This window comes from Jaculus jaculus, chromosome 18, assembly GCF_020740685.1.
Source record: "Jaculus jaculus isolate mJacJac1 chromosome 18, mJacJac1.mat.Y.cur, whole genome shotgun sequence".
Taxonomy (NCBI): domain Eukaryota; kingdom Metazoa; phylum Chordata; class Mammalia; order Rodentia; family Dipodidae; genus Jaculus; species Jaculus jaculus.
In genome coordinates, this window is record NC_059119.1 from 34966407 (window position 1) to 35254018 (window position 287612).

Sequence of the window (287612 nt, forward strand, 5' to 3'; positions counted from 1 at the left end):
AATCACTAAGCCATATCTTCAGTCCTTACATGTTTCCTTTAAAAAAAAATATATATCTGGGCTGGAGAGATGACTTAGCCTTTAAAGCACTTCCCTGCGAAGCCAAAGGATTCCAGTTCAACTCTCCAAGACCCATATAAGCCAGATGTACAAGGGAGTGCATGCATCTAGAGTTCGTTTACAGTGGCTGGAGGCCCTGGTGTGCAGTATTTCTCTCTAACCCTCCCCCTCTGCTTCTTTCTCTCAAATAAATGAATAAACAATTTTTTAATTTAATTAATTAATTTATTTATTTATATGAGAAAGAGATAGAGAGACAGAGAATCGGTACTCCAAGGCCTCTATCCACTGCAAGTGAATTCGAGTATGCGCCACCTTGTGCATCTGGCTTTACATGGGTCTTGGGGAATAGGACCTGGGTCCTTAGGCTTTTGTAGGTAAGTGCTTTAACCACTAAGCCATCTCTCCAGCTCTGTATGTTTCCTTTTTGTCCTTTCCTGCTTCTCATGTCCTCTTGTTCTACACTCAAGTTCCCCTACCTCAAATTATAGCCCATACTCAATCTCAGTCCCTTATTTGCATACATGTAAACATTAAAAGTTAGGATCCAGCCAGGCATGGTGGCGCACACCTTTAATCTTTAATCGGGAGGCAGAGGTAGGATGATTGCCGTGAGTTCGAGGCCAGCCTGAGACTACATAAAACTCCTAGAATCAGGCATGGTGACACATGCTTTTAATCCCAACACTCCGGAGGCAGAGAGGTAGGAGGGTCTCTGAGAGTTCGAGGCCACCTGAGACTACATAGTGAATTCCAGGTCAGCCTGGGCTAGAGTGAGACCCTACCTCGAAAAACAAAACAACAACAAAAAGTTAGGATCCACATAAGAGCAATAATATTAAATTTTTATCTTTCTGGGCTGAGGTTATCTCACTTGATATAATTCTTTCCAATTCCATCAATTTTCCTGCAAATGTCCTAACTTCATTTTTCTTCATAGCTGAATGAAACTCCACGTGTGTATGGTTTGTGACCCAGTCATCTGGTGATGGACACTTAGGTTGGTTCCACTTCCCAGCTCTGGTGAACGAAGCAGCAGTGGACACGGGTGTGAAAGTATCTCTGTGGCAGGATACTGAGTCCTTGGGGCATATGTCAGAGTGGTCTAGCTGAGTCGTGTGTCATTCAGATTGTAGCTTTTTGAAAAACCTTCACAATAATTTCTATCGTGGCTGTACCAGTTTATATTCCTACCAATAGTAAATGAGTGGGCCCCCTTTCTCCCCACACCCTCACCAGCATTTACCATCATCCATCATTTCCTGATGATGGCCATTCTGCCTGGGGTGCGATGGACTCTCAAAATGGTATTAATTTACATTTCCCTGATTGCTAAGGAAGTTAAGCACCTTTTCAATTTTTTTGGCTGCACACATATGTATCACAATACAGTTTTATACAGAATGCTAGGGATGCTTTTCTTTTATATTCAGAAGGGCTTGAAACATAAGGACTTTTTTTGTTGTTGTTGTTTTGTTTTTCGAGGTAAGGTCTCACTCTAGCTCAGGCTGTCCTGGAATTCACTACGTAGTCTCAGGTGGCCTCAAACTCTCAGAGACCCTCCTACCTCTCTGCCTCCTGAGTGCTGGGATTAAAAGCGTGCGCCACCATGCCTGGTTCTAGGAGTTCTTAAATATTTATTTATTTAAGAGAGAGAACAAGAGAGAGAATGGGTGTGCCAGGGCCTTTTGCCCCTGAAAATGAACTCCAGATGCACACACCACTTTGTACATCTGACTTTACATGGGTGCTGGGGTATTGAACCCAGACCATCAGGCTTTGCAAGCAAGTGCCTTTAACTATTGAGCCATCTCCTTAGTCCAGGACTTTTGTATTAATATTACCACAGTATATCCAACTGTGACTCTTAAGTAGATGCATTACAATTTATTTAGAATTTAAATGTTTAATGACAAAAATCAAGGGGCCGTCAGCCTGAGCTAGAGTAAGACCCTGCCTCAATAAAAAAAAAAAAAAAAAGGGAAGGGGAGGGAGAAAATATGAAAGTTTATTTTACACAAAGGCCTGGAAGATAAATAGAATTTAATATTATCTCATACACTCTGAAGGAGGTAGTGGCCCAATTTGGAAGGATGATTATTATGCCCAAAGAATCACCGATTTGGAACATCTGTGAGTGTGGGGTGGTGGACTTACTGGTCCCCTTTCTGCCAGATGTGGTGCTATAGATCTCCTTAACTCAATAGGCAGGGTCTTTCAAGATTCCTAAAAACAACTGCAGGCCAGGTGTGGTGATGCACGCTGTTAATCCCAGCATTTCGGAAGCAAAGGAAGGAGGAGCACTGTAAATTCAGGGCCAGCCTGAGACTACATAGTGATTCCAGGTCAGCCTGGGCTAGAGCGAAACAAAAACAAACAAAAAACTGCAAAAGTAAGCATCTGCCCTTTTTTCTAACTTTTTTAAAAATTATTTTTATTTATTTATTTATTTGAAAGAGAGAGAGAGCGCACAGGGCCTCCAGCCACTGCAAACAACCTCCAGATGCATGCACCCCCTTGTGCATCTGGCTAACATGGATCTTAAGGAATTAACCAGGGTTCTTTGGCTTTGCAGGCAAATGCCTTAAATGGTAAGCCATCCCTCCAGCCCTTTTCTAAATTAAAAAAAAATTTTTTTTTGTTTATTTTTATTTATTTGAGAGCAACAGACAGAGAGAAAGAGGCAGAGAGAGAGAGAATGGGCACGCCAGGGCCACCAGCCACTGCAAACGAACTCCAGATGCGTGCGCCCCCTTGTGCATCTGGCTAACGTGGGTTCTGGGGAGTCGAGCCTTGAATCGGGGTCCTTAGGTGTCACAAGCAAGCACTTAACCACTAAGCCACCTCTCCAGCCCCCTTTTCTAACTTTTGATGGTAGTTTTTCTTTTAACTTAATTTAATTTAAGATAAGGAGATAGAGAAAGAAAGAGACAGAATGGGCGTAACCGGGGCTTCAGCCACTGTAAGCAAACTCTAGATGCATGCGCCACCTTGTGCATCTGGTTTACGTGGGTCCTGGGGAATGGAACCTGGGTCCTTTGGCTTCTCAGGCCAACACCTTAACTGCTAAACCATTTCTCCAACCCAGTATGTATGTATGTATGTATATATATATATATATATATATATATATATTTATGAGACAGAGAATTGTCATGCCAGAGCCTCTAGTCACTGCAATTGAACTCCAGGTGCGTGCAATACTTTGTGCGCATGTGTGACCTTGCACACTTCTGTCCCCATGGGCGTCTGGCTTCAGTGGGACTTGGAGAGTTCAACATGAGTCTGAGCAATCTCTCCAGCCCCTTTTTAATTTTTGGATAGACTTTTTTTTTTTTTTCCCCCACTAAACTAGTCAGTTCTTTCAAAGCAGAATCCATCCAACTACAGATCTGCAACTTGACCGAGGGTGTGTTTCCACAGGACAGCTTGTCCATTTGGAGAAACAAATGGCAGTGGAGACCCATGCAGTAGCAGTGGGCATGTCTTTTGGGGTAGATTATCTTTTCCAGCTCTCTTTTTTTTTTTTTTTTCAAGGTAGGGTTTTACTTTAGCCCAGGCTGACCTGGAATTCACTATGGAGTCTCGGGGTGTCCTTGAACTCACGGTGATCATCCTACCTCTGCCTCCCAAGTACTGGGATTCAAGATGTGTGCACCATGCCTGGCCCAGTTCATTTTTCTTTTTTTTTTAATTTTTTTTGTTCATTATTTATTTATTTGAGAGCGACAGAGAGCAACAAAGGCAGAGAGAGAGAGAGAGAATGGATGAGTCAGGGCCTCCAGCCTCTGCAAACGAACTCCAGACGCGTGCGCCCCCTTGTGCATCTGGCTAACGTGGGTCCTGGGGAATCAAGCCTCGAACCGGGGTTCTTAGGCTTCATAGGCAAGCACTTAACCGCTGAGCCATTTCTACAGCCTCCAGTTAATTTTTCAATTCCTCCTGTATAAGTGCAGTTCCACAAGTACCTTTCTTTTTTGCCACTTCTGCCCTTCCTGCCCCCATCCCTGTACTCACGCTGACCTCTAACCTTTGCAGTAAGCATGAGTATGAAGCTAAAATGTTTACTGGCCATTTGTATTCCTCCTTCTTCTTCCTCCTCTTCCTCCTCCTCCTCCTGTTCTTCTTTTCTTCGAGGTAGGATCTCACTCTAGCCCAGGCTGACCTGGAATTCACTATGGCGTCTCAGGGTGGCCTCGAACTCATGGCGATCCTCCTACCTCTGCCTCCCGAGTGCTGGGATTAAAGGTGTGTGCTACCATGTCCGGCTTGTATTTCTTCTTTTGAGCACTGCTTATTTAATTCACTAGTGTGGATGGAAGAGCCATCTGGCTGCGACATCTGTCACCCCGTTGATTGGCAGGTTTGATTCGGCTGATCTGCTTAGCTAGGCGGGTGTCCCCTTCCGCCCTCACCTCTCCACATGGGTCCCTCCGGAAGCTGTGCGATCGGTGGAGGAGGATGACCTTCCCCCAAATAGAGGAGGAGCCCGTCTTGGGTCAAGGGTATATGAGTAGCTGTGTTCCTCTGCTAGAACCTCCAAACAAGCTCTCAGTTCATTAGCCTGTTTGTGTGTGTGTGTGTCCATTTACTTTCTGCACTTCTTCATATATTCTAGACTCTCTGTCTGATGTACAATTGGCAAAGATATTTTTTCCCCTTTCTGTAGGATGTGCTTCCATCCTGTTAATGGTTTTCATTGTGCAGAAGCTTTTTACTTTAATATATTCCCATTTGTCAATTCTGGAGATTATTTCCTGTGTACCTGGAAATAAGTCAGAATGTCAGAAGTCTTTGCCTGTGCCTAGTCTTGGTGTTTTCCTTTAGCATTGGGCCCCACCCTTAGATCCATTTTAGGTGAATTTTATGTGCAGAGTACATTAGTTACTTTTCCCATCACTGTGGTAAAATATCTGACACAACTACTTTAGTGAGGAAGGGTTTATTTCAGCTCACAGTTTGAGGTTATATGGTCATCATGGTGGGGAAGACATGGTGGCAGAAGCTTCTGGCCGGTTACACTGCATCCAGTCAGGAAGCAGAGAGAGATGGACATTAGTGCTCAGCTGGGCCTCTCCTTCCTTTTCCTACAGCCACCTCAATTAACCTGACCATAACCAGCACCCTGCCCCTGACTCCCGCTTTGCCCGCTCGCCAGGCCCTATGTCAGCAAAGGCGCCTGGGGATGTGGAGGAAGGACGGGAAGTGGGAAGGGGCGGGAGAACCGCTGGTAAAGCCATGGGGTTCCCACAGCTGTCTGGTGGGGTGGGAGCAGTCCCCTGGAAGAGGGTCTTTGGACCACCAGACAGTGCTGATGGTGGGGGGAGCAGTCTCCCTAGAAGAGGGTCTTTGGACCACCCTCAAAGTGATGATGGTGGGGGGCAGTCCCCTGGAAGAGGGTCATTGGACACCCCATAGTGATGATGGTGGGGCAGTCCCTGGGAAGAGGGTTTTTGGACACCCCATAGTGATGATGGTGGGGGGCAGTCCCGTGGAAAAGGGTTGTTGGACACCCCATAGTGATGACAGTGGGGGGCAGTCCCCTGGAAGAGGGTCTTTGGATACCCCATAGTGAAGATGGTGGGGGGCAGTCCCCAGGAAGAGGGTCATTGGACACCCCATAGTGATGATGGTGGGGCAGTCCCCTGGAAGAGGGTCTTTGGACACCCCATAGTGATGATGGTGGGGGGCAGTCCCCTGGAAGAGGGTCTTTGGACACCGCATAGTGATGATGGTGGGGCAGTCCCCTGGAAGAGGGTCTTTGGACACTCCATAATGATGATGGTGGGGCAGTCCCCTGGAAGAGGGTTTTTGGACACCCCATAGTGATGATGGTGGGGCACTCCCCTGGAAGAGGGTCTTTGGACACCCCATAGTGATGATGGTGGGGGGCAGTCCCCTGGAAGAGGTCTTTGGACACCCCATAGTGATGATTGTGGGGGGCAGTGACCTGGAAGAGGGTCTTTGGACACCCCATAGTGATGATGGTGGGGGGCAGTCCCCTGGAAGAGGGTCATTGGACACCCCATAGTGATGATGGTGGGGCAGTCCCCTGGAAGAGGGTCTTTGGACACCCCATAGTGATGAATGTGGGGGGCAGTCCCATGGAAGAGGTCTTTGGACACCCCATAGTGATGACGGTGGGGGGCAGTCCCCTGGAAGAGGGTCTTTGGATACCCCATAGTGAAGATGGTGGGGGGCAGTCCCCAGGAAGAGGGTCATTGGACACCCCATAGTGATGATGGTGGGGCAGTCCCCTGGAAGAGAGTCTTTGGACACCCCATAGTGATGATGGTGGGGGGCAGTCCCCTGGAAGAGGGTCTTTGGACACCCCATAGTGATGATGGTGGGGCAGTCCCCTGGAAGAGGGTCTTTGGACACCCCATAGTGATGATGGTGGGGGCCAGTCCCCTGGAAGAGGGTCTTTGGATACCCCATAGTGAAGATGGTGGGGGGAAGTCCCCTGGAAGAGGGTCATTGGACACCCCATAGTGATGATGGTGGGGCAGTCACCTGGAAGAGAGTCTTTGGACACCCCATAGTGATGATGGTGGGGGGCAGTCCCCTGGAAGAGGGACTTTGGACATCCCATAGTGATGATGGTGGGGCAGTCCCCTGGAAGAGGGTCTTTGGACACTCCATAATGGTGATGGTGGGAAAGTCCCCTGGAAGAGGGTTTTTGGACACCCCATAGTGATGATGGTGGGGCAGTCCCCTGGAAGAGGGTCTTTGGACACCCCATAGTGATGATGGTGGGGGGCAGTCCCCTGGAAGAGGGTCTTTGGACACCCCATAGTGATGATGGTGGGGCAGTCCCCTGGAAGAGGGTCTTTGGACACCCCATAGTGATGATGGTGGGGGGCAGTCCCCTGGAAGAGGGTCTTTGGACACCCCATAGTGATGATGGTGGGGGGCAGTCCCCTGGAAGAGGGTCTTTGAACACTCCATAGTGATGATGGTGGGGGGCAGTCCCCTGGAACAGGGTCTCTGGACGCCCCATAGTGATGATGGCGGGGGGCAGTCACCTGGAAGAGGGTCTTTGGACACCCCATAGTGATGATGGTGGGGGGCAGTCCCGTGGAAGAGGGTTTTGGACACCCCATAGTGATGATGGTGGGGGGCAGTCCCCTGGAAGGGGTCTTTGGACACCCCATAGTGATGATGGTGGGGGGCAGTCCCCTTGAAGAGGGTCTTTGGACACCCCATAGTGATGATGGTGGGGGGCAGTCCCCTGGATGAGGGTCTTTGGACACCCCATAGTGATGATGGTGGGGGGCCGTCCTTTGGAAGAGGTCTTTGGACACCCCATAATGATGATGGTGGGGATCAGTCCCCTGGAAGAGGGTCATTGGACACCCTATAGTGATGATGGTGGGGAGCAGTCCCCTGGAAGAGGGTCTTTGGACACCCCATAGTGATGATGGTGGGGGACAGTCACCTGGAAGAGGGTCTTTTACACCCCATAGTGATGATGGTGGGGGGCAGTCCTTGGAAGAGGGTCTTTGGACACCCCATAGTGATGATGGTGGGGGGCAGTCACCTGGAAGAGGGTCTTTTGACACCCCATAGGATGATGGTGTGGGGCAGTCCCCTGGAAGAGGTCTTTGGACACCCCATAGTGATGATGGTTGGGCAGTCCCCTGGAAGAGGGTCTTTGGACACCCCATAGTGATGATGGTGGGGGGCTGTGGTGGTTTGATTCAGGTGTCCCCCATAAACTTAGGTGTTCTGAATGCTAGGTTCCCAGCTGATGGAGATTTGGGAATTAATGCCTACTGGAGGGAGTGTATTGTTTGGGGCGGGCTTATGGGTATTAAAGCCAGTTTCCCCTTGCCAGTGTTTGGCACACCCTCCTGTTGCTGTAGTCCACCTTATGTTGGCCAGGGGGTGATGTCCACCCTCTGCTCATGCCATCGTTTTCCCCTGCCATCGTGGAGCTTCCCCTCGAGCCTGTAAGCCAAAATAAATCTCTTTTTCCCTGAAGCCGCTCTTGGGTGGGTGATTTCTAACAGCAATGTGAACCGGACTGCAACAGTAAAGTGGTACCGAGGAGTGGGATTGCTGCTAGACACCTGACTATGTGGCTTCTGCCTTTTGGAGCTGATTTTCAACAGGAATGTGGAAGGAGTTGAAACCTTGGCCCAAGAGATGCTTTGCAGTGCTGTAAGTACAGCTTGATGGTCTATTCTGGTCTGAGCTGCAAGACCTGAAGGCAGTAAGAACTATGGACTGTGAGGTTTGGCTTATGAGGGTGAGAAAGAGCTGTGCCTGGACCGGGCTAGCAGTTTGTGTGAGAAGCTTGCTCTTAAGCCCATGCCCTGAGAAGTTGTGCAGGGTTGCTTTGCGTAGAAATGAACTGGTGTGAGTAGAGGGATATGGCACAGAAAGAAAACTCTTTGGGTGAACTGCTGCCCGTTCAGCAGCAACTGAGAGATAACAACCTTTGAGACTGGGCTAGCTGACCTGTGCTGGGGCAACAAGAAGAATGTAGACTCTTTTGAAGGGGCCTGAGTGCTCAAGGAGTGTCCTGTTCTTCAAAGTCTGCTTTATTCCTCCCTGGATTAACAAATTGGCACCCTACCTGGTATCGTGGAGTAAAAGAAATGCTGGAAAGAGGGTCATTGAGTTTGCAACACGGTCTTGTGTTTTGGAAATGGCCATGGGCAGTGTGAAGCGGGTTTGCTGGTTGCCTGCATAGAGACCCCATGGGGCCATGAAGATGAACCGTGGCTTGCAGTGGAGACCCAGTGGAGATGCCGGGACCATGAGATGGCTGCCGAGGAGCTGCCGGCCCCGATGAAGTTTCCCAGGACTGTGAGTAGCCTAGCTGGAGGGGCGGAATTGGAATGCCAGAGACTTGTTGCTGGTTAGAATTATCGGACTTGGAGATTTGTCACTGGCTAGAGTTGCTGGACTTGAAGCTACAGAGTTTGATGTGCCCTGGTTGTTTTAAATCTTGCATTGGTTGAATGTTTCTTTGCTATGCCCAATGCCATCTTTTGCAGTGTGAATATTTATTCTGTGTCATTATGGGTTTTTTGAGGTTATTTTTTGGTATTTCGGCTCAGTTAAAAGATCTTGGACTCTGGGGATGTATGAACATCATTGGGATTGATAAAAACTATGGGGACTTTTAAAGTTAGATGTGTGCATTGTATTTTACATCATGAATGGATATCAGTTTATGGGGGCTAGGGGCGGAATGTGGTGGTTTGATTCAGGTGTCCCTCATAAACTTAGGTGTTCTGAATGCTAGGTTCCCAGCTGATGGAGATTTGGGAATTAATGCCTGCTGGAGGGAGTGTATTGTTGGGGGCGGGCTTATGGGTATTAAAGCCAGTTTCCCCTTGCCAGTGTTTGGCACACCCTCCTGTTGCTGTAGTCCACCTTATGTTGGCCAGGGGGTGATGTCCACCCTCTGCTCATGCCATCGTTTTCCCCTGCCATCGTGGAGCTTCCCCTCGAGCCTGTAAGCCAAAATAAATCTCTTTTTCGCAAAAGCTGCTCTTGGTTGGGTGATTTCTAACAGCAATGTGAACCGGACTGCAACAGGGGCAGTCCCCTGGAAGAGGTCGTTGGACACCCCATAGTGATGATGGTGGGGCAGTCCCCTGGAAGAGGGTCTTTGGACACACCATAGTGATGATGGTGGGGGCAATCCCCTGGAAGAGGGTCATTGGACACCACATAGTGATGATGGTGGGGGCAGTCACCTGGAAGAGCGTGTTTGGACACCCCATTGTGATGATGGTGGGGGGCAGTGCCCTGGAAGAAGGTCATTGGACACCCCATAGTGATGATGGTGGGGGGCAGTCCCCTGGAAGAGGGTCTTTGGACACCCCATATGATGATGGTGGGGAGAAGTCCCCTGGAAGAGGTCTTTGGACACTCCATAGTGATGATGGTGGGGGGCAGTCCCCTGGAAGAGGGTCTTTGGACACCCCATAGTGATGATGGTGGGGGGCAGTCCCCTGGAAGAGGGTCATTGGACACCCCATACTGATGATGGTGGGGGGCAGTCCCCTGGAAGAGGGTCTTTGGACACCCCATAGTGATGATGGTGGGGGCAGTCCCCTGGAAGAGGTCTTTGGACACCCCATAGTGATGATGGTGGGGGGCAGTCCCCTGGAAGAGGGTCTTTGGACACCCCATAGTGATGATGGTGGGGGCAGTCCCCTGGAAGAGGTCTTTGGACACCCCATAGTGATGATGGTGGGGGGCAGTCACCTGGAAGAGGGTCTTTGGATACTCCATAGTGATGATGGTGGGGCAGTCCCCTGGAAGAGGGTCTTTGGACAACCCATAGTGATGATGGTGGGGGGCAGTCCCCTGGAAGAGGGTCTTTGGACACCCCATAGTGATGATGGTGGGGAGCAGTCTCCGGGAACAGGTTTTTGGACACCACATAGTGATGATGTTGGGGGGCAGTCCCCTGGAAGAGGGTCTTTGGACACCCCATAGTGATGATGGTGGGGAGCAGTCCCCTGGAAGAGGGTCTTTGGACACCCCATATTGATGATGGTGGGGGGCAGTCCCCTGGAAGAGGGTCATTGGAGACCCCATAGTGATGATGGTGGGGGGCAGTCCCATGGAGGAGGGTCTTTGGACACCCCATATGATGATGGTGGGGAGCAGTCACCTGGAAGAGGTTTTTGGACACCCCATAGTGATGATGGTGGGGCAGTCCCCTGGAAGAGGGTCTTTGGACACCCCATAGTGATGATGGTGGGGGGCAGTCACCTGGAAGAGGTCTTTGGACACTCCATAGTGATGATGGTGGGGGCAGTCCCCTGGAAGAGTGTCATTGGACACCCCATAGTGATGATGGTGGGAGCAGTCCCCTGGAAGAGGGTCATTGGACACCCCATAGTGATGATGGTGGGGGGCAGTCCCCTGGAAGAGGTCTTTGGACACCCCATGGTGATGATGGTGGGGAGCAGTCACCTGGAAGAGACTCTTTGGAAACCCCATAGTGATGATGGTGGGGGTCAGTCCCCTGGAAGAGGGTCATTGGACACCCCATAGTGATGATGGTGGGGAGCAGTCACCTGGAAGAGGGTCTTTGGACACCCCGTAGTGATGATGGTGTTGGGCAGTCACCTGGAAGAGGTCTTTGGAAACCCCATAGTGCTGATGGTGGGGGGCAGTCCCCTGGAAGAGGTCTTTGGACACCCCATAGTGATGATGGTGGGGGACAGTCACCTGAAAGAGGGTCTTTGGACACCCCATAGTGATGATGGTGGGGGGCAGTCCCCTGGAAGACAGTCATTGGACACCCCATAGTGATGATGGTGGGGGGCAGTCACCTGGAAGAGAGTCATTGGACACCCCATAGTGATGATGGTGGGGGGCAGTCTCCTGGAAGAGGGTCTTTGGACACCCCATAGTGATGATGGTGGGGGGCAGTCACCTGGAAGAAAGTCTTTGGACACCCCATAGTGATGATGGTGGGGGCAGTCCCCTGGAAGAGGGTCATTGGCCACCCCATAGTGATGATGGTGGGGAGCAGTCCCCTGGAAGAGGGTCTTTGGATACCCCATAGTGATGATGGTGGCAGCAGTCCCTTGGAAGAGGTCTTTGGACACCCCATAGTGATGTTGGTGGGGGGCAGTCACCTGGAAGAGGGTCTTTGTACACCCCATAGTGATGATGGTGGGGAGCAGTCCCCTGGAAGAGGGTCTTTGGACACCCCATAGTGATGATGGTGAGGGGCAGTCACCTGGAAGAGGGTTTTGTACACCCCATAGTGATGATGGTGGGGAGCAGTCCCCTTGAAGAGGGTCTTTGGACACCCCTTAGTGATGATGGTGAGGGGCAGTCACCTGGAGAGGGTCTTTGGACACCCCATATTGATGATGGTGGGGAGCTGTCACCTGGAAGAGGGTCTTTGGACACCCCATAGTGATGATGGTGGGGGGCAGTCCCCTGGTAGAGGGTCATTGGACACCCCATAGTGATGATGGTGGGCCAGTCCCCTGGAAGAGGGTCTTTGGACACCCCACAGTGATGACGTTGGGGTGCAGTCCCCTGGAAGAGGGTCTTTGGACACCCCATAGTGATGATGGTGGGGGGCAGTCACCTGGAAGAGGGTCTTTGGACACCCCATAGTGATTGATGACGTTGGGGTGCAGTCCCCTGGAAGAGGGTCTTTGGACACCCCATAGTGATGATGGTGGGGGGCAGTCACCTGAAAGAGGGTCTTTGGACATCCCATAGTGATGATGGTGGCAGCAGTCCCTTGGAAGAGGTCTTTGGACACCCCATTGTGATGTTGGTGGGGGGCAGTCACCTGGAAGAGGGTCTTTCAACACCCCATAGTGATAATGGTGGGGAGCAGTCCCCTGGAAAAGGGTCTTTGGACACCCCATAGTGATGATGGTGAGGGGCAGTAACCTGGAAGAGGGTCTTTGGAAACCCCATATTGATGATGGTGGGGGGCTGTCACCTGGAAGAGGGTCTTTGGACACCCCATAGTGATGATGGTGGGGGGCAGTCCCCTGGTAGAGGGTCATTGGACACCCCATAGTGATGATGGTGGGCCAGTCCCCTGGAAGAGGGTCTTTGGACACCCCACAGTGATGACGTTGGGGTGCAGTCCCCTGGAAGAGGGTCTTTGGACACCCCATAGTGATGATGGTGGGGGGCAGTCACCTGGAAGAGGGTCTTTGGACACCCCATAGTGATTGATGACGTTGGGGTGCAGTCCCCTGGAAGAGGGTCTTTGGACACCCCATAGTGATGATGGTGGGGGGCAGTCACCTGGAAGAGGGTTTTTGGACATCCCATAGTGATGATGGTGGGGGACAGTCACCTGGAAGAGGGTCTTTGGAACCCCATAGTGATGATGGTGGGGGACAGTCACCTGGAAGAGGTTTTTGGACACCCCATAGTGATGATGGTGGGGGCAGTCCCCTGGAAGAGGGTCATTGGACACCCCATAGTGATGATGGTGGGGCAGTCCCCTGGAAGAGGGTCATTGGACACCCCATAGTGATGATGGTTGGGCAGTCCCCTGGAAGAGGGTCATTGGACACCCCATAGTGATGATGGTGGGGAGCAGTCTCCTGGAAGAGGGTCTTTGGACACCCCATAGTGATGATGGTGAGGGGAAGTCCCCTGGAAGAGGGTCTTTGGTCACCCCATAGTGATGATGGTGGGGGGCAGTCACCTGGAAGAGGTCTTTGGACACCCCATATTGATGATGGTGGGGGGCAGTCCCCTGGAAGAGGATGTTTGTACACCCCATAGTGATGATGGTGGCGGGCAGTCCCCTGGAAGAGGGTCTTTGTACACCCCATAGTGAAGATGGTGAGGGGCAGTCCCCTGGAAGAGAGTCTTTGACACCCCATAGTGATGATGGTGGGGGGCAGTCCCCTGGAAGAGGGTGTTTGGACACCCCATAGTGATGATGGTGGGGGGTAGTCCCCTGGAAGAGGTCTTTGGGCACCCCATAGTGATTATGGTGGGGGGCAGTCCCCTGGAAGAGGGTCTTTGGACACCCCATAGTGGTGATGGTGGGGCAGTCCCCTGGAAGAGGTCTTTGGACACCCCATAGTGATGATGGTGGGGGGAAGTCTCCTGGAAGAGGTCTTTTGACACCCCATAGTGATGATGGTGGGGGGCTATCCCCTGGAAGAGGTCTGTGGACACCCTATAGTGATGATGGTGGGGGCAGTCACCTGGAAGAGCGTGTTTGGACACCCCATAGTGATGATGGTGGGGAGCAGTCCCCTGGACGTGGGTCTTTGGACACCCCATAGTGATGATGGTGGGGCAGTCCCCTGGAAGAGTGTCATTGGACACCCCATAGTGATGATGGTGGGGGGCAGTCCCCTGGACGTGGGTCTTTGGACACCCCATAGTGATGATGGTGTGGGGCAGTCCCCTGGAAGAGGGTTTTTGGACACCCCATAGTGATGATGGTGGGGGGCAGTCCCCTGGAGGAGGGTGTTTGGACACCCCATAGTGATGATGGTGGGGGGTATTCCCCTGGAAGAGGTCTTTGGGCACCCCATAGTGATTATGGTGGGGGGCAGTCCCCTGGAAGAGGGTCTTTGGACACCCCATAGTGATGATGGTGGGGCAGTCCCCTGGAAGAGGTCTTTGGACACCCCATAGTGATGATGGTGGGGGGCAGTCCCCTGGAAGAGGTCTTTGGACACCCCATAGTGATGATGGTGGGGGGTAGTCCCCTGGAAGAGGTCTTTGGGCACCCCATAGTGAATATGGTTGGGGGCAGTCCCCTGGAAGAGGTCTTTGGACACCCCATAGTGATGATGGTGGGGTGCATTCCCCTGGAAGTGGTCTTTGGACACCCCATAGTGATGATGGTGGGGGGCAGTCCCCTGGAAGAGGGTCTTTGGACACCCCATAGTGATGATGGTGGGGGGTAGTCCCCTGGACGTGGGTCTTTGGACACCCCATAGTGATGATGTTGGGGGGCAGTCACCTGGAAGAGGGTCATTGGACACCCCATAGTGATGATGGTGGGGGGCAGTCCCCTGGAAGAGGGTCTTTGGACACCCCATATTGATGATGGTGGGGGGCTGTCACCTGGAAGAGGGTCTTTGGACACCCCATAGTGATGATGGTGGGGGGCAGTCCCCTGGTAGAGGTTCATTGGACACTCCACAGTGATGACGTTGGGGTGCAGTCCCCTGAAAGAGGGTCTTTGGACACCCCATAGTGATGATGGTGGGGGGCAGTCACCTGGAAGAGGGTCTTTGGACACCCCATAGTGATTGATGACGTTGGGGTGCAGTCCCCTGGAAGAGGGTCTTTGGACACCCCATAGTGATGATGGTGGGGGGCTGTCACCTGGAAGAGGGTCTTTGGACACCCCATAGTGATGATGGTGGGAGACAGTCACCTGGAAGAGGGTCTTTGGACACCCCATAGTGATGATGGTGGGGGACAGTCACCTGGAAGAGGTTTTTGGACACCCCATAGTGATGATGGTGGGGGCAGTCCCCTGGAAGAGGGTCTTTGGACACCCCACAGTGATGATGGTGGGGGGCAGTCACCTGGAAGAGGTTTTTGCACACCCCACAGTGATGATGGTGGGGGGCAGTCCCCTGGAAGAGGGTCTTTAGACACCCCATAGAGATGATGGTGGGGGGCAGTTCCCTGGAAGAGGCTTTTGGACACCCCATATGATGATGGTGGGGGGCAGTCCCCTGGAAGAGGGTCTTTGGACCCCCCATAGTGATGATGGTGGGGTCAGTCACCTGGAAGAGTTTTTTGGACACCCCATAGTGATGACAGTGGTGGTCCTGATGGTGTGGTGGCGGATGCAGCATGAATGTCTTCTTCCCTGCTCTTGCTTAGGCTTGTGCGCAGGGTGTAATCAGCCTTTGGAGTGTGCTGTGGGGGGATCCTCTGCACACACCAGGACGGCAAAGCTATATAGCTGGTGGAGGTGACTGGTTCGTGTTTATATAACTGTGGTGGCTTGAATAGAGGAGATGGCCCCCAATATATTCAGTTGTTTATTTGTTTATAGTTCGCATCTGCAGACACCTGGCTGGAGCAGTATCACTGGTTGGATCTTAAGGTGTGGTGGTGGGTTTCAGATTTCAATCTAAAGATATGCAAAGTTGCCTAGCAGGACTTCCTGAAGTATGCTGTGGCTTTTGGCTTGTGCTTCTCTCTCTCTGTTTGGGCCTGTGAAGGCAGGTCATTTTCCCCTGCCATTATGGAACTTCCCCTGGATCTGTAAGCTTCAATAAATCCCTTCCTCCATAACTGTGCCTGGTCTGGAAGTTCATCTCAGCGAACTTGAAGCTGTCTGCCACAAGAACCTTCTGTTGCCTTTTGTTTTCAGGGACATCCTGGCTGGCCATGTTGATTGGGACAAATTTCTACAATACCCCCTCCACCTCCAATCCTAAATAAAATGTTCCTCTGTTTCTCTCAAAAAAAAACAAAACAAAAACAAACAACAACAACAACAAAAACAGCTGGGTGTGATGGCATACACCCTTAATCCCCACATTCTGGAGGCTGAGGTAGAACTGCCATGAGTTTGAGGCCAGCCTGGAGTTACAGTTAGTTCTAGGTCATCCTTGGCTAGAGCCAGAGTCTGCCTTGGAAAAAACCCCCGAAAACTAAAGATTACAGATGCGTTCTCAGCGTGCTTCTTGTGAGAAACCTCAAACTCGCTCACATTTCTTTGCTTGGCAGATTTCATGGTTTTCATCCTTCCTCTACATGTGGCTCTCTCTCCTGTAGATCTGAATAGCAATCAACAGTAACCATACCACAGCCCGCGTGCACCACCATGCCCAAATGAAAAGGGGCTTCTTATGAAATCACAGGGCCATTAATTGAGAATAAGTAAACCCAAATTGAGAGTAAGTAGTGATGATGGTGGGGGGCAGTCACCTGGAAGAGGGTCTTTGGACACCCATAGTGATGATGATGGGGGGCTTACGTGGGTCCTGGGGGTATCAAACCTGGGTCCTTAGGCTTGGCATACTAAGCCATCTGTCCAGTTCCCTAGTCTTTATTTTCTTATTCTGGCTCTTTTTCACTAAGTCACTCATAGGGAAGACAGTGTAAGTCCACCATCATATCCAGAAGTCTTTTGTTTTTGAGACTGTCTGGCTATGTTGCTGAGTCTGGACTTGAACTCCTAAGCTCAACCAGTCCTCACAAATAGTTGGGAACTATTAGTGTGCCAGAGTACACACTTTTTTTTTTTTTTTCATTTTTAAGCAAACTCAAATATTTTCAGTTGATTAGAAACATCTGTGTGTGGGGGGATGGCTTTATTGAAGACCTAAGTGTTGTTTTTTAAAAATACTTATTTGCGGGGCTGGAGAGATGGCTTAGTGGTCAAGCGCTTGCCTGTGAAGCCTAAGGACCCTGGTTCAAGGCTCAGTTCCCCAGGTCCCATGTTAGCCCGATGCACAAGGGGGAGCATGTGTCTGGAGTTCGTTTGCAGAGGCTGGAAGCCCTGGCGCGCCCATTCTCTCCTTCTCCATTTGTCTTTCTCTCTGTGTCTGTCGCTCTCAAATAAATAAATAAAAAATGAACAAAAAAATATTTAAAAATACTTATTTGCAAGCAGACAGAGAGAAAAGAGACAAAATGGATGCACCAGGGCATCCAGCCATTGCAAATGAACTCCAGGTGCAGGCACCACCTCGTGCATCTGGCTTGATGTGGGTACTGGAGAATCGAACTCTGGTTGTTAGGCTTTGCAGGTAGGCACCTTAACTACTGAACCATCTCTCCAGTCCAAGACCTGAGGGTTTTGTTTGTTTGTTTTGTTTTTGTTGTTTTATTTTTTTGAAGTAGGGCCTTCCTCTAACTCAGATGACCTGGAATTCACTATGTAATCTCAGGTGTCCTTGAACTCATGACCATCCCCCTACCTCTGCCTCCCGAATGCTGGGATTAAAGGCGTATGCCACCACACGTGGTTTAAGACCTGAGTTTTGATCCTCAGAAGTTATGGGAAGTTAGATGTGCTTGTGTACATCGGTAATCCCAGCACTCCTATAGTGAGCTAGGAGGCAGAGGTAGGAGAATTCCTAGGAGTTCAAAAGCCAGCTAGCCAGTTATACACAGTGGCAAACAAGAGACCCTGTCTCAAACAGAACGACAGGTGAGGACCAATACCAGAAGTTGTCCAATGACCTCCCTCTACGCACACCTGCATTCATTCACACGAACACACACACCCCCATACATCATATACACACAGAGACTTATTAAGGCTGGAGGCTGGAGAGATGGTTCACAGTTAACAGCACTTTTTGCACAAGAATGAAGGTCTGAGATTGCTGAGTCTGACACACATAAATAGTTGGGTGTGACCACACGTGTCCCCCAGTCCTGTGAGGAGCAGAGACCAGAGAACCACAGGGGCTCGTGAAACACAGCAGGCTCTGGGGTCAGCAAAGAGACCGTCCCACGGAACCAGCGAGACGAGCAATGGAGGGACGTATGCATATGGGGCACGCATCTGCTTACATATGTGCATCGCACGCACGCACGCACGCACGCACGCACGCACACACCGAGTCTGGCATTTGGGAGATTGAGGTAGGAGGACTGCCAGGAATTTGAAGCCAGCTTGGGCTACAGTGTGAGTCCCAGGTTAGCCTGGGCTAAAATGAGACGCTGTCTGTTGTAGTCAGCTTCATGTTGCCGGGAGGAACTTGTAACCAGACACAGCTTACGGAGGAGATTTATTTCAAGTTTACAGATCCGGGGGGACTTCCATCAATGGCAGAAGAAGCTGGCTCCCTTTCCCAGATCCGAGCAGAGGGAAACCTCTGAATAGCCAGGACCACAAGCAACCGCGAACAGCCTGAGCTCAAAGTGCTCTCCCCACACCTTTGCGCTGGACTTCAGATCCACCCCAAACACACCTTAAGGCTGGACTCTGAGACGACCCCCAGTGACTCCTCTAGCCAGATGGCTGGAGGCCCAAGCCACAAGTTTAACTTTTATAAAAAAAAATTAAAAAAAAAAAAAATAAAAACACCTCAAGCCGGGCGTGGTGGCGCACAGCTTTAATTCCAGCACTCAGGAGGCAGAGGTAAGAGGATCCTCATGAGTTCAAAGCCACCCTGAGAGTACAGAGTGAATTCCCGGTCCGCCTGGGCTAGAGTCAGACCCTACCTCAAAAAAAACAAAAACGAAAACCAAAAAACCCAAAAAACGAAAAAAAAAAAAAATAAAAGAAAAAAGAGCCGGGTGTGCTGGTGCACATCTTTAATCCCGGCACTCGGGAGGCAGAAGTAGAAGGATCAACGTGAGTTCGAGGCCACCCTGAGACTACCTAGTGAATTCCAGGTCAGCCTGAGCTAGAGTGAGACCCTACCTTGAAAAAGAAAGACAGAAAGAAGCGTGGGGAGGTGGGTCAGTGGGTAAAAGCACTTGCTATGCAAGTGTGACGACCTGAGTTCGGATCCCCAGAACCCACAGAAAGCTGTAATCCTGGCGTGCCTATGGCAAGAAGGGAGGCGGCAGCAGGGGTACCCCTAGAAGAGACAGAGGTATCCTCAGCAGGTCACAGTCCAGCTAGCTTGATTGATACACACAGTGGTAAATGAGACACCACGTGTGAAACAAGGTGGCAGGTGAGCACTGGCCTCCACGCATGGCCTTTGCACCCCCATACTCAGTCACACACACCTCACTCACAACGCACTACTGTCTGTGTGCTTGTGCTCCCGTCCATTCCCGTGTCCGCCCTGCTGGCAACACTGCTCGTCTCATTGGGAGCTCGCTCAGGTTCAGCTTACCCACTCCTCAAGTCCCCTTCTCTGCTGCTTCTGCCCTGCGCACCCAAAGCACTGCCGCCCCTAGTAAACTGAGGGCTTTATTTATTTTGGCCTCATGCTTGTGGCAATCTACCTCAGCTTCCCCAGTGCTGAGACGACCATGCCCAGCTGAGTTTTCTTTTTAAATGTTTACTTTCCCACCAACCTTTGGAGCACCAAGACCATTTTACTGTTTTCATAAACACAGTCTAGAACATTTATAGTGCTCTGTCAAAGGATTTGAATAATTTTTTTTTGTTTTGTTTTATGAGCCAGGGGCTCAATCTGTCTTCCTGGAACTTGTGCCCAGTCCGCCCTTAATCTTGTGATGGTCCTCCTGCCTCTGTCTCTGCCTCTAGAGTGCTGGGATAATATATATACCAAGCTTAAATCAATTTTGATGAAGGAATATGATACATTTTGAAACCTGACAGTTGTGGGCAAATACAATTCAGCTGAGACCAAAAATAGATAATGGATTGTAACTGAAGGTTCACTATACTGTAGGTACCAGACCAAGCCAGACCAAGCCATTCATTTATTTTTATTAAAAAAAAAATTGTGCCACCCTGAGACTACACAGTGAATTCCAGGTCAGCCTGGGCTAGAGCGAGACCCTACCTCCAAAAACAAAACAAAACAAAACAATAAAAATAATTGATATATAAATAATACAAAATTTAAAGTAATATATAAGCACATGCCATCAAACTGACCCTTCTAAATTCACAGCAACTTGGCTGAAGACGGGTACTGTCTAGCGTCACCATTCTGTACTGTTCCTAACAACTCCAGCACCAGATGTTCAAGATCCCTGGAAAAGCTTGTCTATCTGTACAAAACTGCAGACACCAAGGGGAAAGAATGGAGACCGAAGACAAGGAGCCATTAACCAGTTATAAACTGGCCAAACTTATGGCTCAATGGTAGCACATCTGACTCTAAGAAGTTATAAACATGGTTCTAAGACATTGTGAAACACTCAAGCATTTTAAATTACAAATTTTATTGAAAATAGTTTATTTTAAACATTTTTTCTAAAAGAGATATTACTGATACAAATGTTAAATAGAAAGATCATTTGATTTCATTAATTTTTGTCAAGGTGGCACCTGTGTTTTGCTTGATGACTATTTCACTTAACGAGCAAAGGCTCTACTGCCCCCTGGTGGTGGGTTATTCAAGACATAGAGAAAGTCTCATAGCTCAATCTTGCCTGTAAGAAGGCAGGCAACTTCAATGAATCCCTTTAGTCCTTCAAGAAAGATGTTTTTCTGGTTGATATCCACCCAAGATCACAGCAAAAACATTTCTTCTGTAGTTTTCATCATTGTCCTTTTCTTCTGAGACAGGGTGATGAACTCACTCTGAAGCCAAGGATGACCTTAAACTTCTGATCCTCCTGCCTGCACCTCCCAAGTGCTGGGGTAATGGTGTACAGCACCACACCCAACTTTATGCAGCGCTGGGGACCCTAACCCCAGGACTTCCTGCCTGCTAGGCAAGCAAGCACTCTGCCAACGGAGGGACATCTCTGCCCATTATTGTCCTTTTTATTTATTTATTTATTTTATTTGAGAGTGACAGAGAGAGAGAGAGAGAGAGAGAGAGAGAGAGAGAGAGAGAATGGGCACGTCAGGGCCTCCAGCCACTGCAAAAGAACTCCAGACGAGTGTGCCCCCTTGTGCATCTGGCTAACGTGAGTCCTGGGGAATCGAGCCTTGAACCAGGGTCCTTAGGCTTCACAGGCAAGCGCTGAACTGCTAAGCCATCTCTCCAGCCCCCATTATTGTCTTTTTAAAGAAAAAAAGAAAAAGAGTTGGGGAGATGGCTCAGTGGCTAAGGACACCTGACTGCAAACCCTGCGGGCCTGTCTTCAATTTCCCAGTACCCATGTAAGGCTGGATACACAAAGTGGCACATGTGTCTGGAGTTTCTCTGCAGTGGCAAGAGACCTGGCACACCCATCCTCACTTTCTGTCTCTTTCCTCACAAATAAATAATGAAAAAAAAAAAAATTTAAACCAAAAAACTATAGAAATAGCTGGACATGATGGTACATGCCTTTAATCCCAGCACTCAGGAGGCAGAGGTAGGAGGATCACTGTGAGTTTGAGGCCACCCTGAGACTACATAGTGAATTCCAGGTCAACCTGAGCTACAGTGAGACCCTACCTCAAAACAATACAAAAGAAACAAGGTAGGGAAGTCTCAGTATAGTTCACACTGTAATTCAGATATCCCGATAAGGTTAAGAGGACAGTGAAAGTTATAAGTAAAGTTGGTATGTTGGTGTTGAGACACTGTCTTACTCTGCAGCCCTGGAACTCACTATGTAGCTCAGGCTGTTCTCAAACTTGTGGCAATCCTATTGCCTCAGCCTCTCAAGTACTGGGATTACAACAAGAGGCACCACGTTCTTAGGCTCATCTTTATAAAAATGGGCAACTGTTGCTGGCTTTCTGGGAGCAGCTGACCTTCACCCGGGTTCCAGATGCAGACCTCTTCCAACAGTCGGCGTCAGCACAACCTCAGCTCATTCTCCAGCCCAAACACTTTGGACTTGAGGCTCTTGAGTTCTTCTTGTATCATGTGTGCTCGTCTATTGCTGTCACGAACCTCACTCAGAATGGCAAGGTCCTGGTTTGTCTGGGTGTTAACTGTTGCCTAGAGATTTGAAATAAGCAAAGAAACTATTATAGCATAAACCAGGAGGGGAGAAGTCAGTCATAACAACCAGGCTGTGCTGGCCGGCTAAATCTGTTCAGTGACTACCTCAAAGAGAGAAAATGTCCAATCAGTGGACATGATGACTCACACCTGTAATCCCAGCACTCAGGAGGTGGAAGCAAAGAATTAGGAGCTTAAGGTCATCCTTGGCTAAATAATGAGTTCATGGCCAGCCAGGATTACATGAGACCACAAAATAAATAACTAAATAGAGTTGGAAGAGATGACTTAGTGGCTAAGCCTCTTGCTTGCAGCCTGAGTGACCCAGGTTCAATTCCCTAGTACCCACATATACCAGATATACAAGGTGGTATGTGCATTTTTGTTTGCAGTGGCAAGCCTGGTGTGCCAATTCTCGTTCCCTGCTTGTAAGTAATAAATAAATTTAACAAAGCCTTGTCTCACGTGAGGTGGAAGGTGAGGACAACCTGAAAAGTTGTCCTCTGAGCACACACACTGTGCCATGGTACACACACACACTTGTGCTCACACATATGAACACACACATATGTGCAATAATAATAATTTGTTGTTGTTGTTGTTTTGAGGTAGAGTTTTGCTCTAGCCCAGGTTGACCTAGAATTCACTCTGTAGTCTCAGGATGGCCTCGAGCTCAGGTAATCCTCCTAGTTCTGCCTCCACATTGTTGGTATTAAAGGTATGTCCCACCACACCCAGCTAATAATAATGAAATATTAAAAAGATAACAATATAAACAATATATATTGATAAAGTAGCCCAAGAATATGAGAGAGAACATCTCCTTTTGTCTACCATTCACCTTGTTTAGAACACAGCAATCATTTTAGAATGTGGAGGACTGGGTAAGTAACCTAAGGTAATTAAGGCAACTTGGATTTTAAATTGCTATGTCTCAGAAAAAGTACTTTATTACTCAATTACTTTACCTATTTTATTTAGTTATAATATTTTACTTGAGAAAGAAAGAGAGAGGCAGATATAGAGAATGTGCGTGCCAGGGCCTTAAGCCACTGCAAACAAACTCAAGACGCATGTGCCACCTTGTACATCTGGTTTTATGTGGGTACTGGGGAATCAAACCTGGGTCCTTTGGCTTTGCAGGCAAGCACCTTAACTGCTAAGTCATCTCCCCAGACCTATTTATTTGTTTAGTCTATTTTTTTGAAGTGGGTCTCGCTCTAGCCCAGGCTGACCTAGAATTCACTATGTAGTCTCTGGGTGGCCTTGAACTCATGGCGATCTTCCTACCTCTGCCTCCAGTGCTGGGATCAAAGGTGTGTGCCACCACACCCAGTTTCCCTATTTATTTATTTTTTAAGGCAAGGTTTCACTAATCCAGGCTGACTCAGAACTCTGTAGCCCAGGCTGGCATCAATTCATAACAATCATACCTCAGCCTGAGCTGGAATTATAAGTACGCACCAGGGCTGGAGAGATGGTTCAGTGGTTAAGGTGCTTGCCTGCCAAACCTAACAACCGAAGTTCAATTCCCCAGTACCTATGTAAGCCAGATGCAGAATGGTGCACGCATCTGGAGTTCATTTGCAGTGGCTGGAGGCCCTGGTGTGCCCAATACTCTGTCTCTCTCTGAAAATAAAAGTATGCCCCATCATGCCTAGCTACTTTCCCCATTTTAAAACATTCTTTTTTTTTGTTTGTTTTGGCACATGGTTTATGCGTGCGTGTGTGTGTGTGTGTGTGTGTGTGTGTGTGTGTGTGTAGATTTTTGTGTGGAGGCCAGAGAAGGAAGTCTGGTGTGCTCTTCTCTCGCTCTTCTGCCTTACTTCCTGAGACGTCTCTAGCACTGGTGTTACAGGCATGCACAGCCTTGCCCAGCGTTTTCCGTGGGTGCTGAGGCTCAAACTCATACCCTAATGCTCACCCTCCACAACTGAGTCATCTTGCCAGCCCTCTCTTTTGGAGACAGGGTCTCGTTTAGTCTACCAGGCTGGCCCTAAACTTGCTATGTAAACTGAGAATGGCCTTGACCTCCTGATCCTAACGCCTACCCTCCCAGTGCTGGAGTGTGCTACCACACCTGCCTACGCGGTTCTTTTTTGGGCTGCGTGCGTGCATGCCTACGCACATGCTCCATGCACCGGAGTGCAGAGGCCAGGGGACATCAGCTATCCTTCTCTATCACTCCTCTCCTTGTATCACTGAACCTGGAGCTGGCTCACTGGCTTTCAGTTAGACTGGCTGATCAGCAAGCCCTAGAGCTCCTCCTGTCTCCAACCACCCTCAGCACTGGGGTTACGGGCACGTGTGACCTCTTCTAATTTCTACACATGGGTGCTGTGGACTAGACTCAGGCCCTCATGCTTGTGCCCCGAATCTCTTATCTCTCCAGCTCCAACACAGTTCTTTTAATCTAATTCTTGAATTGGGTAGATAACAACTCTTTTATTTGGGAATGACAATTTCTAAGTTTAGCTTAAATGGAAGGATGAATGATGCAGCCATTAAATGATTTCAGCCATTTTTTGTTTCTATATGGGGCCTGGGAAATCAAACTCAGGTACTCTGGCTCTGGCCATGAGTGCTTTACCCATTGAGCCATTTTCCCAGCCCTCATTGAACGCATTTTCAGGGAGGCTTCAAGGATGGCTATGTGTAAGTTGCTTAGCAAGGATACAAACATCCTTTTGGTCTTTGTGGTGTTGGAGATCAAACCAGCACCCTGTGAATCCTAAGCACCCACTCTACTACAAACTGAAGCACCTTTGGACCTTCTGCATTTCTACCCCTTTCTCCCATGCAGTAATTCAAGACAAGAAATTACCTTATAAAGCATTTGCTCCAACTCTTTCAGCTTCTGTCGAAGAACCTTAATATCTGTCTTGAAGCCCTCTACTTCTAGGATGCGTCGATGCTCCAAGGCCTCATAGCGTTTTGTCATTAACTGTAAACGCTTCGCCATCTTGTTAGAGCGATCCTAAATATGGTGATGGGAAGGTGTTTATGAAGAGGAGGAAAGCAATCCTTAGAAGTAGTCTGCAGCTCCTACCCCATCACAAGTGGCAGAGCAATTTATACCTGGAAGATTTCTCTCCTTACTCCTTCCTCCTCTCGAATTTGTGCAAGGTCTTCTTCTAGGGAAATGCACTGCTGTTGGTACATGGTGGACAGCTTTTTCTCTTGTAGTAACTTATCCTTTAGGGACTGCAACCAAAGGGATGAAAAACACAAACACTCAATCAGGTAATTCAAAATAGCACTTACGGGCTACAGAGATGGCTTAGCAGTTAAGGCTCTTGCCTGCAAAGCCAAAGGACCCAGGTTTGACTCCCTAGGACACATGTAAGCCAGATGTGCAAGGTGACACATATATCTGGAATTCATCTGCAATGTCTGAAGGCCCTGATACCCATTCTCCCTCCCTCCCCCCTCTCTCTCTATATTCTTTCTCTCTCAAATAAAATTAAATTAAAAAAATAGTACTTGCCGGGCGTGGTGGCGCACGCCTTTAATCCCAGCACTCGGGAGGCAGAGGTAGGAGGATCGCTGAGAGTTCGAGGCCACCCTGAGACTACAGAGTTAATTCCAGGTCAGCCTGGACCAGAGTGAGACCCTACCTTGAAAAACCAAAAAAAAAAAAAATAGTACTTAGAGGCTAGAGAGATGGTCAGCATTAAAAATGTATGCTTGCAAAGCCTAAAGACCCTAGTTCAATTCCTCAGTTCCCATGTAAAGCCAGATGCACAAAGTCGTGCATACATCTGGAGTCTGTTTGCAGTGGCTGGAGGCCCTGCGCATTCTGTCTGTCTGTCTCTCCTATCTATTTCTGCTCACAAATAAATTTAAAAACTTATATAAAAAAAAAAACAGCACTTAGAGCTGTGCATGGTGGTGCTGGGATTAAAGGCATGAGCCACTATGCCCCGCTTTGATTAGAATTTCTTAAGTATTTCTGTTTCCTTACTCATATCTTGTATTGACCTCCTTATTTCCTTAAGTTTGTTTTCCTGCATTCTCCTTCAGGGGTTTTTCTTCTTCTTTGAAACTCAACCTCGAATACAAAAAGTACTTGTGCTGGCTGTGGTGGCGCACGCCTTTAATCCCAGCAGTTGAGAGGCAGAGGTAGGAGGATTGCTGTGAGCTTGAGGCCACCCTGAGACTACGTAGTGAATTCCAGGTCAGCCTGAGTTAGAGTGAAACCCTACCTTGAAAAACCAAAACCAAAACAAACAAACAAAAAACAGCACTTAGGTAATGAAAGAAAATAAAGGATTTGCAGAGGAGCTGAACGGATTAATGAAAAAAGCAAGCAGCAAGAAACTTTAGAAATATTTGGAGGGCTGGAGAGATAGCTTAGCAATTAAAGCACTTGCTTGCAAATCCTGACTGCCTGGGTTTGATTCCCCAGTACCCACATAAAGCCAGATGCACAGGATGGCACGTGCATGTGGAACATGCAGTGGCAAGAGGCCAACACGAGTCCATTCCCTCTCACTGCAAATGAAAGATATTTTAGGGCTGGAGAGATGGTTTAGCGGTTAAGGAACTTGCTTGCAAAGCCAAAGGACTCAGGTTCGATTCCTCAGGACGCACATAAGCCAGATGTACAAGGTGGCACATGTGTCAGGAGTTCCTTTGCAGTGGCTGAAGGCCCTGGCATGCCCATTCTCTCTGTTTCTTTCTCTCTCTCTCTCTCAAATAAAATAAAACACATTTAATTTTACTTATTTACTAATTTGAGAGGGGGAGAGGGAGGGAGAAAGGCACAGAGAGAAAGAATGGGCGTGTCAGGGCCTCTAGGCATTGCAGACTCCGGATGCATGTGCCACCCTGCACTCTGTGTGTGGGTACTGTGGAATCAAACCAAGCCATCAGGCTTTGCAGGCAAGAGCCTTAACCACTGACCCATCTTTCCTGTCCCCTGCCCCTATTTTTTTTTTTTTTTGAGATAGGGTCTCAATCTAGCCCAGACTGACCTGAAATTTACTATGCAGCCTCAGATTAGCCTTGAGCTCACAGATTTCCTCCTACTTCTGCCTCCTGAAGCTAGAATTAAAATGTGCACCACCACACCCAGCTCCAAAAAAGTTCTTTTTTTTTTTGTTTTTCGAGGTAGGGTCTCACTAGCCCAGGCTGACCTGGAATTCACTATGTAGTCTCAGGGTGGCCTCGAACTCACAACGATCCTCCTACCTCTGCCTCCCGAATGCTGGGATTAAAGGCGTGAGCCACCACGCTCAGCCAAAAAGTTCTTTTCTTTTTCTTTTTTCCCTGAGGTAGGGTCTTGCTCTAATCCAGGCAAAACTGGAATTCACTATGTAGTCTCAGGTTAGCCTTGAACTCACAGCAGTCCTCGTATCTCAGGCTCCTTAGTGCTGGGATTAAAGGCGTGCACCACCAGGCCCAGCACCAAAAAAGTTTTTTTTTTTTTTTTTTTTTCTTTTCCCAGGTAGGGTTCTCACCCTAGCTCAGGTTGACTTGGAATTGACTATGGAGTCTCAGGGTGGCCTCAAACTCAAGGAGATCCTCCTACCTCTGTCTCCTAAATGCTGGGATTATAGGCATGTATCACCATGCCTGGCCCAAAACATATTTTTATTTATTTATTTATTTTGGATTTTCGAGGTATCCCAGGCTGAGCTGGAATTCACTCTGTAGTCTCAAGGTGGCCTCAAACTCATGGCAATCCATCCTCCTACTTCTGCCTCCCAAGTGCTGGGATTAAAGGCATGTACCACCACGCCCAGCTCCAAAAAGTATTTTAAAAAATAAAAATAAAAAATAGTCGGGCTAGGGCTGGAGAGATGGCTTGGCGGTTAAGCGCTTGCCTGGGAAGCCTAAGGCCCCTGGTTCGAGGCTCGGTTCCCCAGGTCCCACGTTAGCCAGATGCACAAGGGGGCGCACGCATCTGGAGTTCGTTTGCAGAGGCTGGAAGCCCTGGCGCGCCCATTCTCTCTCTCTCCCTCTATCTGTCTTTCTCTCTGTGTCTGTCGCTCTGAAATAAATAAATTTTAAAAAAAATTTAAAAAAATAGTTGGGCTATATACATATATACATACATATATATAAAGTATTGGGCTGGAGGGATGGCTTAGCAGTTAAGGCAACTTGCCTGCAAATTTAAAGGACCCAGGTTTGATTCCCCAGGACCCACATTAGCCAGATGCACTGGAATTCATTTGCAGTGGCTGGAGGGAGGCCCTGGTGCACCCATTTTCTCTCTCTTTTTCTGTCAAATAAATAAATACAATTTTTTTAAAAGTATTTAGAAATCTACTACTTCTAGACTTTTTTTTTTTTTTTTTTTTTTGGTTTTTCAAGGTAGGGTCTCACTCTGGCTCAAGCTGTCTTGGAATTCACTATGGAGTCTCAGGGTGGCCTCGAACTCTCAGCAATCCTCCTACCTCTGCCTCCCGAGTGCTGGGATTAAAGGCGTGCGCCACCACGCCCGGCTTAGACTTTTTTTTTAAAATGAGACAGAGAAAATTGATACACCAGGGCTTTCAGCCACTGTAACCAAAGTACAGATGCACGAATTTGCAACCTTGCACATGACTTCTTTGTGTCTGGCTTACATGGGATCTGGGGAGTTGAACATGGATCCTTAGGCTTCACAGGCAAGTACCTTAACTGCTAAGCCAACTCTCTAGCCCCAGAATGTCTTTAAGCCCTTTTTTCTAAAGTATATGTAGTAGGAATTCTTTAACCCTGTAATTCTAGAACTTGGAATATAGAGGCAAAAAGATAAAAAATTCAAGGTCATCCTTGGCTGCATAGTGAATTTGAGGCTAGTCTGGGATATAAGAGACCCTGTCTCAAAATAAATAAATAAAATAGCATGGTGGGGTGGCACACCCCTTTAATCCCAATACTTGGGAGGCAGAGGTAGGAAGATCACCATGAGTTTGAGGCCACTCTGAAATTACATAGTGAAATCCAGGTCAGCCCGAGCTAGAGTAAGACCCTACCTCGAAAAACCAAAATAATTAAGATAAAAAAGGATAAAATAAGATCTGGAGGACTGGAGAGATGGCTTAGAGGTTAATGTGCTTGCCTGTAAAGCCTAAGGGCCCATGCTCGATCTCTCTCCAGATCCCATATAAGCCTGGTACACCAAAGTGATGCAAGCGCAGGGTCACATATGGGCACTAGGAGGCACATGTGCCTGGAGTTCAACTTCAGTGGCTGAGGCCCTGGGGCACCAATTCTCTGTTTTCCTAAAAAAATTAAATAAGGTCTGGAGAGACTGGTGGGTGGTTAGGTGTACTTCCTGAGCAAAAATGAGGGCCCGGCCCTTGGTTCCCCACCAGGAATAGATGGTAAGACTCTATTGCTGAAGACTTCACATACTTGGCCTGCAAGGCCACTGAGAAATCCTGCTGGAACTGAGCGGAAAACCTCCTCCATGTAGAGCAGTTGACAGGAAGCTGGAAGAAGCCATTCTGCATGCAGTTCAATGGGAGAAAGAGATACCACCAGTGAAGATACTCAACAGTGGATACTGCAAGCCTTATAATTGGCCAGCCAGGCCAAATGAGCCAACGGGTGCAATCGTGGCACGTTTGTCATGGTGGAAACCAACTGCCCTCCAATTGGACTGGAGACCCACTTCATGGGGGGAAATATCCTTGATACTTAAAACTTAAAACAGGGGTAGTCATGAGCTCTAGGGGTGTAACATCTGCTGATGTCTGGAAAAATGCTTATTAAACTGCCCAGTAAGAACTTCTCTTAATATTTATACCCTTATATTAATGCTACTCTCACTTTGGGTAGAGAATCTTCTCTTTTCAGATGGCAGTGACTTTGGGATGACTCAGAAGGTATCATAGTGCTGGAAAGAAGTGACTGGAGTACTGAGTAACATCTCGATCACACCTTCCAAGGCTCAGGGTCTGATGCAGAAGAGGTGGCGGAAAGAATGTAAGAGCCAAAGGAAGGGTAGGACTCAGTACAACATGCACTTCCAGACACAAAATGGCCTGGACATCCATGACCTCACAGTGCCTGAAACTACCTACACAAGACCATCATAAGAGGAGGAAAAGATCATGACATCAAAATAAAAGAGAGACTGATTGAGATGGGGAGGGGATATGATGGAGAATGGAATTTCAAAGGGGAAAGTGGGGGGGGGGAGGGTATTACCATGGGATAGTTTTTATAATCATGGGAAATGTTAATAAAAATTGAGAAAAAAAGTGAGGGTCTGAGACCACCTATGTTCAAATCTCTAGCACCCACATTAAACAGTTGGGTGTAACCCCAGTCTCATAGGGGAACAGAGAAACAGAGACCTTGGAATCACCAAGCAAACCCTGGGATCAGGAAGATACTCCAGCTCAAACGAGACTGGGTGGAAGAGCAAGGGGGATGGACACACACACACACACACACACACACACACACACACACACGATAAATAAATTAAAACTAAAAACAAGGGCTGGGGAGGTGGCTTAGCAGTTAAGGGGCTTACCTGCAAAGCCTAAGGACCCAGGTTCGATTCTTTAGTACCCATGTAAAGCCAGATGCACAATGTGGTACATGCATCTGGAGATTGTTTGCAGTGGCTAGAGGCTCTAGCATGCCCAATCTCTTTCCCTCCATGGAATTTCAAAATATTTTTAAAGAAAACTAAAAACAAAACAAGATGGTGTGGCAGCACATGCCTATTATCCCAGCACTCAAGAGGTATAACTAGTTAAGATCAGGAGTTCAAGGCCATCCTGAGCTATACAGCAAATTCCAGGCTAGGCTAGGGCATATAAGTCCCTATCTCGGATGTGAGGGCGAGCTGTCTGGCTGGGCGGGTGTCCCCTTCCTCCCTCACTGCTCCATGTGCGTCCCTCCAGAAGCCGTATCGATGGAGGAGGACGACCTTCCCCGAATCAAGGAGGACCGATCTTCAGTCAAGGGTATACTAGTAGCTGCGCTCCCCTGCTAGAACCTCCATACAAGCTCTCAAGACCTATCTCAGAAGGCCAAAACAAAATCAAACAACTTCTACATCAGATCCCATTACTTCTTACACACAATCCTTCCAAGACATGCTGTTTAGAGCTCTGTTTGCACTCCTTGTAGTCCTCTACAGGGCCGTCCACGGCTGACTGCTACCAACCCCTCCAAGGGCCTTACATATCACTTCCTACTCCTTCTCCTTCTTTTTTAAATTCTTCCTGGTGCTGAGAATTAAACTCTTGTACATGCTAGCAAAGTGATCTACCAAAGTTACATCCTGAACCCTCACTTTCTCACTATTCTTCTGCAACCATGCTATGAGATCTGCCTTTTCCTCAACAACCACAGTGTCTCCCTCTGCTGGGATATCCCACCCCTAGTTGTGTGTGGTAAGCTTAGTGCTGGATTTGAGGTCGCAGCAAAAACACCAGACACAAGAGTGTTCCTGTAGTGCTGGAGAGATGGCTGAGTGGTTAAGATGTTTGCCTGCAAAGTCAAAGGACACAGGCTTGATTCCCTAGGACCCAGTAAGCCAGATATACAAGGTGGCACATGTATCTTTCTGAAATAAACAGATAAATTTTTTTTAAAGTGTCCTTGTATTCCTCTCCTGAAGTGGCCTTCTAACAAGTATAACCTTTTTAAAAAAAATTTAATAAATTTATTCATTTATCTGACAGAGACAGAAACAATATAGAGAAATGGGCATGCCAGGGTCTCCTACTACTACAAATGAACTACAGACACATGCCCCACTTTGTGCATCTGGCTTTATAAGGGTACTGGGGAATCAAACCTGGGCTGTCAGGGTTTATAAATGAGAGCCTTTAATTGCTGAGCCATATCTCCAACCCAAGTACAATTTTTATATATAGTCTTAATTTCCATATTACCTTTGTAAATAAGCTACGATTTTCCTGGCTATTGGTCAATGTTTCTGTTTTTCTCACTACTAAAATGTAAACACTGTGCGTACAGACTGTTTCGTTTACGTAGTGCTATAGTCCTAGAGTCTGGCCCCAACATTTGTAGAATGAATGAATGAACTGCAGAATTTTTGTTCTGGTATGTTTTTGGGACAGGTTCTCATTCTGTAGCTCAGACTGGTCTTGAACTCACAGTGATCCTTCTGCTTGTGTCCAGTGTAGTATTTTGAATCCCTAAACACTATCATGATCAGTTATTCTTGGTAACCCATTTCATGACACTGCTACTACCTAGCATGTACACATTCTCTCTCTCTTCCTGTCAGACAGGGTCTCAAGTAGTCCAGGCTGGCTCTGAACTATGAAGTGAAGATGACACTGAACTTCGGATCTATCTATCTCTCCTCCCAAGTGCTGAATTACAGGTGTGAGTCACCATGCCCAGTTTAATGCAGTGCTGAAGATCAAACCCAGAGCTTCCTATATAGTAGGCAAGTACTGTGCAAACTGAGTTACATTCCACAACCCCAAGGAATTTTCTAATATATTCCAACTCTTCCAGGAAAATAAACAATATGTATAAGACAAGAAAATTACCTTAATATATTCATTTTGGGTATGATGATTTTCATGTAAAACTGGCATAACTTTCCCAATTTTATCTTCTTTCTTCTTACACTGTACCCTATACTGTTTAATCTTTGACATCAAATGATCTTTTTCAAGCATCCATGACTTTTCTTTATTTTGGTTTTCAAATCGTAGTTGTAAAAAATCTTTGGTGCTCTCGTAGAGCAGTTCTTGAGTATGATGGAGACTATGAAAGAACAAATGTACACATGAAGATGCTTGCATGGTATACCCAAAACATAAAGTTATTCCAGGGAGCTTTCCATGAAGATGGTGGAGTAGTAGCCACACCAAAGCAGCCTGGGGAAATAAAAAGAGGCAGAAAAACACGCAATACACTCTTCTATTGAAAAGTGAAGGTGTTTAAGAGTTATCTCCAGGACTGGAGAGATGGCTTAGTGGTTACAGCGCTTGCCTGCAAAGCCAAAGGACCCATGTTCGACTCTCCAGGCCCCATGTAAACCAGATGCACAAGGTGATGCATGCGTAAGGTCACACGTGCCCATTAGGTGGCACATGCATCTGGCCGTCTGATTGCATTGGCTGAGGTCCCCGCCACCTCAATTCTCTCTGTGTCATTTAAAAACAGAGAAGAAGGGAAAGCAGCAGCACCAGATCCAAGGTGGCAGCCAGCAGGAGGCTGATGAAGGAGCTTGAAGAGATCCACAAATGCGTGATGAAAAACTTCTGTAACATCCAGGCTGATGAAGCTAATGTTTTGACTTGGCAGGGGCTTACTGTTCCTGACAACCCTTCATATGGTAATGCCTTCAGAATTGAAATCAACTTTCCAGCACAGTATCCATTCAAGCTGCTGAAGATTGAGTTCAAAATAAGATCTACTACCTGAACACTGATGAAAAGGGGCAGCTCTGTCTGCCAGTAATTAGTGCTCAGAACTGGAAGCCAGCAACCAAGTCAGACCAAGTAATCCAGTCCCTCAAAGCACTGGTGAATGACCCCCAGCCTGAGTATCCCCTCCGGGCTGACCTAGCTGAATACTCTAAGGACTGTAATTATCTCCGTAGGAACGCCAAAGAGTTGTGTGAGCAGAGACCCCGCAGTGCATTCAGATAGCAGCAAAGCAGGACTCTGCTTTGACATGTGCCATCACCTGGTGTTGGCTTGTTGCAGTTATTAACTTTCTACAATTTTCTTAATCAAAAGTGGAGATTTCAGATGTTCTTAAAAAAAAAAAACAACTGAAGGAAAAAAGGTGGGCGTAGTGGTACACACCTATAATCCCAGCACTTGGGAGCAGAGGTAGGAGGATGGCCATGAGTTCAAGGCCACCCTGAGACTATATAGTGAAATTCCAGGTCAGTCTGGACTAGTGTAACATCCTACCTCAAACACCCCCCCCCATAAAAAAAAAAAAAAGGAATTATTTCCAGCAGAGAAGCAGGAGAGACCAGAATTACCAACCACACAACCAGCCAGAATCAGCTCACAGCACGGGTCCAGTGATCCGCTGGGATGAGCTATTGGCCCAGCCCTGTGTGAGCAGGCCTGAGTAGAACCACAGTGCAGGGATTCTCCACTCACACTGGTTTCAAAAAGTCAAAGAACGAGGCAGCTCTGAACAACTTCAGATACTCTGCAGTCTCCCCTCCCCACCAGCCAGCACCAGGAACCACTGGAGATTTCAGGATGTCAAGGGATTAGAGGCATCCCTCACCCACACAGCAACCAGCACAACTGATCTAAAGAGCAGTTCTACCAACCTAACCAGCCTAGCTGAGCCCACAGTGCAACAGAGAGGGAACCCCTCACACTCAGCAGGTGAGATGAGAAGCCACCTCAAAAGTAAACAAGGTCATCTGATACTGGGGCAATACCTATGCCAAAGTCAAGTATATAGGCATGCACTGGAAGTACTAACTGCAACTCCCATATCAGGACACTTTGCTAAAAATCCCAACCCACTAGCCAGGTGTAGTGACACATACCTTTAATCTCAGCACAGGGTGGCATATGTGTCTAGAATTCATTTTTAGGAGCTAAAGGCCCTGCCAGCTCATTATTTCTATCTGCCTCTTTCTCCCCTCTCTTTCTTTCTCTCTTGAATAAGTAAATTTAAAAAGTTTTAAAGCTAGGTGTGGTGGCACATGCCTTTAATCCCATCACTCAGGGGACAGAGGTAGGAGGACTGCTGTGAGTTCGAGGACATCCTGAGAATACAGAGTGAATTCCAGGTCAGCCTGAGCTAGAATGAGACCCTACCTCAAAAAAATGAAAAAAAGGTTTTTAAAAAGAAATGAAATTTAAAAATTCAGTGTATAGTAGAAGGACAAGCATTTCAAAGGCATAGTAAACATTTTTGAAAAATGTTAGAAAATTTCTCCAAAATAGGAAGTGATGTCAACTAAGGAACAGGAAGCATTTAGAACACCAAATAGACAAGACCAGAAAAGAACCTCTCCTTGCCATATTAGAAGTAAACTATTATTATAAAAAAATAGTTAAGCACCAGGTCCTATCAGGCACATTTTACATTCATTATCAGATTATTTTTTTCCTTTACACCTCCATATTTTTTATTTTTATTTTTTGGTTTTTCTAGGTAGGGTCTCACTCTGGCCCAGGCTGACCTGGAATTAAGTATGTAGTCTCAGGGTGGCCTCAAACTCATAGCAATCCTCCTACCTCGGCTTCCTGAGTGCTGGGATTAAAGGCGTGTACCACCATGCCTGGCATTTCCATTATATTTTAAAAAGACTATCTTTATACTTTTTTTTTGGGAGACAGGGTTTCACTCTAACCCAGGGTGGCTTTGAAATCATAGTAATCCTCTTACTTTAACAAACTGAGTGCTGGATTAAAGACATGAGCCACCACATCCATCCACATCAATCAATTTTTTTGAGACAAGGATATGCTATGTATGCTAGAATCAAACCCACATCCCCTGCTTCAGCCTCCTAAATGCTGGGATTATAGGCGGCATGCCATTATTCATATTAATTCTAAGTACATACTACATGAATTAGAAAATACCTCCATTTGACTTGCTATAACCAGGCTCAAAGAGGTAAAGTTACTTAACCAAAGAAAATTCAAAACACTGTGCTTCGCCTTCTATTATCAAGTGGCATCTTCCCCACAGCATGCAAATTCAGTAAGAAGCACCCGCCCCCAGGTCTGACAGCAAGTCAGTATGAAGATATGAAGCCCTGAGCATCATTAGAAGTCTTTATGCTGGATATTCATGACCTCATGGTGCCTGACACTACCTACACAAGACCATCATAAGAGGAAAAGATCATGATATCAAAATAAAACAGGGACTGATTGAGATGGGGAGAGGATATGATGGAGAATGGAGTTTCAAAGGGGAAAGTGGGGGGGAGGGAGGGTATTACCATGGGATATTTTTTATAATCATGGAAGTTGTTAGTAAAAATTTGGGAAAAAAAAGTCTTTATGACAGGTGTCGGCACTGATGCAATGCAGGGGAGGGCTCAGCGGCCCCCTCTGCCCATTAGCACCTGATCTAAGTTAACAAACACATATGGACCACTAAGGTCATTTGCTGCTATCTCCCTAGCACCCCCTCCCAATGCCTGCTACTCCTGTTTTCTTGGTATGTGTAGATATTCTAGAAGTGTCAATTCATGTGATGTCATGCAAAATAGTTTCTTGGTGATTAAAAAAAAAGAATTAAACTATTAAATACACAGACCAAAGAAAATATATTAAAAGCAGTAAGAGAGAAGCATCAAGTCACCTACAAAGGCAAGCCCAACAGCAGATTACTCAACACAAACTTTGATGTATTCCAAATTCTGAAAGACAACAGCTGTCCACCAAGATTGCTATATCTAGCAAAGCTAGGAGGAGAAATAAGGACTTTCTATAACAAAAACAGGCTGAAGGAATATAAACCAGTAAGCCAGCTCTGCAAAAATACATGAAGGGCCGGGCGTGGTAGCACATACCTTTAATCCCAGCACTTGGGAGGTAGAGGTAGGAGGTTTGCATGAGTTCAAAGCCACCCTGAGACTCCATAGTGAATTCCAGGTCAGCCTGGGCTAGAGTGAGACCCTACCTTGGGGGCGGGGGGGAAATATATATATACATACACACACACACACACACACACACACACACACCCCTGAAGGGATTGTTCAGACTGAAGAAAAAGAAAAGCACACACACACAGGAGAAAATAGGAAAAAACAAACAATGTTCAAATAATAGTTAATATAAAAGAGTAAAATAAAACTGGAAGCTCTACAAAAGCAATAGGAATGGCAAGAATAAACACACTTTTCAACAATAACTTTTTGTTTTATTTGGTTTTTCAAGGCAGGGTTTTGCTCTAGCCCAAGGTGACTTAGAATTCAGTGTGTAGTCTTAGTACCTTGAAGTAGTACCTCGAAGTCATGGCGATCCTCCTACCTCTGCCTATAGTGTGGTAGGATTAGAGGTGTGTGCCATCATGCCTGGCTCAATAATAAGTCAATGTCACTGGCCTCGATGTCCCAACCAAAAGACACATACTTGAAGACTGGATTAAAAGAGAGGCTCCTTTTGTTTATTGCCTCCCAGAAACTCACCTCTTCATAAAAGGCAGACACTACCTTAAGGTGAATGTATGGAAAAATGCTATTTAAAGCAAATGAACCAAGGAAATAATCAACTATTGCTATCCTTATGTCTGACAGGATAGACTTCAAACCAACATTAGTTAGGAAAGATAAAGGTCACTTTACATTGATTAAAAGAACAATCTACTTTAATCTCAGCACTCAGGAGGCAGAGCTAGGATGCCAGCCTGAGGTTACACAGTGAACTCCAGGTCAGCCTGGGCTAAGCGAGACCCTACCTCAACTCTCCACCCCCTCAAAAATAATAATAATAATCCAAGCCAGGTATGCTGGCACACGCCTTTAATCCCAGCACTCTGGAGGCAGAGGCAGGAGAACTGCTGTGAGCTCAATGCCAGCCTGGGCTAGAGTGAGACCCAACCTTAAAAAGCCAAAAAAATAAAACAAGGCTAGAGAGATGGCTTGGCGGTTGGGCGCTTAACTGTGAAGCTAAGGCCCAGGCCTGACTCTGCAGGGCTCATGTAAGCCAGGTGTGGAAGGTGACATGGGCGGCACAAGCGCACAAGGCAGCACGTGTGTCTGCAGCTTGCGTGCAGAGGCCAAGGCTCTACCTACTATGCAAGTTCTCTCTCTCTCTCATAAAATTAAAAAAAAAAAAAAAAAAAAAAAAGAGGCGGCCGGAGAGATGACTTAGCAGTTAAGACGCTTGCCTGTGATGCCTGAGGACTTACATTCAACTCTTTAGGTCCCGCGTAACCCAGATGCACAGTGAAGCAAGCACACAACGTCACACATGTGCATGAGGGGGTGCGTGTGTTCGACTGCAGTGGCTAGAGGCCCTGGCATGCCAATTTCTCTCTCTCACATTAAAAAAAGAAAAAAGAAAAAGGCAGTCTGTGAGGCTTGCCTCAAAAGAATGAAAAACAAAAAATAAACCAGAGCCAAGCATGGGGATACACACCTTTAATCCCAACAGTTGGGAGGCAGAGGTAGGAGGATTGCTGTGAGTTTGAGCCCACGCTGAGACTACATAGGGAATTCTAGGTCAGCTTAGGCTACAGTAAGACCCTACAATGAAAAACAAAACAAAACAATAACAATAATAAAATTAAATAAATAAATAAAAACCTGAGGGCTGGAAAGATGGCTTAGCAGTTAAAGCACTTGCCTGCCAAAGACAAAGGACCCAGGTTCAATTCCCCAGGATCCACATCAGATACACAAGGTGGTGCATGTGTTGAGTTCATTTGTAGTGGCTGGAGGCCCTAGCATGCCTACTTTCTTTCTTTCTCTTTCTCTCAAATAAAAACTTAAAAATTAAAAGTAAATAAATTCTGAAAGAAATGCATGATTTTCTAGATATTTATGACCTACCAAAATCGAAGATGAGATAAACCATTTAAACAGACCTATAGTGAGCACTGAGATCAAAGCAGTTACAAAAAAATATCTCCCAACTAAAAAAAGTCTAGGCCCAGATGGATTTATTGGTGAATTCTACTAACACCATTGCTTTTCAAACTTCACCATGAACTAGGAAGAAAAGGAAGGGAGCTGGAGAAATGGCTTAGCAGTTAAGGTGCTTGCCTGCAAAGCATAAGGACCCAGATCAATTTCCCAATACCCAAGCAAGCCAGATGCACCCAGTGACACATGCATCTGGAGTTTTTTCAGTGGCTGGAGGCCCAGGAGTGCCCATTCTCTCTATCCCTCCCTCTTTTTATCTCAAATAAGTTAATTAAAATGAACAAACAAGGAAAGAATACCCGACACCTTTTATGAAGCCAGCTTTACCCTGGTACCAAAACCACACAAAGACAACAAAAAAAAAAAAAAAAAAAAAAAAAGAAAGAAAGAAAAAAGAAAGAAAAGAAAAAGAAAGAAAATTATAAACCCTCATGAACACAAATGCAAAAATTTTCATCAAAATACTGGCAACATGAGGCCTTTGGTTTCCAACCAGGAATAGATGGTAAGACCCTATTGCTGAAAATTCGACACTCTTGGGGTATAAGGTCACTAAGAAACTCTTATGTAGCTGAGCTGAAAACCTCCTCCATGGAGACCAGCTGACAGAAAGCTGAAAAAGCCATGTTGTATGCAGTTCAATGGGAAGGAGAGAAATCACCAGTGAAGACACCCAATAGTGGACACTGAAAGCCTTATATTTGGCCAGCCAGGCCAAATGAGCCAACAGGTTCAATAGTGGCACGTCTGTTATGGGGGAAAGCAACCACCCTCTAATTTGACTGACACTGAAAACCTACAACAGGGTTAGTCATGAGCTCTAGGGTGTAATGTCCGCTGCTGTCTGGCTAAAAGTATATACTATACTCACTAAACTGCCCAGTAAGCACTTCTCTTAATGTTCATACCCATATATTAATGCTACTCTCACTTTTGTTTAGCAATCCTTCTCTTTTCAGATGGCAGTGACCTTGGGATGACTCAGAAGGCACCATGGTGCTGAGAAATGACAGAGGAGTGCTCACACTGAAATGTCTCAATCACACCTTTCCATGGCTCAGGGTCCATTGCGGGAGAGGTGGCAGAAAGAATGCAAGAACCAAAGGAAGGGTAGGACTCCTTGCAATGTGCTCCTCCAGACACAAAATGGCCTGGCTATCCATGACCTCACAGTGTCTGACACTACCTACACAAGTCCATCACAATAGGAAGAAAAGATGATGACATCAAAATAAAAGAGAGATTGATTGAGAGAGGGAGGGGATATGATGGAGAGTGGAGCTTCAAAGGGGAAAGTAGGGGGAGGGAGGGCATTAACATGGGATATTCTTTACAATTGTGGAAGCTGTCAATAAAAACACAAACAAACAAATAAAAACAAAACAAAAACACTGACAAACAGAATACAAGAGTACAACAAAAAGATCATTTGCCTCAACCAGGTAGGTTTTATCACAGAGAAACAGGGGATGATTCAACATATTCAAATCAATAAATGTAATATACCATCTAAATGGACTGAAGAACAAAAAAAAAAAATCACATAATCATCTCAATAGATGAAGGAAAGGCATTTAACAAAATCTAATATCCCTTCATGAAAAAAATCCTAAAGAAACTGGAATAGAACATATCTCATATGACTTATTTATGACAAACCTGTAGCCAATACTATACTAAAGGGAGACAAACTTGAAGCATTTCCACTAAAATCAGGAAAATGACAAAGGTATCTCCTGTCCCCACTTTTATTTAATATTGTACTGGAAGTCTTAGCTATTGCAAAAAGACAAGAGACACAAATAAAAGATAGAGCCACGGGCTGGAGACATGGCTTAGTGGTTAAGGCATGTGGTGGAGGCAAAGTCACTCCTGCCGTTTGGCATGGTGCCAGCTAGGAGGAGGGTTCAGCATGGCTGGAACTTTATGATGGAGCTGAAACCATTCAATTCCCTGTGTATGATTTTCTTATTAGCAATAGCACTCCTGTCTTTTTTAGGCTTTCAAGAAAAGGAAACTCAAATTGTTCTCTGTTGCAGAGAAATAAGAGGGCTGAAAGAAAATGAAACTAAAACCATCTGTGCAAGCTCACGCTCCCTGGCTGGAGTTGCAGAAAGAATGTAAGAGAGAAAAGGAAGGGGTAGGACTGCTTACAATGCGATCTTCTAGATACAATTTGGTCTCAATATCCATGACCTTGCAGTGCCTAGGAATACCTACACAAGACCCTCATAGTAGGAGGAAAAGATGATGGCATCAAAATGAAAAAGATCGAAAAACCAAAAGCACCCAAAGCTGGGTGTGGTGGCACACACTTTTAATCCCAGCACTTGGGAGGCAGAGGTAGGTGGATCTCTGTGAGTTCAAGGCCACCCTGAGACTACATAGTGAATTCCAGGTCCATATGGGCTATAGTGAGACCTTACCTTGAAAAAAGAAAATAAAACAGAAACTAATTGAGAGGGGGAGGGGATAGGATGGACAGTGGATTTGTGAAAGGCAAAGTGGAGAGGGGAGGAAATTATCATAGTCTATTGTCTATAATTATGGAAGTTGTCAAAAAACTTAAAAAAATAAAAATAAATTACAACAGCATTCTTCACAGAAGTATAAAAAATAACAATCCTAAAGTTTATTTGGAAGCACAAAAACAAAAACCAAAAAAAAAAAACCCCAAAAGCCTCAAAGAGGCAAAGCAATTATGAGTAACAAAATAAGGCTGCTGGTTTCCCCATACCTGATTTTAAGATATATTACAGGGCTGAACAGATGGCTTAGAGGTTGAAGAGCTTATGTGCAAAGCCTAGGGATCCTCATAAACCAGATACATAAGGTGGGGTATGGGATTGGAGTTCATTTGCAGTGGCTGGAGGCCCTGATGCACCCACACATTCTACCTTCCTTTCTGTTACTCTCACAATAAATAAATAAAATACTTTAAAAGACATATTACAGAGCCACATTAACAAAAACAGCATGAAATTGGCACAAACATGGACACGTAGGGCTGGAGAGATAGATGGCTTAGCACTTAAGATGCTTGCCTGTAAAGCCAAAGGACCCCAGTTTGATTCTCCAGGAACCATGTAAGCCAAGGGGGTGCATGTGTCTGGAGTTCGTTTGCAGTGGTTGGAGACCCTGGACCATCCATTCACTCTCTCTGCCTCTTTCTCTCTCTCAAATAAATAAATAATAAAATATATTTTAAAAAAATGGACACGTAGATCAATGGAACAGAGTAGAGGACCCAGATGTAAATCCAGGTAGCTACGGCCATCTGAATGTGAGCTGGTACAGCCATGGTGGAAATTGGTGTAAAGGTTCCTGAGGCAGCTGATATGACTCAGCATATACCCTAAGGACTCTACTCGGTGCCTTAGAGATACTTGTTCATTCATGTTTACTGATGCTTAAAAAACAACAGCTAGGAAACACAACCAGCCTAGATGCCCTTCAACTGATGGATGGATAATGAAGATGTGCAACATTTATACAAAGGAGTTCTACTCAGCAGTAAAGAAAAATTAAATTTGCAGGGAAATGGATGGATCTGGTAAGGATTATTCAGTGAGGTAACCCAGGCCCAGAAAGTAAAATGCCACATTTTCTCTCTTATATGTGGATCCTACTACAAATGTTTAGACTTATGTGTGAGTTGGAGTAAAAGTCAGCAGTAGAAGCCAGGAAGCTAGAAAGGGGCTATGAGGGAGGGGTAGAGGGAAGGGCTTTATGGTAGAGCACTGTAGATATGTAAGTAAAGGGGCAGGTTGCTGGGGGTGGAATGGTCTAAGTGGGATGAGGGGAAGAGTAGGAATAAGCCTTATGGAAACCTACTCTTTTGTTAGTCGTATATATACATATATATTAAAGGCATGGTGGCACATGCATTTAATCCAGCAGTTGGGAGGCAGAGGTAGGAGGATCTGTGAGTTTTAGGCCAGCCTGGAGCTGCAGAGTGAAACCCAGGTCTGCCTGGGCTCAAGTAAGACCCTAAATTGGAAAAAAAAAAAAGAAGGGGGCTGGAGAGATGGCTTAGCGGTTAAGCGCTTGCCTGTGAAGCCTAAGGACCCCGGTTCGAGGCTCGGTTCCCCAGGTCCCACGTTAGCCAGATGCACAAGGGGGCGCACGCGTCTGGAGTTCGTTTGCAGAGGCTGGAAGCCCTGGCGCGCCCATTCTCTCTCTCTCCCTCTATCTGTCTTTCTCTCTGTGTCTGTCGCTCTCAAATAAATAAATAAATTTAAAAAAAAAAAAAAAAAGAAGGAAGAAAGGAAGGGAGAGAAAGAAGAAAGAAAAAAATATGGCCAGTACCCAGAAACCATAGGTTACTATTAGAAAAATTTCATTGCCAGGGATGGGATACTTTTCAATAAGTTGTTGGCCAGGGAGGTCCTTGATGCCCTCAAAACATTACAGGTCATTGCCAAGGCTCTTGGTTTCCCATCAGAACAAGATGGTAAGACCCTGTTGCTAAAGACTCCATATGCCTGAACTGCAGGTCACTGAGAAATCAAGCTGGAGCTGAGCTGGAAACCTCCTCCCTATTGACTAGCTGCCAGAAAGCTGGAAGGCACTGTGCTGCATGTGGCCTGGGGAGAGAGACAGCAGCAGTATTGAGCAGCAAAGGGCCCCGGGAGCCTTAAGACTGTCCAGCCAGGCTAAGTGAGCCAACTGATAAAATAGTGGCATTTCTATTATGGGGGGACCAACAGCTCTCTAATGGACTTAAGGCTCACTTCATGTGAGGAAATACATGCCCGGTACTGAAATCCTAGTCAAAAGCTTATGGCAGCCGGGTGTGGTGACACTCGCCTCCAGCATTTGAGAGACAGAGGTAGGAGGATTACCGTGAGTTCCAGGACACCCTGATGCTACATAGTGAATTCCAGGTCAGCCTGAGCAAGAGTGAGTCCCTACCTCAGAAAACCAAACCAAACAAACAAAATGCTAATGGCTAGGGAAGTCATGAGCCCTAGGGAAATAACACTTGCTGTTGCCTGGCAAAATGCATATATTATGCCTACCAAATTGTTCTCTGAGCACTTTTTTTTTTAATGCTTATACCCATATATTAATGCTCCCCTCACTTTTGGTTAGAGAAGCTTCTCTCCTCAGGTGGTGGTGACTACTGGGGGCACTCAACAAGTCACCATAGTGCTGAGAAGTGACAGTGGGGTGTTCAGCACTGAGACCACACTATTGGACCTTCCAAGGCTGAGGGTCCACTGCAGAAGAGGTGGTAGAAAGCATCTAAGAGCCGAAGGGTAGGACTGCTTACAATGCAATCTCCTAGACACAAACTGGCCTGGATGTCCATGACCTCACAGTGCCTGACACTACCTACACAAGACCTTCATAACAAAAGGAAAAGATATTGTCATCAAAATAAAAAAGAGACTAATTGGAAAATAGAAGGGATTCAACAGAGAGTGGATTTGAGAAGGGGGAAATGGGAGTGGGGGAGGGCATTATTATGGTTTATTGTCTACACTTATGAAAGCTGAAAATAAAAAATTTAAAAAGGGCAGGAGAGATGGCTTAGCCGCTAAGGCACTTGTTTGCGAAGACAAAGGACCCAGGTTCGATTTCCCATTACCCATGTAAGCCAGATGCACAATATGGTACATGCATCTGGAGTTTGTATGCAGTGGCTAGAAGCTCTGGCATGACCATTCTTTCTCTTTCACTGTCTTTCTCTCTTAAATAAATAAAATAGTTATTCCAAAAGATAAATGCAGGTTTTATTTTAAAAATATACACAATATATAGATTCTGTAAAGTATTGATAGCACTGCAAAATTAGCAAAAAAAAAAAAAAAAAAAAAACACACACACACACGGCTAAGGAGATGGCTCAGTTGTTAGGTGCTTGCCTTGCAAGCATGAGAACTTACCTTTGGATACCCAGTGCCCATGTAAAAGCTGGACATGGCAAGCACATATCTGTAATTTTAGTGATGGGGGGGTAGACATATGAGGCTCCCTGGCTAGCCAACATAGCTGGATGCAATGTGCTCAAGCACAGTAAGAGGCAATGAGGTGGAGCAACTGAGGAAGATATTCCATGTCAGCCTTTGGCCTCCACACACATTCCAATCACTGTCAGTCTTACATGTTTACTTCGCAAAGAATGGTGTGCTTACCCATGCTCCCAGATTAGTTATTACAAACTTTTCCTAGAGTGCTAATGTGAGCTGGTCATGAGGTGAGAAGGATGACAGAACTGTGTAAACACAGCCTGTGTAAGCATGAACTACTTCCAAGGATGATGCGAGGAAGAAGTGAGTCATAGGGTTCTGACTGAGCACTAACACACGTTTGTTGTACGTGTGAGTGAGGACGCTGCACACCTGGCACAGCCAGTGTGGAGGTCACAATACACCCTCAGGTGTCAGCCTTTACCTTCTATCTGATCTTGAGGCAGGGTTTCATGTTGTTCACCACAGCATTCCCCAGGCTCGCTGTAGGCATGCCAGATTACAGATACTTGCACTACTGTGTCTGGTGCTACATAGCCCTGGGGATCCAAACTCAGGCACCCATGAGAAGCACTTTAACCACTGAACCATCTCACCATCTCGAAGACACATTCATTTTTCTGGTTTGTATACATATATGTGGTGTATGTGCATGCATGTGCCCGCCTAGAGGCTGATCTTCTTCAACTACCCTCTCTTTATTTCACTCTGAAGATTCTTGGGTCTCTGCACTCCTGTGGAACTGGAGTTGTAGATGTGCAGTCACATCCAGTGTTTTACCTGGGAGTTGGAGATTTGAACTTGGGCAGTCTCAGGCTCTCATACTTACGCAAGAAGCTCACTTAACTACTGATCCATCTCTCCAGCCCATTTTTGTTTTTGTTTTTAATTTTTTAAATTTTTATTTATTTATTTGTAAGCAGAGAGAGAGAGAGAGAAAGATAGAGAGACAGAAAGATAAGAGAGACAGAATGGGCATACCAGAACCTCCAGCCACTACAAATGAACTCCAGACGCATGTGCCCCTTGTGCAACTGGCTTACGTGGGTCCTGGGGAATTGAACCTGGGTCCTTTGGCTTCGCAGGCAAATGCCTTAAGTCTCCCCCCCACACACACCACTTTTTTTTTTGGTTTTTCAAGGTAGGGTCTCACTCTAGCTCGGGCTGACCTGGAATTCAGCATGTAGTCTCAGGGTGGTCTTGAACTCACGGTGATCCTGCTACCTCTGCCTCCCAGGTGCTGGGATTAAAGGCGTGCACCACCATGCCCGCCAGTTGTTGGCTTTTTTCCTTCTTCTTCTTCTTTTTTTTTTTTTTTTATTAATTTTTTATTTGTTTATTTGAGAGCGACAGACACAGAGAGAAAGACAGATAAAGGGAGAGAGAAAGAATGGGCGCACCAGGGCTTCCAGCCTCTGCAAATGAACTCCAGACGCGTGCGCCCCCTTGTGCATCTGGCTAATGTGGGACCTGGGGAACCGAGCCTCGAACTGGGGTCCTTAGGCTTCACAGGCAGGCACTTAACCGCTAAGCCATCTCTCCAGCCCTTTTCCTTCTTCTTGAAAGAGAAATGGGCTAAGTGTGGGGGCGCACACCTTTAATCCTAGTGCTCAGGAGGCAAAGATGGGAGGAACATCTTGAGTTCAAGGCCAGCCTGAGACTACATCCAAACATCAAATAGCCACCAAAAAAAAAAGAAAAAAAAAAAAGAAGAAGAAACAAGATCTTACTAAATTGCCTAGGCTGGTCTTAAAACTTTTTTTTTTTTTTAGTTTAGAGTGAGAGCAAGAGCGAGAGAGACAGAGACAGTGAGAGAGAATAGGTGTGCCAGGGCCTCAGCCATTGCAACTGAACTCCAGATGCTTGCACCATATAGTGGGCATGTGTGACCTTGTGCTTGCATCACCTTTGTGCACCTGGCTTATGTGGGATACAGACAGTCGAACATGGGTCCTTGGGCTTTGTAGGCAGTCACCTTAATCACTAAGTCATCTCTCCGGCCCTGGCCTTAAACTTTTGATCCTTCTGCCTCAGGCCCAGGAAAAAACAAAACAAAACAAAACAAAACAAAACAAAACAAAACAAAACAAAACAAAACACCCTACTTCACAAAATCAAAAAGCTGGGTATGGTGGCACATGCTTTTAATCCCAACATTCAGGAGGCACAAGTAGGAGGACTGCCATGAGTTCAAGGCCAACCAGAGATTACATGGTGAATTCCAGGTCAGCCTGGGCCACAGTGAGACCCTACCTTGAAAAATGAAAATAAATAAAATAATAATAGCATGATAATAATAATTTGGTTTTTTTTCCAGGTAGGGTCTCACTCTAGCCCAGGGTAGCCTTGAACTCATAATAATCCTCTTATCTCAGCCTTCCAAATACTGGGATTAAAAGTGTTCACCACCACACCTGGCTAATTTTTTTTTTGTTTGTTTGTTATTACAAATTTCTATTACAGGGCTGGAGAGATGGTTCAGCAGTTAAGATGCTTGCTTGCAAAGCCAAGGGACCTCGGTTTGATTCTCCAGAACCCACACAAGCCAGATGCACAAGGTGGCACATGCGTCTGGAGTTCGTTGGCAGTAGCTGGAGGCCCTGGTGTACTCATTCTCCCTCTCTCTTTCTCAAATAAATAAATAAATAAAAAGTTTTTAAAAATTACTATTATAGCCGGGTATGATGATGCTTATCTTTAATCCCAGCACTCGGGAAGCAAAGGTAAGAGAATTGCTGTGAGTTCAAGGCCACCCTGAGGCTACATAGTGAATTCCAGGTCAGCCTGAGCTAGAGTGAGACCCTACCTTGAAAAACAAAAACAAAAAAAAAATTCCTATTATTAGTCTGGCTGAAGAAAGAAGTGAACTAAAAGCACTAGGGGAGGAGCTGAGGCTGGAAGATTCACTTGGTGGCAGGTGATGCTCCCAATAATTCAGGTTAAAACATAAGGCCTAATGGAGCACTGTCAAGTGTTTTCAAGCAGCTGATAACTCTTTATTTTTGTTTTGTTTTTTTGAGACAAAGACTCACTATGTAGCTCACACTGACCTCAAACTGTATATCCCGGCTGGCCGTGAATTTGTGATCCTCAGCCTTCTGAGTGCTGGGATTATAGGCGCATGCCACTAGGCTCAGCTGAAGGTAACCGTTTCCAGGTCCTGCTCACTTCCACAATCCTTTGCTTTTATAGCACACAGTTATAGTACTGGGCCTCATACACACTGAGCTAGCCTGCTACCACTGAACCATCTAACATTCGTTAGGTACACGTCTTGAATACTCACTTTTGGGTTAGCTCTTTGATTCTTTTCTGATTTCTCTGGTGCTGAACTTGTATTTCCTCAATGCGAATCCGTCTGTCCTCCATGAGCCCTTCAACTTGTTCTCTAGAAAGCTTGGTTTGCTCTTCCAGCTGTGCCTGCAGTGCTTCCACCTACACAGGCCAAAAGAGGTGAAACTGGAGTACCCACTCCTGCTTCTACCTACTCCATCCCTCTACAAGTGAGGTCTTCCAGAAACAAGGACCAGACAAAACCAAAAACACACAGCAAAAACAGAAGGAAATGCTCAGCTCTTAATTTTTTAGTTAATGCCTTCTAAATGGTGTTGAGCTACATAAACAAGAGCCAACTATATCCACACTCAGCCCCTTATCTACAACCACACAAAGAAAAAGCTAGAAATTCTATGCCTTCCTACCCTTCATTCTTGCCTTTTTACTGTCCCTCTTTGGATTTTTAGGGCTGCCTCCCTTTTAAGATGTCCTGGTTGCATGGAATCTCTTTCCTAAGTTTTGTTTCAAGTGGTAGAAGAAGCCAGGCACGGTGGATCATGTCTATAATCCTGGAAGGCTGAGGTAGGAGGATAGCCATGAGTTCAAGGCCAGCCTGTACTAGGTTAGCTTGAGTTAAAGTGAAACCCTATCTCAAAACAACAACAAAAGAAACCCCTCAAAACACAGAACAAACTGGACACAATTTCCTGTTGTGAAGCCTGGTTGTTATGACTGTAGAGATACTGGCCAAAGGTAAAAATGGGTACCCATCTCCATAAGGACAGGATGTTACAGTAACTACCTGTAAAACCATGATTCCAAATGACATGCAATAACCAGGTGGTAAGAAAATGGTTTACTGCTTTCCTTGATTTTAGAACTCATGTTGATCTGTCCCATAGACAAAGACAAGCTCCCCTGTACTATCTATCTTTTAGGACAATCACAAAGTGAATTCTAACTTTAAGATGGTTTGCAGGGTAAGCCTAGGCACAGGAATTGAAGGCTGACAGGAGCATTCTAGAATGTTCAAAGACAGTAAGTGTTTAGAGGTGACTCTCCTGAGAAACCTACAACTACTCTACAGTACATCCTGTCCTTCTCTCTTCTCCCCTCCCCTTCTCTTCTTTCTTCCGCCTCTCTCTCTCCCTCCTTCTTTCCCCCTCTCTCAGTGGGGGGAGGAGTTGAGGAAAGGTCTTGCTATGTAGCCCTAGAAGACCTGGCACATGTTATATAACCCAGACTGGCCTTAAGCCTGTGGTAATTCCCCTGCATCAACCTCTCAAGTACTGGGATTATAGGCCTGTATCACCATGCCTGGTTGTTTCTTTTAACATTCCTATTTAAATCTATATTAAAATCATTTCTTGAACCAGGCGTGGTGGCACATGCCTTTAATTCCAGCACTCAGATCACCATCAGTTCAAGGCCACCCTGAGACTACATAGTGAATTTCAGGCCAGCCTGAGCTATAAGACTCTACCTTGGAAAAACAAACAAACAAAATCAAACATTTCTTAATAAGCTGCAACTTTGTTTCAAAACAGAAAAGTGCTTAATTATTAGGAATAATCTCAATTTTCTTAACCCTCCTCTTATAATAAACGTACAAGTAGATAGCCCTCACATAATAACGAAGGTATGTTACACATAGCTAAATGTGTGAACTGAAGACATGGTCTGCCAAAATAAATATATCACCTGTAGGACAAGTGTTTGTATGTCTCTTTGGTAACGTTCAGAACTGTCTTCCTTTTCTCTTGTTGCTAGTCTTTTTTTGCTCGCTTTAGGATCTAAAACAAACAAACAAAAAAAGCTCATCAAGAACTGTGCTCAGTTTATCTTTCTGCCAGTCAAGAATTATTAGCCCTAACCTTGCACAATGAAGGACAAGAAGGAGAAAAAAACAACATATAATACCTACGGTACTTTTTTCCTTTTCTAAGAAATAATTTTGGGTTTAATCCCAGCACTCAGGAGGCAGAGGTAGGAGGATCGCCTTGAGTTTGAGGCCACCCTGAGACTACATAGTTAATTCCAGGTCAGCCTGAGATAGAGTGAGATCCTACCTCAAAAAAAAAAAAAAAAAAAAGAAAAAAGAAAAAGAAAAAAAGAAAGAATTTTGGAGTGGAGAGGTGGTGCAGTGGTTAAGGTGCTCGCCTGCAGAACCTAACAAACAGGTTTGATTCCCAAGTATGTGAAGCCAGGTGTACAGAGTAGCACGTGCATCTGAAGGTTGTTTGCAGTAGCTAGAGGCCCTGACGCGCCCATTCTCTCTCTCTGCTTGCAAAGAAGTAAGTACACGTGCAACACTGTGTGCTTGTGTCACCGTGCATCTGGCTCACATGGAACCTAGAGATTCGAACATGAGTTGTTCTTAGGCTTCACAGGCAAGCACCTTAACTGCCAAGCCATCTCTCCAGCCCTGCACTGTCATTTTCAATTATGTACCAGTGAGACTTTCTAATGCAGTTTTTACCTGCTTTGGAAGCTGAAGGCTCATTCTGTTCATATATACCCATAGTTTGGATAGCCTTCTGGGGAATGATGACCTAGAAAAGAAAAATAAGGTATAGAAGTGGCCTTACTGTATGTATAAAACTTACCTTTTAGCTTTAGTGCTACACATTTAACACCATTTTAAGTTTGAGAGGCAAAATGGGCAAAGTAACAATTTTTGGATAAAAATTTAGTATCAATGACACAAACTAAAATCACAGGGCTATATAGCAAATACTTAGAAGTCGGGCATGGTGGCACACGCCTTTAATCCCAACACTCAGAAGGCAAAGGATGAAGGATCACCATGAGTTCGAGGCCACCCTGAGATGACATAGTGAATTCCAGGTCAGCCTAGGCCAGAGGTAAACCCTACCTTGAAAAACCAAAAAAACTGGGCTGGAGAGATGGCTTAGTGGTTAAGCGCTTGCCTGTGAAACCTAAGGACCCTGGTTCGAGGCTTGATTGCCCAGGACCCATGTTAGCCAGATGCACAAAGGGGCGCACACATCTGGAGTTCATTTGCAGTTGCTGGAAGCCCTGGAGTGCCCATTCCCTCTATCTGCCTCTTTCTCTCTCTGTCAAGCTCAAATAAATAAATAAATAAAAATTTGAAAGACAAAACAAACAAACAAACAAAAAACACTTAGAAAGGTGCTCACTTGCAAAGCCTGCTGGACCAAGTTTAATCACCCAGCATCCACACAAATCGGAATGCAAAGTAGCACACATACCTCCAATCACAACACGCTTATGACAACAAGAGGTGGACCCAGGAGAATCCAAAGCTCTCAGGCCAGTTATCCTGACAAGTCATTTAAAGTGGCAAGAGACCCTGTCTGAAATAAGGTGGAACACAAGACATCTCAAAATTGTCCTCCAGCCTCTATACATACACCAAGGCACATGTGCTAACGCACATAAATAAATAAGTAAATTTAGAAAAGAAAAACGTGTCCTTTAGCAGGGTGTGCTTGTGACATACAGGTACATAGTACTTGTGACGCTGAGATAGGACTGCTGTGAATCTGAGGGCAGCTTGAGCTACAGATTGAATTTAAGGTCAGCCTGAAAAAAACAAAATCTAAAAAACTGAGAAATTTTTTTAATTAAAAAATTTTATTTTTATTAATTATTTGAGACAGAGAGAAGGCAGAATGGGCATTCCAGGGCCTTCAGCCACTGCAAATGAACTCCAGACAGATGCGCTACTTTGTGCATCTGGCTTACATTGGCACTGGAGAATCAATCCTGGGTCCTTAGGCTTTACAAGCAAGTACCTTAACCACTAAGCCACTTTCCTGTGACGCCTAGGACTCAGGTTCGAGTCTTCAGATCCCATGTAAGCCAGACGCACAGTGACACAAGTGTGCAAGGTCACACATGTGCACAAGGGGGCACACGTGTCTGCAGTGGCTTGAGGCCCTGGCATGCCAATTCTCTCTGTCATTAAAACAAAAAAAAAGCTGGGTGTGGTGGCACACATCTTTAATTCCAGCACTCGTGAGGCAGAGATAGGAGGATCGCTGTGATATCGAGGCCTCCCTGAGACTACATAGTGAATTCCAGGTCAGCCTGAGCTAGAGTAAAACCCTACCTAGAAAAACAAAAAAAAAAACCCAAAAAACCAAAAAAAACACAAAAAAAAACCCAAAAAACCAAAATAAAATCTTTTATTTGAGAGAGAGAGGGGGATAGAGGGAGAGAGAATGGGCATGCCAGGGGCTTACATGGGTCCTGGGGAATTGAACCATGGTCCTTTAGGCTTTGCAGGCAAGCTCCTTAACCACTACGCCACTTTTCCAGCCCCTGATAATGTACTTTCTATGCAATCATGAATACATGAGTTGAGATCCCCATCTAACACTGTAATCCCAAGCACTAAAGAGGTAGAGAGAACAAGATTCCTTGGGCTTGCTAGCTAACTAGTCTAGATGAATTGGTGAACTCTAGATTCACAGTGAAACCCTGTCTCAAATAGTAAGGTGAATCCAGGCATGGTAGCACACACCTTTAAACCCAGCACTTAGGAGGCAGAGGCAGGATGATTGCTGTTGAGTTCAAGGACAGCCTGAGACTACATCGTGAATTCTAGGTCAGCCTGGGCTAGAGTGAGACCCTACATTAAAAAAGGGGGGAAAAGGGGTGCTGAAGAGATGGTTTAGTGGTTAAGCACTTGCCTGTGAAGCCTAAGGACTCCGGATCCAAGCTTGATTCCCCAGGACCCATGTTAGCCAGTTGCACAAGGGGGCACACATGTCTGGAGTTTGCTTGCAGTGGCTGGAGGCCCTGGCATGCCCATTCTCTCTCTCTCTCATTCTATCTGCCTCTTTCTCTCTGTCACTCTCAAATAAATAAAAATAACCCCCCCCCAAAAAAAGAGTAAGGAGAAGAAGTGACTAAGGAAGACACCTGACATCAACCTCTGGCCTCCAAACACATACATGTGTGTCCATACACATATGAACATGCATGTATCTATGCATTCAAACCACATGCACATACCAAAAAAAAAAAAAAAAGTGAAAAAACAGCTAGCCAAACAAGGTGGTGTACCCTTGGGATCCCAGCATATAGGAGGATGAAACAAGAAGTTTGAGGCCAGCTTGGTCTACACCGTGAAGCTATTTCAATTAAAAAAAAAAAAATCACATATATATATATACAAAGCTTTAAAAAGAGGGGGGAGGGACTATTTCTATGAATAGAAAAAGAAACAAAATTATATGCCAAATTTATAATGGTTCATCTCTGGGGCATAGAATTAGGATAAATTACCACTTCTTTGGCATTTATGTGTGTGCGAGGGCATATAAGTGATATGGGTACACGTGCACATATATGCACATGTCGTGGAGCCTTTCTCAGTTATTCTCCAACTTACTCACTGAGACAAGGTCTCACACTGAACCTAGGGTGCACAGGTTTGGACAGACTAGCTACCCAGTAGCTTCCGGGATCCTTCCACCTCTGCTTATGTAAAAGCTGCATATGACAATGCATAGCTATACTCTTAGCACTGGGGATTCAATCTCAGGCTCATACTTGTGTGGCAAGCATTTCTCCCACTGAGCCATCTCCCTATGCCAGAAACTGCCACTTTTATATGATAGTCTTCTGCCTTCATGTTTTTATTTTTTATGTTCTTTCAGACAGCCCAGACTGGCCTTGAAATCCTGATTCTGCTGCCTCCACTTCCTAAATGCTGGGATTAAAGGCATGTGTCACTACATCCAGCTCTGCTTTCCCCTCAAACCTCAGCTGAAACATTTACCTCCCTGGCTTTAGTTCTCTTTCTTTTGGTGTGGTGCTTCTAATGACCTTGAGTCTCACACATGTTAGGGAAGCATTCTACCACCGAACCACATGCCCAGCTATATAGGCTTTAGGTTTCTAAATAGTGAAATGGGACAAACAACACTAGTTCCCAAGGATCTTGAAGGAAAATGCTTTGAAAACTCAGAATAATAAGACTACAATAGCTAACTCCTCTCCTTTTGGCATGCTGAAGCAACTATTAAGGTTGTGGTTATGGCCCCTCTCATGTGTGAAGGCCACATTCGCCATGTCATAGCAAGCATTACTTACTTTGTGGGGAGGCTCCTTATAAAAATAGGTCACTTCTCCGGTGTCGGTTCCCACAAGAGCCAATAGATTCTGAATCTTTTTCTTGTCCTCCAGTTCCCTGCAATTCTCACAAAAAGCATTATGTACCCTAAGTAACCAACCTTTAGGGGAATTTAAAGATTTCCCTTCTTTCTTTATTTATTTATGAGGTAAGCCCGACAGACTTTTTTTTTTAATGCCAGAGTCAGAGAGAGAAAAAGGGAAGGGGGCGAACTCCAGATGCGTGCGCCCCCTTGTGGGCATATATGATCTTGCATGTTTGCTTCACTGGGCATTTGGCTTATGTGGGACCTGGGAAGTTCTTAGGCTTTGCAGGCAAGTGCCTTAACTGCTAAACCATTTCTCCAGCCCTGTTTTTTTAAATTTATTTTTGTTTATTTTTATTTATTTATTTGAGAGTGACAGAGAGAGAGAGAGAGAGAGAAAGAGGCAGAGAGTGAGAATGGGAGTGCCAGGGCCTCCAGCCACTGCAAACGAACTCCAGACATGTGCGTCCCCTTGTGCATCTGGCTAATGTGGGTCCTGGGGAATCGAGCCTCGAACTGGGATCCTTATGCTTCACAGGCAAGTGCTTAACTGCTAAGCCATCTCTCCAGCCCCAGCCCTATATTTTTTTTCTGAGACAGTATCAGGCTGGACTTGCTATGTATCCCAGAATGACCTTGAACTCCTAATATCCTTGGTTTCTACCTTCTGAGTTCTGGGATTACAAGCCTGCACCATTACATTTGGTTTATAGAGTGTTAGAGAACAAACCCATGGTTTTGTGCATGCTAGGTAAGCACTCCACCAACTGAGCTACATCCTTAGTCCCTTACTTGTTTTGTTTTTGGGTAACTTAAAAAAAAATATTTGTTTAGTTATTTGAGAGAGAGAATGGATAGACTAGGGCCTCTAGCCACTACATATAAAATTCACATGCATGTGTGGTCTTGTGCAGCTGGCTTACATGGCTACTGGGGAACTGAACCTGGGTCCTCAGGCTTCACAAGCAGGTGCCTTAACCATTAAGTCATCACTCCAGCCCTTTGGTAACTTTTTTTCAGACAAGATCTCAAGTAGCCCAAGCTGGCCTTCAACTCACTATATAGTTGAGGCTGGCTTTGAATTCCTTATTCCCCTTCCTTAGACTTTTAAGTACTGGGATTACAGTCATCTTTCCCTGACTTGTTTTTAAGACAGTAACCTCAAACAAAAATGAAAAGGAGCCAGGTATGGTGGTGCATGCCTTTAATCCCAGCACTCAGGAGACAGGATCACAAGTTTGAGGCCACTGGGAGACTACATAGTGAATTCCAGGTCAGCCTGGGATAGAGTGAGACCCTACCTCAAGAGACAAAAAAAAAAAAGAAAGAAAGAAAGAAAGAAAGAAAGAAAGAAAGGATTTGTCTAGTTCGTAAGGCATCAGAGAGGTCCAGAAACAATTCCTCAGCTGTTCAAGGGAATTACGTAGATGTGCAGTCGCTGAGCCCAGGCCCTCCTCCTCGGCACTGCCTCAAGTGCCAGGAATACTGCTTGCACATGGCTTACAATCACATCTCTCCAGACCTGTTCTTAGAGGGAACTGCCTCCCATGCCTCTCAGGAACAGTATCCACTGCCTGGTCATGAGAGGGGTAAAAACCCACTCTCTTTACTGCAATTCAGACGGCTCTAAGAGCTATGTAGCTTCAGAGCCCCTTTGCTGTCAGCTGAGGCAGCTGCTGGAACAATGGCACTTGAGGTCACTATCTGCTCACCAGGTTTTCCTTATGTGCTCAGTGTTCCCAATAAACTTCCTGTAAGTAAATCTCTACTTTTGTTTGTGTTTCCCACGGAACCTGACCCAACGCAACTGATGTCAGGACTGGTCCAAGGAAGCAAACTAAGAAGGGACTTCAGAGCTAATGATGTGGAAATGAGTTGGAGAACACTGTCCCTAGGAGCAAGACAGATGGGAGAGCTAGTGGGGTATGAAATCAACCAAAATGATGAATGGAGAAAAGAGGCTGAGGGCTGTGCCCTGTTTAGGAACACAACTACAACTTCTGGCCTGGTTTTTAAGAAGAGACTCTCTCCCCCAGGAGACAAGACCCAGTGACACCACAAGTGTTCATAGTAATGAGTCCTCAAGTCTGTCAACAAATGACCTATGCCCATTTATTCAATAGTCACACTAGGGAAAAACAGAATACCAGGCATTATGAGAATGGCTACATACTTGGGGTTAGGGAGAAGGCTCAATGATTAAAGGTACTTGCTTGGAAAACCAGCCTGCCTGCCTGTGTTCAATTCCTCAATACCCAAGTAAAGATAGATGCACAAAGTAGTGCATGTGGTCTAGAGTTCATTTGCAAAAGCAAGAGGCCCTGGCACACTCATTATGTCTCTGTCTCTCTCTCATACACACACATACAAAAAATCTTTTTTTTTTTTTTTTTTACAGGGGCTGGAGTGATAGCACAGTGGTTAAGGCACTTGCCTGCAAAGCCTAATGATTCAGGCTCAATTCCTCAAAACCTAGATAAAGCCAGATGCACAAATTGGCACATGGATCTGGAGTTCATCTGCAGTGGCTACAGGCGTTGGCATACACATTATCTTTCTGCTTGCAAATAAATAAAATATTTAAATAAACACACACACACACACACACACACACGTTTTAGTTTATCGAGGTAGGGTTTCACTGAATTTTTTTATTTTAAAAAATATCTCATTTATTTATTTGAGAAGGGGGTGAGAGAGAATGGGAACATGAGGGCCTCTTGCCACTGTAAACAAACTCCAGATGCATGAGCAACCTTGTGCATCTAGCTTACATTAGTACTGGGGAATAGAACCCGGGAATTCTGGAATAGAACTTCACAAGCAAACACCTTAACCACTAAGTCATTTCTCCAACCCTCCTCCCTGCAAAATTAAAAAATAAAATAAAGTAAAAAAGGATTGCGGGGCTGGAGAGATGGCTCAGTGATTAAAGGTGCTTGCTTGCAAAGCGTGAAGGCCCAGGTTCAATTCCCTAGTAGTCATGTAACATGTGAAGCCAGGTGCACAAAGCAGTGCATGCACTGGGAGTACATCTGCAGTGGCAGGGGCTCTGGCATGCTCATTCTCTCATTCTACTTCTCTACTGGCAAATAAGTAAAAATATTTTAAAGATTTAAAAAATTTAGTTAATTTATTAGAGAGAAGAAGCGGATAAGACAGAATGGGCACACCAGGGCCTCTATCCACTGCAAATTAATTCCAGATGAATGTGCTACCCTGAGCATCTGGCTTATGTGGGTCCTGGGGAATTGAACCTGGGTCCTTTGGCTTTGCAGGTAAGTGCCTTAACTACTAAGCCATCTCTCCAGCCTGACTTGTACTTCTTTTTGGCTTCCTGTGGGTGCTAGAAAGTCAAACCCAGGCTTTGTGCATGCATCTAGAGAAAGAATGGGTGTGTCAGGGCCTCCTGCTGCTGCAAACAAACTCCAGATGCATGTGTCACTTTGTATATCTGGCTTTACATGGGTGCCAGGGAATCAAACCTGGGCCATCAGGCTTTGCAAGCAAGTGCTTTTTAATCACTGAGCCATCTCTCCAGCCCTTGATTGTACTCTTCATAAAGCAATAGGAATTTATGCTTTAACAATATCCAGTTGAGACTCCTGCAGTTTATATCCAGATGCATCAAGACTTTTTTGGGTTTTCCTCTTGTGGTAGTAGGGATTGAACCAGGGGTTTGTAATTCAATGCTCCACTATTCAGCAATACCACCAGCCCAAAAATATCATTTAGAAAGTACTAGTCAAACACTGGACGCGGTGGCACATGCCTTTAATCCAAGCATTTGAGAGGCAAAGGTAGGAGGTTCACTGTGAGTTTGAGGCCACACTACAGACTATGAATGAATTCCAGGCCAGCCTGAGCTAGAGCGAGACCTTACCTTGGAGAAAAAAGAAAAAAAAAAAAAAAGGAATAAAAACTCTACTCAGAGGAGTTTTTTTCTGGGAACCTCCCCTAGTGGCTACCCCATAGGTAAATCTCCATCTCAAAGTTTGTTTCCTGGGGAATACAATTTAAGACAAGAATCATCGACAAATTTATCCTTTTAAATATAACACAGAGTTTGCCTTCTCCTACTTAATACCTGATTCTCAGTCGATCATTTTCTGAGTAGAGGCGTAAAACATGTTCCCGTTCCTGGAAGAGGCAGATCTGCATATCACTCAGAGCTTTCTGCAATTCAGCAATCTCCTCTTCTCTCTGCTGCAAATCCCATTCAAGTTTGTGCTGCAAGAAATCAGTCAAGTAGTTGAAAAACACTCGGCTTCAAAGGAAACCTCCTACTGGATATGGAAGAGTCAGTTCATGTTGGAGTATTCCCAAGCGGTTGTTTTACCAAAGTAGAACTCATGATGACATCACCAGGGTGAGTAGAGACGTAGGATTAAAAGCAACAGGGCAAGGCAGGTATGTAGCTTAGTGGAAGAGCATCTGTTCAGCACGTGTGAGGTCCAGGATTTAATCCCTAGCACGCATGCACACACACTCTCAGGCAAGAAAGGAAAAACACTTAAAAGATGACAAGGTAATCTACAAATGAATGTAAGTGTGAAGTTTAAATATAGCGACAAAGCTCTCACGTCTTCCCTTACACAGTACAGCACCCACAGTGGCGTACGTCTCACCTGCTCTTTGCATGTATATTAACGCTACTCTCACTCTTGTTTAGAGAAGCTTCTCTTTCAGATAGTGGCGACCACTAGGATGACTAATATGCTAATAACAATGCTCAGAAGAAAGACAGTGAAGTGTTTAGCATTGAAACATCTCTATCACACCTTCCAAGGCTCAGGGTCCACTGTGGAAGAGGTGGCAGAAAGAATTTAAGAGCCACAGGAAGGATAGGACTGCTTCCAATGCAATCTTTCAGACAAAAATTGTCCTGGCATTCCATGACCTTGCTTGCAGTGCCTGGTACTACCCACACAAGATCTTCATAATATAGGAAAGATGATGACATCAAAATAAAAGAGAGATTGAGAAGGAAGGTAATATGATGGAGAGTGGATCTGTGAAGGGGAAGATGGGGGAGGAAAGGGAGTTATCATGGTTTATTGTCTATAATTATGGAAGTTGTCAATTAAAAAAAAAGTTTAGTGCTGGAGAGATGGCTTAGAGATTAAGCGTTTGCCTGTGAAGCCTAAGGACCCCAGTTCAAGGCTCAATTCCCCAGGACCATGTTAGCCAGATGCACAAGGGGTGCAACGCGTCTGGAGTTCGTTTGCAGTGGCTGGGGGCCCTGTCATGCCCATTTTCTCTTTGCCTCTTTCTCTCTATCTGTCGCTCTCAAATAAATAAATAAAAATGAACAAAACAAAAAAAGTTTAGAGCTGGGCATGGTGGTGCATGCTTTTAATCCCAGCAACTACGAATAGGACTGCCATGAATTCAAGACAAACTTGAGAACACAAAGTGAATTCCAGGTCAGCCTGGGCTAAAGTGAGAGACCCTACCTTGAAAAAAGCAAAAAAATTATAATTTTTAAATGGGTTTTAATTTTTTTTAAGTTTTAAAAACTTGATAGTAGCTATAAAAAAAAGTAGGATTTGGCTGTTACTCAAGCTTGTCTCAATGTGTGCGCTCAAGTGCAATGTTCCTCGGCTTCCCAAGTTGCTGGGATGATAGATGTGTACCACAAGGCCTGCAGTTACATCTTTTTTTTTTTTTTTTTTTTTTTACCTGTCCTTCACAAGCTTCTTTGTAGAGGGCCAGTTTCCTCAACAGGTCCTCATTTTCTGCCTCACAGTCAGTCATCTTCTTCTGATAGTATTCCAGAAGCTCCTGAGAAGGACACAGGACAGCCAGACGATCTTTAACGGAAGGCAAGGGAACTGAATCCGGCGAGTCTGCCATGCTCCTCCACCTGCTGGGATCACTGAAGCCAGAGGTCCTGTGTATTAGTCTATGTGAACTTAGAAAACATATATTACAAAGGGCTAGAGATTAGCCATCTGGGAAATGCAGATTAAAACTACTTTGAGCCCGGCATGGTGGTGCACACCTTTAATCCCAGCACTTGGGAGGCAGAGGTAGGAGGATCACCTTGAGTTCAAGGCTACCCAGAGACTACACAGTGAATTCCAGGACAGCCTGAGCTAAAGTGAATCCCTACCTCGAAAAACAACAACAAAAAACTGTTCATGTATTTACTTATTATATTTATTTGAGAGAATGAGTATACCAGTGCTCTAGCCACTACAAACGAGCTCCAGATGCATGCACCACCATGTGCATCTAGCTTATGTGGGTTCTGGGGAATCAAACCCAGGTCCTTAGGTTTCACAGGCAAGTGCCTTAACCACTGAGACATCTCTCCAAACCACTGAGACATCTCTCCAACCCCAAAATAAAAATTCCAGATAAATCTGGGCTAGAGCAAGACCCTACCTCAGAAAAACAAGAAAAAGCATTTGCTTACAAAACTTGCCATCCCAAGTTCAATGCCCCAGTACCCACATAAAGCTTGACACAAAATGTAATGGCATGTTGGTGCATGCACCTAGTTTGTCTGCAGCAGCAACACACACACACACACACACACACACACACTCCCAAGTACAAATAAATACATCTCTCTCTTTTTTTTTGGTTTTTCGAGGTAGGGTCTCACTTTTGCCCAGGCTGACCTGGAATTCACTATGTAATCTCACAGTGGCCTTGAATTCACAGTGATCCTCCTACCTCTGCCTTCTGAGTACTGGGACGAAAGGCATGTGCCACCATGCCCAGCCTGAATGAAAAAATATATATATAGATACATGTAATTATTTTTTTATTTTTATCTATTTATGACAGAGAGAAAAATGATATATTTTCTTAAATAAGCAAATATCTTACTTTCTGCAGACAGGAGTATGCATTGGGGTAAAGTTCATGCTGCCTTATTCACACCTATGAAATATACAAAAATTCATAATGAAGAGCCAGTTAACAGTTTTGTTTTTTTTTTAAAGCAGGTTAAACAGACTACTTCCCTCTCCAACTTTATATCCACTTTCCCTAAGAATGTGAATTTTTGGTTTTTCATTGTGTGCACAGAGGCTGTCCTGGAATCCTACTACGTTGACTAGCAGGGTCTTAAATTTTTGGCTATCCTCTGCCTCGGCCGCACAGGTGCTGGAGTAATAGGAAAACACCAAGCCCAGCTTTTAAATGTAGTATGGGGCTGGAGAAATGGCTCAGTGATTAAGGTGCTTGCTTGCAAAGGCTGATGACGTGGGTTTGACTCCCCAGTACCCACATAGAGCCAGATATGCAGTGGCACATGCATCTGGAGTTTGTTTCTAGAGGCTGGAGGCTCTGGCATGCCCATTCTCTCCTCCTCCTTTACTCCTTACAATAAATATAGAAATAAATAAGAAGCTGGGCGTGGTGGTGCATGCCTTTAAGCCCAGCACTTGAGAAGCAAATGTAGGAGAATCACTGTGAGTTCAAGGTCAGCCTGAGACTACATAGTGAATTCCAGGTCAGCCTTTCCTAGAATGAGACCCTACCTTGAAAAATCAAAACAACAGGGCCGGAGAGATATGTTAGTACTTAGGCATATGCCTGTGAAGCCTAAGGACCCCAGTTTGAGGTTCAATTCCCCAGGACCCACGTAAGTCAGATGTACAAGGTGGCTCATGAATCTGGAATTCATTTGCAGTGGCTGGAGACCCTGGCGTGCCCATTTTCTATCTGCCTCTTTCTCTCTCTGCCTGTCTGTTGCTCTCAAATAAATAAATAAATAAATAAAATTTAACCAAAAAAAGGAAATAAATAAAAATATTTAAATGTAGTATATTGTTCTCTGTGTTCTTTTCTTAACTGGGTATTGAACCATGTCTTGTGCATGCTAAGTAAACACCCAGCACTGAGATACAGCCCAGCCCAGGCCTGGACATGGTGGTGCACACCTTTAATCCCAGCATTTGGGAGGCAGAGGTAGGACAGCTGTGAGTTCAAGTCCGGCTTGAGATCACATAGTGAATTCCAGGTCAGTCTGAGCTACAGCAAGACCCTACCTCAAAAAAAAAAAAAAAAAAAAAAAAAAACCACGCACGCACGCACATGGGCACGACTTATCTTAACATCAACAACAAATTTCCTGTGTGAACTTAGGGGACTTCATACATGCCAGGTTAAATACTCTACCATGGAGCTATATGCCCACCTGTTTTGTTTTTCTTATTCCTAAATTTAGACAACATCTCATTAAGTTGCCCAGGCTGGCACTGAACTCACCCTGTTGCCCAGACAGGCCTTGAACATAATCCTGTCTCAGCCACCCCTGGAATTGTTATTATAATCTTATGCTACCAGGCCAGTAGAACCTCAATATCTTACCTTAACCACTATAATAGCATAACTGCTCTACCCATTCCTTATGTCCCCTGAACTAATTTCTTAAAATCATCACACAGGGAGCTGGAGAGATGGCTTAGCAGTTAAGGCACTTGCCTGAGAAACCTAAGAGCCCAGGTTTGATTCCCTAATACCCATGAAAGCCAGATGCACTGTGGCAGTGCCTGGGCGCCCTGGTGTGCCCATTCTCTCTCTCTCTGTCTCCATGCAGGCAACCTGCAAACCTGCTTCACACTGCCCATGGCCATTTCCAAAACACAAGACCGTGTTGCAAACTCAATGACCCTCTCTTTCCCGCATTTCTTATACTCCACAATACCAGGTTGGGTGCCAATTTGCTAATCCAGAGGGGAATAAAGCAGACTTGGAAGAACAGGCCACTCCTTGAGCACTGAGGCCCCTTCAAAAGTGTCGACATTCTTCCTGTTGCCCCAGCGCAGGTTGGCTGGCCTAGTCTCAAAGGTTGTCATCTCTCAGTTGCAGCTGACTGGGCAACAGTTCACCCAAAGATTTTTCTTTCCGTGCCATATCCCTCTGCTCACACCAGTTCATTTCTATGCAAAGCAACCCTACACAACTTCTCAGGGCATGGGCATAAGAGCAAGCTTCTCACACAAACCACTAGACCAGGCCAAGCAAAGCTCTTTCTCACCCTCATAAGCAATCACACAGTCCATTCAGGTCTTGCAGCTCAGACCAAAATAGTCCATCAAGCTGTACTTACAACACTGCAAGCCATCTCTTAGGCCAAGGTTTCAAATCCTCCCACATTCCTATTGAAAATCAACTCCAAAAGGCCAAAGCCACAATCAGGTGTCTAGCAGCAACCCCACTCCTCGATACCACTTTACTGTTGCAGTCCGGTTCGCGTTGCTGGTAGAAATCACCCAAACAAGAGTAGCTTCTAGGAAAGAGATTTATTTTGGCTTACAGGCTCCAGAGGACGCTCCACGATGGCAGGGGAAAACGATGGCATGAGCAGAGGGTGGACATCACACCCTGGCCACATAAGGTGAACAATAGCAACAGGAGAGTGTGCCAAACACTGGCAAGGGGAAACTGGCTATAACACCCATAAGCCTGCCCCCCAACAATACACTCCCTCCAGGAGGCATTAATTCCCAAATATCCATCAGCCAGGAACCTAGCATTCAGAACACCTAAGTTTATGGGGGACACCTGAATCAAACCACCACAGACTCCTTACAACGTGCTCCCCCCAGATGCAAAATGGCCTGGATATCCATGACCTCACAGTGCCTGACACTACCTACACAAGAACATCATAATAGGAGGAAAAGATGATGAGATCAAAATAAAAGACTGATTGAGATGGGGAGGGTATATGATGGAGAATGGAGTCTCAAAGGGGAAAGTGGGGGGGAGGGTATTACCATGGGACATTTTTTATAATCATGGAAGTTGATAATAAAAATTTGAAAAGAAAAAAATAAAATAAAATAAAATAAAATTAGTTGAGACTGGAGATAGCTAGCAGTTAAAGGTGCTTGCTTGCAAAGACTCAGAGACTGGGTTCAATTCCCCAGTACCCACATAAAGCCAGATGCACAAAGTGACACATGCATCTGGAGTCTGCAGTGGCAAGCCCTGGCACACCCATTCCCTCCCTATCTCTCCCTGCTTGCAAATAAATAAATAAATAAATAAATAAATAAATAAATAAAATAAAGTTGGGTGTGGTAACGCACGCCTTTAATCCCAGCATTCAGGAAGCAGAGGTAGGAGGACCACCATGAGTTCTAGGTCAGCCTGGGATTACAGAGTGCATTCTAGGCAGTGAGACTCTAACCTCAGGAGTTAAAAAATAAAAATAAAAATAAAAATAAAAATAAAAAAAAAACCACCACATAAATTAATTGTGATGACCCATGCTCAAAGTTTTGCACTGAGGAGACTGAGGTAGGAGGATTGCCACAAATTCAAGGACAGCTTGGGCTACATAGTGAGTTGGGACCAGCTGGGCTATACAGGCCTTGTCTGGAAAAAAAATAAGTGCAAAGCTCACAACATGGTCTATCAACCAGAAACTAGGCATGATGGTGCACAACTGTAACTCCTGCACTGAGAGGCAAACTGTTCAAGGCCAGCCTGAGATATGCAGTGAGTTCTAGGTCAGTTAGTCCACAGAGAAGAAGCCCTATCTCAAAATAAATGAGCAAGTACAGTCTGAGGAGATGGCTCAGTAGCTAAAGGCATATGGTTGCAAAGCCTGCCGCTCCAGGTTGGACTCTCCAGAACCCATGCAAAGTCTGACGGAACGGTTCATGTGTCTGCCATTCACTTGCAGTGTGGCAAGAGTCCCTGCTGTGCTCATGCTCACACACACACACAAATAAATTAATATTAAAAATTAGGGCTGGAGAGATGGCTTAGTGGTTAAGTGCTTGCCTGTGAAGCCTAAGGACCCCGGTTCAAGGCTCGGTTCCCCAGGACCCATGTTAGCCAAATGCACAAGGGGGCACACGCATCTGGAGTTTGTTTGCAGTGGCTGGAGGCCCTGGCATGCCCATTCTCTCTCTCTGCCTTTCTCTGTCACTCTGAAATAAATAAATAAAAATGAACAACAACAAAAAAATTAAAGACCAGGAGCTGGGTGTAGTGGCGCCAAGCCTTTAAACCCAACGCTGGGGAGGCAGAGGTAGGTGGATCACTGTGAGTTTTGAGGCCACCCTGAGACTCCATAGTGAATTCCAGGTCAGCCTGGGCTAGAGCAAGACCCTACCTCAAGAAAATGAACCCCCCCAGAAAAGACCAATATTAAGTATAAAACGATCTAACTGGAAAATTATTACATTTTCAATTTTCTAAAATAGTGAATATACTAGAGTTCTCTGTTAGTATCTTTACTGGTGAGCTCGAACAGGCGTTTAGAATGTTATGGCTATAGACAGCTGCCATCATTTCTATCTTAATTTCTGTCTTCCCTGTAGACAGAAAACTTTTCACTGTACCCTGGTTTATTTTTTGGCGGTGCAGAGACTGAACAAATGGTCATGGGAATGGTAGGCAAGCACTCTATCACTCAGACACACCTCCAGCCTGAAGTAAGATTTACCTACACAACTACTCTCTTTTAAGTATTTTTATTATCTTTTACTTTACAAATTAGGAAGTAACAAGGACTGGGGAGACGGCTGAGTGGATAAAGGCGCTTGCTTGCAAAGCCTGCTTGCTGGGTTCAATTCCCCAGACATCCACGAAAAGACAGCCGGCCATTTGTCTGTAGAAGCAAGAAACTCTGGGGTCGTCCCCTTGTATGTGCAAATATGTAAAATTCTTTTTTAAAAAAAGCATGTTATTTATTGGACAGAGAGAAAGTGGGAGGGGAAACAGAGGGAGAGAATAAGCGCGCCAGGGCCTCCAGCCACAGCAAACGAACTCTAGATGCATGCGCCCCCTTGTGCATCTGGCTAACGTGGGTTCTGGGGACTCGAACCTGGGTCCTTTTGGCTTTGCAGGGAAATGCCTTAACCGCTAAGCCATCCCTCCAGCTTTGTAAAATTCTTAAAAAAAAAAAAAAAAAAAAGATTAGGAAATTGAGGCTTAGACTGGCGAGGAAAGAGGAACGCCGTCTGCAGGCCCTCAGAATCCCGTCGTCCCGCCGTCGTCGCCGCGGCCGGAAACCCCTCGCCATCCCCGAACTTGCAGTCCGGGCTCGCCGCGCTCCCCCGTCAGGGCTGACGAACTAGCGTCACTGTCCACGGCCAGCCCCAAGGCCCCTCGCCGTAAGTCCAGGACTCCTCAACTCACCCCACACTCACTCTCGCCGTCAGCTCAACGGAAAACAGAAGTTAAATCCACTGGCGTCCGGCGCCACTCAGCGTCCCCGCCTCCAACCAATCGCCACCGACCTGCGGGCTGCTCGCCAATAGGACGGCTGCTCAGGCCCAGCCACTTCCCGGCTCGCCTTGCACTTCGCCGCGGCGCGCAAAGCCTCCTGGGAAGCGTAGTTTTTCTCTTGCGCATAGAAGATTGTGAGGCCTTCGCCAGCTTTCACCACCTGGGTGTAAACGCCCCGCAACTTACTTTGCTTTAATAAGAAATGTTGAAGAAATGAGGTGCATAATCACAAAGTGGAGCACACAGGATTACTTAACTGTGTCTCGTACATACTTTTTTTTTTTTTTTTTTTTTTTTTTTAGTTTTTCCAGGTAGGGTCTCACTCTAGCTCTAGACCTGGAATTCAGTAGGAAGTGTCAGGGTGGCCTCCAACACGAGTATACCTCTGCCTCTCAAGTACTGGGATGAAAGCTGTGTGACACCACGACTGGCCATATTGTCATATAATGCAATGTGTTACAATTTTTTTTTAATTTGAAAGAGACTGAGAGACAGGCAGATAGAATGGGTATGTCAGGTCCTCTAGTCACTACAAATAAACTCCACAGGTGTGCACCACCTCGTGCATCTGCTTTATGTGGGTCCTGGAGAACTCAACTGGGTTCCATAGGTTTTGCAGGCAAGCCCCTTAATGGCTGAGCTGCAGCCCTGTTACAATCTCTCTTCTCTCTCAATCTCTCTCTACGTGTGTGTGTGTGTGTGTGTGTGTGTGTGTGTGTATATTTAATTGAGAGAGGCAGATAGAGGTAGATAGAATGAGGCCTCCAGCCACTGCAAACAAACTCCAGATGCGTGTACCACTTTGTGCATCTGGCTTTACATGAGTACTTGGTAATCAAACCTGGGTTCTTTGGTTTGCCCGCAAGCACCCTAACTGCTAAGCCATCTCTCTAGCTCTTTTTTTATTTTCATTTATTCTTTTTATTGACAAGTGCCATAGTTGTAAACAATATCCTATGGTAATTCCCTCCCTCCCCCCCTTTCCCCTTTGAAACTTCACTCTTCATCATATTCTCCCTCTCTTTAATATTGATGTATTTACTTTCAAGCACAGAGAGAGGAGAGAGACAGAAAGATTGGACACACCAGTGTCTCCATCCACTGTGAAAACTCCAGGTGCATGTACCACCTTGTGCATCTGGCTTTATATTGGGCACTGGGGAATTGAACGCAAGTCTTTAGGCTTTGCGGGCAAGCACCTTAACTGCTGAGCCATCTCACCAGCCCTCTTCCAATCTTTTGAATTTAAGAAAACAGAATCAGGAGTTCAAGATCACCTTAAGACCTATCTGAGAGGAAAGTGGGGAAGGGAAATGAATAAATTTTATGAGAATTTGAAGCTTTCAGGGTTATATCAAGTTCAATGGCTCTGAAAATGTTTTCTTTTAATTTTTCTTCTTTTCTTTTCTCCCCCCCCCCCCTTTTCTTTTGAGAAGGAGAGTGAGAGCAAGAATGAGAGAAAGAAAATTGGCATTCCAGGTCCTTTGGCCCCTGCAATCAACCAAAGACACGTGTGCCACCTTGTGCACAAGCATCACCTTGTATGTCTGTCTTACATAGGTTCTGGGGAGTGGAAACTGTGTCCTCACACTTAGCAGGCAAGCGCCTTAACAGCTAAGCCATCTCTCCAGCCCTAATCTTTATTTATTTGCAAGAAGAGAGAGAGAGAGAGAGAAGGAGAGAGGGAGGGAGGGAGGGAGGGAGAGAATGGGACTTTAGGGCCTCCAACCACTGCTAAAGTTAAAAATATATATGTGTGTGTGCGCGCGCGCATGTATATATATATAGATAGATAGATATATACATATACATATACATATGCATATACATATATATACATATACATATATATATATAGATAAAATTTTATTTTATTTATTTATTTTTGGTTTTTCGAGGTAGGGTCTCACTCTGGCTCAGGATGACCTGGAATTCACTATGAAGTCTCAAGGTGGCCTCGAACTCACGGTGATCCTCCTACTTCTGCCTCCCAAGTGCTGTGATTAAAGGCGTGCACCACCACGCCCGGCTCTAAAAAAATATTTTTATGAATTTATTTGCAAGCAGAGAGAGTGAGAGAATGACTGCACCAGGTCCTTCAGCCATTGCAAATGAACTCCAGACACATGTGCCACCATGTGTATTTGGCCTACACAGGTACTAGGGAATCAAACCTAGGTCCTTAGGCTTCCCAGGCAAAAGTCTTAATCATTTAAAGCATCTATCCCTCCCCGCCTTTTAACACGGGTGCTGGGAATTGCTAGTAAAAGCGGGAATGGTATGGAGAGATGGCTTAGTGGTTAAGGCACTTGCCTGCAAAACCTAAGGACCCAGGTTTGGCCCTTCAGAACCTACATAAGCCGGAGAGAAAGAGTCAGAGAGAATGAGCACGACGGGGTCTCCAGCCACTGCAAAGGAACTCCAGAGGCATGTGCCACCTTGTGCATCTGGCTTATGTGGGTACTGGGGAGTGAACCTGGATTAGGCTTTGTAGGCAAGTGTCTTAAGCACTAAGCCACCTCTTCAGTAAAGCATTTATAAAGTTATTACAGCGTGTGCATGTCCGTGTCTGTGCGCGTTTGGGTGCGCCTTTGCTACAAACACTGTACACCCATGCATTACTTTTCTGTGTCTTTTATGTGGGTACTGGGGAATCAAACCAGAATCAGTAGGTTTTGCAAGCAAGTCTTTAGCTGCCATCTCCCCATTAGTTTTGTGTGTGTTATTCCCCACATTTTGGAGAAGTGAGCAACAGGCACTGGTATAGAAATGTTTCGAAAAGCAGAATCAGAACGGTTTCATAGCTGAAAGAAAGGGACAAAAGCAGGTGGTGCTGGGAGCTCGTTGCTATTGAAATAGGATGGTTTAGGGCTGACTGCCAATAGTGAGAAAAGCAAGCTCAGGGCTGGCCTGGTGGCGCACGCCTTTAATGCCAGCACTCATGCGGCACAGGCAGGAGGACTGACGTGAGTTCTAGGCCAGTCAGAGACTACACAGTGAATAACAGGTCAGCCTGAGTTACAGCGAGATGCTATCTTGAAAAACCAAAGCGGGTGTTGCGGGGGGAGGTAAAAATCAAGGTCGAGAGCTGCTGTTTCTGGTAGACAAGCAATTCACAGCTAGCGGTCAAGTTGGCATCCATGATCAGGCGTCTGTGCTGGATGCCACCGTGTTATCTGGGAGAAGAGGCCCACACAGAAGCAACAGGGTGAAATTCTCGCTACCCGATGGAAAGTGTCAAATGGAGACGTGCCGGGAAAATGTTAACTCGTCGGCGAAACGCAGGCGAGCAGGTCAGAGCGCGTCGCGGAGGACGTAAGGCGACGCTGGCGGGCGCGGTCGGGACGGCTAACTTTTCCCCACGCACACAAAGGGGAACGGAACCTTCCTCCCCGGAAGCAGAGCTCTGCGTCGGCCGCGTCGCGCATTCCTCCGCGCGCACCGGAAGAGCGTCGCGCACCGGAAGCGTCCCGCCTCCCTAGAGCGCCGGTCCGCGCGGGCAGCCCGCGGTCGCCGGTGCGCACGGTGCTGCGAGCGGCGACGGGCACGTGGGTACGCAGGGCCCGCAGGGGCTGTCGGAGGAGACGGCTAGGAGCGGCGGGCCGACCTCGCGCTAGCTCCGGGGATTCTGTTTCCGGTCGCCGGCGGAGGGATTTTTTTTTTCTTCTGCGCACGTCCACTTCCGGGAGCGTCGTTCCGGCCCCGAGAGGAAAAAGCCCCGAAGGAAACAATAACAAACGGCCGCAGGAAGCGACCGTGGGCCCGAGGGCGTGAAGAGAAGATGCGCGGCGGCTCGCGCGAGGGGACGTGAGCGCTCGCGGGCTGCGCGCGTCCTCCCCCACGCAGACGGCCTCTGCGCGGACCCCCGACGTCGGCTATGGCGGCGGCGGGCGTGGGGCCCGGGGGCTACGCGGCCGAGTTCGTGCCTCCCCCGGAGTGCCCGGTCTTCGAGCCCAGCTGGGAGGAGTTCACCGACCCGCTCGGCTTCATCGGGCGCATCCGGCCCCTGGCCGAGAAAACGGGCATCTGCAAAATCCGCCCGCCCAAGGTAGGGCAGCGTGCGCCGAGGCGGGACGCGGTCGTTTGTGGCCCTCGGTCCCGGAGGGTGCACGAGCCCCGTCTGCATCCGGGGATGCTCGCCTTGGCTCCCCTGCAGTCATCCGCAGTCTCCCCTCCTGCCCCCGGGACTTATTTCGCCCCACACCGTGGGCGCTCATACTTGTTTCTGCGTTAAGGGCAAGGTAACAAGACGTGTGGCCTGCCGTGGGGCGGTGAGGTGCTGGAAATACCAGAACCTGACATGCCTACAACTCATGCACAATCTTAGGCTTCTATCATTAAATAAAAATGAAATTATTAAAATAAACTAAGACCAAAAACTAAAAGTTAAACTGATCTACTGAGTTGATGTAGAAGTTGATTGTTGAAAAGTTAAAACTTATCTTTGTCAACAAAGAAGCCCCTCCCTAAAAAAAAAAAAAAACTACTGCCCAGTAAGGGTCCAAAGGGACTATAAACAAACACAGTTTAGGCTGAAACAAAATAAAATGGAGTTCATGGTTAAGGTGGCCTGACTTCAAATTGCCTCATCTTGTTTGTCCACTTACCCTCCCCCTTGGCTATAAAAACTATAAAATAGAAATAAAAATCTCAGCTCGGGGCCAGAAAAATCTTGCTGCCTGTGGCTTTTTTGTGTGTCCAAGTCAATCCCTGGTTCATCAATCTTTGCAGGCCTCATGTCAGAGCTAGAGTTTTTGAAAATATCATGTGAATTCTACTTGTCACCTAGGATCGTTTCATTAGACAAGGTCCCATATCTAATTATTGTTGAAATAAGAAAGTATTCCTTGTGGAGGATAAACGACATCATTTTTTTTTTTTTTTTGAGGTAAGATCTTACTATAGCAACCCAAGCTGACTTGAAATTCGCTATGTAGTCTCAGGATGACTTCGAACTCATGGCAGTCCCTCATACCTATGCCTCCCTGGTGCTGATTACATGCCTCAATCCCCCCCCCCCCCAGGTAGCATCTCACTCTAGCCCAGGCTGACCTGGCCTCGAACTTTGGGGATCCTCCTACCTTTCCCTTCCATTGCTGGTATTAAAAGCATGCTCCATCATGCCCGGCCCTCAGTTTTTAAGGTAAGGAAAGCAAACACTCTTCCATAATGAAAGGAATTAATTCCCTAAGATATACTCAAGGTCACATACCTTTTTTCCTTTCAAAATTTTTATTTATGTGTGTTTCTTTTGTTATTGGAGGTAGGATTTCACTTTAGCCTAGGCTGACCTGGAAGTCACTATGTAGTCTCAGGCTGGCCTTGAACTCAGAGTGATCCACTTACCTCTGCTTCCCCAATGCTGGGATGAAAGGCATGCGCCTCCATGTCTGGCTAGACTAGTACTTTTTTGTGGTTTTTTGAAGTAGGTTCTCTATCCCAGGCTGACCTGGAATTCACTCTGTTGCCTCAGGATGGCCTCAAACTCACAGTGATCCTCCTACCTCTGCCTCCCAAGTGCTGGGATTAAAGATGTGTGCCACCACACCTGTCTTTTGGCTAATACTTTCTAAATGATACCTTTGGGCTGAATGTTGGAGCATTGAATTACAAACCCCTGGTTCAATCCCTAGCATCATGAAGGGAGAACCAAAAAACTCTTGATGCATCTGGACATAAACTGCAGGAGGCCCAACTGGATGTTGTTAAAGCATAGATTCCTATACTTTATGAAGAGTACATTCAAGGGCGGAGGGATGGCCCAATGATTGAAAGCACTTTCTTAGCTGGGCGTGATGTGCACGCCTTTAATCCCAGCACTTGGGAGGCAGGAGTAGAGGATCACTGTGAGTTAGAGGCCATCCTGTAACTACATAGTGAATTCCAGGTCAGCCTGAACTAGAGTGAAACCCTACCCCGAGAAACAAAACAAAACAAACAAAATAAAATTTAAAAAGCACTTTTGTTTTGCCAAAATCATTTATTTTGAGAGAGTGAGAGAGAAATAGGCAGACATAGAAAAAGAGAATGGGCGTGCCAGGGCCTCCAGCTATTGCAAATGAACTCCAGACATGTGTACCACCTTGAAAAGCACTTTCTTGCAAAGCCTGATGGCCTGGGTTGGCTTCTTTGTTATCTATGTAAAACCAGATATACAAAGTGGGGCCGGGTGTGGTGATGCAGGCTTTTAATCTCAGCACTCTGGAGGCAGAGTTAGGAAGCTTGCCCTGAGTTTGAAGCTGCCTTGAGAGTACATAGTGAATTCCAGGTCAGCCTGGGCTAGAGTGAGACTCTACCTTGAAAAACCAAAAAAATAAAAACAAAGTGAGGCTTTCTTACACCCATTCTTTCTCTCCTTCTCTCCAAATAAATATTTTTTGGGGGGTTGCTTTTTAGTTTTTATTTGTTTGAGAAAGAAAGAAAGAGGCAGAGAGAATGGACGTGCCAGGGCCTCCAGCCACTGCAAATGAACTCTAGACATGTGCGCCCCGTTGTGCATCTGGCTAACGTGGGTCCTGGGGAAGCAAGTCTCGAACCGGGGTCCTTAGGCTTCACAGGCAAGCGCTTAACTGCTAAGCCATCTCTCCAGCCCTAGTTTATTGAGGTATAGTCTTGTTGTAGCTCTGTTTTAGCCCAGACTGATGTGGAATTCACTATGTAGTCTCAGGGTAGCCTGGAACTCATGTTGATCCTCCTCCTTTTGTCTCTGGAGTACTGGGACTAACTGCATGTGCTACCATGCTTAGCTGTCTTGCTTTTCTTTTTTTAGCAGGTATTCAAGATGTTTTTGTTGTTGCTGTCTAGACTGCCTCAGTTTTATCTAGGCAAGCCTGCAACTCCTTTTACTCCCTGGGTGATGGGATTACAGGCATGTGCCACAGTGTTCACCAGTTTCGTCCTTCGAGGTAGGGTTTCACTCTAGCTCAGGCTGAACTGGAATTCACTATGTGGTCTCAGACTGGCCTCGAACTCACGGCCATCCTCCTACTTCTACCTCCCGAGTGCCGGCATTAAAGATGGTGTGCCACCGTGCCTGGCCTACGTACGTACATATTTTAAATAGGGTCAAGCTGGGCACATGCCTTTAATTCCAGCATTTGGGATGCAGAGGTAGGAAGATTGCTATGAGTTCAAGACCAGCCTGAAATGACATGGTGAATTCCAGATCAGCCTGGGCCAAAGTGAGACCCTACCTGGAGAAACCAAAAAAAAAAAAAAAAGGTTAAAAAATATATATATACATACACACACACGTATGTATGTATGTGTAAAACTTCGTGTGTGTGTGTGTGTGAGAGAGAGAGAAAGAGGCAGATAGAGAGAATGGGCATGCATGGTCTCTAACCACTGCAGATGAACTCTAGTCACATGTGCCACCACGTGCATTTAGCTTAATGTGGGTACTGGGGATTTGAAACTGTGTCCTTAGCTTTGCAAGGAAGCACATTATTCGCTAAGCCAAATTTTATTTTATTACGTGAGCTCCTTGTACTCTGCTTGAATAACTTGGAAAATATGGTGGTGGTATAAATAATGAGATGGTAAGATTTGAAGATCTTTAATATGAAAGTAAAAACATAAAAATATTATTTTGTCTATGAAAACTTACATATGCTATTGTATTGCCATCATGATTTGTTCTTACCTACACACGTACTTACTTGCATATCACTGTGTTTAAAAGGAAAAAAAATCTTTCTGTTTAGGATTGGCAACCTCCATTTGCATGTGAAGTAAAAACTTTCCGTTTCACTCCCCGAGTCCAGCGCCTAAATGAACTTGAGGTGAGTGTTTTTGCACATATTTCTGTTTGAATATGTATATATGTTTTTAACAGCTTTAAAAAAAAAATTTTTAATTTATTTGATGGAGACAGAGAGAATGGGCGCACCAGGGCCTCCATCTACTGCAAGCAAACTCCAGATGCATGTGCCGCCTTGTGCATCAGGCTTACATGGGTCTTGGGGAATTGGGCTTTGAACTGGTGTCCTTAGGCTTTACAGGCAAGCACTTAACGGATAAGCCATCTCTCCAGCCCAACATTTTTTTTTTTTCTCGAGGTAGGGTCTCATTCTAGCCCAGGTGGACCTGGAATTCACTGTGCAGTCTCACGGTGGCATTGAATTCACGGGGATCCTCCTACCTCTGCCTCTCGAGTGCTGGGATTAAAAGTGTGTGCTACCATGCCCAGATCAACAACATTTTTTGACAACGTCCATAAATATAATTAATATACCATGGTCATAAATCTCTCCCCTAACCCTTTCTTTTGTTCTGTTTTTTTTTTTAATTAATTTATTTATTTGAGAGTGACAGACAGAAAGAGAAAGAGGCAGAGAGAGAGAGAGAGAGAGAATGGGTGCACCAGGGCCTCCAGCCACTGCAAACGAACTGCAGACGCGTGTGCCCCCTTGTGCATCTGGCTAACGTGGGTCCTGGGGAATGGACCCTCGAACCGGGGTCCTTAGGCTTCACAGGCAAGTGCTTAACCGCTAAGCCATCTCCAGCCCCTTTAGTTCTGTTTTTGTGACCCATGTGGTCTGAACTGTGATTGTCCTCTTGTCTCTGTCTCCCAAGTGTTGAGGTTAGAGATGTATACCATCACATCTGACTTTAAAAACTAAGGTTGGGGTGGAGAGATGGTTTTAACAGTTAAGGTGGTGGTCACAAAGGTTAACAACCTGAGTTTGATTCCCCAGTACCTACATAAAGTCAGATGTACAAAGTAGCACATGCATCAAGAGCTTGTTTGCAGCATCTGGAGGCCCTGACATGCTCATTCTCTCTATCCTTTTTCTACTTGCAAATAAATAGATAAAAATATAAAAGAATGAAAGGAAAGAAAGATTTTTTTTTGAGGTAAGGTTTCATTCTAGCCCAGGCTGACCTGAAATTCACTATGTAATATCAGGCTGTCCTTGAACTCATGGTGATCTTCTTACCTCTGCCTTCCGAGTGCTGGGATTAAAGGCTTGTACCACCATGCCCGACATTTTTTCTTTCCCCTAGGTAGGGTCTTGCTCTAACTCACGCTGATCTTGAATTCATTATGTGGCCTCAACTCATGGTAATCCTCCTACCTCTGCCTCCCAAGTGATGGAATTAAGCTGTGCGCCACCATGTCCAGCATAAGAAATGTCTTTTGTATGAAGAAAAAAAGCCACGTGTGGTCATTTGTGGTTTCCAGGTCAAAAGCAGAAGGTAAGGATGAGTATGGGGATGGGTATGAGAGCACATTCCTGAGCCCTTTGGCTTAAGGACCTGGTGAGAAGAGTAGAGCAGAGAGAGGGCGACGCATGCAAAGTGAAAGATGTGTGAACATGGTGTATTTCAGACCACCTGCTGTATGTTGGTAGAAAATTTCTAAATCAGTGAGAATTTGGAAACGAAAAAGTACCATTTTCAGGCCATTTGGACCCATTGTCTACATTATATTGTGGCCAGGCAGAGTTGCAGAGAAAGATCAGATGATGAGGCTTGATGTAGTCCAAGAGTCATAGAGGCTTGGTGTTCTTAAGAAGACAGGCCAGGAGGTTGTAGTAATTGGATTAGAGGTTTTATTCTAAGTAGGAGAGTATAGAGGGCTAATGAGAGGAGACAGAAAAGAGCAAAGCAAGGGTGGGAGAAAGAAACCAGGGCTCAAGCTGGGTTTACACAGAGCACCAATATGACCCCTTAGGGTGAATGGGACCTGCGCATCCCACGTGGGTAGAGGCTGTACAGGTTGCAACTGTGTAGCCTGTTTGTGTGCTTGGCAGGTGACTATGCTCCCAATGGAGTAATCACTTGGCAATAACAGGTGAGACTTCAAGAGGTGTGGGGAGGGGAGAGTGCATGATCATGTGGCAGCAATGGGACTGAGGGCCATGCAGACCAGAGTGGCTTGGGAGATTAAGCTTTAAGTCGCCAGGGGAATGTGTAAATTACAGTTGGTCAGTGCCTTATGCTTGAGGCAGTCTACTGGGCACAGTGGCAGAGGACAGAGAACCTGCAGCAGGTGGCCTAAGCCCTGAGAGTGGCTCAGGGAAAATAGCAGGAGAGGAGGAGAGAAAGAAAAAAGGGAATGAAGGGAGTAGCGAGTTGGTCCCTCCTTGTGTGTGGTTGATTAAGTTGGATTGATGGTGGGAGGAGGGGCAAGGAGCTGCCCTCTCTTCTCCAGCCAGAAGGAACAGAGGAGTGAGAATGTCCCTAGGATAGAAAACCAAGTCAAAAAGTGCCCCTCTGGGCTCAGTGGACCTGAGTCCTGAAGTTTGGGAGTCCTGAAGTGTTGAGAGTGCATTCTAAAGACCTAGGGAGTCCAAAAACAGGCAAGGGTTGTGGCCTGACATACAGGTAAGGTTTAGATAAGAACAAGGGAGGGAGACCTCTGAGAACGAGAGCAGGCAAACCAGTGTTGTGAGAGACACTCCCTGAGGAGGAAAGGGTGAGGGAAGACTTAGAGGAAAAGGGAGAAACAGTGTGTGAGAGAGAGATGGAGGAAGAGTACTTCTTTTTTTTTTAAAATATTTTTTGTTTATTTTTATTTATTTGAGAGCGACAGACAGACAGAGAGAAACAGGCAGATAGATAGAGAGAAGGGCTGCACCAGGGCCTCCAGCCACTGCAAATGAACTCCAGACGCGTGCGCCCCCTTGTGCATCTGGCTAACGTGGGTCCTGGGGAATCAAGCCTTGAACTTGGGTCCTTAGGTTTCACAGGCAAGCATTTAACCGCTAAGCCATCTCTCCAGCCCGGAAGAGTACTACTGAGAGCAAGCCGATATATGGAAGACACTTACCAAGGGTAGAGGATAAGGGAAGTGAATTGAAGCCAAATTGTGTTGGGTGGGAGAGCCTGCCCCTAGCAGATGGTCTGGGGCCATCAGAGGGTCAGTGGTCTGGTCGTGGGTGTGGAAGGATCTGGCCTCCCAAGAGGGCAACCTGGAGCCTCCTATCTGAGTCATGGCACCAGATGTGAGGTTCAGGAACAACTAAAGACCACACAAACCACTCTTGAGGCAAAGCTGAAAGCTTTTATTCAGGAAAAGCACGAGCTGCTAGGGCTGACTCACAAGAGCACAGCCAACCTGAGATTCCAGATAATGGGCTTTATAGGGCTTTTTAAAAAAATGATTTATTTTTTCTTATTGGCAACTTCCATAACTGTAAAGAATATCCCATGGTAATTCCCTCCCTAACCCCACTTTCCACTGTGAAACTCCACTCTCTATCATATCCCCTCTATCATATTCCTCCCCATTCAGTCTCTTTTATTTTGATGTCATCATCTTTTCCTCCTATTATGATGGTCTTGTGTGGGTAGTGTCAGGCACTGTGAAGTCATTGGTATCCAGGCCATTTTGTGTCTAGAGGAGCACATTGTAAGGAGTCCTGCGATTCCTTTGGCTCTTACATTCTTTCTGTCACTTCTCAGCACCATGGTGTCTTCTGAGTCATCCCAAAGGTCACTGCCATCTGAAAAGAGAAGCTTCTCTAACCAAAAGTGAGAGTAGCATTAACACGTAGATATGAACATTAAGAGAAGTGCTTACTGGGCAGTTTGGTGAGCATAGTATATACATTTAGCCAGACTCCACCACATTATACCCTTAGGGCTCACGAGTACCCCTGTTGTAGGTTTTCAGTATCAGGGACATATTCCCTCCCATGGAGCAGGCCTCCAGTCCAGTTACAGAACAGTTGGCTTCTCCCATAACGGATGTGCCACTATTGCACTTTTTGGCTCATTCGCCCTGCGGCCAGATTTAAGGCTTGCTGTGTCCACTGTTTATCCCCACTGGTGATTTCTCTCTCTCGCATTGAACTGCATGCAGTATAAGTTTTTCCAGCTTTCTGTTAGCTGGTCTACATGGAGAAGGTTTTTAGCTCAGCTCCAGCAGGATTTCTCAGTGACATTGCAGGCCAAGTATGTGGACTCTTCAGCAATAGGGTCTTACCATCTATTCCTGTTGGGAAATGCCAAACTTAGGGCTAGAGAGATGGCTAAACAGTTAAGGCATTTGCCTGCAAAGCCAAAGGACTACAAATCCATTCACCTGGCCCCACGTAAGCCAGAGACACTAGGGGCTGCATGCGTCTGGAGTTCCTTTGCAGTGACTGGAGCCCCTGGTGTGCCCATTCTCTCTCTCTCCCTCTGTCTGCCTCTTTCTCTCTCAAGTAAATAAATAATATTAAAGGTACAGGGATGGCTAATCAAAATCCAAGAGGATATAAATAAGTCATATGGAAACCTAAGTTTTTGGACAATTGAACACACAGGAGCCATAGATTGTTACTAGAAATTTTTCATTGCGAGATAAATGATACCTTCCAGTGAGTTGTTGGCCAGGGAGATCCCTTATGCCCCCAAAACATTACAGGACATTGCCAAAGCCCCTGGTTTCCCACCAGGAATAGATGGTAAGACCCTATTGCTGAAGAATCCACATACTTGGTCTGTGAGGTCATTGAGAAACCCTGCTGGAGCTAAGCTGAAAACCTCCTCCATGTAGACCAACTGACAGAAAGCTGGAAAAAGCCATGCTGCACGCAGTTCAATGGGAGACAGAGAAATCACCAGTGAAGATACTTAACGGAGGACACTACAATCCTTATATTTGGCCAGCCAGGCCAAATGAGCCAACGTGTGCAATAGTGGCATGTCTGTTATGACGGAAAGTAACCACCCTCTAATTTGACTGGAGGCCTGCTGTTTAGGAAGGAATACATACCTGATACTGAAAAATAACAGGGGTAGTCATGAGCTCTAGGGGTGTAACATCTGCTGCTGTCTGTCTAAATGTTTGTGCTATGCTCACCAAACTGCCCAGTAAGTACTTCTCTTAATATTGATACCATATATATTTTTACTTTTCTGTTTTATTGATTGATTTTTATTAACAACTTCCATGTTTGTAGATAATATCTCATGATAATACCCTCCCTCCCCCAACTTTCCCCTTTGAAACTCCATTCTCCATCATATCCCCTCCTCCTCTCAGTCAGTCTCTCTTTTATTTTGATGTCATGATCTTTTCCTCTCATTATGGTGGTCTTATGTAGGTAGTGTCAGGCACCTTGAGGTCATGGATATCCAGGCCATTTTATGTCTGTGGGGAGCACATTGTAAGGAGTCCTGCCCTTCCTTTGGCTCTTACATTCTTTTCACCACCTCTTCTGCAATGGACCCTGAGTCTTGGAAGGTGTGATAGCGATATTGTCATACCCATATATTAATGTTACTCTCACTTTTGATTAGAGAAGCTTCTCTTTTCAGATGGCAGTGAACTTGGGATGACTCAGAAGTCACCGTGGTGCTGAGATGATATGACAGAGGAGTGCTCAGCACCGAGACATCTCTATTACACCTTCCAAGGCTCAGGGTCTGTTAGCTATAGGTTTGTCATAAATAACCTTTATTACGCTGAGATATGTTCCTTTTATTTCCAGTCTCTGTAGGACTTTTATCATGAAGGGATGTTGGATATTATCAAATGCTTTTTCTGCATCTAATGAGATGATCATGTGATTTTTGTCCTTAAGTCCCTTTATTTATTTATTTTTTAAAATTATTTATTTATTTATTTGAGAGCGACAGACACAGAGAGAAAGACAGATAGAGGGAGAGAGAGAGAATGGGCGCGCCAGGGCTTCCAGCCTCTGCAAACGAACTCCAGACGCGTGCGCCCCCTTGTGCATCTGGCTAACGTGGGACCTGGGGAACCGAGCCTTGAACCGGGGTCCTTAGGCTTCACAGGCAAGCGCTTAACCGCTAAGCCATCTCTCCAGCCCTTAAGTCCCTTTATATAATGTATTACATTTATTAATTTGTGTATGTTGAACCATCACTGCATCTCTGGGATAAAGCCTACTTTTTCAGGGTGAATGATTTTTCTAATATATATATATTTTTTAAAAATATTTTTGTTGTTTATTTTTATTTATTTAAAAGCAACAGACAGAGAGAGAAAGAGGGAGAGAGAGAGAAAGAATTGGTGTGCCAGGGCCTCCAGCCACTGCAAACGAACTCCAGACATGTGCACCCCTTTGTGCATCTGGCTTACATGGGTCCTGGGGAACTGAGCCTCGAACCGGGGTCCCTAGGCTTCACAGGCAAGCGCTTAACCGCTAAGCCATCTCTCCAGCCCTCTAATATATTCTTGTATTCTGTTTGCCAATATTTTGTTGAGAACTTTCCTGTCTGTTCATGAGGGAGATTGGTCTGTAATTTTCTTCTTTTCTATCTTTGTCTGGTTTTGGTATTGGGGTGATGCTGGCTTTGTAGGAGTTAGATAGGATTCCTTCCTTTTCTATTTTATAGAAAAGTTTAAGAAGCATTGGTGTTAGTTCTTCCAGGATGGTCTGGTAAAATTCACCAGTGAATCTATCTTGACCTGGACTTTTTTTAGGGGGGAGATTTTTTTTTTAATAACTGCTTGGATCTCCATACTTGTTACAGGTTATTAAAGTTGTTAATCTCCCCTTGATTCAATTTAAGTAGGTCTTATAAATCAAGGAAGTCATCTATTTCTTTCAGATTTTCAAACAATGCAGTATATGTTGTTATAGTATGTCTCTATGATTGTTTTGAATGTTCTCTGGTATCTGTTGTGTTGGTGTTTTTCGTGTCTAATTTTATTAATTTGTGGCTCTTTCTTTTGATCAGATTTGCTAAGGGTTTATCAATTTTGTCTATCCTTTCAAAGAACCAACTCTTTGTTTCATTGATTCTTTGGATTATTTTTGGCTTCTATTTCATTAATTTCTGTCCTAATCTTTATTTTTTTTTCTGTCTGTTGATTTTTGGTTTCCTTTGTTGTCTTTTCCAAGGCTTTAAGGTGAAGCATTCAGTTGTTTACTTTTGACCTTTCTAATTTCTTAGCATAGGCACTTAAAGCTGTACGTTTCCCTCTTAGGACTGCCTTCGTAGTGTCCCAGAGGTTTTTGGTATGTTGTGCTCTCATTATCATTTGATGATTCTGAGTTATTTTTATTTGTATTTTTGATGCATTCATACTTTTTGGTGGGTTTATATTGTCTTGATTTTTTGGGGTTTTTTTGTATTATAAGGTAGCGATATTTGCGTCTTGGATTAACTTAATGCTTGGGTTTTCCAATTATCTGCAGTATTATTAGATTTATCGTTCAATCTGATGTTATATATCTTTCGGGTAGCCGCTTAAGGTGCTAGGTGTGGCTCTTAAAACTCTCAGAGTATCTTCAGAAGTGACCCTGGGTGTTGGGTTTGCCTGATGTGAGAGTTTTCAAGTTGGCTGAGTGGAACAAAATACCAGCAAATTCTAAAATTTGACTAAACAATGTACACATTCAATGAAAAATGGGACAGAGTATGCAATTGCTCTTCCTACCTCTGCCTCCAGAGTGCTGGGATTAAAGACGTGCTCCACCATACATGGCTCCTTTTTTGTGTGCTTTTGAAGTACAGTCTCGTTCTCTAGTCCAGGCTGACCTGGAATTCATTATGTAGTTTCAGGGTGGCTTCAAATTCACAGGGTTCTTCCTATCTCTGTCTCCCATATTCTGGGATTAAAGACGTTTTATAAAACATTTTTATGTATTTATTTGTAAGCGGAGAGGGAAATATATAGAGGAGAAACAGAATGGGAATGTCTGGACATCCATTCACTGTAAATGAACTCCACATGCATGTGCCACTATGTGCGTCTGGCTTAAGTGGGTTCTGGAGAGTCCAACCTGGGTCTTTAGGGTTTGCTGCTTAGCCATCTCCAGCAATTGATATACATAGGTTTTTTTTTTTTTTTGGTTTTTCGAGGTAGGGTTTCACTCTGGTCCAGGCTGACATGGAATTAACTCTATAGTCTCAGGGTGGCCTTGAACTCACAGCAATTCTCCTACCTCTGCCTCCCGAGTGCTGGGATTAAAGGCGTGCGCCTCCACGCCCGGCGATATACATAGTTTTGTGCTGTAGAGATGACTGAGCGCTTTAGGCACTTGCCTATGAAGTTTAAGTACCCAGGTTCGATTCTCCAGGTACATATAAGCCAGATGCTCATGGTGGTATATGAATCTGGAGTTTGTTTGCAGTGGCTAGAGGTCTTGGCGTGCCCATACTCACACACTTTCTCTGTCCTCGCTCTGAAATAAATAAAATATAAATAAGAAAAAAATAAGGTGTCTTAAAAAACAAAAACATTAAAAAGAGCCTGGAGAGATGGCTCAGTGGTTTAGGTATTTGCCTGCCAAGCTTAACCACCTGAGTTCGATTTGCAGGTACCCTTGCAAAACAAGATGCAAAAGATGGCACACCTGTCTTACTTGGTCTCATCAGGCTGTCCTGGAATTCATACTGCAGTCCCAGGCTGGCTTTGAACTCACAGAGATCCTCCTATTTCTCTCTTCGGAGTGCTCGGATTAAAGACTTCTTGGCTTCCTTACTTTTAATCTTTTTTTTTTTTTTTTTGTTTGTTTTGTTTTTATTTAATTTTTTTTTTTTTTGAGACAAGCCCAGGAGACTTGCTTTTTTTTTTTGGTTGGTTGGTTGCTTTGTTTTTCGAGGTAGGGTCTCACTCTGGCTCAGGCTGACCTGGAATTCACTGTGTAGTCTCAGGGTGGCCTCAAACTCTCGGTGATCCTCCTACCTCTGCCTCCCAAGTGCTGGGATTAAAGGTGTGTGCCATCATGCCCGGCACTTTCTGTCTCTTGTTTCTCTCTCTCTGTCTTTCTCTCTGCTTTCTAATACATAAAAATGTTATAAATCATATATATTATAAAAAGTGTGGTGTGGTCGGGAGGTCGGAGGATCGCCGAGAGTTTGAGGCCACCCTGAGACTATAATTCTAGGTCAGCCTGGACCAGAGTGAGACCCTACCTCGAAAAACCAAAAAAAAAAAAAAAACACAGTGTGGTGTGGTGGTTCACACTTTTCATCCTAGCACTTGGGAGGCAGAGGTAGAGGATCACCTTGAGTTTGAGGGTACCCTGAGACTACATAGTAAATTCCAGGTAAGTCTGGGCTAGAGTAAGACCCTAAAAACTAAAAAAGTAAAAGCTCGCATTAAAGGTGTGTGACACCACGCCTGGCTTTCCTTTTCTTTTGTTTTTCTTGTTTGATATTTTATTTATATTTATATATTTGAGAGAGAGAGAATAAGAGTGGGTGTGATGAGGCTTGTAGCTGCTGCAAATGAACTCCAGATGCATCTAGCTTATGTGAGTCTTGCAGAATCAAACTGGGTCCTTTGGCTTTGCAGGCAAATGCTTTAATCACTAAGCCATATTTCCAGCCCTCTTCTTTGTGTTTTTTTTCTTTTCTTTTTAATCTGTTAATTACAGCAGTGATTAACTTTTGAAATCAGGGGCTGGAGAGGTTGCTCAGCAGTTAGTATACTTACCTTCAAAGCCTAACCCATTGGGTTTGGTTCCCCATTACCACCATAAAGCTAGATGCACAAAGTGGTGCCTGCAACTTGAGTTGGTTTGCAGCAGCTAGAAGCCCTGGCATGTCCATTCTCTCTCTCTTCCTGAAAATAAATAAATAAATTTTGAATTCTTTAAAGAAATGAGCACTTTTATTCCATAAGTCTATTTATTTTCAGCTATAACAGTTTTTCTTTTTTCTTTATTTTTCTGAGGTAGGGTCTCACTTTAGCCCAGGCTGACCTTGAATTCACTTTGTAGTCTCAGGGTGGCCTTGAACTCACAGTGATCCTCCTACCTCTGCCTCCCCTGTGCTGGGATTAAAGGCATGTGCCACCATGCCTGGCATTTAGGTTTTTATTTATCTTGTTTTATCTTTTTGGTTTTCAAGGTAGGGTTTCGCTTTGGTCCAGGCTGACCTGGAATTCACTATGTAGTCTCAGGGTGTCCTTGGACTCAAGGTGATCTTCCTACCTCTGTCTCTTTAGTGCTGGGATTAAAGGTGTGCGCCACCACACCTGGCTGTAGTTTTTATTTTTGATTTCTTTTTTTTAGGTATAAGAAATTAAGCTTAGGGCCCTGTGCAAATTAGACAAATGATCTACCACTAGGCTATTTTTGATTTCTGTATTTTAATAATTTTAGGCAATGACCAGAGTGAGATTGGACTTCTTAGATCAATTGGCAAAGTTTTGGGAACTTCAAGGTTCTACTTTGAAGATCCCTGTGGTGGAGAGAAAAATTCTGGATTTGTATGCTTTGAGCAAGGTAAGTATCAACTTGATTTAAGAATTGAACATAGGATTGAGATCTACAAGGGGAAATGCATGCTTAGTATGTGCCAGGCCTTCGGTCTAATCCCAGTAGTTTGCCTGCCGCAAAGATACTGGATAGAAGTTTATGAATTTATCAAATTTATTATTAGTAGTATTTTGAGGTAGTGTTTCATTATAACCCAGGCTGACCTGGAAATCACTATGTAGTCTCAGGGTAAATTTAAGAATTTTTAAGGAGGCGGGGATGATGGCTCAGTAGGTACAGCACTTTTTTTGCAAAGCCTGTCAGCCCTGGTTCAATTCCCAAGCTACCCATGTTAAGTCAGATGTAAAAACTGCTGTTTGTTTATAGTGACAAGAGGCTCTGACACAGCCATACATTGCACACATGAGCAAAGAATAACTTTGTTTATGAGATAAAGCCTCATTCTAGACCAAGCTAATCTGGTATTCTTTGTAGTCCGAGGCTGGCATCAAACTCTCAGTGATCCTCCTACTTAAGTCTTTTGAGTGCTTGGACTAAAGGTATGTACAGTCATGCCTGGCTCTGAATAATAAATAGTTTTGTTTTCCAAGATAGTGTGTTAACCTGAAATTCACTGTGTAGTCTCAGTGTGGCCTGGTGATCTTTTTACTTCTGCCTTTTCAGTGTTAAGATTAAAGGTAAGTAGAAAGAGAGAGACTGTTGCTAGGCTTTGCAGGGAAGTATGTTAACCACTGAACCATCTCTGCAACCCCTAAAAAGCTCCCACTCCCCCACCCCTGAGGTAAGGTCTTGCTGTAGCCAAGGCTGATTTAGAACCATGCCTGGCTAAAAAAAAAAAAACTCTTTTTTTTTTTTTAGTTTTCTGAGGTAGGGTCTTAATCTAGTCCAGGCTGACCTGGAATTTACTATGTAGTCTCAGAGTGGCCTCAAGTTTGCAGCGATCCTCTTACCTTTGCTTCCCAAGTGCTAGGATTAAAGGCATGTGCCACCATGCCTGACCAATTTTTTTTTTTTTTAAACACAAGCCCAGTGGATTGGCCTTTTTTCCTTTATGTGAGAGGGCAAGAGTGAGAGCAAGAGACAGAATTGGCCAGGGCCTACAGCCACTGTAATCGAACTTCAGATATGTACACCACCTTGTGTGCATGTGCGTCTTTGCGTGCTTGTGTCACCTTGTGCCTCTAGCTTACATGGGATCTGGAGGTCAAACATGGGTCCTTAGGCTTCTCAGGTAAGCACCTTAACTGCTAACATCTCTCTAGTCCTATAAAACAATTTTTAATCTTGCTGGGAAGCTGTTTCTACTGTAGGTTTTGTTTGACAGTGAGTTGTATATATGAATAAATCAAAATAGTAGTAGTTTTTCTTTGAGACAGAATCTCATTAAGTTTCTCAGGCTGGTTTTAAAAGTAATGGACTGGAGAGATGGCTTGGAGGTTAAGGCACTTGCCTACAAGTTTGATTGGATTTGATTCTCTAGTACCCTTGTAAAGCCAGTTGAACAAAGTGGTGCCTGGTTCTGGAGTCATTTGCAGTAGCTACAAGACCTTGTGCACCCATTCTCTCACTCTCTGTTCTCTGTCTCTTTCTACTTGCAAGTAAAATAAAAATAGATAAAATAATTAAAAAAAAAGAAAGAAATAATAGCTCATGAAGTTATCTTGAACAGCTATTTGATTGTGAGTTCCAGGTCAGCCTGGGCTACAGAATGAGGTGTTTTCTAAGTATACAAACTGTTTTTGTTAGTTATGTTGGTGCACAACTGCCATTCTTACCCAGAGGAGGTAGACACAGAGTTGTTATGAGTTCAAGGCTAGCCTAGACTACAGCGTGAAGCCTTGTCTCAAGTCAAAAATAAGTAAAATAAAATATAAGTAATTCATGTTACTTAGCTTTCTCATATTTGGTATGTATGTTTCATTCATGACATTAGTATGTAAGTAATGTTAATAACTAAAACCAGCATTGCTCATGAAAATGAAAGCAGCTCAGAAACTGAAGGGTAAAGAATTAAAACACATGGCTGGGCATGGTGGCCCACACCTGAAATCCCAGCACTCACCATGAATAGTGAACTGGGAAGCACAAAGTCCAGGCTGCTATAGCAGCTCCGTGCCCATTCCCTGCCTCTCTAATGAGACTCATCCCTGTTGTTTTCATCCCTGAGGAGAAAAAATGGACTTTTTAAAGTTTATTTAGTATTTAGAAATAAAGAAATAGAAGAACACAGGATAATATATACACTGAAGACATCACACTTTTTAAAATTATTATTTTCTTTTTGAGAAAGAGATTTGGGGGAAGAAAATGGGTATGCCAGGGCCTTTCAGCTGCTGTGAACAAACTCCAAACATGTGTGTGCTTCTCCCCTTGTGTGCATGTGCAACTTTGCACACTCATCACTGTACATCTGGCTGTGTGGGACCTGGAGATTTGAACATGAATCCTTAAGCTTTGCAGGGAAGTGCCTTAACTGCTAAGCCATCTCTCCAGCTCTGAACATTTTTTTAGATGTTTATATGCCATCTGTATTTCTTCTTTTGAGAGCTCTTGTTTAGTTCCATTTTTAAAAATATTTTTATTGCTGGGTGTGGTGACACACACCTTTAATCCCAGTACTCAGGAGGCAGAGGTAGAAGGATCACCGTGAGTTCGAGGCCACCCTGAGACTCCATAGTGAATTCCAGGCCAGCCTGCGTTAGAGTGAGACCCTACCTCAAAAAAATTTTTTTTTTGCATTTTTATTTATTTATTATTTAAAAGAAATAGAGGCAGACAGAAAGAGAGAGAGAGAGAAAGGATGGGTGTGCCAGGGCCTTCAGCCATTGCAAACAAATTCCAGATGCATGTTTACCTTGTGCATCTGACTTAAGAGGGTCCTGGGTTCTTTGGCTTTGCAGGCACCTTAACTGCTAAGCCATCCCTTCAGCCCCATGGCCCATTTTTTAACTGGGTTATTTGATTTCTTATTATTTAATTTTTTGAGTTCTTTGTATATCCTGCATATTAATCCTTTGTCAGATGTATAGCTGGCAAAGATTTTCTTCCATTCTCTAGGTTGCCACTTTGCTGTATACACAGCAGCTGGTTGTGCAAGTATCTCTTAAGGTAGTGAGAAGAGTCTTTAGGATATATATGTAGGAGTGGTATAGCTGGGTCATATGGTAAATGTATTTTTAATACCTCAGGAACCTCCACACTGATTTCCATAATGGCTGTAGTAGATTTCATTCCCTCCAGCAGTGTAGAAGGGTTCCTCTTTTTCTGCATCCTGGCCAGCATATCCTGTCATTTGTTTTCTTGATGGTAGCCAATCTGACAGGAGTGAGGTCGAATCTCAAAGTAGTTTTAATTTACATTTCCCTGATGGCTGATACAATTTATTTTATTTTTATTTTTTTCAAATTTTTATTAACAACTTCCATGATTATAAAAAATACCCCATGGTATTCCCCTCCCTCCCCCCACTTTCTCCTTAGAAACTCCACTTTCCATCATATCCCCTCCCCATCTCAATCAGTCTCTCTTTTATTTTGTTGTCATGATCTTTTCCTCCTCTTATGATGGAGTTTCATAGGTAGTGTCAGGCACTGTGAGGTCATGGATATCCACACAATTTTGTGTCTGTGGGGAGCACGTTGTTAGGAGTGAGTTTTTTTTTTTAATGTCCTAACTTTTTTTATTGACAAACTCCATGTATACAGACACTATACCTGTGATTAAAGTCCCCTTCTACTACCCTTCCTTTTTCCCTTCCCTAACCCCCCCTGCACTATGTACCTTCTTTTCAACACCGTTTTCTTTTTCTTTTTTTTTAAATTTATATTTATTTGAGATGGAGGAGAAAGAGAGAGAGAGAATGGGCACACCAGAGCCTCTAGCCACTGCAAACAGACTCCAGATGTATGTGCCATCTTGTGCATCTGGCTTACGTGGGACCTGGAGAATTGAACCTGGGTCCTTAGGCTTTGCAGGCAAGTTCCTTAACCACTAAGCCATGTCTCCAGCTGTTGCAGTCCGGTTCACATTGCTGGTAGAAATCACCCAACCAAGAGCAGCTTCTGGGAAAAAGAGGTTTATTTTGGCTTAAAGGCTCGAGGGGAAGCTCAACAATGGCATGAGCAGAGGGTGGACATCACCCCCTGGCCAACATAAGGTGGACCACAGCAACAGGAGAGTGTGCCAAACATTGGCATGGGGAAACTGGCTATAAAGCCCATAAGCCTGTCCCCAACAATACACTCCCTCCAGGAGGCATTAATTCCCAAATATCCATCAGCTGGGAACCTAGCATTAAAAACATCTAAGTTTATGGGGGACACCTGAATCAAACCACCACATTCTGCCCCTGGCCCCCATAAACTGATAAACATACATGATGTAAAATACAATGCTTTCAGTCTGACTTTAAAAATGCCCATAGTTTTTATCAATTCCAATGATGTTCATACATCCCCATAGTCCAAGATCTTTTAACTGAGCCATAATACCAAAAAATAACCTCAAAAAACCCATAATGGCACAGAATAAATATTCACACTGCTAAAGATGGCATTGGGCATAGCAAAGAAACATTCAACCAATACAAGATTTAAAACAATCAGGGCAAATATCAAACTCTGTAGCTTCAAATCCAGCAACTCTAGCCAGTGACAAATCTCCAAGTCCGTTAATTCTAACCAGCAACAAGTCTCTGGCATTCCAATTCCGCCCCTCCAGCTAGGCTGCTCACAGTCCTGGGAAGCTTCATCAGGGCCGGCAGCTCCTTGACAGCCATCTCATGGTCCCGGCATCTCCACTGGGTCTCCACTGCAATCCATGGTTCATCCTCATGGTCCCATGGGGTCTCTATGCAGGCAACCCGCAAACCCGCTTCACATTGCCCATGGCCATTTCCAAAACACAGGACCGTGTTGCAAACTCAATGACCCGCTTTCCAGCATTTCTTATACTCCATGATACCAGGTAGGGTGCCAATTTGTTAATCCAGGGAGGAATAAAGCAGACTTTGAAGAACAGGCCACTCCTTGAGCACTGGGTCCCCTTCAAAAGAGTCTACATTCTTCTTGTTGCCCCCGCGCAGGTCAGTTAGCCCAGTCTCAAAGGTTGTAATCTCTTAGTTGCAGCTGAATGGGCAACAGTTCACCCAAAGAGTTTTCTTTCTGTACCATATCCCTCTGCACACACCAGTTCATTTCTACGTAAAGCAACCCTGCACAACTTCCCAGGACATGGGCATAAGAGCAAGCTTTTCACACAAACTGCTAGCCTAGTCCAAGCAAAGCTCTTTCTCACCCTCATAAGCCAAACCTCACAGTCCATAGTTCTTACTGCATTCAGGTCTTGCAGCTTAGACCAGAATAGTCCATCAAGGTGTACTTACAACCCTGCAAGGCATCTCTTAGGCCAAGGTTTCAAATCCTTCCACATTCCTCTCGAAAATCAGCTCCAAAAGGCCAAAGCCACACAGTCAGGTGTCTAGCAGCAACCCCACTCCTGGTACCACTTTACTGTTGCAGTCCGGTTCACATTGCTGGTAGAAATCACCCAACCAAGAGCAGCTTCTGAGAAAAAGAGGTTTATTTTGGCTTAAAGGCTCATGGGGAAGCTCCACGATGGCAGGGGAAAACGATGGCATGAGCAGAGGGTGGACATCACCCCCTGGCCAACATAAGGTGGACCATAGCAACAGGAGGGTGTGCCAAATACTGGCATGGGGAAACTGGCTATAAAGCCCATAAGCCCGCCTCCAACAATACACACCCTCCAGGAGGCATTGATTCCCAAATATCCATCAGCTGGGAACCTAGCATTCAGAACACCTAAGTTTATGGGGGACACCTGAATAAACCACCACACCAGCCCTTGTTTTTGTTTTTGTTTTTGTTCATTTGTTTTTTGTTCTTCATGGTAGGGCCTCAGTCTAACTCAGGCTTACCTGGAATTCACTATTTAGTCTCAGTCTGGTCTTGAACTTGTGGCAATCCTCCTACCTCTGCCTCCTGAGTGCTGGGAATAAAGGCGTGTGTCACTATATCCACCTTTTTCTTCTATTTTGTGTTTTACTTTATTTATTTATTTATTTATTTATTTATTTATTTATTTATTTATTAAGAGAAAGAGAGAGACAGATTGGGCATGCCAGGGTCTTCAGCTGTTGCAAACTCCAGAGGTGAGTGCACCCTTCTGCTCATGGAACTCCAGAGGTATGTGCTTGCATCACTGTGCATCTGGCTTCATGGAGCCTGGAGATTTGAACACGACTTTTTTGTTGTTGTTTTTCATGATAGGGTCTCACTCTATCCCAGGCTGACCTGGAATTCACTGTGTAGTCTCAGGGTGGTTTGAATTTATGGCGATCTTCCTACCTCAGCCTCCCAAGTGCTGGGATTAAAGGCATGCACCACCATGCCCAGCACACTGTTTCTTTTTTAATTTCTCGCTGTAGGGGCTTAATCTAGCCCAGGCTGACCTGGAATTCACTATGTAGTCTCAGGCAGGCCCTGAACTCCTGGTGACCCTCTTACCTCAGCCTCCCAAGTGCTGTGAATAAAGGCCTGTACCACCATACCTGGCAGCATACTTGTTTTTTTTTTTTTTAACTTTTATTAATAATTTTCTTGTATCTACATAATGTATTTTGATTATTGTTCCTTCTCATTGCCTTTTGTCCCCCCCTCATCCACCCTTTTCCACTAAACCTCTTCTATCTAATCCCTCTTCTATTTTGATTTTTCTTTCTTAAAATGTTTTATTTGCAAGCAGAGAGAGAGAGTAGGGAGATAATGAGTATATGGGTATTTTAGGACCTCCAGCCACTGCACTGGAACTCCAGATTCATGTGCTATCCTGTTCATCTGGCTTATGTGGGTCATTTGGCTTTGCAGGCAAGTATCTTAACCACTAAACCATTTCTCTAGCCATATATTTCATTTTATTTTATTATTTTTTGGCTTTTCAATGTAGGGTCTCTTTAGCCCAGGCAGACCTGCAATTCACTATGTATTCTCATGGGGCCCTCGCATTCAGTGATCCTCCTACCTCTGCCTTTTACCTGGCTTTAAAAAGAGAATGGGAGCCAGGCGTGGTGGCGCACGCCTTTAATTCCAGCACTCTGGAGGCAGAGGTAGGAGGATTGCCATGAGTTTGAGGCCACCCTGAGACTCCATAGTGAATTCCAGGTCAGCCTGGGCTAGAGTGAGACCCTACCTCAGGAAAAAAAAAGAGAGAGAGAGAGAGAGAGAGAGAGAGAGAGAGAGAGAGAGAGAGAATGGGTGTGTCAGATCCTTGAGTTGCTGCAAACAAATTTCAGACTCATGCACCACTTTTTATGTCTGTCTTATGTGGGTCCTGGGTAATCAAACCTGGGTCCTTTGGCTTTGCAGGCAAGCACCTTAACTGCTAAGGCATGTCTCCAGCTCCCTATGTTTTATTTTTATTTATTTATTTCCCTTATATTTTATTTTATTTTTTATTTATTTGACAGAGAGAGAAAGAAGTAGATAGAATGGGTACATCAGGACCTTTAATTACTGCAAACAAACTCCAGTTGCATGTGTATCTGGCTTTCCTGGGGACTGGGGAATTGAACCTGTGTTCTTTGGTTTTGCAGACAAGCACCTTAACTACAAAGCCATCTCTCCAGCCCTTAACATCTTTCTGCTACCTCTTTTATAATGTTTATTGAACCTTGGAAGACATGATAGAGTTGTCTCATGTAGTGCTGAGCACTCAACAATTACTAATTCTCAGCACTTTGATGCGGTTTTTTTGGGTTTTTTTTTTTAGTTTTTTTATTTACAAGCAGAGAGGGAAGAGACAGAGACAGAATAGGCTGTCCAGTGCCTCCCAGCCACTGCAATGGAATTACAGATGCATGGGCCACTGGCTTTTTGCGCATACTGGGGAGTTGAACCTGGAGTACGGCTCCTCAGGTTTTTTAAAAAATACTTTAGTTAGGCGTGGTGGCTCATGCCTTTAACCCAACACTCAGGAGGCAGAGGTAGGAGGATTGCCGTGAGTTCAGTGCCACCCTGAGTCCCCATAGTGAATTCTAGGTCACCCCGGGCTAGAGTGAGATCCAACCTCGAAAAACCAAAAACTATATATATATACACATATTATTTATTGGGGGGGGGGAGGGAGGGAGGGGGGGAGTGGGCGGGTAGAGAGAAAGTGATAGAATGGGCGTGTCAGGGCCTCCAGCCATTGCAAATGAACTCCAGAAGCATGGGCCACCTTGTGCATCTGGCTTACATGGATCCTGTGGAATTGAGCCTGTGTCCTTTGGCTTTGCAGGCAAGTGCCTTAATTGCTAAGCCATCTCTCCAGCCCAGCTTCTCAAGTTTTGAGCCTTCCTAATAGTCTGCCACTTGCCTTTTGCAGATTCTCTGACCAAAAGTGAAAGCAGCACTAATCTATGGACAAAGACGTAATAGTAGTTTAGACAGCAACTTGATTGCCATAGCGTATCCATTTAGCCAAAACAGTAGTAATCTCTGCCACAAGGCCAGTGACCTTCCCAGCCATAAATACTTGACTGGAAGTGTTCAGTACCAGGCATGAATTCGCCTCTTTGGAGTGGGCCTGAGATCCCATCAGAGAGCAGGTGGGTACCCCCGTAATAGTCATGCTACTGGAGCACTGGTGGGCACATCTTTTCTGGCTGGCTGCTGTGTATCTTGCAGGGTCTACTGCTGGTGTGTATTTTCCAGCACTGTGCCTACTAGAAATTTTTGTTTGTTTAGGTTTTTGAGGTAGGGTTTCACTGTAGCCCAGGCTGACCTGGAATTCAATATATAGTCTCAGGGTGGCCTCAAACTTATAGTGATCCTCCTACCTCTGCCTCCCTAATGCTGGCATTAAAGATGTGTTCCACAAAGCCAGGATTCATACTAAAAATTTTTTCTTTTGCGGTAGGGTCTCATTCTATCTTGCCCAGGCTGCTCTGAAATTCACTGTGTAGTCTCAGGGTGGCCTTGAACTCAGTGATCCTCCTTCCCCTGCCTCCTTGAGTGCTGGAATTAAAGGCATGTGCCACCATGCCTGGCTCATACTGAAATTTTTGTCAGTGTTTTTGTCAGTGTGTTTGTATGTGTGGGTACAAGAACCTGTGTATGGAAAGCAGAGATGTACATACCTGTGTGGTGGTTTGATTCTGGTGTCCTCCATAAACTTAGGTGTTGTGAATGCTAGGTTCTCAGCTGATGGAAATTTTTTTAAATAATTTAATTACAACTTCCATGATTGTAAAACATGATTGTAAACAATATCCCATGATAATTTCCTCCTTCCCCCCACTTTCCCTTTGAAAATCCACTCTCCATCATATCCCCTCCCCCTCTCAATTGGTCTTTTATCTTGATGTCATGATCTTTTCCTCCTATTGCGATGATCTTGTGTAGGTAGCATCAGACACTGCGAGATCATGGATATCCAGGCCATTTTGTGTCTGGAGGAGCACATTGTAAGGAGTCCTACCCTTCCTTTGGCTCTTACTTACATTCTTTCTGCCAACTCTTCTGCAATGGACCCTGGGCCATGTAAGGTGGGATAGAGATATTGCAGTCCTGAGCACTCTGTCACTTGCTTCCCAACACCATGATGCCTTCTGAGTTATCTGAAGGTCATTGCCATAGGATTGAGGGGAAACTCCCATGACAGCAAGAGAGAATGATGGCATGAGCAGAGTGTGGCAGCTGATGGAGATTTGGGAATTCATGCCTCCTAGAGGCAGTGTATTGTTGGGGTGGGCTTATGGGCTCTGGGTTAAAGCAAGCCTATGCTGCCTGTGTCCCCTTGCCTGTGTTTGGCACATTCTCCTGTGACTGTTGTACATCTGATGTTGACCAGGATGTTATGTGTACCCTCTGCTCATCTCATCATTTTCCCCTGCCATCATGGAGCTTCTTCAGTTTGTAAGCCAAAATAAACCTTTTTTTTTCCCCACAAGATGCTCTTGGTGGGGTGATTTCTGCCAGCAGTACAAACCTGACTGCAACAGTCAAGTTGGTACCAGAAGTGGTGTGGGATTCGTGCTAGACACCTGATTGTGTTGTTTGGCCTTTTGGAGCTGATTTTCAAGAGGAATTGGAAAGATTTGAAACCTTGCCCTAAAAGATGCTTTACAGTGATGTAAGTACAGCTTGATTTTGGTAAGAGTTGAAAGACTTAGCTGGTCGTGGTGGCACATGCCTTTAATCCCAGCACTCGCAAGGCAGAGGTAGGAGGATTGCCATGAGTTCGAGGCCACCCTGAGACTCCATAGTGAATTCCAGGTCAGCCTAGGCTAGAGTGAGACCCTACCTCGACAAACCAAAAAAAACCAAAAAACAAATAAAAAAAGAGTTGAAAGACTTAAATGCAGTAAGAACTAAGGACTGTGCAGTTTGGCTTATGAGGGTGAGAAAGTGTTTTGCCTGGACTGGGCTACAAGTAATTTTTGTGAGACGCTTGCTCTTATGGCTGTGTCCTAAGAACTTGTACAGGTTGCTTTTGTTGGAATAAACTGATGTGAGCAGAGGGATATGGCACATAAGTTAAATATTTGGGCCGAAACTGCGGCCCATTCAGCTGCAATTATATGATAGATTACAACCATTGAGATTGGGCCAGCTGACCTACATTGGAACAAAAGGAAAGAATGCAGTCTTTTTTTAAAGGGCCTGAATGATGAAGGGGTGTCCTGTTCTTCAAAGTCTACATTATTCCCCCCTGGATTAACAAGTTGGCACCCCACCTGGTATTATGGAGTATAAAAATGCAGGAAAGAAAGTGTCATTGAATTTGCAACAAGGTCTTGTGTTTTGGAAACATACATGGGCAGTGTGAAGCAGGTTTGCTGGTTTGCCTACCTGGAGACCTGATAGAGGCATGAGGATGGACCATGGTTTGCAGTAGAGACCCAGTAGAGATGCCAGCATCATGAATTGGCTTCTAAGGAGAGCTGCTGGCCCTGTATGAAGTTTTCCAGGACTGTGAGTAGCTTAGCTGGAGGGGTGTGATTGGATCTCCAGAGTGTTGTTGCTGGTTAGAATTATTGGACTTGGAGATTTGTCACTGGCTAAAGCTGTTGGACTTGAAGCTACAGAGTGTGATGTTTGTCCTGGGTGTTTTAAATCTTGTATGGGTTGAATGTTTATTTGCTATGTCCAGTGCCATCTGCTTCAGTGTGAATGCTTATTATGTGCCATTTTGGGTTTGGGGGATTTTTTGGTATTATGGCTCAGTTAAAAGACCTTGGAAACCAGGCATGGTGGCACATGCCTTTAACCCGAGCACTCAGGAGCAGAGGTAGGTGGAACGTCGTGAGTTTGAGGCCTCTCTGAGACTACATAGTTAATTCCAGGTCAACCTGGACCAGAGTGAGACCCTACCTTGAAAAACCAAAAAAAAAAAAAAAAAAAAAAAAGACCTTGGATTATGCGGATGTTTGAACATCTTTGGGATTCATAAAACTATGGGGACTTTTTAAAGATGGACTGAGTGCATTGTGTTTTATATTATGTATGGTTATCAATTTATGGGAGCCAGGGGTGGAATGTGGTGGTTTGATTCAGGTGACCCCCAGAAAGTTACATGTTCTGAATGCTAGGTTCCCAGCTGATGAAGATTTGGGAATTAATGCCTCCTGGAGGTAGTGTGTTATTTGTTGGGGGGGGGGGGGCGGTGGTTATGGGTGTTACAGCCAGTCTCCCCTTGCCAGGGATCAGCACACTCTCCTGTCAATGTTGTCTATTTGATGTTCGCAAGGAAGTGATGTCTATTCTGTTCATGCCATCTTTTTTTCCCACAAGATGCTCTTGGTGGGCTGATTTTTGCCAGCAGTGAGAACCTGATTGCAACAACCTGTCTTCTCACTGTTTATCCATTTTATTTTCTGTCAGTTTTTATACATGTGTATATATAATGCATTTGAATATAATTCATTCTCTGTGCATTACCTTGTCTTCTTCCCCATTGCCATGTACTGAGTCACTTCTTCCCAACTAATTTCTCTTCTACTTCCACTTTTTTTTTCTCTATGTGTGGTCTACTGAATTTAATTAAGGCTGCCTGTATGAGCATGAGTGGTTGGTTATTTACTAGAGCACATACACCTTAACAGGTGGCTATAGACTGAAGATACTGTCTTCCACTTCCCCAGCCAGTAACTCCTCTAGGAGGGACGAAGGCCTTGGTTCCTCCGCCATCTAAGATGGAATGTTGATGGGCTTAAGTCATACAAGTATTGACAGACACTGTGAGGTCATGAGGGCAGTAAATATGTCTTGTATGGAAACAGCATTCCCTAGTACTCTTCTCCAACCTCAGGCTGTTATGTACGTATGTACGTACGCTCATTCATTCATTCATTCTTTCTTTCTTTATGTATTTTGGTTTTCAGAGGTAGGGTCTTGCTCTAGCTCAAGCTGACCTGGAATTCACTATGTAGTCTCCGGGTGGCCTCAAACTCATGGCTGTCCTTCTACCTCTGGCTCCTGAGTGCTGGGATTAAAGGTGTACGCCACCATGCCCAACTTACTTTTTTTTTTTTTTTTTTTGCCTTTTTGTAAAAAAAAATATTTATTAACAACTTCTATGATTATAAAAAATACCCCATGGTAATACCCTCCCTCCCCCACTTACCCCTTTGAAACTCCATTCTCCATTATACCCCCTCCCCATCTCAGTCAGTCTCTCTTTTACTTTTGATGTCATGATCTTTTCCTCCTCTTATGATGGTCTTATGCATAGTGTCAGGCACTGTGAGGCCATGGATATCCAGGCCATTTTATGTGTGGAGGGAGCACGTTGTATGGAGTCTTGCCCTTCCTTTGGCTCTTACATTCTTTCTTCCACCTCTTCTGCATTAGACCCTGAGCCCTGGAAGGTGTGATAGAGATATTGCACTACTGAGCACTGCAGTCATTTCTTTCCATCACCATGATAACTTCTGAGTCGTTCCAAGGTCACTGTCATCTGAAAAGAGAAGATTCTTTACCTGCTTACCGGGCAGTTTGATAAACATAGTATATACATTTAGCCAGACAGCAGCAGATGTTACACCCCTAGGGCTCATGACTACCCCTGTTTTAAGTTTTCAGAATCAGGGATGTATTCCCTCTCATGGAGCGGGCCTCCAGTCCAAGTAGAGGGCAGTTGGTTTCCCCCATAACAGACATGCCACTATTGCACCTATTGGCTCATTTGGCCTGGCTGGCCAAATATAAGGCTTGCAGTGTCCACTGGTGATTTCTCTTTCTCCCATTGAAGTGCATACAGAATGTTTTTTTCCAGCTTCCTGTCAGCTGGTCTACATGGAGGAGGTTATCAGCTCAGATCCAGCACCAGCTTATTTTTATATATATAATTTTTTTATTGACAACTTCCATAATTGTAAACAATATCCCATGGTAATTCCCTCCCCCCCCACTTTCCCCTTTGCAACTCCACTCTCTATCATATCCCCTCCCCCTCTCAATCGTTCTCTCTTTTATTTTGATGTCATCATCATCTTCTCTTATTATGATGATCTTACGTAGGTAGTGTCAGGCACTGTGAGGTCATGGATATCCAGGCCATTTTGTGTCTGAAGGAGCACGTTGTAAGGAGTCCTACCCTTCCTTTGGCTCTTACATTCTTTCACCATCTCTCTTGCAATGGATGCTTAGCCATGGAAGGTGTGATTGAGATATTTCAGTGCTGATCACTCCTTTGTCATATCTTCATGCCTTCTGAGTCATCCCAAGGTCATTGCCATCTGAAATGAGAAGGTTCTCTAACCAAAAGAGTAGTATTAATACTATGGGTATGGACATTAAGAGAAGTGGTTACTGATCAGTTTGGTGAGCATAGTATATACCTTTAGCAAGACAGCAGCAGATATTGCACTCCTGGGGCTCATGTCTACCCTGTTGTAGGTTTTCAGTATCAGGGATGTATTCCCTCCCATGGAGCAGCCCTCCAATCCAATTAGAGGGTGGTTGGTTTCTGCCATCACAGACATGCCACTATTGCACCAGGTGGCTCATTTGGCCTGGTGGGCCAAATTTAAGGCTTGCAGTGTCCACTGTTGAGTATCTTCACTGGTGATTTCTCTCTCCCATTGAACTGTGTGGGGCGTGGCTTTTCCAGCTTTCTGTCTGGTGGTCTACATGGAGGAGGTTTTCATCTTAGCTCCAGCAGGGTTTTGCAGTGACCCTGCAGCCCAAATATGTGGAGTCTTCAGCAATAGGGTCTTACTATCTCTTCCTGGTGGGAAACCAAGGACCTTGGCAATGTCCTGTAATGTTTTGGGGGCATCAGGGATCTCCCTGGCCCACAACTCACTGGAAGGTATCATATCCCTGGCACTGAAAAATTTCTGGTACCAATCTATGGCTCCTGTGTGTTCCATTGTCCAGAAAACGTAGGTTTTCATATGACGTACTTATATCCTGTTAGATTTTGATTAGCCCTCCCTCCACCTTTCCTTACTCAATCTCTTCCCCTGACCTCACTTAGGCCTTTTCACCTCCATTAATCTATCCTTCTACTTATATATAATACCATGCTATGCGGTTTTTAAAAATTATTTTATTTTACTTATTTATCCATGTTGAGAGAGTGAGAGAAAGAGAATGGTGTGCCCGGCCATCCGCCCACTGCTAATGAACTCCAGACATTTGTGCTCCCTAGTGTATCTGGCTAGCATGGGTACTGGAGAATTGAATCTGGGTCCTTTAGCTTCTCAGGCAAATGCCTTAACTGCTAATCCATTCCTCCAGCTCTCTTACATTCTTACCACCTCTTCTGCAATGTTCTCTCCACCTTGGATCTGGTGGTAGAGTTGTCTCATTTAGTGCTCAGCACTAAACAGTCACTTATTCTGAGCATTTTGATGAACTTTGAGTCTTGCCAGACTACCTCGGTTGGGGGGAGGGTGCGGGGAAGCAGCTTCTCTGACCACAGGTTAGAGCAGCACTAATACGCGAGCACTTGGACAAGCACAACCTGTCCATACAGCCTAACAGTAGTAGCTTCCCTGTGTGACCTGCTCATGGCTTCTTGTTGTTGCTTCTCTTTGTTTTTTGAGGTAGGGTCTCACTCTAGCTTAGACCACCTGGAAGTCACTCTGTAGTCTCAGGGTGACCTCGAACTCACGGTGATCCTCCTACCTCTGCCTCCTGAGTGCAGGGATTAAAGAGGTGTGCCACCACGCCTGGCTTGAGATAATTTTTTTGAGACTTTATTTTTTATTTATTAGAGACAGAGAGAGCGTGAGAGATAGAGGAAGAATGGGTGCACCAGCGCTTCCAGCCACTGCAAATGAACTCCCATCTGCATGCACCACCATGTGTATCTGCTTATGTGGGATATGGAGAATCAAACCTGGGTCCTTAGGCTTCGTAGGCATGTGCCTTATCCGTTAAAACATCTCTGCAGCCCTTTTTTTTTTTTTTTGAGGTAGGGTTTCCCTCTAGCCAAGGCTGACATCGAATTCACTATGAAGTCTCAGCGTGACGTTGAACTCACAGTGATTCTCCTACCTCAACCTTCAGAGTGCTGAGATTAATGGTGCACACCATCACACTCTACTCTCTAGTTATAGATGATTTCACTGTATTATTTTTTTGAAAATAATTTTCATTTATTTTAGAGTATGGCCATGCTAGGACCTCTTGTCATGGAAGATAAGCTCCAGACACATTCACTGTTTGGATCTGGCTTTATATGAGTATTGGAGACTCTAACCCAGGCCAGCAGGCTTTCCAAGCAAGCGCCTTTATCCAGTGAGTTCTGTTCCCAGCCCCCACCTTGTTTTCTGAGTTGAGGGTTTCTCACTGAGGCCTGAACTCACTGATTTTGCCAAAATAGCTAACTAGCAGTCCTGGGTATTCTCCTATCTCCACTTCTCCAGAGCTGGGTGTGTACCATCTTGTGTGGTTATTTACTTATTTATATGTTGGTTTTTTGAGGTAGGGTCTCACTCTAGCTCTGGCTGACCTGGAATTCACTGTGTAGTCTCAGGCTAGCCTTGAACTCATGGCAGTCCACCTACTTCTGCCTCCTGAGTGCTGGGATTTAAAGGCATGCACCACCTTGCCCGCCTGTAGTCATTTTTTTTTTTAATTTATTTGAGAGCGACAGACATAGAGAGAAAGACAGATAGAGGGAGAGAGAGAGAATGGGCGCGCCAGGGCGTCTAGCCACTGCAAACGAACTCCAGACACGTGCGCCCCCTTGTGCATCTGGCTAACGTGGGACCTGGGGAACCGAGCCTCGAACTGGGGTCCATAGGCTTCACAGGCGAGCGCTTCACCGCTAAGCCATCTCTCCAGCCCCCTGTAGTCATTTTTTAAAGTTGCTTTGTTTGTTTGTTTGTTTGTTTTTGGTTTTTCAAGGTAGGGTCTCTCTGTAGTCCAGGCTGACCTGGAATTCACTTGATATTCTTAGGGTGGCCTTGAACTCATGGTGATCCTCCCAAGTGCTTGGATTAAAGGCATGTGCCACCACTCCCATGTTTTGTTTTGTTTTTTTATGAGATAGAGAAAATTGGCATGTTAGTGCCTCTGGCTACTGCTGTCAAACTCCAGACACATGTTCCACCTTGTGCACATGTGACCTTTTGCGCATGCATCACCTTGTGAGTTTGGCTTTCATGGGTTCTGGGGAGTCAAACCTGGGTCTTTAGGCTTGGGGCCTTGGTCTACACATTGTCACTCACTCTTTCAAGTAAATAAACAAAAATTTAAAAACTGTTAAAAGTAAATAAAGAATTAAAAATTTAGGGGTTCGGGATGGAGAGATGGCTTAGCGGTTAAGCGCTTGCCTGTGAAGCCTAAGGACCCTGGTTCGAGGCTTGATTCCCCAGGACCCACGTTAGCCAGATGCCGAAGGGGTTGCACGCATCTGGAGTTTTGTTTGCAGTGGCTGGAAGCCCTGGCATGCCCATTCTCTCTCTCTCTCTGCCTCTTTCTCTCTCTGTCTGTTGCTCTCAAATAAATAAATAAAACAAAAAAATTTAAAAAAATTTAGGGGTTGGAATGATGATGGCTTAGGGGTTAAAAGGGCTAAAGATGGTTGGTAATAAAACCTGGTGTCCAAGGTTCAGTTCTTTAGCCATCACATAAAGCCAAAGCCAAAAAGTAGCACAAGTGTTTCACTCTAGAGTGGTAAGAGACCCTGTTGCACCTCCTCCCCATCTCATACACATGCTTATAAAACATTTGCTTGGCATCGTGGCTCACATCTATAATTTCAGCATTAGGGAGGTCCAGGTTTGAGGCCAGCATTGTCTACAGAGTCAGTTTCATGTTCCTCCCAGGTTAGAGTGAGATACTACCTAAAAGAGACAGAGAGGGAGGGAGAGAGAGAGAAGGGGAAAAATAAAGAAGCTGAAAAAATCTACATAATGGGCTGAGGAGATGGTTTACCACTTAGAACACTTGGAACGCCTGCTGGCCTGAGTTGGATCCTTCCTAGTACCCATGTCCATTCAACATGATGCATGCGTCTGAGATCCCAGTGTACCTTCAACAACGGGAGGTCAGATTAGAAGAATCTAAACCTTACAAGCAGCTATACCAATACTCATTTGATGCAGCAAAGAGACCCTGTCTCAGAGAAGTTGAAATAAGATCACATACACCTAGAGGTTGTCTTCTGACCTTCACGTACACATATATTCATGCACAAATACATATATACACAAAGAAATAGTAAAACAGCCTTATAGATGAGACAGCCATACCCAGAGTGTATTTTGTTTATTTTTCAAGGTAGGGTCTCACTCTATAGAACCCAGGCTGACCTGGATGTCACTGTGTAGTCCCAGGCTGGCCTTGAACTCCTAGAGATCCTCCTACCTCTGCCTCCCAAGTGCTGGGATTAAAGGCATGTGCCACCATGCCTGACAGAATATAATTTTTTAAATTTTATTATTTTTTAAAAAATTTACTTTATTTATTTGGTTTTTTGAGGTAGGGTCTCACTCTGGCCCAGGCTGACCTGGAATTCACTATGGAGTCTCAGGGTGGCCTCGAACTCACAGCAATCCTCCTACCTCTGCCTCCCGAGTGCTGGGATTAGAGGTGTGCGCCACCACACCCGGCCAGAATATAATTTTTTAATTACCTTCCTAGTACATCCCTGTTAATCTTGTTTTGTTTTGTTTTACAAGAAATAACCTCTTGTTAAACTGTCTATCTTGGGCTGGAGAGATGGCTTAGTGGTTAAGGTGCATGCCTGCGAAGCCTAAGGACCCAGGATTGATTCTCCAAGTCCCACGTAAGCCAGATGCACATGGTGGTGTATGCGTCTGGATTTCATTTGCAGTGGCTAGAGGCCTTGGTGTACCCATTCTCTCTCTGTCTCTTTCTGTCTCTCTCTCTCTCTCTCTCTCTGACTCTAAAAAGCAAACAAACAAAAACTCCAAGAGTGCAAGCCAGATGTGTTGGCTTTAAACATGCCTTTAATCCCAACACTTGGGAGGCAATGGTAGGAGAACCACAGTGAATTCCAGGTCAGCCTGGGCTAGAGTGAGGCCCTACTTCAAAGACAGAAAAACAAAAAAACATTGTCCATCTTGGTCTTAAACTCCTCAGCCCAAGTGACCTCTCACTCCTGTAGCTGGGACCATTAGACATACACAACTATTTTGACTCCTGTTGTACACCCCCCCAACCAGACGGGGCTTACTCTAGCCCCAGCTGATCTGGACTTCACTCTGTAGTCTCAGGGTGGCCTTGAACTCATGACAGTCCTCCTACCTCTGCTCTCCTCCCCTTAGTGCTAGATTAAAGGTGTGTGCCACAGATGTGCCTCCTGTTGTTTTTTAATGGGAAGCAGGTTTTTTTCTTTTCCTTCCTTCCCGCCCTCCCTTCTTTCTCAGATTGGCCTTATACTTATTATATAACCAAGGAAGATCTTGAACTTCTGATCCTCCTGCCTCTACCTCCTAGAGTGCTGGGATTACACGTGTGCACTACCACTTCCAGGTTATAGGGTACTAGGGTTTAAACCCAGGGTTTAAATATGCCAGGCAGTCACTCTACCAATTGAGCCACATCCCAGGCCTGGGGAAAGAAACTTATCTTCACTTGAGACTGTATAAGATAAAAGTGGGGATGCTTGAGTCTGGCTTCTTCTCTAAATAACTACTGCCTTCTTTTCAGGTCGTTGCCAGCAAAGGAGGTTTTGAATTAGTCACCAAAGAGAAGAAATGGTCTAAAGTGGGGAGTCGCTTGGGATATCTGCCAGGAAAAGGAACTGGATCTCTTTTGAAGTCACACTATGAAAGAATTCTCTACCCATATGAGCTTTTCCAATCTGGTGTCAGCCTTATGGTGAGATATATCATTGTTTAGAGCATGTAAATCCAATTTGCCAAATATAAGCCTCAAATCATGGTGGTCATGTTTAAACTACCTATTTGCATTAGCAAGTTGGGAAACATCTTCCTTTCCTTCCCTTCCTTCTCTTTCTTCCCCTTTCCTTTCCTTTTTTGAGGTTGAGTCTCATTGTAGCTCAGGCTAACCTAGAATTTGCTATGTAGTCTCAGGGTAGCCTCAAACTCATGGCAGTCCTCCTTCCTCTGCCTCCCAAGTGATGGGATTAAAGGTGTATGCTACCACACCTAGCTGGGAAACATTTTTCTAGGCACCAGAATTTGAGAGGGAAAGGTTATCAATCACACCTATACTTTTTGGAGGTTTACAAGATGGACAGTGGAAATGAAAGATTATTTAGTTTTTTGAAATAAATTTTCAGGATTCATATAGTTTTAGGGACTTACTGGAAATCAGTTATTTTCCATTCAGTTTCAAGCTTGATTTCTCGTCATTGAATCTGCTCTCTTGCTATGCTCTAATCTTTCAGGGTGTACAGATGTCTGATTTAGATCTTAAGGAAAAAGTGGAGGCTGACGCTCCTAGCACTGATATTCAGACTTCCCCGGAGCCAGGCACAAGAATGAATATTCTACCAAAGAGAACAAGACGTGTCAAGTCTCAGGTATCAGTGTCCATGGACCATTTTCAGTGTAGTTTTTGGGTGTGTGTTTTTGTAGTTCTACTTGTTGTTGCTATAGCTCAGGCTGGTCTCTTGACATAGTAGGTACTCTTGTTTTTAATAGTAAGTTTCAAATGCCTTGATATTCATACTTGTAAAGGGATAGCTTCATCTTCCTTTGCCTTCAAGGTGATAAGAAAGAAAAATTTTAAAATATTTTATTTATTTGAGAGAGAGGAAGAGAATGGGTACATGCACCAGGGCCTCCAGCCATTGCAAATGAACCAGATGTATGCACATCTTGTGCATTTGGGTCTCATTCTACCCCATGCTGGCTTGAAACTCACTGTATAGTCCCAGCCTGGCCTCAAACTCTTACCTCTGCCTCCTGAGTGCTGAGATTAAAGGAATGCACCACCATACCTGGTCATGATGAAATAGTGATGGGCCCCATTTTGTGCAGGTTGTATGAAGTATTGACAATCACTTTGGGGTCATAAATGTAATAACTATGTCACCATGTCATGTCCAGAAGACTGCATTCCTTCCTATCTGCTACCTGCCTGTAACATTTTTTTTCCACCCCTTCTTACTCGGTATTCCCTTCAACTGGGAATGGATGATACAGATATCTCATTTAGCACTGAGCATTGTTTTTTTTTTGTTTTTTTTTTTTGTTTTTTTTCTGAGGAAGGTCCTGCTCTAGCTCAAGCTGACCTGGAATTCACTATGTAGTCTCAGGGTGGCCTAGAACTCACAGCAGTCCTCCTACCTCTGCCTCCCAAGTGCTGGGATTAAACCTGTGTACCACCATGCCTGGCCTCTATTTATTTATTTATTTGAGAGAGAAAATTGGCACATTAGGGAGTCTAGCTGCTGCAAACGAACTCCACAGACGCATGCACCACCCTGTGCATCTGGCTTACGTGGGTCCTAGGCAATTGAAACTGGGTCCTTTGGCTTTACAGGCAAGCATCTTAACCACTAAGTTCTCTCTCCAGCCCCCCCACTGAGCGTTCTAAAAGTTCAGTATGCTTATCACGTTGATGAGTTTTCAATTTCCGTAGTAGTCACCACCAGCTACAAAAAGATAGCTTCTGTAACTAAACATGAACATAGAACTAGATTCCCATGAGCATTGACAAATATTTAGAGGGCAGTTTGAAGGGTACAACATACCCATTTAGTCATATAGCAGTAGTAGCTTTTCTGTCTGGATACAGGGGGGTTATACTCCTTATGTTTTCATTACCAAGAGTGAATTTCCTCTTGGAGTGGTCCTCAAGCCCAGTCAGAGAGCAGGTAGTTACCTCTATAACAGTCATGCCACTTACTGACTTTTTGGGAACATTTTGCCTGGCTGGTTGTGTAAGTTTATCCCCTGCAGCCTGCCTCAGTTTGTTTCTCTGTTCTCCAACCGAAGCAAGTGGTTCAAGGTAGGGTTTTACTCTAGCTCAGGCTGCCCTGGAATTCACTATATAGTCTCAGGGTGGCTTCAAACTCACATCGATCCTCCTACCTCTGCCTCCCAAGTGCTGGGATTAATGGTGTGGGGCAGCACACTTTGTTTTAAAAAAAAACTTGGCTGTAGCCATGAGACTACATAGTGAATTCCAGGACAGCCTGGGCTAGTGTGAGACCCTATCTTGAAACAACCCCCTTCCCAAAAATAAAAATAATTTTGAGCAGGCCATGGTGGCACACACCTTTAATCCCAGTGCTTATTAGGCAGAGGTAGGAGGGTCACTATGAATTCTAGGCTACCCTGAGATTACATAGTGAATTCCAGGTCAGCCTGGGCTAGAGTGAGACCCCACCTCGGAAACAACCCCCCCAAAAAAAATTATTGAGAGAATGGGTGCACCAGGGCCTTCATCTGTTGCAAATGAACTCTAGACACATGTGTCCCCTTATGGTACATGTGTGACATTGCACACATGTGTCACTGCATCTGGCTAAATGGACCTGGAAATTCGAACATGATTTCTTAGGCTTCTCAGGCAAGCACCTCAAGTGCTAAGCCATCTCTCTAGCCCTTTTTACAATTTTTATTTATTTATTTATGAATGAACAGGGAGAGAGGGAGTAAGGGCATGCCAGGGCCTGTTATCACTATAAAGGAACAATAGTTGCATGCTCCATTTTATGCATCTAGCTTCATGTGACTACTAGGGAATTGAACCCAGGCCATTAGGCTTTGCAAGTAAGTACCTTTAACCATTGAGCCAACTCCCCAGTTCCTCACCAGCATTCTTTTATAAAGGTTCAGAGACTTTATCAATTAGATTAATTAATTAGATTAAGAAAAGGAAAGGGGCGAGATTACAAAGGGCTCCTGAGCTGCTCATGCTGGCACACACCTTTAATCCCCAGCACTTAGGAGGCAGAGGTAGGAGGATCACCATGAGTTTGAGGCCACCCTGAGACTACATAGTAAATTCCAGGTCAGCCTGGACTAGAGCAAGACCCTACCTCGAAAATCCAACAACAGAAAAAAGAGCTGCCTATGGGAAGGCAGGAGTGGCACTAGCATTTTTCTTTAAGCATTTATTTATTTGCATTAGATAGAGTATTGAGTATACCTGGGCCTCCTGCTGATATAAATAAACTGCAGATGTATGCAGCACATGGGTACTGGGGAATTGAACCAGATCTATCTGGCATAGCAAGCAAGAGCCTTAACCACTGAGTCAACACTCTAGCCCTATTTTTAAAATACTTGAGAGTTATGCTGCTTAGATTTTTTTTTTTTTTGAGTTTGTTGTCTATTGTAGATATTAGTTCTCTTTTAGATGTATAGCTGACACAGAGTTTCTTTAATTTTATGAGGTCCCATTTGTCAATTGTTAGTATTTCTTGAGCAACCAGAGTTCTAATTCATATAGTCCCTATATCTTGATATTGTTTCCTTTACTCTTACCTCTAGCAATTTGAGAGTTTCAGGCTTCATATAAAAGTCTTTTTTAAAAATTTTTATTAGCATTTTACATGATTATAAAAAAAATCCTATGTTAATTCCCTCCCACACACACTTTCTCCTTTGAAATTCCATTTATATAAAAGTCTTTAATGCGGGCTGGAGAGATGGGTCAGTGCTTAAGACTCTTGCCTGTAAAGCCTAATGACCCAGGTTTGATGCCCCAGTACCCACATAAGCCAGATGTACATGGTGGCACATGCACTTGGAGTTTGTTGCAGTCGCTAGAGGCCCTGGTGCCCATTGTCTCTCTAGTAAGTAAGTAGAATATTAAAAAAAGAAAAAGAAAACCCTTCAGGGCTGGACAGATGGTTAAGACACCTATAGAGCCTAAGGACCCAGGTTCAGTTCCCACATAAAGCCTGATGAACAAAAAGACACATGTATCTGGAGTGTATTCTTTTGCAGCAGCTGGAGGCCCTGGGTTGCCCATTTTAGGAAAAGTACAAATGGATTAAAGGCTTCTTTAAAAAAATTGTTTTTGTTTTATTTATTTGAGAGAGACAGAAAGAGGCAAATACATAACACAGAGAGAATGGGCATCCCAGGGCCTCCAGCTACTACAGATGGAGTACACATTAACTGCTAAGCTGTCTCTCCAGCCCCTTGTAGTTCATTTTTGTGCAAGGTCAGAAATAAGGATATAGTTTCATTCTTGTGCCTGTGGATATCTAGTTTTTTAAAAGTGGACATACATTTGTTAAAGTAGCTGTCTTTCTTGCAGTATTTTTGGTAACTTTATAAAAAACCAGGTAGCTGTAGTTGCATGGGTTCATGTCTGGATCATCTATTGCTTGTCTATATTTGTGCCAGTGCCATGCTGTTTCTGTTATTATGGCCTATAATAGAACTTGAAATAGTGATAACTCCTATCTTGTTTTGTTCATGATTGCTCTGGCTTTTGAGATTTTCTTTGTGCTTCCACTTAAATTTTAAAAAAATATTTTCTGTTTCTGTAAAGAATGCTTTGGAATTTAGTTGGGGATTGCATCACATTTGTAATTCTTTTAATCCATCAACCTTCTTCAGTTTGTCTTCTGAGTGTTTAAAGCTTTCATTATAGATGTCATTCACTTCCTTGTCTAGGCTTATTACAGGGTTTATTTGACAATTGATCACATTTTCCTTGCTATTATCTTTTCTTGCCCCACTCCTCCTCCCACTGAACCCTATTCTTCTTCCCATCCTAGACCCCTTTCTACTTTGATATCTGTGGTAGTTTGAATAGATGGCCCCCAATATATTTCGTGTTTTACTAGTTTGTAGTTTTCATGTGCAGTATTCTGGCTGAAGGCCATGTCAATAGGTGGATCTTAAGTGGTGGTGGGTTTGAGATTTCAATCTAAAGATATGCAAAGTGTGCCTAGCTGGAGTTCCTGAAGTGTGCTGTGCTGTGTGGTGTTTGGCTTTTAGGCTTGTGCTTCTCTCTCTGTTTGGTCCTGTGAAAGCAGGCCAGCTTCTTCTGCCATCATGGAACTTCCCCTGGATCTGTAAGCTTCAATAAATCCCTTCCCCCATAACTGTGCCTGGTCTGAAAGTTCATTTCAGCAAACCCGAAGCTGTCGGCTACAATGTCTTCAAAAAAATTATTTTAGGCCATGCATGGTAGTGAACATCTTTAATCCCAGCACTGAGGAGACAGAAGTAGGATTGCCGTGAGTTCGAGGCCACCCTGAGACAACATAGTGAATTCCAGATCAGCCTGGAGTACAATGAGACCCTACCTCAAAAAAAAAAAAAAAAATTTAAAGAATGTTACATGGGCTGGGGAAATGGCTTAGCGGTTAAGGTGTTTGACTGTGAAGCCTAAGGACCCTGGGTCAATTCCCCAGGACCCACGTTAAGCCAGATGTACAAGGGGTGCATGTGTCTGGAGTTTGTTTGCAGTGGCTTAAGGCCCTGGTGTGCCCAATGTCTCTTTCTGTCTGCCTCTTCTCTCTCTGAAATAAATAAATAAATAAATAAATAATTTTTTTTTAAAGAAAGGATGTTTCATTTATTTGAAGGAGAAAGGCAGGGCTGGAGAGATGGCTTAGCGGTTAAGCGCTTGCCTGTGAAGCCTAAGGACCCCGGTTCGAGGCTCGGTTCCCCAGGTCCCACATTAGCCAGATGCACAAGGGGGCGCACGTTTCTGGAGTTCATTTGCAGTGGCTGGAAGCCCTGGCGCGCCCATTCTCTCTCTCCCTCTATCTGTCTCTCTGTGTCTGTTGCTCTCAAATAAATAAATAAAAAATGAACAAAAAAATATTTAAAAAAAAAAAAAAAAGAAAGGCAGATAGAGAGAATGGGTGAGCGAGGGCCTCTAGCCAGTGCAAACTAATTCCAGTCATGTGTGCCACCTTGGACATCTGTCTTATGTGGGTACTTGTAAATCAAACCTGGGTCCTTAGGCTTTGCAGGCAAGTTACCTTAATTTAATCTCTCCAGTCACTGATCTCTCTCTCTCTCTCTCTCTCTCTTTTTAATTAATCTTTTTTATTTGCAAGCAGGGGGAGGAGGGAAATGGGCTGGTGTGTCAAGACTTCCCGCCACTGCAAAGGAACTCCAGACACATGCACCATGTTTTTGCATCCGTCATCATATGGGTGCTGGGGAATTGAAACCAGGCTGTAACTGCTGAGCCACCTTTCCAGCCCTGATGTCTTTTTTTTTTTTTGGTTTTGTTTTTTCAAAGTAGGCTCTTACTTCTAGCTCAGGCTGCCTGGAAATCAGTATGTAGTTTCAGGGTGGCCTTGAACTCATGGTGATCCTCTACCTCTACCTCTGCCTCCTGAGTGCTGGGATTAAAGGCTTGCACCACTACACCTAGCTCTGATGTCTTTAAAAAACTACTTCCTTGCCAGGCAGGATAGTTTACACCTTTAATCTCAACTCAGGAGGCAGAGGTAGGAGGATTGCCAAGAATTTGAGGCTACCCTGAGACTACATAGTGAATTCCAAGTTAGCCTGAGCTAGAGTGAACCCATCTCAAAAATAAACAAACAAAAACTTTGTTTACTTGAGAGAGGGAAAGAGGCAGACAGAGGGGATGGGTGCCTCAAGGCCTTTAGCTGCAGCAAATGAACTCCAGACACATGTGCCCCCTTGTGCCCATGTGTGACATTGTGAGCTTGTGTCATTGCCTTACAAGGGACCTAGAGATTTGAACAGGAGTTCTTGGGCTTCACAAGCAAGTGCCTTAACTGCTAAGACATCTCTTCAGCCCCAAATTTTATTTATTTTTGGTTTTTCCAGGTAGGGTTTCACTCTAGCCCAGCCTGACCTGGAATCACTATGTAGTCTCAGGATGGCCTTGAACTCTCAGTGATCCTCCTACCTCTGCCTCCCAATTGCTGGGATCAAAGGTAAGCCACCACACCCGGCTTTAATTATTTAAGACCAAGAAATGAACACACCTGTACCTCTTAGTATTGTAGATGAACTCCAGATGCATGTGCTGCTTTGTGTGTCTACCCTTACATGGGTACTAGGGAATCGAACCCAGTGTATCAGGCTTTGCAAGTAAGTTCCTTTAACCGCTGAGTCATTTCTCCAGCCCTGTAAATCTTTAAAAAAATATTGGGTTGAGATGGCTTAGTGGTTAAGGCGCATGCCTATGAAGCCTAAGGACCCTGGTTTGATTCTCTAGGTCCCATGTAAGCCAGATGCACATGGCACATGCGTCTGGAGTTCAGTTGCAGTGGCTAGAAGCCCTGGCGCGTTCCTTCTTACACTCTCCCCCTCTTGCTAATAAATAAATAAAATTTTTAAAAAATATTTATTAACTGGGTGTGATGGCACACGCCTTTGGTCCCAGCACTTGGAGGGCAGAGGTAGGAGGATCGTCATGATTTGAGGCCAGTCTGAGTTTACATGGTGAATTCCAGGTCAGCCTGGAGTGAGTGTAGAATGAGACCTTACTTTAACAATTTATTTATTTATTTAAGGAGAGGTAAAGAGAGTGAGACTCAAAAAACAAGCACCACTTTGTGCATCTGGCTTTATATGTGGGTGCTAGTGAATTGAGCCTGGGCGACTGCTCAGAATGCTTCCATTATCCTAAATTATGTCCATTAACCCACTGAATTTTTAGGGTTGCTTGCATGAGCATGGCTATAGGGTTATCTACTAGAAGGTGGGCAGTGGGTAACAATAGTAGCTATGGCACTGAAGGAATTATCCCCCAGGAATGTCCTCCAGAAACCCATTAATTGGCAATAGCTCCTAGGAGTGATAGAGGACCCCATGAGCCCCTTCCCCATCTATTTTGAAACATTGATAGGCCTTAGATGCATAGAGATTGTGTGTAGGTGACACAGCTGCTGTGAAGTCAGGAGCATAACCATGCCATACCCAGAATACAGCTTTCCATAGCATTCCTTTCCACTTTCTGACTCTTAATAATCTGCCTGCCTTCCTTGTTTTTGGGTCAAGTGATATATATGTGTGCGTGCGTATGTATGTATGTATATGTATATGTATATGTATATATAGATGCTTCCTTTAGTGCTAAGCATTCCATAGTCACATTCTCTCACCAATTTTATTTATTTATTTATTTTGGTTTTAAGGTAGAGTTTTGCTCTAGCCCAGACTGACATGGAATTCACTATGTAGTCTCAAGATGGCTTCAAACTCACAGTGATCCTCCTTCCTCTGCCTCCTGAGTGTTGGGATTAAAGGTGTGCGTCACCTCACCTGGCTCTCTCACCATTTTGATGAGGTCTGAATCTCCTCAGTAGTCATCACCAACTGCAAAAAGAAGCTTCTCCAACCAGAAGTGAGAACAGCACTAATTGATTAACGTAAATATAAATAAGTTATAAGGCAGTTTGACATGCATAACATGTCCATCTAGCAAAATAACAGTAGTATACCCCCCCTCCCCTGCCAACTCAGGGCCTGTGGCATTCGAGCTATGCGTTTGGGGGCAGGTTTTCAGTACAAGACATGGATGATTTCACTCCTCTAGAGTGGGCCTTATGGTACGCCCATGAGCCACTATTGCGTCAGTGGGCACATCTTGCCTCCCAGGTTTTATGCCCTCACATCCACAATTGAGAAAGACTGGTGATGATCTCCCCCCGCCCCATAGACTTCATAGCACCTTCTGGTGATGTTATTAAAGTTGTCAGGAAGGAAGCTTTCAGCTCAGATCCAGCTTGATTTCTGTGTATTGTAACAGAAGTATGTGGGGTCTTCAGTAATAGTCTTAGGCCTCAAGCCACTGCAAACAAACTGCACATACATGTGCCAGCTTTTGTATTTGGCTTTATGTGGGTATTGGGGAATTAAACCTGAATCCTTAGGCTTTGCAGGCAAGTGCCTTAACCACTAAGCCATTGTTCCAGCCCTCTTTTTAACTTTTAATTATAAACAGTAAGCCATAATAATTCCCTCCCCCACCTCCATTCTCTCCCTCTCAAATCCAGCCTTCATCTAGTCCCTTCCCTCCCCCTCCCTCCCCCCCCCTTTCTTGTAAGTTTTTTTATTTGCAAGCAGAAAGTGAGAGAGGAAAGACAGACAGAGAGAGAATGGGCATGCTAGGGCCTGTAGCCACTGTAAATGAACTTCAGACGCATGTGCCCTTCGTGCATCTAGCTTACATGGGTTCTGGGGAATCGAACTTGGGTCTTTTGGCTTTGTAGGCAAACACCTTAACCACTGAGCCATTTTTCCAGCCTACCTGCTTGCCTGCTTGCTTGCTTTTTTCTTTTTCTTTTTGTTTTGTTTTTTTCGAGGTAGGGTCTTATTTTACCCCAAGCTGACCTGGAATTCACTTTGTCATCTTAGGATGGCCTCAAACTCATAGCAATCATCTTTCCTCTGCCTTCCAAGTGCCACCATGCCCACTTCCCCTCCCCCGTTCAATTAGTCTGTCTCTTGTTTTGGTGTCATCATTTCCTCCTGTTATGAAGGTCTTGTGTAGATAGTGTCAGGCAATGCAAGGTCATGGATCTCCAGGCCAGTTTTGTGTCTGAAAGATTGCAATGTAGGCAGTCCTATTGTTCCTTTGGCTTTAATAGTCTTTCTGTCACACCTTCTGCAGTGGATCCTTGGAAGGTATGATAAAGCTGTCTCAGTGCTCAACACTCCACTGTCACTGTTTAGCACTGTGGTGACCCCTCCTTTTTTTTTTTTGAGGTAGGGTCTCACTCTAGCCCAGGCTGACCTGGAATTCATTCTGTATTCCCAGAGTGGCTTTGAACTCGCAGCAATCCTCCTACCTCTGCTTCATCAGTGCTGGGACTAAAGGCGTGCACCACCATGCCCAGCTGTTTTTTTTTTTTTTTTTTTTTTGAGGAAGAGTTTCACTCTAGCTCTGACTGACCTGGAATTCACTATTTATTCTCCCAGTGGCCTCAAATTTATGCATCGCCGTGCCCTGTTGGCTTTTTTTTTTTTTTTTTTTTTTTTTTTAATGCTAGAGAAAAATTGAGAATTGGTGCACCAGGGCCTCGAATCACTGCAGTTGAACTCCAGATGGCATGAGCCACCTTGTGTGCATGTGACCTTGTGTGCTTATGTCATGTTGTACATCTGGCTTACATGGGATCTAAAGAGTCCAACATGGGTCCTTGGGATTCACAGGCAGATGCCTTAACTGCTAATCATCTCTCCAGCCCTATGCTGCCTTTTGAGTCATTCCAGTGGTCACTGCCATTGGAAAAGAGAAGGTTCTCTAGCCAAAAATGAGAATAGCATTCATATATTGGTGACTAAACATTAAGAAAAGTCCTTACAGGGCAGTTTGGTGGGACTAATATATGCATTTAGCCAGAAAACAGCAGGCTCTACTCCCTTAGGGCTACCCTGCCATAGGCTTTTGACTAGGTTTTCAGTACCAGGCATGTAGTTCCTGCTGGAGCAGGTTGGAGAGTGGTTGGTTTTCCCTGTAACAGATATGCCACTATTTTACAAGTTGGCTGAATATTGTGTGACTGAGGGGTGGCTCCAATCGTTTGGCGTGTCCCCAACACTTGCCTCCTCTCCCCATGTCTCTAGTGGCTCCTGGTACTGGCAGTTGGAGGAAGAGAGGCTTTGGGGAGTGCTTCAAGTTATTCCAGAGCTGCTCAGCTGGTCTCTGTTGTCTCATCCTGTAGGGTTTTTGACTTTGTGAGGCTGGTGTGAGTGGAGAATGAATTCCTTTACTGTGGTTTTGCTCCTGTGACCCAAACAGGGCCGAGGGAGTAGCTCTTTTCAGAAAACTGCTGGATCCCTGGCTACAGTCCATTGTGGCTAATTGTGTGGTTGCTAGAAGCTCTGGGTCTCTTCTGCTTCTCTGCTGGGGTTAATAATTTCTTACACATCTTTACTTTTAGGTTGAAGCATGATTGTGCATTTTTCTGCCTTCCCTACTCCCCAGGCTGCTTTGGCTTGGCTACTACTATGCCACCTTAACCAGAAGTCCCTGGAATCTCTTTTACTCGTGGTGTGTTTGTTGTATCTGTTCATGTGTGAGTGGGTATGCCTATGCCATGTGGAAGTCGGGACAACTTTTGGGTGCAGTCCTTGTCTTCACCTAATTTGAGGTAGGGACATTGTGCACTGCTGCTTTGTCACTCACTTAGCTGCCCACTGGTGTATGTGGCTCTTTCTGTGGGTGCTAGGGTTTTGAACTCATGTACTCATCCTCATGGGGCAAGTGCTTTATCAACTGAGCCATTTCCCCACCCCTCAAAGTATACTGTTTTATTTTTTATATTTTATATTTTATTTATATATTTATTTATATATTTTATATTTTGTTTATTTATTTATTTATTTATTTGAGAGTGCCAGAGAGAAAGAGGCAGATAAAGAGAATGGGCACGCCAGGGCCTCCAGCCACTGCAAACGAACTCCAGATGTGTGCGTCCCCTTGTGCGTCTGGCTAATGTGGGTCCTGGGGAATGGAGCCTTGAACCAGGGTCCTTAGGCTTTACAGGCATACACTTAGCTGCTAAGCCATCTCTCCAGTCCCCAAATTATACTTTTTAATTAGCTTACAAGATAATAAGGTTCATACGGTTTAAATTTTTTTAAATTATACTAAGTTATTTATTTGAGAAAGACAAAGTTAGTATGGGCATATCAGGGCCTCTTGCCATTGCAAATAAACTCTAGATGCATGCACTCCCTTGTGTTTCTGGCTTACGTGGGTACTGGGGAATCAAACCTGGGTCTTAGGTTTCATAGGCAAGCATGTTAACTGCTAGGCCATCTCTCTAACTCTTATTCCCAACTTTTGAGACATGGTTTCTTCTTGCGTTAAATGAACTGCCAAAATGCATATGTCAGACTATTTAGCAGATTCCCTTGGCTTTGCCTTCCATTAACATGTATGCATTGGGATCACAGATGCACACAGTCCTTTGCATCTGGCCTGCATGTGGCTGAACCATCTCTCTAGCATCCCCAATTTGTGGGTTTTGGTTTTGTTTGTGTTTTTGTTTTTCACTCTAGCTCAGGCTGACCTGGAATTCACTGTGTAGTCTCAGGGTGGCCTTGAACTCATGGCGATCCTCCTACCTCTGCTTTCCAAGTTCTGGGATTAAAGTCATGTGCCACCATGCCTGGCTGCATTCCCAATTCTTTCATCCATAGTTGTTGTTGTTGTTGTTGTTGTTTTAAGATCTATTTTTATTTATTTGTGTGTGTGTGTGTGAGAGAGAGAGAGAGAATGGGCATGTGGCCTCTGGCCACTGCAAACAAACTCCAGACACATGTGCCATCATGTGCATCTGGCTTATGTCGGACCTGGAGAATCAAACCTGGGTCCTTAGGCTTCACAGGCATGCACCTTAACCACTAAGCCATCTCTCCAGCCTACATCCTTAATGTTGCAGTCATGTTTGTATTGCTGGTAGAAACCACCTAACTAAGAGCAGCTTGTGGGAAAAGAGATTTATTTTAGCTTATAGGCTCGAGGGGAGCTCCACAATGGCAGGGGGAAATGATGGCATGAGCAGAGGGTGGACATCACGCCTGGCCAACATAAGGTGTACTGTAGCAACAGGAGAGTGTGCCAAACCCTGGCATGGGGGAAACTGGCTATAACACCCATCCCAAATCTCCATCAACTGGGAACCTAGCATTCAGAACACCTAAGTTTATCGGGGACTCCTGAATCAATCCACCACACTTAATTTTAGTTAGTACTATGTTCTACTTCTTTTCTATATCCCCACTTAAACTTTTCCACCTATTTTATGTTTAGGTTTTAATTTTTAAGGCATTAGTGGTGGCATTCCTTACTTACTTCTTCCTCAGCTTGTGTCTTTCCACTTTGCTGAAAGTGTTGCTCAGCTTTTAAGAGTTTTCTGGTGGAGTCTTTAGGGTCTCATATGTAAAACCTTACCTTCTGCAAATAACACTTTGACTTATTCCTATCCCGTTTAAATCCCTTTTATTTGCTTCTCTTCAAGCACTGTATTGAAGTTCCTGATCCTGGTAGAAGAAATGCTTTGAGTTACTCCTCAGTTGTATAATGTTGGCTGTAGGTTTTTCATGTAGAGCTTTGATTGAATTCTGTTCCTTCTAGGTTGAGTTTCTTCAGGACCAATTGAAAAAAGGAAAAAAGAAGTTCTTTTTGTGTAACAGGAGCTGCTGGTTGCACATAGTGTTGTGACCTGCGGATTAGGCAAGTTCTTACTTACTTTGGAGACTGCAGTTTGTTCACTCTGTTGTGGTTCATGTACAAGCTGAGGTGTGCCCCACAAGTTCATTGGGATGTGAGAAAAGCAGGCAGTACCGAAATCTTCACTGAACTGTGAAAACTGACAAATCCAGCCTTGCTCTGTTGGTTTCAGTTCTTGTTTTTTTTGAGGTAGAGTCTTGCTCTAGCCCAGGCTGACCTGGAATTAGTCTCAGGGTGACCTCAAACTCACAGTGATCCTCCTACCTCTGCCTCCCAAGTGGTAGAGTTAAAGGCATGCGCCCCCACGCCAGCTCTGTGTTTTCAGTGAGTCATTCTTAAGGAAGAAAGTTGTTGCTCAAATCCAGTGAACACTTGGTTCTCGGTTCAGTGTTCTCAGTCTCACTACTACTACTACTAAGTCACACATGGCACAGAGCAACCGCGGCGTGCTAAGCAACCCACTTGTCGCAGGCTCTGGTTCCCGACCCACCATTAGTCTCTGCTGTTATCCTCTAGAGATGGCGTTTGTTTCTCACCAAAGAAGTGGTGGCCATTGACCACCTATCTCTTAGAGTCTGAGCCTCCTGATGCCTATACTTTTCACTGATCTCATGTGATAATCCTTTCCCCTTTTGCAACCTGCTTCTTGGGTCATTTTCTGTCTCATGTCTTCATTAAAGGCACATGCCTTTAATCCCAGCACTCGGGAGGTGGAGAGAGGTAGGAGGATCACCATCTATCTGTTCAATGCCACCCTGAGACTACATAGTGAATTCCAGGTAAGCTTGAGCTAGAGTGAAAGCCTACCTCAACTCCCCTCACCCAACAAAGAAAAATTGTTAATGCCAGGCATGGTAGTACACATCTTTAGTTTCAGCTGAGGTAGGAAAATCACAGTGAGTTTAACATCATTCTGGGGCTACAGAGTGAGTTTCAGGTCAATCTATGCCATAGTTGAAACCCTGTCTTGAGATAAACAAAAGAACACACATTCTCTCTCTCTCTCTCTCTCCCTCACCCTCTCTCTGTCTCTCCTCTCTGTCTGCTGAAACAGTGCTTGGCTATGGATAATGAGGAGTGACAAACTGGACTTCTCTCCAGTGCTGACCTGCAACACAGGAGGAGTTACTGTCACAACAAAACCCTTCCTCTGGGGCCAGAAAGATGGCCCTGTGGTTAAAAGTGTTTGCTAAAGCTGGGCAATGGTACCTTTCACCTTTAATCCCAGCACATGGGAGGCAGAGGTAGGAGGATTGCTGTGAGGCTACCCAGAGACTACATAGTGAATTCCAGGTCAGCCTGTGCTAGAGTGATACCCTACCTTGAAAATTCAAAAACGGGGGAAAATAAAGTGTTTGCTGAAGGCCCAGGTTCCATTCCCTGGTATCTGTGCAAAGCCAGATGCACAAAGTGGCACATGCATCTGGAGTTTGTTAACAGTGGCAGAATGCCCCAATTTGCCCATATTCATTTATTCTTATTCATTCTCTCTGTCTCTGTCTTTCATAAAATAAAACAACCAAGCCAGGCGTGGTGGTGCACGCCTTTAATCCCAGCACTCGGGAGGCAGAGGTAGGAGGATTGCCATGAGTTCAAGACCACCCTGAGACTACATAGTGAATTTCAGGTCAGCCTGAGCTAGAGTGAGACTCTACCTTGAAAAACAAAAAAATAAAAACAGCCACCACTAAAAATAAGTCAATTCCTTCAGTTTTGAAAAGGACACTGCATCTTTTATTGGGTAATAAATACATGAGCTGGGTGTGGTGCCATTTTCTTACAGTACCAGCTACTTGGGAGGCAGAAAACCAATAAAGTGCATTCATTTGGGGACATATTAGGTAGCAGCAGAGCAAGACCCTCTTATCTTAAAGAAAAATAAATGTGTGAGTCAGTATAAATATGCTAATGTGTTTTTCTTAAATTAATTTTTAGTCAGACTCTGGAGAAGTAAATAGAAACACAGAACTGAAGAAACTTCAGATTTTTGGGGCTGGACCCAAAGTTGTGGGCCTGGCGATGGGAACAAAAGATAAAGAAGGTAAAAAAAAAATCTATTATTGGTCTTGAAAAGAAACAAAGTGTGATAATATGGTTGTAAAAGATTAAAATAATGCTTGGATTTCAAGCTGTGCTGGAAACTTAACAATATAGCTCCTAGACAAATCGCCTTTGTCTTCTTTTTGGTAACAGTAAATATCTCAAATAGAAAGTATGAGGATATTATGTTTAATTTTTCTAATTTTCAAAGAGAGAATTTTCCTTTTCTGTCTCATATACAAAACAAAGTTATTTTAGTTTCACTAATAATGTTGAAATTATTAATTGTCATATGGTAATTTAAATATTAAGTTAAAAGGGAAGTAGAAGATTCTGTCTTTTAGTATAAAACATTACTGGGAAGCGCTTAGGTCTTTTAATTATAACTACCATATTGATTTTAAAAAAATAATTTGCCCGTTATATATTATGAAACTATTTAAATAAACTTTCCTTCAAAGAAGGTTAATAAGGTTCACATGAATCTAGCATTTGTTTGCAGAAGCAAAAAGCCCTGGCATGCTGACACACACACGTATGTTCAAATTTTTTATAAGAGAGCCTAATTCTCTTTAGCTTCACAGTTGAAACATCTTTTTGTTTTGTTTTCTATTTTGTTTTTCGAGGTAGGTTTCACTCTAGGCCAGGCTGACCTGAAATTCACTAGGTAGTCTCAGGGTGGCCTCAGACTCATAGCAATCTTATCTCTACCTCCCAAATGCTGGGATTATAGGCATGCACCACCACACCCAGCTCACAGTTGAAACTTGTGAGTAGAATTGCTGATATAAAAAATCAAGTTCAGCTGTTCTCTTTGTGTAATATGTCAGTGTAAAGAATAAGTGGGCAGCACTCTTTGACTACAATAATTTAAAAACAAAAATTAAAAAAAATTAATGAAATGCTTAAATCATTTTATTATGCATTTATTATGTGAATAGTTAAATCATAATGTAGATTGGACTGAACTGCAGAGAATTAGCTAATACTGTTCCACTCTCAAAACATTGAGGATGGCCAAGCCTGGTAACAGGCCTGTAACCTCAGCTGCTAAAAAGGCTGAGTTGGTGGCATCTCAGGTTCCAGGCCTGCTTGGGCTACAGCCTGGGATACTTACAGAGACTTACTGAAGTTCACTTAGTAGCATTTACTAAATACATTATGCCTTGTTTTTATTTTTATTACCCTTTTATATTTTAATTCCTTCAGATACTGTGAGACCCTGTTTATAAAAAGAGAATTATGTACTTAATCTTTTAACATGTTTGTTTGCTTTGGTTTGGTTTTTTGGCATATTGTTAAATACTCTTGCTTCAGCTTTCCAAGTGCTCGAATTACAGTTGTGAGCCACCATGTCTGCACTCTATTTTCATGTGTGTGTATGTGTGTTTGGTAGGGTCTCACTTTAGGCCAGGCTGACCTGCATGTCATGGTGATCCTCCTACTTTAGCCTCCTAAGTGCTGGGATCAAAGGTATTATCTCCCATGCCCCCACTTTCTTTGCCATTATTGTTTCATTTGGCAGTGCTCTTAAAAATGAAGTCCTAGCTAGGCATGGTGGTACACGCCTATAATCCCGGCACTTGGGACTTGGCAGAGGTAGGAGGGTCACTGTGAGTTCAAGACCACCTGAGACTACGTAGTCAAGTCTTGGTCAGCCTGAGCTAAAGTGAAACCCTACCTTGAACCCCCCCCCCCCCATAAAAGGTCCTAGCTGGGAGTGGTGACCGATGCCTTTAATTCCAGTACTAGGAGGGTCACTGAGTTTGAAGTCATCCTGGACTACAGAGTTGAAGGTTTTTTGGGGGGGGGGAAGGGGGACAATGAAAAAGAATACCTAGTTGGTAGCTCATTGCTTTAATTCCAACACTTGGGAAGCTGAGGTAGGAGAATCGCCATGAGTTCAAGACCAGTCTGGACACATGCATCGTGAATTCTAGGTCAGCCTGGGCTAGAGTTAGACCTTACTTCAACCCCTTCTACTTCCCCACAAAAAAATCCTAATTTGAGGATCTCTGTAAGTCATATATCTAGACAGTATGTGATTACTACTACATGCAGGCAATATAGCATTAATGGTTAAATTCTTTGTAATTTGTCTGAATTAGAATTCTGAATCTGCCACTAACTGACTGGCTATGTGATCTTAAGCAAGTTATTTAAAGTTCTTTATCTTAAACCACAGACAGCAATAGTACTTTGAGGCTAATTTAAATAATTTTAAATAGTGTCTGGTGCATAGTAAGCTCTTAACATTAGTTTTTACTATTCTGTAACTTTTTATTTCAAGATGAGGTCACCCGAAGACGAAAAGTTACCAACAGGTCAGACGCATTTAACATGCAAATGAGACAACGGAAAGGAACTCTCTCTGTTAACTTTGTAAGTGCTTTGGGATTTGACAAGAGGGAAAAGATTTGTTCTTGGTTTTATATTTTAAATTTTCTTGGTATATTTTGGTGTATGGTGTTTAATTAGCTTATTTGATTAGATGGCTCAGTGACTTTGTTTTACATAATGTTAACTTTGGCTTTCTCTCATTTAGACTGTTTCTCCTAAGCCATAAACTTTATTAGTAACTAAATTTGAGGATGAATATGAATCTATGTATATAGTTATTTCTCTGTATCTCCAGGTTCTATATCCATCTTGCTTAAATTGAAATTTTTATATAACTTGGTGTCTGTACTGAACAATACAGACTTTTGTATTTTTCCTTTTGCTTTCTCTTTCTGTCCCATTTCCTTTTCTGTTCTCTTCCCCTCTTTCTCTTTTTCTTTCCCCTTTGCACTTCTCCTTTCCTTTTTAAAATGAGACAGGGTCTGGCTCTGTAACCCATGCTGCCCTAGATCCCACTATGAAGCCCAGTGTGGTTTTCAACTTAAGATCCTACTGCCTCAGCCTCCCAGGTGTTAACATTATACCATGTATCACTAAGCCCACCAAAACCTTTTTTCTTATCATTATTTGTTTAACAATAAAAACCTATTTATGTGGCATTAGATAGAAGTAATCTAGAGATGACTTGGTGTATGAGAAGATATACATAGATGTAATGCAAATATTAAGCTATTTTACATGAGGGATTTAAGCATCTATGGGTTTTAATATCTGTTGATCTGAGTGGTGTTAGAGGATTCTGGAGCCAAACTGACAGTTACCAAGAATTCATGTGAATCATTGAGGTGAGATATTGGTATTTATTCTCTACCAGCGTATGTGGGAATTACATCTTTTAAAAGATTTTATTTATTTATTACAGTCAGAGGGAGAGAGAGAGAGAGAGTGAGATTGGGCACACCAGGGCTTCTAGCCACTGTAAACAAACTCCAGACACATGTGCCACTATGTGCATCTTGCATATGTGGGACCTGCAGAATCGAACCTGGGTCCTTAGGCTTTGCAGACATGTGCCTTCACTGCTAAGCCATCTCTCCAGCCTGGAATTACATTTTTTAAATACAAACTTATTTTCATATACCTTAGATTTATAGGATTCTTTTTTAAATTAAAAAATATTTTTATTTATTTATTAGAAAGAGAGAGAGAATGGGCCAGCCACTGCAAAAGAACGCCAGTTGCTTGTGCCACCATGTGCATCTGGCTTATGTGGGTACTGGGGAATTGAACATGGGCCCTTAGTCTTTGCAGGCAAGCACTGTAACCTCTAAGCCATTTCTCTTGCCCAGATTTATAGGTTTTTTTTTTTGTTTGTTTGTTTTTTCTACATTTATTTTTTTTTTAATTTTTAAATTTTTATTAACATTTTCCATGATTATAAAAAAAATATCCCATGGTAATTCCCTCCCTCCCCCCTGACACTTTCCCCTTTGAAATTCCATTCTCCATCATATTACCTCCCCATATCAATCATTGTATAGTTTTTTTTTTGTTTGTTTGTTTTGTTTTTTTTGAGGTAGGGTCTCACTCTGGTCCAGGCTGACCTGGAATTAACTCTGTAGTCTCAGGGTGGCCTTGAATTTATGGCGATCCTCCTACCTCTGCCTCCCGAGTGCTGGGATTAAAGGCATGCGCCACCACGCCCGGCCATTGTATAGTTTTTGTTTTTAGATTTGCAGTCTTTCTTAATTTTAACAACTTGTTGCATTTTTATTAATTTGCTTGTAGAAAGATATAAAGAGAAATTTAAGAGTTTTATGAGAAGCTTTTGAAATATAACTGTTTGAAATAGATATTTCAAGTTAAAATTATGTTTACATTTTAGCATATATTCTTCTGTTTTAATTAGGAGTTCATGGTAAAAACTTAATATTCTCTGTTATAGAACATGGACTTTTATCTATCTTTACAGGTTGATCTCTATGTTTGTATGTTTTGTGGTCGGGGAAACAATGAGGATAAATTGCTTTTATGTGATGGATGTGATGACAGCTATCATACATTTTGTCTAATTCCACCACTACCTGATGTGCCCAAAGGAGACTGGAGGTGTCCTAAGTGTGTTGCTGAGGTACAAAACTAACCTTATAGATCCTTTCTAAACTAAAAGTGGTATGTGTGCATATACTTGGACATATAAAAACATTCCTAAAAGGGTTTCCCAATTGCTATTAGTTTATTAGTGTTGAAAATATCTAAGATTTTTAAAAGAGACATTCTTAAAAATCTTTTTATTGATAGCTTCCGTAATTACAGATAACAAACCATGATAATTCCCTCCCCCTACTTTCCCCCCTCACAAATCCACCTTTCATCATATCCCCTCTGTCTCTCAATTAGTTTCTTTTTTTAATTTGATGTCATGCTTTTCCCCTTTATTACAATTGTCTTGTATATGTAGTGTCAGACACTGTGAGATCATGGATATCCAGGCCATTTTGTGTCTGGAAGATTGTATTCTAAAGAGTCCTACCTTTCTTTGGCTCTTACATTCTTTCCGCCACCTCTTCAGCAATGGACCTCGAGCCTTAGAAAGTATAATAGAGATGTTTCAGTGTTGAACACTCCATTATTGCTTCTCAGCACTGTGGTGACTTTTGGGTCACTCCAGTGGTCACTGCCATCTGAAAAGAGAAGATTCTGTAACCAAAAGTGAAAGTAGCGTTAATACAAATACATGCTTTTAGTCAGATAAGAGCAGTCATTGCTCCCCTAGGACTCATGACCTCCCCCACCATAGGCTTTAAAAAATTATTATTATTATTTACTTATTAGAGACAGAGAGAGAGAGAATGGGCACAGCAGGGCCTCTAGCCACTGCAGATGAACTCCAGATACATGTGCCACCATGTGCATCTGGCTTATGTGGGACTTGGAGAATTGAACCTAGGTCTTTAGGCTCCTCAGGCATGCACCTTAACCACAAAGTCATCTCCCAAGTCCCACCATAGGCTTTTGACTACGTTTTCAGTACCAGAGATGTGTTCCTTCCCATGGAGTGGGCCTCCAGTCCAAGTAGAGAATGGTTGGTTTCATCTGTAGCAGACATGCCACTATTGCACCAGTTGGCACATTTGGCTTGGCTGGCCAGTCTTAAGGCTTACAATGTCCATTACGGTTTAGCACCATTGATGTCTTCTCTCTCTCCCATGGAGCTCTATGCAGCGTAGCTTTTAGTCAGCTGGTCCACAGGAGGAGGTTTCTAGCACAGCTCCAGCTTGATTTCTCGGTGATCTGTAGCCCAAGCGTGTGGAATCTTTAGTAATAGGGTCTTACCATCTAGTTCTGGTGAGAAAACAAGATCCTTGGCAGTGGCCTGAAATGTTTTAGGGGCATTAGGGACCTCCCTGGCCAACACTTCACTGAGCCCATCCCTGGCACTGAAATATCTTAGTAATAAACTGTGGCTTCTGGGTGCACCATTATCCAAAGAATTAGGATTCTATATGACTTACTCATAACATTTTAAATTTTGATTAACCCCAAAATTGCCACCATTTTGAATGGATATGTAACATCATATTTTGGCAGCTTTCTTGAAAGTTTTTTCTGTATTGGTTACATAATTCATAATTGGTTTGTTTCTGTTGCTCTAGTTGAATACTTTTCTTTTCTTTTCTTTTTTTGAGGTAGGGTCCTGCTCTAGCCCAGGATGACCTGGAGTTCACTGTGTAGTCTCAGGATGATCTTGAACTCAGCACTCCTACCTCTCTGTCCTGAGTGCTAGAATCAAAGGTGTGCGCCACCACGCCTGGCTTGTTTTTTTTTTTTTTTTGGTTGTTGTTTTTTGTCTTTCGTTTGTTTGTTTGTTTTTATATGAGAGAGAGTGAGTGGGAGAATTGGCTTGCCAGGGCCTCTATCCACTATAATCAAACTCCAGATATGTGCACCACCTTGTGCTCATGTGTGCATGACCTTGTGTGCATGTGTCACCTTGTGGTTCTGGTTTATGGGGATTCTGAGGAGTCTAACCTGGATTCTTAGGCTTCTCAGGCAAGCACCTTAACTGCTAAGCCATTTCTCCAGCCGTGTTACTGTTTGTTCTTAAGACAGGGTCTGAGGTCTGATGCTGTAATGCAGGAAGGCCTCAAAATCAAGCTTCAGCTTTTCCAAATAAGACTTCTCAGACTATTCATATATTGCTAGAGAATAAAATGAAGAAATGCTATGATTCTGTGTGTATGTCTATGTGGAGAGCGGTTCCTACTTCACTCTCATCCTTGCCTCGCCCTCCTTGACACTTCTGGTCACAACCAGCTGGTCATTTTGCTTCAGCACTCATCTTTCATTCCATGAGGAGGATGGGAAATTGAGAACCAGATCACACAGGAGAATTAGGCCTCACTCCCCAGACCATGAGCAATCACCTGTCCTTTCTTCTCTATTTCTCCCTCTCTCTCCCTCCTCCCTCCCACAGTGGCCTTGAGCTCTCCATAGTCTGTCCTGTCTCAGTCTCTGAGATATTAAGATTCCAGTCATGAGCCACACCCAGCTTCGATCTACTTTGTAAAGGAGAAAATGATTTGAATCAAAAACAAAACAACTAGTTGGGCATGGTGGCACATGCAAGTAGTCCTGTCACTGTGGAAGATAAGGCAGGTTTGTGAGTTGGAGCCTATTCCCAGCCTTGGGTTTTTTTGTTTGTTTGTTTGTTTGTTTTTATTTATTTGAGAGCAAGAGACAGAGAGAGAAAGAGGCAGAGAGAGAGAGAGAATGGGCGCGCCAGGGCCTCCAGCCTCTGCAAATGAACTCCAGACGCGTGCACCCCCTTGTGCACCTGGCGAACGTGGGTCCTGGGGAATCGAGCCTCGAACCAGGGTCCTTAGGCTTCACAGGCAAGCGCTTAACCACTAAGCCATCTCTCCAGCCCGGGTTGGTTTGTTTTATTTTTGTTTTTTAGAGGTAGGGTCTCACTCTAGCCCAGGATGACCTGGAACTCACTCTGAAGTCTCCAGGTTGCCTCAAATTCAAACTCACAGCAATCCTTCTACCTCTGCCTCTAGAGTGCTGGGATTAAAGGCATGTGCCATCACCCCTGGTGAGATTTTTCTTTTAATTAAAACTATGAATACAAATACACATGAGCTGTATTACTTGGGATTTATACAACTGTGTTTTTTGCACGTGTGTGTTCTTCACATGTGTGTATGGACCTGCATTTGTCATTGTGTGTGTGTGCAGGTCAGTAACACTTGAGGTGTCATTCCTTACCTTCCACCTTGTTTCAGACAGATCTCTGTTCTGTGCTGCATATGGAAGGCCAGATTGTCCACATCCTTGTGAGGATTTGCCCACCTGGCCATGAGTACTAGGATTACAGATGCTGGCTAGTAACATCTGCCTTTATGAGGGTTCATTCTAAGGACCCAAACTCAGGTCCTTATGCTTGTACAACAAGTGCTTTACCAATTGAACCATCTCCCAAGTCCCAGTATACTTCGTTTTTTTGTTGTTGATTTTTTTTTTTTTTTTTTTGGGTTTTTCGAGGTAGGGTCTCACTCTGGTCCAGGCTGACCTGGAGTTAACTCTGTCATCTCAGGTTGGCCTTGAACTCATGGTAATCCTCCTACCTCTGCCTCCCGAGTGCTGGGATTAAAGGCATGCGCCACCACGCCCGGCTTGATGTTGTTTTTTGAGGTAGGGCCTCACTCTGGCCCAGGCTGACCTGGAATTCACTATGTAGGTTAAGGCTGAACTTGAATTCATGGCGATCCACCTACCTCTGCCTTCCTAGTGCTGGGATTAAAGGCATACGCCACCATGCCCGGCATTTATTTTTTTTTTAGAGGGAGAGAGAGAATGAATTGGCTTTCCAGGGCCTCACCCACTGAAATCAAACTCTAGATACTTGTGCCACCTAGTGGGCATGTGTGACCATGCACTTGCCTCTCCTTTGTGCATCTGGCTTATGTGGGATGTGGAGAGTCGAACATGGGTCTTTGAGCTTTGTAGGCAAGTGCCTTATCTGCTAAGCCATCTCTCCAGCCCTACTTCCATTTTTTATGCTATTCAATAAACTGACATCCTATAACTTACATAAAATTTTTGTTTGTTTCTTTGAGGTAGGGTCTCACTGTAGCTCACACTAGTCTAGAACTCACACTGTTCCTCCTACCTCAACCCCCTGAGTACTGAAATTAAAGGCACTGTAGCTCAGTTTCAGTGAGGTCATCTTCATTATCTTTTTCTTCCCAGGAATGTAACAAGCCCCGAGAAGCCTTTGGATTTGAACAAGCGATACGAGAGTATACACTTCAGAGCTTTGGAGAGATGGCAGATAATTTTAAGTCTGATTATTTCAATATGCCAGTTCATGTGAGTAGTTATTGTTTAGGTTAGTTTGGAGAGATACAAAGATTTATCTGTGTCTAAAGTTTTTGTGGAAAACAAAGACCTCATGGAAAAGATTAGCAAACATTAAATCTTAAAAGTTGAGATCTGATAACTGTTTCTTTTACTCTCAGTGTAATACTTTGTACCCCCTGTTATGAAATGCACTTGCATATGGGCGTGATGGTGCACACCTCTAATCCCAGCACTTGGGAGGCAGAGGCAGGATTGCCTTGAGTCGGAAGTCACCCTAAGACTATAATGAATTCCAGGTCAGCCTGGGCTAGAGTGAGACCTTCCCTAAAAAAAAAACACCAAAAAAACGAAATGCACTTGCATGTTTAAATTGTTTTGATTGTTTTTGGTGTTTCAAGGTAGGTGATCCTCCTACCTCTGCCTCCTGAGCCCTGGGATTAAAGGTGTGTGCTACCATGCCAGGCTAAGTTGTTTTGTTAGCCCTCTGGCAGTAATTCCTTACAGAAGCTGCTTTTGTTTGTCTTTAATATGGGCCTTCTTTCCCTATACCAACCTTTTCTTTGGTTGGTTTGTTTTTCTGAAACAGGTTCTTACTTTGTAGTCCTGGCCTTGAATTTGCCCTCCTCCTGCCTTAGCCTCCCAAGTTCTTGGATTGCATATGCATATGCCTCTGTCCCCAGATTTGCCAAGTGTATTAAAAGTTAGCCTTCGCCGGGCTTGGTGGCACATGCCTTTAATCCCAGCACACAGGAGGCAGAGGTAGGAGGATCGCAGTGAGTTCAAGGCCACCCTGAGACTACAGAGTTAATTCCAGGTCAGCCTGGACCAGAGTGAGATCCTACCTCAAAAAACCAAGAAAAGTTAGCCTTGCCGTTTCATTTCCTCCTGTTCCTTTTGTTTTGTTTTGTTTTTGTTTTTGTTTTTTTGGTTTTCAAGTTAGGGTCTTCCTTTAGCTCAGGCTGACCTGGAATTCACTATGTGGTCTCAGTGTGGCCATGAGACTCACAGCAATCCTCTGACCTTTGCTTCCCGAGTGCTGGGATTACAGGTGTGCACCACTACACCTGGCTGCTTCTGTTCCTTCTTGATGCTCATCCCTGTTCTTCACACTCTGGAAGCATCTTACTGCAGAAAAGGGCAATTCAAGTTCATAGTTTCTTTCTGACTCATCCATGTTATCTTTAGGTTTTTTCCCTATTCCCACTGATGTAAACTAGATCCCCTGCCATTTCTGCTGTGGGAAATGAGAAGGTATTTTTATTTCATCATGTGTTCATTTAGCCTGTATATTGTGCTCTCATCTGTAATCTTTGTCTTCCTTTACAGATGGTTCCTACAGAACTAGTAGAAAAGGAATTTTGGCGGCTCGTGAGCAGTATTGAAGAAGATGTTATTGTAGAGTATGGAGCTGATATCTCCTCAAAAGACTTTGGAAGTGGATTTCCTATAAAGGATGGTCAGAGAAAGATGTTGCCAGAAGAAGAGGTGTGAATAGTATTTTGCACACTGCTTACTTTCAATCTGATTTAACATAAAAAGCTACCTTTCTCTAATCCTAAGGAACCAGGTCTTTTTAAAATATTTAATTTATTTTAAAATTTCTTATTCTTACAGAGAGAGAAGGAGAAAGAAAGAGGTAGATAAAGAGAATGGGTGCACTAGGGCCTCCAGCCACATGCGCCACTTTGTACATCTGACTTATGTGGGTCCTGGAGAATCAAACCTGGGTCCTTAGGCTTCATAGGCAAGTGCCTTATCTACTAAGCCATCTCTCCAGCTCCCGTTTAAAAATATTAAACATGAAGGATTTAGATAGTATAAATAACCTTCAGGTGTTTGGTTGTGTAATATGTGTTTATGTTGTATGAACACATGTGTATAGATTCATGTGCTTCACATGTGCTGAGGCCAGAGGAAGATATCAGGTATCCTTCTGTATCACTCTCCTGCCTTATTTCCCTAAGAAGAGTCCAGTCTGATCTTGTCTTATTTCTCATATTCCTGAGCATGAGTCTTCTATTCTGCCCTTTCATCACCAAAGGTAGTATAGTCTGTCTCTCTTGTTTACCTTGTTTACATTCCTAAAGTTCTTTTTTGTAGAATTTTATTTTAATTATTTACTTATTTAGAGTTGGTTTAATATTAGTAGCTCAGGCTGGTCGCAAACTTGTTATGAAGCTGAAGAAGACCTTGAAAGCTTCTGTCTCTGCCTTTCAAGTGCTGGAGTTGCAGGAATGTACTACTATTCTTGGCTTTCGTTTTCCTAGAATGTTGACTGAAAGAAAAACAATTAGAAAGATTTTTTTAAAGATTTATTTTATTAATCTATTAGAGACAGAAAGGAGAGAGAGAGAATGGGCATGCCAGGGCCTCTAGCCACTGTAAACAAACTCCAGGTGCATGCGCCACCATGTGCATCTAGCTTACATAGGACTTGGAGAATTGAACCTGGCTCCTTAGACTTCACAGGTAAGTGCCTTAACCACTAAGCCATCTCTCCAGCCCAGAAAGATTTTATTATAGAATATTATTAAATGGTTATCAAAAGTCCAGAAAATAAAGGAGGTGTTCTGAGTAGGTAATCCCTAAAACTTTTGGAGATATATATATTTAATTTTTAAAAAATTTATTTATTTGAGAGTGACAAAGAAAGAGGCAGAGAGAGAGAGAGAGAATGGGAGCACCAGGGCCTCCAGCCACTGCAAATGAACTCCAGATGCACAATAAATCAGACTGACCTGGAACTTACTATGTAGTCTCAGAGTGGCCTCGAACTCACAGCGTTCCTCCTACCTCTGCCTCCTAAGTGCTGGGATTAAAGGCATGCGCCACCATGCCCAACCTGTTTTAAAGTATTTAATTTATTTGTTTATGAGAGAGAGAGAAAGTCGCAGATAGAGGTAGAGGAAGAGAGATAGAATGGGCATGTCAGGGCCTCTTGCATCTGCAAACAATCTCCAGATCCATGTGTCCCCTTGTACATCTGTCTATACCTAGGGAATCCAACCCAGGCCCTCAGGCTTTGCAAGAAATGCCGTCAGCCACTAAGCCATCTCTCTTTTCAGACTTTATACACCCTTCAAAGGTTGTTGAATTCTTTCTTTTCTTTGGGGGTGGCATTTGAGGTAGGGTCTCCCTCTTGCCCAGGCTGACCTGGAATTCGCTATGTAGTCTCAGGCTGGTCTCGGACTCATGGCGATCCTCCTACCATGTCCTCCCAAGTGCTGGGATTAAAGGGGTGCACCATGATGTTGTGTGGGTTCTTTCTTTTTTATTCTTTTAAAAAATTATTTATTTATTTATTTGAGAGAGAGAGAGAAAGAATGGGTGTGCCAGGGCCTCTAGCCACTGCAGATGAACTCCAGATGCATACACCTCCTTGTGCATCTGGCATATGTGGGTCTTTGGGAATCAAACCTGGGTCCTTAGGCTTTGCAGGCAAGCGCTTTAACTGCTAAGCCACCCCTCTAGCCTTATGACACTTTCCTATAATTCAAAGCCATGATGATTAATCTTTACTGACTCTTGAAGAGGTATATAATCCTTTTTTTTTTTTTTTTGAGGTTGGGTCTCACTCCAGCCCAGGCTAGGGAAGGAGAGGTGCTCCTGGACCTGTTGACAGATACTTGTGCCATTTTTTGGTGTTGGACTTAAATGGGTGGCATGAGAATTGAACCTAGTCCTGGAGGATTTGTAGGCCAGTGTCATAATATAGAAGCTCCTAAACGTAAAATTAAACATTTCTTTTAATACCTGTACCTAGGCTCAACTATGAACATTTTAATAGATTGAATTTGCTTTTCTGCCGTTGTATTCAGTGTGCTTTGTTGTCACATATGATTTTTCCTAGTGTAAAGCAGTTTTGGGAGGGCTGGAGCAATGGCTCTTTGGTTAAGGCACTTGCCTGCAAAAACCTAACCACCCGAGTTCCTTAGTACCCATGTAAAGTCAGATGCACGAAGTGGTGCATGCATATGGAGTTCATTTGCAAAGGCTACACGCCCTGGCATGCCCATTCTCTCTGTCTCTCTCCTTGCAAATAAATAAATAAATTCCTTTATTTTTAAAAAGATGTTTAAAAGGGAAAAGTAGGCAGAGGGAGGGCATTACCATATGATGTTTTTATAATCATGGAAGTTGTTAATAAAAAAAAATTTTTGAAAAAAAAGATGTTTTGGTAAAAGGCAAATAGGTTAGAATCTTTTCCTTTATGAATCTTTATGAAGATGGTTTATTCTATGAATCCTTTAGAAATGTTCTGCATAATGCTTATAAATACTATAAGTCTCTACATCCAGGATGGGTGTTTGAAATTCAGTTTTACGTTCCTACATCCAATTGAAAATCACCATTTAGGGCTGGAAAGATGGCTTAGCAGTTTGGTTGTTTGTCTGCGAAGACTGAGGGCCCATGTTTGACTCTCCAGATCCCACATTAGCCAGATGCACAAAGATGAGGCAAGCACAAGGTCACACATGCCCACTAGGTGGCCCAAGTGTCTGGCATTTGATTATAGTGACTGAGGCCCTGGTGCACCAGTTCTCTCTTTCTCTAAAAAAGTAAATCCTCATTTAAACTCTGATAATAGCCTCTTTTTTTATTTTGTCTTTTGTCTCAGTTGTTCCTGGGAATTTCAGTTTCTTTTAGACTCGTCTGTGGAACGGATTTCTTTGTTAGTATTAAAATTTATTAAATTTGGGCTGGAGAGATGGCTTAGCACTTAAGGCACTTGACTGTGAAAGCCTAAGGACCCAGGTTCGATTCCCCAGGACCCATTAAGCCTGGTGCACAAGGTGGTGCATACATCTAGAGTTCATTTGCAGTGGCTGGAGGCCCTCGTGTGCCCTTTCTGTATATTTGTATTTGTCCCCTCTCCCTCCCTCCATCTCTGACTCTGATAAATAAGAGATGGCTTAGCGGTTAAGGCACTTGCCTGCAAATCCAAAGGACCCAGGTTTGATTTCCCAGGACCCATACAAGCCACATGCACAAACTGGCACATGCAACTAGAGTCTGTTTGCAGTGGTTGAAGGCCCTGGATTGTCCATTCTCTCTCTGCCTCGCCCTAATTCTTCTACTGAGGCAAGGTGGTAGTAACTTTCTGCATCATTAGAACATAAAGTATTGCTGCAAATTAGATAATGTGCCTGCTCCTATGTTCCAGAGTAAATTAGAGATACATAAAATAAAGGAAAGTCCTGGTAGAACCTAGAAAAGATTATTAACTCTCATAGTTAGAATCGACTAAAAACACAGCCACCAATGCTTAGGGAAATGTTCTAAAGTAAGCCAGAAGAACCAGAGGATTTGGGGTAATATCTGTGTGCACTGGCTCCATCCATTGACTGACTGCTATGCACAAAAATTACAAACTATAACAACATTGTAAATGGCCACAACAACACTATTCGGGGCTGTACAATGCATGGTACAAAGGAAGAGAGGCATGATGGTACCTACATGTTATTTGTATTTACAGTTCCATCTGAAATGAAATAAACCAAGAAAAGAAAATTTTAAAACTTAAAAAAAAGATTATTAACTATTTAGTTAAATGATTGGCATTATAAATATTTGCCTATGTAGTAGAATCTCATGTTTTGGTTGAGCTCAGAGTCAATTCTTTTATTTAACATTTTTTTCTCTTATAGGAATATGCACTTTCTGGTTGGAATTTGAATAACATGCCAGTCCTGGAACAATCTGTCCTTGCACATATTAATGTGGACATTTCTGGTATGAAGGTACCATGGCTGTATGTGGGAATGTGTTTTTCTTCTTTTTGCTGGCACATTGAAGATCACTGGAGTTATTCCATTAACTATTTGCACTGGTATGTACAATCTTGTATAGCAAATGCACTTAGTGATTTTGTTTTGTTTTGTTGTTTTTTGGGGTGGGGTCTCGCTCTAACCCTGGCTGACCTATATTTCACTATGTAGTCTCAGGCTGGCCTTGAACTCACAGTAGTCCTCCTACTTTCGTCTCCTGAGTGCTGGTATTAAAGCTGTTCACGACCACACCCACTGAATTTTTGTGTTGGGGGCTTGTTTGGGATCAAATCCGGGGGACCTTACATATGCCAATCACATGTTCTATCACTGAGCTCAGTAACCCTAGTTTTTTGTTTTGTTTTGTTTTCATTTTAATTCCAAATCTTATGTGGCTCAGGTTGCTTTGTTATGCAACTGGTGATAACCTTAAGGTGCCCTGGTCCTCCTGCTTCTACCTCCTTAATGTTGGGGTTATAGACATGTGCCATCACACTTGGCCTTATCTTTTTCTTTTAACATCATTTGGGAGGGATGGGGATACAGGTGGTGGTCAGATGGAACCCGTGAATTGTCTATGCTCATTTTCCACTCTATCTTTGGGAGAGTCTTTTGTTGCTGCAGAGAAATAGCAGTGTAACTGCTCCATATTCTTCACATTTTCCTGGCTGTGCCTCCTGTTGTCATAGCCTGTTGAGATCATTGGCACAGACACCACTTTCATGTCTGATTTTGTATGGATACTGGAAGGATCAAACTCGGATCAGCAGACTTTGCCAGTAAACACCGTTTGACTACTGAACCATCTCCTAAGACACTCACTCCCGCCCCCCCCCTTTAAAAATTTTTTGTTTTTAAATTTATTTGAAAGTGAGAGAGAACGGGCATGCCAGGGCCTCTAGCCACTGCTTACATGGGTACTGGGGAATCAAACCTGGGTCTTTAGGCTTTGCAGGCACATACTTTAACTGTTAAGCCATCTCTGCAGCCCCTTTCCCTTTTTTTAATTTATTTTTTTAAATATATTTTATTTGTCTGAAAGAGAAGGATGGAGGGGGAGAGAGACAGAGAGAATGGGCACACTAGGGCCTCCAGCCACTGCAAATGAACACCTGATGCATGCGCCACCTTGTGCATCCGGCTTATGTGGGTACTGGGGAATTGAACCAGGATCCTTTGGCCATGCAGGCAAACACCTTAACTGCTAAGCCATCTCTCCAGTCCCCCTTCCCCTTTGTAAAGATGTAATAATGTTAGGTAACATTAGGGAGAACTTACATGACAGGTATTTTTTACTCAAAAGTAGCATAGTTCATTGAAGAGGGAAGGTGAGTTGTCTCAGGTCACCTTCCTTTTTAAAGGGTATTCAAGTAGCAGATCCTAGAGTCTTAGCCTAAAATGATGCTTATTTAGTGTATGGGAAAATAACACTACTAAATATTATTTCTGCAGTCTTAGGGGTCTCATGCATCCTGGGTACACATTGAACCTCTAAACTATATATCAGACTTATTTTGATAGGCAAAAAGAGGATGTTTAAAAGTTTATATAACCAGCCTGGTGTGGTAGTGCACACCTTTAATTTCAGCACTTGGGAGGCAGAGGTAGGAAGATCACTGTGAGTTTGAGGCCACCCTAAGACTTCATAGTGAATTCCAAGTCAGCCTGAGTTAGAGTAAGACCCTACCTCTAAAAGAAAGACAAACCAACAAAAAGTTTATATGACCAAGAACCCTAGTTTTCAGAATGTTAATTTTGAATTTTTTTAATTAACATTTTCCTCCAAACTGCCCAAGTTATATATGTACTCATTAAATTTATTTGCTGCATTTTTTGTAATTCACTTCTTTTTCACTTATTAGCCAGTTTCTCATTCGGTATTATTACTATTATTGTTATTAATTTTTTTTGTGTTTTCAAGGTAGGGTTTCACTCTAGTCTAGGCTGACCTTGAATTCACTCTGTAGTCTCATGGTGGGTAGCCTCGAACTCACAGCAATCCACCTACCTCGGTCTCCCGAGTGCTGGGATTAAAGGCTTGTGCCACCATGGATGGCATTAATGATTTAAAAACATTTTTTTTTGTTCATTTATTTATTTGAGAGCAACAGATAGAGAGAAAGAGGCAGATAAAGAGAGAGAGAATGGGCGTGCCATGGCCTCCAGCCACTACAAATGAACTCCAGACATGTGCGCCCTGGGGCTCAGCGGTTAAGAGCTTGCCTGTGAAGCCTAGGGACCCCGGTTCAGGGATCAGTTCTCCAGGACCCACGTTAGCCAGATGCACAAGGGGGTGCACGCGTCTGGAGTTCGTTTGTAGTGGCTGGAGGCCCTGGCGTGCCCATCCCCCCCTCCTTCGGCACCCCCCCCCACCTCATTCTCTCTCTGTCTGTCCCTCTCAAATAAACAAATAAAACAGAAAAAATAAAAATTTTAAAAAAGTGTATTTTGGAGCAGTGTTCTTCATGTAACCTATTTCCTTTTGAAGATACAATTATCTGTTCATGTTTTTGGAGTTGGTTCTCTTTTTTATTATTATTGAAATATTTATTTATTTGAAAGCGAGAGAGAAAAGTAGATGTGCTAGGGCCTGTAGCCACTGCAGATGAATTCCAGATGCATATGCCCTCATGTGCAGCTGGCTTACATAGGTTCTGGAGAGCTGAACCTAGGTCCTTAAGCTTTGCAGGCAAAGGGCCTTAATTGCTAAGCCATCTTTCCAGCCCTAGGAGTTGATTTTTCTAATGGTAACTTGTATATCTGCTGCCTATCCGTATACTCTAGCCTTACCTTCTTTTTTTTTGTGTGTGTATGTGTGTGGTTTTCTGAGGTAGGGTCTCACTCTAGCTCAGGCTGACCTGTGCTGTCTCAGGGTGGCCTTGAATTCACAGCGATCCTCCTACCTCTGCTTCCCAAGTGCTAGGATTAAAGACATGAGCCACCACACTTGGCACTTTACCATCTTTTGTCAACAATAGTAAAGATGTATGAGATTGTTTTCAGTATTCTGGCCATATAATCAGTAGCCATTGATTATTAGATGGTTAATTATAGAGTGGGCTTAAATCAGAGATCTTGGCTTCATTGGTACCATGCTTTACCTAGCTAAACAGTAATTTCTTTTGCTAGGGGAGAGCCAAAGACATGGTATGGTGTGCCATCTCATGCTGCAGAACAACTGGAGGAGGTGATGAGGGAGCTGGCTCCTGAGTTATTTGAATCCCAGCCTGATCTCCTACATCAGTTAGTCACCATCATGAACCCCAATGTGCTAATGGAGCATGGTGTGCCTGTGAGTCTTTTTATATCTTCTTTTCAAGGTTATATAGCTTTTGATTAATAAAATCATATGTTTTGTAACTGGAAGTAAGAGGTCATACTTTCTAGCCAAATTAGAATATAAAACCTGAATGGAATGTTTATGTGACTAGAAAGGAAAAATATGAATCGTTATTTATGTACAGCTGCCAATTGGCATATTCTTCTGCTTCAGTAAATGACTCTTGTTTGAACAAAATCTCATATTTTGGGCTGGAGAGTTGGCTTTGCACTTAAGGCGCTTGCCTGCAAAGCCTAAGGGCCCATGTTCGACTCTCCAGGTCCCTTGTAAGCCAGATGTAAGGTGACATGTAATACAAGTACGCAAGGTTACACATGCACACTATGTGGTGCTTGTGTCTGTAGTTTGATTACAGTGGCTGGAGGCCCTGGCATGCCAATTCTGTCTCTCTCACTCTCACTTTTGCATTTAAAAAAAAAAAAAAGCCAGTCTCTTGAGCTTGCCTCAAAAAATAAATCTTATTCTTTAAAAATCTCTATTTATCCATATTTTAAGTCTTTTTTTTTTTTTTTTTGTTTTGTTTTTCCCTTCTCCCCAAGATAGGGTCTCAGTCTGGTGCAGGCTGACCTAGAACTCACTCTGTGATCCCAGGCTGGCTTCAGACTTGCAGAGATTCTCCTATTTCTGCCTCCTCAGTGTTGAGATTAAAGGTATAATACCATGCTTGGTTTATAATATTTATTTTTTTGAGAGAGGCAGAGAGATTGTTTAGGCTTTGTAGGCAACCACCTTTACTGTTGAGCCATCTCTCATGTCCAGTAATTTTTATTTTAATACAAAGATTTCAGGGATTTTCTGTTTGTTTTTGTTTTTTGAAGTAGGGTGTCATTCTAGCCTGGCTGACGTGGAATTCAGGCTGTACTTGAATTCAACCTCTGCCTCCCAAGTAAACCATCATGCCTGGCTTTTCTGAATTTTACGAGTATGTGGTCTTGAAAAGTCTACTATGCTAGGCATGATGTGTAGCGCGCCTTTAATCCCAACACTTGCGAGGCAAAGGTTAGTGGATCACTGTGAGTTGGAGGCCAGCCTAGAACTACATAAGCTCCTGATCAGCCTGGGCTAGAGTGAGACCCTACCTTGAAAAAAAAAGTCTAGTATAATTTAATTCTTTGAAGTTAAAATTAGTGCCACAGAAGTTACTTATCTACAGTTTATTACTATGCATATTTTCAAAGTTATGAGTAGGTATGGGAGTGTATACCTATAAACCCAAAACTCAGGAGGTAGAAACAGGAAGACTGCAAGTTCAATTCTAGCCTGAACGTCAAAGCAAGAAATAAAAAATGACTTGGAGCCAGAGGGGATGGTGCATGCCTTTAATCCCAGCACTCGGGAGGCAGAGGTAGGAGGATTGCCATGAGTCCGGGGCCAGCCTGAAACTACATAGTGAATTCCCAGTCATCCTGGGCTAGAGTGAGACCCTACCTTGAAACAAGAACAACCAAAAAACCTGACTTGGCAGTAGGTAACTCAGCAGTAGAGCAATTGTATAATATGCAACAAGGGTTTGGGTTCCACCTCCAGATCCTCCCAAAACAAGAAATGATTAATATTTAACTATGTGTCGTAGCAAGCTTATCAAATTTTTGTTGCCTTTCAAGGTAGGGTATCACTCTAGCCCAGGTTGGCCTGGAATTCACTCTGTATTCTCAGGGTAGCCTCGAACTCGTGGCGGTCCTCCTACCTCTGCTTCCCATGTGCTGGGATTAAAGGCATGTACTACCATGCCCCAAGCTTATCATATTTATACCTTATCAGGTTCTAGTAGTTTGAATTTGAGGCTCATGGGTTGGAGAGATGGCTCAGCAGTTAAAGGTTCTTGCTTGCAAAGCCTAACAGCCTGTGTTTGATTCCTCAGTCCCCACCTAAAGCCAGATGTGCAATGTGGCACATGCATCTGGAGTTCGTTTGCCTCAGCAAGAGGCCCTGGAATGCCCATATTCATTCATTCGTTTCCCCCTCTTGCAAATACATTTTAAAAACTTATTTACTTATTTTTTACAGAAAAGAGTCTTGAGCATAGTGGTGTACACCTTTAATCCTAGCACTCAGGACAGAGGTAGGAGAATCGCTGTGAGTTCAAGGCCAGGCTAGGACTGCAGAGTGAGTTCCAGGTCATAGTGGGCTAGAGTGGGACTCTACCTAAAAAAAAAAAAAAAAAAATCCAAAGTTGGGCATGCTTGCACATGCCTTTCATCCCAGCACTTGGGAGGCAGATGTAGGAGGATCACTGAGAATTCTAGGCACAATGAGACATGGTGGATTCGTGAATTCTAGATAATCCTGTGCTAGAGTGGGACCCTACCTCAAAACAAAGAAAAAGGAAAAAAATAACTTATCAAATTAGGAAACTAATGAGTAATAGCTTATAATAAAGAGAATAACATTGTTTGATTTTTTGCCTGTTAATTCTTATATTAAATTATAATTTATAAATATCTTAAGAAGCTAATTCTAACCTGGTGTTGTAGTACACACTTTTAATCCCAGCACTTGGGAGGCAGAGGTAGGAGGATCACCATGAATTTGAGGTCATCCTGAGACTACATTGTGAATTCCAGGTTAGTCTGGGCTAGCATGAGACCCTACCTCAAAAAACCAAAAAAATAAAAATTTTATGTTTCTGATGTGTATGTACTTAAATGTTTTCAACTTTACAAAATGCTTTTGAAACTGATAAAATCTGTTTTATTTTTTGTATCCCTGTTCCCAACTTGAATTTAGGTGTACAGGACTAATCAGTGTGCTGGAGAGTTTGTTGTGACATTTCCTCGTGCCTATCACTCTGGATTTAACCAGGGCTACAACTTTGCTGAAGCTGTGAACTTCTGTACTGCTGACTGGGTCTGTTCTATAGCAAGTGGCTGTTGTACGTCTACTAACAACCCTATGAAATGCAGCTCAGTAGCCATGTTTGCTCCACTGGGATCTGGTTAGGGCTTACGAATATTTCAGGAGGTTCTGGAGTAGCTATTGTCATTTAGAATTTCCATCACATTCTTTTTTTTATTAATTTTTTTTTTTTTGTTCATTCTTATTTATTTATTTGAGATTGACAGAGAGAGAAAGAGGCAGATAGAAAGAGAGAGAAAATGGGTGCACCAGGGTCTCCAGCCACTGCAAACGAACTCCAGACACGTGCGCCCCCTTGTGCATCTGGCTAACGTGGGTCCTGGGGAATTGAGCCTAGAACCAGGATCCTTAGACTTCACAGGCAAGCGCTTAACCGCTAAGCCATCTCTCCAGCCCTCCATCACATTCTTGATTCAGTATTTTCCCTGTTGTGCTTGAATAGTTATTTTATGAATCCTTTTCTGCAGAAATATGATTCTTGTAATCTTTATTTTCTCTTAGCACTTTCCGGTTTCGAAATGTGGAAATGACAATGCAGTGATTCCTAACACAGTTATGGGGCTGAAAAGTTGGCTCATGTGTTAAAGGCACTTGCAGAGCTTGATGGCCCAGATTCAATTCAAAAATCACCCATGTAAGCCAGACACAAAAGTGGGACAAATTCAAGTGTCAGGTATTCATTTGTAGCAGCAAGAATCCTGGTGTGCTCATACACACGCACATGGGCTGGAGAGATGGCTTAGCAGTTAAGGTGCTTGTCTACGAAGCCTAAGCACCCATGTTCAACTCTCCAGATCCTATGTAAGCCAGAAGAAGCACAAAGATAAGAGATATGGCAACCACAAGTTTACACATGCCCAATAGATGGCACAAGCTTCTGGAATTTGATTTCAGTGGCTGAGGCTCTGGCACGCCAATTCTTTCTGTCTCTGTCTCTCTATTTTAGACACTGTGGTGGTTTCATTCATGTATCCCACATAAGCTTAGTTGTTCTGAATGCTAGATTCCCAGCTGGTGGAGATTTGGGAATTAATGCCTTCTGGAGGTGGTGTATTGTTGGAGGCGGATATATGGGTGTTATAGCCAGTTTCCCCTTGCCACTGTTTGGCACACTCTCCTGTTCCTGTTGTCCACCTGATGTTGGCCAGGGAGTGATGTCCACCCTCTGCTCATGCCATCGTTTTCCCCTGCCATCATGGAGCTTCCCCTAGAGTCTGGAAGCCAAAATAAACCTCTTTTCTTCCTACAGCTGCTCTTGGTTAGGTGATTTCTACCAGCAATGCAAACCTGACTGCAACAGACACCATAGCTTTTTGGAAAGCAGTTGAAATCCAAAAGAGGGAGGAGAAAGGAGAGAGAGAATAGATGCTTGGTTTATAGATTGGTAGTGGTAGAAATTTTCAGAATTTATCTTAAAGAACATTTAAAAAAAAAATTTTTTGTTCATTATTTATTTATTTATTTGATAGTGACAGACAGAGCGAGAAAGGCAGATAGAGACACAGGGAGAATAGGCGCGCCAGGGCCTCCAGCCACTGCAAATGAACTCCAGACGTGTGCGCCCCCTTGTGCATCTGGCTAACATGGGTCCTGGGGAATTGAGCCTTGAACCAGGGTCCTGAGGCTTCATAGGCAACCTCATAACCACTAAGCCATCTCTCCAGCCTAAAGAACATTTTTTTTTTGCTTTTGAACTTGGTATGTACCCAAGGATGGCCTTGAACTCCTGTGATTACAAGCTTATGTCAGTGTCTGGCTCTAGCTTCTTAAAGAAAAAAAAAAATCATGTATTTGAGAGAGCGAATGGCCACACTAATGCCTCTAGCTATTGCAAACAAATTCTAGATGCATGTGCCACCTTGTACATATGGCTTATGTATGTACTGGGGAATCGAACCTAGGTCCTTAGGTTTCACAGGCAAGTGCCTTAACCACTAAGCCATCTCTCTATCCCTCTATCATCTTAATATATACAGGGTAGAGAAGGAAGTTATCAGTTTAGGCCAGGATCTTAGCATCTCAGATTATGGGCATTTTCTTTGAGAAGGGCGGTTTAGATGGGATTTATTATTTTGTCTTCTGTTTTTTGCTTTTGTTTTTGTTTTTGTTCTTCAAGGTAGGGTCTTATTCTGGACCAGGCTGACCTGGAAGTTTATGTAGTTCAGTGTGGCCTCAAACTCATGGCAGTCCTTCTACTTCTGCCTTCAGAGTGCAGGGATTAAAGATGTGCACCATCATGCCCCTTCTTATTCTGTCTTTTTAATGAACTGGAGGACTTAATGGGTAAATAAGTGTTGTGTGTTAGAATATGTCATAATCAAGTCATTTAATTTGGAAGTCTCTTGTTTCCAGCTGCCCATTGGACGTCAGTGTGTAAATCATTACCGACGACTGAGGCGCCATTGTGTCTTCTCACATGAGGAACTCATTTTCAAGATGGCAGCAGATCCAGAATGTTTAGATGTGGGGCTGGCTGCTATGGTCTGCAAAGAGTTAACTCTCATGACTGAAGAAGAATCACGTTTAAGGGAGTCTGTTGTGCAAATGGTAAGTTCGTATAGCACTTTTCCTGCATTTCATTTTTTTCTTTTTTAAAAAATATTTTTATTATTTTCTCTTTTTTGTGTGTGTGTGTGTGCATGCTTTTTTTTTACTTTTCCTGTATTTCATATTGCTTATGAGACATAGGGAAAAATGAAATCTGAGCCAGGTATGGTATCCTATATCTTTAATCCCAGCACTTTTGGAGTCTGAGGTAGGAGGATTACCATGAGTTTGAGTCCAGCATGGGGCTACAGAGTCATCTCTAGGTCCACCTGGAGTATAGAGTGAGGTCTTAACTACAGACTCTCAACCCCTTAAAAATGGAATCGTCGGGCGTGGTGGTGCATGCCTTTAATCTCAGCACTTGGGAGGCAGAGGTAGATGGATCGCCGTGATTTCGAGGCAACCCTGAGACTACATAGTGAATAACATGTCAGCCAGGGCTACCTCGAAAAACAAAAATAAAAAAATATATTGGAATCTATTGAAAACTGTTTGTAAAATCTTTTTAGGGGTTGAACACAAAGATAAGTAATTTGAGGAGGTTTTACATATTTTTGTTGTTGTTTCGAGGTAGGGTCTCTCCCTGGCTGACCTGGAATTCACTGTGTAGTCTCAGGGTCAAATTCACAGTGATCCTCCTACCTCTGCTTCCCAAGTGCTAGGATTAAAGGTGTGCGTCACCGGGCCGGCTGCTTTTTACATATTTTTACCCTTGGGATGGATGTAGATGTTTATATATATTTATGTGTATGTATATGTAGGTGAGGTAAATGTATGATTTTTTTTTTTTTTTCAAGGTAGGGTCTCACTACTCAAGCCCATGCTGACCTGGTGCTCACTGTGTAGTCCCAGGCTGGCTTTGAACTCACAGTGATGCTCCTACCTCTACCTCCTGAGTGCTGGGATTAAAGGTATGTGCCACCACACCAGGTAGGTTTTTATATCTTTATATTTGTCATTTTCTATTCTTCAGATTGAAGATGTTTTAGGAAATATAGTGTCATCATTTCTTTTTGTTTGTTTGGTTGGTTTTTTTGTTATTGTTGTTTGTTTTTCGAGGTAGGGTTTCACTTTAGCTCAGGGTGGCCTCAAACACTTGGCAATCCTCCTACCTCTGCCTCCCGGGTTCTGGGATTAAAGGTGTGTGCCATCAAACCCATCTTAGAGTCATCATTTCTACATGTTTAAGTTTATTTGTGTGTTTGTTTATTTGCATAAATTCTAGAGCCTCTTGCAGAGGCTCGTGGCAGTTTTGCTTTTATCTTAGATGAATGACTTGGGCATTGTACCTGGTCTGGCAAGCAAAAAGCTGTTAGCCACTGAGCAAGTGTCCCAGCTCCATCTCTGGTTGTTTGTGTGTTGATGCACATGTGTATAGTACATGTGTGTGCACACATGTTCACATGGCCAGGGTCTCTAGCCACTAAGCATGAACAGCAGACATTTGCATCACATTTTGTGTCCAGCTTTATGTGGGTGGCTGGGGAATTGAAACCAGGTTGGCAAGCTTTGCAGCAAGTGTGTTTAACTGCTAAGCTGTCTCTTCAGCCCCTGCTAGCTCTCTTTTATTTTCTTTCAAATTTTGTTTTTCAAGGTAGGGTCTCACTGTAGCCCAGGCTGTCTTGGAATTCACTTAGGCATGCTAATGTGTTGCAGTATGGCAGTTAGAGGACAACCTTGAGGTATTGGTCCTCTTCCCCTTTTGTTCTGTTTTGTTTTGTTTTGTTTTTCGGCTCAGGCTGACTTGGAATTCACTATATAGTCTCAGGTTGGCCTCACAGCAGTCCTAGCTCTGCTTCCTGAGTGCTGGAATTAAAGGCGTGTACCACCATGTCCGGCTGGTCCTCTCCCCTTTCTCTTTTTCTTTTTGTAATTGGTTTTTTTCAAGGTAGGGTCTCGCTCTAGCTCAGGCTGACCTGGAATTCATTCTGTAGTCTCAGGCTGGCCTCAAACTCATAGCTATCCTCCTACCTCTCTCCCTTCTGAATGCTGGGATTAAAGGTCTGCACCACCATGTCTGGCCCTAATTTTAAAAATTTAACTTAAAATTTTAATTTTTTTTTTTTTTTTTTTTTTTTTGCTTTTTCGAGGTAGGGTCTCACTCTGGCCCAGGCTGACCTGTAATTCACTATGGAGTCTCAGGGTGGCCTCAAACTCACGGCGATCCTCCTACCTCTGCCTCCCGAGTGCTGGGATTAAAGGTGTGCGCCACCACGCCCGGAAAAAATTTAATTTTTAATTTTTATTTGTGAGCAGGGAAAGAATATGGGCACACCAAGATCTCTTGCCACTGCTAATGAACTCTAGCTGCATGTTCTGCTTTATACTGCTGGTTTTTCATGGGTGGCTAGGAAATTGAAACTAGGCCAGCAGGCTTTGCAAATATGCACCTTTATCCACTGAGCTATCTCCCCAGGCCCCTATTCTTGGCACATAAATTCTTTTTCAAAAACAATATTTCATGAGAGAGATTGAGCACACAATGGCCTCAAGCCACAGCAAATGAACTCCAGATACATGCTTGACCTTGTTCATCTAGCTTATGTGGCTACTGGGGAATCAGATTTGGGTCTGTTGGCTTTATGGCCTTAACTGCTAAGCCATCTCTCCAGCCCTGTATAAATTTTTTATACAGATTGGTCTGTAATTTTCTTTTTTTGTTCTATCTTTGCCTGGTTTTGCTATCAGGGTGATGCTGGCCTCATAGAAGGAGTTTGGTAGAATTCCTTCTTTTTCTATTTCCTGGAAAAGCTTAAGAAGCAATAGTGTTAGCTCTTCCTTAAAGGTCTGGTAAAATTCAGCAGTGAACCCATCTGGGCCTGGGCTTTTTTTAGTTGGGAGATTATTGATAACTGTTCGGATCTCCATGTTTGTTATAGGTCTATTTAAGTAATTAATCTCATTTTGATTTAATTTAGGTAGGTCATATAAATCAAGGAAATCATCCATTTCTTTCAGATTTTCATACTTTGTGGAGAAAATGCTTTTATAGTATGTCCCTATGATTTTTTGGATTTCTCTGGAATCTGTTGTGATGTTACCTTTTTCATCTCTGATTTTATTAATTTGTGTTTCTTCTCTCTTTCTTTTGGTCAGATTTGCTAAGGGTTTATCAATCTTGTTTATCCTTTCAAAGAACCAACTCTTTGTTTCATTAATTCTTTGGACTTTTTTGTTTGTTTGTTTGTTTGTTTCTATTTCATTAATTTCTGCCCTAATCTTTATTATTTCTTCCCGCCTACTGATTTTTGGTTTGCCTTGTTCTTCTTTTTCCAAGGCTTTAAGGTGAAGCATTAGGTTGTTTACTTGCGACCTTTCTAATTTCTAATATAGGCACTTAGGGCTATAAATTTACCTCTTAGAACTGCCTTCATTGTGTCCCAGAGATTTTGATATGTTGTGTTCTCATTATCATTTGACTCTATAAATTTTTTGATTTCCTTCTTGACTTCTTCATTGACCCATTCATCATTTAGTAGTGTATTGTTTAGTTTCCATGATTTTGTGTATGCTCTATAGCCTTTCTTGCTACTGATTTGTAGTTTAATTCCATTGTGGTCAGATAGAATGCAAGGAATTATTTCAATTTTCCTGAATTTGTTAAGAGTTGCTTTGTGTCCTAATATATGGTCTATTTTAGAGAATGTTCCATGTGCTGCTGAAAAGAATGTATATTCTGCAGCCTTTGGATGAAATGTCCTGTATATATCTGTTAGGTCCATTCCTTCTATGACCTCATTTAGTCCAGATGCCTCTCTGTTTATTTTTTCCCGGGATGACCTGTCAATTGATGAGAGTGGGGTGTTAAAGTCACCCAGTACTGTTATCTGTGACCTTAGTTCTAATAGTGTTTGTTTGACGAATTTGAGAGCCCCCGTGTTAGGTGCATATGTGTTTAGGATTGTAATGTCCTCCTGTTGGAGTGTGCCCTTAATCAATATAAAGTGACCTTCCTTATCTTTCTTGACTAACGTTGGACTAAAGTCTATCTTGTCAGATATTAGGATAGCAACCCCTGCTTGTTTTCTTAGCCCATTTGCTTGAAACACCGTCTTCCAACCTTTCACCCTAAGATAATGTCTGTCCTTTGTAGAAAAGTGAGTTTCTTGGAGACAACAGATTGTAGGATCCTGCTTTTTAACCCAGTCTGCAAACCTATGTCTTTTCGTTGAGGCGTTGAAGCCGTTGATACTAAGAGATATTATTGAAAGGTATGTATTTATGTTTGCCATTTTTTTTGTGTTTGGTTCCGGTTCTACCTGTGCTCTCTTGTGTTAACTAGTATTTGAGTATTGCTTGTTATTTCCAGGTTCCTTAGATGTGCGCTTTTCCTTTTCTTCAGCATGGAGGATTCTATCATGTATTTTCTGTAGAGCTGGTTTTGTCTTCAAATACTCCTTTAATCTGCTTTTGTCATGGAATGTCCTTATTTCTCCGTCTACTTGAATGGATAGCTTTTCAGGATAAAGTAACCTTGGTTGAAGCTTGTTGTCTTTCAGAACTTGGAATATATCACTCCAAGCCCTTCTGGCTTTAAAAGTTTGTGTTGAATAATCTGCTGTAATCCTGATGGGCTTGCTTTTGTAGGTAACTTGATTGTTCTCTCTAACTGCTTTCAATATTTTTTCTTTGGTGTGTGTGTTTGGAAGTTTGATTATAATATGGCAAGGAGAGGTTTTTTTCCAGGTTTTGTCTGGCTGGGGTTCTAAAGGCTTCCTGTATCTGCATTGGCATCTCTTTCCCAATTTGGGGGAAATTTTCTTCTATGATTTTGTTGAAGATGCCTACTATGCCTTTGGAGTGGAAGTCTTCTCCTTCTCCTATGCCCTGAATTCTTATATTTGATCTTTTCATAGTGTCCCAAATATCTTGACATTCCCACTCATACTTTTTTTGTTGTTTGTTTGTTTGTTTATTTGAGAGAGAGAATGGGCGCGCCAGGGCCTCTGGCCACTGCAAATGAACTCCAGATGTATGTACCACTTTGTGCATCTGGTTTTATGTGGGTACTGGGGAACTGAGCCTCGGACCGGGGTCCTTAGGCTTCACAGGCAAGTGCTTAACCACTAAGCCATCTCTCCAGCCCTCCACTCATACTTTTCTATAAGTTTGTCTTTCTCTTTGTTGGCCTGTATTAGATCTGCCACCTGGTCTTCTAGCTTAGATATTCTGTCCTCTCCTTCATCTATTCTACGGATGAGATTTTCTGCAGAGTTTTTTATTTCATTAACTGTGTTCTTCATTGCTAGTAATTCTGACTGGTTTTTCTTTGTTATTTCTATTTCCTTATTTATGTCTTGTATTGCCTTCTTTATTTCATGAAATTGGTGTCCTGCTTCTTTGATTCCTTTGATTTCCTTTTTAAATTCCTCTTTGACTCCTTTGATTTGTTCTTTGACCTCTTTGAACATATTTACAATCATTCTTTTGAAATTTTTCTCAGGCATTTCCTCTAACTCATTCTCACTGAAGGTCATTTCTGATGCATTCATACTTTTTCTTGGATTTATAGTCTTGATTTTTGGTGTTTCTTGTGTTATAATGTATAAATTTTTGCATATTGGATTAATTTAATGCCTGGATTTTCTAGTCAGCTGCAGTATTATTAGATGTATCAATCAATCTGATGTTATATATCTTCAGGGTAGGAGCTTAATGTACTAGGTGTGGCTCTTAAGACTCTCAGAGTATCTACAAAAGTGACACTCGGTATTGGATTTGTCATCTGTGAGAGTATTCAAGTAGGCTGAATGGAACAAAATACAGGCAGATTCTAAAATTCAACTAAACAATGTACACATTCAATGAAAAACAGCACAGAATATTTATGCAAGAGTAGGTATTATGACAACCAGATCCCCTAACAACGACACTGTCCCTTAAGGTGTGTGGTGCCCCACACCCTTAATCCTGTCAATAAGGAGGTTAAGATTTCTGGTCTGTTGAGGGTTCCAAGTCAGCTTGTGATCAAGTGAGACCCTTCCCTAATGTACAACACAAGAGGAAACAAAGCCACTGTTTAAATCAAGAAGCAACAAATGACAAGCCCAAAATATAGTTTATTTAAGAATGGCAAATCTGACCATCCATCAGATTTAACATATAATTTATCCTGATACGTCAGGTACAATTAGCACTTCGGTTCAGGCCTATATACCAGGTTTATTAGGCAGGTACTGACCTGGTGTAATCCCAGTTACCTTTTGGAATGATTTTGGTCTCAGTTATGCTGCGCTCCTGCTTGGGTCCCTCTTTGGTGAGCTGTGGGTTCAAGTAGGTTGACTGGGTCATGGGATCGCTGGTCTGGTCGCTGTTGCTGGGTGCTGCAAGCTCCCTTCCCCTCGTCTCCTTTGCTGGCTTGCGGTGGGGGAAGGGAGGCTGTGGGTGGTGGCTCTAGTTCTCCCTCTGGTCCACGTGATCCTCTATTTCGTGATCTGGTCCTCCATTGTTCACTGTGGTCTTCCCTTCAGGCTTTTTCAGCTCAAGCTGAGCCTTGCAGCTGTGGCCCCGCGGACCTGGTAGTGCTGCTGTGGGAGCCACTTCTGCCTGCCCATGTGGGCTCTGGGTCTCTCCTCTCTCCACTTCTCTGCTGGTAATTTCTTTCTTTCTTTTTTTTAATATGAGGAGTTTTATTTAATTTTTTGCTGACATACTATGAGGCAAAACAAAATCGACACCATACAAAATAACTTTATAAAATACGATTCACATCATCTTCATCAGACTTACAGCATTCTGTGCATGTTAGGGCCTATGTAAGGAGGTGAACAACCACTATGCCAAACTTTCAGTATGAGTTTATATACACACAGTAAGAAACAAAAGCAAGTAACTGTTAGGTTTTCCATGAATTTATTGCAAAAATAGTGCAAACTATTTAACCTAGTAGCTGTGAAAACAAACTTGAAAGGACCCAGCTAAGCTTAAACATGACAAGAACTGCTCAGTGTCTCAGCGGTTAGCTTTCTTCACCAGTGGTCTTGTCCATGAGGACCACCCCGCCGGGTCAGCGGGGGAGAGTGCCGAGAAAGAAAGTCGAGGCTACACCTCTGGGGCAGACTGACCAGGGGCCTCCCACAGCCGTACCTGTGGGGTCTGTGTCGACAAGCTAAGGTGCCACAACTTTGAGCTTGGGGCTTAGAAGCAAGGTACCCACCCCCGGGTGGCATGGGGAAGGGGTGAGGGAAGCTCTGCTGGTAATTTCTTATACACCTCACTTTTTAGTTGAGTATATTTTGCCTTTGGTTTGTTTGTTTTTTTTTTTTTTTTTTTTCTTTTTCTCCCCAAGGCTGCTTTGGCGTGGTTCCTGTGCTTCCACCTTAACTGGAAGTCCTGTGTTTGTTTGTTTGTTTGTTTATTTTCAGTGCTAAGGACTGGACCGTGGGCCTTGAGATCTAAATCCCTAACCCCACTATGTTCTAGTCTCAGGGTGGCCTTGAGCTCATGGCAGTCCTCCTACTTCTGCCTTCCAAGTGCTATAATTAAAGGTGTGCACTGCACATCCGGATCCTAGTTTTTAAATTTATTTTTATTTATTCATCTATTTGCAGACAGAAAAAGAGAGAGAAATAGAGACAGTGTGAGGGAAAATGAAAATGAATGGGCACACCAGGACCTCTAGCTGCTGCAAACGAATTCCAGATGCATTTACCACTCTTTCTTTTTCTTTTTTCACAGGTAGGGTCTTACTTCTAGCCCTGGCCTGGATGACCTGGGATTCACTATGCAGTCTCAGGGTGCCTATGAACTCACAACGCTTCTCTTACCTCTGCCTCCCAAGTGCTGGGATTAAAGGCCTGTGCCACCATATCGCTGTTCACCACTTTTTAACATTTTTTATTTGTTGGTAAACATAAACAGAAAGACAGGGAGAGAGACACACAGAGAGAATGGGCATACTAGAGCCTTCAACCACTGCAAATGATCTCCAGATGCATGTTCCACTTGTTGTATCTGTCGTTATATAGGTACTAGGAAATCAAACCCAGGTCATCAGGTATTGTAACCAAGCACCTTAACCACTGAGTCATCTCTCCAGCCCCACTTTTCTCTTAATTCAACTTTTTTTTTCAGTTTTGAATTTGAGAGAGAATGGATGTGCTAGGACCTTTAGCCACTGCATATGAACTCCAGTTGCATGTTGCATGTACCATCATGTGCATTTGGCTTAATTTGTTTCTGGGGAATCAAACTTGGGTCCTTGGATTTCACAGGCCAGCACCTAAGTCACTAAGCCATCTCTTCAGCCCCATGCACCACTTTTTTTGCATCTGTTTTTACATGGGTACCAGGGAATCGAACTGGGCTGCCCACTGAGCCATCTCTCCAGCCCTGGTCCCCTTCCTTCCTTCCTTCCTTCCTTCCTTCCTTCCTTCCTTCCTTCCTTCCTTCCTTCCTTCCTTCCTTCCTTCCCCTCTCCCTCCCTCCCTCTCTCTCTCTCTCTCTCTCTCTCTCTCTCTCTCTCTCTCTTTCTTTCTTTCTTTCTTTCTTTCTTTCTCTTGGTTTTTCAAGGTAGGTTCTCACTCTAGTTCACCTGACCTGGAATTCACTCTGTGGTCTCAGGGTGGCGTCCAGTGCTCTGTGATCCTCCTATCTCTGCCTCCAGAGGGCTGGGATTAAAGGCATGTGCCACCATACCTGGTCCTCTTTCTTACTTGATCTTGAGACAGTGTCTCTTGTTTGATGCTGTGAAGTCAGATTAGATTTGGAATTCTCCTGACTTCCTCCCATTACCATAGGTGCATTGTGGTTACACATGTATGCACCACTTAACACATCTGGCTTTACGTGGGTGCTGAGGATTTCAACGGTGGCGGTAGGCGTGCAGAACATGTTTATGCATCTGGTTTTATGTGGGTACTGGGGAATCAAACCTGGGTCTTTTGTATTAACTAGTAATGACTGCTAAGGCATCTCTCCAGCTCACCAGCATTTTTTTGTTTTAAGTAGGGTCTCACTCTAGCCCATGCTGACCTGGAATTCACTGTGTAGTTTCAGGGTTGCCTCAGGCTCACAGTGATCCTCCTACATCTCTGCCTGGGATTAAAAGTTGTTGTTGTTGTTTTTAATGGGTTGTCTCTTCTATCTCAAAAAGTATGCCTAACCTAAAGTTAGTAAGATTCTCTTTTATAAAAATGTTTTATTCATTTGCAAGCAGAGAGAGGTGGAAGAGAGACAGAGAATGGGTGCACTAGGGCCTACAGCCAGTGCAAATGAACTTCAGATGCATGCCCCAGTCTGCATCTGTCTTTACATGGGTTCTGGGGAATCGAACTCCAGTGATTGGGCACTGTAGGCAAGCACCTTAACCATTGAGCCATCTCTCCAGCCCCTTCAGATTTTGTTTGCATAGTTTATACTGCACTTACATTTAACAAACCATGTAACTTGCTTAAGTATATTAAATAAGATAGATGAAGGTTTATTTCCTTGTATATGTCACAATTTCAAGCTAAAGAGGGTTCTAGTTTGAGATGATAATTTGCATTTGTGTATTAATTGGCAAGAACAACTACATTGGTAGATTGTAAAGCTATCTCTGTGTGCATGCTTGCCATGACATCCATGTAGAGGTCAAAGGACAGAGAGCCTCGGTGTCAGTCTTCTGTTAGGCCTTGTTTGAGGCATGCCTTCTTATTGTTCACTACTGTCTTTACCAGGTTAGCTTCCCCAAGGGCTTCCAGGAAAGTCTTGTCCTCCCTTCCCTTCTTGCTGTAGGCACACTGGGATTGCATATGCTAGTATTACTGTGTCCAGTTTCATGAGGGTTTGGGGGATCTGAACTAAGGTATTCATGCTTGTGCAGCACACATTTAATCCAATGAGCCATATTCCTGGCTCCCCAAAAGAGTATTTTCATTTTTTAGAAGATCTAGTAGGATTAGTTTTCCATGAGATACATACATTTTGGGACTTAGTGTATACTCTTTTGAAGTAGCCAGAACTGTTAGTTGATTTATTAATTCCCCTTATTTGCAAGTTGTTCTGAAGCCATGTAAATTCTTGTAAACTAAGAAATCCCTGTGCCTCATTTTGGAACCCTTTTTACATAAAAATAATTTTAAAGAAAATATTAAAGGTTAGTGTGATGGCTTATGCCTGTAACCTCAGCATTTGACTGGTCCAGGAGGAAGAGGTGCCCCAAGTTAGAGGCCTACCTGGCTACACGGGGATTTCTGGGTTAGCCTGAGCTACAGAGTAAAATTCTCTTTCCATAAGCCAAATCTAGGGACTAGGGAGATAGTTCCGCGGTTAAGATTACTTGTGTGAGCGTGCAGGCCGGAGAGGACCTAATCTGTCCCGAGTCTGACTTACCAGCACCCACGCCAACAGCTGGGTATGGCCATGCATGCCTGTCGACCCAGTCCTGTGGGGGAATAAGATTGCAGAATTGTTGGGGATTGCTAGTCAGCCACCAAAAGTTGCAACAGTGAGAGAGTACATCTCAGTGAAACACAAGTGGAAATATGAAAAGAGAACACCCGACATTTACCCCTGACCTGCACACAAGTGCGTACCCCACACACCACACATACTACACATACACATGCGTACAGAAGTTACCAAAGAAAATATAAGTGCTGATATGGGAAAGTGAAAGTAGGAGAGGCTAGCCAGTGGTCAACTATCTAAATTAAACTGATGAAAAACAAAAGGTATGATAAAAGAATGGATATGTCTGCAAGTGAGTAACTTGTTTAACTGAAACATGTATTGCTCTTTGAGCATAATTGGGTTTCCAAGTACCTTACTCAAGCAAGCTGAAACTATGAAAGCTATCCCTATATAATAGAAGTTTGGATAAAATATACTTCATGAATTTTTACTTTTTAAAAAATGTGTATATTTGTGTGTGTGGTGTGTGCTAAAGCCAGAGCAAAACAACATTGGACAAAGTCATCTGTATATTTCCTTGACACCAAGTCCCTTTCTGAACCTGGAACTGCAGTTTTTTGGGGGAGGGGCTCCCAGCAGTTAACTCTGCTATTCCTAAGGTTATAGGCATGCATGGCCACGACCAGCTGTTCATGTAAGTGATGGGGAGTCAAATTCAAGTGGTTTCAGGCCCTCATGCTTGTGAGACAAGCACTCTTTCCACTGAGTCATCACTTGCCTGTGAAGCCGAACAACCTGGTTTCAATTCCCCAGTACCCACATAAAACCAGATGCACAAAGTGGTACATACATCTGGAGTTTGTTTGCAGTGGCTAGAGGCCCTGATGTACCCATTCTTATTCTTTCTCAAAAAAATAGATTAAAAAAATAAAAACTGGGCTGGAGAGATGGCTTAGTGTTTAAGTGTTTGCCTGTGAAGCCTAAAGACCCCGGTTTGAGGCTTGATGTCCCAGGACCCACATAAGCAAGATGCACACGGGGGCGCACGCATCTGGAGTTCGTTTGCAGTGGCTGGAGTCCTTGGCGCACCCATTCTCTTTCTGTCTGTGTGCGCCCCTCCCTCCCTCCCTCCCCCTCTCCCTCTCCCTCCCTCCCTCCCTCCCTCCCTCTCTCCCTCTCTCTCTCTCCTGCTCTCAAATAAATGAATAAAAAAATTAAAAATAATATTTTTGGCCTTGGAGAGAGATCTCAGCTAGGTACTTGCATATAAAGCCTTAGGACCCAGGTTCAACTCCTCAGAACCCAGGTAAGCCAGATGCACATGGTGGTGCATGTGTCTGGTGTTCATTTGCAGTTGCTAGAGGCCCTGGCACACCCATTCTCTCCTTCTTCCCACCCCCTCCCTCTCTCTCTCTCAAATAAAGTATTTTTAAAAATATTTGACAGAGGGATGGAGGGGGATAGCTTAGCAGTTAAGGCTAAGCCATCTCTTCTGCCCATTACGAGTATATTTTTGAGCCTGGGAAGATGACTCATTAGATAAAGTGCTTATCAAGCCTGAGTCCCTGAGTTTGATCTGCAGACCCCTCATACAAAGCCATAAGCTATGGCTGGGTTTCCCAGCATGCTGACAGTGAAATGGGAGCAAGAGAATGGAGAATTTTCTGGAAGCTTGAAGTAGTCAATAACTGTGAGAGCTAGAGAATAAGGAAGAGAGGAGGTTGGGGGGGGTGATGGGAGGAGAAAGAGATATCCCGCCTCAAACAAGGTAGGAAGCAAGAATCCACCCAAAAGTTATCCTTTGATTTCCAGGGCCTGCTTTCATGCAGAAACAACCAACAACTCCCCTCTTCCCTCCTCCCCACACACAGACACACACTATATTATCCTTGTGTGCAATAAAATCTTCCTTTTTTTTTTCTGAGGTAGTGCCGTCTTCTAGCCCAGGCGGACCTGGAATTTACTGTGTAGCCTCAGGGTGGCCTTGAACTCCTAGTGATTCTCCTACCTCGGCCTCCCAGGTGCTGAGATTAAAGGCATGTGCCGCTATGCCTGTTTTCTTTCATTGTTTTAAAGTTAATACAAAACTACCTTAAAAATACAGAGTTTCTGGACTGGAGAGATGGCTCAGCAGTTAAGACACTTGCCTGCAAATCCTAACAACCTGGCATTCAGTTCCCCAGTACCCATGTAAAGCCAGATGCACAGAGGATTACATGAACCTGGCATTCATTCGCAGCAGCTGAAGGCCCTAGTGTGCCCATTCACTCTGTCTATATCTCCTTTCTGTCTCTGTTTGCTAGTAAATAAATTAAAATGATGTTAAATATATAGAGCTTCATGAATTATATAGTAAAACTTATTAGCATTCAGGTTAATAAATAGAAGTTTAGCAGGGCATGGTGGCGCACACCTGTAATCCCAGCACTTGGGAGGCAGAAGTAGGAGGATCACCTTGAATTTGAGGCCATTATGAAACCACATAGTGAATTTCAGGTTAGCCTGGACTAGAGTGAGACCCTACCTTGAAAAACAAAAAAAATTTGAATAAGTAAATAGAAGTTTAGCAGTATGTTGGCTCACGCCATCCTAGCATTTAATGCTAGCATTTGGCAGTCAGAAGTATGATCACTGTGAGTTTGGGATCAACCTGGTTCTACAGAGTGAGTGCCAGGTCTAGAGTGAGATCCTACCTCGAACAAAACAAAGAAAGAAAGAGGTTTGTCATTCATTGCAAAAAGTTCCAGTTAAAATTTCTCTTAAAAAATTATTCTTAGCCGGGTGTGGTGGTGTACGCCTTTAATCCCAACACTCAGGAGGCAGAGGTAGGAGGATTGCTGTGAGTTCAAGGCCATCCTGAGACTACAGAGTGAATTCCAGGTCAGCTTGGGCTAGAGTGAGACCCTACCTCAAAAAAAAAAAAATTATTCTGGGGCTGGAGAGATGGCTTTGCAGCTGAGGTGCTTGCCTGCAAAGCCTAAAGACCCAGGTTTGATTTCCCAATACCCATGTAAGCCAAATGCAGAAAGTTGGGCAGGCATCTGGAATTTGTTTCAGTGGCTTGATTTTGACTTAGTAGTAATCACTTGCATTTCTTTACAGTTTTATTGCTCAAATATGCATTCTTTGATACCAAAGTTAAATCTTGTCCAATTTTCAAGGTTTAGTCATTAGTTTTAGAAGATGTTTTCCATGTTTACTATTTTATCTCCTGTATTTATGCATGTAAATCAAGAGGTTTTCTTCACGAAGAACATAACTGTTCTTTTAAGAAGTAGAATTACTTGATCTGGTGTCATAAATTACATTTCAGGGTGTTGTGATGTCAGAAGAAGAGGTGTTTGAACTTGTTCCTGATGATGAGCGGCAGTGTTCGGCATGCAGAACCACGTGTTTTCTCTCTGCGCTCACGTGCTCCTGTAATCCGGAGCGACTCGTATGTCTCTACCATCCAACTGACCTCTGTCCCTGTCCCATGCAGAAGAAATGTCTTAGGTATCAAAAAGTATTGTAAAATCTTCATTAGTTTTTTAGAGTCAGATCTTAATGTTGTTCTTGGTTACTTTGTTCCCTGCCCCTGAATCAATTACTTGTCCTTATCTATTTACATTAAAGTTGGCCCCAAACAGAGCAACTATAATTCGTTGTTGTTTTTTTTTTTTCTTTAAGTAATTTAGTTTTTTGAAGTAGTGTCCCGGTCATTCTATCCCTGGCTGACTTGGAATTCACTTTGTAGTCTCAGAGTGGCCTTGAACTCAAGGTGATCCTCCTACCTCTGCATCCTGATTGCTGGGATTAAAGGGGTGCACCACCATGCCTGGATTCATTTTTTTTTTCTCTGTGTATTAAAACTGTAGACTACTTTATTTTTCCCTTAATTTATTTTCAAGTTACTGTTGTATTGTGCAGTTTTTACTTACGTGTTTTAATTTTTTTTTTTTTTGTAGATACCGCTATCCATTAGAAGATCTCCCTTCTCTTCTTTATGGTGTTAAAGTCAGGGCACAATCCTATGACACTTGGGTCAGCCGTGTTACAGAAGCATTGTCAGCTAACTTCAACCATAAGAAAGGTGAAACTACTGTCCTTAAATGGTCACTGAAAAATCTTATGGTACTTGAAACTAATGAGTTCATTGACTATAAGCCAGGGTTTCTATTTGAATATTTTTTCTTTTTCTCCTTCCTTCTTCCTTCCCTTCTTTCTTTTTTCTGTCTTTCCTTTCCTTTTCCTTTCCCTTTCTTTTCTTTTTTTTTCCTTTGGTTTTTTGAGTTAGGCTCTCGCTCTATCCCAGGCTGACCTGGAATTCACTATGGAGTCTCAGGGTGGCCTAGAACTCATGGCAATCCTCCTACCTCTGCCTCCCAAATGCTAGGATTAAAGGCATGCACCACCACACCTGGCTCCCCTTCCCCTCCCCTTTTCTCCTCTTCCCTTCCCTTAGCATTTCATGTGGCTTGAAATTTGTTTTGTGATCTAGGCTTGCCTGAATATCATAACCCTCCTGTCCTGATATCTTGAGGTTAAATGTGTATACCACATACTTGGCAAGTATCTCCTTTTTAATGAAAAGACTGGCATAAAGTGTGTAGCCATTTCTATTAGTGAACTAACATTGAAGGTCTTTTTTGAGAGAAATGAGCCTTTTAGAATAAGTATCTTACCAGAGCTTTTATGGCATTGGAGATTGTAATGGATGTAGTATGATTCTAGTTTGTTGATGACTCCCTTGAGTGAAGTTTGTAAAAAAAAAAAAAAAAAAATTTTTTTTTTTTTTTTTTGAGGTAGCTTCTCACTGTAGCTCAGGCTGACCTGGAATTCACTATGTAGTCTCAGGGTGGCCTCGAACTCTCAGCGATCCTCCTACCTCTGCCTCCAGAGTGCTGGGATTAAAGGCGTGTGCCACCACACCTGGCTAGGTTTGTAAAGATTCTAAAATGGCTTTCTGTGCTTAAGGTCATAGTATATTAATAGTCTTTCATTTATATTTGTAGATTTGATTGAATTAAGAGTAATGCTGGAAGATGCTGAGGATAGAAAATACCCAGAAAATGATCTCTTTCGAAAGCTCAGAGATGCTGTAAAAGAAGCCGAAACCTGTGCTTCTGTGGCTCAGCTGCTTCTGAGCAAAAAGCAGAAACAGAGGTAAACTACAAGTGTTTATTTCTTCTGGTGTCCTGTTCTTTGAAAAAGCCAGTTTTACTTTACCCATGTATGAGTGTCTGTATTATCTGTGCCCTCTTGTGTCCATGTCCCTTCCTTCCCTCGTTCTCTCTCTCTCTGTTCACTGTAGAGGCTGAGATAGGAGATTGCTATGAGTTTGAGGCCATTCTGGGCCTATAGAGTTGAGTTCCAGGTCACACTGAGCTAGAATGAGACCTTATTTGGAAAGAAACAACAACAAAAAAAAAATTAAAGAAGAAAGACCACAGAAAATCTATGCTTTATGGAAAAGAGCATAGTTAATCTTGACTTCCCTTGATACCATCCACCTAAGGTGATAGTATCTAATCAGGGCTTTTTTTTTTTTTCTTTCTTTCTTTTTCCATTTATTGGGTTCCAAATTAAGCTTCATGAACAGCATAGAGTAATAACAAAGGATCTGAGTAAGATATTTGAATTCACATGCTGTGATTCATTTTCTTGTTTATTAGAAGTGGTTCACTTTTTATAAAGTGGAAGTCATATTTCTAACTTTAAAAACATCTTCATCAACAAACTCTTCTTCCTTGTTGCATTCTGTAACACGCTTCTGTTGTTGGTGTGGTTGGAAGGTTGGATGACAGTCTTGTGCCTGCTCAGCATACGCTGTATCGCTAACCCCAGCCCTGCCCCGTTCTACAGCACTCCTTAGCCTGCTGCTCCTCATACAGAGCAGGCACGCTGCTGTCTAAAGCCGTCCTAGTTGTTCTTCACTCGGCTTGGAATTCTCTTCCTACCATCCAGGTGGCATATTCCCTGTCTTCTTTAAAGTTTTTTTTTTTTTTTTTTTTAACATGTCACTGTCATAAAATTGCATCCATCTTCACTTCTTGCTTTTGCTCTTGCCCAATCTTCTGATGCACTATTTTACTTATTGTTTCCTTCTCCTTTTTCATCCTTTCTGTTGTACATACTAGAGTAGAATGTTGGATTTTGTTCTCTTTTTCATTACCATATTTCTTTTGCTTGGCATAATTTCAATGCCTGACATAATTAGTAGGTGCATAGTATTTGTAAATGGATAACGTAAGTGATACTAAAGGCAGGTGGCAGCAAAGAGTATACTTAATGCATGCAGAACAGGCTGTGGTTAAGAACAGTAGGAGTATAACTCATAGATAATAACCTTTCACTTTTTAAATATTTATTAGAGAGCGAGCGAGCACCAGGGCCTTTAGCCACTGCAAACAAACTCCTGATGCATGTGCCACCTTGTGTATCTGGCTTATGTGGGTACTGAAGAACTGAATCTGGGTCCTTAGGCTTTGTAGGCAAGCATGTTAACCACTGAGCCATCTGTCTAGCCCCCCTTTTTAACTTTCTATTGACAATCTCTACACACAGAAGAGGTGCCATAATGATATTAAGTTTTTATGGTATTATTTCATAGTCGTTCCAATACATTCCTTCTATCAGTATGGCTTTCTATAGCACTTAGCATTGGATCTTAAATTACTTTGTTTTAAAATGTTTTATTTATTTGAGAGAGAGAGAGCCAGATAGGGAATGGGCACACCAGGGCTTCTAGCAAACGAACTTCAGACTCATGCACTACTTTGTGCATCTGGCTTATGTTGGCTCTGGGGAGTTGAACCTAGGTCTCTAGGCTTTGCAGGCAAGTGCCTTAACTGCTAAGCCATCTCTCCAGCCCTTAAATTACCCTTTATTTTTTTGTAATTTATTTTTATTTTTATTTATTTACTTGAGAAAGAGAGAGAGAGAGAGAGAGTGGGTGCATCAGGGTCTCCAATCGCTGCAAACTAATTCTGGACACATGCACCACCTTGTGCCACCTGGCTTATGTGGCTCCTGTGGGTTAAACTTGGGTCCTTTGGCTTTGCAGGCAAACACCTTAACCACTAAGCCATCTCTCTCTCCAGCCCCTTAAATTACTATACAAAAAATATCTTATCTTTATTTACTTGCTAGAGAGAGAGGCAGAAGAGAGAGAGAGAATATGGGTGTGTCAGGACCTCCAGCCACTGCAAACGAACTCCAGACACAAGCACCACCTTGTGCATCTGGCTTTATGTAGGTACTGCTTAATCAAACCAGGCAAGCTCTTTTACTATTAAGCCATCTCTCCAACCCCCTTAAATTACTTTAAAAACATATTTTTAAAAAATATTTTTTAGTTATTTACTTTTATTTATTTATTTGGCAGAGAAAGAAAGGGAGGGAGGGAGGGAGAGAGAGAGAGAATGGGTACGCCAGGGCCTCCAGCCACTGAAAACGAACTCTAGATGCGTATGCCCCCTTGTGCATCTGGCTAATGTGGGTCCTGGGGAATTGAACCTGGGTCTTTTGGCTTTGTAGGCAAATGCCTTAACTGCTAAGCTATCCCTGCAGCCCTAAAAAAAAAAAAATTATTTATAAGCAAAGAGTGAGAAGAGAGGTAATGGGCATGTACAGGCCTTTTGCCACTACAAACCAATGCCAGACACTTGTGTCACTTTATGCACCTGGCTTTGTATAAGCACTGGAGAATTGAACCCAAGCCATTAGCTTTTGCAAGCAAGCACCTTTGTAACATTGAGTCATCTCCCCAGCCCTACTTTTTTTTTTTTTTTTTTTGAGGTAGGATCTTACACTTACCCTAGACTGATCTAGGATTCACTACTTATGGTGATCCTCTTACCTTTGCCTCCCAAGTTTTTAGAAAGAATTTTCCACTGTGTATTAATTTGCCATTAGGACACTAATCTTCTTCAGAGAAATCTAGAAAAGGTTTGGAACCCTTTTAAGAAAAAAAAAAACAAAAAACATGTTTTGGAACAGTTTCAAAGAGCTCTTTTTTTTTTTTTAAGGCAGGCTAAAGCCCCTTATTCTCAGTTGGAGCTACTTAATGTACAAGATTTTATTTTCTAATTAAATTTTTAATATTCTGCCATGGGGAATTAATGTTTGAAATGCGTAGCATTTTTAGTGTGAAGAGACTGTCACTTGGAGGATTAAATCTTGAATTTCTTAACTATGGTGGAATCCCTCAACACTAAAATTCTAGGACTGCTTAAGGTTGAATTTGAAAGACTAGGCGCCACATTTGATACCAGAATGACGAATTTTTCTTACTGTGTCTTAATATTGTTTCACATCAGGCAGAGCTCAGATAGTGGGAGGACTCGGACCAAACTGACAGTAGAAGAATTGAAGGCCTTTGTCCAACAACTTTTTAGTCTTCCGTGTGTCATCAGCCAGGCTCGACAAGTAAAGGTGGAATATCACATTCTTTTTGGGGGGTAATAGTCTTTGTGGTATGAGATATGTTTTGTATTATAAGAATGGTATGAAGCCAGGTGTGGTGGCTCATGTCTTTAATCCCAGCACTTGGGAGGCAGAGGTAGGAGGTGTGAGTTTGAGGCCACCTTGGACTACAGAGTACATTTCAGGTCAGACTGAGCTAGAGTGAGACCCTACCTCTAAAAAACAAACAAGGCATGTATTTGACCCTGTTATTTAAAAAAAAAAAAAAACTTTTATTTATTTATGCATGCATGCATGTGCATGTATACAGGCCCACCAGGATCTCTTGCTGTTGCAACTGAATAACTGATGTTATGTTGTGCTACCTTTTTTTTAATCTGGCTTTTCATGAGTGTTGGGGAATTAAACCCCAGCTAATAGGCTTCACAGTTAAGCACCACTGAGCCATTTCCTCTCCCCTGGTTTGTTGTTTGTTTGTTGTCTGTCTTTAGGCAGGATCTCAGTCTATGCCAGGCTGCCCTGGAACTCAGCAGTCCTTCCACCTCAGCCTCCTATGTGCTGGGCTATAGGCACGAGCTACCACACCCAACCGTATCTGTTTTTTTTCACATATATGTCATTTGAGTGAGGTTCTTTGGTAGTTAATCTCTTGGGTTTGTTTTAGCCTTTACTCCTTTAAAATATTTTGGATCTAATGGCCAGTTTAGAATACTTTTTGAAACCTATGTTCATTTTATGTCATAGTTCTCAATTAATTTAAATTTAGCTAAAATGTTGTAAACTAAGGAATCTGAGTGTTGTGGTAGGTTACTAAAATGAGCTTTTTGTTTGTGTGTGTATGCATGTGGTCACACGAGTGCTGCCTCCTTCCTGCATAAACAAACACTTGTGCCATTTTTTTGCATCTGGTTTATGTGAGTGATTGGGAATTGAACCTGGACTGGAAGGCTTTGCAAACAAGGGCCTTTAGCCCCTGAGTCTTCTTCCTAGCTCCAAAGCATGAACACTTTTACAAAACTAATTATTTTATTTGATTTGTTTGAGAGAGGGGGCAGCAGAGGTGTTGAAAAATGGGCACGCCAGGGCTTTTAGCCCCTTCAAATGAACTTCCTGATACATGTGCCACCTTGTGCATCTGGCTTACGTGGGTCCTGGGGAATCGAACCTTGGGTCCTTTGACTTTGCAGGCAAGTGCCTTAACTACTAAGCCATCTCTCCAGCCCAAAACATGAACATTTTTATGTTTATGTATTTGCAAGGAGAAAGTGAGAATGGGTATTACAGGACCTAGTGTTGCTGCTGCAAACTCCAGACAGACATGTGTCTCTTTGTGCTTCTGACTGGTACTTGGTTTGCAAGCAAGTGCCTTCAACCTCTGAGCCTTCTTCCCAGCTCTAAAATCTAAACTTTTAAAAATACAGAGCTTTGAGATTTCCAGGACACTTGATAGTTTAATGAATAAGTAAACTCTTAAAAACATATGTTAAGGCTCAGCAGTTAAAGGCACTTGCTTCCAAAGTCTTAGTACCCACATAAAGCCACATGCAGAGTGCGTGCATGCGTCTGGAGTTCATATGCAGCAACAAGAGGCCCTGGTGTGCCCATTCTCCTTCTTTCTCACTCTCCCTTTCTCTCTCTTGCCTCGCAGATAGATAAAATATTTTCCAAAATGTATAGGTCAAGTGTGCTCATCTGCATAGTTAGTAATCTTCTGGTAGCTTTAGAGATTTGGCCATTGAGAGGACATCAGTAGGAACGAAGAAAGGGAGTGGGAGTTGAAGACTTGGTAATCACTGTAATGTGCGTGGTGCTTACTCACAGTGGACAGACAAGGAGGTACCAGGAAAAGGGTGCACCTAAAGAAAGGCCCAACTCCTGATACATTGCCACACTTACTGGTCAAGTTAAGACCCTTAGAAGAAACAAAGTATAATGTCACAGGCACCTTCAGAGAATATAAGAAAGAACAGTCATCAATAATGGTGGCACACGCCTTTAGTCTCAGCACTCAGGAGGCAGAGGTAGGAGGATTGCCATGAGTTCAAGGCCATCCTGAGACTGCATAGTGAACTCCAGGCCAGCCTGTGCTAGAGTGAGACCCTGCCTTGAAAAAAAGAGTAGTCAGGATTTATTTTGACTTACAGTCTCAAGGGGGAGCTTCAGGGCAGCAGGGAAAGCATGGCCCAAGCAGAGGTGGGACACCTCTGCCACAGCAGGTGGAGAATCACAGCAGAAAGTGAGCCAGGGCTGGAGGGGTGGCTTACAGTTAAGGCACTTGCTTGTAAAGTCAAAGGACCCAGGTTCAATTCCTCAGGACCCATGTAAGCCAGATGCACAAGGTGGCACATGTGTCCAGAGTTCACTTGAAGCAACTGTATACCCTGATGTGACCATTCTCTGTATTCCTACCTCTTTCTCTCTCTGTCAAATGAATAAAATAAATTAAAAAACAGAAATACAACAATTAAAAAAAAAATGAGCTAAACCCTGGTAACAGGGAGCTGGCCGGTAACACCCCGTAGCCATCTTCAACAACGCACCACCTTCCCCATCTTCCAAATTGCCATCAGCTAGGGACCACGCATTCAAAACACATAAGCTTATTGGGGATATCTGATTCAAACCAACCATATGTGTATAAAAATTGTCAATAAAAATATTTTTAGGAGGCCAAGCATGGTGGCGCATGCCTTTAATCCCAGCACTTGGGAGACAGAGTTAGGTGGATCACCATAAGTTCAAGGCCAGCCTGAGTCTACATAGTGAATGCCAGGTTAGCCTGGGCTAGAGCGAGACCCTGCCTCAAAAAAAGAAAAAAAATTTTTAGAGCCAGGTGTGTTGGTGCATATCTTAAATCCCAGCACTTGGGAGGCAGGGGTAGAAGGATTGCCATAACTTTGAGGCCATCCTGAGACTACCTGAAGGGGGAAAACAAAACAAAAAATATTTTTTTTTAAGAAGTGGGGTAAAATAAGAATATAATTGAAAATAATTTTAGAAGGGGAGAGGTTTCTGGATAGATGGCTCAGTGATTAAGGTGCTTCCCTGCAATGCTTAAAGACTTGAGTTCAATTCCCCAGTACCCACATAAAACCAGATGTGTACCATGATGCACGTATCCACTTACAGTGGTAGAAGCCCTAACTCACTTATTCTCATTTTTGCTCTCTGTCTCCTTGTGAATAAATAAGATACTTTGTTTTTTTTTTAAGTTACTATTTTTTTTATTTTCACAATTTTTATTAACATTTTCCATAATTATAAAAAATATCCCATGATAATACCTCCCCCCCAATTTTTTTTTTTTTTTTTTTTTTACGAATACAGTTGATACAAAATTTTATAAGTTGACCAAGTAGATAAAAACTATTTTAGAGGGGGCCAGGTTAAGTGGTTAAAGGTGCTTGCTTGCAAAGCTTGCCATCCCAGGTTCAGTTCCCCAGTACCCATGTAAAGCCAGATGCACAAAGTGGCACATGCATCTGGAATTCATTTGCATTGGTGCAAGGCCCTAGCACACCCATAAATTTACTCACTCTTCTTGCAAATAAATAAAGTTTTAAAAGAAATTAGATACCCTTGCCATACTCATTTTGTAACTTTAAAATTTCCCTTCCTCCCTCTATTCCTTCCCTCTCTCCCCTTTCTCCCTTTCTTCCCCACTCCTTTCTTTCCCTCCTTCCCTCCCTTCTTTCTTCCTTTTTTTCTTCCTACCTGGTGGTGCTGAGGATTAAGGATGAAACTATGCCTTGTGCATACTAAACAAGCTTTCTATCATTTCTTTTGATTTTTATTTATTTATTTATTTTGGTTTTTCGAGGTAGGGTCTCACTCTGGCTCAGGCTGACCTGGGATTCACTATGAATTCTCAGGGTGGCCTTGAACTCATGGTGATCCTCCTACCTCTGCTTCCCAAGTACTGGGATTAAAGGCATGCAACACCACGCCCAGCTTGATTTTTATGTTAATTCTTTGTACTTTTTCAGAATCTACTAGATGATGTGGAAGAGTTTCATGAACGTGCTCACGAAGCCATGATGGATGAAACCCCAGATTCTTCCAAACTCCAGAGGTTGATAGACATGGGCTCTAGTCTCTATGTGGAGCTACCTGAGTTGCCCCGACTAAAGCAAGAGCTGCAGCAGGCTCGGTGGCTAGATGAAGTAAGAATGACCCTGTCAGATCCTCAGCAAGTCACTTTGGATATCATGAAGAAACTGATTGACTCTGGAGTAGGTTTGGCACCTCATCATGCTGTGGAGAAAGCAATGGCCGAACTACAGGAACTCCTTACGGTCTCTGAACGATGGGAAGAGAAGGCTAAGGTCTGCCTGCAGGCAAGGTGAACACATTTTAGTGACTGCTGTCTCCTTAATAACTACATAAGGAAGTAGATTGAGAAGGAAGAACATAAAGGTTATCTTATTAAATGTTTAATTCAGCCTTTTGTACCTTCTTGATAAATCACTAAGTTAGCAAGTGGGGCTACATATAGAGAATTTCAAATATGTTGAAACCATTGTGCAGTGGACTTACTAGATAACTAAGTGATATGAGATAGTATAGATTGTTTAGAGCCCATAGTTAATGGCAGGTTAGGAATTAAGAATTCTAAAATATTCCCTGATTATGTTATTAACTAAGAGATGTAAGAAACTGTTAAAGGAATTAAGAAGATGGTTAAATTTGGTTGGTCATTTGAGATGCTTGAGAGGAAAAAAATCAAATTTTTTTGAAAGCCAAGCTGGAAAGATGGCTTAGCGATTAAGGCACTTGCCTGTAAAGCCAAAGGACTTTGGATTGATTCCCTAGGACCCACATAAGCCAAATGCATAAGGTGGCACATGTTTCTGGAATTTGTTTGCAGTGGCTGGAAGCCCTGATGTGCCCATTCTCTGTCTCCTCTCTCTCTCAATCTGCCCTTTTCTCTTTCTCAAATAAATAAATAAATAATATTTTCTAAAAATATTTTGTGGGCTGGAGAGATGGCTTAGTGGTTAAGCGCTTGCCTGTGAAGCCTAAGGACCCCAGTTCAAGGCTCAATTCCCCAGGACCCACGTTAGCCAGATGTACAAGGGGGCACAAGTGTCTGGAGTTCGTTTACAGTGGCTGGAGGCCCTGGCGTGCCCATTCTCTCTGTCTGTCTGCCTCTTTCTCTGTCACTCTCAACTAAATAAATAAAAATGAACAAAAAAAATTAAAAAAAAATTTTGTGAAAGCCTTGAAGAATAATAGGGTTGCAGTAGAAATGAGGCAAGAGAAATGTTACAAACTAAGATATACAGGGGATTTTCCACTGGCAAAAATTAAATGAGCTTAACTAGAATGGGTTATTTATGTGGGGAAGTAGTGAGAGATAAGATTCAGGTAAAACAATTGCATTAATATTGCCCCCCCCATCAGCTAATTTTAGCTAGTACTTAACTGTAGTGTTTGTTGTGGCGGCAGCATTTCTCTAACAGCTAGATTAATAGTGTATGATTTTCTGTTTTGCAGATAAATAAACAGGCTGCTTGGAGAAATTATGTGGTTAAGTGACACAAAAGAAATTTAAACACTTTTCATAAAAATGAGCCCCAACATCTTGATAATAAATATTTCAGGTGTTTTAATTAATAATACTGTTTTCAGTAGTTCAGAGGAGCCTTCATGTGGGCTGGGGAGATGGCTTTGTGGACTCAAGCAACTGCTATGCAAGCTGGAGTACCTGAAGTCAGATCCCTGAACCCACATTAAAAAGTCAGGCTTTTTTGGGCTGGAGAGATGGCTTAGCGGTTAAGCGCTCGCCTGTGAAGCCTAAGGACCCCGGTTCGAGGCTCGGTTCCCCAGGACCCATGTTAGCCAGATGCACAAGGGGGCGCACGCGTCCGGAGTTCGTTTGCAGAGGCTGGAAGCCCTGGCGCGCCCATTCTCTCTCTCTCCCTCTATCTGTCTTTCTCTCTGTGTCTGTCTCTCAAATAAATAAATAAAAAATTAAAAAAAAAAAAAAGTCAGGGTTTTGTAATCCCAGCATGCAGAGGGCAAAATGGAAGACAGGACACTTTCCTAAGACCTTGTAGATCCCTTAGCTACATGAAACCTTGTCTCAAAAAAAAAAAAAAAAAAAAAAAAATCCTCCCCTCATGATTTAAAAGACATATGAGACAAAACCAATGACTTTGGGGCTCAGCAAAAAGGTGCTTACTTGCAAAGCCTGACGGCCCAGGTCAGTTCCCCAGTACCAACATAAAGCCAGTTGCACAAAGTGGCATGTACATTTGGAGTCCATTTGTAGTGTGAGGAGGCCCTGGTGTGCTCATGCTCACTCACTGTGTCTCCCCCACCATCAAATCGTACATTAAAAAGAAAAGAAAAAACCACACACACAAAACATAACTTTAGCCAGGCATGGTGGTGCATGCCCTTAATCTCAGCACTGGGAGACAGAGGTAGGAGGGTCGCTGTGAGTTGAAAACCAGCCTAAGACTGTGTAGTGAATTCCAGGTCAGCCTGGGCTAGATCAAGATCTACTTTGTAAAACAAAACAAAACAACCTATTACTTTGGGTAATTAACACTCTCCAAGACCTTGAATGCCACCTAGCATACCAGGAATGAGCAGGGTGGCCTCTAACTCATAGTGATCCTCTTACCTCTGCCTCCCAGGTGCTGGGATTAAAGGCATGTGTCTCACACCAGGCAACTCTAACCTTTTGTAAGCTTCCCATTGCTCAACATAATGAAATCTGTGGAGTTCAAAATTCCAAATGTGTTTTAATCCTTTCCTATCAAATTCCTCTTATTTCCTTTCCAGCTAATAATACTCCATCTATTTCTTGTATCCAGTGTACCATCCTATCTCAGTCTGGAACTACCAGCTTCTTTTTACCTTTTTTTTTTTTTTGGTTTTGTTTTTCGAGGTAGGGTCTCACTCTCTCACTCTGGTCCAGGATGACCTGGAATTAACTCTGTCATCTCAGGGTGGCCTTGAACTCATGGCAATCCTCCTACCTCTGCCTCCCGAGTGCTGGGATTAAAGGCGTGCGCCACAACACCCGGCTCTTTTTACCTTTTTAAAAAAATTTTTTTGTTTTTATTTATTTATTTGAAAGCGACACACAGAGAGAATGGGCGCACCAGGGCTTCCAGCAACTGCAAACGAATTCCAGATGCGTACGTCCTCTTGTGCATCTTGCTAACCTGGGTCCTGGGGAATCAAGCCTTGAACCGGGATCCTTAGGCTTCACAGGCAAGCGTTTAACCACTAAGCCATCTCTCCAGCCCTACTAGCTTCTTTTTAAATGTTTGTCCATATGAATTATTTTACTTTACTTTTATTTATTTGTTTTTTATGTTTTTAATTTGTTTTGGTTTTTTTGAGGTAGAGTCTCACTCTGGTCCAGGCCAACCTGGAATTCACTACGTAGTCTCAGGGTGACCTTGAATTCATGGCGATCCTCCTACCTCTGTCTCCCAAGTGCTGGGATTAAAGGTGTGCGCCATCACGCCCGGCTTACTTTTCTTTTAATAAAATCATATGTTTTGGGGACTGGAGGGATGACTTAGTGGTTAAGCACTTCCCTGTGAAGCCCAAGAACCCTGGTTCAAGGCTTGATTCCCCAGGACCCAGGTTAGCCAGATGCACAAGGGGCCGCATGTGTCTGGAGTTCGTTTGCAGTGGCTGGAGGCCCTGGCACGCCCATTCTCTCTCTCTCTCTCTCCCTTTCTCCCTCCTTCATTCTCTGTCAAATAAGTATAGCCGTGTGTGGTATTGCACGCCTTTAATCCCAGCACTCGGGAGGCAGAGTTTGGAGGATCATAGTGAATTCCCGGTCAGCCTGGGCCCGAGAGAGACCCTACCTCAAAAAAACAAAAATAAATAAATAAATTCATAACTAAGTATTAATGAATATAGTTCAAGTAAATGCATACAGTCAACATGCATAGGTTTCTAGAAGTCCATTGCTCTGTGTTACTCTCACAGTTTTGCCTTTGATTGCTGTAGGCATTGCAGAGTAGTGGTGACCAGGTTGAATCAGAACTGTAGGTGTGTTGTTTACTACATTAAAACACTTGAGAGGAAGTAATGTACTTTCTTTGATCTAAAGTTTCTTGTCAGTAAAATGGAAGTAAAGATGATGGTTACTTTCTCATCTAGGATTGTGGCAAGAGTTAAATGAGCTTATATATTGTAATGTTCTTTACAACCTAAAATGCTATTTAAATGTTGTTAGCCATTGGACTTTTCCTAATGTATCTCACTCTGGTTTTATTGCTCATTTAGACCTCGGCACAGTATGGCAAGTTTAGAAAACATTGTGAATGAAGCCAAGAACATTCCAGCCTTTCTACCCAATGTGTTGTCCCTAAAAGAAGCCTTACAAAAGGCCCGAGAATGGACAGCTAAAGTAGAAGCTATTCAGGTAAGGAAATTTTTGAGTTAGGCTACCCATTAGGAAATACCTTCTTACCATTGAACCCTTTAAACCTTTAGTTCTTTAAAAAAATCATAGTGATACCAAAAATTAACTTATTCTTACATATGATTTTTTTATTAGGAAGATAATGGAGTTATTCAGCTTTCACCAGAAATATTTGCTGTGTTCTTAAATTTTTCCATGTACATGAATTACTTTAAAACAATTTTTTGTTTATTTTACTTATTTATTTTTGACAGAGAAACAGAGAGGGAGAGAGAGAATAAGAATATGGGCGTGTGCCAGGGCCTCTAGCCACTGCAGATGAACTCAAGATGCATGCGCACCCTTGTGCTTCTGGCTACCATGGTCCTGGACAATCAAACCTAGGTCCTTTGGCTTTGCAGGCAAACTTAACCACTAAGCCATTCCTCGAGCCCTGTTCCTTCTTTTCTTTCTTTCTTTCTTTCTTTCTTTCTTTCTTTATTCCTTTATTCCTTTATTTATTTATTTATTTATTTATTTATTTATTTAAAAGTAATTGACAGAGAAAGAGGCAGATGGATAGAAAACGGGCACATCAGGGTGTCCAGCCACTGCAAACAAACTCTAGATGCATGTGCCAACTTGTGCATCTGGCTTATGTGGGTCCTGGGGAATCGAGCCTCGAACTGGGGTTCTTAGGCTTCACAGGGAAGCACTGAACTACTAAGCCATCTCTCCAGCCCCCCTTTTCTTTTTTTTTTTTTTTTTTTTTATCTATTTGGGAGCGACAGACAGAATGGATGCACCAGGGCCTCCAGCCACTGCAAACACACTCGAGATGCGTGCCACACTTTGTGTATCTGTCTAACGTGGGTTCTAGGGAATAGAGCCTCTGGCGTCCTTAGGCTTCACAGGCAAGCGCCTAACCGCTAAGCCATCTCTCCAGCCCGTGAACTACTTTTAAAATAAGCAGCTTAGGCTTCAGGTTTAATTCCCTAGTACCCACGTAAGCCAGATGCACATGGTAGCACATGCATTTGGAGTTTGTTTGCAGTGGAGGGAGGTCCTGGCACACCCATTCTCTCTCTCACTCCCCGACTCTCAAATAAATAAAATAAGAGGCAGAAGAATAGGATGATAGGTAGAATTGGAGCTTGAGTTCAGTGGTAAGAGTGGTTGCCTAGCATGTGTGAGGCTCTGGATTTAATCATTAGCACTACTTAAAAAAATAAAAGAGGGGACTTGTGGGAGCAATTTAAACAAGTCATACTTACAGACTGCAATAAAAGTTTAATAAGTATTTAATTTGTTTAAAAAATAAATAATAAAACAGTGCTGGAGAGAAGGCATAGAGGTTAAGGCACTTGCCTGCAACACCTAAGGATCCATGTTCAACTCTTCAGGTCCTACCTAAGCCAGACGCACAAGGTGACACTTGTGCATGTGTACAAGGTAGAGCGTGCATCTGGAATTTGATTGCAGTAGCTGGAGTCCTTAGTGTACCAATTCTTTGTTGCCCCCCTCCCCATCCCCCTGTCTGTCCGTCCATCCCTCCATGTCTGTCTCTCTCAATAAATAAAAAGTCCAGGGGACTCGGGCATTGCAGTGCACACCTTTAATCTTAGCACTTGGGAGGCAGAGGTAGGAGGATCACTATGAGTACGAGCCCACCCTGAGTCTACAGAGTGAATTCCAGGTCAGCCTAGGCTAGAATAAATCCTACCTCATAAAACCAAAAAACAAAATAAAATGAAAAGCCAGGGCTGGAGGGCATTTGCCTGCAAAGCCAAAGGACCCATGTTCAATTCCCCCGTACACACGTTAAGTCAGATGCTCAAGGTGATCCATGCATCTGGAGACCTGGCACACCCTTGTTTTTTTTCTTTTTCTCTCCGTCTTTCTCTGCCAAATAAATAATTTAATTTTTAAAACAGGCCAGTCTATTGGGCTTTCCTCATAAATAAATAAAAATGAAAAAAGAAGAGCTTTGATGTGGTGGCGCATGCTTTTAATCTGAGGGCTCAGGAGGGTGAAGTAGGAGGATTACTGTAAATTCAAGGCCATCCTAGAGCTACAGATCAGTTTCAAGTCAGCCTGGCTAAGCCAGACATGTGGTATACACCTTTAATCCCAGCACTTGAGAAGCCGAGGTAGGAGGATCATTGTGAGTTCTAGGCCATCCTTAGACAACATACTTAATTCCCAGGTCAATCTGGGCTAGAGTGAGACCCTTCCTTGGAAAACAAACCACCAACCAAGAAAAAAAAAAAAAACAAAAGAGAGAAAAATTAATGTATGCTGATTTCCCAGTACTCTGGATACTTTTTCAAGTGTGGGAACAGGAGTGTAAAGGAAAGTTTATAAAGCAAGATAAGATGTTAGTCCTCAAAATAACATTTTCTAGTTAGACACGTTGTAGATCTATAGTTCAAAGTAGAGTAAAATATGTATAGAAACTAGGCTAGAATTATAAAAAAAAAAACCATCAGTCACCATCTACAGCATAACTTAAATGGTATGGCAAGCATCTCTGCCCTGGGATGAGCTGTGCCCAAGCAAGTGACCAGAGGGGCAGGGAAGCATTACCATTCTGTGTGGTGAGACATCCATAGGCAGTAGAGGAATGTATTTTAGGCTTTATTAAGCAGGATTTAGAGATACAGTACAGGCAGAAACATCAGACAAGCAAGAAAGCATCCACAAGCAAGATTGTAGCCCCTGAAAGTGGGAAATTTGAGTTAAGGCTAAATTTGGGAGTGTGGGGGGGGGGAGTATGTTGGAGCTATCATAATTGAAAATGTCCTGAACTGATTGCTTATTGGAAGTTTAGTAGTACCAGGAGATCTTTTGTGTTGAGGAGGGAACGGACAGGCTGATTGCAGAAGCCGTGATTAGCTGTCTCAGCTATCCAAAGTGTTTCCAGTCGTGGACTCTCAGAAACTCCTGCTCGTTCTTTGTCACCTGCAACCATTCAAGTTAACCATACAGTTTCCAAGTTTCTTAACTACTGTAGAACTCCCGGGAGCAGGGGATTTCCTCTCATAACTGAAGGGGAAAAACAATACACTACTGTCTCAAGAAAGAGCATGCCAGGATTGATTGTGCCCCTATAATCCCAGTACTTGGGAGGTGGGGGTAGAAGAATCAGGAGTTCCTGTCTGCTGTATAATGAGTTGAAGGTCAGTCTGGGCTACTTTTCTTCAAAACAGGAAATGGAGTCAAGTACGGTCGGTTGCACACCTTCAATCCCAGCACTCGGGAGGCTCTGAGGTAGGAGGATAGCTGTGAGTTTGAGGCCACCTGTGACTACATTATGAATTCCACGTCAGCCTGGACTAGAGCAAGACCCTACTTCCAAAAAGAAAGAAAAAGAAGCCAAGTGTGGTGTTCCACACCTTTAATACCAGCACTCAGGAGGCAGAGGAATTCAGATCACCATGAGTTTGAGGCCACCCTGAAATTTCGTAGTGAATTCCAGGTCAGCCTGGGTGAGAGTGAGACCCTACCTCGAAATACCAAAAGAAAAAAAAAGAAAGAAAGAAAAAGACAGAGACAGGAAGGGAAAGAAAGGGAGAGAAAAGAAAACAGGATAAGTAAAACCATATTTTGGTTGACTTATAGAGAATGGCATACCAGAGGCTTTATGTGGGTACTGGGACTTGAACCCTGACTGGTAGGCTTTGCGAGCAAGCAGCTTTATCGGCTGCACCATCTCTGCAGCCCCACAGGCTTACAGGGTTCTCCTGTCTCCACTTTTCATCTCACCAAATAAGGTCTGGGACTACAGATAACTTTGTCCATCTTGATGAGCGTGCTGTGAGTATCTGAACTCCAGTCTTAAGGCTCGTACAGCAAGTGTTTTATTCACTGAGCTGTCTATTCCCCGATCCCATTTCTTTTTTTTTTTTCTTCTTCGAGGTAGGGTCTCACTCTAGCCCAGGCTGACCTGGAATTCACTATGGAGTCCCAGGGTGGCCTCAAACTCACAGTGATCCTCCTACTTCTGCCTCCCAAGTGCTGGGATTAAAGGCATGGGCCACCACGCCTGACCCCATTTCATTTTTTATATAGGATGTCATACCTTCCAGGGCAGCTTTGAACTCATTATATAACCAAAAATGACTTTGAACTTTTGATTCCTTTTTTTATTTGTTTGCTTGGTTTTTTGAGGTAAGGTTTCACTTTAGCCCAGGCTGACCTGAAATTCACTGTGTAGTCTCAGGGTGGCCTCGAGCTCACAGCAATCCTCCTACCTCTGCCTCCCAAGTGCTGGGATTAAAGGCATGCGTCACCACAACCGGTTTGAACTTTTGATTCTTCTTCTCCTTACACTTTTAAGTACTGGGATTATAGATTTCTTCTCAATTTTCCCAGATGCATCTGTGTATCTTTGTTTTGTTTTGGTTTTTGGTTTTTCGAGGTAGTGTCTCGCTCAGATTGACCTGGAATTCACTATGTCATTTCAGGGTAGCCTCGAACTCACTGTAATCCTCCTACCTCTGCTTCCCAATTTCCTGGGATTAAAGGCATGTGCCACCACACCCAGCACATCTGTGTATCTTTTGAAGTGAGTTTTCAGACAATTGTTTCAGTAATACAAGAAAAATAACCTCTTACTGAAATGAAGTTCTGAAACACAACAATAACTTCATTATATGGAAATACTGAAACATCATAAATTTGGAAGGAAAAGTACATCATTTACTTTTACAAGTGGAGTCCTTCGTGGTAGGGAAGGCAAGGCTGGAGTGTGAAGATGGCAACACATTGATGTACAGTAGACAGGAGAGGAAGAACAGGAAGTGGGGCTGGATTTATAAACCTTAAAGCCCAAGGCTAGAGAGATGGCTCATGGGTTAAGTGCACTTTCTACCCAAGATCAAATCTCCAGATCTTATGTAAACAGGCCATGCATGCCTGTAACCCCAGTCCTGCAAAGGGGAGCCAAGACCACGGAATCTTTGGGGCTTGCAGATGAACAGTAAACTCTCATATTAGTAAAGAGACTTGGGGTGGAGAGGTGGCTCAGCAGGTAAAGGCACTTGCTATCAAACTGTGACAGCCCAGGTTTAATTCTCCAGTACTCACAAAAAGCCAGATGCACGAAGTATCCCACAGGTCTGGAGTTCATTTGCAGAAACAGGCCCTGGTGCACCCATACTCACACATTCTCATATATTCTCTTTCTCTCTCATAAATTAAAAAGAAAAAAAAAATTTAAAGAGAGGCTCCAGGGTGCTAAAGGAATGGCATAGTGTTTAAGGCACTTGCCTACAAAGCCAAAGGACCCAGGTTCAATTCCCCATAACCCATGTCAGCCAGATGCACAAAGTGGCACAAGTGTCTCACTCCCCCTTTTTCTCTGTCAAATAAATAAAATAAAATTTAAAGAGAGGCTCCAGTGGGAATGAGTGGAGGTGAGTGTGGTGGTACATGCCTTTAACCCAGCACTTGGGAGGCTGAGGTAAGAAGATTTAAAGTTGGGTTGGAGAGATGGCTTAGCGGTTAGGCGCTTGCCTGTGAAGCCTAAGGACCCCGGTTCGAGGCTCGGTTCCCCAGGTCCCACGTTAGCCAGATGCACAAGGGGGCGCACGCGTCTGGAGTTCGTTTGCAGAGGCTGGAAGCCCTGGCGCGCCCATTCTCTCTCCCTCTACCTGTCTTTCTCTCTGTGTCTGTCACTCTCAAATAAATAAATAAAAAATGAACAAAAAAAAAAAAAAAGAAGATTTAAAGTTGAAGCCATCCTGCAGCTACAGAGTGAGTTCTAGGTCAGCCGGGGCTAGATTGAGACCATACCTGAGACAGAGTGTGGGGAAATCCATGTTGACACTTTTTTTAGCATAAAAAGTTAACCCTAGGGCTCAGGATGGTTAGTGGTAGAGTGCTTGCTTATTGTTTGTAAGGTAAGTTCTTCTCAACAGTATATTGCTAGGTGTTGTTAGAGAACTCAAAATATGTGAAAATCTATTTGTTTTTCAGAGTGGCAACAACTATGCTTATTTGGAGCAACTTGAGAGCTTATCTGCTAAAGGGCGCCCTATCCCTGTGCGTCTTGACTCATTGCCTCAAGTGGAATCACAGGTAGCAGCAGCACGGGCCTGGAGAGAGCGGACTGGTCGTACCTTCCTGAAGAAGAATTCCAGCCATACACTGTTACAGGTGAAAAGTAGTTTATGGATGTGTATTCTAACAGTCTCACTAGCAGATGATAAGTCAGTGCCTGTAGCTAAGAGTGGTATAGGTGAAGGGTTGTTTTCAGTTTATTTCATCATGATTACAATTGATTCCTATGGGGTAATATCAGATGTCAATCTGAAACATGGTATCTTGGGCAGACTCCTCACATTAATTTGCAGGTCCAGAAAAAGCAAGCAGAATGGATCTTATTTCTACTGTTGCTGGACTGGGAAGATGGCTCAGAGGTTAAATGTGCTGGCTTGCAAAGCCTGATGGCCAGGGTTCAGTTTCCCAGTACCCATGTAAACCCAAATGCATATGGTACAAGTGTTAGGAGTTTACAAGAGCAAGAGGCTTTGGCACACTCATTTTCTTTGTTTCTCTTTCTCTCTCATTCTTCCTCTTTCACTCTCTTCTCTTTGAAGTAAATTTTTATTAAATTTTTTTTGGTTTATTTTTTATTTATTTATTTGAGAGTTACAGACAGAGAAAGAGGCAGAGAGAGAGAGAGAATGGGTGTGCCAGGGCTTCCAGCCACTGCAGACGAATTCCAGATGCGGGCGCCCCCTTGTGCATCTGGCTAACGTGGGTCCTGGGGAATCGAGCCTCGAACCAGGGTCCTTAGGCTTCACAGGCAAGCGCTTAACCGCTAAGCCATCTCTCCAGCCCTGAAGTAAATTTTTTAAAAAATTGTTTCAGAGAGAGAAAGAAAGACAATGGGAGTACCAGGTCCTTTAGCTGCTTCAAACAAATTCCAGATGCATGTAACACCATGTGCCTCTGGCTTATGTGAGTACTGGGAAATTGAACTGGCTCCTTAGGCTTTGCAGGCATGTAAGTGCCTTAGCTGCTAAGCTATCTCTCCAGCCTAGGTTGTTTTTGTTGTTGTTGTTGTTAAAGTATGGTCTCACTCTAGCTCAGGCTGACTGGAATTCACTATGTAGTCTCAGGGTGGCCTCAAACTCACGGCAATCCTCCTACCTCTGCCTCCCAAGTGTTGGGATCAAAGGTGTTGCACTACCACACCTGGCTCTTTAAAATATTTGTATTTATTTACTTGAAAGCAGATGCACAGAGGGAAGAAGCTATAGAGAGATAAAATTTTTAAAAAAGGAAGTATTCACAAACAGAGCGAAGAGAAATAGACAGACATGTTGGGCACACCAAGGCTTACAGCTGCAGAACAAATTCCAGATGCATATGCCACTTTGTGCATCTGGTTTTATGTGGGTACTGAGGAATCGAACCCCAATCATTAGGCTTTGCAGGCAAGCGCACCATATCTCTGGCCCAAGTAAAATGAAAAATATTTAAATTACGAATTATTAAATTTATTTAGGAGAAAATCAGAAATTGTGGGGTATATTTAAGAAAGGAGGCTAAACATGAGAAAAGTAGGAAACACTGTATAAGGTTCATTTAAGAGAAATTGAGGTGTTTAGAAAAGGACTGGAAGAGAATCGTGAGCACATGGCAAACAACCTCGATGTACATGTCGAGAGACTCAGAAAACACAGATGGCATCTGCCATGTGCTTTCCTGAAGAGGGAACTTATCAGAGCAGAAGAAAACTTGAGGTCCTTTGGGAAAAACTGGAGTACAGCCTAAAGCACGTGGAGGGGAATTTAACTGAGGCTTAAGGAGAAATTTGGGGAAAGCTGCCAGCACGTGGACTTGAGAGAATCTGAAGAGGACAAATGGCAAGGCTCAAGGAAAATGAGAGGGCAGAGAGCAAAGAAGCAGCCAAGAAGTTTAGAAGAGAAGTGAGTGATAAAGAGAGTTCCACTTATGGTTACTCCGAGTTTAGAATGAGTACATGGGTAGCAAGCATAAAGTTGGTGAGCCACACCCACATGGTAGATTGGGATCAGAGAAAAATCATGCATGTATTAAATTGAGACATTACCCCAAACTATAAAGCAGAAGCAAGTAGAAAAGTTTCCCCAGTCCAAGAAAGTGTTAGGCCCCACTGCAAGCCAGGCTGGATGAGGAGGAAGCCAGACTCACATGTGTGCGTGCGTCCCTGTGGCCCCAGCAAAGAAGAGAGAGTCATGTACACACACTGAAGGTCGCATCCAGAGAGAGAGTTCAAGTAAAAATTTTTAAATTTTGTTTTCGAAAAGAAAGCTCCTATTTTATCTAGAGCAGTTGAGCACATTAGTTAAAAGGATAGGATTTGGTATAAGTTAGTTTTATGTTCAGGAATGGCTTCCTAAAAACGGGCCTTTTGTCCTTGGGTAAATATTGCCTGTCTATTTTTCTTGTTTACAAAATGTTGGAAGGGGCTGTGGGGATGTTTGTGTAGTTAAGAGCACTTCCTATGCAAACACGAGGGCGTGAGAGCCTCGAGCACCCAGCCTCAGTTTTCTAGCACACACATACTGGATGTGGCCGTGTGCACCTGTAACCCCAGTTTTTTATCTATTTCATTTGTTCATGTGTGTCATCTGTGCCTGTATGGGTGTGCGTGGCCTCTAGTGCCAGACACCTGAGTCACTGAATCTTATCTGTGTGGATGCCGTGGAAATTTCAGAATTGGCAGACTTTACAAACAAGTACCTCCAACATTGAGTCATTTCCTCAGTCCCTGTAATCCCAGTTCTTTGGACAGCAGAAAGCAAACAATTTTTATGTACTTGCTGACTGAACAAATGGCCATAATGGCACCTCTTGGTTGAGTACAAAACTCTTTTTCAAGAAAACGTGCAGATGAACAAAAAAAGGAGGAAATCTATCCCATGCATTTGTGCAACGAATAGCATGTACTCCACACACACTCCAAAAAAATTGTGTGGTGTGGTGGCGCACACCTTTAATCACAACACTCAGGAGGCTGAGGTAGGAGAATCACCATGAGTTGGAGGCCACCCTGACACTACATAGTGAATTCCAGGTCAGCCTGGACTAGAGTGAGACTGGCTCAAAAGATAAACACATAAAGTCTGAATAACACCTACTGCAGAGGGTTGTTTGAAGATCAAATTAGGTAATGAATATTAGTAAGTCCTTATGAAGGTACGTGGAACTGGGTGTGGTTGTGCATGCCTGTAATCCGCACTGAGGAGGCTAGGGCAGGAAGATGTTCACTAATGGTTCTTTTTATTATCTTTACTTTAAAGTTTTTATTTTTTCTTTATTAACTTATTTATTTATTTTGTGGTTTTTCAAGGTAAAGTATCGCTCTAACCCAGGCTGACCTGGAATTAACTATGTAGTCTCAGGGTGGCCTCAAACTCAAGGTGATACTCCATCCTTTTCCTCCCCAGTGCTAGCTTTCTAATTTTGTTTTAGAGATCTTAATATTGAATTTATTTATTTGCAAAGAGAGAAAAAGAGAGAATGTGTGTGCCAGGGCCTCTACAGACCCCAAATGCATGTACCACTTTGTGCATCTGGCTCTACATGGGTACTTGGGAATTAAACCTGTGTCATAAAGGCATTGTAGGGAAGCATCTTAATCCTTGAGCCATCTCCCCAGTCCTTTAAATTTTTTTTAAAAAGAAATCAGAGCCAGGTGTGGTAGCACACACCTTTAATCCCAGCACCTTGGAGGCAGAGGTAGGAAGATTGCCATGAGTTCAAGGCCACCCTGAGACTACATAGTGAATTCCAGGTCAGCCTGAGCTAGAGAGAGACCTTATCTTGGGGAAAGGGGGAGAGAAATCAGAAGTAGCCAGACATGGTTGTTTAAGTTTGTAATCTCAGCACTCTAGGGTCCGAGGAAGGAGCATCGTGGTGAGGTTTGAGGCCAGCCTGGGCTACAATGAAACGTGCTTCAAAAATAAAACACCCCCCCAAAATGTGTGTGTATATTTTCTAAATTGCAGGTTCTAAGTCCTCGAACTGATATCGGCATATATGGGAGTGGTAAAAACAGGAGGAAAAAAGTAAAAGAACTAATAGAAAAAGAAAAGGAGAAAGACCTAGACCTTGAGCCTTTGAGTGATTTAGAGGAAGGACTAGAAGAAACCAGAGATACAGCCATGGTGGTAAGAAACTACACAATACACCTTAAGTCTATATCATAAATGCAAAATTCTGTGACAGTGTAAGCAATGTTTTTAACCATTTTTACTTTTCTGTACTTTTTAACAGAGGAGTGGGGAATGAGAATGAAAATATACTATATATGGTACAAAAGAGTTTGCTATTCTTTTTCCTTCCCATGAGCTACATCCCCCACTGCCAAGTTGTTTTCTAATGCTATTAAGCTTCCTTTCCCTCCCCTTTTCCTTTTTCGTTTCTATATTGGTTTTGCAAGAGTGTCTGACTCTAGCCCAGGCTGACCTGGAATTCACTATGTAGTCTCAAGGTGGCCTCAAACTCATGGCAATTATGCTATCTCTGCCTCCGAAGTGCTGGGTTTAAAGGTGTATGCCACCACATCCAGCCCTGTTACTAAGCTTTCTATTACAGGTAATAAAGTGAACTTCCTTGTATATTTTTACATTTTTGTTTGTTTATTTATGTATTTGAGAGCAACAGAGAGAGAAAGAGGCAGATAGAGAATGGGCACGCCAGGGCCTCCAGCCGCTGCAAACAAACTCCAGATGCGTGTGTCCCTTTGTACATCTGGCTAACGTGGGTCCTGGGGAATTGAACCTTGAACCCAGGTCCTTAGGATTCACAGGCAAGCGCTTAACCACTAAGCCATCTCTGGTATATTTTTGTTGTTGTTTAACCTCAAATCCTTGACATTCTTTTTGGGTGTATATGTTTCAAGGTAAGGTCTCTAGCCCAGGCTGATCTGGAATCACTGTGTAGTCTCAGGCTGTCCTCAAACTCATGGCAATCCTACCTCTGCCTCCCGAGTGCTGGGATGAAAGGCGTGCACCACCACGCCCTGCTCCTTGGCATTCTCTCCCCCCATCCCCACCCCAGCCCTAAAACTTTTTACTTGACATTCTTTATAGTGAGAATATTTAAGGTCATTTTTTTAACTCTCTTGAAATTTATTGTTCATTATCATCAGCTAAATTTATAAAAATTACTTGTTTACTTATTGTTTGCTTATTTGAGATTGGTTCTCATTTAGCCCAGACTGGCCTCAAACTCACTATGTAGCCAAGGGTGATCATCTGATCCTCCTGCCTCCACCTGCCTAGTGCTGGGATTATAGGCCATGATTAATGTGATGTTAGGGATCAGCATAGGGCTTCATACATGCATTATGTTAGGTACTATAAGTAATCCTAAAACACTAAGATGAGGATGGAAACATGCCTTCATTTTTTCAGAAAACTAAGATACAAAACGTTGTGCCAAAAATCAAGTCTAGCTGGGCATGGTGGCTCACGCCTTTAATCCCAGTACGCAGAAGGCAGAGGAAGAAGAATCACTGTGAGTTCGAGGCCACATAGTAAATTCCAGGTCGGCCTGGGCTAGAGCAAGACCCTACCTTGGAAAAAAAAATCAACAGTCTGTAAGTCCAAGTGTCAGGCTTGGATACCCAAATTGCATGATTTCAAGAAATACCCTATTTGTACTGTACTGTACAAAAAAGATCAAAGAAAATATTCTGATGTAAATTTTCTAATTTTGGAACACTTCATCCTTTTTAGAAATGAGTGTTTGTGTGGGAACTTCAAGGGTTACTGAAATTTTTAAAATTGCAACTGAAGTTATTTTGAAAGATAGATAGTACTTTGTTAATATGAGACTGCAGAGCCAGTCATGGTAGTACATGCCTTTAATCCCAGCACTTTGGGACTCAGGGGTAGGAGGATCACTGATGTAAGTTCAAGGCTACCCTGAGATTACATGGTGAATTCCAGGTCAACCTGGGCTAAAGTGAGACCTTGCCTTCAAAAAGAGAGAGAACAGAAACAAAGAAAATGAGACTACCAAGTTGGAGAAACATTCTTCAGCTTTGAGCAGTTAGGATTTTGAAGTGTTTTGCAGTGATACCTTTCAATTAAATATGTATTTTATACAGGTGGCAGTTTTCAAGGAACGAGAACAAAAGGAGATTGAAGCCATGCATTCCCTTAGAGCAGCCAACCTAGCCAAGATGACAGTGGTGGACCGCATAGAAGAAGTAAAATTTTGTATTTGCCGCAAAACAGCCAGTGGGCTTATGCTGCAGTGTGAGCTTTGCAAAGACTGGTTCCATAACAGCTGTGTTCCCCTTCCTAAATCAGGTTCTCAGAAGAAAGGGTCCAGCTGGCAGGCTAAAGAAGTAAAATTCCTTTGCCCTCTTTGTATGCGATCTCGAAGACCCAGACTGGAGACTATCCTGTCACTCCTGGTATCCCTTCAGAAGTTGCCTGTAAGGTTGCCTGAGGGAGAGGCATTGCAGTGTTTGACAGAACGTGCCATGAGTTGGCAAGATAGGGCACGCCAGGCACTAGCCACAGATGAACTGTCCTCTGCCCTGGCCAAACTCTCTGTGTTGAGCCAGCGTATGGTCGAACAGGCAGCTCGAGAAAAAACAGAAAAGATCATCAGTGCAGAACTCCAAAAAGCAGCTGCCAATCCAGACTTACAGGCAAGCGGGTCATTTACTTTTTTTTCCTGCTGCGTATGATAGTATTTGTCAGTGTGTCAGTAGTAAAGCAGTCTAATCCTGTTGACTAGGACAACAGTGACTTGCCAGTAGTTATATAATCCATAGCATCTTCCTTCTGTATATACCCATTGCTGCTTTGTTGTTAAACAAACCCATTATTTTTGTGGGCTGTCACTAATTAGCAGCTTTCTAAGTTCTTTACATGTTGTTAATGTTAAGCACATACTTGTTTAGTGTACCTCTGTTTATCTTTTTTGTTTAGGGACACTTACCTAGTTTTCAGCAGTCTGCTTTTAACCGGATAGTAAGCAGTGTATCATCTTCTCCTCGACAAACAATGGACTATGACGATGAAGAAACCGATTCGGATGAAGATATTCGGGAGACATATGGCTATGACATGAAGGTAATTATAGGGACAGGCTGTGGGAACTATTTGGTGACTTTCTTAAAAAGCTACTGAATGTTGATTTATGAGGCCTGAAAGTAGAAGAAAAAGCTAATCATCTATTTATCCTTATATATGGTTTTGTTTTGTTTTGAGATAGAGTCTTGCTCTAGCCCAGGCTGTCCTTGAACTCACAGTGATCCTCCTACCTCTGTCTCTCATGTGCTGGGATTAAAGGTGTATGCCACTTAAAGAGAATATTTAAAGTTTGTTTGCTTTGGTTTTGCAGAGGAAGAGTCTCACTTAGCCCAGCCTGGTTTCAGACTTATGGTGATCCTCCTACCTCGTTCTCCTAAGTGCTGGGATTAAAGGCCTATATCACTATGCCAAAAGTTTGTATTTATCTTCCTCATCTTTTTTTTTTTTTTTTTTTTTTTGAGGTAGTCTCATTCTAGCCCAGGCTGACATGGAATTCACTATGTAGTCTCAGGCTGACCTTGAACTCAACAGTGATCCTCCTACCTCTGCCTCTCAAGTGCTGGTATTAAAGGCATGCGCCACCACGCCTGGCAATTTTCTTCATCTTATAATTTCTTAGGCCCTAAAGATAATAGGACAATATGCTTTTAAATTTTTTTTTGGCATTTTTGTCTATTTATTGAGAGTGACAGACAGTGAGTGAAAGAGGCAGAGAGAGAGAGAAAAGGCACACCAGAGCCTCCAGCCACTGCAAATGAACTCCAGACACATGCGGCCCCTTGTCCATCTGGCTAACGTGGGTCCTGGATAATCAAGCCTTGAACCGGGGTCCTTAGGTTTCACAGGCAAGTGCTTAACCACTAAGCCATCTCTCCAGCCCAACTAGAACAATATACTTTTAAGTTACTGACAGCTTTCACTGTTGGTACTGCTTTTTAGCTCATCTTTCAATTGTTAAAGTTTGAGGCTGGAGATGTAGCTCAGTGGTAGAGCATTTGGCTAGCATGTTTGAGGCCTTGGATTCTGTCCTCAGCACTACCAAAAATGTCTGTGCAGTTGTGGTGGCTTGAATGTGAAGTGTTCCACATAGCCACATGTGTTAGTGATTGAGCCTCATCCTTTGTCCCCAGCTGGCAGCAGTTTGGGAGATGGAACCTTGCTGGAGAAGGTGTGTCACTAGGGGTGGACCTGGTGCTAAGACTACTTCCACCCACAATATGTGACAGTTTCTTGCTCTTGCCATGATGAAATTTTCCTGGAAACCTTTCTTTCCATAAGCTACTTTGGGTTGAGTGTTTCGTCCCAGCAACAAGAAGCTAACTGCAACTGCAGTTATGCTTTAAGTAGTCCACTCTACATGTGCTTTGAGTCTCCCGTTCTCATTTCTGCACCACCACTGCCGTGGAGAAGGGACTGGCAGGTGGCGGGTGCATTCACCTTAGGCCATGCAACAGAAATAAAAATATATTTAGTACTCCTAGTGGCAGCAGGCTAGGCAGTAACTAGGGTACCTCATGTAGCACAAGGCATTGTGCTTTAAAACAATATAAACTAATGAGCTGTTAACTGGGTAGGTAAAGTTTCTGAGTTATATGAATCACTGTTGCTACATTCATTTGACAGTCTTGTTGCAGAGCTCAGGAGCATACTGCTGAACCACTTTAAATTATGTATTCATATTTATTTTAAATATATATGTGTGCGTGTATATTATATATTTATTTACTTGTTGGCCAGCAAGACAGAGAGAAAGAAAGAGAGAATGGGAGCACCAGGGTGTCTGGCCACTGCAAATGAACTCCAGGTTTATGTGCCACCTTATACATCTGGCTTTACATAGGTACTGGGGAATCGAACTTGGGTCATTAGGTTTTATAGGCAAGCACCTTAGCCACTAAGCTATCTCTTCAGCCCTAAATATTTTTATTTACTTACTGGAGAGAGTGAGAGAGAATGGGTGTGCCAGGGCATAAATAGCAGTAGGAAGCTGCTAATTATGATAGATGTGGTCGATCCCAGCATTCCTGCTATGTTTTTGTGGGGTGGGCTTAAGTCAGAGGCTCTGAAATGATCCGTCTGAATTCTGTTCAATACAGTATACCTCCACAAAAGTGGTGTGGTGACTTGATCAACAGAAGCAAAGGTGTAGCAGCCAAGTTATGGATAGAAGTATAAAAGGAGACTAAGCCGGGCGTGGTGGCGCATGCTTTTAATCCCAGCACTCGGGAGGCAGAGGTAGGAGGATCACCGTTGAGTTCAAGGCCGCCCTGAGACTATATAGTGAATTCCAGGTCAGCCTGGGCTAGAGTGAAACCCTACCTCGAACCCCCCCCCCCAAAAAAAAAGGAGACTAATCTTTTAGAGCTCAACACAAAGTTTAAATTGTGGGTATGGTTTATTTTACTACAATTAAAGAAAAACAAAACAAAACCAAGAACTGGGCGTGGTAGCACACGCCTTGAATCCCAGCACTAAGGAGGCAGAGGTAATAAGATCGCCATGAGTTCTAGGCCACCCTGAGACTACATAGTCAATTCCAGGTCAGCCTAACCTAGAGTTAGACCCTACCTTGAAAAAACAAAAAAACAACATTGGTTAGATGGCACAAAGTAAGTGGTAATACCTTAACCCTGTATGCATGTCATAAGGCCCAGGGGCCTCTTCCATTCTTGTCAAGGGAAGTGCTAACCTTCTCTCCTTTCATACAGCACAGTTTGCTACACTTGAAGAAGTCCAGGGCTAATAGATGGCCTCAGAAAAAACCATTTAGAGCGATGTACTTTGTTACCTGAGTATAGCTACTCCTAACTTGTTTTTAACAATTGGGTGGTGTGTTAATTCTTTACACTTTCAGTGTGTGTGTCATCAGCGAGTTATATTCCTGGCATGCAACAAATAGTTGGATCATTTTTATTTTTTTATTTGCAAACAGAGAGAGGAAGGAGAGAGAGACACAGAATGGGCAGGCACACCAAGGCCACCAGCCACTGCAAATGAGCTCCAGATGCATGTGCCACTTTGTGCATCTGGCTTTATGTGGGTCCTGGGGAATCAAACCCAGGTCATTAGACTTTGCAGGCAAGCAATTTAACTGCTGAACAATCTCTCCAGCCCCTTGTTTGTTTGTTTCTTTGTTTAATCCAGTCTACTAGTGTACATATTTTAATTGGAGAGCTAAAACCATTCACATTTAGGGTTATTATTGAATGGTGTTTGCTGATTTCTATAATTTGGTTGGTGGTTTTCCTTGTTGATAAGAATAGTTCATTCTTTAAAAAAAAAAGAATAGTTCATTCTAGCTGGGCGTAGTGGCACTCAGGAGACAGAATTAGAAGGATTGCTGTGAGTTCAAGGCCACTCTGAGACTGCCATGTGAATTCCAGGTCAACCTTGGCTAGAGCAAGACCCTACCTTGAAACCCCACCCTTGAAAAAAGTAGTTCATTCTTTATTATTTGTTTGTATGAGTTTGAGTGCATGACTGTGTGGACGTCAGAGGACAACCCCCCAAGCATTGGTCCTCACCTTACACCAGGCTGCTTGACCTGCAAACTTTAAAATATTCTCCTCCCATCTCAACCTCCCATCTTGTCATAAGAGAATAAGACTACAGAAGCTCAATATTCTGTCCACTTTTGTGTGAATGTGGACATCTGAACTCGTGTGTCCCAGTTGTACAGCAAGCACTTCATCCACTGGACCACCTCCACAACTCTGTGTTGTTCTTTCTCTCCTAACTTGTATTATGACACCCCCTCTCCCAGCAACCATAACTACCAATAATTTCTCTGATAGGGGTGGGAACTCATAAGCCCTTCCCCCATCCTTCATGAAATGGTGACTTTCCCTATCATGTAATTGAGGCCTTTTTACCACTGAGCCATCTCCCCAGCCCAGCTGGCACTATCTTATACATATAACCAGAGCTGCTGTAAGTTCATGAATGTAGTGACCGTATCATATCCAGGTTAGAGAGCTTCCCAGCCTTCCTCCCCACCCTTTAACTCTTACACTCCTTTTTTTTTTTTAATTTTAAAGATTTTTTTTGTATTCTAATATTTTGATGATATTTACATAAAATATACTTTCAATCACTGAGTTTTTCCTCATCACTGAAGTATGTGCTCTTCTTTATCCTTGGACATCGACCCCCGGGACTGGGCCTCCATCTGTTTTGCTCTTATTCAATTTGGGCTTGCTGGAAGGCAGTGGCCTGACTGAGACTGTCCAGAGCCGGATCCTCCCCCTCTTCTTCACTTACTTCTACCTCTTCAATTTCTTCTTCTGGCTCCAGAACTTTCTTTTCTTTCTTTTTTTCTTTCTTCTGTGGGGGCTCCCGTTCTTCAAGCATATTTTTGGGGCAGGCATAACTTAAGTGTCCACTTTCCCCACATTCATAGCACTTAGATTTATCAAAGTAGTTTCTCCTGTGGATGAATTCAGCAGCTCTTCCACTGTCAATAGCAATACTCACTTTTTTTTTTTTTTTTTGGTTTATTTTTATTTATTTATTTGAGAGCAACAGACAGAGAAAGAGGCAGAGAGAGAGAGAGAATGGGCGTGCCAGGGCCTCCAGCCACTGCAGACGAATTCCAGATACATGCGACCCTTGTGCATCTGGCTAATGTGGGTCCTGGGGAATCGAGCCTCGAACCGGGGTCCTTAGGCTTCACAGGCAAGCGCTTAACTGCTAAGCCATCTCTCCAGCCCAATACTCACTTTTATCACTCTACCAAATAACTGCTTGTTGTTTATTGCTCTTGTACAGTTTTGTGCAGAGTCTTTATCCAAGAATAAAATAAGTGCAACCCCATTATTCTTCCTGTTATCTTTGTCTTTCATTATAGTAACCTTCACAACTTTGCCATACTTGGAAAATATCTGGTACAAGTCATTGTTTGTTAGGGAGAAGGGCAAGTTGGATACATAAACTGCTCTTACTGGGAGCCTAGCCACCATTCATTTCTTCAGTGGGGCTGAGGAGCGCAAGCCAGGCTGGCTGGGGCTCAAGCCCGAAAAGTTCTCGGCCGACTCAGCAACGCTGACATCCAGAACCCAGGCAGGCAGGCAGGTGCCATGTCAGGAGACAACAACAGTGATGGCCTATTTTAAAGATTTTTAAAAATATTTTTATTTATTTATTTGCAAGTAGAGAGAGATACAGAGAAGAGAGACAGACAGAGAGAATGGGTGCACCAGAGCCTCCAGCCACTGCAAATGAACTCCAGATACATGTGTCACCTTGTGCATCTGGCTTACGTGAGTTCTGGGAAATTGAACCTGGGTTCCTTAGACTTCACAGACAAGTGCCTTAACTGCTAAGCTATCTACAGCTCTCACTCTTACATTCTTTAAAAAAAAATTTTTTTTGTTCATTTTTATTTATTTAGTTGAGAGTGACAGAGAGAGAGAGAGGCAGACAGAGAGAGAGAGAATGGGCGTGCCAGAGCCTCCAGATGAACTCCAGACGCATGCGCCCCCTTGTGCGTCTGGCTAACGTGGATCCTAGGGAATCGAGTCTCAAACCAGGGTCCTTATGCTTCACAGGCAAACATATAACTGCTAAGCCATCTCTCCAGCCCTCACTCTTACATTCTTGCTATTCTCATTTCCATTTTTATTAGACTTGGGCAAAGGTGATATAGATGTCTCTGTTAGGCTGAATGCTCAACACTTTGACTAGTTATGAGATTCTGCATTGAGGCCCATTGCAACGTGAAAGTTGTTCTGCCAGGCTGAGAGCAGCACTAACCTCTGAGTATGAATATTTAGAAGGCACTTTAACAACCTGTCTATTTAGCAAAGCATCAGTATGTAGGTTCTCCCCTAGGGCCTAGGGCCTCCCTAGCCATGGACTTTTGACCTGGTTTACAGTATCAGGCACGAATTCCTGTTTGTAAAGTGGGTATTATATTCAGTCAGAAAGTGGTTGATTATCTCCATCATACCAGTATTGAACCAGTGAACATTTCTTGCCTTGTGGGTCAGTATTATAGCATCCAGGGTCTACATTGTGTGAGGCAGTTGATATTTATTCATTTATTTTAGTGTCTGAATATAGTATTTCCTGATTTTGTCTTCAATGATATTCAGTCTCTTGATGTATCTCATCATCTTTTTTTTTTTTGCTTGATTTGTTCAGTTTTTCATTTCTATATCCCTCCCTTCGTGTCCTCTTTTGCACCCAACCTCAATTTCCTTGCTGAATTTCTCATCCATGTTGCCAACTTGTTTTTCTAAATTCTGAAGTGACTTTCTTATTTCCCTCATCTGCTTGTTGAATCCTCATTGATGTCTCAGAACTTTTTGTTTTTAAATTTTATTTCTTTGTAAGCACAAAGAAGAGAGAGATGGAGAGGGAGAGAATGGGCACACCAAAGCCTCTAGCTTTTACAGATGAACTCCAGATGCATGTGCCACTTTGTACATTTGGTTTTATGTGGGTAATGGGGAATTAAACCTAGGTCCTTAGGTTTTAGCGGGCAAGCACCTAAACTGCTAAGCTATCACTCCATCCCATCACTGATCATGTATTTATTTATTTAAGAGAGAATGTGTGCAACAGTGTCTTCAGCTGCTGCAGATGATCAGGAGTCAAACCTGGGTCCTTTGGCTTGCAGGCAACCATTTAACCACTAAGCCATCTCTCCAGCCCTAAAACTAGACTTTTATCAAGAGATCACTGTATTAAGCAAAATAAGTCAGATTCAGACAAATATTTTCTGTTCTCCTATATTTTATATGTACGTACACAATGTGTATGTATATATGTATAGCAAGTTGAAGTGAAACTTCCTGGGAGAACAGATGTAAGAATATAAGTGAGGCCGGCGTGGTGGCACACGCCTTTAATACCAGCACTTAGGAGACAGAGTTAGAAGGATCCTCGTGAGTTCGAGACCACCCTGAGGATACAGAGTGAATTCCAGCTCAGCCTGGACTAGAATGAGACCCTATGTCAATAATAATAAAAGTGAGAAAGTTTTATAAGTGGGGGAGGGTATGGCAGGTATGACCAAAGTACATTGTATACTTGTTTGAAGATACATACAATACCAATTTATAAAAGAAAACTAGGGGACTAAAGAGATGGCTCAGCAGTTAGGGCAGTTGCCTGTAAAGCCTAAGGACCTGGGTTTGATTGCTCAGTGTCCACGTAAAGCCAGATTCATAAGGTGGGATGTGCACCTGGAATCGTTGCCAGTAGTTAGAGGCCCTGGCACACCCCATCTGCCTCTCTCTCTCTATCTCTCTCTAAATAAAGAAATAAATAAAATATTTGAAAAAAATAAAAGAAGACTAAGGGTAGAGAGATGGCTCAGAGGTTAAGACACTTGGAAAGCCTAACGACTGGGGTTTGGTTTTCCATTACCCACATAAAGCCAGATGCACAAAGTGGCACATGCATCTGGAGTTAATTTTCAGCATCTGGAGGTACTGGCATGCCCATTCTCTCCTCTTCTCTTTCTCCCTCCCCACCTCCTTCTAAATAAATTAATTAATAAAGAAAACTAGGAAGTTGGGTATGGTGGCTCATATCTTTAATCCCAGCACTTGGGAGGCTGAGGTAGGAGAATCACTGTGATTTTGAAGCCAGCTTGGGCTGCAAAGTGAGTTCCAGGTCACCCTGGGCTAGAGTGAGATCCTGCCTAAAACACATACACAACTAAATTTGTTTTGTTTTGTTTTGTTTTGTTTTGTTTTCAAGGTAGAGTCTTGCTCTAGCTCAGGGTGACCTGAAACTCACTATGAAGTCTCAGGGTGGCCTTGAACTCATGGCAGTCCTTCTACCTCTGCCTCCCAAGTGTTGGGATTAAAGGCGTATACCACCAAGCCTGTCTTAATTTTTTTTTGATATCTTATTATTTTGAGATGGAAGAGGCAGATAGAGAATGGGCAGACCAGGGCTTGTAGCCATTGCAAACAAACTCCACATGCATATACTACTTTGCATCTGGCTTATATGGGTACTGCAGAATGGAATCTGGGTCCTTAGGATTCTCAGACAAGCACCTTAACTACTAAGCCATCTCTCCAGCCCTGTTTGTTTGTTTGTTTGTTTGTTTGTTTGTTTTAATTGGCATTTCATTTTTTCTGGATTCTGTTAATAATGAGTGGCAAATTTTTGTGGAGTCGTTTTGCCTTGTTTCTATATTTCTTGTGTTTCTGGGTTGTGATTTGTACTTGGGTTAGGGTCATTATCTCTTCTGATTTCATTTGAAGGCTTTATTGAGCAGTACTCAACAGCTGAATCCCCAATACTCAAAGTGGAGAAAATAAGCCACTGTGACAGCAACAAGATCAAACAAAACAAATACAAAAATGTAATTGTAATCAATTAAAACCATCTACTTCACCACCATAGAAATTACCATAGAAAAGAAAGTAGAGGCTTGGGACATGGCTCGGCAATTAGAGGTGCTTGTTTGCAAAGTCGGCTGGCCTGTGTTCTTTCCTCCAGCTCCCATGTAAGGCTGGATGCAGAGTAGCACATACATGTGTGATCCCATGCTCCTAGGACAGTGGGGGATGATGTCAGAAGAATCTGTAGCCCACTTTGGTTCGCAGTCATTTATAATACCAACAGACCTTGTTCAAAGAAGCTGAGACATGGAAGCTGTCTCTGATCTCCATGCCTGTGCCACAGCACGCTTGCCTATGGACACACAGGAATCTTTATAAAGAACCAGGTGCTATAGTGGTCTTTTCTAATGCCAGTACACCTGTGGAGGCCTGTGAGAGGCAGATACAAAAGAGTCTTCAGGAAACTTGAAGGCCAACTCACCTGGTGAACACAGCCGTGAATGAGAGGTACTTTCCTCAAACGAGGTGGAAGACAGCCACCAAGTGTGTGCTCTGACCTCTACATGTGTCATGCATGGGCATTTTTGCATACCAAAATAAGAAAGAGAGGGAGACAGGAGGAGAGGGGAGGAAAGGGAAAAGGAAGGAAAGAAAAAAAAGTTAAAATAATAAACTTTGAACTTTAAGCTGGGCATGGTAGCACATGCCTTTAATTCCAACACTTGGGAGGCAGAAGTAGGATTGCTCTGTGATTTCAAGGCCATCTTGGAAATGCTGAGTTCCAGGTCAGCCTGGGCTAGAGTGAGACCTTACACTTGAAAAATCTGAAACTCTTAAAAAAAAAAAAAAAAAGTCAAGGTTTCTAAACTTGGTTGTAAAGTTGTGTAGGTTAGACTAGAAAGTGGATCATTTAATATTGTTTTAAGATTATCTCTGTTGATTATTTTGGTTTCTTTCCCCCTAATGGTAACTTTTTAAGTTCCTAATGTACCTTTTCTGTTTTACTTACCACCAATAGTTTGTGTCCTGTTTCAGTATCAGAGTTTATAATCTGAAAGCCTTCATAAGGTAACTGGGTGTAACTCTGAACTCCTGTCTTTGTCCTCTTCAGGACACAGCCAGTGTGAAGTCCTCTAGCAGTCTGGAACCCAATCTTTTTTGTGATGAAGAAATTCCCATCAAGTCTGAAGAAGTGGTAACTCACATGTGGACAGCACCTTCGTTCTGTGCAGAACATGCTTATTCTTCTGCTTCTAAAAGTTGTTCTCAAGGTATTACCCTTTGAAAAAATTATAAAGCTGGCCATAGTGTACCTTTTGCCATGGGCAACATAGAGAGTCTACCTTTTGTACCTTTCGTGCATGTATCTTTGTTTTACTTAATTTTTTTTTTTTTAATTTGAGAGCTAGACAGATAGCATGGGTATGCCACGGCCTCCTGTCTCTGCAGATGAATTCCAGACACATGGAACACTTTGTAACTTTGTATGTCTGGCTTTACATGGACACTGGGGAATCAAACCTGGGCTATCAGGCTTTACAAGCAAGCATCTTTAACTACTAAGCTACCTCTCCAGCCCTTGTTTTGCCTTTTTTTTTTTTTTTTTTTTTTTGCCTTTTTTTTGAGGTAGGGTCTCACTCTGGCCCAGGCTGACCTGGAATTCACTGTAGTCTCAGGGTGGCCTCGAACTCACAGCAATCCTCCTACCTCTGCCTCCTGAGTGCTGGGCTTAAAGTCATGTGTCACCACACAGCATTTTTTTTTAATAGAATCAATAATGAGTATTAAAAAAAACAACAACCTGGGGTTGGAGGGATGGCTTAATAGTTAAGGTGCTTGCCTGTGAAGCCTAAAGAACCCATGTTCAACTCTTCAGATCCCATGTAAGCCAGACTCACAAAGTGTTGCAAGTGCTCAAGGTCACCCATGCACACAAGATGGTGCATGTGTCTGGAGCTCCATTACAGTGGCTAGAAGCCCTGGTGCACAAATTCTCTCTATCTGCCTCTTTCTCTCTTTCTCTCTCACATTAATAAACAAGGGCCAGGCTATTGGGCTTGCCTGAGGGGGAAAAAACACACAAGTCAGAGGTAGGAGGATTACTGTGAGTTTGAGGCCACCCTAAGACTACAGTGAATTACAGGTCAACCTGAGCTAGAGCGGGACCCTATCTCAAAAAAATTAAAAAGCTTCATCACGACACACATCCAGATCCAAAATCAGTATAACGAGAGAGAGACATCCTTCTCCAAAAGCATTTACTTTGAAAATATATTTGTGCACCATTTTTACTTCTTTATTTTGTTTTATGGCATTTGGGGAAAAAGGTTCTAGCACCCCAAGGAAGCAACCTCGGAAGAGCCCTTTGGTTCCTCGAAGTTTGGAACCTCCAGTATTGGAGTTGTCACCTGGAGCTAAAGCCCAGTTGGAAGAACTCATGATGATTGGAGACCTCTTAGAAGTGTCTTTGGATGAAACCCAACATATATGGCGGATTTTGCAAGCCACACACCCACCCTCAGAAGAAAGATTCCTACATATATTGGAGGTATGGACTTAATACTAACTTTAAAAAGATCATTTATTTGTGCGTGTGTGTGCTCACTCACATGCATGAGGGCCACTTGCCACTGCCAGTAAACACCAGAGACTTGCTTTTTGCATCTGGCTTAACAGGGGTAGCTTGGGAATTGAACCTCGGCTAGCAGGCTTTCCAAGCAAGGGCCTTTAACTAGTGAGCTACCTCTAAGCCCATAATATTTAATTTTTTAAAAGCTGCTGTTTCTGCTTATAAGAAGCAAGAATTTAAAACCATTTACCTATGTGTGTGACTCAGGTCTGTGATCCCATTACAGAGGAGGTAGAGACAGGAGGCTGAGTTCAGTATTATCCTTGACTACATAGCACATTTGAGGCCAGCCTTGGGTAGATGGTATTTATCTCAGCGACAAAAACAAGGAGTTAAGAACAATGTCCTTGGTCTAGAGTGAATGGGAAAATGTAGCTCTTCAAAAATATACAGGGCTGGAGAGATGGTATAGCAGTTAAGGCGTTTGCCTGCAAAGCCTAAGGACCCATGTTTGACTCTCCAGATCCCATGGAAGTCAGGCACACAAGGTGGCACATGTATCTGGAGTTCTATCTACTGCAGTCGTTGGAGACCCTGGCGTGCCAATTCTCTCTCATTAAAAAGGGGGGAAAAAAAAAAGACAGTCTGTTAGGTTTCCCTCAGGGGAAAAAAAAGATGCAACAAATAGTCAAATAGAAGGCATATGCAATAAATATTAAGAACCCTTTGATTCTGCCAAATGTGGTAGCTTTTACTTGTAATTCCAGGGCTTGAGAGGCTAAGGCCAAGAGGATCATGAGTTCAAGGCCAGCTTGGGCTATGTAGTGAGCCCCTCGCTAGCCTCAGCTATATAATGAGACCTTGTGTCAAAAAAAAAAAAAAAAAAGCCAGGCATGGTGGCGCACGCCTTTAATCCCAGCACTCGGGAGGCAGAAGTAGGAGGATCGCCGTGAGTTTGAGGCCACCCTGAGACTCCATAGTTAATTCCAGGTCATCCTGGACCAGAGTAAGACCCTGCCTCAGGAAAAAAGAGAGAGAGAGAGAGAGAGAGAAAGAAACAAAGAAGGGAAAAAAAATCATCCAAAGAAGCAATGGCTCCAATTCTGGCATTTGAACTCCCAGTAGTATTTTCCATTAGTCCCTTAATAGAAAGGGACAGTGTTGCCGGGCGTGGTGGCGCACGCCTTTAATCCCAGCACTCGGGAGGCAGAGGTAGGAGGATCACCAAGAGTTCGAGGCCACCCTGAGACTACATAGTGAATTCCAGGTCAGCCTGAGCCAGAGTGAGACCCTACCTCGAAAAACAAAAGAAAAACAAAACAAAACAAAAAAAGAAAGGGACAGTGTTATGTCACCAATTTTTCGTGCACATACACTTCACATACTGTAAATTTTGGGTTGGGAACAGATACAAATTTAAGGTAGGCTAATTTGGATATGATTTTTTAGTCTACAAAGCATTTTCCTCACATTCTTTATCTCATTTAATCTGCTTTATTATAACAAATTAAGAAATCCAAACTATTAATAATAAAGAGGTTAAATATTTTATTAAAAGTATAATATGGGCTGGTGAAATGGCTTAGTGGTTAAGGCATTTGCCTGTGAAGCCTAAGGACCCCGGTTTGATTCCCCAGGACCCACGTAAACTAGATGCACAAGAGGGAGCATGCGTCTGGAGTTCGTTTACAGTGGCTAAAAGCTCTGGAGCCCCTATCTCTCTCCCTCTCCCTCTCTCTCTCTCTCTCTCTCTCTCTCTCTCTCTCTCTCTCTCAAATAAATAAATAAATAAATAAATAAATTTTAAAAAATAGCACAATAGACTTAAGGTAATTATATTCTGTTGTATTTTGTATTTTGCTATTTTAGTTTCCTGACAAATATTCTCAAGTCTCAAATAAACAAAAAATAAAATAAAATGTCTCAAATATTTTTTTAAACCTTTTTTTAACAATTATTTATTTATTTATTTGAGAGCAACAGACACAGAGAGAAAGACAGATACAGGGAAAGAGAGAGAATGGGCGCGCCAGGGCTTCCAGCCTCTGCAAACGAACTCCAGACGCGTGCGCCCCCTTGTGCATCTGGCTAACGTGGGACCTGGGGAACCAAGCTTCGAACCGGGGTCCTAAGGCTTCACAGGCAAGCGCTTAACCACTAAGCCATCTCTCCAGCCCTCAAATATTTTTTATTCAGTCTTTTTTTTTTTTTTTTTTTTTTTTTTTTTTTTTTTGAGGTAGGATCTTGGTCTAGCCCAGGCTGATCTGGAATTCACTGTGTAGTCTCAAGGTGGTCTTGAATTCATGGCAAACCTTTTACCTAAGTGGAGGGATTAAAGGCATATGCCGTTACACCTGACTCTTTCTTTTTTAATTGTTAATATTTTATTTATTTGCAAGCAGAGAGAGAAAATAGGCATGCTAAGGCCTCTAACCACTGCAGAGTCTAGACACCTGTGCCACTTTGTTGTGCATCTGGCTTTATGTGGGTGCTAGGGAATTGAAAACCAGGTCATTAGGCAAGAGCCTTAAAGACTAAGCCATCTTTCCAGCCCTGGAATTTCATTTTCTTTTTCTTTTCTTTTTTCCTTTTTTTGGTGGTGATCTTTTATATATATATATATATATATATATATATATTCTTTTATTACTTTTTTAAAGAAAATTTTTTTAAGAGAGAGAGAGAACTGGCATGCCAGGGCCTCAGCCACTGTAATCAAACTCCAGAGACTTGTGCCACCTAGTGAGCATGTACGACCTTGTGCTTGAGTCATCTTTATGCCCCTGTTTTGTTTTGTTTTTTTTTTGAGGCAAGCCCAGCAGTATGGCCTTTTCTTAATGTGTGAGACCACGAAAGAGAAAGAGAGAAAATTGGCAAGCCAGTGCCTCTAGCCACTGCAGTCTAACTCCAGATATGTGTGCCTCCTTGTATGCATGTGCAACCTTACACACTTGCGTTGCCTTACATGTCTAGCTTATGTGGGACCTGCCAAAATGCACATGGGTCCTTAGGCTTCACAAGCAAGCACCTTAACTGCTAAGCCAGGTCCCCACCCTTTTTTTTTGTGGTAGGGTCTCACTGTAGCACAGGCTGACCTGGAATTCACTATGTCGTCTCAGGGTGGCCTCGAACTCATGGTGATCCTGCTACCTGTTCCTCCCCTGCTTGCACCACCACGCCTGGCTCACCTATGGGTTTTTTAGAATATTTTATTTTTACATATTTATTTGAAAGGTAGAGAGAGAGACTGGGCATGCCAGGGCCTCCAGCCACTGTAAGCTAACGCCAGACACATGTGCCACCTTGTGCATCTAGCTTAGATGGGTCCTGGGGAATCAAACCTGGGTCCTTTAAGCCAGCCCAATTTATGTTGTTTGCTTCTTTGTTGGTTTGTTGGTTGGTTGGTTGGTTTTTTGGTTTCGTTTTTGAGGTAGGGTTTCACTCTAGCCCAGGCTGAGCTAGAATTCACTATGAAGATCAGGGTGGGCTCAAACTCAAGGTGATCCTCCTGCCTCTGCCTCTGCCTCCCGAGTACTGGGATTAAAGGCATGTACCACCACACCCAGTCCAAGATGTGTTTTTGTTTTTTTTTTTTTTTTGTTTTGTTTTGTTTTGTTTTGTTTTGTTTTTGAGGTAGGGTTTGAATCTAGCTCAGGCTGACCTGGAATTCACTATGTAGTCTCATGTTGGCCTCGAATTCACAGTGATCCTCCTACCTCTGCTTCCCATGTGCTGGGATTAAAGTCGTGCACTACCACACCCAGCTTCATTGTACTCTTTTTAAATTATTTATTTATAAATAAATGTGTCTGCATGCTTATGTGTGTATGTTCACACACCAGGGTGTCTTGCTGTTGCAGTTGAGTACTTCTCTGTCTTTATATGGGTGGCAAGAGAATTGAATTTAGGCTTTGCAAGCCAGTGCCTTTACCTGCTTGCTGAGCTATTAAACTCTGGTATTCTAAGGTCTCTGTATACCACCATGCTCAGCAGGAACTCTTTGGTTATCCCAAATATAAACTTAATATCTGTTAAGTTTCTGTTTCTCCTCCACCCTCTTCAGCCTTGATTTTATTTTGTCTCTGTTAACTTGCCTATTATAGGTACTTCACATAAGAGAATGACACTGCTTTTAAAGTCTTATATTAAAGTTGCTAGTATTTTTATATTTTTGAAGGATGACAGCATGGAGGAGAAACCATTAAAAATGAAAGGAAAGGACTCATCAGAGAAGAAAAGGAAACGGAAACTAGAAAAGGTCGAACAGTTTTTTGGAGAAGGAAAACAGAAGACTAAGGAGCTAAAGAAAATGGATAAACCTAAAAAGAAGAAATTAAAATTAAATACAGGCAAATCAAAGGAGTTGAATAAACTGGCCAAGAAGCTAGCAAAAGAAGAAGAGCGGAAGAAAAAGAAAGAAAAGGCTGCTGCAGCCAAAGTTGAGATTGTGAAAGAGAGTACTGAGAAGAAAAGAGAGAGAAAAGTGCTAGATATCCCTTCAAAGTATGACTGGTCAGGAGCAGAAGAATCTGATGATGAGAATGCTGTATGTGCAGCACAGAACTGTCAGAGGCCCTGTAAGGACAAGGTGAGCTACCAAGGGTTTGTAGTCCAGGATTAGCAGTCGTGGAGATGAACGGTTGATGTGGTAACAGCATATTTGTGAGTCCAGAATTTGGACTTCTAACATTTTTTTCTATAGTTTTTATAAACTTTTAAATAATTAAGTTCATAAATCGGTGTTTATTAGAAGAAATATATTTTTAGAATCATACACTTAGTGAACTTACAGGAGCATAGAGAAAGTATTTGACATACCCTTGCTAGCAGTGCACTTCCTATGCAGTGAGCAGAACAAATTTCAAAATACTCATAAGTTTCCTATATATAGGATGATTCAGAAGACATAGCCACAATAATATGAAAAAATCTGGGTAATATTCTAATAACTGTGGCAAATGACACTTAAGATTATGTCCCAATGACCTAAACTATTCTGGTCCTTATCCCATCAACACCCAAGCCCAATGGTATTTTCCTAGAATATGACCTTTTTTTTTTTTTTTTTTTTTTTTTTTTTTTTTTTTTTTGAGACAGAGGGAGGGAGAGAAAGAAAATAGGTACACCAGAGCCTCTAGCCACTAAAAACAAACTCTAGATGCATGCACCACTGTGTGCATCTGGCTTATGTGGGACCTGGAGAATTGAACCTTGTTCCTTAGGCTTCTTGGGCAAGCACCTTAAGCACTAAGCCATCTCTCTAGCCCATGACTTGCTTTTGATAGTAAATAATACAGACTTCTAATGGTATGGTTAAAATTTTTCCATTCTAAAATAAGTATAATAATTCAGTGTTGGCCACACTTCAGATAATACTTATGTGATCTTATAAGAAAATTTTTGGTTTTTTTGAGGTAGTGTCTCACTCTAGTCCAGGCTGACCTGGAATTCAATATGGAGTCTCAAGGTGGCCTCAAACTTACAGCGATCTTCCTACCTCTGCTAAGCCATCCCTCCAACCCAGAAATCTCAGTTCTTTAAGTGAATGGAAACATCTATTATCATTCTATCAAAAATGGTCATTAGGGGGCTAGAGAAATGGCTCAGCATTTCAGGCACTTGCCTGAAAGCCTAAGTACTCATGTTCAGCTCTCCAGATCCCATGTAAGCCAGATGCACAAAGGTGAGGCAAGCTCAAGATTTCACATAACCACTAGGTGGCTCAAGTGTCTGGAGTTTGATTATAGTGGTTGAAGCCCCGCTACACCAATTCTCCCTCCCTCTGTGTCTCTAAAATAAAAAGATAATAATTTTAAATGTCTACATCTCTCTCTCCGTTTCTCTGCCTCTTTCTCAAATAAATAAAATACTTTATAAAAATAGAATGGTCACAAGGAGGCATCTTGATAGCATTTGTAATCATAGCACCTTGGAGGTAGAGATAGAAGAGTATTGAATTTGAGGCCGTCTTTGGCTACCTGGTGAAATTTGTCTCAAAAAAAAAACAAAAACAATCCAGACATGGTGCCTCACACCTTTAATCCCAGCACTCGGGAGGGAGAGGTAAGAGGATCACCATGAGTTCAAGGTGACCTTGAAACTACATAGTGAATTACAGGTCAGCCTGAGCTAGAGTGAGACCCTACCACAGAAACAAAAACAGAACCTACCTTGGGCTGGAGAGATGGCTTAGCAGATAAGGCATTTGTCTGCAAAACCTCAGAATTCATGTTTGAATTTCCAGGTTCCATGTAAGTCAGACACACAGTGACACAAGCATGCCCATTCTCTCCCTCCCTCCCCCACCCCTCAAAATAAGTTTTAAAAAGACAAACATAAAAATCATAGTTTTAAGCCAGGCGTGGTGGTGCATGCCTTTAATCCCAGCACTCAGGAGGTAGGAGGATCACTGTGAGTTCGAGGCCACCCTGAGACTACGTAGTGAATTTCTGGTCAACCTGGACTAGAGTGAGACTCTACCTTGAAAAACCAAAAAAAAAATCATAGTTTTAATTTTGTTCTCATAATAACTCGTGTGTGTGTGTGTGTGTGTAATGTATTTATTTGAAAAGAAAGAGAGAATGGGTGCACCAGGGCCTCCAGCCATTGCAAACAAAATCCATATGCACGCACCCCCTTGTACATCTGGCCTACATGGATCCTAGAGAATCGAACCATGGTCCTTAGGCTTTGCAGGCAAACGCCTTAACCGCTAAGCCATCTCTCTAACCCTTGTTCTCATAATACCTCTTGATACTTAAATTTTGTTTTTGTTGTTTTGTCAAGGTAAGGTCTCACTCTACTCCAGGCTGACCTGGAACTCACTATGTAGTCTGAGGGTGGCCTTGAACTCAGGGTAATCCTCCTACCTCTAGCTCCCAAGTGCTGGGACTAAAGGTGTGCACCACCACGCCCAGTGATACTTAAATTTTTAAAGCCCTTCAATTTGAAAGCAGAATTGATAAAACTTCCTCACCGTTTCTTTCAGGTTGAGCCCTCACTTATCTTCTCAGTCAAATACTTACACAATTGTAGGGCCTGAAAGGAATCAAGAGGTTACTTTGTTCAGGCTTATTTTACCAATGATGATAGAGCCAATTCACAGAACCAGCACTATGTCACTATGACAGAATCACAAAAGAAAAAGCAGGCCTAGGCCTCTTGGCTCTGAGACTAGATTCTCCACTAATGCTAATATCTCAATCCACAGATAAGTGAAATGTAATTAGACAGACTCTCAAATTATGTGACACATATATAAGTAAGGCTCATTAGGGAGTTTCTATTTCCTCATGGAAGATGAATATGGAGTGAAATCAATATCCCATATTCTAATCTTTTGTTGTTGTTGTTGTTCACTTTTATTTATTTATTTGAGAGTGACAGAAAGAGAAAGAGGCAGAGAGAGAGAGAGAGAGAGAGAGAGGGAGGGAGGGAGGGAGGGAGGGAGAATGGGCACGCCAGGGCTTCCTGCAAATGAACTCCAGACGCATGTGCCCCCTTATGCATCTGGCTAACGTGGGTCCTCGAACCAGGGTCTTTAGGCTTCACAAGCAAGCACTTAACCGCTAAGCCATCTTTCCAGCCCCCATATTCTAATCCTTAAAGGATAAAAGCTATGCATATTTCAATGTGTTTCCCTTCAGTATCTCTTTAGTATTTTTTTCTAATATTGTCATACTTTTGGTTCACATTTTCATCCTGCTATATTCATTTTATAAGTATCTTTCTATATTATAAACTTTTTTGGGGGGGGGGTGTTCAAGGTCTGGGTCTCACTGTAGCTCAGGCTGACCCTGGAATTCACTATGTAGTCTCAGACTGTCCTCAAACTCTTGGTGATCTTCCTACCTCTGCCTCCTGTGTGCTGGGATTAAAGGTGTGTGTCACTACATCCTGCTTATATTATAAACATTCTAATACATTCATTTTATGTATAAATTAAACTTGTCATTCTTCTATGTTTATCATGACATTTTTTTCTCCTTTCTTTCTGGGTACTTGTGTGTATGTGTGGTATATACACATCTATGTGGGGACAAGAGGAGAACATTGAGTGTCCTCTGTCACCGTCCCACTTTGTTTCCTTGAGGCAAAGTCTCCCTGAATCTAGAGTTTTTTGACCAGACTGGCTGTCCAGGAAGCCTCCATGTTTTTCTTATCTTTACTGATCTCAAGACAAGTTTTCAGACCTGTGCTACCATACTGGCCTTTTTTTTTTTTTTTTTTCTGGTAGGGTTTCACTCTAGTCTAAGCTGAACTGGAATTTCCTACGTATTCTCAGGGTGGCCTCAGATTCACTATGATCCTCCTACCTCTGCCTTCTGAGTGCTGGGATTAAAGGCATGTGCCACAACGCCCAGCTGCTGGATTTATATATAGGGACTAGGAATTAAACTCAGGTCCTCATATTTGTACCACAAGCACTGTAGTCTGCTGAGCCAACTCCTCAGCCTCTTTTCCTATTAGTTAGTCTCTACACTAGCATTTAAATATAATTCAGTTCATCCATTATCCCTATGCTCTTCCTACACATGAAACTTTCTATAACATTTAACATAAATTAATATATGCCCTGCTTACTTAAACTGTTGTGCTAAAAATAAATAATCTCTGTGAAAGCACTTGTTAAAAGAAAATGCTAGGCTAGAGAAATGGCTCCATGGTTAAGGTACTTACCTGCAAAGCCTAAGACCCGCATTCAGGTCCCTAGTTCACACATAAAGTCAGATGCGCAGAGTGGTGCATGCATCTGGAGATCATTTACAGTGCCTGGAGGCCCTGGCACATCCATTCTATCTCTGTCTGCCTCTCTGTCTTACTAGCTCGCTCATTCATTCTCTCTGTCAAATATATATATATATATTGCACCATAGGTGTGAAGAGTGGTCATTACATTCGAATAGAACATGAGATTTGCTCCTAACATAATTGGTATTTTTTAAATACATTTGGACAGCATATGGATTTAGCTGAGAATTAAGAAAAAATATCTAGATCAAACTGTTAAAGGTGAACCCCATATGTTGTGCTCTTATATTGTTAGCTTACGTAAAATAAATTTAGTGTTATGCTTCTCTGTGTAATTATATACTAATCAGCACTCAAGTTCCACATACTGGGAAATTTGTCATTTCTAGGCAAACTAGAAGGATTACAGCACCATAAAAAGTGTTAAAGGGTTTGGAGAGATAGCTTAGCAGTTAAGCGCTTGCCTGTGAACCCTAAGGACCCTGGTTTGAGGCTCTATTCCCCAGTACCCACGTAAGCCAGATGCACAAGATGGCGCATGCATCTGGAGTTCGTTTGCAATGGCTGGAGGCCCTGGTACACCAATTCTCTCTCTCACTCTTTCTTTCTCTCTCTCTCTCTCTGTCACTCTCAAATAAATAGACAAATTTAAAAAAAAATATTAAAAAAAAATTTAAGTGTTAAGGGCTAGTAAAATAAGGGTATCACTAAATGATCAAATTTTCTTTTTTTCCAAAATAGTAATATGCTCTGAGAAATAAACAAAGCCAGGCATGGTGGCTCACGCCTTTAATCCCAGCATTTGAGAGGCTGTGGTAGGAAGATTGTTTTGAGTTTGAGGCCAGCCTAGTTTAGAGAGAACCTGCCTCAAAAAACAAAAGAAAGCCAGGCGTGGTGGCACACGCCTTTAATCCCAGCACTCCGGATGCAGAGGTAGGAGGATCATAGGGAATTCCAGTTCAGCCTAGACTAGAGTGAAACCCTACCTGACACAAGTCATCTTTCTAATTCCCTTTACCTGCTCCAAAGACCCAAAATATTTATTCTGGTTTTACCTACTATAAATATTTACCTGCTCACTGTGTCTTTATTTTCTGTTTGTGTTACAGAGACAATTATATTCCCCATCCCCACTCCCCTTTTTTTTTTCTAGTTAGAGTCTCACTCTGGTCCAGGCCAATATGGAACTCACTGTAATGCCAGGCTGGCCTTGAACTCAGCTATCCTGTACACCACCACTACATCTGGCTCCCTCCCCTCTTTTAAATAATATTGTTAGCCAGGCATAGTGGTGCATACCTTTAATCCCAGCACTCAAGAGGCAGAAGCAGGAGGATTGCTGTGAGTTCAAGGCCACCCTGAGACTACACAGTGAATTCCAGGTCAGCCTGGGCTAGAGTGAGACCCTACCTTGAAAAAAATATATTTATTTATTTATTTTTAAGCAGAAACAGAAAATGGGTGTGCCAGGGCCTCCAGCTGCTGAAAATGAACTCTAGATGATTGCACCACTTTGTGCATCTCTGTCCAGCTTATTTTAAATATATTTATTTATTTATTTATTTATTTATTTATTTGAGAGTGAGAGAAGGTGTATGCCAGGGCCTCTAGCCATTGCAGATGAATTCCACATGCATGTGCCACCTTGTGCATCTGGCTTATGTGGATGCTGCAGAATCTAACTTGGGTCCTCAGGCTTCACAGGCAAGCTTCTTAACTACTCTCTAGCCCCTAATTATTTATTTGCTTAATTGTACTTATGCTTTCCTCAGAAGTAAACCATTATATAGTTATGCAGTAAAAATGTAGTTAAGGAAGAAATTAAGTTGCTTTGAGTTTAAAGATATAATAAGGAAGACAACAGGGTCAATTTTAAAGTATTAAGAATCAGCTGGGGCATGTATCTCTCAAAGCTCTGACTAGATTCTATGTCTGAGTATGTACTTTCTTTAATGAACTCCAACTTCACGTTTTGAAAAATCAACTGGTGGTGGCACATGCTTTTAATCTCAGCACTCAGGAGGCAGAGGTAGGAGGATCGCTATGAGTTCAAGGCCACCCTGAGGTTACATAGTACATTCCAGATCAGACTGGACTACAGTGATACCCTACCTCAAAATATCTAAAAATGAGAAACAAAAATGAAAAATCAACCAGAAGCAGGGTGTAGTGGTATATGCCTGTAATCCCTGCATCTGGGAGGCTAAGGCAGGAGGATCTCAAGTTTGATTCTAGCCTGGTCTACAGAGTAAGACCTTATCTCAAAAAAAAAAAGCATAATGAATAAATTATTTATTTAATTTTGGGGAAGAAGGAACAAATGCATAGAATGTTTAGACTAGTAATAATCAAAGCTGAAATTTATTTACTTATTTATTTTTGGTTTTTCGAGGTAGGGCCTCACTCTGGCCCAGGCTGACCTGGAATTCACTATGTAGTCTCAGGGTGGCCTCAAATTCATGGCGAGCCTCCTGCCTCTGCCTCCTGAGTGCTGGGATTAAAGGTATGAGCCACCATGCCCGGCCTTCGAAATTGATTTATGTATTTTTGGTTTTTTTAAGGTAGAGTTTCACTCTAGCCCAGGATGACCTGGAATTTACTACATAGTCTCAGTGTGGCCACAAACATAAAGGTAGTTCTCCTACCTCTGTCTCTCAAGTGCTGGGATTAAAGGCGTGCACCACCATGCCTTGCTCAAGTGATTATTTTTGACAAATGGTTTTTCCCACCTTTTATTATGAGCCCACAGTTACTGACTTCTGTGATTTGGATAAGCTTTACAAGACGCAGAAATCTGTTGGAGATTATTTGCTTTCTCTGAATGATACCCATCCAAGATCTCATTTGTAGATCTCATTCCTTTCTCTACTCTAGCTGATAAAACTGTTTTTAGGTAGCTTCCTGTATTTCCAGTACAGTCATCAACCTTTATACTGGGGGGAGAGAGAATACTATCTCTTTTTATCTAAAACATTCTTGTCTGTTAGGATATTACATAGAATTATCACAATTACCCTCTAAATATAAAAGCCCCAAATCACTTCATTGTAACTCCATTTTTAAAGTCACCAAATGAGTCCTTCTCTGGCCTCCTGTAGTTAACTATAGTCTTAGAAGGATCAGCTGGCATCTGCCACTGACACCTATCATTTTTCCAGATTAGTTTTAAACCCCAGAGTGATCTGTGTCTTTGACTGTTATAATTGGTTAATTTGTAAGATTTGACCTCTGATATTTGCTAACTTTTTATAGGGAGTTGTATTTGTAACGGAAGAAGAGAAGAATAAAAAATATTAGTTTTAAAAGTGGCCTATGTGACTGCTTTTCTAAAAAGGTATTTAATGCTCTCAGTACTTTGGCTTATCTCTTTGAAATAAAGCTAACACCCAGGATTGCCTTCACATTGTTGCACTGTTCCTTTCTTGGTCCATTACTGCCTTGTCTTAGAACCTAGAAATCGTTAATATCAGCTAAAATTACTTGGCTGCTCTATTAGAAGTTTCTTTTTGTCAAGTTTTCCCAGACATGTTTCTGCCTCACAGGGAACCCCAGGTATTCATGAGGCATCGGAGTACCTAAGAGGCCTAGTTCTGTGGACACTGTGGTAAAATATATTTCGGGGGTATTAACTTCTCAGCTTCTTTCTTTGAAAAATAACCCCATAAGAAGTTATGTCTATGTCTGGAAATCCCAGTTGTTTACTCTCATTTAAGCCAAGAAAGGTCTTTGGTTTGCTTTTATTTTGGGCTTAATGTTATGTAACTTAAGTGTTCTCTAATCTTGTCTTCTACAGGTAGACTGGGTGCAGTGTGATGGTGGCTGTGATGAATGGTTTCATCAAGTTTGTGTCGGTGTATCCCCAGAAATGGCTGAAAATGAAGATTACATCTGTATAAACTGTGCAAAGAAGCAGGGGCCAGATAGCCCAGGGCAAGCATCACCTCCTCCCTTCATAATGAGCTATAAACTACCAGTGGAGGATCTCAAAGAGACCAGTTAGCAAATGGTCAGCTTGGGACCTGGGAGGAAATGGACCACACTGAGACCTTATTCATTAAGTAGGATGGTTGAGATCCACTCAGAATGCTGTGTGCAAAGATAAATGGCCTTCGGAGGAAGTCCTCTTAGTGCTGACTTCTTCTGTGCATGGATTGGGTAGGCTACATTCTCTGTTAACACATCTGTGTTACGGCTATTTTTTGTTGTGGTTGTTTTGGTACAGCAGCCAGTATTTGAACTCTTGTCGTCTCTGAGTATGGTTTGCTGAGTGAAGATCATACTCTTGATGGAGCTCTCAGGTGGCTGTATGGCATTAACACATGGATGTGCTATCAGGCCATGTAGGATACGGCTTATGGCCAGTTGATACTAGTTAGAAGCTTACAGCACGGGGCAGTAACATTTGAAGTCACTCATTGCTTGTATCTCCATAGATGAGATAGTTGCAGAGGGATCAGAGCACCACTTTCCTCCCATGATCACTGGCATTTAATGTCCTCCTGACATGGCTAGGAGGAACAGGCCAAAGCCAGCCCTGCTCGATGTCTTGGGATGTCAGTGTCGTCTGCTTGTGCGCTTATTTGTACCAAGAAGGAAATCTCCCCCCAAAGACCCTCACCACCAGGGGCAGATCCACCTCGCCTTCCTCAGGAGGAGGTTGTAATCAGGTTCAAAAATCTGACTAGGCTGGATTCTGAGAAGAAGAATTTTCCTTATTTCAAGGCAAGAAGCCCTTTGGCTTGAGAAGTCTGTCCTGGCTCTGCACTGTCAGGAAGAGCAGGTACGTAGGTCCCAGCTGCTGGAAAGGAGACAACGGCCGCGAGTCAGGACGTCTTACTGAGCTCAGTGACACACGCCTTTGGGGAACCCTTCGTTCACAAGTATTCCAGACACACCAGTCCGAAGGCATGGCTGCAGGCAAGACCGCAAACAGCAGCTTTCTGCCTTGCAGCCTTGACCCTTACCTCTGTGGTTTCCAGCCTGGCCCCAGCAGATGTTACTGAACAGCACCATAGTTCACTGGAGGATGCTGGGTTGAAGGTGTCCTCTGTTTTGGTAAACCCATTTTTAAAAAGAAAGGAAGAAAAAAAGACTTGTTTTTACTTTTTTCTAAAAATGTCTCTGACTACTGACTGTTTAATAGATTATTTTTCCTTTTTTAATATACAAATATGATATATTTACTGTTACCAGCAGCATATGACAGTTTCAGCATCAAAAATCCATTTGGAGTACAGCCGGGCATGGTAGCTCATGCCTTTAATCCCAGCCCTTGGGAGGCAGAGGTAGGAGGATCGCTGTGAGTTAGAGGCCACCTTGAGACTCCATAGTGCATTCCAGGTCAGCCTGGGCTAGAGCGAGACCCTACCTCGAAAAACAAAAAAATCCATTTGGGAGCTTGGTTTTTCTTTTCTGTTTTTTGGTAAGGAAATCCAGTTCCTTCCTTGTAGTACAAGGTGTTAGCACTCCCTTCTCCATCCTCGCCTGAACATACCTTCCATTTTTTTGTTGTTGTTTTGTTTTGTTAAAATAGGCAATTATATTTCCTTGGTGTGTTGGGAAACTTGGTCTTACTCTAGTTTGTACTGTTTTGTATGTTTGAAACTATGGTGCTGTGTCTTCTCCCTCTTGTGCTCTGTGTCCTCATTAAGGTATTAGGTGAACTGTATGTAAACTCTTAAAAGGGGACTAATATTTTTTAAAGGACAAAAAAAAAAAATTTAAATAGTGTTTCTCTTCACTATCCTGTGTCCTTTATTTTGGTTCAAAAAATCTGTAGTTTGGCTTAAATTCATCAGTTGTCTTGAAAGCAGGGCGTTGGATGGATATAGAAGCAGACTGTAGTTTCCTCTTCCCTTTTTTACCCCAGTCTCTTAAAGAAATGTCTTCTAGTAACTAGAAGTGAAATGTACTGTCCAGTCACAGTTTGTGTGGGTATGAGGTTTAACTCAAAAGGCATCTTAGTAAAAGAAAAGTAAACGCTTTCTTAGAAAATCCAGTTTCTGTAAATGCTTTCTCTGTGATTCATGCTATCTGCTGTTGGTCACTCCTATCTTAACATTAGGTAACACTTGGAGTATTTTAACCCGTTAATTGGCTGGAAAGTGTTGACATGCTTGTGTGTTTTGAGCTCTCATCTCAATGTGTGTTATGATTTAAACTCTTAGTATTGATTGCAAGGTAACTAATCAGCTTCCTGAATTTTTTCTTGTTTTGTTTTTGTTTTTCCAGGTAGGGTCTCAGTCTGGTCCAGGCTGACCTGGAATTAATTATGTAGTCTCAGGGTGGCCTCGAACTCTCAGCAATCCTCCTACATCTGCCCCCGAGTGCTAGGATTAAAGGCGTGTGCTACTTCCTAAATATTTACTTTGCCAAGCTAGATGAAAATCAGCACTAAATTAAAATTTTCATCTAGTTGTAGAAGAAGGCTCAATATTTTTTAGCCTATTGGTCTTTTAAGAATCTTGAAATACTTGTAGATTAAAAATTGAGTGTAAACTGGGCATGGTGGCACACATCTTTAATCCCAGCACTCGGGAGGCAGAGGTAGGTGGATTGCCATGAGTTCAAGGCCACCCTGAGACTACATAGTAAATTTCAGGTCAGCCTGAGCTAGAATGAGACCCTACCTCGAAAACACACACACACAAAAAAAGAGTGTAGTTCAATCTTTCAAAAATTCAGAATGTAGCCAGGTGTGGTGGCACATGCCTTTAATCCCAGCACTTGAAGTCGGCAGAGGTAGGAGGATCACTGTGAGTTTGAGACCACTTTTAGACGACATAGTAAATTCCAGTTCAGCCTGGGCTAGATAGAGCTAGACCCTACCTCATTAAATCAAAAATAAATAAGAGAGAGAGAAAGGGAGGGAGGGAAGGAGGAAATTCAGAATATAAGTGATAAATGCCAGAATGCACATAATATTTGACATTTCTTCACTATCATGCATTAACTGTTCATTGACAGTGGAGGGCGGAGAATGTATTTCAGCGTTTTTTTTGTTTTGTTTTGTTTTTTGTTTTTTGAAGTACGGTCTTACTCTAGCCCAGGCTGACCTGGATGGAATTCACTCTGTAGTCCCAGGGGTGGCCTTAAACTTCTGGTGATCTTCCTACCTCTGCCTCCTGAGTGCTGGGATTAAAGGCATGCACCACCACGCCCAGCTTCAGAGTGTTTACTTTTGATGCACAGTGGCCCTGGGTTCAAATTTCAGCACTGCAAAGAAAAGAAAAAAAATGTGGCTATGACAGTAGATGGACATGAGGATGCTTGGTGCTTGGCTCTTGAAGTTTATAGTGGATAGAAATAGATGGCATTTTGAGGAACAATTTCTGTGCTTTGTACTGCATTTATCTGGTTGAGAGCTGAGAAAAAATACAACACACTCTGCACCCTTGAAAATTAAATATGTCATTTAGTTGATATCGTTGGATCTTTCTAGACTGATTAGGAGTTTGGACAAAGTCTAAGAAGAATACAAAAGAGAAATTAGTACCCCATCCCAAACTTAATAATACATTTTTTGAGCCAGCCATGATGGCATACTGCTTTAGTCTCAGCACTCGGGAGGCAGGGGTAGGAGGATCACTTGAGTTTGAGGCCAGTCTGGAACTACAGAGTGAATTCCAAGTCAGCCTGGCTAAAGTGAAGCCCTACCTCAAAAGAAACAAAACAAAAAACACACTTTGGGAATTAATGAAATAGGATTCATCTACTTAAAAGAAATGTTGGGGGGGGGTGCTGGAGTAGTGGCACTTGTCTGCAAAGCCATATGACCCAGGTTCAGTTCTCCAGAACCCACATAAGCCAGAAGCATATAAATAAAAAATAAAATATTACATGCATCTGGAGTTCATTTGCAGCTGCTGAAGGCCCTTGTGTGGCATGCCCAATCTCTCCCTCTCTCTCTCTCTGCCTCTTTTTCTCTCACAAATAAAAAAATAAAAATGTTGGCTGAAGAGATGCCTTAGCAGTTAAGGCACTTGCTTGTGAATCCTACGGACCCATGTTCAGGTGCACAAGGTGATGCAAGCACACAGGTTGTACATGCACACAAGGGCACGCACACATCTGGAGTTTGACTGCAGTGGCTGGAGACCCTGGTGCACCAATTCTTTTTCCCCCTGTCAATTAAAACAAAAAGGAAATATTGATATTGTATGCAAAGCATTATTTCACTTAAAGGAAATTATTTGCTACTAACTCATTCTTCTTTATTGTTTACATTTTGTATTAAAACTGAACTAGAGTGTTTTCTACCCTTCCTATCTCCTTAGAATTTCAGTTCTTCACCATTAGTATTTTAACTTACGTATTTAATTTTGTTGTTGTAGTTGTTGCTTGGTTTTTCAAGGTAGGGTTTCACTCTAGCCCAGGCTGACCTGGAACTCAATATGTAGTCTCAGGGTGGCCTCAAAATTATGCCAATTCTCCTACCTCTGCCCTCCTGAGTGCTGGGATTAAACGTATGTGCCACCACACCCGGCTGTATTTAATGTTTTTAAAGCTATTTCTCATTGCCTTCATTATAGATACTTTGACAAAAGTAACAAAAAGAAGAAAAGTTAAGTCTTTGATAATTGTTAAAAGGACAAGTCATTAGAACTGTGTTGATCCCCGTGTTCAGAAACACAAGAATTGCATAAGTAATTCACTTTCTTCTTGCAGAAAGGGAAAGCAACAAATTTCTGTCTCACTTGTGGTGCCAAGCAGAGAAGGAGATGCTAGCTAGGCTTCCTCACTAATCTACTGTTAACCAGCTTTGCCTGAACACTGTAAACTTGTGCCTCAGTTAACTTACATCGTTGAATAATTGAAAAAGCAGATATTAAATTCATATGAGGACTGGAGAGATGGCTTAGTGGTTAAGGCACTTGCCCATGAAGCCTAAGGACCCAGGTTTGATTCCCCAGATCCCACATAAGCCAGATGCACATGGTGTTGCATGCATCTGGAGTTCTTTTGCAGTGGCTGGAAGCCCTGTTGTGCCCATCCTCCCTTCCTCCCTCTCTCTCTCTCTCTCTCTCTCTCTCTCTCTGTCTCTCTCTCTCTCTCTCTAATAAACAAAAAATAAAATATTAAAACTGTATGATTAGCATGATTTTACCTGTGATTTGTAAAACAGGCATCTAGGAACTGTCAGTTACCTTGTTTCTCTTATTTTGTTACATGCTGAATGCAGTTCAGTCCACATGAAGTACTTGTCAGTGTTTTATTCTGCAGTGTATTTGTGTATCTGTCAGTACAGTACCTATTTATTGGTAGGAGGTTAGGAAAAAAAAATTTAAAAACCTGTCTTAACCTGGATGTGGTGGCTGACACCTATAATCCTTGCATTCAGGAAGCTGAGGTTCAAAAATAACTGACTTCAGTCAGCCTGGGCTAAAGTTGAGACTCTGCTTCAAAACAAATTTTAAAAGCCTATCTTTCAGAGGAGAAACTAGAAGCTTGCAGTGAGATTAGAAATTTGTCAATTGTGGAGATCTTGAGCTATTGAAGCGCCATATAATCAAGTTCAATAAAGTTCCACTTGTAAATCAGCTTCATTATGTGTGTAGAAACTGGGTTTTGCTGTAGGTCCTTAAGTACAATTCTTTTGAGCCACCCCTCCACCTTTAGATTAAGCCATAGCATTACTTCTTTGTGTATATGCTGGTGGTGCCATTTGTAGCAAGAAAGAGAAAGAATGAGAGTATTATCTTTGGGATTGGTGTCTTGGCCTAGATCATATCCGGTCAAACATTATGCAATATGTGATGTGCACTGACAAAGGACATGATGGGGTTTAAAGGGTAGAATTGTCTTGTTTTTACTTTTGCAATACTCTGCTTTATTTGAAACAAGAATATCTTGTTTTAAAACCTCATAGTTTATTCCTTTACATGTTTATTTAAATTTTACCAGGGTATTGGTTGTGCCTTATGAAAAATATAACTCGATTTCTTGATGTTTTGTCTTCTGAAATAATACTAGATATGGTCAATTGCATTGCATATAAAAATTTTTTGTGTGTGTTCATATTCCCTATTCAAGCTCCAACCCCATCCTGTTTTTGTGACCACATAATATATTTTGGAATGAATATTTATAATCTGAGGAAAGCTAGCCAGTATGTAGCAGCCATTTCCTCTTCTCCCCTCGCCCCCAGGGAAGATCTCACTCTAGCCTGGGCTGACCTGCAGTTCACTACGGAATTCCAAGATAGCCTCAAATTCACACCTCCTCGCTCTACCTCCCAAGAGGTACCATGCCTGGCTGCCAAAGCCATTTTTAATATTTTACTTGCTGGCTATAAAGTAAAGAACTGAGCTGAAAAGCTTTGATTGGTGGTGCAATTAGACTATTAGAACAACTGAGAAATATTTAAGTGATGGTTAAAGGATATCTTTTGTTACATGTTTTGTTTCAGTACGGGAATTGAACCTAGGGCCTTGTACAACGTGCTAGGCAAGCACTCCCCCACTGAAATGGATCCCTAGCCTTTGTGTATGTGGAGTTGGAGGGTAGCCTGTCTTCCTTTTTCTTTTTTTTTCCTGGAAACTTTATGATAAATAGAGACAATAAAAAGGAAGAATGGGCTTCCAGGCCTTCTTGCTGCTACAGATTAACTCCACACACACGTGTACCATCTGTCTTTACATGGGTACTGGGAAATAATACCTAGGCTGGCAGGCTTTGCAAGCAAGTACACTTAACCTCTGAGCCATCTCCTCACCCCCCCCCTTTTTTTTTTCTTTTGAGGTAGGGTCTTACTGTAGCCCAGGCTGACTTGGAATTCACTCTAGTCTCAGGCTGGCCTCAAACTCACAGTGAGTACCTCAGTCTCCCAAGTAGTAGGATTAAAGGCATGCACCACCATGCTCACCTCCTTTTTTATTTTTATTTATTTATTTGAGGGTGACAGACAGAGAAAATGAATGTACCGGGGCCTCCAGCCACTACAAACGAACTCCAGGTGCATGCGTCCCCTTGTGCATTTGGCTTGTATGGGTGGTCCTGGGCAATCAAGCCCTGAACCAGGGGCCTTAGGCTTCACAGGCAAGCACTTAACAGCTAAGCCATCTCTCCAGCCACCCCACCCCCCTTTTATTTGGTAGCAATCACAAAGTGAAATATCTGCAAGATGTCTAAATTGGAGAACCCCATACAATTTTTACAAAGGACCTGTCATTAGAAATTCCAAATATCCTTTTTGTTGGAAACAAAATTATTTTGCAAGTAAAGTGATAATTGGACTTTTTCTTCTCATTTTCTCTGAACACATACATAGAGTGACACAATTCTTGAAACTGAGCTCATTTTCACTAAAGGGATATAGTTCTGAAGAACCAAAGGTTTTAGCCTCGTTGTGATGGTCTGCAATAGCAGCTACTTGTGAGACAGAAGGGGGGAAAAACAAACAAGCTCTGTCTGCTGTACAACGCACGTTCAAGGCTAGCCTGGGCAAGTTAAAGTATCTCAAAAGAAAAAAGTGGTAGGGCCGGGCGTGGTGGTGCACGCCTTTAATCCCAGCACTGGGGAGGCAAAGGTAGGATTGCCATGAGTTCAAGGCCACCCTGAGACTCCATAGTGAATTTCAGGTCAGCCTGAGCTAAAGTGAGACCTTAACTCGAAAAGCCAAAAAAAAAAAAAAAAAGTTGCTTAACGGGGCATGGTGGTGCACACCTTTAAATCCCAGCATAAATAAATAATAGTGTTAGTTTTCGGCCTGGAGGAATGGCTTAACAGTTAAGGCGTTTGCCTGCAAAGCCAAAGGACCCTGGTTCCATTCCCCAGGACCCTCAAAAAGCCAGGTACGCAAGGAGGCACACGTGTCTGGAGTTTGTTTGCAGGAGCTGGAGGCACTGGCACACCCATTCATATTCTCTCTCCTCTGTCAAATAAAAATAAAATAATAAAATTCTTAAAGGGGCCACTAAGCACACAATAAAAGGAAACTACAAAACAACACAACCAGTTAGTTATGTGAATAAACCTGAGAGTGATTTTGGAGTGGTTTTTATTTCTCACTTACTCTTTTAAAAAAAAAATGGGGCTGATGAGATGGTTTAGCGGTTAAGGTTCAAGGGTTGATACCCCAGTACCTACATAAGCCAGATGCACAAGGGGCACATGCGTCTGGAGTTCGTTTGCAGTGGCTGGAGGCCCTGATGCACCCAGTGTCTATTTGTCTGTCTTTCTCTCCCCCTCCCTCCCTCTCTCTCTCTGTTGCCCTCAAATAAGAGTAAGCTAAAAAGAATATTGAACTAGAGAGATGGCTTAGCAGTTAAGGCACTTGTCTGTGAAGCCTAAGCATCCATGGAGTCTCCAAATCCCACATGTGTGTATGCCAGATGCACGGAGGTGAGGCAAGCGCAAGGTTGCACATGCCCACTAGGTTGCGCAAGCGTCTCGCGTTCATTGCAGTGGCTGAGGCCCTGCGAGCCTAGTCTCTTGCTCAGTCTCGCTTGTTGAGCTCTCTAAAAAGAACTGTTCATTTGGGGGCTGGAGAGATGGTGTAGCAGTTAAACGCTTGCCTATGAAGCCTAAGGACCCTAGTTCAAGGTCATTTATTTGAGGGAGAAAAAGATGAAGATACAGAATGGGCACGCCGGGGCATGCAGCCACTGCAAATGAACTCCAGGCACATGTTCCACCATCTTCATCTGGCTTTATGTGGGCGCCAGGGAATTGAACCTGGCTTCACAGGTAAGCTCCTTAATCACTAAGCCATCTCTCCAGCCCTGTTGTTCTTCCCTGCCCCCACTTACTGTTCTTAAGGTACATTTTCACTCTAGTTTGGTAGGAAGAAAACTAATGTTTCTGCATATGAAACCTGTTAGGAGCCGGCCTTTGTATCTCCTCAGTGAGCAAAAGGCACTACAGGGAGCCTGAGGAATCCAACAATCTGGGTTTTAGCTCTCTGTGTGACTTATGCTAACTATTTGGAGCATGGTTTTCTACCACGCAGGTTTGATTAAGTCGTAGCCCCTCTTCTTGACAGAGTAAGATCATTTTAGAGGTGGTTTCTCCCTTAAAACATTACAGAAATTAGAGCCAGGTGTAGTGGCACATCCCTTTAATCTCAGCACTCAGGAGGCAGAGGAAGGAGAATCATTGTGAGTTTGAGGCCAGTGTGGTTTTTGTTTGGTTTGGTTTTGGTTTTTCCAGGCAGAGTCTCCCTCTAGCCCAGGTTGACCCATAGTTCACTATATAGTACATAGTCTCAAGTTGACCTCGAACTCACAGCGATCCTCCTTCCTCTGCCTTCTGAGTGCTGGGATTAAAGGTGTGCAACTTGTGTGTTCTTGTGTAGTATGCTTGCTATATTATTTATTCCTGTATAACACTACCACCCTAAACTTTACAGCTTAAAAGCCAGTCTTGGTGCAGGCGGAAAGGCTTTCCAGCTATATATATATATTCTGAAGAGTTCTTAATTTTTCCTCTAGCCATTTTCAGAGTTCAGGTCCTTGATCCATTTGGAGCCAATGATTTTCACTTAGGGTGAAAGATAAGGGTCTAGACTCTTTTTACTGCATGTAAATAAGTTTTCCCAGTGCTGTTTGTTGAAAATGCTGTCTTTTAAAAAATACTTTATTTTTTAGGGGGGGGGGTGCTCACTAGTGCCTCTAGCCACTGCATACAAACTCCAGATGCATGTGCCACCTTGTGTGTTTGGATTTACATCGGTACTGGCAAATCGAACTTGGGTCCTTGGGCTTTGCAAACAAGTGCCTTAACCACAGAGCCTAAAAATGTTGTCTTTTATCCAATGTGTTTTTGTCCTTTTTCTCAAAAATTGGGTGTCTGCAGTTACATGGACTTTAACCAAGATCTTATAATCAATGGAATCACTGATCTACGTGTCCGTTTTTATGCCAGTACCAAGGCTCTGTAGTATAACCTGAAATTAGGGTGATAACTCTAGCAGTTTGTCGCTTCCCTCCCCGCCCCAGGATTTTTTGTTATCCATAGTCTTTTGTACTTCCAAATTAATTTTAAGATTTTTTTTCTATTTCTGTGAAGAATGGTACTAAAAGTGTTGAGTGTGATTGCACTGAATCTGTATATTGTTTTTGGTAGAGTGGCCATTTTCATGATATTAATTCTTCCAATCCATGAGCATGGGGGATGTTTCCATCTTCTGATGTCATCCTCAGTTTATTCGGTGTTTTAAAGTTTTTATTGCAGAGCGCTTTCACTTCCTTTGTTGTAGGATGTATATGTGGCTGTTGTGAATAGAACTGTTCCTGATTTCTTTCTCAGCATGTTTGTCATTGGAATATAGGAAGGCTGCTGATCTCTTTTTGTTAACTTTGCGGTAAGTACTTTCTCAGTTCTAGGAGTTTTGTACTGTAGTCTTTAGGGTCTCACTTGTAGTCATGTCATCTGCAGAGAAAGCTAGTTTGACTTCATTCTTTGCTGTTTGCATCCCTTTTATTTCTCTTGTCACCACTCTGCTTAAGACTTCGAGCACTATATTAAGTAGCAATGAAGAGTGAACGAACACCTTTTTCTTAGTAGAGATGCTTTTTAGTCTTTCTGCATACGTGATGATGTTGGCTATAGGTTTGTTATAACATGCCTTTATTATGTTGCAATATATTCCATCCGTAGTCTCTAGTGTTTTCATTATGGAGTGGTGGTGGATTTTGACACAGGCCTTTTCTGAATCTATTGAGATGATCATGTGACTTATGTCCTTGAGTCTATTTATGTGACTTACATTTGCTGAGCCACCTCTACATTTCTAGAATGAAGCTGACTTGAGTTTAGTTTGCAAGTATCTTACTATTTTTCTGCATTTATTGCCATTGAATTCCATTTGCAAGTATCTTGTTAAGAATATTTGCACCTAGGATCATTAAGGATATTGGTCTATAGTTTTCTTTTGTTGTGTCTATCTGAATTTGGTATTACTGTAGGAGTTAGGAAGCATGCTCTGCTTTTTCTATTTTGGGGTAGTTTGAAAACAGTGGCTTCAAATCTTTAGAAGTCTGATAGAATTCTGTACCTACAGTGAACTTACCCAGGCTGCCTTTTTATTTATTTATTTATTTTTTCTTTTTAAGGTAGAGTCTAGCTCTATATCCCAGACTGAGCTGAAATTCACTATGTAGTTTCAGGGGGCCCTTAAACTCATAGTTAACATCCTACCTCTGCCTTCCAAGTGTTGGGATTAAACATGTGCACCACCACACCTGGTTGGGCTCCTTTTGGTTGGGAGATTTTTAGTTGTTATTGTTTTGTTTCTCTAAGATAGGGTGTCACTGTACTCCAGGATAACTTGGAACTTACTCTGTAGCCCTGTGGTGGCCTGGAACTCATGGCATTCCTCCTACCTCAGCCTCCCCAGTGCTGTGATTAAAGATGTATACCACAACACTCTTGGGAGATGTTTTTATTATTACTTCAATCTTATTATTTGTTATAGGTCTGCTTAAGCTATTTTTGCAAGCTCAGTTTATTTTGGCAGGTCTTGTATATCAAGAAAATCATCTGTCTTTTAGCTTTTACAATTTGGTAGAGTGTGTTTTTAGGATTCTCTCAATTTCATTGCTATTTATTGTAATGTCCCCTAATCTCTAATCCTATCAATTCTGGTCTTCTCTCTCTTTCAAAGGGTTTTTCAGTCTTGTGTACCTTTTAAAAAAGTAGCTCAAGGGCTGCAGAGATAGCTTTGTGGTCAGGGCACTTGCCTACAAAGCCTAAGGACTCGTGTTCGACTCCAGGTCCCATGTAAGCCAGACACACAGTGACACAAGCATGCAAGGTAGCACGTGCACACAAGAGGATGTATGTGTCTGGAGTTCGAGCGCAGTGGGTGGAGACCCTGGTGTGCCAATTCACCCCCCCCCACCCCCCTTTCATTTAAAAAAGAAACAGTCTGTTAGGCTTGTCTAAAAGAAAAAAAAAGCTGGGGTGGTTCACACCTTTCTTAATCCCAGCCCTTGAGAGGCAGAAGTGGGAGGATCACCATGGATTTGAAGCCACGCTGAGACTTTATAGTGAAGTCCAGGTCAGCAGTGCACGCCTTTAATCCCAGCACTTGAGAGGCAGAGGTAGGAGGATAACCGTGAGTTCAAGGCCACCCTGAGACTATATAGTGAATTCCAGGTCAGCCTGGGCTAGAGTGACACCCCCACCTCAAAAGAAAAAAAAAATTGTGTTTCATCCTTTTTTTTCCCCCTTTCATTTCTATCCTGATCTATATATATATATATATTTTCATCTGTTACTTTTGGATTTGTTCTTGTTTTTCCAAATATATTTGCCATCTATTTACCTAATGCAGATATAAACTTGCCTCTTAGGACTACCTTATTGTGTCCCATAGGTTTGAGTATGTTATGTTTTAATTTTCTCTAAGCTCTAGGAACTGTTCTTTCCTTCTTGATCTTTTTGATGATCCATTTATTATTCAATGATGTGTATTTAGTGTTCAGGTTTTTGTGTGTTTTCTGTAGTTTCTGTTGTTAATCTCTAGCTGTATTACATTGTGGTCAAATAAAATACAAGTAGTTACTTCAGTTTTCCTAAATTCGTTGAGACTTATTTGGTGTCCTATTAGGCAATCTGTTTTAAAGAAAGTTCCATGGGCTGTTGAAAAGAATGTATTCTGTGGTATTTAGGTAGAATGTCCTGTCAATGTCTGTTAGGTCTGTTTGTTTTATGGAAACATTTAATGCCAGTGTTTCTGTACTTATTTTTTGTTGAGATAACCTGTTTCTTGGTGAGAGGTAGGTATTGATGTCACTACTACTGTGTTGGGACTTGTCTCTGACTTTTATAAAATCGAGTGCACCTATATTTGATGTGCATATTGGAATTATAACATCATCTTCATGGATTTCTCCCTTGATCAGTATGAAGTGGTCTTTATTTCTTTTGGTTAATTTTGGCTTGAAGTCCCATTTTTATCAGATATTAGAAAGGCAATGCCAACTTGTTTCCTAGATCCATTTGCTTGGATCTATTATTTGCCTGCGTGTGTGCATGCGTATTTGGTAGGGTCTTCCTTGCAAACAGATGCCTGTCTGGCTTTGTGTGGGTGGCTGGGTAGCTGAGCTCAGGCTAGCAGGCTTTGCAGCCAAGCACATTGTTATCACTAAGCCATCTCCCCAGCCCCAGTCTGTGTCTTTTGATCAGGGAATTGAGTTGATATCTGTCATGTTGATGCTTGTGTAGTATTTGCTTTTTCTTAGTCTTCATTTGGCTAATTATTCTTATGTTACTTATCATTTTCCCTCCTCTAGCCTTTTGAATGTGTTTATGTTTCTCTCCAATGTAAAGTAGTCTCTTCTATCCAATGAATATCCTACACAGAGCTGGCTCAGTGCTCACAAATTCCTCTAGCCTGCTTTCTGCTTTGTCATGGAAAGTTTTTCTTTTTCCTGTTAGGAGAGATCATTTTGCGTAGTCTGTATTGACAGTTGTAGTATCCATGTCTAAAATACCCTATCCTTTGTGGCATTTAGAGTTCCTATTGAAATATTAGCTGGTAGTTTCATGGCCTTGCCTCTGTAAGTGGCTGTGTGTTTTTCTCTTACAGCTTGTAGTATCCTTTCTTTGTTTTATGTATTTGTTTTGACTGTAATATGATAAGGGGAAGTTTCTCTTCTGGTCCTATTTGGTGTTCTTTAGGCCTCTTGTACCTGGATGGGCATCTCTTTCCCTAAATTTGGGGAAATCTCTTCTTAAAAAAAAAAAAACTTGGGCTGGAGAGATGGCTTAGCGGTTAAGTGCTTGCCTGTGAAGCCTAAGGACCCCGGTTTGAGGCTCGGTTCCCCAGGTCCCACGTTAGCCAGATGCACAAGGAGGCGCACATGTCTGGAGTTCGTTTGCAGTGGCTGGAAGCCCTGGCGCGCCCATTCTCTCTCTCTCCCTCTATCTGTCTTTCTCCCTGTGTCTGTCACTCTCAAATAAATAAATAAAAAATGAACAAAAAAATACGTTTAAAAAAAAAAAAAACTTCAGGTCTGGAGAGATGGCTTAATGGTTAAGGCACTTGTCTAAAAACCTAAGGACTCAAGTTCCATTCCCTAGTACCCACATAAGACAGATGCATATTGTTCCTCATATCTGGAGTTTGATTGCAATGGCCCTGGCATGCCCTCCCTCTACCCCCCTCTCTCTTTCAAATAAATAAATAAAAATGATATTTTTAAAAAATATTCTATGCCCTTGGTCTGGGAGAGAGGGAGCAGAGAAGGTGAAGCCATCTCCCCATCCCCTTCATTTATTTATTTATTTCGTATTTTAAAAATTTTAGCCTGGCATGATGGCTCAAAGCTTTAATCCCAGCACTTGGGAGGCTGAGGTAGGAGGATTACCCTGAGTTCGAGGCCAGCCTGAGACTACGTAGTGAATTCCAGGTCAGCTTGGACTAGAGCAAGAACCTGTGTCAAGAAACAAACCAAAAATTATATTTACATACATATACATATACATATATATATGGGCTAGGGAGATGGTTCAGTGGCTAAAGGTGCTTGCCTATTGGCCAGGGTTCAGTTTCCCATTACCCATGTAAAGCCAGATGCACAAAGTGGCACATGCATCTGCTTACAGCAGCAGTTGGCCCTGGCACACTCAATCTTTCTCAAATTAAAATATATATATAATCTGTCTGTCTGTCTGTGTGTGTGTGTATTCTAGCACATTATTTTATTTTTATTTTTTTAATTTTTATTAGCATTTTCCATGACTAACACATTATTTTTAAAACATTACTGAAACTTTAAAAAGGACAATCTACTACTGCATCCCAGTCCGAATTTCATTCTGAGTAACTGCTATTAACTGATAAACTTTTTTCAGGCTGTTTCAATATGATGTGTGTACATGTAAATACATAGGAAGGGTTTTTTTTTTTTTTTCATTTCTCATAGGTCAGTTATCTCTTATTTATTTATGTTTTAAATATTATATTTATTATTATATTTATTTATTTACTTGACACAGAGAGAGAATGGTGTGCCAGGGCCTCCAGGCACTGCAAATGAACTCCAGACACATGTGCCCCCTTTTGCATCTGGTTAACTTGGGTTCTGGGGAATCGAACCTGGGTCCTTTGGCTTTGCAGGCAAATGCCTTAACTGCTAAGCTATTCCTCCAGTCCTATTTATGTTTGTTTGTTTGTTTTTTAATTTTTATTTATTTATTTATTTGAGAGTGACAGACACAGAGAGAAAGACAGATAGAGGGAGGGAGAGAGAGAATGGGCGCGCCAGGGCTTCCAGCCTCTGCAAACGACTCCAGACGCGTGCGCCCCCTTGTGCATCTGGCTAACGTGGGACCTGGGGAACCGAGCCTCGAACCGGGGTCCTTAGGCTTCATAGGCAAGCGCTCAACCGCTAAGCCATCTCTCCAGCCCCTATTTATGGTTTTTAAATATTTATTTATTTGAGAGAGAAAGGAGGCAGACAGAGAGAAAGGGCACACCAGGGTCTCTAGCCACTGCAAACAAATTCCAGATGCATGCACCTCCTTGTGCATCTAGCATATGTGGGTGGGCCCTAGGGAATCAAACTGTGTCCTTAGGCTTTGCAGGCAAACACCTTAACCACTAAGCCATTTCCCCAGCCTTATTTTTTTTTTTAAGAGCATGTGCCATCTCGTGCATCTGGCTTATGTGGCTACTGGAGAATTGAACCTGGGTCATTAGGCTTTGTAGGCAAGCACGTTTACCACTAAGCCATCTCTCCAGCCCTATCTCTGTATTTTCTAAATCAGTGTCCATTCTTGAAAGGGCTTTTGAGTTAATCTGCATAGCACTTCATCAAATAAAGAAACATCTATCTTTTTAGTTTTTTTTAATTTTTTTATTTATTTGTTTGAAAGTGACAGACAGGCAGAGAAAGAAGCAGATAGAGAGAATGGGCCTTCCACCACTGCAAACGAACTCCAGATGCATGTGCTGCCTTGTGCATCTGGCTTTACCTGGATACTGGGGAATCAAGCCTCAAACTGAGATACTTAGACTTCACAAGCAAACACTTAACTGCTAAGCCATCTCTCCAGTCCCAGAAACATCTGGTCTTTGTGGGGGGGGGGGATGATGTGAATGTATATGCAGGCAAGCATGTCCCACAGTGCATGTGTGGGGTCAGAGGATAACTTCAGAGGTGGATTTTCACCTTCCACCTTGTTTGAAGCAGTGTGTCTCATTCACTGCTGCATTCACCAGGCTGTCTAGCACACTAACTGGCTTCACAGACCCTCCGATCTCTGTAGGTGCACTGGGATTACAAACTGTTACAGCATCCTGCTTTTACATGTGGTCTGGGGATCTAAACTCAGGTACTCATGCTTGCATGGCACACTCTCTCCACTGAACCATTACCCCAGCTCTGAAACACTTGCTGATGAATTTCTGGAGACCCTTGAGTTTTGGGGATTCGTCACATTGCCAGGAGGGAAGGACATTCAGGCTATTGGAAGAGAACAAGCTGTGGTCAGCTCATAAGCAACTTGGCCTGACCTGCCAGGGTGTGTTCACACACCCCAGGATTGAGAATCATTCCTGTAGCCTGTGGGGGCTGGGGGGAGGTGTGGGAGGAACGTGGAAGGTGGGCTGGGCCAACGTTAGACTCAGGGAAGGATGTCTCCAGCCACAGTGACCCTTAGACTATTCTCGCAGGACTGGGACTCTGGCAGCAACTTCACTAAAGTGTGGAATGTTTTGGGTTTTTTTTTTTCCCCCATTTCCTGTAGGTTTGTGGGAGCCAGAGAAATACAAGAAAAAGGTTTTGATCTTCTCATAGTGTCACACATAGCTGTGCATGCTGCAAATATTCAGACTTCTAAGAGACCTTGCTATACTAGAAAGAATCCTTGGACCCATAATTTTTCTAGGTCTTGGTCTATTTATTTATTTATTTTGGTTTTTCAAGGTAGGGTCTCACTCTAGCCCAGGCTGACCTGGAATTCACTATGTAGTCTCAGGGTGGCCTCAAACTCACGGCAGTTCTCATACCTCTGCCTCCTAAGTACTGACCACCACACCCAGCCTTCCCCCATTCTTTTAACAGAAATAGGGAAACCTCTGTCACTGCCTAAGTTCATGATCTCCCTGGCACGCAGTATGTTATTTCGGTACCCCTTCCCCAGTCTAGAGTGCTGTCTTTCTCCATCTTTTTCATGATTAGATTTACTGGTTTTGTCTTTCCATTACTGGTTATGCCTGAGACTCTGTCCATCCTACATGCAAAACAAGTTGAGTACTTCATTACTGTTGGGAACTCCAAAAGGAACCACAGAAAACTCCCAAGGAAGGACATGTTCTAGAGAAGCGTCATTTCCAAGTGTAGTGCAAAGCCACCGGGCTGACGAAGGTGGCTAAAGAGCAGCAGAGGAGCAGCTGGGATGCTGGCCTCACCCTGCTTCATCTATCTGCCCGGCAGCCTCTGGGGCTGAGCTCTGCCCCAGGGCCCGTGGTAGATTTGTGCAGGGCTGTGCACACTGCTGTGTCCCGTGTGGAAATGCAAGTCCGGAGCAAAAGCCCTGCGGCCCTTGTTTCTCCCAGCAGTCCTTGCTGGGGGCTGCTGGCAGTGGCGGGCTGCTTGGGCTTCATTCATGCCCCTGGACAGAGCCCTGGTCTAGCCTGCTGATCGAAACTGTCAGTTGAGACATTTTTTAGGCATCCCAAGATCTAGTCCACGGCTTTAATCCTGGGCCACCACCCACAATTTCCACCCTTGATCTGGCTGGGGTCCTCACAGGACACCTCTTTGTTTGCTGATGGATGACAGCAGCTGGAGGGGAGTGTACTGAAGGACTTTGGAGAGGGAGGCTATCGCCCAGGTTTGCTGTGAAGGGCGTGAGTCACCCAGGAAGAACGACTGCAAGATCTGTACCAAAAAGGATACACATCGCAATTCTTTTTTGTTAGGTGTTCTCAGCAGCTTATCCCAAGGAAAGCAAACTCCTATGGAGAACAGGCTAGAGCACTTTATCTTGGGTTTGTTGTTTGTTCGTTTGTTTTTGAGGTAGGGACTCACTCTAGCCCAGGCTGACCTGGAATTCACTATGTAGTCCCAGAGCGGTCTTGAATTCATGGCAATCCTCCTACCTCTGTCTCCCAAGTGCTGGGACCACACCTGGCTTTTTTTTTTTTTTTTTTTTTTGCCAAAGAAGAGAGTAATGCCTCCTTCTGAGCGGAGACATTGCTGCTGCTGATCTAGGGGAGGAGGTGTAGATATGGAGACATTTGGATTGGTTTGACTCCTTCCTCCTAATCTAGTGGTTTAAGCCCATGCCTCTCCGTGGGGCTGGGCCTCCCTGGAGTGACAGAAGTCACATGACTTGGTATTCCTAGGTCACTAGTGAGGTCAGTTACCAGCTTCTCCCTGGCAGCGTCTTTCACCAGGTTGGCTGCTGAACCAGCATTGAAACTCCCCTCCCATGTGAGGGCACAGTGCCAATGAGACTGAGATCACCTCACCTACACCATCCACAAAGCAACACCAAGTATCCAAGTCTCAACTCAAAGCAGCAAAAAGCAATGACAAACACTAGCTGGCATTGCAAATAGCCACTTAACACATGTGCCAGAGACGGCTGGATCAAATCCCGTCTCCAGATGGGTAAGTCAGCATAAAATGGCTAGCGTGAAAACTGAGACACTCCTTCAAGAAATACCCATTCCAGGGCTGGAGAGATGGCTTAGTGGTTAAACTCTTGCCTGTGAAGCCTATGGACCCTGGTTCAAGGCTCGATTCCCCAAGACCCACATTAGCCAGATGCACAAGGGGCGCACGCGTCTGGAGTTCATTTGCAGTGGCTGGAAGCCTTGGCGTGCCCATTCTCTGTCCTCTCTCTCTCTCCCTCTCTCTCTCTGCCTCTTTCTGTTTCTGTCGCTCTCAAATAAGATAAACAACAACAAAAAAAAAAAATTAAAAAGAAGTGCCCATCCCATCACAGAGGGCGCCCATGAGAGGTACTTAATGGGAACTCCAGACAAAGAAAGCAATGGCTATAAATACATGCGAAGAACTCTAATAAATGCCTGTATGAAATCCTGAAGGAAGAAAAAAGGTCATAGCATGCCTGAGTGGGATACCGGGAGGACGCAACAGCTAGATGAAGTAAAGAGTGATCCCAGCAAAGCTTCGCGGAAGGCACTGCCCATAGAATGGGTCAAGCAGAAGACAAACTGTCAGGCCTTCCTTGACTCCAAAGAAGGGGAGCAAGTACTCAAAACCAGTGGAAAGTTCAAGAAAACCATATGAACACAACATGAGAAATGTGGAGCACCCTGAGAAGGTCAAATGTTCAAATAATGGATGTAGAAGGAGAATTTCAGGCCAGTGGCATAGAAAATATTTTCCTCCGCAATCCTAGCAAACTCACAGCAATCCTCCTACCTCTGCCTCCGAAGTGCTGGGATTAAAGGCCTGTGCCACCATAACCAGTTTAGTGATCTTTTTTCGTTTTCTCGGTCCTGCTCTAGCTCACGCTGACCTGGAATTCACTGTGTAGTCTCAGGGTGGTCTTGAACCCACAGCAGTCCTACCTCAGCCACCCAAGTGAATAAAGATGTATGCCACCATGCCCAGCTCCTCTTTTTTGGCATAGAAAATATTTTCAACAAAATTTTGGGGTTGGGGCTGGAGAGATGGCTTAGCGGTTAAGTGCTTGCCTGTGAAGCCTAAGGACGCCGGTTCGAGGCTCGGTTCCCCAGGTCCCAAGTTAGCCAGATGCACAGGGAGGCACACGCATCTGGAGTTCGTTTGCAGTGGCTGGAAGCCCTGGCACGCCCATTCTCTCTCTCTCCCTCTATCTGTCTTTCTCTCTGTGGCTGTCACTCTCAAATAAATAAATAAAAAATGAACAAAAAAAATTAAAAAAAAATTGGGGTTGTAGAGATGGCTTAGCAGTTAAGGTGCTTGCTTGCAAAGCCTAAGGACTCAATTTCAATTCCCCAGGACTCACATAAGTCAGATGCACAAGGTGGCATATGCACCTGAAGTGCAGTGATAGAGACCCTGGTGCACCCATTCTCTATCTGCCTCCCTCCCTCCCTCTCATAAATAAAATATATTTTTAGAAAGTTCCCCAAGGGCTGGAGAGATGGCTTAGCGGTTAAGCACTTGCCTGTGAAGCCTAAGGACCTCAGTTCAAGGCTTGATTCCTCAGGACCCACAACAGCCAGATGCACAAGGGGGCAAACATGTCTGGAGTTTGTTTGCAGTGGCTAGAAGCCCTGGCACGCCCATTCACCTCTCTCTTTCTCTGTCACTCTCAAATAAAAATTTAAAAAAAAAAAAAAAGAAAGAACGAAAAGTTCTCCAAATCTGGAAAAGAAATGTCCATCCAGACACAGGAGTTTTGTAGTCAGTTCCATGTTGCTGGGATGAACAAAGCAAGCACAGTTTAGGTGAGGAAGGGGTTTACTTCAAGCTTACAGATCCAGGGAAAGTTTTGTCAGTAGCAGAAGGGGCTGATTCCACACATCCAAGCAGAGAGAAACAACTAGGCAGCTGGCAAAAATGAAAAACAGCAAGCGTCAGAAACACAGGCAGAGTACAGACTTATCTGCATACCCCTAGGATGGAAATAGGATCTGCCCTCCAAACACCTTGGGATCAGGCCCCAGGATCTGTCCCTAATGACACCTTCTCCAGCAAGGAAGCTGTAGACCCAAGTTTCATATTTTAATAATAAAATACAAGTCACCAGGTATAGTGACACGTGCCTTTAATCCTAGCACTTGGGAGGTGGAGGTAGGATGAATGTCATAGGTTGGGCCCAGCCTGAGACGACATGGTAAATTCCATGTAAATTGAGACCCTACCTTGAAAAAACAAAATATATACACAAAACCACTTGAGTCTATGGGGGACATACATTCAAACTACCACAATCCACCCCCTGACCCCCAATAGACACATAATCATATCACATTGCAAATTCTCTTCAGTCCAACCTCAAACGTCCCATGGTCTTTGTCAGCTTTTTTGTTGTTTTGTGTTTCAAGGTAGGGTCTGTCTCTAGCTCAAGCTGACCTGGAATTCACTGTGTAGTCTCTGGGTGGCTTCAACTTATGACAATCCTGCTTTCGCCTCCCAAGTGCTAGAATTAAAGGCATGTGCCACCACCATGACCAGCCTTCTTTGACAATTTTAAGACTGTTCCAAATCCCATCTCACCTGAGATTTAAGACTGTCTTTTAACTGTGAATCCTGTAAAACCAAAACAAGTCACATATTTCCAATATATTACAGCACAGGGCAAACATTTCCATTGCTATAAGTCATAACAAGGAGAGTGTGGACAAATGCAGTATCAATAACCATCAGGTAACCATCAGACATCTGCAGTTCAAGTCTGATACTCATGACCAGTGATGACAGTTTCTGGATTTTCAATTTTCATCCCTGCAGCAGGGCTAGGAATAGTCAGGGAAAACTTCCGTCCCAAGCCAACAGCACTCCATGGTAGCCCTTGTCCAGTCCTGGTATGTTCAAAACATCTTCAGGTCTCCATTGCAAACCACAGTATCTCCCAGTGGTCTCTACCAGGGTCCTGGCCCTGCTCCACTTGTGGCTCCTGGAACTGTGGGAATTGTATGGTCGACTTTTTTTTTTTTTTTCTTCCCAAAGTAATACCAGCTTGTAGTCATACAGCCATATTCAATTAAGGGGGAAATAATTCTTGGCCTTGAAGAGCAGTTTTTTGTTTTATTTTGTTTTCCCCCTTCATAAGGAGTTTGCATTTCTACCATTCAGCCTTTCCTTGTTGGAATCACCTCAGACATCTTTCCATTATTTCAGTGTAATTGATGATGATAATGTCCTTCACAATAGCAGCTTAAGCAATCAATCTCTGTGCCATTAACCTTAAGCTTCCTTAAATTTTTTCCAGTACTTTAAATCTTATATCTCTCAGTTCTATATCTCACCAAGCACATCAATTCATTGCTTTTAATTGAATGTTGATTAAATGCTTAGGACTTGGGCAGAAGAATGCAGCCAGCCCTTATGCCAGTAGTCCAGTTCCAACAAAATTCTCTGCTGTCTTTCCTTTTGAAAGTTCATAAGCAAAGCCTCTAAAGTTTTTTCCTGCTAGGGCTGGAGAGATTGCTTAGCAGTTAAGGTTCTTGCCTATGAAGTTTAAGGACCCAGGTTCAATTCTCCAGTACCCACATAAGCCAGATGCACAATATGTTGCAGTTGTCTGGAATTCATTTACAATGGCTGGAGGCCCTGGTACACCCATTCTCTTGTTTTAAAAAATGGTGGGGTGGGGGGTGCTGGAGGCAGGCATGATGGTGCACACCTTTAATCCCAGCACTCAGGGAGACAGCTAGGAGGAAGACCATGAGTTCGAGGCCACCTGAGACTACATAGTGAATTCCAGGTCAGCCTGGACTAGAATGAGACCCTACCACAAAAAAAAAAGCAAAAATTCTTTTCTTCAATTAGCATTTTAAAATTCTTATCAAGGGCTGGAGAGATGGCTTAGCGGTTAAGCACTTGCCTGTGAAGCCTAAGGACCCCGGTTCGAGGCTCGGTTCCCCAGATCCCACGTTAGCCAGATGCACAAGGGGGCGCACACGTCTGGAGTTCGTTTGCAGATGCTGGAAGTCCTGGCACGCCCATTCTCTCTGTCCCTCTAATCTGTCTTTCTCTCTGTGTCTGTCACTGTCAAATAAATAAATAAATAATGGATAAAATTCTTATCAAAATAGCCCATAAATTTTGGCTTACTGCTTTCTCTGGCTTCTGCAGTCCAGAGTACTAAGTCCACATATATTTCTCCTTCAGAACACAAGTTCCAAAACACCAAAATCCACATGGTCAGATCTCAGCAATACCATCCCACTCCTGTGCCAGATTTCTCTTGTAGTCACTTCCACATTGCCAGGATGAACATCAAAACCAGGCACAGTTTAGGGGAGGAAAGAGTCAAGCCTACAGATCCAGAGGGAAGTTCCATCAGTGACAGAAGGAGCTGCTTCCGTACATCCATAGAGAGAACTAACCAAAAGCACAAATAAGCATCAGGGACCCAGGCAGAGTGCAGACTTAGCTGAGTTAGTTAGTTCCTTCCCTCCTTCCTTCCTTCCTTCCTTCCTTCCTTCCTTCTTTTTTTTTGTTTTTTTAATTTTTTTTTGTCATTATTTATTTATTTGAGAGCAACAGACACAGAGAGAAAGACAGATAGAGGGAGAGAGAGAGAATGGGCACGCCAGGGCTTCCAGCCTCTGCAAACGAACTCCAGACGCGTGCGCCCCCTTGTGCATCTGGCTAACGTGGGACCTGGGGAACCGAGCCTCGAACCGGGGTCCTTAGGCTTCACAGGCAAGCGCTTAACCGCTAAGCCATCTCTCCAGCCCCCTTTCTTTCTTTTTGAGTTAAGGGTATCACTCTAGCCCGGGCTGTCCTGGAATTCACAATGTCTCAGGGTAGCCTCGAACTCAAAGTCCTATCTCTCTGCCTCTGGAGTGCTGGGATTAAAAGGTGTGCATCACCATAGTCCTGCACTTATCTGCATACTTTTTGCTGGAAATGTGACCCGCCCCCCAAACACACCTTAGGGCCAGACCCTAGGAGCCAACCCTCCCCCTCAATGACGCCTCCTCCAACCAGGAGGCTGAAGACCCACGTTCCACGTTTTAATAAAACACTTGAGGGCTGGAGAAAGGGCTTAGTGGTTAAGGCGCTTGCCTGCAAAGCCTAAGGATCCAGGTTTGATTCTCCAGGTCCCACATAAGCCGATGCACAAATTGTCATATGGATCTGGAGTGGCTAGAAGCCCTGGCATGCTCATTCTCTCTCTCTGAAATAAACATTAAAAAGAAAAACACTTGACGGGCTGGAGAGATGGCTTAGCGGTTAAGCGCTTGCCTGTGAAGCCTAAGGACCCCGGTTCGAGGCTCGGTTCCCCAGGTCCCACGTTAGCCAGATGCACAAGGGGGCACACGCGTCTGGAGTTCGTTTGCAGAGGCTGGAAGCCCTGGCGCGCCCATTCTCTCTCTCTCCCTCTATCTGTCTTTCTCTCTGTGCCTGTCGCTCTCAAATAAATAAATAAATGAAATTTAAAAAAAACACAATCCCATGCTCAACTGCACCAACACAATTTAAAGAAAAAAAAAAAGAGAAAAATACTTGAATCTGTAGAGACATATGTTCACACTACCATCAAGAGAAACCTGTTATGAGGCTGAAAAAAAATCTCTCAAAGATCAAAGGAGCTTTCTTGCAAAGCTTGCTGGCCTGGGTTCCTTTCCCCAGCCACCCATGTAATGCTGAATGCAAAAAGTGGTGCAGCCAAGTATGGTGGCACATGCTTTTTTAAATTTTTAAAATTTCTTTCTTTTTTTTTTAACAAAGGAACTACACTTCATTTCAGGGAAAAAAAATCCAAATAATTTCTGTTAAAAGCATATATTATCATATTCCCTTAAAGCGGGAACTACTCAGAATCATTAAGTCCAGGCATAATCCTGTCTGCACGTTCAGGAACAATCATATGACTGGTTACATACAATTCCATCCTGCAAAAAGCCTCATTTAACTGTTTTCTAAGGTCTAATTAAGTCAAATGACCTAATGTTAGCAATTACTGAGCTATACATCACAGAAGTCTAGAAACTAACTGAGTGGTTGAATTGCACTTCCTGCCTATAGTACTGCTGCTACTCTGTTTTTTTCATGGTTTAGAAGAACTTGCAAGCATTGACAATCCTGTGAGGATTTCATTACTACAGCAAATGACAAGATATGTGAGAGAAACAAGTTCCTGATAATCTTTGCCTTCCTAGAATACAATCCTTACGACTGTATGTGCACGTGTAGAAAGGGACAGTAAAGAAGAGCAGATTACCACAGGCATGTAAGACAATGCTGTGATGGCTACAGATTTATTTTTAAAACACTATCTGAGGTCTCCGCCCAGCGTATGACAAGCAGAGCAGATGTTAGTGCAACGTTGACCTGGTAATTTGTGAAAAATCTGGTTTGAAAAAAAATTCCATCCTTTACATGAAAGCACATACAAAAAAAAAAAAAAATCCTTAGTACAAATTTTAAAGGTCATAGGCCAAAAAATCCAACAGCAACTCTCAATAATCCTTCTCAATTACACAAAACAAGTTGAAGTGTTAAAATACCTTTCAGCCTGGATATTTATCCACCTATGTATCCACTGCACCAAAAGCTTAGCAGTTCTGGACTAGTGACACTGTACTATAATGGTGGTGCTGTACGTATGAGGCACCGGAATATATGCATCTCACTGTAGCCAGTCGCTATGGTTATCATTTAATCCTTGGCAATATGTTATAACTGGTGTGCATTTTGATGCTGAAGTCATGAACTGTGAAGCACATGAAGCAGTGTATTACAGTAACAGTTTGCATTTGACAAACTGCGAAGTTGAACAAACTTCTTTTATGAACTTTGCGATTTGTTTTGTCACTGGTCACTTCCTGTAGATCCTTGATTTGATTATTCAATGTTCATGCATTCTCCATCTTCAATCTCCAGCATTTCTTCATCTTCCTCATCATCATGCAGGTTCTTTGAAAGTAACTGTCTAGCTAGTTTAATGTTCAGTCCTTCCTTGTAGGGAAGCTTCCTTTTCACTTCAAATTGTCGCTTTTTCTCTTCTTTTTTTTTTTTTTTTTTTGAGGTAGGGTCTCACTCGAACTCATGGCAATTCTCCTACATCTGCCTCCTGAGTGCTGGGATTAAAGGCATGCACCACCACGCCTGGCTCCAAAAACATTTTTTTTTTTTAAAGAAAAGCCTGGTGTGCTGGTGCCCACTTTCAATCTCAGCAATCAGGAGGCAGAAGAGGTAGGAGAATTGATGTGAGTTTGAGAGTTCGAGGCCACCCTGAGACTACATAGTGAATTCCAGGTCAGCCTGGGCTAGAGTGAGACCCTACCTCAAAAAAACCAAAAAAAAAAAAAAAAAAGTTTTTGTTTTTTACTGATTTGCAAGCAGATAGAGATAGAGAGAAGACAGAGAGAATGGGTATCCCAGAACCTGTAGCTGCCACAAACAAATGCCAGGTGCATATGTCATTTTGTGGATCTGGCTTTAAGCCATCTCTCCAGCCCCTGTTTTCTAAGTTAAATTTTACTTCTTGAGACCGGGTCTTGCTGTATAGTCCCATACTGCTGGCTCCTGCCTCAGGCTCCTGAGTGCTGGGTATAGAAGTGCACTACCATGCCCATTAGGCTTTTTCCTGTAACTTAAAAAAAAAATATATTTCTTGAGAGAGAGAGAGAGAGAGAAAGAGAGAGAATGGGCTTGCCAGGGTCTTCAGCCATGGTGAACAAACTCCAGATGCCTGCACTTCCTCGTGGGCACGTGCTACATTGCGCTCTTGCATCACTGTTGTATTTGGCTACATGGGATCTGGAGATTCAAACAGAAGTTCTTAGGCTTCAAGGGCAAGAGCCTTAACCATTAAGCCATCTCTCCAGACCGCGTTTTTTTTTTTTTGTTTTTTTTTTTTTTTTGGTTGGGGGGAGGATGGGGAAATGGTCTCACTCCAGCCCAGGCTGACCTGGAATTCACTACATACTCTCAGGATGGCCTGGAACTCTCAGTGATCCTCCTGCCTCTGCCTCTCAAGTGTTGAAATGTAATTATTTGTATAACTCTTATTTTTTCCCCAGTGGTTTTATTATGCTTAATTTCTCAAATGAAACAGTGTGCCAATCACGCTGTCACTTAGGGTCTTGAGAACTTTTCAAAGTACTTTAACAGCCTGCAGTATAAGCCAAGGCAGTCAGGTCTACATGGCTGCTTAATGAGGTTGCACAGATTGTGTGGAATTGGGTGTTGTGTGGAATTTCAGATAACATACACTTCACTTTAAGAGAGGATCGCCTCCAGGTCCTGGCTTGCAAGATAACAACAGAACATACTCCTTTTTGAAATTTAAGAGACTAAGGTATGGGTGATGGCTGGGAAGGTGGCTCAGCCAGTAAAGGCAGTTTCTCGCAAAGCTTGCCAGCCCAGCTTTAATATCCAGCCACCCACATTAAGCCAATGGGCATTCATTTGCAGTGGCAAAAAAAAAAAAAAAAAAAATTAGACACTGTATGTCTGGCAAGAAATTTTAGACACTGTATGGCTGGCTTGGAGGCTGAGAAACTACACAGATGACTGCGGCCAGGTTGGGGATCTGGGAGTTCGCCCAAAAACAGTTCATCACTGCTCTGTGACTAACCTGTCCTGCTTCACGTTCCCTCCTCAACACAAAAGTTGTTCCAGTTATCACTAAACTTTCAACAGACAACCAGCCTAGGACACTCCCAATTGTTTATGGAGCACCCCCTGAATCCAGCCGCCACCTCAGTTTCCCTCTTTCGGGAGCTCCCGTCCCATCAATGGATACTTTCTTGCTTACTGATGTTTCTACCCACACTCTATCTCTGAACACTGTTTAGTAAAGCCTATTACTTCCCTTCCTCATACGGGCATGTGATTGTCTTGTGGAGCCCAGAATGGTTAATTTTTTTTTTTTAGATTTATTTAATTCATTTATTTTCTTAGAGAGAGAGAATGGGTGCACCAGGGCCTCTAGCCACTGCAAATGAACTCCAGACACATGCATCACCATGTGCATCTGGCTTATGTGGGACCTGGAGAATTGAACCTGGGTCCTTAGGCTTCACAGGCATGCGCCTTAACCACTAAGCCATCTCTCTCTCCAGCCCCCAGAATAGTTAATTCCTTGCCACTTCAATGGAGTTGCTGCTGCCCTCCCATTTTGGGACAGCCCACTCATTTGTCATGGTATCTATGAAATAGGTATGTGTTAGAAAAGCCTTTATTTGAAGACCTTGAGCTATCTACGTTTAGAACTTTAGATAAGTGTTTGTGGTTCACTATGAATTACTATCTCCAACAAGATCATGGGGTAGTATCTTGTATTGATATTTCTGCAGTGAAATACCTGAATATTTACATTATGTATGTGTGAGTCAGCTTTCTATCCCTATAATAAAATACTTGAAGTATTCCACTTACAAAGAGAAAAGGCTTTTCTTTAAGTTTGTATTTATTGGAGCAAGTGAGTGAGAGACTCACCCAAAGAGACAGAGAATGAGAATGGGTGTGCCATGATGTGCTGCAGCTGCAAACTACAGACTTATCTTTAACCACTGAGCCATCTCCCCAGCACCACTCTACCCTTTATTTTTCAGGGGCAAGGCCTCATTCTAGGCCAGCTTGACCTGGAACTCACTTCACCATGTAGCCCAGGCAGGCCTTGAATTCATGTTGATCCTCCTTCAACAGTCTTCCCAGTGTTGGAATTTTTGGTCATGAGACATCAAGGCAAGTTTGAGAGAAAAGGTTTATTTTCTTTCGTTATTATTTTTTAAGTTTTTTTTCTTTTTTTTCTGAGGTAGGGTCTCACTCTATCTCAGGTTGACCTGGAATTCACTATGCAGTCTCAGGGTGGCCTTGAACTCATGGCAATCCTCCTACCTCTGTCTCCCATGTGCTGGGATTAAAGGTGTGCGCCACCACACCCGGCTAAAATAATTTTTTATTGACAGTTTCCATAATTATAAGCGACATCCCATGGTGATTCCCTCCCTCCCCCCACTTTCCTCTTTGAAACCCCATTGTCCATCATATCCCCTCCCCCTCCCAATCAGTCTCTCTTTTGTTTTGATGTCATGATCTAGAAAAGGTTTATTTTCTACTCTACAGTTTGGGAGGTCTCAAGTTATGAATTGATTGGCTGTCTTGTTTGGGGCCTGTGATCAGGCAGCATTCATGGAGGGAGGACATGGAACAGCAAAACCAGGTGGGCTCATTTCTTTATTGTTAAATGGGGTTACAGTACATAAAACTGGAATCAAGAGGAGGAGCAAAACCCCAAACCAGGGCTGGGGAGACGGCCAGGCGGTTAAAAGCGCTAGTTTGCAAAGCCTGGTGGCTGTGGTTCCCTTCTCCAGTACCCACGCAAATAAAAACTTGGGAGGCAGAGGTAGGAGGATGCCCGAGAGTTCGAGGCCACCCTGAGACTACATAGTGAATTCCAGGTCAGCCTGGGCTAGAGCGAGACCCTACCTCGAAAAACCAAAACCAAAACAAAACAAAAAAACACCAAACCGAAAGAAACAAAACATCTACTTCCTTGAGTTCTCATTTGGGGACTGGGTTCAAAGAACTAGATAAGAGTCGGAACAGGGCGAGAGCAAAGCGGTAGAGCTTGGCAGTGAGGACATTAATTTGGGGGTAATCAAGGCTCCAAATCAAGATGCCAGCTGGCGGGGTGGCGAGGGGTCCAGGCTAGCCTGGCGCATGAGCAATTGGTACCAGGCGAGCCGGGCGGAGGCGCACAGACCGGGCGGGCGGGGCAGAGGTGGGCCCGCCCCGGGCAGGCCCCGCCCTCCTCTTCCAGGCCCCGCCCCGTCCAGTCAACGCCCCGCCTCTTCAAGGCTCCGCCCCTCCGCGCCTAGGCCCCGCCCCCAGGCAGCCCCGCCCCCGCCCCTGGAAGCCGGAAGCCCGCCGCGCGGTGCGGGCAGCCGGGGTCCGCTGAAGGCAGAGCCGGAGGCGCCGAACCCGGGGCGCGGGGCCATGGGGGCGCTGCGCGGCGGAACGCCGGCCGGCGCGGGGCCCGCGCTGGCGCTGCTCGTGCTGCTGAGCGCGCTGGCCGCCGGCCGCGCCTCCCCGCGGCTCCTGGACGTCCCGGCGCCCGAGTGCTCGCAGGAGGTGAGACCCCCGAGTCCGCGGAGGGCCGCGCTGGGGGCGGCGGGCGGTCGGGACCCGGGGGAGTGCGGGCTGCCCTCGGGGACCCCGCGCGGAGCCCTGGCACCACCGAGAGCTCGGGAAGGGGGCCGGAGAGGCGGGACTCCGGCGGGCACGACGTGGGGGGGACTGGCCCTGCCCCGGCTCCTCGCGAGGCCCTCCTCTCGGGCCCTGTCCCCCAGCCCCGTCCGGGGTCCTCCGCGGAGGGTACCGGGGAGGCACGCGGGAGGTGCGCCAAGGGCGGTCGGCTGGCTTGCGGCTGTCAACGAGGACACCTGCTGCGCCCATAGGAAGTGGCACACCCCTTTCGAGGGGTTGCCTTGCTGTAGAACTTGAACCGTCGTCAAAAAAAAAGAAATAAAATAAATAGCAGGGCGTGGTGGCGCACGCCTTTAATCACAGCACTCGGGAGGCAGAGGTAAGAGGATCGCTGCGAGTTCGAGGCTATCCTGGGACTACAGAGTGAATTATAAGTCAGCATGGACTAGGGAAGACTACCCTCAAAAAAAACAAGAAAAGAAAAAATGGGAGTTCCACAAATAACACCTTACTTCCCTCTTCCCCTGCCCCTTTTACTCTAATTTTCCTAACCCTCCACCACCACTGACCCCCACGGACTGTGCTCAGTAGCTGACTCAGAGGATATGAAACTTCTTATTTTTACGGAAAGAGTGTGGAGGGAGAGTGACTATTCTGCAAGAAAAAAAAAAAAGGTTTTAATGTGAATGATGTTTCACAATGTCCTGTGATTTCCACTGCTGGGCAGAGCAGAACTACCTGTGTGCATTGGGTCCTTCCTGCGGAAGGCGTAAAACTGTCCCCACATGGAGGATTTGATGTGTCTGCGGAAGTAGACCTCGGTCAGGGGTCTGCCAAATGGACGAGGTATTGTGAAAGGAACCAAAACTCTCCAGAAATGCTTTTAGGTCTTCAGTGTGCCTGGATTGGATTGTCTGGGATGTGGAGGCTGCCTTGCAAAGCACTCTGGAGCAAGTAGACTGCGCAACTGCTGAGTGTACGGAGTTCAAGGACAAGAAAAATTACTTCTGGATGGATTTTTTTGAAAGATATTTGGGAAGTCCTGTTTGGGGAGAGAGCCTAAGGAACAGTTGATTTTAGCATTCCAGCTGGTGGAAGGGGCCTTTTGCCAACGTCTTGGATGGGGTAGGGTAAACTGTGGGAAGGGGGCTTGTCTGTGGTGCAGGAGCGCAACTCCATCCTCGTGGGAGCTGGGGGAAAAGCGTTGGGAGATTGTTTTGTTTGCTTCTGTAGTGCTGGGGATCAAACCAGAGCAAACCTAGGCTTTGAGCTACTCCCCTTCCCTAGAGGATTTTGACTTCATTTATTTTTGAGGTAAGCCCAACAGACTGGCCCTTTTCTAAAAAAATCTTTTTAAAAATTTGTTAGCTTATTTATTTGAGAGAGCGAGAGAGAAGGAGACAGAGAGAGGGAGAGAGAATAAGTATGCCAGGGCCTCCAGCCATTCACTGCAGATGAACTCCAGACGCATGTGCCACCTTGTGCATCTGGTTTACATGGATCCTGGGGAGTCAAAACCACGTCCTTTTAACCACTAAGCCATATCTCCAGGCCCCAGACTGGCCTATTTTTGCTTTGTTTTATGAGAGAGAGAAATTGCATGCTAGGGCCTCCAGTCACCGCAGTCTAACTACAGATGTGTGCTCCCTGGTGTGCACGTGTGGCATTGTGAGCTTGTGTCACTGCCTCTGGCTTATGTGCAACCTGGAGAGTGGAACATGAGTCCTTAGGCTTCACAGGCAAGCGCCTTAACTGCTAAGCCATCTCTCCAGACCAGATTAAAAAAAAAAAATAAGGCTTTAAAAATTATTTATTTGCCGGGTATGGTAGTGCACACTAATCCCAGCACTCAGGAGGCAGAGGTAGGAGGATTGCCGTGAGTTTGAGTCCACCCTGAGACTCCATAGTGAATTCCAGGTCAGCTTGGGCTAGAGTGAGACCCTACCTCGAAAAACCAAAAAATAAAAAATAAAGCTTATTTGAGGGCCCTGGCATGCCCATTCTCTTTCTGTCTCTTTCTCTCTTACTCAAATAAATAAATTATATATATGTATATATATACACACACACATACACACATATACACATACATACATACACATACACACACACATACATACATATATATATGTGTGTGTGTATATATATATATTTTTTTTTTTTTATATTTTTTTATTTTCTTTTACTTATTTGAGAGAGCAAGTGGGAGCAGATAGAGAGGGAGAGAGAATGGGCATGCCATGGCCTCGAGCCACTGCAAACGAACTCCAGATGCACATGCCACCTTGTGCATCTAGCTTACGTGGGTCCTGAGGAATCGAACTTGGGTCCTTTGGCTTTGCAGGAAAGTGTCTTAACTGCTAAGCCATCCCTCCAGCCCAGGTTTTGACTTTAATTGGAGAGAGAGAGGCTTATGACCAAACTGGACTGACACTTCCCTTTTTCTTCTCCCCTTCTCTCCTTCTCTCCTTCTCCCTACACCTGGCTCATAGACAACTCAGCTTCCCTGCCATATTCATTTTAGTGTTCTCTTAAAAAGAGCTTAGGCCGGCCATGGTGGCACACGCCTTTAATCACAGCACTCAGGGAAGCAGAGGTAGGAAGATAGCTGTGAGTTCGAGGCCAATCCGAGAATACAAAGTGAATTCTTGGTCAGCCTGAACTAGAGCGAGACTCTACATCGAAAAAAAAAAAAAAATGTAAAAGGCCTGGTTTCCATTCCCAGCACTGCAAAAGGGACAGAAAAAGACCACACCACCCAGATTTCTCTCCTTCCCTTGGTGTTTAGTCCCCAGTATGGCTCGTGCCCACCAGCAGAGGCCGACTGGCTAAGACATCTCAGAGGAAGCTCTTGCCACTTGCCACAGTGTGAATGTCTCCTGAAAGCTGCTTGAATGTCCTCCTGAGGCAGGAGACAGGCTTCAGCAAACCTGTTCTCTGAACCTCGCTCTGCTGCAGGCACAGGCTGTGGAGGCTTGATAAATACATGTTGCATGCAAGAACAAAAGATTGAAAGAGGAAGGAAGGAGGTGGCCTGGCTTGAGAAGCAGTAGTAAGCCAAGACATGCCATTGTGCTGGTTCAGGTTGCCTGGACTTGGCACCTCTAAACCCAGATGGTAATGTTCTTCCCACAGAAACCAACCCTGTAGACATCGTAAGTGGCTGCATTTCCCTGGATGTGCTCTTCTGCCCGCTTTCCCTCTGCCTGGGCCTCGCCAGTCCTGAGGAGCGCCCTAAAAGCCAGCCAGCCACACTTGGCATTGGGCAGCCTGAGCCGCTCGGTTAACGCTGGCACTGCACAGACGGGCTGGGCGTAGTACCACTGACTGCTGCTTTCTTCCTGAGCACTTGTGGTTTGGGCTTGCGGTAGAACGACTGTTGGGCTTCGCCCTTTGGTTTCTGGCTGCTGGGAGCTGCTCTCAGCCCTGCCACTTTTCCTGAGGGTAAGAAGTTGTGCTCCCATGGCACATGCTCTCTGGTGGGCAGGGCCGTAGCGCAGGCGGTGGAACCAGCAGGGAGCAGGTCCTGTTCACAAGCCGCCAAGCACCCTAGCTGCAGGCTGCCGCCGTGAGGCTCGCCCGCCCTGTGGAGTGGGGGGGGAGACCCCGGCATCACAGCATCCAGTACCGGGGGGCCTGCCGCTGTGCAGGCCTTCCCTCGCCCGTGCTGCAGCTGTGTGTCCTCATCTGCACAGGGTGATGCTCACTTCACAGGCCTCTGGGGGGACTTGCCCAGGCCTCGCGGAAGGAAGGCAGGCATCCAGCCCTGCGCAGTGTCATGCCACCAGCGCTAACCTGGAGCTTCACGCCTGGCACCATGCATGGGCTGTCACATGAACCCTTGCTCAGTTCTTACAGCACCCTGCAGGACTGGCCTGGCTATCCTAAGCTGACAAAGCCTGAGACTGGCCGTGGCCACATGGCCAGTGAGTGCAGAGTGGAAGGTGGGGAAGAGCTGTGGGCGGCATCATCAACTCCTGCTCTTCTTTCTCTTATCAGGCGCTTGATAATGTCACTGAATGCCCAGAGCTGGATATGTTCTTTCACTTCCGTGTAATCTTCCTAAGAAGAAGGCTGGGTTGTAGCTCGCTTGGTGCACTGCTTACCTGACATACCCGAACCCCTGCGTCAGGTTTCCCAGTACGGCACAAACCAGGCACAGGCATGGCGTTATATACACATAACTCTTAAGCCCCGTGTTCTAGAGGTAGAGGCAGGGGGATCAGAAGTTCAGCAATGTAGTGAGTTTGAGGCCAGCCTGGGCTACATAAGACCCTATCTCAAAGATATATGGGCTAGAGAGATGGCTCAGCAGTTAAAGGTGCTTGCTTGTAAAGCCTGGTGTCCTGGGCTTGATTCCCTAGTACCTATGTAAAGGCAGATGCACAAAGAGGCACATGCATCTGGAGTTTGTTTGCAGTGGTAAGAGGCCCTGGTGCATCCATTCTCTCCCTCCTCTTCTCTTTCTCTGTCCTTGCAAATTAATAAATTATAATTTTTTAAAAATTTTTTGTTTTTTTTAAATTTATTTGACAGCAACAGACAGAAAGGCAGAGAGGGAGAGAAACAGAGAGAGAGAGAATGGGTGCACCAGGGCCTCCAGCCACTGCAAAGGAACTCCAGACGCGTGCGCCACCTTGTGCATCTGGATAACGTGGGTCCTGGGGAATCAAGCCTTGAACCAGGGTCCTTAGGCTTCATAGGCAAGCACTTAACCGCTAAGCCATCTCTCCAGCCCCAAATTAAATAATAATAATAATAATTATTATTATTATTATATATTTTTTGGTTTTCTAGGGTGGGGTCTCACTCTAGCCCAGGCTGGCCTGGAACTCATTCTGGAGTTCCAGGCTGGCTTTGAACTCATAGAGATCCTCCTACCTCCTGAGTGCTGGGGCTAAAGGCATGCACCACCATGCCCGGCTAAATTTAAAAAAAAAAAAAATTTGTTTTTATTTTTTTGGTTTCCTGAGGTCAGGTCTCACTCTAGCTCAGGCTGACCTGGAATTCACTATGTACTCTCAGGATGGCCTCAAACTCACGGCAATTAAAGGTGTGCACGACCATGCCTGGCTAAATATTTTTAAAAAAATCTTCCTGCTGGGCTGTAGAGCTGGCTTTGGTAGTTGGGCACTTGCCTGTGAAGCCTAAGGACCCCGGTTTGAGGTTCGATTCTCCAGTACCTACATTAGCCAGATGCACAAGGGGGTGCACGCATCTGGAGTTCGTTTGCAGTGGCTGGAGGCCCTGGTGCGCCCATTCTCCCTCTCTCTCTCTATTTGTTTCTTTCTCTCTCTCTCTCTCTCTGTCACTTTCATATAAATAAATAAAAACGAACAAAATATTTTTAAAAAATCTTCCTGCTGAGCTGGGCATGTTGGCGCATGCCTTTAATCCCAGCTCCCAGCACTCTGGATGCTGAGGTAGGAGGATTGCCATGAGCTTGAGGCCAGCCTGGGACTACAGAGTGAGTTCCAGGTTAGCCTGGGTTAAGAGTGAGAGAGTAAGATCCTATCTCAAAAAAAAAAAAAAAAAGGTCAGGCATAGTGGTGCATGTCTTTAATCTCAGCACTTGCCACCCTGGGATCACAGAGTGAGTTCCAGGGTAACCTGGGCTCCTAATTGGGGGAAAAAAATCTTCCTGCTGTGAGTAGAGAGGTCTTAACCTGTTTTAAGTCCCTGGGGACTAGGCTCCACATAAATATTGGCACATTTGCCTTTGAGTAACCTGTATAGACCCCATGGTGTGTTTTTCCTTTCTCTCATCTCCTTTTTGGGGAGGCGTGGTTTTACAAGGGCTCGTGCCTTAACCCCTTAGTCATCCCTCCAGCCCTCTTTCATCATTGTTACCTCACTCATCCCCCCTCACTGTCCGATTCTTCCCTGGGTTCCAAGTTTTTTCGATTCCAGAAAGGGCTATTTAATACTGACCTAATTTGTACTCTGATTTATAAGATAGCACCTCCAGTTTACCCTCTTTTTTATGCAGTTTATTCACCAAGTCAGAGGAATGTAGACACTTATCATGTGTCTTCTCTTTTATTCTGTACAAAAGTGGCCATACATCTTCTGTAGCAACTCTTTCTTAAAAAACATTTTATGTATTTGAGGGAGAAGAGAGACAGAGAGAGAACAGGCAGGACGCCAGGACCTTTAGCTCCTGCAAACAAACTCCAGACATGTATGCCACCTTGTTCATCTGGCTTACGTACTGGGGAAGTGACCTTGATCCTTATTGAGGGCAAGTACCTTAACTGCTGAGCCATCTCTTCAGCCCCTCTGCAGCAACTTTTGTCCCTTACATGCTCCTGAAATATTTGATCCAGACCTTCACATGTCCTTATGGTGCCTCTGTATTCAGGAAAACGTTCCACTCCACACAACATGGAGGAAGACTGCCATTTCTGGACTCTCACAAACATCTTCAGATGTCTTACTACCCATTGCAAAGTCCATGCAACTGCTACCACTGTTAAAAAGGCACACCAGAGACCTCTAAAATAATAATAATGGGCTAGAGAGAGATGGCTAAAGTGCTTGCCTGTAAAACCAAAGGACCCAGGTTTGATTCCCCAGGACCCACATAAACCAGATGCACAAGGGGCCGCATGCATCTGCAATTTGCAGCAGCTGGAGGCCAGGGCATGCCCATTCTCTCCCCCCCCCCCCCCCGCCTATTTCTCCCAAATAAGTAAAGAAAAATAAATTAAAAATAAAAAATAGTAATACAAATAAAAATATTTTTATTTGCAAGCAGAGAGAGGAAAAAAGAGACACGAGAAAGGGGGTGCCAGGGCCTCCAACCGCTGCAAACGAGCTCCAGCCTGTGCCACTCTGTGCATCTGGCTTTATGTGGGTACTGAGGAATCAAACCAGGTTGTCAGACTTTGTAGGCAAGTACCTTAACTGCTGAGCCATCTTTCCAGCCTCCACCCCTTTTCTTGGTCTTTCTAGACATAGGGTTTTACTCTATAGTCCCAGGCTGGTTTGAACTCACAGAGTAATCTGCCTACCTCTGCCTCCCAAATTCTAGGATTAAATGTGTGCGCCACCACACCCAGCTTCATGTTAATGTTTGCTGCTATGGAAACAGATACTGATTCATCCCAGATAGGGCACAGGTGACAGGCCGAAGAACAGTTGCACAAATTCTAACGTGGTGATCCAGTGAGTTTTTCAGGGTTACTTGCAGGACCACAGTGACTCACAGGCTGCGGCATCACCAGACGCCCTGACCCGGTGTGGGTGGGGACTCGCAGAAGCTGCGTGCGTGGCGCTGGCTGCGCTCTTCCCAGGCAGCCTCTCCGGCGGGCGTCGCCTCTCTGGCACCAGCTCCTGTGCCCTTGGGGAGAGGAATCACATCAAGTTCAGGAGCTTCCTGAGCCCTGTGAGCTGCTCTTTTCCTCCAGGATGGATTGTTTCAATTCAGAGGAAATTGCTGTCCAACCTTAAATTGTATTTATGTGTGTATGCATGTGTGTGGGCACGCCGGGGCTCTCCTGCTGCTGCCAGTGAATGCCAGATGCATGCACTGCCTTGGGTCCAACTTTATGTGGATGCTGGGCAATCAGAAGTGGGTCGTTAGGCATTGCAAACCAGTGCTTTTAGCCAAAATTCAAAGGAGTGTGCACATCTCCAGTAGGTTGTTGCTTTGTCCTCAAGAATTTACATCTCCTTTACCCACAGGAACAGTCTGCTAACACCTGCTATAGCTCTGTCAACATGGTTTTCTAAGTTCAAACAATCATGCTCAGACATAGATTTGGAGGTCTTTTTCAGTCACCTATTTCCATAGAAAATGGGATCCAAAAAATGCTTTGCTGCTGGGCATGATGGCACACACTTTTAATCCCAGCAGTCAGGAGGCAGAGGTGGGAGAATGGCTGTGAGTTTGAGGTCAGTCTAAGATCCTACCTTGAAAAAAAAAAAAGTCTTACCTGAAGAGACATCTCTTTGACCCCATTTCTCCTCTCCCCTCCCCGATGCCCCCTCTCCTCTCCCCTCTCCATTCCTCTCCATTCCATTCCTCTCCTCCCATCCCCTCCCCTCTCCTCCCTGTTCCGTTCCATTCATTTTTGGTTTTTCGAGGTAGGGTCTCACACTAGCCCAGGCTGACCTGGAACTCACTACGTAGTCTCAGGGTGGCCTCAAATTCACAGTGAACCTCCTACCTTTGCCTTCCAAGTGCTGGGATTAAAGGCATGTGCCACCATGCCCGGCCCTTCTTTATTTTTGATGTAATGAATTACGATTTGTTGGCAGTGGACCAACTTTGTACTACTAGAATAAATCCCTCCAGGTCATAGTACATTATTCTTTTGATGCTCTGCTATACTAGATTTGCTAACATGTTATTTAGAATTGCATCTATCTGTATTCATGGGTGAGACTGGCCCATGGCTTTGTCTTTTTGTAAAAGACTTACCAAGTTGTAAATTAAAGTCATGCTAGCTTTTTTTAAAGGGGGGGGGAATGGCTGAACAAAGTGAAATTTAGGTTTTTTTAAATTTTTATTTACTTATTTATTTGACAGAGAAAGGGGGAGAGAGAGAGTGAGAATGGGCTCACCAGGGCCTCCAGCCACTGCAAACGAACTCTAGATACCTGCGCCCACTTGTGCATCTGGCTAACGTGGGTCCTGAGGAATCGAACCTGGGTCCTTTGGCTTCACAGGCAAATACCTTAACTGCTAAGCCATCTCTCCAGCCTGAAATCTAATTTTAAGTCTAAATGTCCAGTAAGATGAACAGACATCTTATGGAATAGTATAAAAATATTAAGGATAACTAGCTACACAGATATCAGTTGACCTGGAGTAATGGTCAGGATGTGTTGATGAATGAAAAAAAAATAAGTTGCAAAGAATTTTTTTTTCCAGATAGGGTCTCACAGTAGCCTAGGCATTCTGTAGTTCCAGGCTGGCCTTGAACTCACAAAAATCCTCCTACCTCTACCAAGTGCTAGGATTAAAGGCGTGTGCCACCATGCCTGGCTAGGTAAGACTTACTGCTGTGTAAGTGTGAGGGCCTGATTTGTCCTGAGTTCAGTCCCCAGCGCCCACTTAAAAAGCCGGGTATGGCCGTGCATGCCTGTGACCCAGTCCCATTGAGAGCAGGGCTCAGAAACTTACTTGGGCTGGCTGCTCACCCAGTCTGACCACAAAACAGCAGCTCCATGTTCAGTGACAGCTTCTGTCACAAAGAAACATGTAGAAGAGCATTCAATAGAAGGCACCCAGTATTCCCCTGTGGTTCTGCATGTGTGTGCAGGGTGCACATCTGCACATGTGAAATAATGCAAAAATAAATAAATAGGTTTTTGTTTTGTCCTGTTTCGGTTTTTTGAGGTAGGGTCTTGCTCTAGCCCAGGCTGACCTGAAACTCACCCTGTAGTCCCAGGTTGGACTCAAAACTCCCAGCAATCCTCCTACCTCGGCCTCCTCAGTGGTGACACAAGCCTTTAATCCCAGCACTCGGGAGGCTGAGGTAGGAGGATTGCCAAGAATTCGAGGCCACCCTGAGACTACATAGTGAATTCTAGATCAGCCTGAGCTAGAGTGAGACCGTACCTCAAAAAAACAATAATAATAATAATAATAATTTTTAAAAAGGAGATAACCTACAACATTGTGTTAATAAATGCTGGAGTTATTTGATAGGTTCAAAATTGTTTATAATAAAAATATAGTCATTGTCGGTTATGGTGGCACACACCTTTAATCCCAGACTTGGGAGGCAGAGGTAGAAGGATCATTGTGAATTCGAGGCCACCCTGAGACTACATAGAGAATTCCAGGTCAGCCTGAGCTAGAGTGAGACCCTACCTCAAAAAAACAAAAAACAAAACTATATATATACATATATATATATATATATATATATATATATGTATATATATATATATGGTCATTACCGTAATAGGAGGAAAATATGCACAACAGTGACTTTCATCAGGTAAAACTGAAACAAAAGTATAGTAAGGCATCAAGCTATTTCTTTCAGCTGCAAAATGAGCACCCCTGTTAGCCAGTTGCTGTGTTTTTAGACCCTCCCCGGTTCCTCTTGTTCTCCATAGACAGGAGCCTGTCACCACAGGCATCATCTTGCGGTGGTTTAATTTTTTTATTTTTATTTTTTGTTCATTTTTATTTGTTTATTTGAGAGCAACAGACAGAGAAAGAGGCAGATTGATAGATACAGGATGGGCGCACCAGGGCCTTCAGACACGTGTACCCCCTTGTACATCTGGCTAATGTGGGTCCTGGGGAATCGAGCCTTGAACTGAAGTCCTTAGGCTTCACAGGCAAGTGCTTAACCACTAAGGCATCTCTCCAGCCCTTGTGGTGGTTTTTGAGTAGCTACCAGTGGATAACAGCCCAGACTGAGTACCATTGTCCTTTTATGTGCGATGATGGTTTGTTCCAGGCAGTTCAGCTGGCAAGGCTTCAACGATTATGTAACTTGATGTTACATAATGTTTGTCACCGGTGTTTTTATTTATTTATTTATTTTGTTTTTGTTTTTCGAGGTAGGATCTCACTCTGGTCCAGGCTGACCTGGACTTCTCTATGTAGTCTCAGGGTGGCCTCGAACTCACGGCGATCCTCCTACCTCTGCCTCCTGAGTGCTGGAATGAAAGGCGTGCGTCACCACGCTGGGCTTTCACAGGAGCTTTTAAGTGTGGCCCTCTAGATGTGCTGTGGTCAGCACAGATTGCCAAAGCAAAAGACAATAAATACCGTACCAGTGCTTCGGTTTCCCCATCTGTAAACTGGAGCCAAGGTCACTTATAATCAGTCTGATGTGTGTCATTGGGTCTGGCTCTGAAGTAGAGTATGTGCTTGGCGTGTGTGAGGCCCTAGGTATAACTCCCAGCACCAGCCAAAAGAAAAAAGGTGTTAACAAAAGGGCCTGGATATCCATGACCTCACAGTGCCCGACACTACCTACACAAGACCATCGTAAGAGGAGGAAAAGATCATGACGTCAGAATAAAAGAGAGACTGATTGAGAGGGGAGGAGATATGATGAAGAATGGAGTTTCAAAGGGAAAGTGGGGGGAGGGGGGATTACCATGGGGTATTATTTATAACCTTGGAAGTTGTGAATATAAAAAAGAGAGAAAGGTGTTAAAAGGATCAGTGCAACTGTGTGTGTCCCTTTGACACTTTTTTTTTCCCACTAGGGAGTTTATGGTGGATTTAGTAACTTCCAAAATTAATCCGCACCAGAGATTGTAAATTTGTCGTCTTGCGCCTTCCTCACTGCTCATGAAAACTGGAAGCCTCCAGATTTAAGAGCCTTTTTACCAGATCATCCTCAGACACCCCTCTCAGTGTCTCAGCTCGCAAGAATTACTCAAAACAGCAGTACCCAAACCCCCTCCAGTTGCAATTGTATCCATTGCACCCATTCACTTGGGTGGTGCAGAAAGAAAAAGTACAGGAAGGTGTTCCCCACACTAAGAGCCACCCCAAAAGTGAGACGGGAGGGCTGTATGAATGTTCTTGCAAGGGCACCCTACAGACTGAAGTCTCAATGGTAATTACCACCTGTTTCTTCCACAGGGGCTGGACTGCGCCGTCAGGAATAGTAAGTCCTCCTTGTTTTTCTTGTTGCTGTTAATGAAGTGATAGCCTAGAGCTGACTTCCAGGCTCCACACTGGGGCTGGGGACCGTTGCCACCAGCAGGCCCATTTCAGATACAGGTACCTGTGCTTCCTATGGAAACCATTGTGTTAAAGTGAGGCTGTGCCAAGTTACCATCTGCACCTTGTATTGCCTGCGGTCCTGCCCTAGTGTTCCTAACTACAGGTGATCCGTGCGGCTTGTGCTTCAGTGAAATGTCCATGGTGGAGGATGGAGTTTTTGTTTGTTTGTGCTTGCAAAGTTTTTGGCTGTGCATGGGCATAGAACCCAGGACAGGCACGCTCCATTGAGCTACATCCCCAGCATCTGGTTTGGTTTTACCTGAAAGGGGAAAGCATGTGCTTCTAGTGGTGGTTCTCATAGGGGACTCGGACGTATCAAGACAGAGCAGCCCTTACTTCTCTCCTGTGCCCCCATTTCCAATAACTGCTTCATCCTGAAAAGCCATCTCCAGGTCGTAGATGGCTTAACAGTCGAAGGTACTTGCTTGCAAAGCCCAGTGGCCCAGGTTCAATTTCCCAGTACCCATGCACTAAAGACAGGTGCAGAAAGGCCCTGACATGCCCATTCTGTACCTAGATCTTAAAATGAACAAATAAAAATATTTTTTGAGCCAGGTGTGGTAACACACGCCTTTAATCCCAGCACTCAGGAGGCAGAGGTAGAAGGATCGCCATGAGTTCAAGGCCACCCTGAGAATACAGAGTGAATTCCAGGTCAGCCTGGGCTAGAGTGAAACTCTTACCTCAAAAAAAAATCAAAAGAAAAGAAAAAAAAATTTTTTTGAGACAAGACCAACAGACTGGCCTTTTTCTTTTTTCTTCTTTTTTTTTTTTTAAATAATTTTAAATACAGTCCAGACTGGCCTTTTTAATGAAAGAGATTGGGGCAGGGCCTCCAGCCACTGTAATAGAACTCCAGATGTGTGCTCTTGCAGGCTTGGCACCTTGTGTGCCTGGCTTATGTGGGATCTGAAGAGTTGAACATGAGACCTTAGGTTTTGCAGGCAAACTCCATCTCTCCAGCCCAAATAAAAAGATTTTTCAGGGCTGGAGAGATGGCTTAGCGGTTAAGCGCTTGCCTGTGAAGCCTAAGGACCCCGGTTCGAGGCTCGGTTCCCCAGGTCTCACGTTAGCCAGATGCACAAGGGGGCGCACACGTCTGGAGTTCTTTTGCAGAGGCTGGAAGCCCTGGCGCGCCCATTCTCTCTCTCTCCCTCTGTCTTTCTCTCTGTGTCTGTCGCTCTCAAATAAATAAATAAAAAAATTTTTAAAAAAAATGTAAAAAAAAAAAAAAAAGACCTAAAATCAAAAAAAAAAAAAAAAAAAGATTTTTCAAAAAACATCTTCCTTTGGCCTAGGTGTGGTGGCGCACGCCTTTGATCCCAGCACTTGGGAGGCAGAGATAGGAAGATCAGTGTGTGTTCGAGGCCAGCCTGAGAATACGTAGTGAATCCCAGGTCAGGCTTGGTTAGAGTGAGACCCTGCCTTGGAAGGGAAAAAAAAAAAAAAAAGAAAGAAACAAAAACAGAAAAAGAAAAAAGAGAGAGGGAGGGAAGAAGGAAGGAAGGAAAGAAAGAAGGGGAAAAGCATGGTCTGGACAGATGGGCAGAGAACCTGGCAAGGGTCATAGCAGGATGGCCAAGGACAGTTGCTGGACCTGACCCATTTAGGAGCGGGGGGGGGGGGGAATGCATCTTTGGATCTTTGGGGCCTTGGCCACAAGCCTCTGGTGGCTACTCTCCTCTGGTTCCCAGGTACCTGTCTGGATAGCAGCTGGATCCACCTTCGAAACCTGACCCCTTCTTCCCCGAAAAACATCAAGCTGCAGCTGGGCTCTGCCCACACCCGGCTTGGAGAGCTGGTCCCTGTGCTGCACATTGAGTGGACCCTGCAGACGGATGGTGAGTGGTGTGTAAGCCTGCGCCTCGGTGACTGTCAGTTCAGGCGACACCACAGAGAAGACTATTCGCTAAGTTCCATTTCGTGGCATAAGAATCTGTCATGGCAGTTTTTGCTTTTTTTTTTTCAATTTGGTAGGTATGAACACAGTGCATAGTCTCATCTTACTGTCCTGCATGAATAGCTCCTTTTGCATAAAATTTATTACTTTGAAATATAAAGGCAAATGATTAATTTTAAAATAGTTCCAAATATTTGGTGGAGAAAAAAATTAACATTGTAACATGCCAGGCATGGTGGCACATGCAGTCAATGCTAGCACTTGGGAGGCCAAGTTAGGAGGGTCACTGTGAGATCGAGGCCAGCCTGAAACTATGTAGTGAATTCCAGGTCAGCATGAGCTAGAGCGAGACCCTACCTAGAAAAACCAAAAACAACAACAACAAAAAAATTGTAACAGTTTGCTAGCTGCTTTTCCCCTTAATTTAGGGGCCAGAATTTTTTAAAGCCTCACATTCTAACCGGGTTAGACTGTTGATTGCAAAACTGTGGCGGGGTCTCTGTAGCCAGCCCTGCGTGCTTGCTGCCGGCTGCAGGACGTCCCTGCCGTGGGTCAGCGTGCAGAGTCGGCTGCTGGTCTAGGGGAGAGTGCTCTTGTCAGCAGGGACAGTGGTTTGGCTGTGGGCTGGAGCCCAAGAGGAGCTGAAAGGAACAGGAAGTGAGGGGTTGGGTAAGCAGGTGTGAACTCATAGCCCACGGGGGAAGTGGGGCACCCTGGCTTTGTGTGGTTGGTCTGCAGCTCTGTGCCCCTCTCCTCCCTGACCTGCAGCCAGCATCCTGTACCTGGAGGGCGCGGAGCTGTCCATCCTGCAGCTGAGCACCAATGAGCGTTTGTGTGTTCAGTTTGAGTTTCTGTCCAAACTGACACATCACCACAAGCGGGTAAGAAGACAAAGTGGGTTGCGTTTCTCTATGACACCAGTGCTGGCTTCTTAACCCCAAACTTGCATCGTAATTGTCAGGGACGATAGCCACTTGGAAGGTGTTGAGGGTGGGATAAATTCAAGATGGCTGCCTGCTGTGGCCCATAGTGAGGGAGGAAGCAGCTTGACACACCCGCCTCTGCTTTTATTGATTTATAGTTTGCATGGTCCTGTGGTGGAACCCAGGCCTGATACATGATCTGCAAGTGCTACACCATCAGCCCCTAGCTATGCATTCTTCTAAAAATATTTATTTATTTACTTATTTGAGAGAAAATGTGAGAGAGAGGCAGATAGAAAAAGAATGGGCACGCCAGAGCCTCTAGCCATTGCAAATACAGTCCAGACACATGTGTCACCTTGTGCATATAGCTTTACATGGATGCTGGGGAATTGAACCCTGGTCCTTAGGCTTTGCAGGCAAGTGCCTCAACCACTGAGCCATCTCTCCAGCCCTTCTAGCTATGCATTTTTTTTTTAATGGATTTTTGAGATAGAGTCTCTGGCCCAGGCTGACCTGGAATTCACCATACAGTCTCAGGGTGCCCTCAAACTCATGGTGATCTTCTTACCTCTGTCTCCCAAGTGCTGGGATTAAAGGTGTGCACTACCACGCCCAGCTAGCTGTGGATTTTTAAAGGAAGCTAAATTGGAAGATCACTTCTATAGCTCTAACCTCCTGACTTCTTTATGTATAACAGACAAGCGTCTTAACCGCTAAGCCATTTCTCCAGACCAGATCTTAGGGTTTTTTTAATGAGCAGAAAAGACCAGAGGAGCGAAAACACAAAGATATACTCTTCCTCCAGTTTTGGATTTCTGCTGTGGCTGCAGGGTTGTTGTTGTCTGTCTGTTTTTTTTTGCTGATTTAGGGGAGCAAGTGGGGATGAGGTCTTTGGATACAGATAGGTAAAGCATCCAATCTCTCTTTCCTTCCCCCCCTTCAGTGGCGGTTTACCTTCAGCCACTTTGTGGTAGATCCTGGCCAGGAATATGAGGTGACTGTTCACCACCTTCCCAAGCCCATCCCTGATGGAGACCCAAACCACCAGTCCAGGAACTTCCTTGTGCCGGGTAAGAGCTGCTTCCCAAGCATTCCCATCATACTTGGTTGTGAGAGAAGAAACCAGCAAATGGTTCAGACGGTAGGTTTCCTAACAGCTCTGTCATAGCTACTATCCCCAATGTGCAGAACCCACAGGATAGATCACAGAGCCTGAGAGTGCCTGGGGCTGTGGCTCTAGCCTCTACACCTTGAGAGTCTGTTGGCACAACATTGGATGTGATCCGAGATTACAGGTGTGATTGGACCTGGAGCCACACCTTCTGCATAGAAAAGTACCTTCCCGCCCGGGAAATAACAGGAAGATGAGACATTCTGGGAAGGATGGTGGCATCTGTTCTCATCCTAGGCCTAGTCTCTCACTTACTTTGCTTTTCCCCACAGCTCACCCATGTTTATCCAGCACTCAACATACAATGCACCCATCTTTAGCCAGCACCCAACATACAGTTCTTTCATGTTTATCCAATACTTAACATGCGGTTCACTCGTATTTATCCAGCACCCCACCTACAGTTCACCCATGTTTATCCAGTACCTAACATACAATTCTTCCGTTTACCCAGCAGTCAACACACAGTTCTCCCATGTTTATCCAGTACTCAACATACAATGCACCCACGTTTATCTAGCACCCAATTCTCCTGTGCTTATACAGGGTTCGTCATACAGTTCACCCAGCACATACCACATACCCTGCTCTCCTCGGGCCCCACCAGTCCATTCTGCCTGGGGTCACTGCCAGCACAGCTTCTGAAGTTTCGTCTCCGATGTATGCGCTCTGTGTCTCTGCCCTTTTCAGAAACTCAGGGCTTTTCGTTGTACCTACAAGGTTGTTGGGAAATAATTATTTTTGTTGTGGTGGCTGTTGGCAGCTGTGAAGGGAGCTTAGGGCCTTGAGCATTTTAGGCCAGGGCTGTACTACTGACCTCCACCCTCAGCCAAAGAAATGCTGTTAAAGATGGCGATGGCCCGCCCCATGCCAGAGCACACTCATCTTCCCTGCTCTCTCTCCGGCATAGAACTTACCTGACATCATTCTGTATGCTGTCGTTTTGTTGCCACTGGTCTCCTCTATGGGATCGGTCCACAGTGCCCAGGACGCATGTGGCACACGGAAGGCTCAGTGACTACTTGTTGATACCAGTGACTCTCCCCACCCTGCTCCTAGGCACTTGATAGAAATGCTGATCCTCAGGGACCCCGTTGGGATGTATATCAGTGGTTGCCTGGCAGGCCCAAGGCCTGGGTTCACTGCCCAAAAAGGAAGTGAAGGGGAAGCAGAGGCCAGTTCTGAGTGCTTGTCTAGGTCTCCTCAGCGAGAACTGAGTGATGAGAATGTGTGGGGAAGTCAAGGAGGCTTCTGTGGAAAGAGAAGTACTTCCCGGAGGGAGGGTAAAAACCAAGAAAGAGCTCGCTTTGGCAGCATATACGCCAGCATTGGAAGGATACAGAGATTAACATGGCCCCCGCACAGGGGTGACATACAAGCTTATGAAGTATTCCATGTCTAAAGAAAAAGCAAAAGCCACTTTGGGTAAGGCAGTTGTGAGTGGGGAGAGAACTAGAGTCATCCCAGGATTCCTTGGCCATACAAGTGAACGTCAGGTGCCAGAGTCTGGAAGGAGAGAGGAGAGCGTGACCTGCACACAGGTGGCCCGGTCTCACGGGGCCTCCTGCCTGCAGCAGTCCAGGTCTGGAGGGACTTGTGAGTAGGTTGGAATAGGTTTCCAGAGACATAAAGATTGTGGCCCGGCCAGGCATGGTGACGCACGCCTTTAATCCGAGCACTGGGGAAGCAGAGGTAGGAGGATTGCTGTGAGTTCAAGGCAACCCTGAGACTTCATAGTAAATTCCAGGTCAGCCTGGGCTAGAGTGAGACCCTACCTCAAAAAAAAAAAAAAAAAAAGATTGTGGCCCCTAACATGTCTGCAGAAATAAACCTAAGGCAAAGGCTGATCTCTTTTTTTCTGGGCTCACAGACTGTGAGGACTCCATGGTGAAGATGACGACGCCTTGTGTGAACTCAGGTAACGGGTTGGCCCAGGAGAATTTTACCTGGCTTACATTAACACTCGTGTGGGTGTACGCACAGTGGGGTGCTGCGCGCACAGCACACATGCACACGGGTGCACATACCTCTCCTCACTTACACGGCACTATTGGCAGGCAGCCTCTGGGATCCCAACATTACGGTGGAGACCCTGGACACCCAGAAGCTGCAAGTGAGCTTCACTCTGTGGAATGAGACCATCCCCTACCAGGTCCTGCTTAACAGTTTTCCACGCACGGAGAACCAGAGCTGCTTTGGGCGCATATGGCAAATACACGCGGTAACTATATTTTTTTTCTTTGGACATAGATGTAAATAATTCTGAAAGCCTTGAGTCCCTCCCTGGTGTCCTGGCAAAGGCACGTTTCTAGGACTCAGAGCCCAGCATTGTGGAGCCAGGCACCACCAGATGCCTTTCCCCAGACTCTACCTTCCCTGCTGATGAAGATCTTTCTCTTAGTTGGTAAAGCAGAGCTGGTCCTGCCCTGTCCAGAACCCATTCCATGTTCTCCACACTCTTATGTCCTTACCTACTCTGCTTTTGTTTGGCTGTGTTGTGTTCTACTTTCTCCCAAAACAATTTGGAAAGAAATCAGCCGGGCGTGGTGGCGCACACCTTTAATCCCAGCACTCTGGAGGCAGAAGTAGGAGGATCACCATGAGTTCGAGGCCACCCTGTGAATACATAGTGAGTTCCAGGTCAGCCTGAGCTAGAGTGAGACCCTACCTCGAACCCTTCCCCCCAAAAAAAAGACTAAGACAAAAGGGAAATAAAGAAATGAGATGAGGCCAGGTGGGAGCATAGAATGTGTACTGTGTGGTCTGTGACCGGTACATAAGCACCCATCAGCCTCCAGCACCACAGCTATGTACTGTGTGGTCTGTGACCGGTACATAAGCACCCATCAGCCTCCAGCACCACAGCAAAGTACTTACGAGTTGCCAGTGAACTATTTGTCAGGCAGAAATGGCCATTTTCTGGCACACAATTAGAAAAGCCTCTGACCTTCCTAAGAGGGTGCTGATCTGTAAAGGGTCACATCCCGCCAACTTCCTTGTGGACGCTGTTACCCAGCTAGCTTTCCCCATCTTTTTTCCAGCCCAGAGAAGAGGAATTCCACCAGCGCGTCAATGTCACTTTCACTCCCACTCCGTACAGTTTTAACCTGTGTTGCCGCCACCAAGTACAGGTGGGTGCACCACAGGCAAGTGGGGGAGCGTGTGCAGGTGGGTAGTCCTCCGAAGGGACAAAGCAAGCTAGGAGAGTAGCTCCTGAGTACCCAGTGCCACTACCGGCCAGGATTCTCTGGCTGGCAGGATACCATCTCTGCCTTTCTCCTGGTCCACAGCTACACTGAAACATTGAGGTAGAGGCGGTCTCGTTGGAGTCTCGCTATATTGCCCACATTGTCTTGAGCTCCAGCTACCCTGTGGCCTGAGCTTTCTGAATAGTTGGAATATAGGTACCACTGCCACATGCAAATCAGTAGCCACCTGTGACTATGGCCTGGCCCAGCGGCTCAAATCACCTCTGTTGCTGCAAGATAAGAATGGCTCATCTCTCCAGTGCTTGGAGTGCCTCTTCCCCACTTCTCTTCTCCACCACCCCCAGGTTCAGCCCTTCTTCAGCAGCTGTCTGAATGACTGCCTGAGACACGTTGTGACTCTGCCCTGCCCAGCAGTCCCACAAGCTCCAGGTAGGAGGGACACTATTGCCCTAGCTGTGGGTTGTGTGCTAGAGCTGAGTCCTGACCATGGGAGATGGGATGTAGCCCAGGTGCCTGAGGTAGAGCGCAGAGTGACAGTCCCCTGGGTTGGACGCTTGGCCTTTCACTTGTGTGGATTGTTTAACTCTGATCCTCAGCTTCCTTGGTTGGAAAATGGGATTATTCTCACAAAGTTAAGTACCATGGACTTATAAAAGTTTTAATGTGCCAGGTTCATAGATGAGGAAATGAGGCACAGGTGTTAAATAACTTGCCCAAGATTACACACCAAAGACGTGGCAGAGCTCCTGGCTCCTACCTGATCTCGTGGGGCATGGCAACCACATGTCCCCAGTTCACTGAGGCTGCCACCAGGTGCTGATCAAACAGTGGCAGATGTGGTACTGGGGTAGGAGGAGCTAGAGGAGAGGAGGATTCGTGTGGTTAAGGTCATTAAGGCCCCCAGTGGTGTCAGTGATGGGCTTGTGTAATGTCCCTTTTCCTGACCACTAGTCACTGAAGAGTAATGTTCCTTTCCCTTGTGTTCTCATTACAGACTCCATCGCAGGTAAGCCCAGATCCCCCCTCAACCCCCCCCCCCCCGAGTGAATCAGGGACCAGGTGAGGCTTGTAACGGAGCAGAGCAAGTAGCTAATGAGATCATCAGCGTGGCCTGGTGCGGGCCAGAAAGGACAGCCTGGCTGGGGCGGGGGCTCCTGCCCAGGCTCATTCTGTTCTGCCTGCCACAGGCTCTCTCCCTCTGTGGGCATACGGCTTTGTCATGGTGGTCGCCATCCTGCTGGTTGGCTCTGTGATTCTGCTGATCGTCTGCATGACCTGGAGGCTCTCTGGTAAGCAGCAGAAGCTCGGGTGGGCTGGGCCTTCCTCATCCCTCACGTTTCCCTGTGTTTTCCCTTCTGGTGCCACTTTCAGGCCTAGACCTGCCAGGCTGTGGTCAGAAGACACCCTTCAGTGACAAATAAAGAAAGCATAGACACAGCCTTTCTTGTGCTACCTGGTGAGCTTATCTTTCAGGAGCCTAGTACCAGAGGTCAGACTGACCTGGGCTCAGCGGTGGCCCCACCTCAGACTACCTGAGCCTCATTCTGTTTGGGCAAAAGGGCAGTTGTAATGATGCCCATGTCATACGGCTCTGATGAGGATTAAGGAAAATAAGTATGAATTCTTTACTAGAACATGGAATATAGTAGTTGCTCAGTAGCTGTTCACCAATTATATTTACTATTATTAAAATCAGTATTAAGGGCTGGAGAGATGGCTTAGTGGTTAAGCACTTGCCTGTGAAGCCTAAGGACTCCACTTCAAGGCTCGATTCCCCAGGACCCATGTTAGCCAGATGCACAAGGGGGCGCATGTGTCTGGAGTTTGTTTGCAGTGGCTGGAGGCCCTGGCATGCCCATTTTCTCTCTCTCTCTCTCTGCCTCTTTCTCTCTGCCTGTTGCTCTAAAATAAATAAAAATAAACAAAAAAAAAATAAGTATTAAGCCAGGAGTGGTGGTGTACACCTTTAATCCCAGCACTTGGGAGGCAGAGGTAGTAGGATCGCTGTGAGTTGGTGAGTTAGAGGCCAGCCTGAGACTACATAGTGAATTCTAGATCAGCCTGGGCTAAAGTGAGACTCTACTTCCAAAAATAAATAAATAAATAAATAAGCCAGGCATGGTGGCACAGGCCTCTTTCATCCCAGCACTCAGGAGGCAGAGGTAGGAGGATCACTGTAAGTTGGAGGCTAGCCTGAGACTACATAGTGAATACCAGGTCCGCCTGGGCTAGAACGACACTCTGCCTCAAAAAAACAAAAAATAAATAAGAGTCCAGAAGGGATGCACGGACAACAGGGCCAGGCAAGATGGGTACCGTGCAGCATGGTCAGATGGGATCAGGAACCTGGGAAGCCTAGGGATGAAGTCCGAGGGCATGAGATCTGGCCTGACCTTATCCCTTCCAGATAGATTGTCCAAGGGCACTGCCCTACCCTTAGGGGCAGATGTATGCAGGAGGATAAAGGAGTAAATGGCAGAGTTCCCTGATGCTGAGGAAACCCCAGAGGCGAAGAGCCTCCTTCCCTGCCAGCTCCGGTGCTGAGGCCGGCAGAGGGTGGTGGGCAGGGCTGCACCCGTCTCTGAGCGTGAGGCCGTTGTCACCAGCCTGCTTGGCTCTGGTTCTTCCCTGATGCTCAGGGCTGGGCTGCTGGTGCTCGGCTGGCGGCTGGTGAGGCTGTGTGCTGGGCAGGGGTGGGCGCTCCCTGGAAGACAGGGAGGTACCTGCAGCTCTCAGAGCCTCGGGTCCCAGCCAGGGTCGCTGCCTCCCATGGTGGTACCTGTCCTATGCTGTCCCTCCTCTGGCCTCTTGGAATCACTTCTGCTTGCCAATTTCCATCCATGAGCTGGCCACTCCGTCCTGTCCCAACTAGTGCCAGGAAGGACTCAGCACAGTGCCCACACGCTGCTCTGGCCTTCATCCACTCAGCCTGGGCTAGAACCCCCTCCCAGGTTTTGTGCCCCTCTGTTGTTCCCTATATGGCTCCTTACCCCAGACAGACAGATCTGCCCCTGGACAGACTGCATTTAAATGGCGCTCATCTCTGTGTGTCTGCAAGTGCCTGTATGTGCGCACTAGGCCTGGGATTCTGGAACCATCTCCTCTGTGGCAGTTGAGGACGGCTGTGGGCTGTGAAGAGGGAGATGGCACCCCTCCCAGCCCCCACCTCAGCCCAGCATGCAAGCAGTTTCCCGCCGCCTCTTACCCTAACCCTTAAAACTCTTGCTCTAGACTCCGCTTGGCCCCTGTGTCCTAGTACACACACCCTGGCTCCCCGATTCCTCTATCTCCCTCTCCCCACTCCTACCACCCATCTCTCCCCTCCTCTCCCCTCATTAAAACACAGTCTTGAACTCAAAAGTAATGTTACTGTTGCAGTCAGCTTCATGTTGCTGGGATGACCTCTAAATCAGACAGTTTATGGAGGGAAGGGATTTATATCAAGCTGACAGATCCAGAGGATGTTCCTTCAGATGCTGAGAAAGTGGGTAGTTAGTAGGGAGATATCTGTAGCTGTGTTGTGGAATTAAAAAGAAACATAAGATAACTTTAGTACTGGCCAGAAGCTGTAATATAAACTATGGCCTTGAAACAGTACAAAAAGTACAGTTTCAGTACAAAGACTCTGTAGTACGGGACATAATTAGCATGAAAGTTTATTACAGTACAAACATAACTTTGTGCCAGAGGCCTTTAACTTTTCTTTTATCATAATATGAGGTATGAAATTATAAATAAATTTATTACCTCATTATAGAGAATTGTTTGAGCGATGCAAACAATTAAGGCAAGAGGAATACAGAGAAACAGGTTTTTAGAATGTAGGCACATCTTATTTAAATATGTAGTTGTTACAAGTACAGGCAGAAAGTGTCACATAAGATAGCATAAAGGGGCTGGAGAGATGGCTTAGTGGTTAAGCGCTTGCCTGTGAAGCCTAAGGACCCCGGTTCAAGGCTCAATTCCCCAGGACCCACGTTAGCCAGATGCACAAGGGGTCGCATGCGTCTGGAGTTAGTTTGCAGTGGCTGGAAGCCCTGGTGCGCCCATTCTCTCTCTCTTTCTCTCTCTGTCACTCTCAAATAAATAAAAAATTAAAAAAGAGGTAAAAGTACTTCATTATTTTAAAAAAAGATTATTTTTCTAGAGTAGAAATCATGTCTTCAGTATCAATATGTCTATAAGCAATGAACTTAAGATACAAGAAATGAGACAGTTGCTTAAGTAAAGCCTCGGCTGAGACTGAGTTTACATAGCTTAAGAATAAAGCCAAACCTGATCATTGTTGAGCTAAATTAGTCTGACTTTAACATACATTAGAGACATTATGATAGACAAAGTGATTTTTTCCATCAATTATCTTTAATCATTGAACCATTTTTTTAAAGTTTAACATAAGGCAGTATTTACAAATGGTAGAATATATGAAGCCTGGACAAACTCTATTAACATTGTATATTGCAGGCTTTTTTTAGATCAGGAGTAGTTTCCTCAGTTTTCCTAAGAACAAAGTTACAATGACTAAATCTCCTCTTTTAAGAGTTAGACAATAATGTCAGTGGTAATCACTCTGCAAGACAGCATTAGCAAGACAGGAACCATCTTAAGGTTACAGGATTTTGTTTTAGTTTGTTTAGATATAATAATCTTATTAAATAGTAAAAGGTTGACAAATACGAGGAACATAGTAAACTTGGTTGAGAACTTTAAAGTCACTCTTTTATAACCATTATCATGACCAGTTTAATATCAATGAGTTAAAGACTTTTTTTTGAGGTAGCCCAGGCTGACCTGGAATTCACTCTGTAGTCTTAGGGTGGCCTTGACCTCACGGCGATCCTCTTACCACTGCCTCCCAAGTACTGGGATTAAAGGTGTGCACCACCACACCCGGCTTGAAGTTTACCACCTGAATATTATAGTATCTTGTTACCAGGCAGGGCCATCTTTTATTAGTCTGATATAAGCCCTAGGTTAATAGTCATATATCTCAAGGAGTCTGTAATCTGATCAAGTACTTTAAGATTTAATCAACTTTGTCTTTAACCCTCTGTTTAAGCTTACTTGTATCTACAGACTTTACTCATACCTTCATCTACATACTTTTACCTTATAATATATGTAAACACTCTGTAACAATTTTTCATCAAATACTTATTAACATTTAAAATTTCCTTTCCAGTTTATATTTCTTAGTCAGTTCATCTCATAACTATCAACAAAAAATTTATCATAAGACTTTTTTTGTTTGTTTGTTTGTTTGTTTTGTTTTGTTTTTCAAGGTAGGGTCTCACTCTGGTCCAGGCTGACCTGGAATTAACTATGTAGTCTCAGGGTGGCCTCGAACTCTCGATGATCCTCCCACCTCTGCCTCCCAAGTGCACCACCATGCCCGGCTATCACAAGACTTTTTAATATGACCATTTAAGTTCTTTTCTAACTTCTGCTTGTATTTTTGTTGTTGTTGTTGTTCCTCCTATGGTTAATTATAAATAGATTGTCCATATTCTAATTGTCTGTTTGTCTTCCCATGTCCCTGGGTCATTAGTCCCCCTAGGCCCCCCTCTTTTTTTTTTAATATTTAAGAGGTCAGTTATATTATATTTATATTTTTGATTTTTATGTTACATTTAGATGAGGTTTAAATAAACTCATTAAAAATGAATCGGGGCTGGAGAGATGGCTTAGCGGTTAAGCGCTTGCCTGTGAAGCCTGAGGACCCTGGTTCGAGGCTCGATTCCCCAGGACCCACATTAGCCAAATGCACAAGGGGGCACATACATCTGGAATTCGTTTGCAGTGGCTGGAAGCCCTGGCGCGCCCATTCTCTCTCTCTCTGCCTCGTTCTCTGTCTGTCACTCTCAAATAAATAAATAAATAAATAAATAACCAAAAAAAATTTTAAAAAACATGAATCTTGATTTTGTTAAACATTTAGATTTTTTTAAGTAGAGTTTTTTTTGTTGTTGTTTACTTTTATTTATTTGAGAGTGACAGAGAAAGAGGCAAATAGAGAGAGAATGGGCGTGCCAGGGCCTTCAGCCACTGTAGACAAACTCCAGACGCATGTGTCCCCTTGTGCATCTGGCTAATGTTGGTCCTGAGGACTAAAGCCTCAAACCAGGGCCCTTAGGCTTCATAGGCAATCACTAACTACTAAGCCGTCTCTCCAGCCCAGTAGTCAGACTTTTAACAGTTGGAAATATAGGTATAGCTCAATTTAATTTTGATGAGACATGACAATATGAATAAATTTATCAACTTACTACAAAGAGTAAAGTCTGACCTATATGAACAATTAAGATGAGAAAAAATATAAAGAATGAAAGCTTTTAAGTTAACCCATTTTATCATAGGCAACCCAAACCTTTTTCAGTTTAAGTCTCATAACCTTTTCATATCATTTTTATATCCTTTTAATAACATACCATACAATTTTTTACCTTATAAAGTCTTTGATCCAAAAACACTTTTATTTCTATAGACACAAGATAAGAATTTGGTACACAAATATGCCTATTATTGTAGTAAGCATCAACAAGCACATTGTCAAAAACATAGAGGTTAATTATTATTTATATTATTAATATTTTAAATATATTGTAAACCTGGTTTTAATAATTTAATATCATCTTAAAATATATGAGCATCAGAACATTTAATGATCATAAACATTGGGACAATTAATAATCATAAATTTAGTCACACATATTGACAGACTACATGAAACAAAGAACATATATGACATAGTTGGCCAGCATTAGACATAACAACATGAAGCATGGAGAGACATCCTTTTAAGATTTTAGTTATAGTGCTGGGTGTGGTAGCATACACCTTTAATCCCAACACTTGGGAGGCAGAGGTAGGAGGATTGCTGAGAGTTCGAGGCCACCTTGAGACTCCATAGTGAATTCCAGGTCAGCCTGGGCTAGAGTGAGACCCTACCTCGAAAAACCAAAAAGAAAAAGAAAAGAAACAAAGAAATATTGGAAATAAAAAACACAGTAAATCAATTAAAAAGCTTCTTCATGGAAGCCAGGTGTGGTGGTGTATGCCTTTAATTCTAGCACTTGGGAGGCAGAGGTAGGAGGATTACTGTAAATTTGAGGAGTGAGCTTCTTCAGTCAGGAGTGTCTAAGGGAGGATTTTCAGATGGTCTCTGGTCCTTCAAGGCCATCTAGGCTAAGGGGAGTACCTCAGTCAGGTAAGGTGCCAAACCTCTTTATTGCTTTAGGGATAGAGTTATTAACTCTTTAGTTCCCGTTAGTTTTCAGTTATGGTGTCCACAGGTTTATGGGAAGGGTCACATAACACCTCACCATAGGGTCTCCGTAGCTGTCAGGGGCTGTTGTTTCATTCCTACGATTGCACAGTGCAAACACAAAAAAAAGGGCTCACCCACACTAAGCCCTCCCTGTAGTACCGAATCACACTTTTCCTAGTTATCAGAAAAGGGCCAGAGTTAAGGATTAGAATTAAGATCCCGAATCTCTTGTTTAGAGCTAGGCATGAAGCTCAGTGGTAAAACACTTGCCTCACATGCCTGAACATGCCCTGGGTTCCATCCCAAGCACCCAGATAAATTCACTAATGAATAATCAATCTCCTGCCTGGTTAAGTGTGGGTCTTGTTTGGTCCCTGTTGTTACTGATGTGGTAATTCTGTGATTTTTTTTTTTCATCATAAACAGTTGCCTAAGAATGTAGTTCCTCTTCCTCACCTCAAAACTATCAGGAGGAAATGTTGCAAGTGGCCCTGCGGGGGGGGGGGGGGGCTGCATCTGGCAGTGCTGTGAGATGTCTGCCTCCCCCAAAGACTCTTCTTCCCCCTAAGTGGCCAGGGAAACAGGATGAGAGGCCAGAAGATCCCCCCTCCCCCCGAGGTAAATGCAGCAGTGAATAATCTGGACTCCAGCTGACTATGAGATATACCGAGCCCTTCATATGTGATCTCAGAAATGCCTATCCCCCTGCAGACCCGTTTCACAGAGTTAAAAGCGGGGTTTCCAAGGCTTTACCCAGTCACTCCTTGGTCATTAGCTTGCTGTAGTGTCAGCACGTGATTCTCACTGCATAGTTGTCCAGTTCAGCCCTCCAGAGGCCCAGATGTGCCTGGTGACCACTGGCTGGACCCCACATCATTTCACCTGCACCCTTAGTCAGTGAGCTCATGCTTCCATTAAGACACCTGTGCCTGACCCCTTTCTCTTTCAAGAGAGCCACTCCAATGCATTGCTTTTCCTTACAGGATCTCATAATGAAAAAGATGGAAATGATGCCAAATTAAACGGTCAGTATCACCTGGTGTGTGCGGTGGTCTGCATGTGTGAGCCTGGTGATGGTTCTCTGGATAGATGAGTGGATTATGTCTGTGATGGATCCCTAAATCTCCAGAAGTCCCCACCTTTAGGACCCAGCTCCCCACACCCCATATAGAGGGCTTTCAAGATGCCTAAAACATCAAGACCTGGGAAACTTGTTTATTTTATTTTATTTTTTTATTCATTTGAGAGAGACAATGGACATGCTAGGGCCTCTTGTCACTACAAATGAATTCCATACACACGTGCCACTTCGCATCTGGCTTTATGTGGGTACTCGGGAATCAAACTTGGGTTGTCAGGCTTTGCAAGCAAGCACCTTTAACCACTTAGCCATCTCTCCGGCCCAAACCTTGTTTTTTTTTTTTTTGTTTGTTCGTTTAAAATTTTTTTTATTTATTTGTTTGAGAGAGACACACAGAGAGAGAAAGACAGATAGAGGGAGAGAGAGAGAATGGGCGCGCCAGGACTTCCAGCCTCTGCAAACAAACTCCAGACGCGTGCGCCTCCTTGTGCATCTGGCTAACATGGGACCTGGGGAACCGAGCCTCGAACCGGGGTCCTTGGGCTTCACAGGCAAGCACTTAACCGCTAAGCCATCACTCCAGCCCCCTTGTTGTTTTAATATAATCTCTTTGCCTGTGTATGTACATGTGTGATGTGATGTATGTCCATATGCCTGTCTGTGACTGTGGGTGCACATGCATGTGGAGGCCATAGGTCAGTGTTGGGTTTCTTCCTAAATCACTCTCCACCCCTCATTGAGACAAGATCTCTGAACCCAGAGTTGACCATGACTTGGCTATTCTAGGCTATTTTAGCCTGCCTGGGATTGATATGTTTCTACTAGTGGGATTACAGGCACATATATCATCACATGGTCTTGGTTTTTAGTTTTTAATTAATTATTTTTTGCTATTTGCAAATCTTTATTATTATTATTTTTTGATTTTTCGAGGTAAGGTCTCACTCTAACCCAGGCTGACCTGAAATTCACTATGTAGTCTCAGGGTGGCCTCGAACTCTTGGCAATCCTCCTGTCTCTGCCTCCTGAGTGCTGAGATTAAAGGTGTGTGCCACCACACCTGGTGCAAATCTTTATTATTATTAACATATTTTGTATGGATACATCATGTGTTGATACCCTCTTTTTCCTCGTTCCTGCTCCCATTCTTCTGGGAACCCTCCTCAGTGGGGGTTGCAGGTATTCCCCATGGGCTTGTGGGTTATGCATTGTGGGAGCAACAGTCAGGTTTGTTTGTTTTTTTTTTTGTCGGTGAGGGGGGATACCTCTGCACATGATGTCTCAACCTGTGGCTCTTACAGTCTTTCCACCTCCTCTTTTGCAAAATTCCCTGAGCCATGGTGGGTGAGTTTTAAGGGTCTTAGGAGCCTCTTGGTAAGTGTTGAGTATCCCCAGGGTCTGTCTCCTTCACCCTGGTGCTGATTGTCAGGCTCACCATGTCTAGCTCATTCTTGCTTGTCTCCCCAATTCCTCTGTGGTTTCAGCTGTGGCTTGGCTGAAGTGCAAGGGATAGTTTATAATTAATTAAATTTTAATTAATTTATTTTTTAGAGAGACAATGGGCACTCTAGGGCCTCTAGCTATTGCAAATGTATTCCAGAAACATGTGCCACCTTGTGCATCTGGCTTTTTTGGGGTTCTGGGGAATTGAACCTGGGTCCTTAGGCTTCTCAGGCAAGCACCTTAACCACTAAGCCATCTCTCCAGCCCTATTTTTTTAATTTAATTTAAATTTTTTTGAGGTAGGGTCTCCCTCTAGCCTAGGCTGACCTGGAATTCACCATGTAGTTTCAGGCTGGCCTCAAACTCACAGCAATCCTCCTACCTCTGCCTCCTGAGTGCTGAGAATAAAGGTGCCACTATGCCTGGCTCAGTCTTGTTTTTTTTAAATTAGTTTTATTTATTAGAGAGAGAGGGGCAGGCAGAGAGATTGGGCACACCAGGGCCTGTAGTGTGCAAACAACTCTAGATACGTCTGCCACATTGTGCAACTGGCTTCACGTGGGTATTGAGGAATTGAACCTGGGTCCTTAGGCTTTGCAGGCAAGCACCTCCTCTCCAGCCCTCAGTCTTGTTTTTTAAATACTTATTTATTTGAGAGAGAAGGGGGCCACCAGGGCCACTTTCTGCTGAAAATGAACTCCAGACACAGGTGCCACTTTGTGTTGTGCATCTGGCTTTACAGGGGTACTTGAGAATTGAACCCGGGCAGGCAGTCTTTATAAACAAGGGTCTTTTAAGAGCTGATCCCCCACCCAGCTTCCTACGTGAGTGCTGGGGATCTGAACTCAGATCCTCATGCTTGAGCCAGAATTGCTTTACCAATCAAGCCATCTCCTAATCCCAGATTACCTTGTTTTTTAATCACTTAAACAAGTAAGGCAAGGTGAGTGTGCCCTATTTTGTGGTGGTGGTGGGGGGAACCATCCTCCAGCTGGAGAAATGGCTTAGCAGTTAAGGCACTTGCCTGCAAAACTAAAGGATCCAAGTTCAATTCCCCAACCCATGTAAGCCAGATGCACAAGGGGTGTATGCATCTGGTTTGTTGGCAGCAGCTGAGGGTGCTGGTGTGCCCATTCTCTCTCTCTCAAATAAGTAAAACAAAATAAAAATTAGAAAAAAACACCCTTCCTAAACAGACATATCTCTTGGACAGGCAGGTCTATTTTTTTTTTTTTTTTTGTTTTCACTTTCAAGGTAGGGTCTCACTCTTATATAGTGTTGGGGTATAAGTGATCCTCCTACCTCTGCCTCCTGAGTGCTGGGATTAAAGGTGTGCACCACCACACCTAGCTCTTTTTTTTTTTAATTTAAATTTAAATTTTTTGATTTTTTTTTTTTTTTTTTTTGAGGTAGGGTTTTACTCAAGCTCTGGCTGACCTGAAATTCACTATGAAGTCACTATGTAGTAGGCCTTGAACTCACAGTGATCCTCCTACCTCTGCCTCCCAAGTGCTGGGATTAATGGCATGTGCCACCATGTCCGGCTTCTTTTTTGTTTCTTCTTTTTTTTTTTTTTTTTTAACGTATTTTAGTTGACAACTTCCATAATTATAGACAGTAAATTCCAAAAATATAAAACAATTCACAAATTACTCTGAATACTAAATATCTAGTTAAAAACTCCAAGTATAAGTTTTATAAACAAAAAATTCACAAATTACTCTGAATACTAAGTAAATATTGTTACATAATTATAGACAATAAATGGTGGTAATTCTCTCCCCCACTTTTCCCTTCACAAATCTACTCTCCATCATATCCCCTCCCTCTCTCCATTTTTTAAGTAAAATTATTTTTTTTTGTGGGGATGGGGAGGGAGGTTCCAGGTATGGTCTCACTTTAGCTCAGGCTGATCTGGAATTCACTATGTAGGCTCAGGGTGGCCTCCAACGCACGATGATCTTCCTACCTCTGCCAGTGCTGGGATTAAAGGCGTGCGCCACCACAACCAGCTCAAGCAAAATTATTAAAGTGGGCAGAGAAGAAATGGCTCAGCTGTTAAGGCGCCTGTTGGCAAAGCCTAATGTCTCCTTGCATATAAATAAAAATAGAAATAAGGCTAGAGAGATGGCTCAGTGATAAGGCGCTTGCCTGCAAAAACCTAACAACCTACGTTCAATTTCCCAGTGCCCTCATAAAGCCAGATCCATAAAGCGGCACGTGCATCTGGAGGTGGTTTGCAGCACCAGAGTCCCTGGTGTGCCCATTCTTTATTTGTGTGTATGAGCGTGTCTGTCTGTCTGTCTCTCTCTCTCTCTTTCTCTCTCTCTCTGCTTGCAAATAAATAATAGGGCTGGGGAGATGGTTTAGCACTTAAAGTGCTTGCCTGTGAAGCCTAAGGACCCAGGGTCGATTCCTCAGTATCCACGTAAGCCAGATGCACAAGGTGGTACATGCGTCTGGAGTTCATTTGCAGTGGCTACTAGAGGCCCTGGTGTGTCCATTCTGTCTGTCTCTTTCTCCCTCTCTATCTCAAATAAATAGGTTTTTTTTTTATTTTTATTTTTTTAAAATTTTTATTAACATTTTCCATGATTATAAAATATATCCCATGGTAATTCCCTCCCTCCCCACCCCTACACTTTCCCATTTGAAATTCCATTCTCCATCATATTACCTCCCCATTACAATCATTGTAATTACATATATACAATATCAAAATACCTCCCCATTATAATTATTGTAATTACATATACACAAATCTAAATAGTTTTTTTTAATGACAAAAATAGAAATAATAAAGTGATTAAAGTTTAAGCCAAAGATCAGATGGGAATGGGTAGGAGAGGGATGGAGGGAGAGAGTGGGGATTGTTACTTTGTTGACACAAGGCCCATAGTTTTCAGAGAGCACACAGAGTAGCGGCCCCTGGCTTACCAGAAGGCTCTGCTTGCTTCAGGCCTGGCATGGCTGGCCACAGGGTGTGCTGGATCCGTGCATGGTTGCGACTCTTTTGTTTCCCGCAGGCGCCCTGCCTGTGGCTGACCTGAAGCCCCCACCCCTGAAGCCCAGGAAGGTCTGGATCGTCTACTCAGCTGACCACCCCCTCTACGTTGATGTTGTCCTAAAGTTCGCCCAGTTCCTGATCACCACATGTGGCACTGAAGTGGCCCTCGACCTCCTGGAGGAGAAGATCATCTCAGAGGTGGGGGTCATGACCTGGGTGGGCCGCCAGAAGCAGGAAATGGTGGAGAGCAACTCCAAAATTATCATCCTGTGCTCCCGGGGCACCCAGGCTAAGTGGCAGGCCATGCTGGGCTGGGCCAAGCCTGCTGTCCAGCTGCGGTGTGACCAGAGGCAGCCCGCTGGGGACCTATTCACAGCGGCCATGAACATGATCCTGCCAGACTTCAAGAGGCCAGCCTGCTTTGGCACCTACATCGTCTGCTACTTCAGTGGCATCAGCAGTGACCAGGATGCCCCTGACCTCTTCAACATCACGTCCAGGTACCCACTTATGGACAAATTTGAAGAGGTTTACTTCCGCATCCAGGACCTGGAAATGTTTGAACCTGGCCGGATGCACCATGTCAGGGAGCTCACGGGGGAAAATTACCTCCAGAGCCCAAGTGGCTGGCAGCTCAAGGAGGCTGTGGCTAGGTTCCGGGAGTGGCAAACCCAGTGCCCAGATTGGTTTGAGCGGGAAAATGTCTGCTCAGCAGACGAGCAGGACCTCCCGGCCCTGGACGAGGAAGTGTTCGAAGAGCCGCTGTTGCCCACAGGGAGGGGCATTGTCAGACAGCAGCCCCTGGTACGGGAGCCCACCTCCGAAGGGTGCCTGGTGGTAGATGTCTGCGTCGGAGAAGAAGGAAAGGCAGTGGCAACGCTGGACCCACAGCTGCATCCCCAAGGCCCGCCGGTGGTGGCCCAGACCCTTGAAGGGGGGGTGCTCCCAGCAGAGCGGGTCCCTGCGGCCCACACGGTGGAACCCGTGCCCGCCGCTCACGGGGGTGGAGCAGCCAGGCAACTTGCTGTGGCAGAAGATAGCGAGGCCTGTCCACTGCTGGGGGCAAGGCGGAACAGCATCGTCTTCTCCCCCATGTCCCACGACTCGCCTCTCAGCAGCACTCCCATGGCGTCACCTAACCTCTCAGGGGATGGGGAGGAGCAGCTAGAAAGCTTGATGCTGTCCGTGCTGCAGCACAGTCTACTCAGCCAGGCCCAGGAGGGCTGGGAGAGGCCCGCCGTGGTCCTCAAGGACCCCTGCACACCCTATGGGGAGGAGCAGCGGCAGTCAGTGCAGTCTGACCAGGGCTACATCTCCAGGAGTTCGCCACAGCCCCCCGATGGGCCCACAGACATGGAGGAAGAGGAGTCAGACCTGAGTGAGTTGGCTGAGTCCCTCTCTCCCGAGGCCCTACAGAGCCTGAGGTGCCTCCAACGGCGGCTTTTCTTCCAGGAGCTCCAGAAGAACCCTGGCTGGGACAGCTTGAAACCACAGAGACTGGCCACAGAAGGGCAGGCTCCCTCTTAGAGCCTCTGGTCCTGGGCGTGGGAGAGGACGCTGTGTGTATGTATGTATATGCCTTTGCGTGTGCATGTGGCAAGAACCTGCTTTTAAGATGTGGACATACTAGCCAGGCGCGATGGCACATGCTTGCAGTCCCAGCACTTGGTAGGGCTGAGGTAGGATGATTCCTTGAGCCAGTTCAGGGCTAGCCTGGGCAACATAGCAAGACCTCAACAAAATAAAATGTAGACGTCTTGATTCTTATTTTTAGGCATCCACCTTAACTTTCCTTTATGTGAACATCTGGTTATCATATTGTCCCCACAACAATCCCAAGGGGTTCATTCTGTATCTACTATAGATATAAAACTAAGTTGCACATGGCATGGTCCTGGAAACCAAGGAGCTTAAGGAGGAGAAATCAGCTCAAGTTGGTGGTGTACTCATAAGGCTTGAGCCATGAAAATGCTCAGGCTCCCGAAGAGAGGCCTGGGTTGAAGGCAGTCTGGTTTCCTGGGAAGGGAACAGCCTGCGGGGTGAGCACGGTGAGAGAGCCAGTGCTCAGGAGCCAGAGCCTTTGAGGTACAGCTGGAGAGCAGGTCCTTAGCTCCTGAGGCCAGAAGCTGCTGGAGACTCCTTCCAGAGAGCAGGTTTTCCTGGAGGAAAGGAAGCTGAGTGCCATACAAACCCGGAAGTCTTCTCAGGCTCGTTAGGGGGCCAGCGTAGAAACGTGTCACATGAAACCCAAATGCATTCAACAGGAAGAGGAGCTGTGGCAACCCGTCCTGGGAGGAAGGTGCCATGCGATTCCTCAGGGCTGTGGCACCCTGAACTCTGGAAGCTCAGGGCTGTGGGAGCTCCCAGCTCCACACTGGGCTCCAGTGGCCAGTGAAGTGTGGTATGAGAGCAGTGGGCTGGAGAGGGGCCACGACAGGGGAGACTCGGGCAGGCTGTCTGGGGTCATGGGAGGCGTTACTGCGCACTCAGAGGTAGAGGAGCCACTGGTGCAGTAGTGGCTCAACTGTTAAGGAAATAACTGACTGCTGTCTCGATTTAAGGCCCGCCTCATGGAAGTGAAAACCTAACCACAGGCCTATGGAAAGGTCATAGGCCCTGGGGTGGGGTGGGGGGGCTACTACTGTTGTCTAAATGGATATGTTGTGCCCGTCAAGTTGCCGTCTAAATAATTGTGTGCCCATAGACTGGTGCTGCTCTCATCTGAGGTCCGTAGAGCTTCTTTTGCAGGTGGTGGTGACTCCTGGGGAGACTTACAGCTTAAGAGTGCAGAGTGACTGTTGAGTGCTCAGCGCTAAATAAGACATCTCTGGGCTGGAGGGATTGCTTAGCGGTTAAGGCATTTGCATGCAAAACCAAAGGACCAAGGTTCCATTCCCCAGGACCCACATTAGCCAGATGTCCAAGGTGACGCATATGTCTAGAGTTCGTTTGCAGTGGCTGGTGGCCCTGGCACACCCATTCTCTCTCTCCCCTACTCTTTCTATGTCAAATAAATAAAAATATTTTAGGGCTGGAGAGATGACTTAGCAGTTAAGCGCTTGCCTGTGAAGCCTAAGGACCCCAGTTCGAGGCTCGATTCCCCAGGACCCACGTTAGCCAGATGCATAAGGGGGCGCACGCATTTGGAGTGCCTTTGCAGTGGCTGGAGGCCCTGGCACACCCATCCTCTCTTTCTCTCTCTATCTGCCTCTTTCTCTGTCTGTCACTCTCAAATAAAAAGTAACAAAAAAAATTAAATAAAAATATTTTAAAACTATTTGCAAAAAAAAAAATCTCTGTCGCTCACACCTTCTGAAGCTCAGGGAACATCATGGAGGAGGGACAGAAAGAATATGAGAGCCAGAGAATTGGGGAGGAATGCTTTGAAATGCTGTCCCACGGACACGAAGTGGCCATTGCACTTCCAGACTCATGGCGGCTTCACTATGTGCGCAAAATGAAGCCCAGGAGCATGTTGTGGATGGTGGAGGGGAGGGAAAAAAGATGCCAGAATAGAAGAAGGACTAGCTGGAAAGGAATTCAGTGGAAGGGGATAAAAGAAGGTGTGGGATGGAAGTTATGCTCAGAATGCCTTATAAAAAATTGTTAATAAAATATGAAAAGTGCTAATAAGGAATCATGAGGAAGGCTAGAGAGATGGTTCAGTGGCTAAGGCACTTGCCTGCAAAGTTTAAGGGCCTGGATTTGACTTCCCAGTACACACATAAAGCCAGATGCACAAAGTGGCATACGCATCTGGCATTTGCAGAGGCTGGAGGTTGTGGTGTGCCCATTCTGTCTGTTTCTGTCTCTCTGCTCGCTAATGGATAAATTTAAATTAAAAAAAAAAAAACAAACTTTTGAGGTCAGTGTGGTGGCACACACCTTTAATCCCAGCACTTGGGAGGATCATGAGTTCTAAGCCACCCTGAGACTGTAGAATGAATTCCAAGTCAGTCTGGGCTAGAACAAGACCCTTCCTCGAAAAACCAAAAACAGACTTGGTGTGAGGAGAAAGTTGGGTGTGGTGGCACACTTGGAAGCTGAGGTAGGAGGAGCACCCTGAGTTCAAGACCAGCATGGTGCTAGAGTGAGCTCCAGGTCAGCCTGGAGAGTCAAAAGCCTGCTGTTGAAAGTTGCTCCTGGAGCTCCCCCTTGAGGCAGAGGACCTGCTTTTGGATTTTATTTTAAATTTTTGTGTGTGTGAGGAGAGAGAGCGCCTCCAGCCACTGCAAACAAACTAGATGTGTGTGCCACTTTATGCATCTGGCTTTACATGGGTTCTGGGGAATTAAACCCGGCTTGTTAGGCTTTGCAGGCAAGCACCTTAACCACTGAGCAATCCCTCTAACCCAGGCTTCTGTCTTGAGACCCGGAGAACACGCAGGCATTCCCTCTGACCTTGGACCCTGTGTCCCGCTGACTTTCCAGGCTTTGACAGGGCTGAGAGGATTCTGAAACGCTATAAGAATGCAAATATGGCTAGGCATGGTGGTGCACACCTTTAATCCCATCACTCAGGAGGCGAGACCAGCCTGAGACTCCACAGTGAATTAATTTTTTTGTTTATTTATTTGAGAGCGACAGACACAGAGAGAAAGACAGAGAGAGAGAGAGAGAGAATGGGCGCGCCAGGGCTTCCAGCCTCTACAAACGAACTCCAGACGCGTGCGCCCCCTTGTGCATCTGGCTAACGTGGGACCTGGGGAACTGAGCCTCGAACCGGGGTCCTTAGGCTTCACAGGCAAGCGCTTAACCGCTAAGCCATCTCTCCAGCCCTCCACAGTGAATTAATTCCACATCAGCCTGGACTAGAATGAGACCCAACCTCGAAAAACCAAAGGCTGCAGACTGGTTTTTGCCTATGGTAGCAGGGTCCTTGAAGCTCCAAGTCCTGGGTAGTGTGTGGCACATACCAGCCTTTCCAGCTCCCTCACTTCTCCAGGAATCCTGGCAGTGAGGGCCACTGGGTCTGTATACAAGCCAAGCTTGCTGTGGTATTTCCCTAGCTTCTAATAACATACTGGATGTCCATGGTGCAGAACACTGGAATTCCTCCCCAGCAGAAGCCAGGCTCTTCCAGCAGCAAACCTCCATGCCACTGTAGACTCAGCTCCCCCAGCATCCTTTCCAGCTTGACCTCTAGCTGCTGCCTTCTAGGCCAGACCAGTAAATGTCCTCAGAGTCACTGGCCTATATAGTCCCTTTATATCTCTAGAGTGACTTTTTCCCTTTAACATCTCTACTGAGAAATTCACACACCATACAATTAATTCACAGTTGACCCTATATAATTCAGTGACTATTCAGAGTTCCACAGGCATCAGCACAGTTTTAGAATATTTTGAGGGCTGCAGTGATGGCACAGAGGTTAAGGCGCTTATCTGCAAAAGCTAAGGACTCGGGTTCAGCTCCCCAGTACCTACATAAAGCCAGATGCACAAAGTGGTACATGCATCTGGAATTTGCTAGAGGCCTTGGCATGTTTCTCTTCCCACCCCTGCAAAAAAATATTTAGAATAATATATATAATTGTGTGTGTATGTGTATTGGTTTTTCAAGGTAGGGTCTCACTCTAGCCCTGGCCGACCTGGAATTCACTATGTAGTCTCAGGGTGGCCTTGAACTTGATCCTCCTACCTCTGCCTCCCAAGTACTGGGATTAAAGGCATGTGCCACCATACCTGGCTGAAAAAAAAATATTTAGAATATTTTTATTACCCCAAAAAGAAACTCAGCACTCCTCCGTCATAACCCCAGCACTAAACAATCCACTTTGACTTGTCATACAATGGAATCAGAATTCTTCACGGTTTCATGACTATTTCATGTTCTTCCTCACACCCCCATCTCTTCCCTAGAGCCCGCTCTCCTCTGTTGGACTTTGCTCATCATGAATGTTAGGAGTTCTGTAAGCTGAGTGATGTCTGCTGTCAGATACACCAAGATCATAAAGAATGCCTTGTATTATTCCGTTCCTAGTAGACCCTTGTTTGGGCTGAATGTGGTGGTGCAGGCCTTTAATCCCAGCACTGGAGAGGCTGAAGCAGAAGCACTGGGAGTTCTAGGCCAGCCTGAGAAATAAGAGCCATCTCAAAAATAAGGGTGGGGAAGGAACTCTTGTTTTGGAGAGTAGGGTGTGGCTCAGTGGTTGAGTGCTTGCCTAGCACACATGAGGCCCCCATTTCCACCCTCAAAGCAAGAACAAGCTGACCTAGAGGAGTCCCTGCCCTGCCGGAGAACAGACACCACCGCTACCGTGTTCTGTTGTCCATCCCTCAAGTGCAGCAGGGGAGGCTCATGGGCAGAGAGTGCTGGTCAATATGTGCCCAGAAAACACATCTCTCTGTGCAACCTTTTTCTACCTACTATCTTGAGCCTAGTTTTTTTTTTTTTTTTTTTTTTAAGGCATAATTACATGGTGATCTGGGCATCACTCAAAAATAGCATTTCAGAAGTTCAAACCTAGTTAGCACGGTGTTTGCTCAGTCCTTAGTTCTCTGAATGGGAGACTAAGATGGGTTTACTTCGTTCCTATTTACCTTTGGGAATAAAACAGGCAATATGGGGAGCTCGGTGGCACAGAGCTTGCCTCGCATGTATGAGACTGTGCACCATCCCCAGGGCCACAGGAAAGGGAGGAAGGAATTTAATTGCACAGGGAGGAAGATGGTGGCCTTACAGATGCTGTGGGAAGTTTTGTGATTCTAGTGTTCAGACTCCCAAAGTAGGAATCCTCCTTTCATAATAATCGGGAGTCCTGGGCCCTGTCGCACCCTGGCACTTGCTGAGAAGACCCGCCCGCTTACCACACCAGGCTGTGCAGGGAAGCAGCAGCCCAAGTACTTCTCTGCGCAGTCAGTGCACGGTTGGCATTGCAGCCCGCGGCTCAAGTCTTCCAAGTTGGGTGTATTGGACAGAAAGGTTCCTGGAATCCTAGCCCTGATGCTCACCAGCCAAGCCATCTCCCCTACGCTGCAGGTTGCCCACCTCTAAGATGGACGCAGCAGGAGTTCCTACCTCATAGGGGTCTGTAAGGAGTGAGTGAAATCCACATGAGAGTCACCGAGGTCTCCCCACCCAGGAAGTGCTGCAGGCATCCTAACCACTACCAGGTCCCCCTGCGGCTTCTCCTACCACACTGCTTCCTCCTCTCTTAAGAAACCTGACCATTGTTTTTTTGTTTTGTTTTGTTTTTTCAAGGTAGGGTCTCACTCTAGCTCAGGCTGACCTGGAATTCACCGTGTAGTTTCAGGATGGCCTTGAACTCACGGCGATCCTCCTACCTCTGCCTCCTGAGTGCTGGGATTAAAGGCGTGCGCCACCACGCCCGGCTTCTGACCACTTCGTTAGTCTTCGTGCCTGTGCCCTGATTCTGGGGCCAAGCAGCTTGTGAGTCCTGGGGTGCTGTACAGACTCTCTCCCTCTAGCGTTCACTTCTCCAGGGATCGGAGCCATCTGTGCTCCAATAATACTTGACCATATCAGGAGCTCCGTTAATGTGCTGAATTAATAAGCTCTTTGTGGGGAAGCGGCCACAAGACAGCTTTAACGTACAGTGTTTCAGATTATATTATGGAGACTATAATACACCTGCCCTTAACCTGTGAGTGAAGCAGGCAGAGTGGCTTGGCCAATCCCACAATACCTCACATCTAAGTGATTCCCCAGCCCACTCCTTTGCTCCTGCACGTCCCTCTGTTCTTCAGGCCCTGTGACCTCCCCAAGGTCCTGGCACTGCATGTCTCCTCTTCCACTTGGGGCAGTGAAGGTGGGTGGTCGCCCTGTGCAGTCAGAGTCAGCATTGTCTATTAATGGAACAGACTATTCTAATGACAAGGGTGATGAGTAGTCTTGTCCAACGTGCTTTGTTTGCCCTGCACTTGGATGCTTTTCCTAGAGGAACACCCTTGGGTTACAGACACCTAGGTAGGAGCTGGCTTCCTGGATCCTTTGCCTCTCCCTGGAGAGGAAGAAGATGCAACCCTGATCTGAGAAAAGTGTGCTGGCCCCTGGCGCAGTGCCCTGCTGGTTATCCTTGCCCAGAGGACTCAGGGAAACTGAAAATCAGCCCTGCTTTCCAGCCAGGACTGAGCTTACCACGGGAGAAGTCAGCTCCACTGAGTTGATTTTTTTTTTTTCTGAAAGAGAGAGAGGGAGGGAGAATGGGTGTGCTAGGGCCCTTCTGCCACTATGAATGAACCCCAGATACATGCACCCCCCCCTTGTGTGCATGTGCGACATTGCACACTTGCATCAGTTCGCGTCTGGCTACGTGGGACCCGGAGATTCGAATATGCGTTCTTGGGCTTCGCAGGCAAGCGCCTTAAGTACTAAGCCATCCCTCCAGCTGGGGTGAGGTCTTAAGGCTCATGCCGAGTGCAGAGTTGGAGATGAAAGACCCAGGTTCAAACTAGCTTCCCTTGCTAACTATAAGTGGTGTTCACTAGCTGCCTATCTTTTCAAAGAAAGAGGTGCTTTGGGTGCTCGGAGATGCCGGGGAAATGAGCCAGTGTGTCTGGCAATCAACTGCAGGGGGTGTTTTGGTGTTTTTTGCAACAAGCACTGTAGTGGCATTCATACTGAGGTGACCCTCACGTGCTCCACACTGAACCAGTCACCCGAAGCCCTCTTCCAGCTTTACCAGGTACCTCTAACAAGCTCCAGCTGACCAACGTGAGTTGGCTCTTCTGTGCTCTGATTTTGCCCCAGAGGATCAGACCCAACTTGGCCTTTGGAGGAACCAGTCATCAAGGTATAGGTAACAGAACAGCACAGTTTGAATAATACTGACTTCCTCCATGATAAAAATTACTATGATTTTTTGTTTGGAGCAGATCCACTTTCTAACTAAGACATGATTGTGTCATTGTCAAAACAATAGCCTTGCTCTTCTCATTCACACACAAAAATCTGTGCTTCTGGCTGAGGGACGGGAGACAGAAGAAAGAATATTTAATCCCAGCACTCAGGAGGCTGAGGTAGGAAGAGCACTGTGAATTTGAAACCAGCCTGGGCTACAGAATGAATTCCAGGGCTGGAGAGATGGCTTGGCGGTTAAGCACTTGCCTGTGACGCCTAAGGACTCCAGTTTGAGGCGCAATTCCCCAGGACCCATGTTAGCCAGATGCACAAGGGGGCGCATGCGTCTGGAGTTCCGTCTGCAATGGCTGGAAGCCCTGGTGTGCCCATTCTCTCTCTGTCACTCTCAAATAAATAAAAATTAAATTAAAAAAAAAAAGAATGAATTCCAAGTCAGCCTGAACTAGAGTGAAACCCTGCCTCAAACAAAACGTTGAGTTTCTTGACTGGCCCAACAGCACACACCTGTCATCCAGCCACTCAGGATACCGACGTGGGAGAACCGCTTTTACTTTGCTGTCTGAGATGAGCCTCAGGAACATAGCAAGACCCTGCCTCGACCAGCTTGACTTCTGCCTTCTCCTCTGGTAAGTTAGTCCTGAAACTCAAGCCCCGCACGGCTGGGAGATCCTCCACTCCAGCCTTATCATCTATGCCCATAGAAGACCTGGTTAAACATTCCTGGGGTCCAGGCCATAGGCCCACCGCTTCCCTGAATCACGGGCCAACTACCTCAGCGAAAGTGTACCCACAGCACTCACAGCAGGCTGTAAAATGATGACAAGTGTCACGGTGACATTTAAGAATTCAGGAAGGGTCAGCTTGGGCTACACTGAGACCCTACCTTGGAGGGTCGGGGGAGAATTCAGTAAGGAAATCAGGGCAGGAAAGATTTTTACAACAAACCACACGGGAAGCTTGTCACAAGTCTCAAGTTTTTATTTTCAGAACAGAATCTAGTTTTATTTTTAAAAAGAGAAAAAAAAAAGTGACAAATGCCAGTGAGGTGCTACTTCCTCCTCTGGGCTGTAACTTCCCAGGGTCTGGTCTTGATCAGGGACAGTGGTGCACTCCTATTTCCTCAGAAGCCTAAGTTGGGAGCTCAGGTATTCCAGGCCAACCTGAGAAACTAGTGAGACCTGCCTTGAAAGAAAACAGGGAGGGGTGGGTAGAGGAAGGAAGAGCAGTCTTTAGAGAAGGGCTAGTCATTGATTTGAGTTGATTTTTGGAGGTAGGGTCTTACTCTAGCCCAGGCTGACCTGGAATTCACTATGTACTTACAGGCTGGCCTTGAACTAACGGCCATCCTCCTACCTCTGCCTCCCCGAATGCTGGGATCAAAGGCATGCGACACCACACCACGCCTGGCTTGCTTTTTTTTTTTTTTAAGTTTAGTGCTGGGGTGGAGCTCAGCAGTAGAGCACTTATCTAGCATGCTTGAGGCCCTGGGTTTCATCCTCAGCACTGCAAACCTAAATTTTGTTAAAGAAAAACTAAAGTTTTGGAAGCTCAGGCAAAAGAGATCCCCCCCACCCCCTCACCAGCTCAAACGATAGCAGCAGGCAGATACAAATTCTGAGCGGAGGCTCTTCTGTGAACCATTCTGCGCCCACAGGCTTCAAGATAGTGCACCATCTGGTCACACGGTCACAGGTCTTAGACCCTCAAACTTACAACAGGAAGACATTGGCCCCTGAGTACAAAGCACTCTCACCAGGTGTGTAGGAGAGGGCGCTTGGGGCACGCCGGACCTCACCAAGCCCGGCCTCTGCCACAGGTGGCGCAGTCACCATGTCTCTTGTCACAGGAAGGAAATGGCAACTACCTATGCCAAACCCACCAGCAGTCACACAGCAGGGAATGGCCTTGAAGACAGTTGAAATAGGGTGGGTTGGGGGCCGGTAGAGCCGGCATGGCTCAGACACGTCCTTACACAGTCATTAGGATTAGGTAGCAGAAGAAAAGCGAAGCTGGAGAGGGCACAGGAACAGAGGGGGCAACCGTAGCCCCCATTGCAGGTCTTGGGCCCAGAGTCCAGGGGGAAGAGTCAGCCCGCAGCAGGAGGGGAGAAGGCAGGATGCATTGTGAAAGGCAGAGGGTGAGAGACCAGGAGCGCGGAGTATGCCGACTGTAAACATTTCCCACGTGTCCAACTCGGAGAGCGAGGCAGGCCAGCGCTCTGGCCAGGCTGAGCACCTCTTGTGCCTCGGTCCACATGAACGTCATCAGCCCACAGGCCCAGGCAGCTGGGAACAAGGATCCCCAGAGCAGCCCTTGTATCTCATAAGAGCCTAGCAGAACCAAGGGCGGTGGGAGGAATTGGGCCCGGCTGCTGAATTAGTGGTCAGTGGCTGGGCACTTTGGGTACATCCCTGCGCTGGAGGCTGTAAGGAAGACCAGCAGCAACACCAGGCCCTGCGATCCCCACTAGCCTGGATGTCAGCAGCCCTCTTCCGCTCTCCGGGTCTGAGGCCAGGCACATTCGGGGCTCAAGTACATCCTAGCTGGCTCCTCTCCTGTTTACCTGTTCGGGAGCATTCGGAGCCCTGAACTCAAAGATACTAGCCTAGGAAGGTAACAGGCTCAGACAGTAAAAATGGCATGGCACTCAAAGCTGGTGATTGGCAGGCAGAACTGTTATGTCTTCTGGTCCCTTGTCATGATACCACAGAATACCGCCAGAGCAGAAGAACGAAGGGGAACCAAAATTTCTCAAGGTTTGCCCCACCCTGGCCTGGCTTCCTACTGCCCTGAACCTTAAGCCCCTCAGGATACTTCTCCCACCTCGGGAACCACAAGAGTGACATCTGACATCCTCTCACACCAAAGCTCACCCCTAACATCTCTTGTCATCTCTTCACGAGGAAGACAGTCAAGATGCGTGAGCGGGCGGAGTTCTGCAGCTACCTTCTCCCTAGTGAGACGTGCAAGTGGAGCAGAAGGGAAAAGGTCACCTTCACCCTCCACGTTCTGCACCAAGCCTCCTAGATGAGGAGTGACTGGGGAAACTGGGTGTCCTACTCCCTTGGGGCCCCTGGAAGTCCAACCTCACATCCATTTGGAACCCACCAAAACAGTCGCTCTGAGCCAAGTTCTGACCTAGCAAGCACCAACACAGGGGGATAAGCGTTCTGGTGCAAAGGGAAGGGCAAGAAGAGAGCGAGCCAATGGCTAATACTCCACAGACCCTGTAACAACGGGCCCCAAACCCCAGAGGGATCCAGAGGCCATGTGGAATGCAACTTCTGAGAGTTTTGTCCTTTTTTTTTTTTTTTTTTTTTTTGCAAGCAGCATCAATGTACGATGCAGTAAAAGTTGAAAGCATGGAGGTAGAAATGCTCACTCACCCGAGAAAGGGTGTCGTTTGGTCCTTAAGAGTATGGACCCCCTCCTCCCCAACCTGAGAAAGAGTCCTAGGAACAGGAGTGAGGAAGACCCTGGGTGAGCTTCCCTGTGGGAGGAGAGCAACTCCCCGGGGGCCAAGCACTTCCTGGGGATTGTGTCATAAACTCAGGCAGAAAAGAGGAGGGTGGTGGCATGTGTGGTAGGCAGCAAGACCTCCCTGGATCTACCGACTGGAAGGGGCACGGGCAGACACAGGGAAACACGTAAACACGGACACTTTTCATCTATCTTCTGGAAGAGACACATGTGAGGAAGTGTGGATTCTGCGTAAATGACCAGTAACCACAGACCAAAGGGTCTGGTCAAAGGCCCAAGGCCCAAGGCCCGGCACCCTACCTGAACATCTTTTCCTCTGTTCTCCCCACAAAGGGTGGGGGTTCAGGACGCAGGCAAGCAAAGCAGGTGGTGTGGCTGTCCAGCTCCCTGGAGGTCAGGATTGGAAGACTCTGGAGAAGGCTGCGGGGAGGGGGGGGGGCATGGACCCATTTCCCTCACCATATACTGCTGGTCTCCTTCTAGGCAGTGTTCACCTTGGGGTGCAGAAGGTTGCAGTGGCCCCTCAGCCTCAGTCCCAACCAATCCTGATCAGATCTGGATGACAGAAGGTCAGAGGCCTAGGTGGCTGGAAACTCTCAACCCAAAAGCATGGTCCCCTGCCCCTGGACCCCTCAATTCTGAGAAGCCACAACGAGGGTGTTGACATAGCCGTGGGCGCCTCCCTCGTTCTCCAAATGGCCTCGCTGGGAGCCTCCCTGAGGCGGCGGCGGCGGAGGCGCGGAGGGTGGAGCACTGTAGCCGCTCCTGGCCCGACTTGGGGAGGTCCGACTCCCCCGGTCCCAGCAGCCCTCCAGGGCCTCCAGGCCACGACAGCCTAGGAAGAAGAGGTTCTTGAGCATGAAGATGGACAGAGGCTGCTGGTAGCTCACCACCAGGAGGCAGCGCAGCGCCAGCAAGGGCACGTCCACTAGACAGCCGCTCAGCAGGCGCAGCAGGCGGCTGCAGCTCCCGGGCCCGGAGGCCAGGCCCCAGGAGGACGTGGCCGCCAGGGCCGAGGCGTTTAGCTCGTAGAGCCAGAGCACCGGGGAGGCAAGCGTCAGGAAGTAGACGGCGATCAGCAGGTAGCGCAGGTGCGCGGCGAGCGGCACGCGGCCGTCCAGCATGAGCTCCACCAGCGTGAAGCTGTCGAGCAGGTCCAGGCAGGTGCCCAGGAAGCAGCCCGCGGCGCCGTGCCGCTGCGGCTGCAGGAGCAGCGGGCCCGCGGAGCCCGGCGGCGCGCCCGCCTCGCTGATGGCACGCACCAGGCTGTAGAGCAGCGGCACGGACAGCGCCAGGGTGAGGCGGAAGCCCGTGGTGCCGAAGGGCGCGCGCAGCTCGATCAGGTCCAGGATGGACGTGCCCAGGATGAGCACCACTTTGGGCGTGAAGGCGATGGAGTAGATGAGCCAGGCCAAGTAGGCGAAGGCGAACTCGCCCGCCGCCGCCGCTGCCCCTGCCCCAGGGCCGCCGTCCCCGCGGCCGCCGCGCGCCTTGGCCCCGGCCGCCGAGGAGGAGGCGGCGGCGGCGGCGGCGGGGAGGTGCAGCGGGGGCGGCGCGTGGTGATGCTGGTGGTGCTGGTGCTGATGCAGGAGCGCGGGGTGGCCGCGCGCGCCGCCCCGACGGCCGCGGCTGTTCTTGGCGAAGAAGATGGCCCAGCCCGCCACCACCACCAGGTCGGTGGCGATCCAGGAGCACCAGTACAGGTCGGTGACGGCGATGAGGTACAGGTCCAGCAGCCCGCCCTGCGCCAGCAGCAGCACCACCGACAGCGCCTGGTAGCCCCAGCGGCACCCGGGAGCCGACGCGCAGCCGCGGCGCCGACCTCGGCGTCCGGAGCGCGCGGGGCGGCCGCAGCACGAGCAGCACGAGTCGCCGCCGCCTCCGCCGCCCGACCCGGGGCCGCCCGCGCCCCCCGCGCCCCCGACGGCCCCGGCCGCGGCGCCCGCGCCGAAGTCGGCGGCGGTCATGCTGCAGCAGGACGAGGAGGACGAGGAGGTCGAGGAGGTGGGCGTGGCGGCGGCGGCGGGCGCGGGCTCGGCGGGCGGGAGGCCCCCCTGCGCCGGGGGCCCCGGGAGCGCGGCGGCGGCGGCCCGCACGAGCGGCCGGCTGATGCTCACGCTCTCGTCGTCGTCCTCCCGCTCGGCGCCGGTGCTGCTGCTCGGGGAGCCGCCGCCGCCGCCCCCGCGGCTGGGGCTGGTGCTGCTGCCGCTGTCGCCCGAGCCTGTCGGGCCGCCCGCGGAGCTCCCCCGGAGGAAGAGGGGCTGCAGGCGGGCGGCGGGCGGCGCGGAGGAGGCGGAGGCGGACGAGAGCGGGCGAGCGTGGCCGAGCGCCGGGTGCATTGTCCTCCCAGGGACTCCGGGGTGGGGTGGGGGGCGCCCAGCCGCCGGCTTCCTCCCCGCCGAGGCGGCCGAGGGGAGCCCGGGACGCCGCCGCCTCCGCCGCCGCTGCGGGAAGCCGGGTCCGGGCCGGACGGCCGCGACACCCGGACTGGAGCCGCCGGACTGGCCGAGCCGAGCCGAGCCGAGCCGCGCCGCGGGAGGCTGCGCTGGGGTACGCGGGGGCGGGAGCCCCGGCAGGCCCAGGAGGAGGAGGAGGGAGCTGGCGGCGGGGAAACCAGGACTGGATTCCCGGGGCCGAGGAGGAGGGAGCAGAGGAGGAAGAAAGCCCCGGCTGGCTGGATCAGCGGGGAGGGAAGCGGTGGGAGCGCCGAGCGCAGCGGGACCGGAGGACCGGCTACGAGGAGCGGGTGGGTGCGGTCGGGGCAGGAGCGGGCTCGGCTTTCCCCCGAAGAAGTCGCCTGCTCGGCAGTCCCGAGGGCTGAACCGAACCATTGGTGGCCGCGGACTCGGTGTTCTCTACCTGGCCACGTTCCGCTCAGGTGCCAGGTTTAGGCTTCTGCCCCCGGGTAAAGCACAGCTCCTCCAGCGGGCAGGGCAGGGCAGCTGGCCCCCTCTGTGCGCCTCGCGGGCCATCCAGTCTCTCCTGATGCCCACAAGAGTTCAAAGACAGAGATTTAAAACTAACAATAAAAATAATAATAATAATGACCAGGAGGGGGCTGGCAATCATACAGCAACGTTGGTAGAGTTTCTTTACCTTGCACGAGGCCCTGGATTTCATCCCCAGCACCATAAGAAAACAAAGGACCAGTAGAAACAACCCCAGATATGGAATTGTATTCACACGCCTAGCCTCGTTCGGAGGGAGATGGAGAAGCTCCCTGAATATAACTTGCTGAAGGAAATGGACGCTGCTCAAGGGGTCTCAAACAAATGGGGCCCAAAGATTTCTTAAAGTAAGAATTGGAAGCCAGGTGTGGTGGCGCACGCCTTTAATCCCAGCACTCAGGAGACAGAGATAGGAGGGTCGCCATGAGTTCAAGGCCATCCTGAAACTACATAGTGAATTCCAGGTCAGCCTGGGCTAGAGCGAGACCCTACCTCAAAAAAAAAAAAAAAAAAAAAAAGGAGGGAGGCTGGGGAAATGGCTTAGTGGTTAAAGGCACTTGCTTGTAAAGCCTGCTGGTTCAGTTTTGATTCCCCAGTACCCACGTAAAGCTAGGTGCACAAAGTAGTACACGTATCTGGAATTTATTTGCCGTGGCAAGAGGCCCTGGTGTGCCCATTCTTTCTCTCTCGCTCTTTCTGTCTTTAAAATACATAAATAAATAACTTTATAAAGAAAGAGGGTTTGGACTATAGCTCAGTGGTATAGCACTTGCCTAGTATGTGTGAGACTCCCTAGGTTCCCTGTTCAATACTGGGGGAAACCAAAGGAGAAGTGATCAAAAGGCACAGCCTCCCCAGCAGACACATGGGGCACAGTGGGGTGGCTTGGTGTCAGGAGCCTTGTGTTCACAGCAGAGGCTGGCTCCACAGGTAGCAGCTCTGAGAGGCAGGTGGCAGAAGTGCTGCTTTTACCGAGCTAGGGGAGAAGGCAGTGACCACAGCACTTAGGACTCAAGAAGGATCTGGGGCTCCTAGACCACCTCACTCACTCCCCGCCTATGGAAACAAGGTAGGAAGCCTACCTAGCCTGGGCCTTCCTCCTCGCAGCCAGGAGACTGTTCATTGCTTGCACCAATGTCGCTGCCTGGGTAACACATCATGGCACATGGGGAACTTTTAACTCGTGGCCTATTTTCCCCTTTCCCTTGCTCAACCATTTAAAAAGTCTGTGTCCGGATGTCAAGCAAGGCAGAGGAGGTGGAAGGTAAGAGCATAACCTCTGGAACCCATGGCTGCAGCTCTCACTCAGCCTGCTTATGTACCTCGCTGAACCCCACGTGAAAGAAACCTGCCTTAAAAGAGGATTGTAGGGGCTGGAGAGATGGCTGAGCAGTTAAGCGCTTGCCTGTGAAGCCTAAGGACCCACGTTAGCCAGATGTACAAGGGGGTGCACGCATCTGGAGTTCATTTCCAGTGGCTGGAGGCCCTGGTGCGCCCATTCTCTCTCTCTCTGTCAACTGTCAAATAAATAAAAATAAACAAAAAAAATTTTTTTTTTTAAAAAAAGAGGGTTGTAGCAGGGCATGGTGGCGCACACCTTTAATCCCAGCACTTGGGAGGCAGAGGTAGGAGGATCGCCTCGAGTTCAAGGCCACCCTGAGACTCCATAGTGAGTTCCAGGTCAGCCTGGGCTAGAGTGAGACCCTACCTGGGGGGGGAGGGGAAGAGGGTTGTAGTGAGAGATCATGTGTGTGTAAGCAGCTTAGGCCAGTACTGGCTCAGAGTGTAGACTCGTTTAAAGAAAGCTGTCGCTCTACTTCTACTTGGCTCATACCTTAACTTCTCAGGGGGCACTGACTCACAGCGCAGGCCACCAGTGGCGGTATTCTGACCTGGAGACCACTCAACGCTGCAGCCGAGCTCTGCTCCCCACAGCTTTAGTCCGTGGGAGGGAGCAGACCTGCTCTGGCTAGGAGCCATGGTTCCTAATGCATGGGGCAGGATGGGCATGGCAGCTTCCACTGTGTGTATCCTGGCAAGGCTGGCAGATGTCAGGGTTGAGCCAGTATAGGTTAAAAAAAAAAAAAAAAAAGCAAGGGATACTGGGGAGCAGCCAAGTGCTAATGGGAGTGCTTACAGCCCGTCTCCCAGTCTCTCCCAGGCAGCCAGCAGCGAACAGGAAACATGGAAGCTAGCCATGTCAGGTCACTGGAGCAACTACGGAGGCATAAGTAGCTGATGAGGGCAGAGTACGGGACTCGGGGGGCACAAACCTGTCCCGCTCCAGGGCTCACTGCCCAGACCTGCCCTCACCCCCACCCCACAGGCTGAATCCTCCCCTTCACCGGGACGGATTTCCTCTCTGCTTACTCGATTTTAACAGTCTTGTGAAGTGCTCCATCAGTCAGTAGGGTAAACGGTTCTTCACCTGATTTCCTGTAGGCCCCAGGCCTTGAGTAACAAGACTACTGGTAACCAGGATGAGACGTTAAGGTATGTCACGAAATAGAGTACTGATGGCATCTATCTCTTCTGTGCACAGACTAGTTTGCAGCCTTCTACACACACACACACATCCTTTGCTTGAGACTGAAAGGGCTCGCAAAGCTGTCACAAGGATGTGGAAAGATGAGACCTAAGTGTAAATATCTCAGAAGGATCCAGAAAAGGAAAGAAAGCCACCGAGTGCCTTGATCGCACATAGGGTCTATGCTGCATGCCTTCCGTTGAAACTCCTGGGAAATAAGAGGTAGTCATGTGACTAGCTGAGGGACAGGTTCAGATTAAATCTAGCCTTCTGATGCTCTGCCCAGTTGCCAGTTCTCCTCACAAACTCAACTGGCAGCAGCTCACAGCCACCCAGGGAAAGGGTTTCACTACAAAAGCTGTGTCCCTAAGAATCCTGCACAGTGCTGGGCCTTAGCTAAAACTCCTCTGGAAACCTAACTTTACTGCCCTCCTGGGCTACAGAGCCAATGATTCACAGCCTCCCTATGGAAAGCAAGATGGACCCCGAGGAAGCAGGAATGGCCCTGACCAGTTCAGCAGAGAAGGAGGGCTTGGTGGGGCAGGGCCAGACTCCTTCCTTACTGACCCGGTTCTCTGTCCAGAAGCCCTGCCTCACTTTTAGAACAAGACTGACGGCTGGCTTCAAAGGAAGCAGACTATCAGAGCCTGTGCGGAGCGGGGGTGCGCCAGTGTGGAAGTCCCATGGGAAGAGACCAGTCGCTGTCCAGTGGCCTCTGAAAAAGCAAAGCGAGCAGAGAACCGCAGTAGAACCCTGTCTGCAGAGTTTCAGCTCACTGGGAGCTTGAAGTTTCAGAACTACCCTGAGAGCGAGCTCCCTGGGCATAGACGCTACATCTCCCCAAATGCAGAGCTCCTGTAGAGCCAGGGCTGTGCCTTGAGCTGCCCTGTAACGCCACCACCGACAAGGACAAAGAAGAAGTCATCACACCAGGCATCAGTCCCCAACTAGGTGCTGGAGCTCCAGAGGTGTAATTTTGTTTCTTGAGGTAGGGTCTCGCTCTAGCCCAGGCTGACCTGGAATTCACTATGGAGTCTCAGGGTGGCCTTGAACTCATGGCGATCCTCCTACCTCTGCCTCCCGAGTGCTGGAATTAAAGGCATGCACCACCACACCTGACTCAGAGACTTAATTTTATACACACAAAAGTGCCTGTCATTACCTACACAAGACCATCATAATAGGAGGAAAAGATGATGGCATCAAAATAAAAGAGACACTAATTGAGAACGGGAAGGGGTATGATGGAGAATGTGGTTGCAGAGGAAAGTGAGGTAGGAAAGGAATTATCAAGGGTTATTGTCTATAATTATGGAAGTTGTAAATAAAATATATTAAAAATGGGTGTGATAGTTAAGGTGTTGTCAACTTGATCTGTTTAGTAATCGACAGGCTGCTTCTAGGAAGGATCAACTAAAGGAGGAGGTCTTTCCCCCAGGGTGAGCCCTTCCCCCAGAGTGGGCATCCCGCTCAGAGAGGGACTTGAAATAAGGAAGCTCTGGGTAGAAGAGTTCCCTTTTCCTTCCTTCCACTTGGCTGCCGGAGCTGCTCCCTACCTTCTAGCATGGATTGAAGACCAGTGCGGACTAAAGACCAACATCAACTGAAGACCCACGTGGATCGAAACCCAGCGGCTCCTCAGGAAGCCTCCAGGCTTTCCGGCACCATATGCGGTGCCGGGTAGGGACTGCTGAGGCATCTGGCCACATGGACTGAGCAGCTACCAGGTTCGGTGATTCTCGGGCCTGCAACTATTGGACTACTGTAAAATAATCTAATAAATTCCCTTTTTAAAATAATTCATTCTAGCAATTCTGTTCCTCTAGAGAACCCTGACTAATACAGATTTTTACAATGGGTCTGGGGGCTGAAGAGATGGCTTAGTGGTTAAGTGCTTGCCTATGAAGCCTAAGGACCCCCGTTCGAGGCTCGAATCCCCAGGACCCACATTAGCCAGATGCACAAGGGGGTGCACGCATCTGGAGTTCATTTGCAGTGGCTGGGAGCCCTGGCACGCCCATTCGCTCTCTCTCCCTCTACCTGCCTTTCTCGCTCTGTCTGTAGCTCTCAAATAAATAAATAAATAAATAAAGAAAGAAAGAACAAGAAAATTTTTTAAATGGGTCTGGAATAAATAAAATATAAAAAGGAGGGGCTGAAGAGATGGCTTAACAGCTAAGGTGCTTGCCTGCAAAGCCAAAGGATCTCTATTCTACCCTACAGGATCCACGTAAGCCAGATGCACAAGGGTGCAAGCATCTGGAGTTTGCAGTGGCTGGAGGCCCTGGCGTGCCCATTCTCTCCCTTTCTCTCTCTCAAATACATTAAATATATTTTTTATTTATTTTTTTTAAATTTTTATTAACATTTTCCATGATTATAAAATATATCCCATGGTAATTCCCTCCCTCCCCACCCCCACACTTTCCCATTTGAAATTCCATTCTGCATCATATTACCTCCCCATTACAATCATTGCAA

General features: G+C 44.5%; 5 protein-coding genes, 1 non-coding gene and 1 pseudogene across 10 annotated transcripts; 3 read left to right on the top strand and 4 right to left on the bottom strand.

Annotated features, from left to right (window-relative positions):
* Positions 1 to 21424: 21424 nt before the first annotated feature.
* On the bottom strand, positions 21425 to 66142 carry Ccdc77 (coiled-coil domain containing 77). Of its 5 annotated transcripts, none has more exons than XM_045137533.1 (12): positions 66062 to 66117; positions 60785 to 60838; positions 59627 to 59822; positions 58032 to 58174; positions 53880 to 53976; positions 50272 to 50344; positions 49494 to 49585; positions 47803 to 47951; positions 32492 to 32711; positions 25086 to 25211; positions 24832 to 24984; positions 21425 to 22004 (listed from the first exon to the last, which is right to left on the bottom strand). In XM_045137533.1, the coding sequence occupies exons 2-12, from the start codon at positions 60820 to 60822 to the stop codon at positions 21858 to 21860; spliced, it is 1434 nt and encodes a 477-aa protein (XP_044993468.1). In that variant the 5' UTR covers positions 60823 to 60838; positions 66062 to 66117; the 3' UTR covers positions 21425 to 21857. The 5 variants fall into 5 exon arrangements, with proteins under 5 accessions (XP_044993468.1, XP_044993470.1, XP_044993469.1 ...); XM_045137535.1 differs by having other exon boundaries at positions 59627 to 59728; positions 66062 to 66101; XM_045137534.1 differs by lacking the exon at positions 60785 to 60838 and having other exon boundaries at positions 66062 to 66142.
* A 3886-nt stretch (positions 66143 to 70028) lies between these two features.
* Kdm5a (lysine demethylase 5A) lies at positions 70029 to 207884 on the top strand. Its single transcript, XM_045137268.1, is given in 30 exon segments — positions 70029 to 70199; positions 73858 to 73935; positions 84172 to 84294; positions 103425 to 103595; positions 104128 to 104262; positions 118770 to 118875; positions 121165 to 121256; positions 123187 to 123345; positions 127470 to 127589; positions 128907 to 129065; positions 133232 to 133413; positions 136481 to 136643; positions 139419 to 139538; positions 141900 to 142094; positions 155743 to 155924; positions 156377 to 156501; positions 157424 to 157574; positions 160730 to 160844; positions 164822 to 165177; positions 169098 to 169236; positions 175195 to 175374; positions 179220 to 179381; positions 181328 to 181879; positions 182163 to 182306; positions 191682 to 191841; positions 192898 to 193118; positions 197317 to 197727; positions 205143 to 205160; positions 205162 to 205224; positions 205684 to 207884. Coding segments are annotated over 30 exon segments (5160 nt in total). The 3' UTR covers positions 205891 to 207884.
* On the bottom strand, positions 184851 to 184978 carry LOC123455901. Its single transcript, XR_006634204.1, has one exon. It is a non-coding gene; the product is annotated as a U6atac minor spliceosomal RNA (small nuclear RNA).
* LOC101607879 (zinc finger CCHC-type and RNA-binding motif-containing protein 1-like) lies at positions 186447 to 187225 on the bottom strand. Its single transcript, XM_012951358.2, has 2 exons — positions 186982 to 187225; positions 186447 to 186739 (listed from the first exon to the last, which is right to left on the bottom strand). The coding sequence occupies exons 1-2, from the start codon at positions 187223 to 187225 to the stop codon at positions 186447 to 186449; spliced, it is 537 nt and encodes a 178-aa protein (XP_012806812.2).
* Positions 207885 to 235429: 27545 nt separating the features above from the next.
* Il17ra (interleukin 17 receptor A) lies at positions 235430 to 269120 on the top strand. The gene is made up of 13 exons (XM_045137269.1): positions 235430 to 235564; positions 247206 to 247230; positions 249044 to 249190; positions 250018 to 250130; positions 251119 to 251245; positions 253217 to 253264; positions 253404 to 253567; positions 254388 to 254477; positions 254900 to 254984; positions 255550 to 255561; positions 255743 to 255844; positions 262806 to 262847; positions 267373 to 269120. Exons 1-13 carry the CDS (start codon positions 235430 to 235432, stop codon positions 268878 to 268880), a joined length of 2598 nt encoding a protein of 865 aa, XP_044993204.1. The 3' UTR covers positions 268881 to 269120.
* On the top strand, positions 252649 to 252748 carry LOC123455878 (annotated as a pseudogene).
* A 10814-nt stretch (positions 269121 to 279934) lies between the features above and the next one.
* Positions 279935 to 281995, bottom strand: Tmem121b (transmembrane protein 121B). Its single transcript, XM_004669112.2, has one exon. The coding sequence runs from the start codon at positions 281993 to 281995 to the stop codon at positions 280289 to 280291; it is 1707 nt and encodes a 568-aa protein (XP_004669169.2). The 3' UTR covers positions 279935 to 280288.
* Between the last annotated feature and the right edge of the window lie 5617 nt (positions 281996 to 287612).

Bases quoted from the DNA above. Each gene is read 5' to 3' on its own strand.
- Ccdc77 (XM_045137533.1), bottom strand. From the start codon at position 60,822: ATGAACTTTACCCCAATGCATACTCCTGTCTGCAGAAA. The intron at 25,212-32,491 runs GTAATTTTCTTG...CTTTGGTTGCAG, and splicing joins CCCAAAATGAATATATTAAG to TCCCTAAAGGATAAGTTACT. The intron at 22,005-24,831 runs GTAATTTCTTGT...TCAAATCTCTAG, and splicing joins TGGAGCAAATGCTTTATAAG to GCAACAGTTAACACCCAGAC.
- LOC101607879 (XM_012951358.2), bottom strand. From the start codon at position 187,225: ATGGTGGCTAGGCTCCCAGTAAGAGCAGTTTATGTATCCAACTTGCCC. The intron at 186,740-186,981 runs GTATTGGGCTGG...AAAAAAAAAAAG, and splicing joins TGGTAGAGTGATAAAAGTGA to TGAGTATTGCTATTGACAGT.
- Il17ra (XM_045137269.1), top strand. From the start codon at position 235,430: ATGGGGGCGCTGCGCGGCGGAACGCCGGCCGGCGCGGGGCCCGCGCTG. The intron at 251,246-253,216 runs GTAAGAGCTGCT...CTGGGCTCACAG, and splicing joins CAGGAACTTCCTTGTGCCGG to ACTGTGAGGACTCCATGGTG. The intron at 254,478-254,899 runs GTGGGTGCACCA...CACCACCCCCAG, and splicing joins GTTGCCGCCACCAAGTACAG to GTTCAGCCCTTCTTCAGCAG.
- Tmem121b (XM_004669112.2), bottom strand. From the start codon at position 281,995: ATGCACCCGGCGCTCGGCCACGCTCGCCCGCTCTCGTCCGCCTCCGCC.